Here is a 287,674-nt window from a genome sequence, read left to right as displayed (position 1 = left end):
CAGTACACGAGTCAGTGAGAAACCAGTTTTAATTCTTATTTCCCTTTATTTATCGAAATACACATAAAAATACATCAAAATTGTCCTTTTGGACATGTAAACAGGGTTGCCATGGTACAAAAAAATACACTTTTTTATATTTCCAATGTATTATAATTTTTTTAAATATAGAAAATAAAAGGAACATTTTGAATTCTAAATTGAATAAACAGAAAATCTTTGGTTTTAGTGTGTTGGAGAATAACTGTCCAGAAATTTCAAACGTTTTTTTTTTTTTTTTTTTTTTTTTTTTTTGAGTCAGACAAGCAGCTTTTCCAATTCATTAAACATCTGTATAAAACTAATATCCCACATTCAGTTACTGTAAAATCGGCAGTGTAGTTCCTTCATTCATTGGTCCCAAGTGTTTTTCTATGGATGACAGCCACCATCTGGTTCAAAGATAGTCAAACTCTTCTGTCACTCACACATAATATGCATTTTAGTGCCCTGCTGGATATTCTGAATTTGATTGTGCCTCTGTTCAGTATTCAAGTGTCATAAAGTGCTATTGCTATGAGGACATGAGATTTGTCATAAGACCACAGGCTCATCTCATTGGTATTCCCTTAATTTGGTTCAGAAAAGAGTCTCTGCCTGGTGTGTCACCTGTAAAATAAGCTTTCTCTTCAGGGGAGGATGAGTTGAGCTCACAACTTCTGCAATACATCCCACAATAATGATGTCAAAGGTCAAGGACCTTGAACCCAGGAGACAATGATGACACATAGGCTCAGCAAACCCACAACCAGACCAATCACCATCAGAAACACTGCCTAGAAAGAAAAGAGAATGTTGGAAAAGATGCTTATGGGAAGAAAACTAAAGAAAGCTAAATAGTATCAACAAAATAATCAACATATCAAGTTGACATATAAACATATCAAAAAAAAAAAAAAAAAAAAAAAACCCTTCAAAGAAAAACAAATCAGACATTAAAAATGTCCAAAGATTTGGGGACAGTAATTTTATTTTTTTAACTAATCTCTGTATTCCATAAAAATATATTTAATTGATTATAAATTATAGAAAACACGTATAAAGGTTACAAGATATTTCAAACAAATGCTTTTAATCTTCCTATTCAATTAAAAGTCCTGGAAAAAATTTATTTATTATGGTTTATAACTTTTTTTTAAAACATTGAGGACAATTAGAAATTTTACTTGAGCACCAAATCAGCATATTAGAATGGATCATGTGATACTGAAGACTGGAGTAATGATGCTGAAAATTCAGCTTTGCCATCACAGGAATAATTTACATTTTAAAATAAATATAAATACAAAAAAGTCATTTTAAATTGTAACAATATTTCGCAATATTAATGTTTTACTGTATTTTCTTATACAAATAAATTCAGCCTCGGTGAGACTTCTTTCAAAAACATTAAAAAAAAAGAATCTTACTGACCCCATATTTGAACAGTCGTGTATAAAACAAAATGTAAGAAATCCACTCAAAATCAGCTGTCTTCTGCAAAGGAAGTTTTGTATGTGTTATCGAATGTATGTAAGACTTTAGATACCCCTGCTGAATTGAGAGATCTGATTGGCTCGGAGCTGATTCTCAAAAAAAACATTCCAGGATACACAAACAGCAAACATGTGGAGGTCGTAGAACCTAGAATCACACAAGAAAAGGTATGCAGACACACACATAAACACATTGAACTAAACCGTAAAACACACACTGAGTGTATGGCACACACTCACCCACCACACCAAAGACATTCCTAATGTCAGGGATGAAAATAGCGAGCAGCAGCACAAGAGTGAGGACGAAAAAACAGGAAAGCGAATGAGAGAGCCAGGAGAACTCCCTCTCTCCCCTGCATAACATCAACAGCGATTTACGTGCCTGAGAGAAAAGAAGAGAGGATGTGTTTTCTGAATTTCTTTCTTAAATAGTTCACAGTCTGGCGTTTGACTTACTGGGAAGTGGATGAGCGGCACAGTGAACAGAACGGCCAATAAAATCGCAAGACGCACTACCATCACCACAACATCCCGCGGTAGGTAGGTGTCATATCCTAGCAACAGCTCAGATTCCACATGTGCTGCGAATAAAGAACATTCGATCAGATCAATTCATTTATCTTCCTTGTCATTGATTTTTTTTTTTTTAATCACACAATTTAAATGTTGCTTTGGCAGCTAGCTGAAATAAAATGTGCTTTATTTTATTTCAGCTGATGTTTATTTTAATTTCAAGTAATGAACATTTCCTTCATGTTTTTGGTTTTAGTTTCAGTCTTAGTATTTTGTTTCCAACTCCTTTGCTGGAACAAAAAATGTAAGGTCATGTCAAGTGTTGCATTGTGGGACTGTGTAGCTTGAGCAACGTTCTTACTATAGAAGGTGAGGTATCCAAACAGGGCAGAGATCAGATACACCACAAAACTAAGAAAGATGCTGACATTTGCCACACTCTGCATTCTCTGCTTGGTGGGTCTGAAAAACATACGTAAATGCATATAATAAGGCTATATATGTGGCAGATGCACAGAAGGAACAGTAATGAGTGTACTAACCGGTGTAACTCGCAGTAAATAGGTAAAACTGCCGTATGACACAGGAAGGAGAAAGCCATTGTTGGGACGGCATAAGCACTCTGTAATGAACACACGCACACAGTCATTTCTCACCCTCCTGATGTGTGTGCGGTTATGCTATAATATTACAACTAATATTTGGGTTTCTAATAGTCCTGCAAGGCAGACTTTAAATCATAACACAGCTCTGCTTTCTCAGGAAAAAACACACACTCACCTTACTAGAGATCACAAACATCTGTGGGGTGCATTCAGAGGTATTTAAGCTCTGGGGATAGAAAAAGAAGATTAATGTGAATATGAAGATTAAAAATTAAATCAGGACAGCAACAGAATGAAAAAAAAAATGCTCTCTGGGATCACATTATATGCAGCTGAACATCGGCACACTGTTATAAATAAAGGCTTTGACCACTGGCTCAAGATGTCAAAGACCACTTCCCTTATTTAAAAAAAAATCTACATCCTGTTTCTGACAGACTGGATCCAATCAGACAGCACAAAATATCTCAGAATAATGACTTTGTTTATAACTTAGCACCATGCCAGCTATCACATCTATATTTGTCATAAGAAACAAGTTAACAATAGGAAAAATAACTAACTAAACTATATAGAAACAAATAAAAACAAAAATGTGTTAAAGGATTTTTAAGCCCATCTTTAATTGAAAAAAAAATAATGTTCTCACTTCATTAAAACCATTTCATACAAATTAACTGAAGAGTTACAAAAATAAATAAAACATAAAACCTAATATCTGACACTTGAAAACCAACCCTTTAGCCTTAAGTCAGTTGTGATAAAGACTTTTTTTAAGGAGTTATAAAGTTATGAGGAGGTTCTGTAGCTAAATTTAAAAAAATAAATGCAGCTAAATGTTCAATTGTTCTGGAGCTGCCCGAATTGTTTTGGGTATTACGTGGGGTGTTTGGGCAAGCGGTCTGGCTGTGAGGGTGTGTGTGTGTGGTCTTTACCAGGCTCACAGTAGAGTTAACTGGCAGAGGGCAGGGAATGGACCATTTTTTCACCACCACCTGTGTGAGAGATGAAAACATCAACATGGGAAAGAGATGGAGAGGGAGGGAGAGAAAGAAAGAGAACAAAAACAACTTACCACTACAGTAAAGAACAGCATGAAGATGAATGCGAGACTGCTGGTGTATCCCAGGAACCCTGAAGAGGAGATAGAAAGCAGTGATACACACTCTCTCACACGTACAGAATTACTACAGAAATACAGAAAAAAACTGACATTCAGTCACTCACCAATCTTAGGAAGTAGAGCCAATGGCAACACTACGATTAGAGTCACTAAAATCAATAGTGTAACGCCATCCTCAAACCACTTTCTAAGGACAGAAAACAAATTGCATGAAGAAAATGGCATTTGATCAGAAAGTAAGTACGTTTTTTTTTGATTATTGTTTTGGTCTCTTAAACTCACCGATTCTTTTTTTTTTTATCAGACACATTAAAACAGTACAACTGTGAAATGTTATTATAATTTTAAATAACTTTTTATTTTATTGCTTTTCATGTACAGTATTTATATTTTTAATGTAATTTGTTCCTGTGATGACCCTTCATAAATCTTTCTAATATGCTGATTTGCTGCTTAAGAAATTTTTTTTTACTATCAATGTTGAAAACAGTGTTAAAAAATGTGTTTCTGCCAAAATGATGGTACATTTTTCAGGATTTTTTGATGAATGTAAAGCTCAAAAGAACATCACTAATTTGAAATAGAAATATTTTGTTAAAATGCCTATACTATCTTTTTTGATCAATTAAATCCACTCTTGCTGGATAAAAGTATCAATTTCTACCGACCCCATACTTGAGTGTTTTAAACCCATGGATGTGATATCTATCACAAATCAGTTGTCTGCTTCCCAAATCAACCCTTAAAACATTGCAATTCTGGAAATCCCCACATCTAATGCTAGAAATTCCTCCTCAGAGTCTCTCTCACTGTCCAAGTACTCCTGAATCAGTGCTCATTTTCCTACATTAATAAAACTGAGGAAAAATAAAATAAAATATTTAAAGAGAGAAATGAGACCATTTCAAGTTACAAGTCCATTACAAGTCCATTTCCTTCCACTAACTCAGTGTAGACAAATTTCTTGATGAGTTTCATTTCAGTTGTTTTAATAAGATAAAAAAAGTGCAAATGTAAAGAAAAAAAACATTTAAAATGATAATTATAAATTAAAGTTTGGGAACGGTAAGATATTTGAAAGACATTTATACTTTTATTATATACTTATATTTGCATTGTTACCAAAAAAATAAATAAAATAAAATTCAAGTGAATGCAGTTCTTTGAACTTTCTATTCTTTAAAAAAAAAATCCTGAAAAAAATGTATCATGATCTCCACAAAAGAAATGTGAATGTGTATTTGAACTGGGAGAAGGAATCTTGAACAGGTTGGTGTGTGAGAGAGATCTTGAGCTGATTTCCTGTGGTTCTGTCTTAACAACAGGGTGGTACTAGACAGCCTAACTGATCCACTTGAAGAAATGAAGATAAATTACTCCACTGAAAGAAAAATGTTATTTTACAGTAAATGACTAAAGTTTCAAGCGTTTATACTGTGGCCGCTTTGTGATTTTTGCTCCTCCCAGAGAGATGGAGTAGAGATGTTTGTGTGTGTCTGGGTCTGGTCACAGTAATTGTGCTGGTAAAGGGGATCTTGGGAAGGCACAGCTCACGTTGGGTGGAACATATGTGCGAGATTTACATGAACGGACCTTTAATGCAAACCAGCTGCGTGGGGACGGGGCACAGTTGAACCACGGCTCAGAACAGCGGCTAATAAAATAATGACCGTTACATTCTTTACTCTGGAATATTTGCTCTTTACTCTCTTTCAGAAACTCGCTTAAAGTCAGAGAAGTCAGAGAAAGAGTGTTTTTCTGCCAGTCAGTGAATGACCTGGTGTGAAAGTGCCCTTCTATCTCTCTTCCTGAATCAGGTTTCTAATTTGACTAACAATGAATTCAAGATGTAAAACTTTTCACCTCCGATTTTGTGATATGTAATTAATATTTGTTGTGATAAACCATATGTACTACTACCACCATTCAAATTTTGGGGGCTGTAAGATTTTTAAATGTTTTAAAAGAAGTCTTTTGTGCATTGTTTTATTAAAGATACGGTTCAAAAAACTATTTTAATACATTTTAAACTGTAATTTATTTCTGTGATGCAAAGCTGATTTTTCTTCACATTACTCCAGTCTTCAGTGTCACATGATTCTTCAGAAATCAATCTAATATACTGATTTGCTACTCAAGTATTTATATTTATGATTATAAATGTTGTGCTGCTCAATATGTTAGCATTTATATAAAATATATCTTATATATATAAATTATTATATATATAAATCTTTAGCAACATCCTAATTATTTTTGCTGTCACTTTTAGTCAATTTAATGCACCCTTGCTCAATAAAAGTTTTTAAAAATATCTTACTGACACTAAACTATTAAATAGCATTTTATCTTCCATTTTAGTCAGATTTTTTGTCTCTCAACTGACTGTAAACAAGACATTTTGTTGGTTACTCTGTTTCTGCTCTTTGATCATATAATTTTTTTTTTTTTTTACATTAAATATGTTCTGATTGGCTAATACTGTACAGTGAGTACAGTAAGAACAGAAAAAAATTACTTGATGCTGAAAACTTGCATTGACTGTACATTATCAGAATGAAGTGTGAGGGTGCGGGATATATTTATTTACCCAGAAATCTCTGTGCTCATGAAGCCGGTGATGGCAGCAGGCATTTCAGACTTCAAGATAAACAAGTAGGTGGACATGGCTAGAGAAGGAGAACAAATGCACAAAATTCAAACCATTCCATGGACAGTAACACACGGTCTATTTAAAAACACACAGTAACCTCTGGGGTCAACATAATCTAAACTAACACTAACATGCTAACAGCCACAAGTTCATATCATTTGGTCACATATATACACACATACGCGTATGATTAACAGACAGCTGATGAAAGGATTGGCTTGTATCCAGACTGAAAACCTGACTGCAGCAAAACACTTGCGCTCACACAAACACACAGTTGTTGCCACTCTAAATTCTAGTGTGAAAGTGAGATGGAGTTTATGTCAAGTAGGTTTGGGAGATTAATGATAAACAAAATTCAGTTTTACTGCTACTAAACACCACATAACACACATAATACTCACTACTGTTCACAGTGAATAGGAAGCAGTGTTCAAAGAAAGGCAGACAGAAAGAAAAGACAGATTTTTATTTATATTATTAATCGCTTTTTTTTTTTTTTTTTTAGTATCGCTGTTGTTTGCAGACCAACCTGCTAAGTTAAAAGTAATATATCCACCCAATAAAACATGTTGAAACTGAGAGCATGAAAACAAAATAGAGGGGAGACTCTCTGTGTCAGGGTTTGTAGTAATTCTAATTTCAGAGTCCAAAGGTTAAGAAGTATGACTTTAACCATATAAACAATTAAATACAAATGAAAGTGAAAACCTCACCTCCAATGTTCTGAATGAGAATAGTACAGGCCACGAGAATCTGCTCAAAACAAGTGAAACACACGCTTTATGGGAGTAAACAGGTGCATTTTACTTCTATAGTGTATTCAGTTATGACAAGTACAGATAATGATAATGACCACAGACACAGTTTTTCATATAACAAAATGAAATATTGCAGAGCTTCAATACAGCTTAACTGCAGGGAATCTTCAGACAAACACAAAATCAGATAAATAAAGCATTGTGAGCTGGATATTAGATCCGTGATATTAACCAACCTTGCCAGGTCTGTTGAACGCTCTCTCCCCAAGAGCTTCATAAGAGTTGATGCCTAGCACACAAAAACATATGCAATAAAGAGGCCTGGTTATAATGTATAATCATGAAAGGCCATTTCACAGTGTAACAAATTGCCTAAAACTCCTCTGTCTGTCAGCAGAGATTTCTCAACTGATGTAGAGTTTCTGAGAATAAGTGTTATTTTAGGATTACTGAGATTCTAGTATAATTTTTTCCCCATTATTTTAAATTCGTTTTCATTTTAGTTTCAGTAACTTATTTTTTTCAGTGCGCTTATAGTTAGTTTCAGTTTTGTTTAACTTTTAGTTTAGATTGGAGTCATTTTAGTTAACTATAATAACCCTGGTGAGGGTTTAAATAAACATAGCTGAAAGGTCAACAGGATTATGCAGGGTAATGAAGTCAAAAGTGAGAGTTGATATTACCTGTCTTGTCACAGAGGAGCAGCAGGAGATGGATAGAATAAGCAGCTAAACTGGAGACCACCAGCAACAGAATACTGAGGAAAAAACAAAACAAAAAACAAGCTTAAATTACTGTTCTGTATCAAATACTAGGGAAGCTCTATTGAAAGCGTTTGTGGAATAATGTTTGTGTTGCAATAACAATTTCAGCTTCTCCGAGATTCACTTCTATCATTGTGTAAAAATGCCTGTTGAATGAAACATTTTTGCATGGCTCTGTTTATGTGTAAAGTATGCAAGTACCTTACTGGAACCACAGTTTTGCTTTTAAAAACTGAGGGTTGCATTAAAACAATTTTCTGTTGCAATCAACATTATGCCACAAAAGTTGTCAACACAGTTGAACTTGAATTGAATCAGAAACACCACGTTTGTGTACCTGAATCCAATGATGCCTGTATTGGCCATAGCATAAGAGAGACCCAGGATGCCACTACCCATGATGGCATTCATCAGATTAAAGGCAGAAGACCAGAAAGATGCACCTCTAGCCTGAGCACCCTGTGAGGAAGATAAACAGACCAGGAATTACGCAACAACATGATCCTAGAAGTTATGCAATAGAAAAAGTATCCAAAATGAATTTCATTACTGTGTCATCAAGTTACTGAAAGCACGAAGAGAAGTGAAATCTTTGCAAAGACAAAATGAAACTGCATAAGATCAACATGTGATAAAGTTACAATTATTAGAAAGCATGAGGCAGAAGATGACATAAAACACATACTATTCCATTTCCAATGAAAACATTAGAACACAGCTTTATGGTTTTAGAGGAACGCCAAATATATTTGATTTGTAAATACTAGTACAGCACTGCATGTAGAATTTACACTGGTGTAGACTGGATGTACATTAATTTACTGTGACATGTCTAATATTTATTTTTTTATGCCTCGGTAAAGCACTTTGTAACTATTATGAAACACGCTTCCCATTGCTGTTAGAGAGGCTCAAACAATAGCCAGTTTTAAGAAGCTGTTAAAAACTCATCTTTTTAAAATTGGTTTTATGGACTGTCAGTAATATTTTACTGTGTTGTACTGTAATATTTGTAATATAATGTAATATAATGTAAGTATTTTATGATTTATACTTTTTACTTTGTATTGCATTTATTGTAGTTTTTGAATTATATTTGTTTGTAGCGCTTTGGGTTCTAGAAAAGCGCATTATAAATAAAATGTATTATTATTATTGTTATTTTGTGGATATTTTGTAAATTCTGTGCTATACAAATCAACTTCGTCTAGCTGGGATGTTAATTAATGTTAAGGCTTAGCTTAGCAATATGTTAATTTGATAAAAGGGACAACTTGACAATTGTTGTTGTTGTTCTTCTTCTTCTTCTTAATAATGTAACGTTAATCAGGAAACGACAGGCTGTAATTTACCTGTGCTAAGAGCGGTCTGCTTTCCTCTCCGATGGGCTCATACTCGCTCCCCGTCTGCACGCTACAGTTTGCGTCGTTTTTCCACATGTTCTGCCGTTTAGTTTTCTCTTATGAACAACCACAACCCCTCTGCTCTCTCTTGGACACCAGCGTGGCCGTCAATTCATGTGTCCCGCTCTTATACCACCGGTTCCAAAAGAGACTTTTGTAAACGTAAACATCTACAGTCACGTGATAAAAAACGTCACATGTCTATTTTATCTCACTTCACAGACCAATCACAAGCCGAAGACTCGGTCGCTTAGAAATGACGTACTGTAAAGCGTGTTTCTTATGGCTGCCGGCTGGAGAGGGTGAGCAGTTTAATTTGTTTATATTATATATCTTAAAGTTATGCTTTTAATGTAATGAATTGCACGATTTAAGCTCCGTGGATAAGCAGATAAACTTGTAGTTTATTACCAAGTGTAGCAGTCTGTTGCTAAAATGTGCACTTATTTAAATAGTTTTGTAAGTGAATTAACGAAAAGGTTGCAAATTCTTACTTTTGTCTCATTACAAACACACTTTTTTAATCTCTCTCTCTCTCTCTGACCAACAGATCTGGCAGACTTTTGTTCCTGTTGCAAAAACATCGCAGTTGTGTCTCTCAGTTTCATAAAGTAAACCAATTTGCAAGAATTTCTCTCCAGTTCGCCACTCTAGTCCAGTCTCAGAAAGCCATGACTGACCAATCACAGACTGATCTGGGGCTCTACAAGCCCCCTTCGACAGTCCGGGGCATGACAGACCTGGACCGAGCAGCTTTCAGTCAGACAGTCAGCGTGCCTGCCATACGGATACCAACCAGTGTTCTCAACAAAGTGGTGAAGAGTTTAAAGAAAGTGGCACTACAGAGGCCAGGACTCAAACGGGTTGTTGAGGAACTCTGTGAAGATGGGAATAAAGACAGTAGTGAAGGAGAACATCGGCTGCTGCTATTGGACCCAAACAGCATTACATCTGCAGATTCGTTTGGCAGTGAGGAGGCAGAAGCTCTGAAAGCGTATGGGGTGCCTCAGGAGATCCAGAAGTATGAACTGCAGCTCACTTATGAGAACCTTAAGAGTGAGGAGATACTGCGAGCTGTACTTCCTGAAGGACAGGATGTGACATCAGGATTTAGTAGAGTGGGCCACATCGCTCACATGAACCTGAGAGACCACCAGCTCCCCTACAGAAAACTGATTGGTGAGAAGATAATTGATAAATTAATAAATCAGCTTCTATTATTGTTTACTTGCCTTCATGTCATTTCAAACCTGTATGCATTTTGTTGTTCTGTGAAACACAAAAAGAGATATTTTGAATGATATTTTAAAAATCAGTGGGGTTCAATTTTATTTCCAACATTGAAGTATGAATGTCATGTACAGGTTTGGATCTGTGTTATTTTAGAATTATTTATGATCTATTTGAGTTTAAAAATGCATACTATCTCTTGATGTCTAAATCTTTTTATTTAGACATTTTGTTTTTTTTTCCAGGTCAAGTCATCATAGATAAGAACCCAGGAATTACTTGTGTGGTCAACAAGACCAACACCATTGATTCCACTTATAGAAACTTCCTAATGGAGGTTTTAGCAGGAGAGAGTAACATGGTAGCAAAAGTGAGTTCATATTATATAAAGAGACAGCATATTCAGTTAAGTCAGTTTTCAAAGATACATCTGTCTGTAATCTACATTTATGCCTCTCTCAGGTACGTGAGAATGGTGTGTTTTACGAATTTGATTTCTCTCGTGTGTACTGGAACCCTCGACTGAGCACCGAACATGAGCGCATCGTTTCCCTTCTTCAGCGTGGCGATACTGTAGTGGATGTTTTTGCCGGGGTTGGTCCGTTCGCGATCCCAGCTGCCCGTCGAGGCTGCGAGGTCTTCGCTAACGACTTAAACCCAGAGTCCTTCCGTTGGCTCCAGCACAATGCTAAACTCAACAAGGTTGACCGAAAAATAACATCATTTAACATGGATGGACGGGACTTCATCCGGGGACCTGTACTGGAGCGCCTGCCTGCTCTAATGAAGGGATCACAAAAGATTCATGTGGTGATGAATCTCCCCGCACTGGCTCTCGAGTTCCTCGATGCCTTCAGAGGTCTGCTGGGCCCGGAGCCAGACCAGAGTCTTGACAACCTGCCACAGGTGCATTGCTACGGGTTCTCCAAGGAAGATGATGCTCAGAGGGATGTAGTGGAGCGGGCTGAGGCGAGTTTAAAGACTTCCCTGCAAGGACAATGTTCTGTGCACCTGGTGAGGAATGTGGCACCCAATAAGGAGATGATGTGTGTGAGTTTTACACTGCCGAGAGGGGTCTTATACTCTACACACACTCAAGACAGTGGTAAGAGACTCTCACATTTACTATTGTCATTGTGCAGCAGTATTTAACATGAAATAAAAACATACACAGTGCACAGCTCTGCTAAAATTATTTTCCTCCACAGATGTTTTAGAAGAGCCGAATCCTAAGAAACAGAAGTGTGAGGATCCGACAGACTGAATATATTCCCTGTTAAAATGATTTTAGTTTTTTTGTTCTTTTAATTTTTTTTTTTAAATAAATCATTCCATGAGTGAGAGCTGTTGCATTTCTTTGAGACGACCACACAACCAACACTGACACACAGAAAAAAAAAAGTTTATTTAACTGAAAAAGCATTACAAAAATTATCACAAAAAAAAAAAAATCTGTACACCTATTAAAGCTTATGTCACTCTTCAACATAAACTCCAGGGTATTCTGAGTGGAGTCCTTCACAGGAATCTTTCCTATGCATCCAAACACTCAAAGCCTCTCCCTTTGCTTGTCAATGAGTCTTTAGGAAGACTGATGAACGGATGGAGTGGCAGTGGTTGTAGTTCTATAATATCATGAGGGGAAGAGGCCACTGAAAGCATCTTGGATGGCACGATGGCATGCCAGTCCTGATGAATAACCACCAGCCTGATCCTGCGGAGACGCTGTGCGCACATGATTCAGATACCTGGACATGAGAGAAGATGATTAGGTGTAACAGTGAATTGCTTAACAGTGGTTTGCAAACCCACAATTCTGGTTTTGAGTATAATGGGTTTAATCCTCTAGAGGGAGCAGCTCTGTTGTTTTACATGCATGAGTCCACGGATTTCACAATGACAAGAACAAATTTGTTTAATTTAAAAAAAGAAATAAAATCTATCAAACAAAAATGTGTCAGCTGTTCTTTTACTGTTTCAAAATATAATGTTATATAGCATACAATATTGGGCAAAAGTTTGAAGTCAGTAAGATTTTTTTAAAATGTTTTTGAAAAATGTCTTATGCTCAGCAAGGCAATATTGATCAAAAATATTGTGAAATATAATTTAAAATTACTTTTTGTATTTTGAAATGTTACTTATTTCTATGATGGCTCAATTTTCAGCAGCCATTACTTCAGTCTTCAGTGTCACAAGGTCATTCAGAAATCATTATAATATGCAGATTCTTATTACCAGTACTGAAAATTACAGTACTGCTTAATATTTTTGTGCAAAACAATGATTTTTCATTTGAAACATCTTTTGTAACATTATAAATACTGTAATGTTCAATCATCTAAATACAATGTAATGTAAGATCTCACACTAGCCCAGCACCACAAAACTCTCCAGCAGCTGGAGTCCACAGCGGCCATTCATTATGAGAGAACTGAAAATTACTTGTAATATGATACTACAGAGAGAAGGAGAGAAAATGGAAAGAGAGAGAGGGAAGAGGAGGAGAGTGATAGAGTGGGTCAGGTATCATCAGAAACACTTAAGCTCCTCTCAGCTTCACACACTTTCTAAACAAACAGAGATTACTGAAGCGCTGGACCATGAGCTAATGCACACTGAATGCTGCTTCAGTTCTCCATCATTAATCCACAAACCACACATATCATTCCACTAAGTAAAGCACTGTTAGCACTTTTTAAATCGTTCATATGATGTTATTTACATTTTTCCTTTCTCTTAGGAGTGTTACAAGCTGTTGGTGCAAAATATAAAGAAGAGCTGTATAGTTGCAAAGAATAAAGTCTAAAATTCAGAGAGATATTCTTTATAAAAGTTAAGAGTCAACCACGCTCTCCTAAACAGCTCATTCTAACATGCCCCCACATGTCTACATCACAATGTGGGAAGATTTGCATAAAGCTGCCCAAATGTTCATGCAAAGAGAGGCGGTGTAGCTTTGATTCTCGCGGTTGCCGCTGCCGCCATGTTGTGGAGACGCTGTGTGTTTCATTGTAAAAGTGAAGCTACTTTGTTTGGCCTTCCAAAAGAGGACACAACTAGAAACCAGTGGTTAAGTTGTATTTACAACACTGTTCTGGAACAGTTCAACCCAAATATTCAGATGTGTGTAGCGCATTTTGCGGAGGACAAGGACTGTCTCCTGTTAGAGTAGCCTACAATTCCAGTGTCTGTTTCTATAAAGTGGTGCAATTCCAACTTTGCAAGGACAGTCTCATGTGGTCAAACTAATTGCAAATTATAAATAAATTGTATATTATAAACTGTATATTTTACATATATTGTTTTGGTAAATTATGTTCCATAAATTGCAGGGCTTATAATTTTGGTTGTGGTTGTGTAAAAATGACCCCAATATATTTTTGAAAGAAGTCTCCAAAAATACAGTAAATTTTGTAAAATATTGTAATAATTTTCAATAAATTTTAAAATTACTGTTTCTGTTTTAATATACTTTGAAACTTAATTTATTCATGTGATGGCACAGCTGAATTTTCAGTCTTCAGTGTCAGATGTTCCTTCAATTCAATATTCTAATATGCTGATTTTGTGCTTTCACCAAATAAGACATTTTTTTTTATTATCAACGTTGAAAACAGTTGTGCAACTTAATATCTTTGTTGAAACTATGCTAAATAATGCTACATTTTGTCAGGATTCTGAAAGTGAAAGAATTTATTTTAAGTAAAAATCTTTTGTAATAACAAATGGGACTGTATATTTCTCACAAACTAAATTACATTTTTTGTATAAAAAAATTAGGAAAAAAAAAGTTAAATAAATTACTAATTATACTAGCGATTATTACTAACGATTAATCGTGATTAATCCAAAATTAAAGTGTGGTGATGATGGTGTGTGTATGTGTGTGTTTCTCCGTCAGAGGGATCTGCGTGTCTTGCCAATCTTTAATGCCTAATATAAGTTGAGAAAGACTTTCCTAGCACAGGAATCAGCACAGAAATGTTCCCTTAGAAAAGCAGAGAAAACTCTCTAGCAGCTGCTGGTCAATCTGTCATTTTTACAGGGTCAGTGTCACACACACATTCCTCAAACAGATCTGGTTGCCCACACTGCTATGTCAGTAGCACATATATCAAACTACAACTCATCCATGACACAAATATCCTCATCAGAGTTCAGAGAGCAAACTCATCTACGCAGGAGCCAAGAGACGACCTGGGTCATTAAAACCTACTGGTCCGAAATTATAGCTGTTTACAGAGGCAGCGTGTATCTGTAATGCATGAAGATGTGTAGCATGGTTTATGCTTTAAAGAGATACGCAACAACCGATTCTGAATGAGGTGAACAAAAACACACACCCATATACATCTGGGTGATCATGTGTGAAGATTCCTTGCTCAAAGGAAAAGCCACATCATTGTAAAATGCAAAATTCAATCAAATATGTGGACTGAGAGAGAGAGAGAGAGAGAGCGAAAAGGTGAACAAGTTTAGTTTGTCCATTTTTCCACAATGCACCCTAGGGGTATGTTTTAGAAGTTCAGCCCTCTCTTGCTACCTCTTACACACAGAAACAGGGGCCATTTGCAAGCCAAATTTACTCTTAAAGCCAAGGCTAGAATCTTTGTTTTAGGCCTGTTTGCATATGCAAATATCAAATCTCAAAATGCAGTTTCCAAAAAAAAAAAAAAAGCCATACAGCCAAGAAGAGATGCAGTTTCCAAAAAAAGAAAGCCTTATAGACAAGAAGAGATGGAGGAATGGATGGAAAACGTGTCTGCAGGCATTGACCCTTCTAGACTAGGTCTGGTCCCTAGTGCTGATTGGTAAAAAATTGGTTAAATTCAGCTGTGCTGCAAAACACTAAACATGTGAAACACCTTTTTTAGTTGTTTAAAGCTTACTTAAATAAAGTAAATATGTCAGGAAGAGCTTCTAGAATTATGACACTTGATGAATTACTCTAATAAAATTGTCAAATGAAATTCTGTGTGCTTTATATTTTCATTGTTAAGTAGTAGATGTTAGGTTTTAACTATTTGCCTTGGGCATGGTTATATTCACAATACCTCTTGTTCTTTATTACCTAAATAAACAACAATCAACCAGATTTATGTCGAAAAACATAATAAAGCTACTGACCCTGTTCACACATGTGCCCTCTTCTGACCTGCTGATGGATTACTTCCTGTCTAGCACAAGATGACTTCATGTATGGCGAAGTGTGTTGCTGTAGAAGTAGTAGTAGTCTAAACATTGGCATGGAAATGAATGACAAGTCCTTGGCAATTGCCCCACGTAACCTAAAGAAAATTATACTAAGATATTCAGGAACTTGTGAAAACTTTTCATTTATATTTAAACGAAAATAAATTCTGCATAACATTTTTAAATAATGCAAAATAGAAGCATTTTAACTAGCATGTTTCAGAGAGTTTAGGACACAGGCTGGAGTAATGGCTGCTGACAAAACAGCTTTGCTATCAAAGAAATAGGTGAGATTTTATATATATATTATTATTAAAACGGTTATTTAATTTTTTTCATAATATTAACATTTACTTTTTCATCTAATAAATGCCTTGGTTAGCATTAGAGACTTCTTTTAAAACATTTTACTGAACCCAAACAAACACAGACTTGCATACAAGCTGTGTCCTGTCCAATAACAAATGCCTCTTAAACTAATTACCTTATCCAACTCTCTGCAGACACGTCTCAAAACTCACCAGAGACATCACTCATCACTGACTGAATATGTGTTTGTGTGTCCTGAGATGGTTTGATGGGAAGATTACTGATCCATGAAGGGAGACTTGTAAAGCCAAAACTTGATATATATTTCTATGCAATATTGTAAGAGAACATGAACATATTAAGGCATATAGTTACCCCCCACCCCCAACAACAACAAAAAAGCCTCTATTCAAACAATATGCACACATCACACATATGCAGCTGACCACACTTGAAGACATTTTGTGTGAAAGAAAGAAAACTTCAACCCAATCACCTCTTTTCAAGACGCAATCGCACACAGCTGTCTTTAATAAAATGCCCCACCCAATCTGTATTTATACAGGTACAGAACGGGGGGCACAAAGGACGGGGTTCGCCCCGAGGGTGAGGAGGAAGTGAATACATACATGACCCTCCAAAAACACAAACCAGTCCAACATAAATCTCCACTAACTCACTGTCAAAACACACTAAGACAAATAGCAAAAAACAATCTGTCTCTCTGTCAACCTCACACACACAGACACACACATACACACAAACACTCAGAGACTTGTCTGCTCTCGACTTCAAAAGACTGAATCTAGAAAGAAAAAAAAGAAGATTTCAGAATGTAAGAGAAAAAGAAACAAAGAGAGTGATCCACCCTATCGTCTCTTTTCATAACCCTCGCTCTTTTTCTTCTCCTGTCCTCTGCTTTTCAGCTTAAACCACATCACAAGATCCTCTGCTGAAGATTCCAGTGTGTATCTATCTATGTGGTAGTGGGGGGGGGGGGTCAATACAAGTTAAGCTCTATCAACAGCATCTGTGACCAAAACACACTTACAATGGATGTCACGGTTAACTTAAGCTTAATTTGCATTTAAAGGTGAACAATTATATTTTTCAACATAAAAATTCTTACAGATAGTGCACACATAGATTTACATTCTGTCATCAGTATTTCAATTTTGGGTAAACTATCCCTTTAATACAAAAGTCATCACTAGGCTAATATAAGCTGTGTTTTTTTTATAAAGCAGGTTACCTCATAGGAGCATGTTGAGGTTATTAAGAAATTATTATAGCGGTAGGATATAGTAAATAGCATTTGCAGAATAAAGATCATTGCATTAATGAGATACCCTAATATACACAAATTTAGCTTCAAAGACTGTGTGTTTGAGAAGAGTGTGTCTTACAGACAAAGTTAAACTTAAGTCAAGCGTAAAACTGCAAGCATGACAAAAATGTCAGCAGACTTCGCCTTTACCCTGGGAGCAGTGCACCATGGGAAATGTGGTTTATTTGTTTGAATAAGATGTCATTTATATCTGTCAAACACACACTCTCAACAGAAAGGGAACAATAATAATAAAATGTAGTCTTTTTTAAAGTGATACTCCACCCCAAAATGAAAATTTTTCATTAATCACTTACCCCGTGTCATTCTAAACTCGTAAAAGCTTAGTTCATCTTCTGAAACACAATATAAGATATTCTGGATGAAAACCGGCAGGCTTGTGACTTTCCCATTAACTGCCAAGTAACTTACACTGTCAAGGTCCAGAATGTATGAAAGACATCATCAAAATAGTCCATCTGCCATCATTTAACTGAAATGTTATGAAACAAGGAGAATACTTTCTGTACGCAAAGAAAATAAAAATAACAACTTTATTCAACAATTTGTCTCCTCTGTCTCTCTGCATCACTGTAGTGCCTTTTTTGTAAATATCAGCGGAACGCAAGTAACTTGCGCTCTTCTGTGTCAGCCGTGCTGCACGGGTGCGCTGTTTTCTTTCAAATCAAAGCATAAATACACATACAAAACATATCCTTGTGTCACAGCTGACACAATAGTGTACGCAGTTTTAATCGCTATTTTTATTTTCTTTGTGTACCAAAAGTATTCTCATTGCTTCATAATGTTACGGTTGAACCATTGATGGCAGATGGACTATTTATGACGATGCTCTTCATACTTTTCCTGGACTGTGACAGTGTAACTTACTTGGCAGTCAATGGGACAGTCACAAGCCTGCCGGTTTTCATCCAAAATATCTTAAATTGTGTTCCGAAGATGAACAAAGCTTTGACGGATTTGGAACGACATGGTAAATGAGTAATGACAAAATTTTCTGTTTGGGATGGAGTAACCCTGCCTATTAACTTACTGGCATACTAATGTAATGTAATGTAATGTAATATAATATAATACAAGTAACACTTCACAATAAGGTCTCATTTGTTAACATTAATACATTAGTTAACATGAATCAACAATAACCTATGCATTTTTACAGTATTGTATTAACCTTTGTTAAAATGGATTAATAAATAAAAAAAGGTAACTAGGTGTTGCTAGCATAAATGCTACTGGTTTGTTAGTACTTATAAAGCACATATTAATGACTCATATTGCATGACCATATATTTACTATATGTTTACAGCTATTAAATATCAACAAATTATGAGTTTATTGAGGCCAACATCAAAGCTAAAGTTAGTTTATAGTGAGAATTGGTCCCCAAAATAAAGTGAGACCAAAATAAAATTTTCATTGTTAGTCCATGTTAACTAATGCAGTTTAGTGATGTTAACCAATGAAACCTTTTTGTTAAGTGTTACCATTATAGAATTCGCATTAGCAAAATGCAACAGATTCTTACCCTAATCGGCCCAATTGATCCAGTTCTGGAACGGGCGGCCCATATGTGTCAATGCACAGAGGCTGATAGACGTACAACACCTCCTCTACGCGAGACACGGAAGCAAAAGAAACAGTCTGACCCTGAAGGAAAGAGACAGAGAAAGACACATTTTTGCACTGTTTTGGCAATAAAAATGCAATTTTTTGTCATGGCATGAATAATTAAAAAACAATAACACTACTAAACAAAAAAATTAGACAAGCTTTAGATAGACAGACTGCCCAATTGTTTCAAACCCTGCCCATGAATACAGACAAAGATTGACGGCCAAAAATAATTTATGATTGTTTATGTGTTCTGATTGGCTTAAAAGGCATGGACACATGTTTTACAAAGTATGGCTGTCACAGAAACAAATGTGATTTCTAAGCACAACCATTTATGTACCAAGCAGGTACATATACCTATAAAATATATTACTTTCGTTAGATTTTCATAGATTTTAAAATATTATTTTATTTTACCATATTTTATTTAATACCATTTGATGTGATAGTTAAAACACACACTCATTGAGTTTAAAATTAAACACAATGCAGATGACCTCATTTTAACAACACTAACACACATTCTGTCTGAGAAGAAGTAACACACACACAAATGCATGGATGCCAACAAACACACACATCCCTCTATGGATTCAGATGCAAGCTGGGGATCTTAAGATGTATGACAACATCACTCACTGCCAACATACACACACACACACACACAAAGGCAACACACACAAGGGAGACTGAACTTGCTGGAGACAGAGAGAAACCACAGCATGGAGGGAGTGTAGTGTGTGTGTGTGTGTGTGTGTGTGTGGAGAGGGAATTTCCATGGGAGAGCTTTTCATTATTTAAGTTTGAAAGTACTGCATGCATTTATATGGCAACAAAACAGCAAAGTAAAATTGCCACACAAAACGGGGAGAAAATAACAGTGATACAAGTAACTATAGAGTGAAAAAGTAGGCAACACTAGGCAATGGTGGGTGAATTTGGCAAAAAAATTATTGGGCATAATGTACGTATTATGAATACGTAGTATTTACCCTACCATACATTTTGAGGTCTATCAGGGACAATAGGGAGATCTATCAGGGACAATAAAGGGACAGAAAAGACATTCATAATATTACAAAAACTTTCTATTTTAAATAAATTCTGTTCTTTTTAAATTTTATGCATCAAAGAATCCTGAAGAAAAACACACACAAAATGCATCACAACCATTTCCCACATTTAATAATAATAAGAAACATTTTTGGAGCATCATATCATCATAGGTTTTTAAAACGAATATTGTTGCAGTAGATTTCTTTAATAAAGTTACCTGGCTGATTTGATTTATTCACTAAAAACTATTTTTCCTCACATTGAACCCAGCAAACAATCCACACACACACACACACATTTGCAGGTTCATAAAAAGTGGATGCAGCACTCCAATTGTACAAATTAAACACTTTAACTTTCTACATACAAACCAAATGTTTGTGGTTAATAATGAATTCAAAATAACAAAAATAAATTCACTTGTCCACCCAGCCCGATCATTTCCAAACTCACGTCTCACACATAAACACAATCTGTCTAGAGATTTCCATGTCAACACATATAAACCATCCAATCATAGATTACCCTGTCAACAGCCGAAAACCAGTGGAAAACTCTTCAGAACTCCCAAATGTTTCAAACACACACTCCATGGTAAACCACTACCGCCATCTTTACCAACTCAAAATGAACATCTGCGCTCAGCATTAATTTGTGGTGTTTTATATGTGTGTATAGAGAAATGCTGCTGATTCTGAGTATGCTGAGTGACTATAGATACATATTCACTCCCCTGCACCCTTAAAACAGAGCTGCTGGCTCGATCCATCTTCATTACTGTGCGGGGGTGGAGAGGAAAGGAAATCCCTGAGCTGAAACACCCCTCTGGTTCTCTGTGCATTCAGAGTTTCACTCCAAGCAGTTACACACAGTTGAACAGGGCCTTGTGTTTAAATCAATCATATATCTGCTGCGTTTCGACATTCAGTGCCGTCCAGCGCTTTAACCTCACTCCTGCCTGGGCAGTGAATCAGTACATATGTTTGACATTAACACATAGTAAACATGTTTTTACGAGGTGGACTTGAATTTTACATTTTTAAAACAAACCATCTCCCCAGGTTCTGCATTTTAGACTTCTGTCTTGGGAGGCGAAGAACATTTTGACTGGCACAGGAAAGGCTCTACGATGCAACGGCTCATTTGTTTGTTCATTCTGTGGCTGTGATAATTTTCCTCACCAAACCAGCAAATGCCAGTTATTATTTCTGAGGTGTTTTGGTATTGTTTCTTGCCAGCATTCAGCTACAAGTATCAGCCAGAATGTGGGACAGGATTTGGGAAATTCTGTTGTAAACTATGCCTTCTCAAATTTGGTTTTGGGAAGGAGACCAAAAGGAGGCTGTTTCTCCAAAACAGACAATCAAATCCTAAAGTGAACTGTATAAACGTCTGTAGCATTTTATTCAAACCAAAGTTTCTTGCAACAAAAACAGTCAAAGTTTAGTTTTACTGTCATTAATTTAACTAAATAAAAACAGGCTGTTTTTGCTACTGTACCTTTAAGAGTTTATGTAAATAACTATTATGATTAGTCTCTTTGTACCAGCATAGTCCACACTGTCGGTCACCAAGGCAGACCAAGCTAACCATAGACTATAAAGCTTATTCTGCCAAGAACCACTCATTTACACATTAAAGGAACACTCCAATATTTTTGAAATTAGGCTCATTTTCCAACTCCCCTAGAGTTAAACAGTTGAGTTTTACCGTTTTTGAATCCATTCAGCTGATCTCCATGTCTGGTGGTAGCACTTTTAGCTTAGCTTAGCATAGATCATTGAATCGGATTAGACCATTAGCATCTCGCTCGAAAATGACCAAAGAGTTTCAATATTTTTCCTATTTAAAACTTGACTCTTCTCTCATTGTGTACTAAAACAGACGGAAAATGAAAAGCTGCGATTTGGGACTATAGTTGGGACTATTTTCAGGCACTGCATAATATCACTTTCCCATTGGACTGATAGAAAATTGTGCACCTTGATCCAAAATTGCATAAAGTCAGCCAATCTGTTTCACTTTGGCTTTTAGAATTTGATTTAAAGAGTTATTATAATATTCTCATAATTTATCACAATTCAAGTTTACATTCATGTGTTTGGAAAAAAAAAGAAAGATAATAGCAACAGGGCTGGGAATTGACAGACATCCAGGTTTGTTTTTATTATTATATTTGCTGCTGATTTTCTGTGTATTGCAATTTTATATTTTACGCATTTAACATTTTGACTCTCAATGTCCAATATATAAATGTTTAATTTAATAATCTAAATAAAATTAAATAAATCATCAATAAGGAAGTAATTATAAAAGCTGTGCATAAATTAATTTTCAGAAAGTTATGATTTCAGTTTACATCTTGATTTGATCTATATTTTAGCATTTTTATTTGAGATTAGAGTCAGATTATTTAATATTCGTGAGCCTGTACCACAAGACCCGTTTTAAGTGTGAATTTTTCAATATTGAGATATATTAATCATATGAAAATTTACGGTTGGAAATTTCAAAATATCTTCATGGAACATGATCTTTACTTAATATTAAAATTATTTTTAGCATAAAGAAAAATCTATAATTTTGACCCATACAATTTATTTTTGCCTATTGCTACAATACTCCCCACGCAAGTTAAGACTGTTTTTTTGGTTCAGGGTCACATATTAATATAATTTATTAATTTAAATATTTTAAGTCATCCCAAGACCCCACTGGAAATATTCCAAGGAATTTTCTCTTGTTGAGAATCATTGCTTTAAAGCTAAATTATACTGTTTTGTTTTTGTTTTTTTATAACTACTGTTAAATATCTTCAAAGGAGAATTGTCCGTAAAGGTTTTTATAGAATGACTATTGAGAAATCTTCATTAAACAATGCATGTTCCAAGTAAATGTATTTTTTTGGTCAAAAGGAACGTGAGAGTACAGCAAAAGGTTTCTGTTTCACATGGGATGAGGCAGGGAGAGCGCGTTGGGACTCTGACTATGCAAGTCTTCAGGACGCTCCAAGGTCAACAAATATAAACTGTCTATCAGCACCTCTGCTGACCTTCACACACACAAACACATTCACCTCAGATCAGCACATTTGAAAATGATCACACACTCACACTGCTTTGCATGGGGCAGAAGAGAAAAATGTCACAAAAACACACAGATATTACCGCAAATATAATTTACTCATCAACACATTATCATAAATATCTTGTCCTATTCACAGAAAAATGATCATCAGTCGCTGAATTCACACTGAGAAAGTGTCCTGAATTTACCGTGTAACACTAGTGAACACACATACAGGTTCAGTGGGGATGAAGTGAGCTTTGTGGACCCTCCAGCTGGCATTAACTGAGCTCAAGTAACAAGTGTGAGAGCCAATGCCCTCTCCATGCCCTGTAACACACACTATTTTGATCTCCAAGCCTGTACTGGCTCTGTCCACATGTATGCAGACCGAGAATTATTCTGCCTGCAAAAAGTCAGACGAACACACACACTGCTTAACTTAAACATCTGTGCGTTAAATATAACCATATACGCGTGCTTCCTGCCTAGTAGTCTAAAGCCATCTGACGAGCTGACGAACACTTTTGTTTTTCCCGGTACTATCCTCCATGTGCCAAAATCCATGCCAACATACACACCACTCATCTCTTCATGCCAACCACAAGACACGTTTGTGGAAACTTATGCACTTGGATACACACACACCCAAACAAAGACAATTGTGCACACCGTTTCTGTTTTTATTCTCAAACGGCAGTTTTTGAGATGTATTGCCCTCCCCTCCTCGTTTGCATACACATTCATGACATGTTGGTTCAGGTCTGTGTCCTCTGCAGTGACCGCTGAAAGGATTTCTTTTTTTTAAAGAACAAACCTGTCTTACCTGCTTTACAACACGGACGCACCACAAAATGATATAAACACACACACACTCCCACGTCATACTCAAACATTGGCTAATACAAGCATGCTGGTGTGTACGCAAAAGCTTGTGTATCTGTGTGTACGCAAAAGCTTGTCCACATAGTGTGCTGAATTGAATTACACAGCCAACATGCTCATAAACATGAAAAAACATCTATATCTATATATATATATATATATATATCGTAATTCCTCAAATAAAAACCGGTAGTCAAATAAACAGGCCTCTTATAGTGATCGGGGCCTGGTCAACACGGACAAATAAATACTGGTCTTAGGGGGCAGGGGGAAAATTTGTGCAGCAGAGCCAGATAATGAATGTACACCACCACTGCTGGAGCGTTTTTCGTTCTCGAGTCAAGAACCAGTTGCATCGGTTTTCGGATCACCAGTACACTGAACCGAGAACCGTTTCTGTCGGACGTGTCCGATTCGAGAACCTGCGCATGTGTGATTCAGCATGAACCAGACTGACACAGAGCGCGTCTGAACCGAAATGATTCTTTTGGTGACTGATTCGGAACTGATTCTGTGCTAATATTATGATCTCTGTCCACTGGAATGCTTTGCTTTTAATTTAAAACAGGTTATTTAAAACAATTACTTATCAAACAGATGGAATTAGAAATAAAGGCCTGCCTCTAATAAAAGCCTGTTACCTTCTGCAGTTTAAGTAAATAAAGGCCCCGGCTTTTATTTGAGGAATTACGATATATATATATATATATATATATATATATATATATATATATATATATATATATATAAATGCAAAAAAAAAAAATGAATGAATTTAATTATGACTAATCATTAACACTCATTCTTTACTATTTCTCAGCTAATCCTGAAATTGATTTGATTAATTATAAATTAACATGATTACAAATTTTATTCACTATGACCTTAACAAATTATGTGTGCATGTAAGTTGTTCCCTCACCATCATTATTCCAGTAGAGAAGATGTTTGCTGGCTTGACATTTTGCTTTTGTTTTTCTATCTGTGTCTCCAGTTGAACAGCTCGATCTTTATGTTGGGCCAACAGCACAGCAGCTGGTAACTTGGAAATTTCCTGCAAACACAAACACAACATTGCGGAAATGCTTTTATTTTAAACATTTTTTAACTTTAATTGACAGTGAGGAGAGGACCGTGATGGACAGAAAGGGAAGATCAGGAAATAACACAAGTTGCAATTTTTGTTGAAGCAACACAACTCACTAACTACTAGGCCACAACTCCAACCAGATAATGGTATTGTTTTATATAGTGTGTGTGAAGTAAATGAAATACAGACTATGGACAAAAAAGACAAAGTATAAAGTCAAATACACATGCTAAAGTAGAAAGGCAATCATTCATCAACCCATGGACCAAATCAACACTTAAGTGTACCAGTTCATCCAGCAGGGCCTGTTTGTTTTTCCTCTTGGCCTGTAGTTGTCTCTGTTCCTCCTGAAGGGTCTCCAGTCTCCTTTGCTCAGAAACCTGCTGCTCCTGTAACAACAGCTCCTCCAACTCCTCCTGCTCACGTGTCTAAGAGAGGCAATATTAAATTAGGGATGGAAAGACCAAATGCAAAATAAATAAAAGCTCTACTGTGTCTTGAGCACATGCACAAATTGTAAAAGCTGTGGCTCCAATAAGATGTAATTCTGATCACTGCTACAATCTGTTTCTGTCCCATCAAAACCATACACACATACTCACTAGTTTGGCTTTGTTTTTCTGTATAATGTCTTTGTTATCCCGCTGGTACTGTTCCATAATCTGCTTGGTCCTTTCGACATCTATGTTATTAGTCAGGTTAAACACTGGACAGAGAAAGAGGTAAATACATTTTTTTTCATTTACAGTTTTTCTCAGTCTATTTGACACTTTACTCCAATGCAATGTATATGTTCTCAAAACAATTAGCACAGCCATCCAAACACAAAATTATTTAACCAAACAGTTCAACTTTACTGCAAAATCAAGCACTGCCATTTTTACTAGTAATGCATTTATTCAAAGTAAATATTAACATCAAATCTATCATTGTGCTCTCTATTGATTATATAACACATTCAGCTGCCAAAGAAAATACATGTTTATTGCCATTCTTCAACAGGGAGTTTTGTTTTTCATATATTGTATATATCTAAACAAATACCAACACCTGCTATCAGCCATGAGAGAAAAAAAACTGCCCCTTTAAACTTAAAATGTGTGTGTGTGTGACTTTTATAGCTGGTGAAAATACTAGTGTTCTAATAATTTTGGCCACCACATGTGTGTTTGCTATAAACATTAATTATCCTGAATTATTGAGAAGTTCATTGCATTTTATCTAGACTACATATTTGCTGCACTTGCATCATAGGAGAATATTTTTTTAAGAAAGTTTTAAGAAATCCATGCTTGACAAGCTCCTGTCTCAACATCTCCAAATGCCTCTTCCTTTGTGGCTATTGATGTTGTTCTGGATCACCATGTCAACAATGCTCCTGTTCCATTCAAAATAATCTTGATTTTCCACCTGAATTATCTCAAACTTAAATTTTGAAAAATGCTTGGACATGTACAGTAAGTAACAGAGGATGCCCCAGGAGGACTAAAAATCTGTACTAACAACAATCACAGTCCCCTACAGTATACATAGATCCATATGAATGATGACTAGTGTATGATTAACCCAGTAGTTACAGTATCAGTTTAGGGCCAATCGAAAATATACCATGTTCATTTGATAGAAAGACAAATTACTGAGTTTTGTTTGTTGTGTTTGGACAAATGATACATAAATGTTTGTAATTTGTGTAAAACATTTTTTTTTAGCTATTTTAAAGTATTTGTTGGTTGTATTAACTATTGTAAAAACATAAGAGAGATTTGTGCATATTGTTTTGAGAAAATTATTTGCATGATTTGTAATTTGTATGAAATGAATGAAAACTGTATTCATACCACTGTGTTACCTGTTTTGAGAACAGTGACCTGAGTTTGAAGAAATGTGTCAAATCGCAAAAAAATTCAATGAATAAAATGATATGTATCTCACCAATGTCCTCCACTTGCTCTAGGTAGTCATTATATTCTTTCAGAGAGGAAAAATCAAATTCTCTCTTATTATAGCTGAAAGATGAAAGAAATACATTAAAATACAATAATGAGCCAATAAGACAATTTCGGATGCACATATACAGACTTTTTCTGCCAAATACATACATACATTTTGAGAACTTTCTTGCGGATCTCCACCTCTTTATCGATGGCTGGATCTTCGAAGAGCTGTACGCGGAAATTACTCTTTCTGAGCGGAGTGTTGCACTGCACACAGTTACCTGAGCCACGGACAAACAGCATCTCCACACAGCTCTCACACCTGAAACACACACACATTTTACTCACATTGGCAGAAGGTCTGCTGAATGAGGGTCAAAATAAACAGTAATGAAATGTGAAATCTGCTGGAAAAGCCTTCAGAAGCAATTCCACACAAACACACATTTCAATCATCTCACGGTTTCAGAGGGTAAGATTTGGCCCGCAAAACTTTCCAAACTGAGCCATAACTTAGACTAATGGATAAAACAGAGGCCTGATATGTGTGTGTGTGTGTGTGTGGTGGTCTTACCATCATAATAGAGTGATGACGGGATGCACACATACACATTATGAAATGACAAAGTACAGCGTGTTAAAAACCAATGTTACATCTTGCCCAGCATTTATGCAACTATTAATGCTGAGTTTCAACTAGAGTTTCTTAAAAATACAGTAAACAATCTTTTATTTTCCACTGAGCAGTTCAACTTTCCTTTTCTCTGTCTGTTTTTTTTTCAACCCACTCTTTCTAGAGGTTATTTTGCTCTCTGAAACTATTCAACACGCCAGTTACTGTATATGATACAGTGGACAAACTTTGCTGGTGACAGGAAATTATTGAGGCGTGAAAGAGGGAACATAAAGAGGGTAAAAAAGCTAACAAATCATTTGTTGTAATTTCAAATTGGCTTATGCTCATAAAATACAACTTTCTTATAGATTTTTACATTTTAGTTTTCTTAATAAAAAAACAATTAAACACCACAAAGGGTTAAGTAAGCTTAATTTTGAATGAAACTAATGCTTTAATTTCACAAGATGGTTTAAACTGAAAAAAATCAAAAGTCTTTTACAGATCAGATATTTCAAATGCTGTTCTTTTGAACTTTATATTTATCAAAAAATCCGGAAAAAAAAAAAGATCACACCATCAACAACATATTATCATCAAAGGATCATGTGACACTGAAGACTGGATTATTGTCTTTGCGATCACAGTAATAAACTACATTTGTGAAATATATTAAAATAGAAAACAGTTTTGTTGTTAATGAGTAACAACATTTCACAATATTACTCTTTAAACCATATTTCTGATCAAATAAATGCTGAGTATCAGAGAACTCTTTTAAAAACATTAAAATAAGGTTTTAGTGACCACAAACCTTTGAACACTAGTGGATATTTTTGGTTTGTGGTGGTGGCAGTGCAAAGCTTCAGGAACGTGTGTACTAACCACTGCACCCTGGATCAGCTGATATCTGGCTTGGGTTTTCTCAGAAGCTTCTCAACTGTTCACTTTAGAAGTTTAGAGGACAGACTTTATTTCTGAACATACACAAGGTGAGTGTGCATGTGTGGGAGGGAAAACGGCAGACCTTTAAAAACTCGAGCACAGACTCTCATGTGAATAAATGCTAGACATTCCCTGCACCTTCCTGCACTCCCGATCCGTGTTTGTCAGCATGTTGAGAGGTTACTACACCCCTCTAACTCAGCACAACTGACCCCATCACGCACACACAAAATCTGCAAACTCCTGCATTTCACACACACATAAGCTACCTGTGTCCCTCTCGTCAACTATCTCTCACACACACCTTCTTGTGCCCTTCCCTATTTACTGCTGCAAGTCATCAGGACACACTCAGCATCAGCCTACAGTCACAAGCACAGTGTGTCTTCAACTACAGATTTTACACTACAACATTAACAGGTTTTATGTTTTTCAAATGCCTTTTCTATTCAATTTTATTATTTCACCCTAAAATTTAAAAAATTACTTCTATTATTTCTAGACTATTATAAAAACTATCAATCTAAAAAATAAAAAAAAGAGTGAAAAAAATTTACCTTTTCAATATCTGTAACTTTTTCACAAATTATGACTATCCTTGTTTGTGGTGTTATTTCAAAATTAACTAAAGTTCAGAGATCTGATTTGAATTTCTTATTCATTTAATCATTTTTTTAAATGTCCAAAAGATTAAGAATAACTGTGTACAATCTGCACATGGCTTGCTTATCAAAAATGATGTGCTGATTCTCAGTACTCTTCACAACACATTCTTTCATTGTGTGAGCCATCCCATGCAAAATGATCATTCAGTTACTTGCAGTAAATTTATCAGACATACATGTATATCCCATAAACATTTATGACAGAATTTTTCTGTTTACACATAATACAACAATGTACTAAATAAACATAAATGTACATATTACAATTGACTTTTCCCAGTAAACCACTACCTGCTATTGAAATCGAAGAAGCTCAGTGTGATGCACAATAACATTTATCTGAGTGTCATCTCCGAAGGTTGACTGCCATGATGAAAGACATCTACAGTTTTTAAACAGTACGGATCACATAATGAAATAAAAACTTGAATTTGGTGGCATTGGCCAATTTACTGATACAATAAATGAAGAATTACTGAAATGTTTTAGCGTAGTAACTACATTTTGCATATAAAGTATGAAGTATAAAACAACTGACGGTTTGGAGAATGTTAAGACTGTTTCAAAACTTGAGCGACTGGGAAAAACTGTAAGGTTTTATTTTCACTCCAAAGTCCAAAGGGCCAAAAAAAGCCCATGGCTAAAGAAACACACAAGCAACATTTCCATCTCCACTCCATCATCTGTATTTAATCACAGACTATGGTCATTTATTAGCACTAATGCCTTCGTCCTGATTTTCTGCATACAGATGTAAACTGAACTCTCAAGAAATCACCAGGGGACTGTATGCTGGACTGTCTCCAGCAGTGTGTCATCAGTGTGTAATATATTCATACACTCTGTGAGTCCCAGGTCAGCAGTCCACCATGAGTCCTCATAAGTTCTCTGCAGGTCAAGGGCGTCCTGAACATGAAGAGTCATGTGACTTCAGAGTTCAGACACACTAAAGTCATGGCCAAAAGTTTTGGCAGTGACTTAAATTTTGTGTTTAAGCTGTTGTGGCGTTCATTAACATTGTTTCCAGATTATTGTGCAGCGTGATCAGATGCATTTTAAATAATTGCTTAAAGCTTCATTTGCCAAAAAATCAACTTTTCAAAAAAAAAAAAAAATAATAATAATTTTTTTAATTTATTTATATATATATTATATATACACCGTTTTTGATCCTGACACAAAACGACCAGTTAACATTAATTGACTAATCACATCGGCACCACATGTGAAAGTGTAAATGAGAACTAGTCAGATGAAATCATTATCATACTACATAGACTGTAAGAGCAGACTGATTGCTATAAAAGGAGGGAAGAAGCGCTTCATTGTCTTCTTGTTAGCAATTGTTACAGCCAAAGAAACACATGCAGCCATCATTGCGTTGCATCAAAATGTCCTCACATGCAAGGAAAGTAGGGGTGGGCAATATGGAAAAATATATCATATCACGATTCACGATTTTATCACAATTCTTTGTCATGTTGGTTTTACTATTTTGCAAGTTGTCAGAGCATTACAGCCAAACCTTTTAAGATAACAAAAAAAAAAGAATGGCAGATAATTAGGCCAAAGAGGGTGAAGATAATAAAATCTTTGTTCTTATTTTTTAATAACAAAGATAAAAGAAAGACAAAGATACACATTACAACTACACACGATATACAAATAAAACAAACAGTGCTTTATTTTCAGGTACAATATGTGTATTTAGAAGGAGAATTCAAGGAATTGAATGAACAAATATAAAAATAACTATATGAACTGATTCCTAAAGCACTGTATTAAATTTCTTCAGTCAAGAGCAGTGAGTGATTTTTCTTTGTGTTAAGGGAATAGTTTACCCAAAAATAAAAATTCTGTCAGCTGTCTGTTAATTCTGTCATAGTGTTTTATTTTTATACCACCATTTACTCACTCAAAAGTGGTTTTAAACCTGAATGAGTTTCTTTCTTCTTCTGAACATAAATGCTATTTTGAGGAAACTGTTTGGTTACCCACATTCTTCAAAATATATTCAGCACAAGAAAGAAATTAATAAAGGTTTGGGACAACGTGACATAGTAAATAATGACAGAAATGTAATTTTAGGGTAATCTATCCCTTGAGAGTAATGACAGTTGACTGGATGTTTAAAAGGCATACTTTTCCTTTAAGACCTGCAAGCATCTAATAAACATGCACTTATAACTTTTCTTAACTGTACTATCATTTTAGACATAACCAACTTGAGTCTTCATGTAAACTTTGTGTGTTTTGACAAAGTTAGTGCAAAAGTTCAATAATCAGGCACTGTTTGACAGGCTTTAGCGTTTTGGGTGTCATATCGCACACACCTACTACAAAGAATATTGGACCTGAAAGAACCATGGGCAGCAAAGAAGCCACTTCTCTCCAAGAGAAAAGTCATGGACAGACTGAAATTCTGCAGGAAGTAAAAGGATTGGACAGCAGAGGACTGGTGCAAAGTTATTTTTTCTGATGAAGCTCCCTTCCGACTTTTTGGGACATCTGAAAAAATCGATTGTTCAGAGAAAAGAAGAAAAGGTGAACGCTACTATGTGTGCTGTGTTGTGCCAACAGTGAAGGCATCCTGAAACCATCCATGTGTGGGGTTGCTTTTCAACCGAAGGAGTGGACACTCGTAATTCTGTCCAAAAACACTGCCATGAACAAAGGATGATATTAAAATGTCCTGCAAGAGCGACGACTTCCAAAGATCCATGAGCAATTCGGTGATCCGTGCATTTTCCAGCATGATGGAGCACCATGTCACAAAGCAAAAGTGCTAAAGATGTTACTCGAAGATCATTACATTGAGATTTGGGATCAGTGGCCATGCAATTCCCCGGATCTTAACCTCAAAGATAATTAACCTGAAAGAACCTGTGATATGCTTATCATTGTTTTTTAAGCATACCATAGAAGCATGTGGAAAAATTATCTACAAATACTGAAGAAGCAAACTTTGCAAAACACAAAATTTGTCACTGCCAATACTTTTGGCCATGACTGTAGATTACATACTACACCCTATCTGTGGCTAAATGTCTACTCTCATGCACCAAATGAACAGCTAATTTGAAGACATGTATTCATCCCTAACACATTGATCATTGTAATAGTTTCCACCAAAATACCACTGTTACAAATTTTTGTTATTACTACAATAAGACTACCAAAATAAGGTCAGCACACATGAAAAAGTACTATAGTCATTTATAGTGAATACTACAGTGTTTTGAACCATATTACAATTATAGTAAATTACTTGTAGTTGCTGTGGTAATATAACAACTATAGTATTGAAAAAATTACTTTAACCAATACTGTACTAAGTTTTCTACAACTATATGGTACGTTTTACTACACTACACTACTGAAGTAAAACTAAAGTATACTACAGTATTTATTACAGTTTATCAGTTCACTATAGTTGATACTACAGTTTGCTGTAGCATTTATTAACCAGTGTTGTAAATACTAATATATAGTATAATACACTTTAATATAGTATGGTTCAAAAACACTATAGTATATACTATAAATTACTATAATATTTTTTTTCACGTAGCTGACAGAACTGTCTCTACATCTTAAGCTTATTGGTCATGTATGTATCAAAATATAACTTTGAAGTGTAAATGATTATAAAAGCTCTATAATGTTTGTAAATCACATGCCAATTTATTATGATTTCATAATAATGGCTAAAAGTACTTTTTGTAAGTAGAATTTCAAAACAGAAGTTAGATATCATAAAAATATCAGTTTACTGCACTCACAGGTTGAAACACTCGCCTTATTACAGCAAATATACAATATAATAAAACACACAAAAACTTTTAGTCTCGGTCATCACGAATAAAGCCCCAACTCCGGAGGTTTAGGGTCTGCACAGGTTTGAGTAAGAGCTCTGACAGCAGATACTCACAGCGTGTGTCCGCACACATTCACCATCAGCTTCAGAGATGGATTTCTGTATTTGGTCGTCTTGCACCTCGGGCATCCCTGATCATCCATTATTAGTGTTAATGTCTGTTTTAGTCCGCCTGCAAAAGAATAAACAGCAGTCAACACACCCCAGAGCGCATAGGAGTGTTACATTCAAAACCGCCGGGTGGAAACAAATGTCTATTACAACGGTGCCTGTTCCTATTCAAACACTGCTCGAGTTTGTGAGCTCTGTCCAGCGCTGAGTTTCAGTGATTAGATAGATAGATAGATAGATAGATAGATAGATAGATAGATAGATAGATAGATAGATAGATAGATAGATAGATAGATAGATAGATAGATAGATAGATAGATAGATAGATAGATAGATAGATAGATAGATAGATAGATAGATAGATAGATACTTTACTTTTGCCATTTGTCGGTCATTAATATATACATTGTATATATATATATATATATATATATATATGTGTGTGTGTGTGTGTGTGTGTGTGTGTGTGTGTATGTATTCAGCCAGAATAAAACATATAAATATATATAGACACTCACAAACATACATGTGGTTGTATTATATAGGCTACCCTAACAATATTTTTTTAACTAAGTTTTTATAAAGTTAGACCAAGAACCTTTCAAACCAAGATTAACGAAGAAACGAAGGCTTGTCGTTTTGTAAATGTCCGTGTCGTTTGAAGTGTTTGTTGTATGAACAGTCTGAGTCTGTTAAGCTCAAAGTAAACACAGCAGCACACAAAAGCCTCGAATGAGATCTCGCGCAGGTGAGCTGCTGGAGCGCGTCACAGATGAGTGACAGCTTCATTTCAGTGTGTTCGCCTCGAAGCTGCGTTCGCCCCGCCCCTTTCGAAATTTCGTGTATCCAATCATGCGTGTCCCCCTCAAGCTATCGGGCTGAGAAGTCACGCTGTTGGAGCGAAAGGGGAAAGATATCCACTTACAAAGACACCCGATATCACTCGCATGGCGCACGGGTAACCTGATCGGCTTTGGGCAGAAACGAGGCGGGGTGACGGACTAAAGGAATCTATAGGTGAAGAATAAAAACAATGTCTGTTTCCTCCAGTGAAGTGACAGTGACCGGCGAGATCAAAGAGGAAAATGTGAAGTACACGGAGCCTCTCGAGAGCTCCACAGATAGTCGGGGGCACGTCAAACTCCTGACTCTGGACACTCCGGTGGCCACCGGGATGCTCGTCGGGCAGACCTCTCCACCGGAGCGCAAGATGCCCACTATGGACTCTTTGTCTGCACACACTTCACCCGCGGAAGCTGCGACCTCTTTGGCTTTTTCACCAGAACAGGTTGCGTGTGTTTGCGAGGCTCTTCAGCAGGGGGGCAACGTGGATCGACTCGCCCGGTTTCTGTGGTCTCTACCGCAGAGCGACTTACTGCGCGGTAACGAGAGTATCCTCCGCGCTCAGGCGCTGGTGTCCTTCCATCAGGCGCGCTACCAGGAGCTTTACAGCATCTTGGAGAGCCACAGCTTCAGCCCTTCGTGCCACTCTGCCCTCCAGGACTTATGGTACAAAGCTCGGTACACGGAGGCGGAGAAGGCCCGCGGTAGACCGCTGGGCGCAGTGGATAAATATCGCCTGCGACGGAAGTTTCCCCTGCCCCGGACCATCTGGGATGGAGAGGAGACGGTGTACTGCTTCAAAGAGCGCTCCAGGAATGCTCTAAAGGAACTCTATAAGCAGAACCGGTACCCGTCCCCAGCCGAGAAAAGGAATCTGGCCAGGATCACAGGACTGTCCCTCACACAGGTCAGCAACTGGTTCAAAAACAGAAGGCAGAGAGACAGAAACCCGTCAGAGGCGCAGTCCAAAAGGTGAGCAAAACTAGAACGCCACAAACACAAACTTTTTCCAATGAATGAATGAACTTAAGACCTTTGTCAGGAGATTTAATTTGTTTATTGACAAGACTGAGATACAGTAGTTCAGGAAAAGTTTTCTGAGTGATCTTAGCATTTTATTATTGCTTATAAAAAAAGGTTTCTGCTTGTGGATTGTCACTGCGTGTGAGCTGTTACCATTATTTTTACAATTAGACACATCTTTCCATTATTTTTAGTTATCTTAAATTATAGAAAAAAAACATGCTTTGATCGAAAATTTAAAAGACAGCTTCTAAAGGGCATTCAAACGTGTGCGTAAAATGTATCGCGTGAGTCACCACCTCGTGTATGTGTGTGTTTATTTTTGAGTGAGTATAGCTACTCAGGATCCATTGACGCGTAAGGTTCGCCCCACCACATAAATCACTCCGAACTATTTACTTTTCTTTTTAGCCAGAGGGGATAAGAAAACCTCCTCTTCAGCACTCTATTTAACACACACACACACACACATGCACTGGTAAAACAGGATTCACTTTAATGTTTTTTCTCTTTGTGAACAAAGCTCCAGCGCACCTGGTGGAAGTGACCTTCCTCCAACACATTTTTTTTTCCATTCACAGAAATCTGATGTCGCACGATGCTTGACGTATCTTGATCAGGAATGTCTTTGTCATCCATCAAATATTTTATTACATATTTTATATGTGAATGAGGCAATTTTAAATTTAGGCTACAGCTGTGCCTGCACTCCATAACATTCCCCAAAAAGTTTCAATTCTTATCCTAACAACTAATCTTTGACAATGTGTTTTTGCTAATATTGCTCAGAACATGCATGCATTTGTTTTTATAGAGGACATCATGTGGTTTTCTGTAATGCCAAATGTGGAGGTGTGGCAAATATGATGATATTAATAGGCCATGTCAGGCGTTTTGAACTTTTAGACTCAGGACCCCCATTCAGAGTTTCAGCCAGGAACCCCTCTAACAAAGATTAAATCAGTAGCATTTTATTATTAATATAATTAACATACATTATTACCTTTCATAATGTTCAATAGATTATCACTGTTTAATAAATAAATAAATTACTTTTATTTAAATCACAGAACTATATCATAGTAATAATAATGGGATAATAATTTAACAACACTGAAATGTTTTTAAATTTAAAACAATGTAACAGAACTAAACGCAGTGGCCTCGAGGCGCGTTTAAATAAGCGACCCAACTGCCAAAACTCATGTCGACTACAGACAGACAGTTTAATCTCCCGTAACGTAATGACGTTATCGCAAAAAAAAAAAAAAAAAAAAAAAAAAAAAATGAAATGCCGAAATCTTTTGGCTGGCTGTGGAAACTAACATACGACAGTTGTGGAAGTCCTGTCGGAGACACACAGCTGCTGCAGTCATTCACTAAAAGCGCCCTTCTCTCTCTTCTAAACGAAGTTATGTTTGAACAGCTGAAGGCACTGTGGAATATTGTCAGTGGATGAATCGCGCTGTATTGTACTTTAAAATATCAGCTAAATTTACCCTTTCGTCAATGGCGGCCCGTCCCCGTTTGGCGAGGGGCACTTGTGGAAATAAAGCTGACCATTTTTGAAGTCATGCTGTGTTCGCGGGGTTGTGTCGCAATAGGACTCATTGCGCCAAATGGTGTGCGTGCGTGCGTAAAAAGAGTCTATGCAATATAGACAGGATTACCGCTGACACGTGAAAGCTGTAATCTAGGGGGTCCCGCGGCGTGAAGTGGATACTCACCTCTCCATTTGTCTGTGCGCGCTCCCGTCTACATCTTCCTGCAGCTGCGTCAGTCCGCGCTCATGTACAGTTATGCAGAGGAGTGAAAAGTAATAATTCAATATTCTACCTCTTTCTTCCAGAGTACTTCATTGGCAAGAGTGTTCAGCATATAGTATTCCTAAAACCATCAACATTAGTGTCAAAAAAATACTAATTCCATTATGCAATAAAAATAAAAATAATCTTTTGGCAAGTTATTTTAAAAGACATTTAGACTGTTCTGTTTAAAAGAATGGATAGAAGTGTATATGGACACCTTGATCTTTTTCATACAGTTTAGAAATACTAAATGAATTTGATCAATTGTCCAAGTATCTCTATTTTGTATTTTCATAGTGACCACAGATAAACATATTGCTTTCATTTATATTTTCATTTTCCAGTGGTGCAAATACAGTAGGCCTATGTTTTTTTTTTTTTTTGTTGTTGTTGTTGTTGTTCTTATTGTTGTTTTTTTACTCAGGCATTTATGATTTGGTGTACTCTCTCAGCATGTTTTATTGTTCAATTCACATTTATGCATTTAACAGTTGATTTTCTTCTAAGAGACTTTTATTGCTTTCAAGGTGCACATTCACATTTCTTGCTTTCCCTGAATCGAACCCATGACCTTGCCGTTGTTAGCGCCAATTTAGCATTACCAAAACATTTTCGATTTGTCATATCTTATTATTTCAGTTGTGTCACGTGTATTATGAAATTGTACAATGTAATATTAACAAGTGTTAAAATATAAAATAAAATAGAAATCTAAGATTTTAACAATATTTACTAAATTACTGAAGTAGCTAAGAAGATTAAATAACTATATAGAACATAAAGCTGTTATAATGAGCAAAAATGTATGATGGAGACAAAAAGGAAGACACTCAGTGTTTCTGATCTCTCTTTCACGTTCTCTCAGTGAGTCAGATGGAAATCACAGTACGGAGGATGAGAGCAGTAAAGGTCAGGAGTCTCTGTCCCCGTGTCCGATGTCAACCTGCAGTGATGGGACCATGCGTAATGCAGTTGTGTCTCTCTGCTCTGGAGCTCTGGAGGCCGGGGTCATCGTCCAGCAGGGTGCAGACAGCAGGAACTCTGTCTCGCCAGCATCTGTCATCTTTAACGGAGTCTCAGTCAACACTCCCACCTCTGTTTTCCACAACGGCACCCCTTCATTTCTCTCCACCACAGGACACGTCCTCTTTAGTGGCATGAACTTGGGACTCCAGTCCCTGGCTTGCAGATCAGCAGCAGATCTGGAGATGGATGGTGCAGGAGAGGATAAACCAGTAACGGCAGACCCTGCACTTGCGTACACCTCGTTTCACTGCACTGTGAATGGGACAGACATAGAGGTGAAAGCAGAGAATGTGAGGCAGGATGTGTCAGTCCAGGACCAGACCACATCTATTAGCTCGCCATTCAACGTGACTCCATCTGACGGCTTGCAGCTTGTAGGTTACAACTTGGTTTCTGAAGGCAATGGGACCTCGCTGCTCAGCAACAAGGTGGTACTTCCTTCCTTGCAACTCTCATCATCTTCTTCACCCTCATCAGGTGAGTGAGTCTCATCAAACATCACTCACAAGATTACATCAATCCTTTGAGCAAGATGAGAAAACCACATGTTGTGTTTGTTATGAGTGTCAAAGAAACTATTTATTTTTTATTTTTTTGAAAAAAGTATTTTATGCTTACCAAGGCTGCATTTATTTGATCAAAAATACAGCAAAACTGTAATATTGTGGAATCATATTATAAAATAACTCTTTATATATAAAAAATATTTATAAACATTTGAAAATGTGATTCATTAATGTAATGGCAAAGCTGGATTTTCAGCATCATTACTCGTCTTCAGTGTCACATGATCCTTCAGATATCATTCTAATATGATGATTTGCTGCTCAAGAAACATTTCTTATTATTATCACAGTTGAAATCAGCTGTTCAGGAAATCATTTTTTTAGGATTCTTTGATTAACATAGATGTGTTATTTGAAATATAAATCATTTGTAACATTATAAAAGCCTTTACTGTCACTTTTGATTAATTTAATCCATCCTTGCATCGTCAGTCACAATTTTTTTTAATTCCCCCCTTTTTTTGAAACTCGTAAACCAAATAGTAATTTAATATAAACTGTATATCCTTATAATATCTGTATACCACCAAAAAGTTTGAAAGCTTTGTCCTCTCTCTCATATTCTGTCATTTCTCATTCCTCTTTCTGTCATATGTTAGGCATTGTTGATGGCAGTTCTCCTGCTCCCGCCTCTCTGTGCCACAACCAGGTGGAGGAGCAGGACAGGCTACAGCTGACCTCGCTTGAGCCCAGCACAGCACTCTACAGCCTGGTTTGTGTACACACACAGTCTGCTGTGAAGAAAGAACCTATGGAGAATCATGGTGGATACCTTTACCACCTGGGTTACAGTCCTGACCCCACCCACAGCTCCCCCACCTCACTTAACACAACCATGGCAACCACCCAACAAGACTACACTACTCTCACAGTGAGCGCACCCTTACTCGCCCAAACGGACCTTACCGGTGAGTTCAGAGGTCATGATGCCCAGATGACCTCAAACCTAAATGGAGACTTCCTATGTGCGGTTTCAGAGGGGGCGAAGGGTGAGATGAGAGAAATGGAGGATGAAGGGGAAAAACACCTGACAAAACTAAAAACTGTGCATATAGAAGAGATGACTGACCTTTGAATTTAAGTGGAGAAAGAGGTAAAATACTTCTTACCAAAAATCACAGCATTATTTTGAAATATTGATTGAGGGTTTTTTGTTTTGTTTTCAGCCTTTGAAAGTTTTGATGTTATGTTTTTTTAAGTGTTAAATTATTTTGGTGAATCTGTCACTTGGTTTCACTCCAGTTTGGTTTGGAGAATCTATGCAAAGTCATATTTGGAGGACACAGCTTTTGAAAGTGCCCCCCCCCCACACACACACACCTTCTCTCTATTTCCACACACAGGTTTCTTTTCAACTATACTCCATAAGTACAACAGAGGTTTTCAAACTGGGGTCCAGAGACCTCCCAAAGGTCCACAAGAGAGTGCTAGGAGGTCCATAGACATGACATTATTATTGTTTCATTCTGGCTGAAAAAAGTTTAATTTTATTGTTTTTAATTATTTTAATCTTTGTTTCTCTACATCTAACAAAACTGATATGTAGAAACAGGAAACAGAGTATCATAATAAAATCTTTTTCCAGATAATATTTGAAACACATTTAAATATATTTTTATTTTCCCAGTAGAATGAAGCTGCCTTTATATTTAAGGAATGGTCTCCTTTGCTATGGGAATAATTATTTGGAAGTCAAAAAGTTTGAAAACCCCTGGTATATAAGAAGAATATTTTTTCCATATTTCCTCTAATCCCTTCCATCAATCATTTCATATTTATTTAAGTGTTTACATGCATTTTTGAACTACAAATACCAGACGGCTCTCATTTTCTCTCAGTCGCTCCCTCTATCTCTCTTCCTCTCACAGTGGGAAGTGTGGACATGTGTGTGTTTTATGAGAGTCACCTGCTAGTTTCTGCCAAGAAGAGTTGAGTTTATCAGACAGGTGGACGTCTGGTCATGTGTCATCTGGGTCAGACCTTAAAGGTCACCTCCCCATGGAAACACACATGCACAGACACACTTTATTCACATGCAGATTAAAAATACAAAATCTGTGACAATCTTGGTGGCATTGTCATGGTCATATCATCGCCTTCCAATCGCATTACTAATAGGCAAATAATTAGTATTGTAGACAATTCAAATATAAATACAAATACACAATGTTTGCTTATACAAATTAAGGGATGAGTCAGAATGGTGGATGGTAATCAAATGCTTGTCACAGATGCTGTAACAGATGTTGTATGACTGTTAAAGTTTAGGGTATTATCTGTGCATAAAAATAATGCTAAGAACTACTTGTTTCATTTGACATGCAAACTGTTTTCAGAAGGAAATTAGGGTAACTTAATCCTTCAGATCATTCAAAATAGTGAAAGCAATTGTTTTCCTAAAGGATTTGATTCAGTTTACCATCTGGGTTTTACAATGATCCATCCCTGCAAGCACACAAAGAGAATTTGCTGTCAGAACTAAAATTACCTAAAAAGCAATAACAAGCAATAAGAAAAATAACTTTATATGATTGTGTATGTGAGTGATTTGTATGTGTGTGTATATGGAAGAGTGTGTGTTTTTGGTTCCAGTAGTTTTTGGTTTTGAGTTTGTTTTTTGTGCCTCCTTGCAACGTGCGGTTGTTCTTCAGGTTGCCTGGAATTTCTTTAATGGTGTTTGGTGCTGGTTTGACATCTGCAGTATTTAACTCTATGACAAAAGCTATGCAACCATTCTGGGAATGAGAAATGACTTTTAGAAATGAATGAAAAGTCTCCTACAGGATTATCAGACATTAAAGGGATATAGGTTTGAAATGAGCTAACGTATGGCTATAAATATATGAGCAAAAAGCAAAACAGCCTTGTGAATAATATTTTAGCATGAACAAAAATGTTAAAGTTGTGTATTTTTCTACAAAAAAATAAATAAATAAGAAGCACAAAAAGTGATTCATTAAATATTTATACTGGAAAACCAGCCTCATTCGAGTGATTTCATTCATGACTGAGAGATCTTGTAAACTTTTGACGTAGATTTGTTTGCGTTTTCATGTTATGTCTGCAGTGGATGTTAAATATTCAGACGGACAGGAAACATGCAAATAAAAAGATTTAAGTAGCCAGGGAGGGGAGGGAAGCAGAGACCTGATACAGAAAGGCCAAGCCGGGTGCTGGAAAATCAGCGGTGATCGTTTGCACATGCCTGGTGGTCTGGAGCTTGTTAGCAAGCTGTTCTTGTCTCAGACTCTAAATTCAAATAAACAGGAGGGCGATTTCTGGAGGCCCTGCCGTCTCCTGTTAGGGGGGTCCAGAAGGAGGTAGAGAAACAGACAGAGAAATTCTCTCTGATTTGTAAATGACTGTTACAGATGCCACTGACAGGCATTGTGTGAATCTCAAATGCTACAGGGTTAAAAAAATATATATATGTTTCCTGAAAATGTACTTTTACTTCAGCCCATTCAAAATGTAGACAAGTTTATTTCTTCATCAGAACAGATTTGGAGAAATTTAGCATTACATTAACAATAGATTCTATGGGTGCCACAGAATGCAAGTCCAGAGTGCAAGTTGATAAAAACATCACAATATTCCAGAAATTATACATTAAGCATTTTAACTTTAAATCGTTATGGTGAAAATCCCAGACCATTATCCACAATAACACTTCTTCCAGTTGAAAAACTCAAACTTCTGTTGTCCTCTCACATCAAAATCCACTGACATTTGTTTAGAACTGTTTGCACAGATTTCTCTCCTAATTCAGACAATATGGCTTTTTCTCTATAAATAGAAGATTCGTTTTAGTTGAAAGCAACGGTTTGAAGTAAAAAATGTTTTAATGATGGATTTATTACAAACGAACAACTTTTCATGTCACAGAAGTGAAATAATCGATTACTTGTGGATTATTGTGATGTTTTTATTCACTGTTTGACTCTCATTCTGACGGCACTCATTCACTTCGGAGGATCGATTTGTGAACAAGTGATGAAGTGCTACATTTCTCCAAATCTGTTTTCTGTTCTCATCTTGGATGGCCTGAGGGTGAGTACATTTTCAGCAAATTTTCAATTCTTGGTGAACTATTTCTTAAGACCACAAAAACTCAAGCTAACCAACCAAGCAATTGCAGATCCCAAAGCTTTTCTCTTTAGCTGAGAGAACTAGTTTGGATGCCAAACGAATCTGAATATACCATCATCTCAGCACTATTGCTGGGAGTCTTTCAGCATTGTCGTTCATGACTCCTTTCACCAAATAGAGAAAAACAGGACAGGACAATAGAACAAGAGAGAGAAAAGGAAAGAAGAGCATTGTCACCTTTCCCCCGAACAGCCTAGGTGACCCGGTTGCCAGGTATCAGATAACACCAACTTGAAAAAAGAACGGTTTGAGAGAGAAGAGTGTCGATAAGAATTTATATTATGTGCTGATTTCGATTCCAAGCAATGGCTTTATGTCACATTTTTCATTAACAATGTGCAAATAAAAAATGTGATGGTGATCGAAACCACTTAAACATACCTCACACTGAGCAACAATAAGAAGCTGTAATAAAAATATGAACCTCTCATACGGAGCCTTATTAAAAACTATGACCTCTCACCTTTGGGGGTTTGAAGGAGGGGACTAACCTGAATAGCAAACAGAGCTGAATTTGTAACCTGAACCTTCCCCCACGCCCCCACTAATGAGAGGTCAAAGGGCACACGCTGCTCCTCAGCTGTGTTTCATACCTGCATGTGTGTGTGTGTGTGTGTGTGTGTGTGTGTTTCATTTACTGGTAAGGTCTTGATGATGTATATGAACCAGACCTACTGTGTGAGATTTGTAAGTGGGAATGTCAAATGTAAACGGAGAGTGTCAGAAATACTTGCTGACAAATGTGAATACTTATGTTTATTTAAAGCATTTTTCCTCAGTTTGAAGTCTAAAGTTTGCACTGAACAGATCAGTTCCAGGAGAAAAGCCATTAAACTACATAAGAAGTTGAACTTGAATTCTAACTTACCATAAACATAAATAATAGCAAACATTTCATCAAACTTTCATTCTCTGCCTTCTGGGATATGAAGCTGTCATTCATCTTTACTGACCTTTGACCTCAGCAGTCTTACACAATTTCTTTGGTATGCCTGCTTAGAGAGAGAGAAGGAGAGGTACAGAGGTAATTTCTATCATGCATAAAGCACAGGTTTTGTGCGGTTACAGGCCAGTAGAACTTTTCAGATATTGATAAACACGTGTTTCTGCAAACAGATACAGATTCATTTGGGGAAAATTCAAAAGGATGGAAAGCATTTATTTTAGGGGTAAGGGTAGTCTGGAGTAACTTTTATTTGAATAAAACAGTGAAAGTGTAAAGTATGTTATCAGCTAAATGTGTGTTTGTGTAATTAAATGGCACAGGTTAAAATTAAGAGAATATGCAAGGATTTTAGTGAAACACACACACATACATGGGGTTAATCTATGCCCCCTGGTGAAATTGGACCACAGAGGGAGAGACCCCAACTGGTGTTTTTCTTTTTCTTTTTTCATTATTTCTTACAGGCCACACACTACTTTGTAAGACTGCAGGACAGACACTCTTTAATTAATTTGGTGGCATTTTATCTTCTTGTGCCAGATTCTGAGCTGAAACAACATATGCACTGCATAGAAGAACATAAGAACAAGACAGAATTACGGAACTTTAACCGAACAAAGAGTGTGAAATAGATTACACATATATGTCACTGTCTGACTGGCGCCCTCTTCCTGTAGTACAAAAATATGACACTTTGAGTCTGCAGATTGCCAAACTAACAGGCTTGTTTTTGATTTTTTTTTGCAAGTAATTTATAAGCTAGAGAGAGAGAGAGAGAGAGAGAGAGAGAGAGAAAATTATTGTTATTGTTCCTTTTTAAATAACATGAAAATTTGCTGAATATTAATTATCATTATTATTATTATTATTAATGTTATTGATACTTATGATATAAATATATTAATACTATATTATTAATACGTATAATTATTTTCTTTCTTTTCTAATTATAATCTTACAATAGTAGGATGTGTAAATCGATAATTATAAATATCTCGTATTTAGTTTCAAATATCTCTTATCGATTGTTTTTTTTTTTTTTTTAGAATCCTTTAATGACTCAAGCCTGTTTTAAGACAGAATTATTTTAAGACAACGGAGACTGACTGTGAAATGTTATCATCGCTACAACAACAATTTTGTTTCCATCCTTATTTCTATTACTATACATTCTATTCTCATCGGTAATTAAATTCAAAGTGCAAAAATGTGCACTGAAATTATCATTGCAGGTTGTGACAGATTTTCCTTAAAACTTTAAATCAACAGCTAAATGTAAAGTTTTCCATTTTAGTGTAACAATTCTGTTAGCATAGGCTGTATTGTTATTTTCGTATATTTTGCAAATATACAATCTCATCTCAGTTTATGTGAAATAATAATAAAGAATAAACTACAATCTGTTTTTAACGTTTTGACGTTAATTCAAGGCCTATAGAAAGCATCTAAATACAGGCCTAAAACCAAAACAAATGCAGCCAAATCATGTTTAAAATGCATTTTAAAAAATCCAATGCTAACTGAAAAAATATGTATGTAGCTGAAATGAAAAATTAAATAAAAGCTCCATTATAGTCAATATTATTTTACAACTAAAACTGGAACGCGTAATAGTTTTTGCTCTCTCTCGGCTGCAACAACGTCTAATTAGCAGTGGATTCTCCTCCGCTCAGTCTTTCATTTACACCTCACAGAAAACTCATAAACACACACTCAGTGAAAAGAAAACAGTTTACACCTTCACAGTGGTGGAGCGCGGACTACTAAACATGAAATACGGTGACATTTATGTTGCACTTATTAGGATGTTGTGAGTGTATGTGTGTGAGTGTGTGTGTCCTCACCCTGCATCAACAAAGTAAAGCCCATTGGTAACGTCGAGGCCTTGCTGTGCGTATGAGCGCGCGCGCTTCTGTTGGTCCAGAACATCTTGAAATGATCATGATCTAAGAGCGGGCACGCCGCCGCCGTGCTGGGGGCTGGTACAGGATCTGGTGTGGGATGGAGGGGGTGCATTGTTGCTAAACGTACTACCGTAACATGAGCTGCCATTGGCCCATGATCTGTTCAGGACAGTAGAGATAGTTTTAGGCACAAATTTGTTAAAAATATTAGAATTCATTTGTTCACAACATGACTAGAATTAGCACCAAATACCTAAATGGGTCACAGTTAACATTACACTATGCAATTATAAAAGCAATTAATAGATAAACCTTACATTATTTTGTGATTAATTTAGCTGTTTGTGAAGTGTGACGTTACAAAAATAATACATACTTTTGAGTTTTCATCAGATGATCAGATATATACAGATTATTTACAATTCTGATTCTTGTAGAATATGTAGATTAAGTAGATTATCCTAAAATGCAGTTAACATCTGCTTGCTGAGTAAACCATGTTTGTTCAATGGCATTAATAAACCATTAAGGATAAGGAGGGGGCGCTGACAAACGCCCCCTGACAGATCACGATTGATTGTTTTTACAGGTGTCGAGAGGACAATTAAAGATTACACAGATATTAATTAGCATTAGGGAATATTCAAAGTCCAAAATCCCCACACCGACCTAAAATGTATAGGGAAGAATTAGGGGGAATATTTTTCCAAAAAATAAAATAACCTCAGGCGGGCCAGCTGGATTTCCCGGTGTCATGTTACGGATATCTTCAGAGATAAAGAGCTGTGACCTAGAATAAGAGCTCGTCAAGCTCACAAGTTATTCGCTAATGGATCGGTTTAGTGTTTCAGACCCAGCATACAAAACCACACGGACCAAGTGCTCCAACGGAGGGGCGTTTTCAACTATATAAATTTATTTTAAAGTTAGAACACTGTATACACGGTTAAAATTATGGTTACTCAGTGGATTGTTCAGCAAAAAAATAAACAAGTAATCTTAAGATTGTTTATGGTTCTTTGGAGATTAAATAATAAGGTTCTTACAGGAAATCATTTTACTTTTCTGAGACATTATTAAGAGAGTAGGTCTTGGCTATATAATAGATAGATAAAAAAATATAACTATTAGCTATCTACAGTATGACATCACATAACTGAAATGAAGTCGAATTCATGTCGATATAAGACGGAATCATTTGATCCAGGAAGGTTATTCTCTCTTAAAACCAATGACTTCAGTAAGTTCAACTGACAGAAGAGCATATGTATTTGCACATTTATGAATAATTATAGGTATTGCTGCTTGTGTAATTTTTTAATTAGTAAAACGAAGTCAAAAACAATTTATTAGATAATTTGTTTTTTTTAGATGTGTGACTAAATTACATAATAAATATTCAGTACCGTATGTTTTTCTGCATCTCCCTTTCAGCATATTTGACTCTTAAACCCAGCATCAAACTTTAACACAATTAACAAGCTGTGAAAATGCCACCTAATTAAGAGACACAGGGGTGATTATAAATCAAAGTATATGCTACCTATTAATTTAGAACGCATTTATTTAACTTAAAGCAGTAGTGAAAAATAAATAGCTTATTTGAAGTATCTTAAACTGTCATATTAAGAAAAACGGGAGACGATAGATTCTGCATGCAAGGTTGTGGAGGTGCTTGTGATAATTTAATAATTGATTAGTAGCCTATCAACTGCAGTGTGAGTGAACATGTTGTGTGTGTGTGTGTGTGTGTGTGTGTGTGTGTGTGTGTGTGTTCAAGGTATCCAGTTTCAGGCCTTGACGTCCTCCCTCCGGGGAGGAAACGGAGCGGATCTGTAGATGCAGTTCTGCTCTGCTGGCCGGTTTCAGAACAGACTGGGGCGAGCTAATCACGGAATGACGCTGTGCTGGGTTTCTCTGTCACATATCCATAAGGACACACCGCATCCGAATCTCACGTGTGCAACCCCGGAGGGTGACATCCGGATAAAAGGCGGCTATCAAAATTGGAGCTGCAGCAAGAGATAAACTTGGCAAGGGGATTTTTGTCCGAGGACTCATTTAAGAGGAATACCTACAGAGCTTTGAAATAGGAGGGTATTACGTGGTGGATTGCACCGGGCCGCAATGTCAATCTTGCCCTCTTTCGGCTTTACGCAGGAGCAGGTCGCGTGCGTATGCGAGGTGCTGCAGCAGGGTGGAAACCTGGAGAGGCTCGGACGTTTCATTTGGTCCCTGCCAGCCTGTGATCACCTCCACAAGAACGAATCCGTGCTGAAAGCGAAGGCCGTGGTGGCCTTCCACCGGGGAAACTTCCGTGAGCTCTACAAGATCCTGGAGAGCCACCAGTTCTCCGCGCACAACCACCCAAAGCTGCAGCAGCTGTGGCTGAAGGCGCACTACGTGGAGGCGGAAAAGTTGCGGGGCCGCCCGCTGGGCGCTGTGGGCAAATACCGCGTGCGCAGGAAATTTCCTTTGCCCCGTACGATCTGGGACGGCGAGGAGACCAGTTACTGCTTTAAGGAGAAGTCTCGGGGCGTGCTGCGTGAATGGTACACGCACAATCCCTATCCATCTCCACGGGAGAAGCGGGAGCTGGCGGAGGCAACGGGACTGACCACCACACAGGTCAGCAACTGGTTTAAAAACAGGAGGCAGAGAGACCGGGCAGCTGAGGCAAAAGAGAGGTGAGATATAAATACATATAAAAATTATACAGTAATCACAGGCCTACCGTTTTTGAGAGTGAACTGAGGTAAAAGAAATAAACGTTTAAAAAATAATAATAATAAAATAACGCGAAAATGTAGCGTTGATTATTGCAGTCACTTGTAGAGAGAACAAGAATAGCCTATTTGAGGAATTTATCGTTATATCAGGAATATTATATTATATATATTATATTGACACTCAAATTTAACTGCAAACTCAAATCTAAACCAACATCAAGTTATCCTGTTTAAATGTATAATTTGTTATTTAATACTTTATATATTGCCTAGTTATTTTTATTTTTATAATTCGTTTAGGATTTTAAAAGAAGTCTCTTTTTGTTCTAAAGAACGAAACAAGCAGAATACGAGAAATAATTCTTATTGCAGTGAAAATTTATCTAGGCCTGTATTCATATCACTTAAATAACCTACAGATTTTAAATGTTAGAGTTCATATAAATAGGCCTAATGGTTTACATTGAATCATATTCTCTGAAATCGTCTATCGTAAATCTGTGACGACAGTTATCTTTTCAGTCATGTTGACATAAAGACGAGGTACACTGATGCGTGAAAGTTTGATTTTTTTTTTTTTTCAAAACAAAGCAGACTTCAAGATAAGGTTTTTTCTTTAGCTAATAATTATTTTAGGATTCAACTATTTTGAAACCATAACACGCCTATTAAATACACTTTCCAATAGGCTACTATGTAGCCTAATTCTAGGCCTGTAACATGTCAATTATATTTGATATGTTAATAATGTAATATTCACCCAACAGAGAAAACAGCGAGAACAACGGCGTTGGCTGTAAGCAGAGCCAGCGGTCTCCGCTCGACGGAGTGAAGTCGCTCATGTCCAGCTCGGAGGATGAGTTCTCTCCGCCGCAGAGCCCCGAGCACCACTCCGTGCTTCTACTGCAAGGGAACATGAACAATCCAGGGGCTTCCGCATACCCAATGCCCGGCCTCGGTGCACAGCACTCGGTGCATAGCATGCAAGGACATCCGCATCAGATCCAGAATTCACTGTTAGGATCTCTAACATCCAGCCTTGTGGATTTAGGATCTTAGGACGTCTCGTTCATACTTTAAGCGACAAGACTTAAAACAATAAATAACCAATATTTACAGCGCGCATATTCTCATGATGCACAGGACGTTTGCTGAAGTAAACTATTCTTTTACAAACGATTAGGAAAAAGGGAGAAAATCTAAATAGTTTCTCTGAGTTTTGGGAATTTTGAGTATACTGGAATCTGACCCTTAAGTGCGAAAAAACTTTAAAAGTAGTGAGGCCAATATTTAAGAATATTCACATTATTGCTGGATACATAAACCTTTAATAATTTATGATGTTTTACTCAAAGATTAATTTATAGAAATTGTTCTGTATTGGACGGTACGAATAGCAAGGGTTTTTAATGAGAAACCATTGGCTTCAGACATCTTAAACTAAACTCTATGGATGTGGAAACTTTGTTTCGTTCTTTTTTATGTAGTTTATATATATCACTTAATTTTAATTGTAGGCCTATATTTGAAAACAGAGGCTCTCCAACATTTTTTTTTCATGCATTGTCCACAGTTTAAGTCAAGTCAACGTTTTGAGCATTTGTCTTTGACTTGGAAAAGCCTTTTAATCAAAAATAAAGAAAATCAGGAAACTACAATAAATAAACGCAAAGGCTCAAAATAATAAAATATGTCAATCCACGTGACACGTCCGAGCCGGAAGAGGGCATGAGCGCGTGAAAAATGAGAACGCCTGAAAAGTCAACAAGAAAAATTGGTCCTTTCGCAGAGGGCAGAGAGACGCCAAGAGGCGCCAGACAGCGTGCAGGGCCGAGTCTGACTTTTTGACCGTCATTCAGTAAAACAAAAATTAAAAAAGGTCAAAAACCGGGCACATTGAGTCACTTTAAGCCTTGTAACATTTAGGTTTGATAAACATATATTACTTCATTACGCTGTCGGACTTAACAAAAACGAGAGAGAATGGAGAGAGAGGGGAAGGGGGGAGTATTGCTCGTTTTTTCTGTTTGTTCTGTCAGTTCTGGGCCACTGGAAATTGACACGATTCGCAAGAGCGGCTTTAAAGACCCTCCACCCAAAACGCCGCGTCCACCAAAATGACTACAAAACATTGTCAACCCCATTTGAAACAATTGTGAACTTGTGTTTCTAATTTAGTAAAAACTCCAGACGCTGAGAACAACACAAATTTTAGAGAAATTGGACAAACTAAAGATTAAAAATCTATTTTGTCGCACATTTGTTGAAATTTTTAAGAGAGAAAAATTATATAGACAACACATTTCCAGCTCCGCATATCAAAACCAAAATTTCTGGAACATTCTGCAGTGTGAATTCGCCTCTTTCTGTCTCTTTTATGTCGATAGTCCTGTGTCAGTGTAAATGGTTTTGAACAGAGAGCGCAGAGGGTTTCCGGACCCTAATTAGAACCATTCTCTGGGTTTAGAGGGGCTTGATTGCAGGAATGAGGGGGACACCCAGCCTCAAGACACAGGGTGCGCACAACAGATATTTACCTTCAGGGAAATTTACCTTCAAGTCTGTCTATCTATCTAGATTTGAAAAAGCATATTCAATATGCATTGTCACTTTTAACAATGCAGGCAATGTTTTTCTAAATATCTTTAACATTGGTAATAAATATCATATCGTGCCTGACTGGAAGCCAGAATTCTTCTACCAATAAGGCCATTGCTGGGCATGTGTGTCAGCTGTGGTTTTAATCAACAGTCTAATTATATTTTGCACATATAAACATTCCTTACATCTGCTATCCTCATATTGGTAGTTTATACAAAGAAACTGAGAAATCCAAACAGAAAAAAAGTTCCTTTTGATACTGTTTTCTCAGCCAACTGGTGGACATAGTTTGGTAACAGAGCAGAAGTTTAAAAAAGCTATGAATCAGACTTTCATTTTTCATGATAATCAAACACCAAACAAAGTGTCATTATTAAATGTCTTTTTGTTTATGCTTCCACGCTGAAGTTTCTTTAAGGGAAAACATAAGCTAAAAGCATCCTTACATAATTACACAATAAATCTCCAAAGATTGGTTGACGTCAGTACATTAAATGTTAGAAATTTTAAAAAGTGCAATTTTTTAATTAGAAAAAAAAAGAGTTCTGTTTATTTATGCCATGTACGGTAAAATAAATAAATAAATATGAGACTATATAGAGAGTATTGATTAGATTCTGATGTCAGAAGTGCTGCTTCCATTCTTTGACACGGGCAAAATGCAGTGAAATACTTCTAGTTTGCCACTTGTTCAAAGTGACAGTTAATCTCACACACTATAGAATCTGTTTGTCATATAGCTTCACCTGCACAGGTAGTCACTCATCCAGAACTCTTAAGGAAAGTGACCCTTAAATGTTTTTTTTTTTCCTTTGGGAGGCTTGGGGGGGGGGGGTCTCTGAAGGAGCTTTTAAAGTGAGTCTCAAGAGAGCTAGAAAGAGAGGGATTCAGTTACCAATGATGCATGGACCTAACAACACTTCAAGCAGCCAGACCCCCGACAAAGACTAACATGTGTTTGTGGGAAAGGGATATGAGCGATACATCAGTTTTGAAATCCACTTTTCTGAAGGTCACTGAAACTGAAGCAGCCATTTCTCACTTACAGTACTTTAGTAGGACACACACACACACACACACGTTTGTTTTTGTGAAAAGTGGGGACATCCCATAGGCGAAATGATTTTTATACTGTACAGACTGTATATTCTATCGCCCTTCACCAACCCTACCCCTAAACCGAACCCTCACAGGAAACTTTGTGCATTTTTACTTTCTCAAAAAAACAACAACTCATGATTATACATACACTCATGTGTATGATTTATAAGCGTTTTGAAAAATGGGGGCATGGGTTATGTCCTCATAAGTCACCCTCTCCTTGTACTACCTGTGTCATACCCATGTCATTATACAAAGTTGTGTCCTGATATGTCACAAAAACAAGAGCACACACACACACACACACATACACACACATCTCAGAGATAAGATAATTCTTATACTATATATATATATATATATATATATATATATATATATATATATATATATATATATATATATACTGCGTGTATATATTTATAGCCGTATATTTTGGAAAAAATATTTTGTATTTGTACATTCTATTTTATTATCTATAGCTATTTTATTTTTTGTATGCACTTTAGTTTTGTCAAATAAATAAGTATTAAATATTTTATAACAACAACTATAATGATAATAACACTAAATATATTTCTTTTTTAATTGTAATTAATATCAGTTATTTGAAGCATATTTGCATTAAAAATATGTATTCCTGCCAAAAAAAAATAAACAAACGACAAAAAAAATTGAATTAATTTTGGCAGGTCTTTCAGGCTTGGAAGCATTAAACCAAAGTTTCACTCCCCAGAGAGGGAGAGAGAGAACAGGATAAAACTCTAGATGGCTCCATTAAAGAAAAAAAAATAACTCAGGAAATGAAAACAGAAATATGATAGCTTCCTGTTTTTCATTGGGACTTGGAGCATTCTCTTTTTGGGTTATAATTGCTACAATGAGATCAGTGTGATATAGTCCAAAACCTTAGACACACACCCTCATCTTGAAGTCGAATCCAGGTTTCTCTGGTGTGCTGCTGCTGGCTGACATTCCAGTGGTAATTTTTGTCTCCCTGGATCACAGTGATCTAGATTCACATTGATTATGGAACTCCAGTAAAGTCCAGATATCAGCAGGAGAATTGGACAGACTACACAAAACAGTTTTCCAAACAGGCCATTTTCTCTCTCTTCTCTCATCTTTTTCTTCTCTTTTCATTTTACTCTTTAGCTATGCAAACATTTCAATGATTTTGTAGCTAGTTATCAAACTTAAAGATCCATTGTCTATCAGTGAATTTATTTAAACATCAACATGCTAAATTTCAACGAAGAGACTTCCAGAGAAGACTGATCTATTTTCCTGATACAATAGGAGGGGATTTAAGAGTATCCACAAACAATTTTCTCTTATTTGTCAATCACTCACATGCCTTGTACACTTTGTTTTGCTAACACATTGACTCTGTGGTCTTGACTCGTTATCTCATTAGCAGAAGCTGGAAAGAATCATAATTACTGTGGCTACAGGGTTACTTACCTCATGTCTCTTCTGCCCTCTGGTGGTAATGTTATATAAAACACACTATAAAACACAAGCAAGTGTTTAGAAATGTGTTATTCTATTTCACAGAAAACAACAGATTATAGGTTAAAAATAAAACAAGTTAATATATATCTTTAGAATACTCAAATTAATAAAGACTTTGGGAGAAATAGGGCTATTATTAATGCAAAGAAGATAATTTCATGAGTAGCTTCAATAATAGAAAAACAAGACCCACAAGAGATCGCAAAACAACAAACACACAAACAATTACAGAGAGGTTACACACATTTCTATAAATGCTATTTGTGTATAAGTGTTTAATGGCAACGCATAAAAGTTGTGATATTGGAGAATGAACTGTAGACTGGCTAGATGTGAACTACTATATCAAGAAGAGCGTGTATTTGATATTTGTCTCCCCCTAGTGACTGATACCAGGTATTACATTATAAAAACATTACTTTCATTTGTCAACTCACTCTCATCTACTCATTTCAGTAACGAGGTAATTTGAATGACACTGAAGTGATCTCAATATTTCGACATACTTTACGTTGAATAAAATAGCATTTTCTAGAAGACAAGGAGTCTATGTCTAGAGCCTCACCTTTATTTCCTCATAAATAAAACTTCTCCACTAGCTTGTAAGACACCCATATGTACCAGCTGCGCTAGCCTAGGCCTTTATCTACTAAACCAATTCATTTTTCATCTATTGTAGGCCTAGATTATGCATTTATTTAACACAGACTATCTATGTTTTAAACAAAAATAATACATATTTTGTTATTGTCACATTATACATAGTGTATAAGTTTAGTTGACCCGAAGGATTATGTGAGAACTCATGGATGTACGAAGGTTATCATGTAGCCTAAGTTAAAGTGTTTTTGAGTTGCCAGCATTGTGCCTGTTTCATTGGGTTTGTTCAGATGGATTCTTCCTTCAGTAAAAATGCTGCTAATCGACATGTTAATGGAAGAGAGAAAGAGATGAGATAATCATGTTCGGTTAAAACCAGAACGCTCCTGCCTAAGAAACAATAGTGTATTGAGAAGCTGTCAAGATCCGAGACCAAAGCTTCAGATCGAGCACAATTACTGGCTCACTATCGCTTTTCAATAACGCTCATGCTAGTTTTCTTCTGACCGCTCTTATGAGACATTATTTGTCTGCTACATTTTTTTCTGACGACAACCATCTGTCAAAACATCATGTAAGTATTTGTCTCTAATAAAGGTCTCCATCATTGCACATGGATTTCAATTCGCATTCCTTTTCTTTATGGACGGTTGTTGTTTGTTGTAAGAGGCCGCGGTCGAAATTGAGTCAAACTAAGATAGACGACCTCACACTATGACTGATATGTCTGTAAAGATCAGACCAGAAACAGACAGTTGAACTTACATTGTTTGCCATTACGAACTTCAAATGAGTTGGCCTATATAATTAGGAAATATTCAGGGAACTTTGTGTGAGGTGGAAAAACTTCACAGTGAAAAACTTGTGAAAATCCACTTCGATTATTTGTTCATCTCAAACTGTTTAGTTGTTATTTTATACCCCCCCCCCCCCCATACACACACACAAAAAAATATTATATATTTATATATATGTATGTATATATATATATATGTATATATATTTTTTTCTGTCATTTCTATTTCTATTGTGATTCTTAGATTCAGTAATAAGATTTAAAGTGGCCGAATAATACATACTCAAAATAACTTTACTTTGTATTTCACAGTAAATGTTGATGGAGATTTATTATATAATTAACACTTTTTTAGCCTTTCGTTCTATATTTTAATTTGAACGGCATTTTTATCATTTTAAATCTACTTCATGATCCTAAGCAAAGGTAAAGTCTGTTTTAAATAAAATTCTGACATAATCTACTCAACTTCACGTCATAACAAACATGTGAGACTTTCTATCTTCTTCTACTAAAGGAGATTTTGAGGAATGCTTCAGCTGTTTTTGACCATACGTATAGAAGCCAGCGGGCTCCAAAACAACACTGGACCATTACTGACATTCCTTGTATGTGAAAATCACCGATACATTTTACTAAAAATCCTCTTTTGTGTTCCATAGAAGCAAGTCACGAAAACTGTTTGAGTGAAACTATACTTTATGGCTATTATGGGCGAGAAGTGTGTTCCTGTCGTGTAGCTGTCCACGGTGCTGAATGACGCCTCTTTCAATGAGTGCGATACTGTTAATGACTTAAAAAGATTTTGAAGTCTGTTGACGTCCGTGTAGGTTTAGAACATTATTTTATTTGTCTGTATAGCTACCTCAAATAGCCGAATTATCTCTCAAATATAAATAAGCCAGCATCATTTCTTGGCGCAACTCTTCCGTGCAATAAAGTTACTTACACACTTGCCCATGAATCAGCTTTCTCCGCTCTAGGTCATATTCTCTCATTAGAAATGTGCAAACTTTGTATTGTGGCACTTTACTAATGAACTAGGCTACTTATTTTTCTTCTTCTTCTTCTTCTTCTTCGTATTGTAACATACTTTTGAAGACGCCACGCTAAATAGATAAACACACATTTGTAGTTTATAGCCTACACAATAGGCTTTTCACAGAGCCGAGTTATGATTCTTTATTTGCGGTTTTTGTTTTAATATGATGGAGACATCTGTCCAGGTAAAAAGGCCACAGAACTGAGCGTCATGCCACGCCACATTTGACCACCAGAGGTCGCAGTCAAAAGCCAAAAGAAAAATATCCTGTGTAAATATTGTTTGCATGCTGATTTGAATTTATGGGAATAATAGGTCACTGTGATTTTGCCAGGTAAGACATGTTCCTGGATCAACATTAATGTCCAGAAATATAGACTTAACCCAATCCCTATCCCTAAACCTAACCCTACCCGTAATGTATTCCCAAAATTATGCACCTAACCCTGATACCTTACCCTGATAGTAAGCCTAAAACAGATATTTCCTGAAAAGTTATATCTCTATTCTGATTGGTTGATTGGAATGTTGTTCAAAGATCAACAAGGATGTTGATCCAGGAACATGTTGTACTTGGTGAAATCACAAGTAGAAAATACAAGTAGAAGCGACTGATCCATGTCGTGATTACCATATTAGTGTAAAAGTGTTCAGATCACATTTGCATATAAAAGCAAAAAGGATACTTAGCTAGCTCAAGTTCTCCAGGGAGAAGCTTGTTTCTGGTGTGTAGGTTTTTATTTAATTTTTATTTTTTTGCAACAGATGTTTGCTGTTAGCTTGAAGTACACATGGTGTTAACATGCACTGTCAAATTTGTCTGTATTGTTTTGATTTTTAAAAAGTGCAGTTGCAAATTGTGATGCTTTTTTCACAGCTCTTTACACAAAACAAATGCAAATACTGGAGAAATCGTCTTTAACTGAGAGGAATTTAGAAGCATTTTTTTATAACCATCCCTTCTGCAATAATAGGTATACGAATGTTTGAGTATACACATCCTTTTCAACCCCATACTTAATTTAACCTCGTTTTAAATAGTGTATTTTAAGGCTTATTTGAGCATTTTCTATCAATTTGCAAAATGATAAAGGAATTCAGTTTTTATTTCCCGAGTAACTTAATTCTCACGCATTTTGTCGCATCAAAAGGAATCTATTCGTGATGTAAATCTTAGGCATCTTAACTTTTTATTATTATCTGTTGAACCATATATGTAGACAGCGACCTCCTCAAATAAATGTCCCAGAACGCCACACACTCACTCACACAAATGAAAAAAAGTTTGGATTTCTGTATACCTCTGGCAACCCGGGCAGAGAGTTTTCATGCTGAGGCTTTGGGGAGGGGAAGGCGGGGTGCTTCTTTGTCAGCTCGGCCCTCTCCAACTCGTCATTAGTGCTGATTACCGTTGACCAATTTGACAACCTTATTGACTGCTAAAAAAGACTTTTTCATCGTCCCACCCTGCACTCCCCAGCGCTCAAAAGAAACGGAAATTTTCCACCATTCTCTATCCAGTGTTTAAATAAAGCCGTGCTCCTTTCCCTTCCCTTGCTTTGGCTCCTTTTTTTCTCCTTTTTTTAGGAAGGGACACTTGGTTTGGCCCCGCCGTTGTTCAGACTGAAAGAAGATTGAAAAATACAGCTTGTGCTTTTTATCGGGAGCGTTAATGAATGGCGCGGGTTAAACCCAGGTGCGCGCCGTGAACCCCTCAAGCAGTTGGGAAACAGAGGCGCTGTGTTTCTGCTTCACTCATTTGAGACATAAACACCTTAGAGTTGAGCGTTAAGAATTAGCGTGGTCATTGTTTTTTAATATTATTAAATATTTGCAAACATGTATTATTCTTCCAAATAAAAAGAACAATTTGGAAGGATATAAAAACCTTTTATCGTTCTCTGGCACTTAACAAAGAAGAAAAATCTCGGTGAAAATGACCAATTACAAAAATATAAGCACTAAATTGTGATGATTATAACTAGTCTAACAGCCGATTTATGTAAATCTTAATGCCACAAGGTATTTAACCACTAGATTAGCACGTGTGAATTATACTCATGTTGTGAAATAGCCTATTAAATAAATATAAACAATTGTGAATCGAAAGAAAATTAAAGCAAAATGAAAAACAATAAAAGGTTAAATTTCTTTATCATCCACTTTTGACATATGAATTTTCCGCAGCCTGCTTGGGCCACTAGAAGGTTCTGTTTAAACAGGAGATCACAGCTTGGGTTGTGTTGACATCCGGGAGAGCGTCTCGGCCTTTCGCTGACCCTGTGCTGTCAGAGCGCATTACAACACCACGCGAAGCATTTTAGCCAATTACTGCTCGAGTGTGAGAGAGATTGAGCTCGCAGAGAGGGATTAAAACATGCAACATACTTGATCCCTGTCTGTTCTAAATCTGTTCTTCAGGATATAAAAATATATTTTTCTCTTTCGGGTAGACACATTAAAATAATCATGAAGTGAAACATTGCATTGTTCAATTTTACACCGGAAAAATTGGAATAAATGTCGAAAAGAAAATAATATTGTGCATTTGCGATCGTTACTTAATTCAACAGTGATTTTATTTTTTTTAAATCATGATTATTTTTTCCAGAAATTTCACGACGCGCAGCATTACGCACAACAAACATGATAATAAAAAAGCACACAAATAAAAGGCCTAGGGGCCGATGATATTTTTAAATAAGTAAATAAACATCGTTTATATATTAAAAAGACAAGTGAACAGTAAAACATTATTCAGTCTTTTCATGATAAAGCACGCACACATACAACAATAGGTTCGGCCCTCAGAAGATTTTTTTCAAAAACTCCCACCTATCTTCGTGAGAAGCACTTCGCATTTTGTTGATCACATCAACGAATGGAAAATGATATTTTGACGCTTTATTTCCATACTTCATTTTAGCCTCTGTCTGGGCCGGTTGCAGGCACTAAAGTTTTGTTGTTGTTAGATTGTCTCTTACAGTTCTCCTGTTTGCTCTTTTGAAGCCTGTCACGTTAGATGTCACATTCGCTGTCGCTGGAGGTGATGGAGATGGCGGAGGTGGCGGCCTTGCTCGAGAGACTGACTTCTGGGCTCGAGGCGGGACCCAGGCGGTCCACTGTGGTGTCATCGTCCCCAAGCGATCGGACCGAGCCACCGGACAGAACCTGCTGCTGTAGCCTGCAGGGGTGAAAAGAGACAAAATGTCAATGAGGATACATGGACATTCCTATCTTACAGTGGAGACAGTGGATATAAAGAAATGTCCTAATCTCTCTGGTGTATATAAATTACGGAAATATCTAGTTAAATTAATCAGACTTGGGTTAAGATTGAATTGTCAACCTATATTTGTTAAACACAACATTTGACGATGATATGCTGTTAACGCTGGCAAAAACTTTTCAGGTTGTAAATGCATTTGCATGAGCTAAAATCAAATGGTTACTGTTTAGACTAAAAGTAAACGTTTCTTATAGCATAATATAGCTTCAATATTGTATGTTAATTATAAACAAATATTCTAGGCTATGCAACATATTGTCTAAGGCAGTATAACAAAAATAGTTGATAGAAATATATGTTGCAGCATATAAAACAACTCATGAATTACATAATTTGAAGCATGCTGTCAATGTAACAATCTGTTTAAGCGGGTTTCTTAAGAGAAAAAAAATTCTAGGCTATATTTGTTATGATATCGATTATGTAGTATAGTATAGTATAGTATACACCCCGGCATAAAACCCCATGCATCAACTGAGATATGTAAAAGGAGCTAATGTAAATTACGCAAGAAGCTCCAAAGCTTTTTTCAAGATAATAATACGTAAAGATAATGACATTATAAGTAATAAAGTGAAACATAATTATGCACGTTTAACGTCTTTGTGCAGTTCAGTGGAGATCTCAATACCTGTTCTTGGCCGCTGCCGCTCGGTCTCTCTGCCTCCGGTTTTTAAACCAGTTGCCCACTTGAGTGGGTGTGAGTCCAGTCGCCTGCGCCAGCTCTCTTTTTTTGCTCGGGTTCGGGTAAGGATCCTGCAGGTACCACTCTCTCAAAAGATGTCGCGTCCTCTCCTTGAAGCAGTGCGTTTTCTGTTCGCCGTCCCATATCGTCCGAGGCAGTGGAAACTTCTTCCGGACGCGGTACTTGTCCACGGGTCCTAAGGGACGCCCACGGAGTTTCTCAGCCTCCTGGTAGTGCGCCTCGAGCCAAAGCGCCTGCAGCTTCGCGTGTGAGTCCTTTGTGAATTTGTGGTTCTCTAGTATGTGGTAGAGCTCGCGGAAGTTTCCCGCGTGGAAGGCCACGACCGCCCGCGCGCGCAGGACAGACTCGTTCTTCCCGAGGACTTCGCAGGCGGACGGCGCCACCGGGAGTGACCAGAGGAAGCGACCGAGTCTCTCCACGTCGCCGCTCTCCTCGAGCGTCTCGCAGACCCCCGCGACCTGCTGGGGGCTGAAATTCAAGATGGGCAGCTGGAACATGGAGACTGCAATCTCTCTCTTCTTTTGGTCCTCCTGTCTGGTGTTGCTCCTCGACTGTCTCGCCCGTCTTTTTGTTCAGCGAGTCTGTCAAAAAACGGCAAAAGTTAACAGCCGTGAAAACGAGCTGAGGAGCGATGCCGTGCGGCAGGCTCAAGCAGCTTAAACGGCAAAATATCTTCTTTTATTGAGTGTGAGCATAAAAAACTGGAAGCAAGGATTTTTCCGAGGAGCAAAATAAAAGAACATTTAGCCCCTGCTGCCGATATTCTATCGGACTTGTCAGATTGGCTGCCTGGTTGCCATGGACACACGTCAATCACTGTCAGGTTTGCCAATCACGCGTGAAGCAGATTTCAGCACCACCCAGCGCGCGACAGCGCCTTTCACTGAAAACGTCAAAGCGTCATTTTGACCTTTACGTTTGTGCTCAGAGACGCTGAATGTAATGTTGTCATTTGCTAGAAATCCGGAAGCAACCCCCTCTGAGTCGTCGATAAAACGATAGGAAAGAGTGTCTGTTAAAATACAGAACGCACTGAAAGACTTTCTATGAAAAACATATGAAGTAGCCTATAATTACACATGATTGCCTATTCAAAATCAAACTAAAATAACAATCCAAACTAAAAAAGTAAATAAAATAAAAACATGATTTATGTATCGAAAAAGCGCTTCCAAATGAAGCTATAACACTTCTGTGACGCATGTTCAGAACCTCAGTAACAAAGTGTTAAACGTGATCACTATAGACTTAAAAAAAACTTCAATGAAGAAAATGCTCTAATTTAAAAGTAAAACAAAAATGAATATGCTATGTGACATGCAATACTATTCTACACAAATAAATAAATAAAAACAAAAATGTACCTTCCAGTATAAGCTGTCAAAAATTACAATATGCACATTTCCTCAGAAAAAAAAAAAAATGTAGTCACAAATGTGCTGAAAATGTGGGTAGCACATCTTGTCATACCCATCAAGATGAACTGACACCACGGTTAACACATCTTAACCTGAACCTTACAAATGATGCTAATATAATGATGGTAAGTATAGGTCCAGTTTTCAGTACACCTGTCCTCTGTTTTAAATCACCCAGCAGTTCCTCTTGTGCACGCTTAAATGATAGGTGGTTGGAAGTGTCCGTTTCCATTAAGGCATGTCTCGTTTCAAAGGTAATGTTCAGTCTGACGGAAGTGCCTAAAATTATTTTCACAGTTACAGAAGTTCAACTAAAAGTGCTTTTAGCAAGTTTTGTATGAAGGAGGATCCAGGCAGGTTCAGGAACCTGTTCTTCTTTTGTCTCAGCAATAGGGAGCTGTTATCATGATGCGCTTCGGAATCAGAATGTCCATAGGATTATAATACACCTCATCTATTAATAAAACATATACATGCATGTGTTTAACGTTTAATTAAGTTTAATTTACTTTGTATGACATTGAAACAAATGGCAAGGAACAAAATGTTATTATATAATAACTTTGTCTTCATGCAATAACTTATAATTGTATTTTATTTATTTATTTATATATTCTTTTGGAATGCAAAGCGTTTGAGCAGTCACATTAGAATGACAGACTGTCAAAAATAGACCACACAAAGATATCCAGCCTATTTTAATCCCGGCGGAGGATCTTAGAGTGTTTGGCAACATTGTAAATCAATTATCCATAGGCTCGAGCAGGTTTACGCCATACAGTAATGGCATGACAGTTGGCCATAATGAGAGGTAGACACAGTAAGACGATTAAAGCGACAATTTAATCAATCTCATTACAGTTTTTAACGCCGACCACTAAAATAACTAAAAACAAAAGATTTGCGACCCCATGCATGTGCGCCATGAAGACAGGATTTGGGAAAACCATTGGATGAGAAGCAGTGCTGAAATATTCAGAGTTCTGTGAATATTTCATACACTATGACATACTGTAACCTCAACAAAGGGGAATATTTTTCTACTAAGTCTCCCAGTAAATAATGCATGGCTTTTGATATCATTCCAAGGCTCCTGTTAATAAAAGACTTTAAAAACTTGGACTTTGGAAGGGAGGTTCTGTTGACCAAAAACCCATTACTCTTAAAATAACCGTCATTTCACATTCTCAATTTGTTTTCAAACAACTATTGTCCCTGTTTAAAAACAAAATGAGGCATTTAGGCATGGTAGTTATCGCTCGTTACTCGTTCGTTCCGTTCCTCGCTTTTGCTTGTGCTCCGTAACTTAAGTGGCGAAATGACACTGCGTCCTGGCAAAGCGCGAGCCCGGGATGGAGCATGCACGAGCTGAATAATAAGGATTGCACACATAATGTAATGCCTGACACCGCTATCCCTGAACGACTGAGAGAGAGAGAGAGTAAAAATAAGGAGTGACACTCATACAAAGAGTTCTGTTATCTGTTTGTTCTCTGATAAAACACACAGACATACAAACCAGGCTTGATAACCCTTTAAATTCTTCATTTTAGATTTCATCCCTGTGATTTTTTTCTCTCTTTTTTTAGTACTTGAGGCACTAGTTCTTTATATTGTCATCAGAATCTTCTGGAAAACTTCTAGGTACACTTTACCTAGAACCTAAAAGGTCCCTACAAGAACTAAATACAGTTCCTCCTCTAACCCCTTCCCGAGAGAAGGAAAATATATATGTGACCCTGAACCACAAAACAGGTCAATTTTGATAAACTGCAATATGTATGAATAAATAAAGCTTTCCACTGATGTATGGTTTGTTAGGATAGTATAATATTTAGTTAAGATACAACTATTTGAAAAGCTGGAATCTGATCTTGAAAAAAATGCACATGCATATTACTAATAAAAAAAAATGAGGTCAGTAAGATATTTTTTTAAATAATACACTTATCAGCAAGAATGCATTATGTTGATCTAAAGTGACAGTGAATAAATGTATAATGTTGCAAAATATTTCCATTTTAAATAAATGCTGTTCTTTTGAACTTTCTATTCATCAAAGAATCCTGAAAAAGTAATCATGGTTGCCTGAAAAATATTAAGCAGGACAACCATTTCAATAATGTTTTAAAATAAATTAATACTTTTATTCAGCAAGGTGACAAGAAAGACATTTATATTGTTTAATAAAATCTATTTAGAATAAGTGCTGTTCTTTTTTATTTTCTATTAATCACAGGATCATGAAAAAAGTAAGATCTTCACAAAAATATTAAGCAGCACAACTGTTTTCAACAATGATGATAATTAAAAATGTTTCTTGAGCAGCAAATCAGCATATTAGAATGATTTCTGAAGGACCAGTTGACACTGCAGTAATGGCTGCTGAAAATTCAGCTTTGCATCAGAGGAATAAATAGCATTTTAGTACATGGTACAAATGGTATTGCTGCCACCATTCTGCATACCAGAGGCCTTTTGAAATCATGTTCTCGCTTTCAACCATGGTCTGCTTTAGACAGAAAGCACACACATACAATAGAAAATGCCATCCGCTTTGTTTTTTCCTCTGAGCTGGTTGAGGCCGAACGCTGGATGACTCCTATAAAGCAGGGATTTATGTTCTAATTAAGATATCATGTCTGGCAAAGCTGGAGTGGCTTGCTAATACTCCACTGGCCCAGATAATAGCAAACGAATGAGGGATTGAAGTAAATAAAGTCTTTGCTTGCTGTAGTACATAGACAAACCAGATGAGTTACAGACCTCTGCGAGTGTGTGGGCGTGTCCTCATGACAGATCGGTGTCCAGCCATGGCATTGTCCCGTTTGGATGTAATCTGGGATTTGTGGTAACAGAGAAGACCTCTTATCCTATGACCCTTCTGGCTTATCCTGCTCCCTCTCTCTGTTATCCAGCAGCAGGACAGGGATAACACAACAGGATCCCTCGGACATCATTCAGTTTGTCATTTTTTAACAGTCTTATGCAATAACATATATATTGTGACTACATAATTGCAAAAAAATATAGACATGTAACTACATGTACACATGCCCAAAAGGCAGACACACTGTAAACACCTTAATGTGCGCAAATGTATTCAGTCTGGGTACAAAAATGTGTCACAAACAATGCACAACAGTCAATAATGTTACCAACTAATACTGGAATCGGCCTATTAGCATTTTGATTTGCATTACAGAAATTAAACACAGACAAAACAACAACCCTTGGCTTTTAAACCCTACAATGCAATATCTAGTCCATCACAGACACAAATGAGACAGCCATTTTTGGTCTACATTAACTGTTACCTAGCAACCAGAAACACCAGCACTGGAGAAGCTCCACTTACCCCTGATCTGAAAACCACTGCTCAATCACAACGCTTATGACTTATACTGACGTACGGGGTCTTCATATCTTTGCTTTTGTCTTGAAAAATATAAGGTATTTTTGAATTCTAATGGACTAAAAAGACTGATTTGATGAAATTAAGCTGATAATCTACAAACAGCACAGTTTGATCTAATTATGCACAAATTGTGAAGAAATAGCAAAAAAATCACACTAAAAAAGGGTTGAAAATTCAGAGCAAAACAGCTAAGTGTCTGAGTATCTAAAGAGTCCTACAAAAAGATATCAGTTCCTGTTTTAATGTAATCCTTATAGTCTGCACGTCATACAGTCTGTTTAGTCTGATCTGAAGCTCAGTGATTTATTTCTTTAGTCTCATTCTGACAACTGCCAAATCTAGAAAAAAACATCTAGTCAGGGTACGTTTTTATATGAGACTGGGTTGGCACAAAGGAAAATGACTGCTATACACTTCAATGTGCAGGATGTCCTGCAAAAAGCTTTGAATAGAAATCTGAAAAGAACCACACAGAAGGTCTAAGATGCTTCCTTCTGATTTTTGGTAACTGCAACAGACTCTAATTTATTTGATCTCTTTCACCAACTAATTAATAATAACTTCATAAAAACAACCATCCTTAAGGCAGAAGAGATTAACAGAGAACTTTCTTTAGCAGCATTAAAAGTTCATTTATGCATCTATAAAAATGTTCTCATATGCTTGGACATCTTCTATGGACTGCTGTAACATTATTTGAATATTTTCCCCCATGTCTGTCTATTATTGTAGTTTATTTTTATGCCCATTTCCAGCTTACAAAACGTATGACTTAACTTACAGTATTATATAAAACTGAATTTAAAATATAAAAATCTAATCAAATTTTAAATAAGAAAGTTTAATTTTAGTTTAAATAAAATAAGCCATTGTGAGATATAAAGTTCAATAATATTAATACAAATGAGATATAAAAAGTAATAATAATAATAATAATATGATTATATACTAAAACACTTTTTTATAATTGTTTTATCTAAAAAATTTGAGAAAACTTCCTCTTAAAGGTACATAAAAATAAAATGGCTGAATTAAACATAGTATAATAGTTTAGAACAAATAGGAAACTCCAAGGCACTCTCTTTAAGACAAATTAAAAAGCCTTTATTTTATGGCTTAGTCATCATAAACCTTTAAAAAAAAGGTTTATGTTGACAAAGCCATAAAATAAAGGCTTTTTAATTTTTCTTAAAGAGAGTGCCTTGGGGTTTCCTATTTGTTCTATATTATGATTATCCCATCCAAAGAGCACCTCAAGCTAACATTTTGAGTCCTGGAGGCGCCCCTCTCTAGACATTTGATGAATAGTATAATAGTTTGTTCAAAAACCACCTTGTGACATGAAAAGCATTAATTCATTATAAGAAATTTGAAACTATCCAGAAGTATGTTGATCAGTCATTGCACTGTATGATCTCTGAAATAACGCGTTTGATTAAACAAGGCAACACACTGTAACTGTCAGACATATGGATGTCTGATGCTGCTGCGCTTTACAGAGAAATGAATCATCTCCGCCTCTGCCGCCGTGCATGCTGAATGCCTTCTGATAGTAGATAAACAGACTTTTCTGTTGCTGAATGAGCTCAGCTACACAGCTTATAGACTGTGTGTGTGTGTGTGTGTTGATGACAAGGTCAGCCGTGTGTGTGTCAGGAGGATATTTACGGCTGGGCGTGTGATCTCTGTACTCAGGGCATATGTCAAATGCCAATCTGACACTTTTGATTTTCATGAGAAAGATCTGGGAACTGCATGTGTGTGTGCTGCAGAGTCACACAGACTTGGTTGTCTCAAGGCAGATCATTCACTGGTCATTGGTGACAGGTATGTGTCCAAGTTACTGAGCTAAAGGAGAAGAGACAAAGAAAAACAGGTCATCTCTCTACGAAATTACAACATGTGTGTTTGGCAGTGATGATGCAGTGATTCTGACAACTAGTGACAGCAGAGACTCGTCTCACTTTGACTCCCAGCAGGCACACACACACAGCAGTGAGTAAATGTGGCGTGTGGCTGCACTAGGTCTTCTGATCGTCTGCTCTCTGTCCTCTGAGAGCTGTCAGGGGATAGTGCTGTGCTCTGATACTCTTGCGGTGAGTGACTCATAAATCTGAGATCAAGCCTTAAGCCCTGGAGCAAAAGAACAATGTACTAGATTTAGCTTTTCTCTGTCTCACATGTAGAGAATGTGTACGTAAACAGAGGGTAGGTCTTTAGTTGAGTGAGTTTGTCCAAGACAGTTCATCCTCGTAAAGAAATACAGGTTAATCTTTTTATCCAATCAGCTAAAAAGACAAAGCCATCTGTTATGGGGTTGTTTAAAAGTTCAGCAATCACTTAACACTGCCATTACCCCAGAATACGCATGCTGAGACAATGCTATTTTCTATCTCTTACAGGTGTCTATAATATTATGAATGAATTTTATGAAAAAAAAAAAAGAATTATGTAAAATAAAAAAGAAAATAAAATGATCAATATCTATCCAAATCTATCCAAATGAAAAAAAAATGGCATTATCTACCTTTCCCTCCCTCAGTCCCTATCTCTCTCAGGATTTATAATGCACACAGTATAAAGTTTTGGCTCAATAATATATATACATATTTTTTTTGTTTAAAAAATGTTATACTTGGAAGGTAACAGAAAAACATTTACATTATTTTACAAATAATCAAGTTCGAATAAATTCTATTCCTTTGAACATCTGAACATTTCTGAGGGAGCATGTGGCACTGAAGACTGATAAGTGCTGAAAAGTAAGCTTTTCCACCGAAAGAGTAAATGTTATATAGCATTAAAGTAGAAAATAGTCATTTTTTATTGTAATAATATTTCATAATATTACTGATTTGACTGTTTTGATCAAATAAATGCTGCCTTGGTAAGCATAAAAGACTTAATTCAAAAACATTTAATAAATGAGATCTGTTTAGTGCCACTGTTTAACCATTGTTATTATTAACTACAGTTAACACTAGTGCATGGGGAAAAAAGATGATTATCAAAAAAATATAAACACAAACAAAATTCATAAAGAATCTGGAAATATGAAACTAGCACATCAATAGAGGTAACAGTTAGCCTGGGACAAATGTCAGTTAATGCATTATACACAAATATGTGAACAGAGATCAAGCTTTCATTCAGAATCAAGCATTCAGTAGCGATGACCCTAACATTATTCTGGCTCCGTGTTTTCCTGTGAATCTATTCAGTCAGTAAAACATTTCAGAAAGACAGGTTTTAGCTTTAAAAACCGGGCCCTGACTTGAGCTCTTGTCTGTCAGTCACCTAGCAACAAGTCCTCCCCACAAATGCACCATCCTGCCGTCTCTCTCTCAGCTTCCCGGCCTGCTGAGAAGGGTCTGAGTCTGAGTGTGTGTGTGTGTGTGTGTGTGTGGAGTGTTTTGGGGGCTGTCGAGTTCACCGTACTCTACTCCCTATTGCCCAGGAAGTCCTTTCTCTGAGCAAGGCACAATACCAACAGAGACAAAGCAGCCAGGAAAGAGGACAGTCCCTGAAAAACACTCACACACAGAGTCTCTCACAATCATACGAAGAGGCATATCCCATGAAAACACACGCATACACATGCACAAACACAGCAGACCTCCCCAAAAACACGGGGGCCTCTGCCTTTGTCTGGCAGCCTAATGAAAATGATGTTCTTTTTCTATTTGGAGCTTGTTAAGGCTCACAGACTCTTTCACTTTGCTCCCGCTCTCACTCCACTCCCCCACCTGCCCTCCGTCAACGGAGGTGAAGGCAAAAACCGCGGAACAGATGAGGACGCTTCCTTATGTGTGTGTGTGGGTGATGCTTTTACAGAATAAAGCATTCTGTGACAAAAAGGAAATATATACACACACCTCGAGATCAGATGGTGCGAATCAGCACAACTTAGCTGAGCGCGTTTTACTGTTCTGAAATCTCAACACAATCAGGTGTACATAAACAGACACTTGAAGAATGTCAACGATGTGTGTAGTTTCAGGAGGAACAAATATTTTGAACATGCTAGCTCATATGATTCACATCTATCAATCAAAAATACTCAACCAGTCTCTTGAAGATGCATCCCCTTCCGAGTATAAATAGCGTGGAGAGATCTTACTATTGCTTCCTTTAAACAGGGTTGATGCCTTTGCATAGGAATGTCAGTAGCCTGTAGCAGAACCACGTTTTATTAAAGAGAAAGTCCATCTGGACTCTTAGAAACAAGTAAACCTCTGGAAAATAATGGCAGACATTCTGTTCCTCCTAACCTTTCTGACTTAAGTATTCATGGTCTTCGTTGCGGCTTCTGACCTTGACTGTCCACACCAGAATACGGTTTCATTTTAGATTTGTTGTCATTTTGAGCACTGACCCACGCAGATACATACCAGGGAAGTACATAACAGAGTCGGCATACACGGTGATGAAAGGAATGTTTCTGAGGTGAAGGCCATTCAGTGTAGAAGCAAAGCTATAAATGACAGTATGGTCAGTTATGGGCCTTTAATAAAAGCTGCTGAAGACATTTTAACAGAGCATGGCTGATGGATGTTTTTTATCCATTACATAAAAAAATTCCTTCTGTTTTGGATCCATAACAAATATTTACCACAGTTATTTTTGAGATTTCTGAGGAACCTGTACGCTCACAGTGGAGAAGAAAATATTTATGTTGTGCTCTGCTTTGGTGATAAGATGATTTTAACACATAAAGGGTCTATAATTTGAATACTTTGTCATTGTTGTTATCTGGGGATTCCAAGACAGGTTTAATCCCTAATATTCCCATCATGTTTATGTTGTTTCAGAGTTTTACAACGAAGACGGTGTAATTAACTTGAGAAAGATTAGATCTGAACCTACTTCTTCTTAAACAACAACTCCTGACAGTATGACAACCCTAAACTTCATGGTAAAATTCATCAGGGTAATCTAAACCACAGAGCAAAATATGTCAGAGTAACCTATACATAACCAAAAACTCCCTAAAACTGACAAATTGACTTCTGGGTTCTAAAGGTTAAAGCCTTTTACAGAAAATATTTAGATTTGCATGAGCTGTCTTGAGAATTTAAAGCAATATTGGTAAGAAATGTTATTTACATTTAAAATATAGTTGCTTCAGGAGTTGTAGCTATATAAAATGTACATAATTTGTTCAATTTAGTTTGCCATGAATGTTGAATAAAATGACCATAAAATAGGTTAAATCTGCTTAACCTTCTGAAACAAAATAGTCTCCAAATTTATAAATTATAGCTATTTATTAGGCCACACTATACAAGTAAACTGAAGTATTAAAGAAAAAAAAACATTAACTTAATAAAGTTCATGTTAAAAACATTAACCTTAACAAAGAACAGAAAAAACAACCTCTAATAATAAGTAATGACATTATAATGAGGTTAATAAAAGGAATTTTAATAACCGTCAAAAAGATTTAGTCAAACAGATTGACGTGTATAAGTTTATACAGAGAAGCGGCTACATTGGCCGTGTTTTAGAGATAGATGGCCATCAAAACCATTCATTATCATTTAAAACTCTCTCATATCCGTTTGCCTTTATTAGCACTTATTCTACTGTAAAGCCTGGCCAGGCCTGACAGATCTGCTAAAAACGTTCACCAAAGAAACCTCTTCATAACTAAATTCACAGAGGCATATATTCACAGAGGCAATCATTTGACCGTATTTTATACAGAAAAATGAAATGATTTAATAGACAAATTCAATTATTATGCAACAATGGATATGCAACAAATGTATATATTTAAAACAATATTTCTTACCTTAACAACAAACTGGTCTCCCACTTTTCATGATTTAATACGAAAAGCGCTCTGAATGTGCATGTCTGCTTCACTCAGAATGGTAATTGGAGGCGGTTGAACTCCGAGCCGTAAATCAACAACCTTCAAGTAGAAAAACGTCCTCTTCATAATTGGGCACCACGCTATTGTGAGCCGCGGGGGTCTGTCAGACCACCCAAAGTAGCGCTTCCTCCCTCCGGCTGCCGTGGTACAATAGCGGGCCACTCGAACCGGCCACGCACGGGAACACTAGAATGAGGCCTGACAAGAAACAAGAAACAAGAAGTCTTTGCCATTGAGGCTATTAAAATGTTTCAGTAGGGTCGTGCTGTCCATATAAAACGTGTCTGAGCGGCGAGGATCCCTGTTATTTCCTCCGTTTAAAATGTATAGTGTTAGATTTTATGGTGATTTTAATGACTGCACAGAGTAGAAAATACAAATAAAACAAACATTTTAACACTTCATTTTTTCTAGAATGTCAGTTTTTTTCCCAACTTGCTGTTTTTGGAAAAGTAAGAAAAAGTTTTGAAAAAAAAAAGTATCTAAAAAAGTAATTAAAAAGGTCAGCGTGATTTAAACTAAAGTATTCAACTATTTTTTTTTTTAAACAAACTTTCATTTTTGAATCAGACTTAGGAGCTGCTAAAGGGTTTTTAATTTGAAATAAGTCTTTCTAAAATATTAGTTATTTTACTTAATGAATAATTAATCTGTTTCTCCATGAATATACCAGAAAAATTAAAAACATTCTAAAAGATGAATGTTACGTTTTCTTCCCACCCCGAATAATCCGGCCTCACCAAACATTCCAGAGTGAAAAGCAAAAGCGCTGCTGTGAATTATTTCCAGCAGGTAAATTAAATCACCTTTGACTATGAGAACATATTCTAAAAATTCACATTTAAAGTTGCTGAATTGAAGGTGAAGTTGGGTTCACCTCCTCTTATCTAGCAGTCTCTGCTCTGTCAATCTGGATTCATTAGTCACAACCCGAAATAATTACTGCCCTTTTCTATTGAATTCAAAATTTACAGTATTTGCCTGACGATAAAAACAAAAGTGTTTTGAGAGACAGTTTCACAAGTCATCTCCAGCGCTGAAAAGTATATTTAATTAACAATATAGCTAAATCTATAGGGCCAGGCAAACGCTTCAAGCAGGTGACTTTAATCAATGTGTGTCCTTCACCTGCATGCTCTGGAAACAGAGATGACAAGTAAAAAGAAAGTCGCTGAGCTTTACTGGTTCATTCCTGCCACGTGGTGACCGGTTATGTAAACTTCATATGAACTATATTCATCACGGACTAAAAAATATATTAACCTGAAATAAAACTACTAACATATAGGAGGTAAGCTATAGTCTACTTATAAAAAAAAGTGGTCCAGGAAGTGACACAACTTGCCCCATAAAGCTCACATAAAAAATGACTCGGTGGGGAAAGAAAGCATTATGGCTTCGCAAATATGTAATTTAATAATCCATGGTTATTGTTAAACAACATGATTTTATGACGTTTTAGAGCAATAAAAATTTGCTTTAACAAATTATTTTAGCTGCTATGTAAACTTTGACAATGGAAAAAGTTTCAGAAATTATTACTGATGATAACCCATTTTCTTATGCATCTCTCAGTCACATGAAGTACAGAATGGGTGCTACTTAAATACATTACATTATGCAGTAGATCACAGGACCACAAAACTAACCCATAAGTTCTCCATTTCAGTGATTCAATTTCTGTTTTATAGCAGAAAGTTAGTCAGAAACTTGATTTATATTACAAATTACATCTTGAACTCCAAACATAAGTTTTTAATGTCACTACTATTACGTTTTATGTCAAATTTAGATACTAAGTGCCTTTAGAAAAAACAACAAAAAGACTACTTATTAATCTATTTTTGTTTAAAATAGCCTAAGTATAATACTAATACAAATTATATTTAATTGTGTCTAAATTGGTCATTTTGCCAGTTTACGTTACGAATATTCTATCTGTAATCCATTTTGTTCATACAGTGTCATTCAACTGTAAAGGTTGCCCTCTCTTCTCATTTTTACTTCCTTGCAGTTATTTTCTGAATTACGTCTTTGTGTCTCTGTTGGCTCAAGATTCCTGCCAGGCAGGATGTCTTCGCAGTGAACAATTTACATATTTACCAACAAGGCCTTATGCTCTTGTGTATAATGCCAAAGGGCCATTTGCCAAATAATCTCTACCTCTATTTCTTTCCTTCCCTCTGCCACATCCCTTCTTCCACATGGCAAACGGAAGCAGAAGACATCCCACTGTGCAAATGAAAGACAAACTTAAAGCACCATTGTTGCTGGTCAAAGTGGCACCTGTTCAACAACGGAAAAAAAAAACCTACAGAGAAAGACAGGAGAGAGAGGGGTAGGCCGTCTCTTATAAAATCCAGCAAAATGTATGAATCAAGAGGCATTATGAGTCACTTCAAAATCTATGAAAGTTTATTTAATAACACACATTTTGACAGGAATTGTCTCGCTCATATTCTGTCTTTGCTCTTGTGAGAGACACTTTCCTACAGTCATCAAGCATAAGATGCCACTTTAACCTGCAGCTGAGAGCTGATATATGGTGTCTGTGTGTGTCTGACTTGAAATGCCACGATGAGGGAACTTCACACCTCAGGGTGTCAGTAACACCAAACAGTGACCTTTACTGAGAATCACATTCACCCTGAGAGTGTGTGTGTGTGTGTGTACTGTAAAAAAAACAGAATATGTGCAGTTGTTACCTTAGGGATCTCTTATCTCTGCCCAACGTATATGACTCCAATGACTTTAGTTTGTGTAATTCAATATAGTCAGGAAAAAACAATGAATAATATTGTGACAGGATGCTGTTTTTAAATCTTTATTAAGTTGTTTTAAATATTCAGCACCATACAGAAGGAAGAAAGTTTAGCAGCTCTGACGATGTAAATCGAAGTCATAACTTCACAAATTCTTGAGACATGGGAAAAACAAATAAAACAAAAACATATTTTGAATTAAACATGTTTAGATGTATTTTGTTGCAATGAGTTTTCTCAAAAAGAGTGATTTTTTTTTCACTTCATTCGATATGGATCAAGTATTTTGGAATGAAACAGTCCAAATTAGTCAAATATTATCATAAATCTTGATAAATCTAGCATTAAATTCAATAAATTGAGGCTGACCAGCAGTCAGACAAAAGCACCATATTTTTACACATTTTTCTGGCCATGTTTTGAGGTTCTGTGCTGATCAGCTTGTAAATTACACATTAATAAATGTATTAAAAACAATACATTTTTTAAGGGTTGCAAAATATTAGGACCTCTTAAAATCAAGGAAAAAAAAAAAAAAATTCCAAACAATTATACTTTACAATTTGCAAGATATTTAACAGTTGTGACAGAAAATTAAGTGAAATATGAATGCAATTACTTAAATTGATTTAAATATATATATATATATATATAAGACGTCAAGTTTGTGTGATGTTGAACTACACACCTTTACGGAGGAAAATTTTTATTTGATCCCCTGCTAATTTTTATAAGTTTGCCCACTTAAAAAATGAAGGGTCTGTAATTTTTATGGTAGGTTTACTTTAACATATAGAGACAGAATAAAAACCAAAAAATTATATAAAAGTTAAAAATAGTTTTGCATTTCAGTGAGTGAAATGAGTATTTGTTCCCAAGCAAAACATGACTAAGTACTTGGTGCAGAACCCTTGTTGGCAAGCACAAAGGTAAGACGTTTTTTGTAGTTGGTCACCAGGTTTGCACACATCTCAGGAGGGATTTTGGTCCACTCATCTTTACAGATCCTCTCTAAATCCTTTAGGTTTCTTGGCTGTCATTTGGCAACTACCTTTCAGCTCCCTCCACAGATTTTCACAGGTCTAGGGACTGGCTAGGACACTCCATGACCTTAATGTGCTTCTTCTTGAGACACTCCTTCGTTGACTTGCTGGTATGTTTCGGGTCATTGTCATGCTGTAAGATCCATCCATGATCCATCTTCAGTGTTCTTGCTGAGGGAAGGAGGTTCTTGTCCAAGATTTTACAGTATACATAACCCCGTCCATTTGCCCCTGAATGCGGTGAAGTTGCCCTGTACCCTTAGCAGAAAAAAAGCACCAAAGCACAATGTTTCCACCTCTGTGCTTGACTGTAGCGATGGTGATCTTGGGGTCATAGTCAGCATTTCTCTCCCTCCAAACATGTCAAATCTTTCTCCTAAGCTTTCTCTGAGTCATTTTCGATATTCTTTGGCAAACTTTAAATGGGCCTTCCCTGTACATGTGCCTTCTTGAGCATGGGAACCTTGCGGGTCCTGCAGGATTTCAGTCCATTGCAGCGTAGTGTGTTATCTAGGTTTTGCTTGGTCAAATACTTATTACACTCACCGAAAAGCAAATCAATCTTTAAGCATTATAAAATGTTTTTTTTGGTATTCTGTCTCCATCCAATTTAAAATAAACCTACTGTACTTTTTCTTTATAATCTAATGGCAGGTCAAGTACATTTTGTCCCATGTTTCAAAAATCAATAGCCTTTAAATCAGAATATGACTTGCATGAGAAACCAGAACAGTGTGAGTCTCCACCTGCACTTTTGAGTTTAAAAAGGAACAAAAAAACCTGAATCAACATGAATGCCATCCACTGCTCTAGCTGAGTTATAAAATCACACAGCTGGATCTGTCTGTGGCCAACCTGGTTCATTGTAAAGTAACTGAATCCCCAAAGGTAATCGGTACCATCAGCACCAATGAAAAGCTCTCTGAAGAGTTTTACTGTGGACTGGTTCCTTCAGAAGCCCCACATCTCTTCTCTGATGGTTAGGACCTGTGGTGCCGTGTGCTCTAATTACAACAACACAAAGCAGCATCACAACATCCACCTGTTAGCAAACTCCACAGTACTCTGCCCGTCGACCTTGTTTCATGGTCTATGCATCTTTGCTCCCAGATTTATGGATACATATTGCATTGTAGATGCAATAAGAGGGCTGTTCCACGCTTCATAGAGATGGTAAATCATTATAAAGATGATCTTCTCTTGTTTTCATGGCACACATCATAATATGTTTACCATGAAACAATGCCTTTTATAATATAGAATGCTTTAAGAATTTACTATTCGTTTTACATGAAGACACTACTGTTCAAAAGTTTGGGGTCAGTAAGAATTATTATTATTATTATTATTATTTTTAAGAAATGAATAGTTTTATTTAACAAGGATCCATTATATTCTCAAATATATACTGTTCTTTTGAACTTTCCATTTATCAAAGAATCATGAAAAAAAATTAAACACTGTTTCCACAAAAATAGTAAGCAGGATAATGGTTTTCATCATTAATAATAATACAAAATGTTTCTTGAGCACCAAATAAGGAATAAATTACCCAGAAATTTAATTTAAATTATGCTATAAAATCAAAAAAAATTGTAACACTTCTTAATAGTACTGTCTTTACTGTATTTTTTTATCGAACAAATTCTCATTGATCATTAGAGACTTCTTCCAGAAACATTTAAAAACTTGCTGACCCCAAAATTCTGATACGTAGTACATATATGTATATCTTTCTGAAAGAATATGAGTAAGCTAAATCCTAAAAACAACCATCACAGAGAAGCAAAACTACCTGTGCAAGTGCTAAACAACATAATGCTCATTCTCGAGATCTTCTGAAGTTATCATCCCTAAAAAGCATAAGCCTTAAAAGCATAAACAGACAAAAGGAGAAAAGGAGAAAGAAGAGGAGAGGACTTGTGTTGCATCTAGCTGAAACCTCGGAAGAAAAGGATGTCTGGATCCTGGAGGAAAGAATAGAAAGAATTGACTGCAGAAATGCACATGCCATTCTGAGCACAACAGAGCATGCTAATGGTTAAAATACAAACTCAGCTCCCAGTCAAAGCAAATACATACAAATAAAAAACACTGGCTGGTAGAGAAATGCACATCCCAAAACTCAAATCCTCACAGAGTAAGTTAAAAACATACCCAAGAGCTTTTAATAAGGTTTAAACAGAAAGACCTAATTTCACAACATTTGTTCACAAAGCAGTGCTCTTCAGTTGCTGAGAACGACACACTGTGTACAGCAAAATAGAGTGATAACTGTTGAGAGAATAAGAAAGAAGAGATACAAAAGAGAACAGAAGTGTAATAGCAGAGTCAATATTATCTGTCTGTTATCGGCTGGCTGAGCTGTTTTGTATGACTAGGATGAATCCGTGCAGCTGCAGCAAAGGGATTCAACTCTTCCTTGCAAACATACACATGCACATACAGTATAACAGAAAAAAACAAGGCTTAGGGCCCTATGAAATCCTTTTTTTTTTTCAAATTCAAATATTTCTGTTTACGTTTTTTTGAATTCTGTTTTTTTTAACTCCTTTTTAATAGTTAAATTACATTTTATTAATCAAAAAGGTTGTCTTAATAAAATCATGAAACTTAGATTTCCATATCAATGTATTTAAAGTTTGACAAAAACTACATGTATAGGCCTCTATGAAAAATTTTTTTTCTTACCATATATTTAATTGTTACCATATTCTGTACTTTTAGCATGTCTTATTATAACATAATTTTCTTTTCTTTTTTTAAGTAGCTTTTTATGATTCTTTTTCCCTTCAGAAATTCTGTGACGTGTAATTAATTACTTTTTTCTGGTTATAAAATGAAGTAGTTAAAAAATTAAATTACTTTATCTTATAATTATTGAAAATTATTTTTTTGGTAAACAAAGGAAATGTACTATTAAAATTAAAAGATGGAAGAAATGTTGTGTGATTATTCCTTTAAAAAATAATGTTGGTTTCATTTTAGTAGTGGTAGTAGGCTACATACATTCAACGGAAAAATAGTAGGCACAATGTCTTTAAATCAAACCGGACTGTTATTTTGACAGGTAGCTGTGACGGAGGACAGCAACTTTTATAGTTCTGTGTATATCATGTGAAGCTAGCTTTACTTAAATCAAACAGTCAAATGCTCATGAAGCAACTCTCAGAGCAGTTCTGGAGTTGTTCTACATGTGTTTACATCCTTATTTTAGTAAGAAGACAGATGCTGAAATCACTGGGAGTATCATGTGCTTCAGTATGTGTGCAGTAAATGAAACCGGCTTTTATTTTACGGCTTTTTATTTACAAATACTAGACCATATCATGATTTGATCTAAGTATAATGACCTACTTTTTTATTAGTTCATTCAAAATTTGACAAATTCCATGACATTCAGTGTTAAACTGTGAAAAAAAGTAAATACATAAAAATTACAGAAATTGTTGTGTCAAAGTTACAATGTCAGTATATTAAATATCTTATTATTAAGTGAAGTCATGTTGATGTTAAGAGACTGAGTTTGGGTTTAGGAACTGATGGCCTGCGGGAAGAAGATCCTCCCAAGTTTTTCAGTTTTTGCCATCAGGTTATGGAAGCACTTACCAGATGACAGCAAAATGAAAAGACAGTTACCAGGGTGGTTGGAGTCCTTGATGATTTTAACAGCTCTGCTTTTGCAGCGTTTGAGGTGGATGTCCTGCAGAGAGGGGAGAGCAGACCCTGAGATGTACTCAGTTAAGTGCACAATTCTCTGCAGGGCTTTGCAGTCTTGACTGGAGCTGTTCCCGTACCACACTGAGATACACTGAGTTAATACACTTTCTATGGTCCCTGAATAGAAAGTTTTCAGGATTCCTGGTGAAACCCTGAATTTCCTCAGCTGTCGCAGATGGTACAGTCTTTGCCTGCCTTTATTAACCCTAGTTTGAATGTCTGAAGTCCACGTCAGGTCCTCAGAGATGTTTACACCAAGATACTTGAAGGTGCTCACCCTCTCCACAGGGGTCCCACTGATCATGAGAGGAGTATAGGGCTGGTGCTGTCTCTTCCTGAAGTCCACAATTAGCTCACATTCAGAGAGAGACAATTGTCCTGGCCCCATGATTTCAATTTTCTCTACTTCATCCAAGTATGCAGACACTCTGTTGGAAATGAGGCCCAGAACCACAGTATCATTAGCAAATTTTATAATAGATGTGGGGATGTGGGAAGATGCCATGTGTTGTGTGTAAAGAGAGTAGAGCAGACGACTCAGGGCACAACCATGTGGTGCTTCCTCATTCAGGGTGACGGTGTTGGAGGTGAACTGGCCTTCCATCACCACTTTAGGTCTACCAGTGAGTAAGTCTAAAATCCATTCGCAAAGTGAAGAATTCGGGCCAAGGTCCATGAGTTTAGAAGCCTGATGGGGACTAGGTATTGAAAGCAGAGCTTTCGATGAATAGCAGGCTTACATAGTTCCCATAGTTGCGGTCAATGTGCATGAGTGAAGAGTGCAAGACATGAAAGCTGGCATCAGTAGATCTATTGGGGCAAAGATTAGCATCCAAAGTATCAGGCATGAAGGAGCAAATGTTGTTCTTCACAAGTCTCTCAAAGACCTTCATGACTACTGACGCGAGGGCAACTGGACGATGGTCAATCAGGCAAGAGGGGTTATTGTGCTTAGGCACATGGATGGTTACAGATTTATTTAAGAAGTTGGGAACCACTGAGGTAGCAAGGGACCCATTAAAAATGGATGTAAACAAACCAGCGATCTGACCAGCGCAGGACCTCAGAACACGGCCAGAAATCCCATCAGGTCCAGCTGCTTTCCCGAGGTTCACTCACTTTAGTCACTGTCTATAATTATATTGTGAATAGAAACGCTGTATACATGCATTGAAAACTTCTCTTCTCTGCATAGTACAACACTACATGATACAACATGTACAGATTGTCTGGTTTAAAGACACTAGTTGCCAAACGTCAGAGTCTGTCTGCAAATTTTAGGCAGTCTAAGAGACAGATTTCACAGATAATGGAGTCGTGTGCCTTCTGCGCAATGCTGTATTGTTGCTGTACTTGTTCCAAACCTGTATGAATTTCTTTCTTCTATAGAACATGAAGATATTTTAAATCATTTTGGAAACCAAATACCTTGACAAAAACTTTGAAAAAATGATCAAATCTTCTTTTGCATTTCACAGGGGGAAAAAAAGTTAAAAAGAATGAAAGTAAACTATCTCTTAAATACACTTCTTGTAGATTCTAGGTGAATGTTTGCATGTACTACTCAATATCTACCTTAGCAGCTTTCACTGGTTTGCAAAATGAAATTTTATCAGAGTTAGACTTATGGATACTTTAGATTAGATTTGAGAAGATCAAACATGAATCAATTTCCATTTTGCTGCAGCTATATATATCTTAAGTGTCAATAAAAAAAAAAAAGATTTCTAGATAATCTGAATCTGAATAAATAAGCTTTCCATTGATGTATGGTCTATTAGGATCAGACAATATTTGGCTGAGATACAACTATTTGAACATTAGAATCTGAGGGTGCAAAAAAATCACCTTTGAAGTTGTCCAAATGAATTCTTAGCAATGCATATTACTAATCAGAAATTAAGTTTTGATGTATTAACAGTAGGAAATGTACAATAATCAATAATAATGACACATACAATGTTTTTTGGGCTACTGCAAAGATATACACCAGCGGCTTAATATTCCTTCATATTCTCTTCATTCTAAACTGGTTTTGACAGTGGCCCCACTTCAAGTCACTTCCTTTTTTCCAACTCACACTGCCCCCACCTGGCTGCTTAAAGACAAAATAAAGTAGAACTTCTCAGATCTATAAAATAGATTGGCTGACATCACCCAAATAGAAACATTGAATGTTATATGAGTGACTACAATTAAAAGTTTGCCTGAGAAGCGAAACTCCTTTTTCTTGCTTTTTCTAAAATGCAGAAGTGTCTCTCATATTTAAAAACAAAGCAATCTTTAAGAGCTCCGGCCAATCTTTCCAACACCAAACCTTTTTAATTGACCAATGTAAAGTATAAAAGATTTAGCACAAAAGATGTACGTTTGCTTTCTCATTTTAAGACTGATGTCAAAACGAGGCATCAATACTCATATTACAAATTCATCAACATATGAAAGGCAAATGAAAAATCTGTTAAATAGAGACCAGCCATTCATCTCTAAAATGAAAGTGTTTTAATAACTTCAAGGACACAGTGGACAGGCTATAATAAATCACATAGCTGGTTCCCAAAATATAACGGTGACTGAAATGCTGTGAGCATTATATGACTCATATTTAGGGTATGTTGCTTGAAAATAAACAGTATATTGTAAATAAACCGGAGCACTTTTTTCCTATATCTGAAACTGAATTTCATCTGAAGCCATCTTTCTTGTTTTTTTTACTGGCCCTCCCTTCAGAAACAAGAGGCCAAATCCACCTGAAATCTCAAAACACAAAAAGAAAGTCAAATTACAACTGCTTTTACATTTACTTTAAATTATGGGTCTCAGAAAACCCAAAAGCACAAGACATGGTAACCAAATTAAGTGCAGCGTCTAAGCACAAATTTCGGATCATACTGGTGGTCAGTGTAAAGATTAGCAAAACAAAGCTTTTTTTTTTTAAAGAAGTCCCTAAAGATGCTCTCACCAAGGCTTGCATTTAATCAATATTGCAGCAAAAATACATGTAATTTATTACTGTGAAGGCAAAGCTGTATTTTCAGCAGCCATTTCTCCAGTCTTCAGTGTCACTTGAGACTTCAGAAATTAACATGCTGATTTTGTGCTCAAACATTTCTCGTTATTGCTGAAAACTATTGTCCTGCTTAATATTTTTGAAACCATGCTACATTTCTTTTTTCATTTTTCTTTGATAAATATAAAAAGTTTAAGAACAGAATTTATTTGAAATAGCAATATTTTAAATATCTTTACTGTCACTTTAGATAACTTGCATTGATCATTTTTGATGATGCATTCTTGATGAAACAATTCCTGCATATAATTTCTGAGCACTGCTTTTAAAAAAGGCAAAATAACAAATTTTTATTAGAATTTCTATTTAGCATATTTCATTGTGAGCTGTCATTTCATAATCACCAAAGCAACAAAAAATAACAGCCCTCCTTGTAGAAAAGGCAACATAAAAAACAATTACACTTTTTTTTTTTTCAAATAAAATAGGTTTATTTCCAGTCTGAAAAGATTAAAACAAAAATGGACAGTGGAACAGTTAAGAGGACGACCAGTGGGTCACAGTGGGTTACAGGGAGGAGAGATTATCCTTGATTATTCACTTCATTTTGTGTACATATTTATAAATGAATACAAATATACATATCAATTGTTTAACAAAAATAGCTTAGCTTATGAGGACAGCAGATGACTGACATCAGCAAAAATAATCCTGTTGGGGTAGGAGGTGGGATTTCACCAGAGTAAAATACCATACGTGTGTCTATGAGGCCGAACCACGGAACTAGACACTGCTATAAAATTTAGCTCCCTTTAGCAAAATATTGTGGTGTGTTTGCATACAGAGCTCTGTAATATAGGAGTAAAGCCCAAGGGTTTGGGGGTGGGGTTTTGCAAAAGGCATTAAGGCTGCATTAATCACTTGGTTTATACATTAGAAGGCAGGTCCGGATAATTTAAACTGAAATGAGCTACCAAGCTAATACTACAGAGCAAGAGACCACAGAAACAGGATTTCAGTGCATAAACCTAAAATACATGGCATCAAAGAGTTTGTGACGCATATTTAGCAAAATATCTATGCGCCATTAACAAACGCGATAGTTCATGTGTCATAGAATTCCTTGCAAAATGCCCTTGTCAACTTCAGCGACAAGACTTAGTAAAAACACATTCATAAACAGCTCTATCATTTATAACTGGGTTTTTATGTTTGACTGTAAGCCATAACCTCTCCTCACTAAACAGACCTGTGCTTATGACCATCTTGCAAAAAACAAACTATTTTTGACCCGCCCCATCTAAAAACCATCTGGAAGTCTTACAAAAAAGGAGAATCTGTATAATAGCAGTCCACGAACCTCAAAACTGCATATACAACAAAAGGCTTTTTTTTTTTTTTTTAAACAAGTCACACATCATTTGTTAATTTTCCTACAAGTGATTTTTAAGCCTGTATAGGACCAGACTGAGGGTTAAGCAAGCCAACAGAATCCTATTAAGAGTCTTCGTTCCTCGTGTCTACATTCCTAAAGTGATTCCACATAGCTTTGTGGATCCAAAAAAGCTTAAAGACACATGAACATATCCTGGCCTCTAACACCATCCTAAAACATTGTGTTCATTTTAGATTCATTTCGTGAATCTCCTATTACACAACATTCCAGCTTCCACTGGGAAAACACACAGCTCACCAATCCACACACAAACACAATGATTTTTATGCCCGTGTTATAACACAAGCCGAAAGCATAGAGGATACAGGGAGATTTTTCCATTAACATTAGCCATACACGGTTAGATTGTCATTTTGTTACAATATTAGTTTAATAAATCACCCTGTGAGGTTCATGAAAAGACCCAAAGTAGTGACCTTTTTACCTACCATTTTTTTCAGTATTCAAATACACAGGTTTAGACTAAAAAGCTAACTTAATATTTATTTAAACGCAAGGGAATTCCTGTTCATATAATCTATTCCATAAGTAAAATTTAGTTTGGGAATGTAAGGACAAGGGGGGGGGGTTAAGATTTTACAGGTTCAGACAATCAGGACAAGTGAACAAGTGACAATCTCTCTTAAAAATATACAATTAAATAAATTCAGAACTAGGTTACATACAGCATTGGGGGGGAAAGGTGTGGGATAATATTAACTAAGAGCATTCAAATGAATGAATGACTGATTCAAGCACACTCTTTAGCAGCAAACAGTACTCTGTTGCGCTCCCTATTGGTCAGAGGAACACATGCATGCTCTGGCCAAAACCAGGCCAGCTCACTGCATCACACTGTATTTGTTCTTTAAAAAGAGAAAGCCAGAGAGAGAAAAAGATAGAAATCACCACATCGAGAGAAAAAAAAAGAAACTGATAACATAAATCAACACGAGATGAAGCGAATGGTTTAAATAGAAGAAAAATCTGAGTTGAGTGTTAATCTCAGAAAGCATTCACTAATCACTCTCTCAGCAGTGCAGATGGGTGATCGAGCACTATAGCGAAAGCCTTATACATTTGTGTCAAAAGCCTAAATATTCCCATTAAAACCCACATAATTTGAAGCACAATAATCATGCAATCTCACACATCCATTCAAACCATACTGACAACCAAACACACACCTAAATGCACTTAATAGGGCCTGTCCCAGTTCTTAATTATTTTCCAGCAAGTGCAGGAGATCATTTACAACGTTCCTAGACCAACTTAAACAAATCAAAAATCAAGAAGCTGCAGTAGTGCAGAACACTGTAGAGAAGAGTCCTAGTGTTGATTATAAGAGAGAGGATCAGGGTTAGCGCATCAGGTAACAAAATCACATCATAAAATTTGCACAATGGAAACAGTTTGATGGATCAAACATGCATCCTCTTACCTCTTGCATTTCTCATAAGACTCACTCATTCTCTCACACACACACAACCGCGCACACAATTTCAGCTTAGTTTAAGTTAAAGCGGTTCCCTCAGAGAGAGAGAGAGAAAAAAACAAGGGGCAAAAATAATAGACCCACCCCACCAGAAAAAGAAAAACAGTAGTACTGAGAGAACATAACGATTACGGTCATCTGTGCAGTGAGATTTACAAAAAAGCTTACTGTACTGTGAGCCCATATAATTTACCCGTTTCACTTAAAAAGTAACAATACAAAAAGTTATATTTTGTTAAAAAAAAAGTGAAAGGAAAGCAGATGAGAAGCAGATGAGGAGCAGATGTGTTGGGCTTCAGCGGTTGGAGAGGAAACAAAAGCAGGCAGGGCAATAAAGGTGTGCCTTTTTTTCTATTTTTATAAACTTAAAACTAAAGCTGCATTTGATACAGGCTTTTCTTTGTACAAGACAATTGCACTTCACAAAAAAAAAAAGCTGAAATATACAAACACACAAGGAAATGTGAATGAAATTAATTACACCAAAAAACATATATATAAATGAAAAAAAGTGGGTGAATTTTAAGAGGGTGATGTTAAGGTTAAAAGGATTAGGGAAAAGAGTAAACTGGGTCAGAAGAGTATGCAGAACATATTCAGAAGGTAACATTGCCTAGCACTGAGATGGAACATTATGTGAACAAGGGGAGGGAGCCCTCATTCGCTTCCTCTTCTTCCTCCGAACAGTCCAGAGCAGCTGAGCTGGGCTGTAGTAGGTTCTTGTGAGGGTTCTGTAGTAGTTGAGGGTTCTTGTGCAGGGTTCTGGTGCCGGGTCCTGTAGGAAAGCTTGTTGTGCAGGGTTCTGGAGGGTTGTAAACTCTGTGCAGTGTTTAAAGGGGTGGGGCTACCACATGTCATCTGTGGATGCAGAATCCTTGAATGGAGAGAGGAGGAGAGCAGCTTGTGAGATCCCACCAAGCTCCAACTGCCAACCACTCAGGAAAAAGCATGTTTGTGTGTGAGACAGTATGAAACACAGGTGAAGATAAATCAGGAATGATTCTAGGAAATGTTGACGGAAATGATGGAGAGATCCAAAACTTGGGTTTAAATGGCCAGACTGATATGCTGATTGCAATTGACAGAAAATTACAGCACTTGATGCTGCTTGTGTGCCAACAGGCTATTTGGAGATTTTGTGGTGCATCAATCACTTGGTTAGAGTGGCGAACTCCAGAGACAAAACTTGAACAGACTTGAGACATACGCTACAGATAAACATTTAGACTGCAGGATTAGTTATTTAAAAATGTAATAATTAAGCTAGTATCATTGTGATGCTGAAAGGTAGGCAATTATTACATACATTTAGGGCTATAAATTACATAGTTATGATTTGCAAGGATTGAACTGGTTATATAATCTACCATTCAAAAGTTGAAAAGGTTTTTTAAAGACATTGCTCACCAAAGCTGTATTTAATCATTTATTTGATCAATTGAAAATACAGTAAAACAGTAACATTACCACATATTACCAAAAATTTAAAATAGATATTTTCTATTTTACATTGCATTTCATTCCTGTGATGGTGAAGCTGAATTCTCAGCATCATTACACCAGTCTTGAGTGTCTCATGATCCTTCAGAAATCATTCTAATTTGCTGATTTGATGTTCAAGAAACATTTCTTATTACTATCTGTTGAAAATAGTTGTAATGCTTAACATTTCTGTGGAAACTATACTTTTGTCAGGATTCTTTGACTAACAGAAAGTTCAGAAGAACTGCATTTATTTGTAATGGATTTATTTTGATTTTTTTTAACAATGGGAATATCAGTCTTCATTCATTAATTTTAAATCTAGCTGATTCCAAACTTTTGGATGGTAGTGTTTAGGTATGTAAATGCTGCTGTTTATTACTATCACTGGAGAGGATGCTTCCTTGGGTTGGGGAAAAACCCATACTAAACTGAATACGGGAAAAATAGAATAAAAGCAATTGAGATCTCAGTTTTGGTTATATCACAGTGCCCCATATCAATGATATACATATTTGGGTCCAGTGATCCAAAAGACAGATTTATTGTGGTTCTATTGTAACAGTTTCCTAAATTCAGATTTGCTCAGTTATTGGAATAAAACTGTTGCTAAGACAAATGCAAGTCCTGTATTTGGAATATAAGCATTAAAGTCACAACAGCTTCTCTGGGCCTTTTTACACCAGTTCACAGGGACCCTCATTATTTTGTAGAACTGTAAACTGTATATATATATATATATATATTTATTTTTTTTTAAAGTCTTCCTCAAAAACCTACAGGTTCCTGTAAGGGTGTACCCAACCCCAGCGATCTATGAGACTACACCTAAAAGCAAAGCACCACCCCAAAAGAAAGAAAAATATCACCAATGGATCAAACAGCGTAAGCCCATCAATATGCACACCAACCAATCAGGGTTCACACTTAGCAGGCTGAACTGCCCCTTATAAACATAAATATGACATGAATATGACATGAACAAATTATTAAATAAATATGGAAGAGAGGAAAATGAATGACTGAAAATGAATTGTTCCATTGTTATTTTGGGAAGGCTTGAACCGGTTTGTAAAAATACATGAACTGGAAGAACAGCCTGAGGTGTGGCAGGTCAAGGTTGGTAGTCATGAAAAGCATCAGAATCAAGTGCTGAGTGCTGAAGTAAAGAGCACCCGAGGTGCCTGATTTTCAGTCAAGTCTATATGAAACAAAAACGAATATACACAATCAGTTTGTTGAAAATAAATAAAATCACAAATCACAATGCATTTGCCACTAGGGATGCCAAAAGTATCTTAAGAAAGTCCATATTTGAAAAATAAATAAATAGATAAGAAGAAGAAAAAAATTATACACCAGTCTTTATAAGGCACTGATAAAACCAGGTACCATCTCACTTTTGTAATCGATGCTTTAAAAGTCCACTATCATAAAGAGCAATCACACTTCAGGCTTAAATGCAGCTATGTTTAGAAGCATTCAAAAGCACTTCTTGGTCAAAATTCTTGCCTAGTTTTATTTTTCCTATTGTTGTTCATTTGCTTTGAAGTTATTACTTTAAAAAAATTTAAAAATGAAACTTGATTACGTCACTGTTTTAATTGTAAATGCTAATATTTTATAATGTTTATTCTTTTAAATAAAGTGTGTTAGATAACATTCTTTCTGTTTTGTGGTATTGAAATTGATTCTATTGGAGAATTAGCAGATATCACTGGTATTGACTATTGAAATTTAATACCATGACAACCCTATACAGTAGCATCAGATCTTATGTAATAAAGTTCTTTTCAGATCAAGAACTTTACTGAGCCAAGAAAGCTATAATCGTTCAATCAAGCTAATACAAATTATTTCAATCAACATTTAAGTTTTTATTCTTTTAAATATTAAATTTGAGGGGCTCAACCCTGCACTCAACCAAAACTCTTTCCAAAGCACAGCTCAGCCTATCCAACACTATCAGATGGAGAGGATATTATGGAATAGGATGGAAACATGCACAAATGAGAGAAAAAAAAAAAAGAAACTCTGGAACACTTAAGATGACAAAACAATAAAATCGTGCAATGCAACTTAATTCTAGAACAAAAATAAATCTTGCAAGCAAACATCCCAGCATTTCTGCACACAGTCAGGCTGATGTACTCACTGTATCCTCGTTCCTGTATGGGTTAAGTTTGTTGTATACTGCTTCAATTACACTCCGTCTATGACAAAAACAGAGACCGGTATAATCTTCTGAGTGAAGAAAGAAAGAAAGGGCAAGGAAACATCACCTCTGTAGCAAATCCTACTGAGCGGTCTCATTAAAAGCAAAATGGAACTTCACATGTGATTCTTCAAGTACAGCAACTAAAGAGCTGTTGGTGCAGACCCAAGTCTCTTTCGTGTCTTAGCTAACCCTAACCTTTTGAATGTTACTGTGTTATTGAAAGGTTCTGTGAGAATTACCCACCAATGGTTAACAAAATGTGGGATGGACAGGTCACTAGGATTTGAAACTTGAAGTAAAGAGAAAGCGAGATTGTGTATTACTCACTTGCTGGCCAGTTCTCCTCCAGGTGGTAGGTTGGGGATGCTCTCAGATGCTAACGTGCGCATCACATATACCAGGTCGGGAACACCTTCATCCCCCTGCCTCTTCAGGATCTCTGTTATATCAACAATTCAGAGCAATCAACTTTGGCCCAGCTGAATTACTGATTCCATTTAATAGCATAAGGCCAGTAAAGGTTAGCTCATACCTTCTACTCGGCTCTCTAGGTATTTATCAAGCTCCGCTTCCCTTTTGACAGCTTCAGGGGAAACCTTCGGTGCACTAACAAAACACACCAACACAACACTCATGTTGTCACGACTTCCCTGTCCAAACACAGAAGAAGGGAGAGGTTCATCAAAATTTTATATCAATGAAACACTGTGGAAAAATGTGAGACAAGATTCAGAATTGGAAGAATTGTGTTATGAACCATCTCTCAGTCAGTACAGAAATGAAAAGAAAAAAAAACCCACTTGTGTTCAATACAGCTGGGTTACATATGTTCATTGTATAGTACTGAAGTAGATAAAGCTATTAAAAATGTATATATAATTAGAAACAAGAACATCAAATTTTCCATTACTTGTTACATTTGTTTGCATCACATTAAACTTCCTTAATTTTGCTTATTATAAAAAAAAAAAAAAGTAATACATTTCAGGGGTACAAAAGTTTGAGGTCTTAAGATTTTTTTCTTTTTGAAAGAAGTCTCTTATGCTCACCAAAGCTGCATTTATTTGATCAAAGTTTATTTGATACAGTACAATACAGAGTTTTAAATAACTGTTGTGATGAGTCGGCTGCCTCCCCCTTAATTATCGTCACCCCATCCCTTAATAGCCGCCCTTCACCAGGCTCCCGAGAGGAGTGGGTGTGTGAGGGAGGAAAGGGCACTGGAAGAACCAGGGCTGGTGGCGTGTGATGAGGCACACCTGATCACCTGAGCCTCATCACCCGCAATTACTCCAGTCTTCAGTATCACATGATCGTTCTAATATGCTCATTTGGTGCTCAAGAAACATTTCTAATTTTCATCAATGTTAAAAATATTTAATCGAAACGGAGTTAGGTTTTTTTTCAGGATGCTTTGATAAACAGTAAGTTTGTAAAGACAGCAGTTATTTGAAATGATTTATTGCCTTTCACTGTATTTTTAATAGACAAAAGCATTCATCTGACTGGCTGGTAAAAGTCTGTTTACACTGACCTTATACAAACAGGTATCTACAATTTCATTGCAGACCCTCTCCAGATCGTCAGTCACCTCCAGTCGTGAACGAACAAAATCGCACAGCTCCTCATTGGCCATCACATCCCAAATCCCGTCACAAGCAAGAACAATAAACTCATCCTCCGCCTCGGACCGCTCGATAGCATACACCTCGGGCTCCGGTGACACCAGCTGCTCCGTGGGACCCTTACCATGCACACACTTATAGTCAAAGTCCCCCAGAGCCCTGGACACTGCCAGGGACCCATTGACGCGCTGGATCATCACAGATCCCCCAGCGTTCTGGATCCTCTCCTTCTCCAAGGGGTTGTTGGGTTTGTGATCCTGTGTGAAGAAGTGTACAGCCCCTCCACGGCTCAGCAAACCCCGCGAGTCTCCGCAGTTGATAAAATAGATGTGGCGGGGTGAGATCATCACACCGACAGCCGTCGAGCCACTGCGGTCGGCACCACCGTGCTTCTTCTCTGAGATCTGACGCATGTGATCATCGATCTGCAGGAAACCAGTACGGATTCCAGATTTCACGCTATCCACACTGGGCTCCACTGGTGGACCTCCTCCTCCTTCCTGAAAGTCAGGGTTGCTGGTGATGTGCTCCAGGAGGTGCTCGCAGCAGTAACGTGCCACCTGCGATCCTGCATGCCCATCGTAAACAGCGAAGAATGACCAGGGGTCCAAGCCATTGGGCAGACCAATGACAGCAGTATGCGCATCCTCCATCTCTACACGCCAGCCCTGCATGCTGCTCAGGCCATAGCGCAGGCTGTTGCCTTCACCATGGACATTGTGTTTCTCCATCTTTGGCTTGTCCAGAAATGCACCCATCACTGCTGCTTAGGAATCTAGAAAAGAAAAGTTTGAGAGTGATGAGCAACATAAAAAAAACACTAATTACTAACTATTCACATCCCAAATGGGCCAGATATATGGCCGCACGATTCGCTGAAAATGTAATACTGTATAGTGTAGTTAAAGGTACCGAATTTCATCAGTCAATACAAGAAAATTTCACAATTCTCAAATACCTTTAGTTTCGATTACCTACCACAAACTTCACAAGCACTTCTTTAAATTACCACTACTTCAACTTCTACGAATAAAAATTCACTGTCTTTTTCAGATAACATTAACAATAATATATAAATCACAAAATGTGTGGCCAAACTGTGCATCTCCACAAACAAGCACAGCAAACATTTTAAAATGCAGTTGCTATTTTTATTACAAATTAGATAAGCCATATGCAGTGGTATATGTTTAGGGCAGGATGATATGTCTGTCTCAACAATGAAAGACAATTCTGTACAATACAAGAATGATATAATAGTAACTTTCAAAGTAATCTTATATTCCCACACCGATCATCTGCACAGTTCAATAACCCTGTTCAAATGTTACAACTTTAACCCTTTTGAAATCGAAAAAGTAAATGTTTAACACCGTTTATATCTTTGCAGAGATGAATGATAGGCTTACTCATGTTGACAGTCGAGAAAAAATTTGTTCTGTAGTGTAGTTCTCATATGTGAAAATTAAAGCCAATTTAATGTAGGTTATCGATCTAAAGAACAGGAGAACAGGAAAAATTGACAATGCCTACTGATAACATTGATAACATGAGTTAATGAAATGGGAGTAGCAAAAGATCTTTTCTTTTTAAATTGCAGCACATATGAATGAAATGGATTTGAAAAAAAGTAACAAGCTCTGACTGTAAAGTGCCCCTATTATGCCATTTTTAAGGTTGCTAATATTGTTTTACGAGTCTCCTTAAACAAGTTTACATGCATACAAGGTCAAAAAACATGTTAGTTTCCTCAGAAAATAGATTTAATTTGTCCTCATTTATAAAAAATTCATAAACGTCTTGTGCAAAGCAGTTAAAACAATCAGTTCAAACAACCCCTCCTCGGTGAGCCCTAACTGCTGTGATTGGTCAGATGGCGCAGTCTTTTGTGATTGGTCCAGACTCCGTAGAGAGATCTGGATTGGTCTACCGCGTACAGTGTGTGTCGCAAACGAAACAGTAGTAGCCATGCCAGAATGATAGCCTTGATTCAACAATAATAAAATAGTATATGCACAAAATCGGATTTGGATTGGTCTCGTCTGACTGATACCGATCCTCAAAAAATGTCAGTATTGGAGCCTTTACAGATACAGAGTATCGGATCGAAGTATTCCTAATATACAGTTGTTGTGTCGCATCGCATCCAGTGTAGACAGCATCGCTGAGTATAATACGTTTGGTGTGGTGCACACGTTATTGCCTTCCTCTCTTCTAACCCATAATAGAGCGCAAATCCTGTGGCACCGAAGCATTGTGCATGCCTTAAGATCTCTTGCTCTTTTAGCACTCTGGTTGATGCCTGTGATCCAGGACTCCAGACTTACTCTTCCAGAAATGGCAGCACTTATGACTTGAACAATGCGGTGGTCGTGCCAGTGCAACCGCACACAAAATTAAGTCACAAAGGCAGAAAAAATGGTCGCAGTTTGGAGTCCTGCCGTGACCATACAGAAAACGCTGCTAACTCATCCCTGCCCCAGATGACACTTAACCAGTCCAATCTAGACACAGCTGTCACATAACATGCCACAAATTGACTTATTAAAAATCAATGCCATACCTTGATATAATGATTGAAAGTTTTGGGCACACAGTTTGGGACATGATCGCCTCAGAATGCATTTTCAATTCCACATTGACTAGTCTAAACTGATCGCAGGGTATTTAATGAAAATGCAATTTAAATGTCTTAAGTGTAACTGTCAATGCATTTAAGAAAAAGACATTTAAATCACCATATTTACAAACATTTTGCTGCACCTTGCTGTAAATTATACAATTGAATTTTCATTTTAATTTTGCACTAAATGTTGCACAGATGTATGGGAAAATGTACATGTAAATACAGAATTAAATGGCCATTTTACATAATGCATTGTCATTTTGCATATTACATTTCAAAACAAATTGTTCTACTCATATGTTTTCATAAAGTACAGATACCAATATCTATCACTACTCTAAACAACAAACCAATGCTATGTATAAAACTTCAGCTTTGACCCCTTTATATTTGACAGGTCAACTGCAGATTGTGTTTACTGCTAGAGTACATTCACTCTTTACAGTGAGATATCAGCAATCAATGTTCTTTGCCCTTGTTAGTGCTGAACAGCAGTGAACTGAAAGTCTGCCGCATGTTCACGCGTCTCTATTCCGCATTACGTCATCGTGTCGCGAGCCTGTTACCACGCTAGCTTTATGCTAATACTGACGTTTGGGTCGTTTGACTGAAACATTTATTTTAGACAAAGTAAAAACGGCTAGTAAAGTATTCAGGAAAGAGAATGAACTAAGAGCCTGGCAGATACTCACGGTTATGGTTTGAGGTCAGACAATCTAGCAAGCTAAATGCTAACGAGAGGCCAAATGAAGCCTCTGGCTTCGGTTGTCACACCTGCGGCCCTCAGCGCACCATGCGACGGCAACATGCGACAGGTCAGCCCGCCGAGATCACACAACACCCGCTTACTCCCTTAGCTTACATGCTAACAGGCTAGCTCTGCCATTCACATAGGTAAATAACAAAAGCTCAAAAACTTACCCACTAAAAATAATTCCTGGTCAGTTCTTTTGCGGAGAAGCTAAAAAAAAAAACAGATAAAAGAGAAGGACGAAAAGAAAGAGAGAGATATAAACTGAGCGCGGCGGTGGTGAGAGAGAGACAGGCTGGCGGATTATTTTGCTCTGCATTCAGTCTGTGAAAGAGCGGATCACCCTTATCTGTTTAAACCAGGGATGCATAATTCCCATTTATGCTGCGTCCTGGACGTGTAAATTGTCGGGTTTGACCGCTATTTTGGTCCGCTGCGTTCGGGACCGAATCTCTGCACACCAGCAGCAGCGCAGGACCCGGATGTGGATTCAGCAGGGCTGCGCACTTAAAAGAATGACATCACCATCATCATCATCATCATCATCATCATCTCTCCATCAACATCACCCCTCCATCTGTACATCATTCTGTCATCACCATCGCATCCTTTCCTAGCCATTGTTCATTCATCATCCCTCTGTACTTTTACCAGTAAGCCTCCATCACCACCAGTCTTGCATCCTTCAACTCTCAAGCACTGGACTTTTTTTTTTATCTAACATGACTACAAAAAAGCCCCTTTTATACACACTTAAATGGATTTCAATGTTAGGTGGAAAATATAAATGAGAAAAAAAAAACATGTCAAACTATATAGTTAAAGCTGCCTAATGCAATTATTTATAATACATTTGATTTAACAAATGTCTAAGAGTTCCACGTTTCCATCTATCTATCTTTCTATCTATCTATCTATCTATCTATCTATCTATCTATCTATCTATCTATCTATCTATCTATCTATCTATCTATCTATCTATCTATCTACCTATCTATCTATCTATCTATCTATCTATCTATCTATCTATCTGTCTGTCTATCTGTCTGTCTGTCTGTCTGTCTGTCTGTCTGTCTGTCTGTCTGTCTGTCTGTCTGTCTGTCTGTCTATATATCTATCTGTCTATTTACCTACTGTTTTAGCCTATTCAAATCCATCTGAATACAAAGCCATCGGAATATATGGAATATAAATAATATAGCTTTGTAATCTTCGAGTGGACAAATATTGGCTATAGATAGATAGATAGATATGTTAAAAATAAAGGTGAAGCAGTGTGTACCATTGAAACAGAAGACTAACCCGGAAGGCTTTGACTCGTGCTGTAGGTGCTGTATTTCCGGGTCGTTGGCTTTTCTGAGCACATCAGTGTTGGTGGTTCAGATTCAGAAGCAGCAGTTAGAGCATGTTGTAACACTGACGGATCTGTCAAGCGCTCAGCTTGCGCAAGAGTTACCAGCGCATTCAGCCACCAACTTTACTCTGTAAAATAGCTACTTTTTGCAAAGTTTCTCGGCGTTTATACAAAAATGTTGGATATATGCTGGCTTTGTGTGATTCTCGCTGGAAGCGCAGTTTATTTACTAACGCAGTTTATACGCTTCATCTTCGCAGACGCTGATCTGACTTTACTATGGGCGGCAAGGTTCGGCAGCAGCCCAGGTAATATGGTTCACAATCGCTTATAGACATACATGTATATAAACATGTATACACAGAAATATGTTTGCAATCTAAAATCTGGCTATTTATGCAACAAAGTGTGACATTCCTGCAAGGTTATGGTATTTGCACTCTCGTTAACTACGACTGTTAAGTGCTCTAACAGCCCAGTGTAGTGTAGAGGTCACCATGGCAGTATGCGACAGGAACATTATAGTAAATTATAAAGTCTGCATTAATTTGCATGTTTATATTTAGAGACTATAGAATACCTATTACAGTTGATGCCATTATTTTATTTCAATGTCTTTATATTCTCACAAATGTTGGGTTTTCATGTAGACTTTTCCATAAAGATAATGCAATGTTTGAACTCTATATTCTATCCCAACAAAAAATCTAATAAAAAAAGTGTTTTATAAGCTGTTAAATGTCTTCTGAAAAACACCTTGCACCATAACAAGGACAATGTAGCTGTAGTTGCACACAAGTCAAGTTTTAATATAATATAAACTGTCAGCGCACTCTTACCATTAACCATTTCACAAGGAACAATTATATCCCAGCATGGATTCAAATGTATTAATTTAGCTTGAGATTGCGTAATACAATGTATTAGTTCTTAAACATATTTTTTTATCCGATATAATATTTAAACTCATTGCACTTCGCCATATATATACATATACACACCATATACTATAAAACTTTATTTTTCTTAGACTGACCCATATACTGGAGTTCATACTGCTCTGTTGGCCATTACTTCCATTACTATACCTTTATACACCTTTTTTTGATAATTATCAAATAAATAATATATAGTGTGATGGTGTTGAACTTTATTAATTAATTCATTCATTTTTCTTTTTATAGAGTCAAAGTTGAGAGGCAAAGTTGTGTGGATTACCGGAGCCTCGAGTGGCATAGGGGAGGAGTTGTCCTATCAGCTCGCGGCACTCGGTGCTCGGCTAGTGCTGTCTGCCCGCAGGGGGAATGAGCTGGAGAGGGTAAAGCGCACATGTTTAGGTATGAACAGTCCTGAGAAACATTTGAGACAGGATTAAACATAAAACCCTTCAGGGGTCAATTAAGTAGACTGTAATTCAAGTCTCTTCTCTCAGAGCTGCAGAGTGACCCTGAATGTGTATACTCAAGTATCTTTGCCATCAATACTAGACAGTTATGTACTAAAAGTATCCACACCATGACCTACTGACACAAAATACACTCTTTCTCTCCTTCTGTTAGAGCGCTTCTCTCTAAAAGATGAGGATATTCTAGTCCTTCCACTTGATTTGTTGGACCGTGGATCACATCAAGAAAAAACTGCCGCAGCCCTGAAGCACTTTGGTGATGTAAATGCCATCTGGATTTCGTGTCCAATCTTCAGAGTGTTTCTGTTATTGTTTCTTCTATTTCAGAAACATTGCTAACACCAGAAAGTGTAATTTTCTGAATGCTGATTTTGATTGAATTTCCAAGTATTAACACCAAAGAATGAACGTATGCACTCATGCACTGGTTAAAGGAAAAGTTCACCCAAAAATGAACATTAGCTGAAAATGTACTCACCCTCAGGCCATCCAAGATATAGATGAGTTTCTTCAGATTTGGAGAAATTTAGCATTACATCACTTGCTCACCAATGAATCCTCTGCAGTGAATGCATTCCATCCAAACAGCTGATAAAAACATCACAATAATCCACACAACTCAAGTGTGTCAATTAATGTCTTGTATAGCAAAAAGCTGTATGTTTGTTAGGCTTCCTCATTTTTCATTTTTGGGTGAATTATTCAACATAAAATGCACCAGTAAGCCCAAGATCATACTTCACATGACAATAAAACATGCAAACTTTAAAAATTTGCAGAGACAAGTTTGTAGAAAACACACCTGTGTGTCTGCATTTTCAGATAGATGTGTTGATAAACAACGGAGGCCGGACCCAGCGTTCGCTGTGCACAGAGGCTGATGTGGATGTGTACCAGGCACTTATGGAGCTCAACTACCTTGGCACCGTATCTGTCACTAAGCAGGTGCTGCCCCACATGATCCGCCGTGGTAGTGGTATCATAGCCACCGTCAGCAGCGTCTCAGGCTTTGTAGGGGTGCCCCTGGCAACAGGTTATGCTGCGAGCAAGCATGCGGTGCAGGTGAGAGCAAATTGAGAGAATTCTCTGAGAATCTGCCAACACGTATGCAGCATTGTCTGTTAAAAATAGTCGTAAAAGATAATAATAAAAAGCTACTGGTTTGTTGTGTTTCTCCAGGGTTTCTTTAACTCTCTGAGGACAGAACTCACTGATTATCCGAACATCACCATCAGTACCATTTGTCCCGGACCTGTAATATCAAGCATTGTTCAGAATGCATTCACAGAGGAGCTTGACAAGGTATTTCACCAGTTGTTTTTTTTTATGTTTAAATGTGAAGTTTGCCATTTCTGCACTATTAGTGTCACCTAGCAGAATTACAAAAAAAATCATATTTTCAAATGCAATCCTTTGCAGAACCACCTTAACACAGGTTTAATATTATTTTATCATTATAACAAAACCTTACTATTTTATCTGTGGGTTGACCGTAAAAAGCTAAAACGTGTAGAAAAACTTAACTTTATAACAATTTTGAGAAGGAAAAACGAAAACGTTTGGCGTCTAGATTCAAATCTTACCATTCCATCAAATTCCTCCATTGTGTAAAAGAACCACGTTGTCTGCATACTTTAGCAAGTCTTACACAAATATTGGCTTGCACTTCTGTAACCGAACGTGATTTATTTGCCCATATAACAAGTCAGTTCAACACCCTCTTGATCAGTCTGTCACAGTAGCCACACCCCAAACACTCGCGGTTGTTTGAGCAGGAAAGAGACAGATACACACATGAATGTTATAGTAGTCAAATACCTTTGCATTTGCTTAGCTAAATGTTTTAATTTCTCTTTAGCCTGTGGCCACAGCTGGTGATCAGACACATAAGATGTCCACAGAGCGCTGTGTTCACCTCACTCTGGTAGGTCTGGCCAACCGTGTGAAAGAGATGTGGATCGCCGAGCAGCCCTTTCTACTTTTCTGCTATTTGTGGCAGTACACGCCGACTCTGGCCTGGTACTTGACAAACATTCTGGGTAAAAAACGTGTGCAGAACTTCAAAGCTGGACTGGTGAGTAGTGGGTGTAAACAGATCCCTGAACTGGTTTATTTAAGCTACAATAGCAGTAATATATTTTCTGAATCATCTTCTTTTTTTTTTAGGATGCAGACTCTGCATATTTCAGCAAGCCTAAGGTCAAGACAAATTGAAAATCTAATTTCAGGAAACACTTATTTATGAATTCCTTACCAGAAGGACCAAGGAATGTCACACAGACATTTCACTGTTATTAAATAAATATAAAAACAACTTATATTTTGCTTGCTGTATCAATAGCAAGAAGTCAAATAGTACATTCTTTAAAGAAAAATGCATGGGCAGTTGATTTGTTTTCTTTGTGTGTTTTGTGTTCAAATGTTGTACATCTGTTATAATAAATAGGATTTAATATTCTAACATTTTAAGTTTGTGTGAACAAAAAAGACAGTTAAGTATTTATACAAAACATTTGTATTACTTCTATACATACAATTACACAACGGTATAAAGACTGAGCTCAAATAGGATGAACAAAGGTGCCATAGCCAATTTACCTTCATACTTATAACACCAGGTGGTCACATGAACAAAAAAAAAAAGTTTTATTCATAACCACTGAATAAAGTAACCAAGGCACATACTTGAGATCTGAAAAACAGGTACTTAAAAAAAAAGAACAACGGTTTTCCTGTTTCTCTTTTTTAGGGCTCTTGACGGATGCTTAACAAGAAAGTGGAAAAATACAAAAATATAATAAAATTAAAATGTGAAATGGTAGCAGTGTGAGGTGAGATTCCGTCAAGGACACCCAAGGGTTCATTACTGAGAAAATGGCACACTTTACAGAGAACAAATTTAAACTGGGCTCTGTGTCTCAAAGAGTTTACAGTATTATTGTGTGAAGAGGATTTTAACATTCATAAATTCATGCACTTCTTTCAAATGTCACTAAAACAGTAACGATTTTAAATGATTCACTTTTCACTTTTTATTCACTTTTTATTAAAATAGTTTACCGTACCCTGAATGAAGACGAATTGAAATGCAAAAACTTATGTGAAATTCACGTGCTGGTAGCATCCCTGTGTGTCATGATCTCTGAAGGGGTGTGGGGAAAACACCCATAAACACTTATTATCATAAGCAGCGTAAATGGATGGGTGGGGATGAATAGATGGGGTATCCCAGGGGTGGATCAGCTGCTTGAACAGTTAGGTTCCTCAGCATCACAGGATGTGCCTGAATGCTGTAGCGCTCCTCGTCGTCATTAGTGGCATATAGTAGCTCCCATGACAGGTTGGCCCACTGGCCTCTCACACCCTCCTCATTCAAAGCTCCCACCTGGACTAGATTCTCCTGCAGGGACAACACACGGCTTGTATATGTCCCCTATGAAAAACACAGAAAATATTATGAAACTGTAAGTGATAATTTGGCTCTTTTTTATGTTAAATTACATTTATAAACTCAAAGGAAATAAGAATGCCTGAGTTTAGGGATAGACCTATTTAAATTCCTGACAAGCTTATAGTAATTTTCATGTAACAGACAACATTAAAATTCTATAAATTTTATATGAATAATAAAAAAATATATATACATATATATATATATATATATATATATATATATATATATATATATATATATATATCTCATGCATTTGTGGTTAAGATGCTGAAATTCACATTAAGCATTTGAAAAATTATATATATATATATATATATATATATATATATATATATATATATATATATATATATATATATATATATATAATTTTTCAAATGCTTAATGTGAATACACACATACATATATATATATATATATATACATATAGGTATTCATTTTAAGATTTCCTTAATTTAATTTATAATAGAATTACTCAGAAGAGATGATTTTATTGTTTTACAACTAGATATGAGACAGTGTTCGGTAGCAGTGGTTGGTTACGTTCCAGTAAATGTGATGTTTACCATGGTGAGATCGTGTCCGAGAGAGAACAGGAAGGGCTTCTCTTGTGCAACACTGTCTTGCCAAGTGCGGTCTGTTACCAGACCAATGAACCAATTGTCATGGTAATCCTGCAAAGTTGTGTAGAGCTCATCCAGACTCTCTACTGGTCCAAGAGATGCCTGGTCTACCAAGAGTTTTACACTGTACCTGCACACACAGAATAATACAACACCTGTCACATATTAAATAAACAAGAAAATCCAGGCCATTTTTGAAGGAAAACTTGTGGTGAATCTTGCTTGTCTGTTACCTAAAGGCCCTGAGTGTGAGCTGATGCAGCTCTTTATTGGCTCTGAGCCACTCGAGTCCCTCGGTCCAGGGGCCGTCCCCACAGTACAGCCTGAACAGCAGATTGGGGCTGAACACCTGAGCATCTGCCCCCAGTGCCACACAGCATGACAGCACCACCTGGGTATAAAGCTCCCGCAAGTCACGGTCCTCCTGCAAACCCAATGTCACCTGCTCAATGTCTCCCTCCCCGAAACTTTCCACCACCAGCTGGGACAAACAAAAGCAGAACCAAGCCTCTGGGAAGCAGGGTCGCAGAACCTGGAGTTTGGAGGAAGCCAACTGGGCAGTCTGCCACTCTGCAGGCAGAGAGAAGAGCTCTGAGTGAGGGCTTGTGAAGTGGAGAGGCTGGGGGTTGCTCGGGACAGTAGTCGAAGTAAGGGAAGGGACGTTATCTTTCCCTTTATCTACAATGGGCAGGCCAAGCCCCAAACCCAGACCCAGAGGTCTAAGGGTGGGGAGAGAAGACAGAGCCATGCTCTCGTACAGGCTGTGGATTTCTACAGAACCTGGAAGAGACACTCCCAACCCTAACTCAGTCTGTCCTTCTTCTGTCCGTACCATCATTCTTATTGGCCCCCGTACGGGGACTGGACCAAATAGATCATCCTCGTCAGACCAATCTGCAAAGGATGAGAGGCTGGAGCTGTCTTGCCCCCTCAAGCGAGAGGATGAGGAGGACTCAGGACGAATATGAGAGTCCATGTCAACTTTGACCACAGCCGGACCTGGCTCTGAGGGCACAGCAAGCTGAGAGCTTTGCGACTTGCGTCCAGAGGTCTGTAGTGAATGACCTTTTGTACGCTGAGCACCACGTGTCAATTCCTGTACACAGTGACGCAATAAAATCCAGACAAATGTTTTAAGGAAGTCAGAGTTGAGCTGACGCAGGTGATCAGGGGAGTCAATGATTCCTGTTAGAACGTTCTGGGCGTCAGAGTAAACCCTGACGGGCAACAAAGAACAGGGTGTCAGAACGTTACCCCAGTGAGGGTTCAATAGTCGGAAACACTGGCCAGGCCGTTCTACGTGATCAAATGCTCCTTCAAAAACCTCATCCACACGCCGAGCCTCCACCGTGTGGCATGATGTCTCCTGTAGTTCCAAACCCTGTGGTGAAACATGACAGGTAATGAGAAAATAACACACAAAGAAGAATCATAAAACTGCTGTTCTGTAGACTCAAAAATGCAAAGGCAAGAAAGCAAATATACCTTAATGTTAATAGTGCAATAGCCGTAGCCCCTTTCTAGAACAGAGATCCAAAGAAGACGACCCTGGAAGCGGCCAAGGTAATGAGACCCTGGAGTACAGGGACCTGCAGCCAGGTAAAAAAAAAAAAAAAAGGTTATACAACCTTCAGTTTGAAGTGCCGCGTGGATATTAGATATAATGTAACAAAGTAATTGCAATTTTTTTTTTTTTTTTTTTACAAATTATTATTTATAGTTGCAGTCTGTAACATTTTTTGTGTAAAAATTTTACAAAATTAATATAATAAGCGAGTACATCTTGAACCCATTTTCCAAACTGTGTTTTTGCCTTATCCTGAATCAATACGGTACACCTATAATAAGTTAAAATATAAAATATTTGGACTATTTCAGACTGGTACTTGTGTAACCATTATGGAGTAGCCCAGTACCTGCATAATACGTCATAGACAAAAACATAGAGAACTAGCTCCGGCTACAATGTTCTTCCACAAGATGCACGCAGTTCTGTTGTTTGGCGCTAGAGCGCCAAAAATTATGGATTGCAGCTTTAATAATGTTCTTTAACCTGTACATTACAGCAAAGGCCATTGGCTTCTTAATCCACTTTCTGTAATGTCTATACAATAAATTTTATATAATTTATCTTAGTTTGGCAGCTTGTCTTAGCAAGTATTTATATTTACACTACTGTTTAAGTTTAGGGTTGTTACGTTTTTTTTTGTAAATCTATTTCTAAGAAATCCCCAATTTTCAGTAGTATTGTGAAATTTTGTGACAATTTAAATGGTTCATTTCTGTATTGTAATATACTTTAAAATGCTTTTTTGTCTTGTGATGGCAAAGTTGAATTTTCATCAGTCACTACTCCAGTCTTCAGTGTCACATGATCCTTCAGAAATCATTCTTATATGCTGATTTCGAGCTCAAATAACATAATTTTTTATTAGCAATCTTAAAAACAGTTGTGCTGCTTAATGCTGGGAAGAATAAGAAGAAAAAGTTTTATTTATAGCGCCTTTCCATAGCTCATGGTCACTTGAACAATGCTATATGAGAAATTTATGCACCCACATACACCGTACAGACACATATGGCCACATTATCCAAAATACATATTAAAACGATATGGTTTTAGCTGGAAACCATGATAATTTTTTTAGGATTATTTGATGAATAGAAAAGAACATAATAAAATATTTGGGTGGAAGTAACGTAAACTGTAACTTTGGGCCATTTTAATGCATCTTTTTTTCCAAAGTGACTTAACATACCCATATGCTTTGGCATTGTTAGCGCTATGCTCTACTGTTTGAGCTAGAGGAACATTAAAAATAATTTGATTCTGAGCTGAGACTATGCTATATTGTAAAGATGTTTCTCAGTTGGTCTCACTCACCAAATGCACCATTAGCAAATGCAGGTCTGATAGCAGATGCAAGTCTTTTGCAGAGCTGCTGGTAATATACAGAATCTGGGCAAGGGCAGGCGGTGCCTGGGGTGCCCGGCCACGAGCGCAGCGGCCTGGGGAATCCCACCAGGAACACAGGTAGTGTGAAGAGAGGAAGGAGAGGGGCAGATAGAAGGGCAGAGAGAGCCACAACACCTAGCAAAACTGGGAACAGAGCAGCATTGAGTGCTAGCAGAGTTCCCGCCGACTGACGACGCTGTTTACTCTCTGTCCAGGATGTGATCAACACAGTAAGAGCAAAACTCAGCTTACATACAAACTGAGATACACGATTCACAACCAGAGAGACCTGCCAGAAATGGGGATAGATAAGAAAAGTGTTATTATACAAATATCCCGGCAATTTTATTACAGTAAATGCATAAGTTAGGTTTGGCTCACCAGTATCAGCTGCACTGTAGTGCCCAAGTCATTCCAGTGTGCGACTCTGTGCCCCCCTGCAAGTCTGATGATCACCACCAACACCATCTGCAGCAAAGCAGCCTCAGAGCTCTGCCACACCTGCCGTAAAAAGGCCAAAGAGTCAGCGGCCAAAGATCAAGGTGATATTATGGTGAAAGTGTGCTGTTCATGTCCTCATAATGCTTCAAAAATGTGTAACAATATACTTTCATACCATCCTGAATGCTCGTGTAAAGCCAATGGCGAGAGAGGCCGTGTGCACTTTCTCTAGAGATTCATCCACAGACAAAAATGCAATCATCGCCAACGGACTCACTGTGAAGTCAAATATGAAAATTCACATTAAATGCACACATAACAGAATTATGCATTGGCAGAGATGCATCAATATAAAAGTTCTCATCAGTACTGATAAACTAATGAAATATATATGTATATACACAAAAAAAAATTATATTATGAAAAAGCAATAAAAACTAAAATCCATAATTCAAATTGCTACAAAATTTTACAAAATATTTCAATGTACAGTATGTTATTCCTTTTAAGACTTGCTGAAGAATTGCTAAACAATGGTATTATATTACTGAGTAATATTTTATTTTTAATCATTATGTAACATTTAAGATTCAGTGAATGTTAAATGAAAAAAAAAAGACACTTACATTTTTAGGTGCATAAATATTTATTGTAAAATTCCCAATACTGACAAATAGCGATACATTTAAAAAAACTGATAATAAAACAAATAACCAATGTAGCATTGATATATCATGCATCCATACGTGTTATCCACGCCAAGTCAGCATCTCCCTGTAACAGACTATACAGATAAATAGAAAGACTAAGGATTTTTTTTTTTGAATGGTACAGTGTAAGCATCTCCTCACCGAGGTTCAATAGGATCCTCCGGATGATCCCTGCGACACGCAGACCTCTGGTCTTCTGCCTGAAAGCCTGGGCGGTCATGACCCGTTTGGGGTACAGTGGGTTTACCATGGCACCCCCCAGCACGCATGCCCCCTGAAGCTCTCTCAGCAGACGAGTGAGAAGAAACAGAGCTAGAAGGATCCAGCCGACCACCTCCTGTGGGCTTGGGGGTACAATAGAAGACTCCCAGTGCTCTACAGACGTTAGATTCCCCGAGTTGATGAAGTAAAGCTGATGAAGGAGTCCAGCCTCAGTCAAAGCTCCTATAATGAGCATCAGGGAAAGAGGAAGTCCCCACCAGCCCAGACCTAAGGTCGGAGATGTGCCCTTCACCAGCACCAGCAGTTGGGTCAGGTCCTGGCTGAGGAGATAACCCATTGCAACAGTGAACAGAACCACACCCAATGAGGAGGGAATGAAGAAGGTACAGGTGGCAACACACACAGATGACAGAAACATCACCAAGAGCCTGAAAAAAAGTAAAAGAAAAGCAGAAGTAGTTAACAGTTAAAGGGATCGTACACTTGACTATTACACAATAGAAGTCTGATTAAAGAGTACAAGCCTTCACCATAAAGGATTGCAATGTAGACAAACCTTAATTAGTCTGGTTATACAGTATGACATCAGATGTATTGCTCACCTGATGTTGGTGGACATGGCTGACCCACCCAGGCCATGCACTAAGGTCTGTTCCATGGCCCAGAGCAGAAGAGCATCCAGCGGCGAGAGCATTCCCAGAGCCCAAAGCACCGGCAGAGCCACAAACAATATGTGAAGCACCTGAGCTGCTACTTGCAATTCTACCACACCAGAACCTGAAAACCTGAGAGGAAAGAGAGAGAGACTGAGATCCAGGAGAAGAATATGTCAGGCTCAGCAATGACTCTTGACATTCATACTCATACAATCCTTATAGGTTTAGGTTATATAACAACGGTCTCAAAGAAAACACTCAAATAAATCTCAGCATTTACATTTATTTAGCAGATGCTTTTATCCAAAGCGACTTACTGAGGAACATCACAGGTAATTTCTCTAAGAGCCATTGATATTTGCAATACTCAATGCCAGGTTTCAAGTTAAGGCTCATAACAATCAGCATATGAACCACTGAGATGCTCAACTTTTTGTCTGGAATCTATTAATTTATTTAAAGAAACAATACAAATATAATTCACACATACAATGAATTAAGTACACCTCTTCTATGTCTGAGCATTTTTGAGCATTTTGAATTTCAGAATAAATACTGATCTTAACATTTCCTGAGAGACATAAAGATTGTCATCAAAGGAAAACCTTATGAAAAGAACAAATCTTGAAAATAAGTCTTATGTAGTTTGGGAAATTAGGCTAGATCTCTGGAAAATAAAGGTTTGATATACAATTACAAGCATGAGGTTAGTTAAATTTTCTAAAATACATTTAATATTCAGTATTTAAAATTCATTAAGGAAGCAATAAATTGATTACAAGTAACATTAAAGAAATGTATAATGTTACAAATATATCGAAATGAAATATCTATATTAAATTTTATATATATATATATATATATATATATATATATATATATATATATATATATATATATATATATATTCCAGGAATATATGCTATCACTTTTTACTTTATGTTTACAAGAGCTGCTATTTTTAAATGTTATTTAATGTAACTGTATCTTGAAAATTGTGAACAGACTACCTTCAAAAACATTAAAAAAAAAAAAAAAAAAAACATGAATAACAAAGAATAGATTTCTTAGACTTCAAATAAATTAAAATAGATTTTTTTTCAAATGGTTGTTTCCCTATGTTTATCATGGACAGACTTCTTTGTCATCGACCTATATGCTGTTAGGGAGTAGTGGTGAATTGTGGGATTTGTACCTTAGAGCCAGGTCCACGGTAATGAAGGTGAGTATGTAGAGTGGTCTGGTGAGCGGCGTGATCTCATATGTGTCCTGCGGTTGAAATGTGGCTGTTTCTGTAGCCGTGTTGACGATGAGCGAATACTCCCCAATACAGACAGTCATCCAGCTCAGGGCAAACAAGGGCACGACAGCTCCCAGTCCTGCACCCGTGTGCCCATACAGGCCGCTCAGTCTGTCTGGCAGTAGGTACCATGTGGACAACCCACATAGTGCTCCAGCAAGAAACGTGTGCAAAACTACATTACCCATAAACTTCTTCCCAGGCACCACAAAATGTACCGTCTCAGGAGCCACACAGTGAGTAAACTCCACCTCCTCCTCATCTGCAAGGATGTTATTGGCAGCAGGCAGCCTTTCTACCACTCCGGTCCTGTGTGCCATACACCGTGCCAGTCCCTGGAGGGTGGCACCAACACCCAGCATGAGCACACCGGAAACAACACCTGCAAAGGCTTCATCCAGCACCCTCAGCTGGTACAGGAGGGTCCCGATGCCTCCCAACAGCCATGGTGTCAGAAATAACACCAGCTGATGCACATAGACATACGGCGGGGCACAGTAGCCGAGTTTCAGCCTAGGCCCCCCCAAGAGAGTCTGTGGGAAACGCTTCCAGACAAACTCCTGCTTGTAATCATTGAGCAGGGGCACATCAGGCCCCATGATGATGAATGCAGCACGGAAGGGACAGACTCGGTCATCTCCTCCCAGCTGCTCCGGAACACACACACATGCCCCACTGACACTGATTCACTGGAACACACAAACAATATTACAATTTAGAATATGTATAAATATGTATAAAATAATCTTCATTTGGGATTTTGTTTTATAGCAAATATCCAATATAAAATGCTAACAGAAGTGTATACATACACAATACTAAATATATTTATTTACTATAAATATTTCAGAATTCCTATATCTGTATTCTTAAGTTTCTTACAGAGGTGTTTGCTCATATTACCATTCAACTGTTTCATGTAATACTAAAAGGAAAATCTGGCTGCTGACCATATTTTCTGAGTTATGGAGTGAAAAAAAAAAAAGAGAGAGAGAGAGATATCCAAAATCCCATCTGTAAAACCTTTAGGCTAACTCTAATATGTCCACAACATAAAACAAGAATTTATAAATCTGGGTTCAAGATATCAGATTTGGAAATGTATGAAAGTTTGTATATATTTAATTATAGAATTAATAATTTGCATATATATATATATATATATATATATATATATATATATATATATATATATCTTTTTTTTTTTTTTCGGGCTTAGTCCTCTATACACGATTTCAGTTAAATACAAAAATAATCTTGTAATAAATCAACTGGGGAAGTACCCTGACAGATATCAGATTAAAAGTTTAAATTGTTTAATTTAATTATTTTTAACCATATTCACGTGGTAAAATAATAATAATAATAACCACAGAATATAACCTAAGAGCATCTGTGTATTTTTACATCTGATTCCCAGTTTACCTGTTTGTTGATGTTACCCGAACAAAATAAGCAGATGATTATAGCCAAAATAAACACAGCATAATAAACACAGGCTGATTGTTGCGGAGTCAATCAGCATCAAACCAGTGACTTCACGGGGTTATCCTGTGAATTACGTGCTCTCATCCTTTGATTTATGCCTATAATCCTCAGGTTTACTTTTTAATGCAGTCTTGTTTATGTGTATCCTGTGATCTGTTCACATGCTAACATTGCAGCTATGACAACAAGAGACAAACATTAACGTGACAACCAGTGTACAGACCATTACAATAACCAAACACACAGCTCTTACATCTTATGACATTATAACATCGTCTTGGTTTCTTCCAAACACAGCAGACAAAGGACAGACGCGTGAAAGTGGCTATAAACTGGTTAGCGCGGCTAGCGTTAGCTGCTCCTGTTCGGGTGTGAAGTCATTTTTTTAATATGGCAAGAAAATAAATAGAAACAGACTTTTCTGATTTTAACAACACATACCTTTAAACGAGAAAGGCTGGAGAGGTGTTAGAAGGGTGAGTATAAGGTTTGTGTGGGGATAAAACGAACCCGCCATCCATCATCGCTTCTGCTGATACTGCAGTTGGGCAAAACGGCCTGAAGGGCGGCGCTACACGACACACACGGTTATGTGTTTACGTACAGACATTTATTTTTCCTCACACGGAATTAGACATAAAAATATAAAATGTCAAAACTGCAAATGGTTTGCTGGCAAAACTATTAACAAGGTCATTCTTCTTATGCAAGAGCCTTTTGAAAAAATAATATGCCCGTGTTGTAATTTAAAGAGGTATTGCTATTGCAAATGTTCAAGCTCTGGCATTTATATTGGACTGTTTGCAATGTGAAGAATATTAACTTTAATTATCAATTTAATTAAACATTTAATATAAAAATGAAACATTTAATAAGACTTATTTTAGCAAAAATAACATTTGTTTAAATCAAAGAAGTGAAAGTAATTAAATGAACCCTATTCTTATTTAAATGTGAAGATTATGATAAAAGAAAGGTAACTAATGTGATTTTCAGCTTTTATCTGTTGATTATTTTATCTACTATAGGCTAATTAGACATAGGGAAATGTCAACAAGTATAAACCAAATCAAAAAGAATTTATGCATTTATGCATGTTTTTTTAAGTGAGCTAAAATTAATGTAATTATAATGAACTATTTTCAAGTCTGACAGTAAAAGACACATCAACAGATTTAAAAAAAAGTAACATTCCTGCTGCAAGATCGTTCATACGTATTTCTGTATTTCTTTGAACACTGCTTGGACAACACACTCGCTGTGCTCTGTGTTATTTCCACAGCAGGTCCACCATTAAATTCAACAGCATTCACTCTGGCTTTCCTTTCTCATTTTCTCCACATTTTAATATATCTTCTTTTATTCTGTTAGATTTGGTTCTCTCTCTCTCTCTGTCTTTCTCCTTTTGCAGCCCCCCACCATTATACTCCACAGGAAAACAGGAAGAGAATTACCTTGAGCTGTGATAACAGGTTTTTACTGAACACATTATGTGTGTGATTGCCTTTGAATTTCTCCAGACATTGGATTTTCAGCTGTGCTGCTAAACTGCCCTCATAATACAGCCCGCTGAAAATAAACACATCAGATTAAAACCTCTGCTCTCTTTTCAGTGTCACAGTCTGACACAAATCACTGTTTGCCATAGCTGTAACGAGAACTATTCCACCCCAGAGTGGGCTTTTATTTCTTAGAGAAAAGATGATGGCAAAACTCTGAACCGCGTGAGATGTGTTTGCCATAAAGAAATAAACAAAAATAAAACAGTCACAGAGGTGTAAAGCTGGCAATAGTTGATAGTGTATATGTGTGAGTATTATAAATTAGCAGGAAATGGTTTTCCTTAAGAATCAAGTTGAATGTAGACATTTCATTATTAAAAAAATATATATATATTATTATGCTTGTGTACAATTAGGTATTATACTAACAACAACAATAGAATACATTAAAACGTTAATATTAATTATTATTATAAAAGGTACATTAAGAACAAATATCATAATAAAATATTTTAAGTACTGTTAAATTTTAATATTTATATGTTCCAACCAGTTCCACTGAGGCTAAGAACAATAAAAAAAAAAACTAGCCCTCTGGGACCCCTCAATAGACAGGTTTTGCAACTACAGGCAAAAACATTTGCGTTTCCAAGAAAGATTATTATTTATTTATTTATTTTTCATAACTATCATATATGTATAAAAAAAGCAAAATAGTGAGAATGTTTCAAGGACAAAGACTTAAAATAAAGGACACCACTCAAAGTCTTGAATAGAAAATATACATTTAATGTCTTTTTATATTGACACAATTCCAGATAAATAAATTGTCAGTTTAAGTTCGATCTAAGCTCCAAAGATGAACAACAACACACAAGGCCAAAGCTGAAATTCATGACACACATAGTGCGTCTATGACTTTTTGTTACAGAGGAGGAGGAGGAGGAGGAGGTCTGGGTACACTGTGACACTTGTACCTGTGGAGAATATCAAGATTACCCCTTGTGCTGGGCTGAAAATCCTATACCTAATCTGGTGTTCACAGTCAAAAATGACCAACCATTTAAAAATGGCTTGTAAATCATAAAATTGTAAATTATCCTTGGATTCAATCTTGTTGTAAACTTGCTTTTTGTCAATTAGCACAGGTTTTGTGTAAAAAAAAAAACTTATGCATTTGAGTGAAAAAGCATTATTTGTGGATAATTTCAGCAATATTCACTTATTAACGGAGGTGCATAATATCAGATAAATGAGGAGGACCAGGACCAATCAGTTCCAAAATTATTTAAAAAAACATATTTAGCAAAAAAAGGAAAAGTTCGGGAAGTTGTTATACTCTGTGTGAGTGAAGTCAGTAAGTTTTAGTCCAATGCGACAACATTAACTAGCTTTCTTAGGAAAAGAAAATCCTCTCCATGTAAAATGACAAGAACACGAAATGAGTGTTAATATACTTATTATCCTTCAACATCACATAAAGACCTATACTGTTTATGCGTGTGTGTATGTACAGACCTGGTGTCAGGATCAGTGTTAGGGAAAGTGGAGAGAACTCTGTATCCGGTCTGCTGTAGCGCTGTCATGTAGTGGCTGGAAGATCCTCTGATCTGCCTGAAGTTGAAGTCACTCTGAACTCCACGCAAGAGAGAGACAACCGCTTTCTGCTTCCTATCTAAAAAAAAACACCGAAACATGTATTCATGGTGTGCATTTGTGTTTAACACACATCTGGTGTGTGTCTGTACTGAATGCTTACGTACATCTGCTGGTATCATGTGTGTCGTCTTGCTGATCAGGTACGAGTGAATGCATTCCTGCACCTCTTAAAGGAGCCGGTCGCGTCACCAAGGGTACCAAACCGGGTAAAGTAACTTCACCACCTGAACTAGAACCCTACACACATGCACAAGGTAACTGTCTCTGGAGTATAAATTGTATCTGATCCATTCATTTAATCTGGATAGTAATTGTGAGCTACCTGTGCTTCATTATTTAAAAGCTCTGCTCTGGTTCTTTCTTCCAGGGTGACTGTCATGCCATCCAGAACCTGCAGTGTAGACAGATGCAGTACAGCTGCTGGCCTGTGCAGTGACCGCCGAGCCACCTGCAACACACACACACACTTGGTATGTCATAGGCCAGAATATAATGTCTAATTAAAGGGATATCCGGCCAAGTAACGAGAACAAACCATACTGTATTAATTCAAAACCAGAGAGTGAGTGTGTGTGTGTGTGTGTGTGTGTGTATAAGGATTTATCTGTAATCATGGTTAGTTTGCAGTTGAGCCAAGGTCTCAGTTTGAAATCTCTCCATCTAGAGCATTGTTTTCTGTGTGTGTGTGTGTTTGTGTGTGTGTGTGTGTGTGAGACTCACTGGATTGCCCACTACAGACAGTTCCATGAGGGAAGGAAGCACCTCCAGTTTCTCCAGCTCTAAAATGTCCTGAAACACAAACAAAAGACATATTAGGTTATAAATACTCTTTGATATCCATCCTGCATTTAGACATTTATAAAAAAGAAACACATTGACTATTGGATGCTTTATACACGCATATAATTTTTATATACACAAAAGTTTGGGTAGTAAGAATTTTTGTTGTTTTTGAATCTAGTCTCTCATGCTCACCAAGCCTGCATTTGTTTGAACAAAAATACTGTAAAAACATGAATATTCTGAAATATTATAACAATTTAATCATTATTTCCTATTTAAATTTACAGAATTATGTAATTTATTCCTGTGATGGCAAAGCTAATTTTTATAAGTAGCTAATACTCCAATCTTTGGTGAAGAAATATTTCTTAAATATTATCAGTTTTGAAATATGTGGATTATTAATATCTTTTATCACTTTTAGCTTGACAGTTGTTTTTGTCATGTTTACTCCTATGTTTACTGTACTAAAATGTCTCAAATAAACAGGCATATGAAGAGGGGAATAAACAATGGAAAGGACACAAGGAACATCAAATTAAAGGTTTTTGTTAACATGTCATGATTTCCACAATGATAAAGGAATGAGGAGGTGAATCAAAATGATCAGTGAGTCTCAAGAACGCACACACACACACACAAACATTCACACACACCTCTGACCTTCAATCAATGTAAATACTGCTTAATTGTCCCCTTGGGCTGCTGTGCTGGTGCAGTAATGGCTGTCTGTAATTACTCTATATTCAGGGGCAGGCAAAAGGCAGAGCTCTCACAAGGCCTAACAACACTAATACAAACACACTAAGTGACTGAATTACTGTAATTTAGTAATTACAGTAAAACTGCAGCTACACACATACAGATAGATGAGAATGGAGAAGTGAATAATAAAAGCGAGCTTCAAGTACTCAAACTTACACTCTCAGGGGGGTTGAGAGTAACTGTGTTCCTCTTGGTAGATTCTATATTATATATATATATATATATATATATATATATATATATATATATATATATATATATATATATATATATATATATATATATATATAATAATAATATATTCTGACCTACAACACTTAAATATATCCTGTTAATATGGTCGATTATATCTATCATAAGATGTTGTTAAGATAATGTTTTCATTATTAGTGAGGTGATTTACAATAGTTTATATGATAAATTAAAGAGATAGTTTCCAGCATATAACCAATTATAGTGTGCTTCCTACCAGAAGTTTGGAAAAGTCACAGTTTTTTGTCCTTTGTGGCACTTTACAGTGAAGAATATAACACATATTTAATGTGTACCAGTATTTTAAAACAGATTTTAGTGTATTTTGTGTTGGTGTTATTGTGTACCAGTATCTTGTTCATGTCTAAGAACAGTCTCCGGAGCTCACTGAGAGGCTGAAGGTGGTTCAGTTCACGGATTCGATTCTCTGCCAAGTGCAAATCCAGCAGGACTCCCTGTCCACAGAATGAGTTCTCACTCAAAGATTTAATTCGATTTCGATCCAGAACCAATTCACGTAGTTTCTGCAAACCATCCAATCCATCTACCTGACTGATATCATTCCCTTAGAGAAAAAGAGAAGACATTTGGAGAAGATCATATTAAAGAATATATGTATTGTTGTTTAAATGTTGAATGTTTTTTTAAAAAAAAAAAGTCTCTTATTCTCACCCAGGCTGCATTTATTTGATCAAAAATAGTAATATTGAAAAATATTATTACAATTATTTTTTAAAAAATATATTTTAAAGGGTTATTCCACCCCAAAGTGTCATTAATTACTCACCCTCTGTCTTATGGGTTTGGAACGACATGATGGTGAGTAACTCCTTTAGGGCTGGAGTAACTCTTTAAAATGTAATTTATTCCTTTGGTGGCAAAGCTTATATTTCAGCTTCAGTGTTACATGATATTTAAAAAAATCATTATAATATGTTGATTTGGTGCTCAAGAAAGATTTCTTATTATTATCAATGTTGAAAAGAGTTGTTCTGCTTAATATTTTTGTGAAAACTATTAATATTATTTTTTTTTAGGAGTTTACTGTGGGGTAATTGAGAATGAATGGGGGAAAATCACGTGAGAGGAGGCAATAACTCCATCGCAATATGATTGGGCATGACTGGTTATGTTTTGCTGTGACTGGTCCATGCAATAAATCCCGCCACTTTTGCTTTCATGTGCATTCTTCGTTGTGAACCAGTTTAAATGAACACCATAATGGCATTAATGGGAACTTGCTATAGAAAGAGTAAGCATTCTGAGACGTGACTACACTTGCATACTGACTGGTCTAGCCTGAAAAATAACACTATTTGAGCAAAATTGACAACATTTATGATACAGTTGTTGCCAGATTTCATTTGTGATTTCAAATATGAAATGTAATCATAACCTTGGAAAACAGTTTTGGAGAAATTTATGATTCCCCATTCAAAGAGATAGGAGCTGCACTGGCATGCCAAGAGGCATTTCAAAGATGACCGCTGAGTAACATGACTTGCCTTAAAGAGAATTTGGTTTTACATACCTTGTAGGAACAGTGCTCTGAGGTTAGTGAGTCGGCTGATTTGTAGATTGATCAAATTGGATATACCATTATAACCTAAATGCAAAACCTCTAAACTGGACATCAGAGGCTCCAGATTATCAATTAATCCCTCCCTACAAACAAAGAGAAGGAACATTTTAAAGGAAAGTAAGAAAAAATGAATGAGAGGCAAATGTAGAGGTATATGACAACTAGAAGAGTACAATTTATGGCCAAAACATTGGTCAAATATCAAAGCTAGAGCCTTTGAACTTTCAATTGATGCACAGTTTGTCCAGATCAAGTAAGAGAGTGATGTTTTAGGTGCTGTGAAAATGAAACAATAATAATCTGGGGCTGTCGGCGATGCTTGCAAGCAAAGGGGTTAATACTGTATGCAGTACATACAATTTGTTAATAAATGTGTCTTTTACTGCCAAAACCTTGCAGCCTATGAAGCTGTGAGTTTTCTCTGGTTAAAAACACACACAATGTCAGAGAATCTCTTATTGTATGTAATTGTGATGCTCCCTAGTGGTTAGACAAGAAACTGCAGTAGATCACCACAATAGATTATGACAGAGTAATGTTGAGCGCGCACGTGTGTGTGTGTGTGTGTGAGAGTGTGTGCACCTGCTGGGCCTGTTGTTCTGCTGCCCATATCCACTGGAACTGACTTTATGATGGAGAATCTGCTTGTTGCTCATGTGACTCTGAACTTTTTGACGTGGTAGAACTGACTCAATGTGATTATAGTTCAGAGACAACACCTGTAAGACCACATGCACAAACAAAAACATATATATATATATATATATATGTACATAGACACATAGTGGACATTAGTATATAACGTTAGTATACATAACCAGTAACATAGACAAAGAAAGACATAAGTTGTTGTATTTATGTTCTATCCTAAACTCATATGTACCTTAATGTTGGGCAGGAAGATGAGACCACTGAATGAGGTGAGGTTATTGTGATCTAGATTAATACTGCATAAATTACTGAACAAATCAGCAGGAGCAAGATCCACCATTCTAAAACACACAGTAAAACAGAAATCATAAAGCATGAAGCAACATATCCCGTTCTGCTGAACTGGTTTAATTCTGACTGCAGGATTGTAGTGAAAGTTAATCTGTACCTGACTGAGCTAGACTGCAGGTTGAGTTCTGACAGGTCTCTGTAGTTGGCATGGCCCAGCTTCTCAGCCACCATATCTGCATTGAGCCGCCCTTCAAACACGTCCTTAGCAGTTTCTGATTCACATGTTTCCTACACAGCACAAACACGTTTGTATTTTTTTACAACTTAAATACCCGAACGGTTCACCCATAAATTTAAATTTTGGCAATAGTCAGCCTCCAGTCCATTTCACTTTCATTGCATGGAAAAGTGCAGCTGAATAAATGTACTAATGTACGCTGATATAGAACTTTTCAACAGTATCATACACATGAAAACAAACACTACACATATTAAGCATCAGTTATATTTACCACAGCTACTCCATCCAGTGCTTTGAGTGAAGGAAGATGGAAAACCATGTAGATCCTGTAGTTCTCCAGTTTGTTTACAAGGGGATTCCCATACAGATCCAGAATAATTAAACTAGACAGTGCCTAAGAGAAAAAGACACTACATCACCACCACCATCATACTTTATTCACTTTAAGATTAACCTACAGCACTTTACATGCAGTTCTCATCAACAGGTCCTTTGAATGATGGCTTAAAAAATCATTAACTGCACAAAATGATATTCAGATCTATAAAATCTCCTTACCTTTAAGTGGTATATGTCTCGGGTGGTGCTGATGTCATTATTGCCGACATACAGCTCGAATAAGGACCGTGATCTTTGTAGCCCATGCAGAGATGAGATGATGTTGTTCTCTACAGACAAGAAGTGAAGGTTGGGTAACTGGTCCAAAACATCCCCGTCTAAACACTGTAAGTGGTTGCTGTTAATGCTCAGACGAGTCAGACGATGCATCGCACACAAACCTGCCAAACACCAAACAAACAATGAACATGACACAGCTTTGTCCCTGGTTTTATATTAAACTGATAGAGTGAAAAAAAAAGAGTGAGAAAGGGAAACAAGGAGCACTACCTTCCAGTCTGCTAATACTGTTGTTATTAAGGGAAAGTTCCTCCAGTAGGGTACAGTGTTCTAGACCCTCAATTCGAGTTAATTCATTATTGTCAAATGAAGCCCAGCAAAGATTCACCAGTCGTTCAAGATTACTGAGTCGGGTTAACCGCAGACCATCAAGATTCAGTGCTGTGATCTGACCAGGCAAGTCAAAGGGCAAAGTATATCAGTTAAGGATATGGCTCTACCAGGAAATTATGTCATCATTAGCTATGTTTCCATACATCTATTTTTAATGCAAATCTTGGGATATATCACATCAAAACCGCTGGTTGGAAATGCCAAAATGTGCAACATTCTACAATACATCTTCTTGTGTTTCACAGAACAAACACAGAAATGACAAGGGTGAGTGAGTTTACCCTTTCAGATGTTGTTTGTGTGAGAGAATGGGATTTTATATGTCATACTTTGGTGGTCCAGCCTGACTCAAGCTCTTGCGAGTGTTTCCAGGGAGACGGGCTGATCTGTGTGAGCAGGTGAGCAGAAGAGAGCAAACTCAGACTGCGGGGACGTTCACTGTCAGTCCGAGAGTGGGTCATCAGAGATGCCTGCAAACACACACGTGTTCCAGGTCAAACATGGACACAAACATTGAGTATAACATTCCGATTATTCATACCTGGTTGATTCTAGATCGGGCAGCCACTTGAACAGCAGCAGCCGCTTCCTCCTCCATCACGAAAACATCATCCAAATAAGTTAGAGACTTCAGCCGACCAAGAACCACCATACGCACACATTCGTTCTGCAAAACACACAAGTGAAATGCAATTTTATTCACATTAAAAGTAAACATAAAATGTAGTTATTTAAATGTCAGGAGGGTCAACTTGGCTTAGGGATTACAATGGTGAATCGTGTGTATGTATACACTACCATTAAAAAAAAAGTATGGTTTTGAAAAGAAGCCTCTTATGTTAACCAAAGCTGCATTTATTTGTTAAAAATATGTAAAAACAGTTATATTGTAAAATATTCTATTTTAATTTTTATTTTATTTTATATATTTTAAAATGAAATGTATTAATGTAATGTACTGTCACATCCTTTATTTTCAATCTTTACTTAACATTTTTTGAACAGAAATGTATATATGGCCTTGCTCAATTTTTATTTGTCATGATGCATTACATTTTTTACAGTGTAATATGAAATTTAATCATGTAAAGTAACTTTTACCCTGTGACAAGGATTGTGCCGTGTGTCCAGACGGAGCAGGGCAGGGGTGTGTTTACGCAAAACATTCATGTCATCCCTGATTCGAGTCAATTGATTCCAGCGAAGATCCAGTTCTATGAGTTGACTAAGTCCACGCAAACCCCCCAGAGAGGAAATATGGTTAAAACTAACATCCAGGTATTCCAAGTTTGGCTAAAGGATTGAAAGACAGAGAGACAATGAGAAACAAAGATAGTCACGATTCATAAATTCATATTCAGTGACAGGACTTCATTTAATTTGTAACATCATTAAAAGTGTTTTTTATTTTTAAGTGGTTAAAAATAAAGGTAATTCGTAACAAAAATACTGTACCTTTCAGAGGATGAAGACCAATAATTAGTACTAAAGGGATCAGTTTTGAGTTTCGACAATTTTGGCATGCTGCCTTTAAATGTTTGTGATACTGTCATGTTTAGAAGATGATGAATGAATAGAATGTGAAACATCACCATATGTGAAATATCGTCCAGATGAGTTAGCTCATTGAAGCTGAGGGTCAGTTGCTTTAGAGCTGTGAGTCGAGAAATCTCAGGAAGTTTATTCAGACTGTTGCCATGTAGATTCAGCACCTGTATGACAGGAAATAAGTCAATAAAATGATCACAGAGATACAGGTTTGTGTATGTTAAGATTTGCAGGTCTCACTGTGATCTGACTGAGGACGTTTGCTCTGGCCACTGTCAGTGTGGATTTCTCATCTAGACTGAGCAGCCTGGGGTGAGGCTTCAGGATGGGTTCCATATTTAATGCCTCCTCGTCCAGGTCCAGCTCAGCTCGGGACACAGATGGGGCATCAGCCGGGGATGCATGAGAACTAGACGGGGAGTCTGGAGAGTGCTGAAATGTGTCCTAGAGGAAGATTTCATAAGATGAAGATGACTTGATTACTCATTACTATTTTCTGGTATGAGATTAAGAGAACAGTGTAAATGTGTGAGGGTATATACTGTTAAACACACATACCTGTGTTATATATTCAAAGTCTACAAGGTACTCTGGGAGCACCATTTCATTGTCAAACATGTACCACAGTTTCTGCTGCTGTTTACAGTCACAGCTGTCCGGCAGGCTGGATGGACACAGCATGTCTGATCAACAAAAACACACACACCTTACTGCTTTGATCACCAGTGCCCTGAAGACATTGTTCTCTGATGGGTTCACAAACTCACCAGGGGCTTTTTGTGCTGTGTGCTTTTGCTCTTTAGAGCAGGTACTGATGTAAACAGAATTTGCTTTAGGATAATGATCACAATCTATTGGGAGACCCTCCTTCACTGCAGCACTGCGGCCCAGGAACACTTTAGAAATGATCAAGTGACCTACAAACATACAAAATTGCACAAAAGCAAACACTTTTTTTGAGAGAAATTAAAATAAAAAATGCTGTTATTTTGTGCTTCCTATTCATATAGAATCCTAATAAATGTATCATGGTTTCCATGAAAATATTTAGCAGCACAAACGTTTCTTAAACATCAAATCAGCATATTAAGAGGATCATGTGATACTGAATGCTGGAGTAATGGCTGCTGAAATTTCAGCTTTGCCAACACAGGAATAGAAAGCAGCTATTTTGAACTGTAATAATATTTTACAACATAAATTCTTTACTGTATTTCTGATCAGTGCATTTTGAGACGTGTTTTAAAAAAAAAAAAAAAAAAAACTGACCCCAAACTTTTATTTTTGTATTAATGTTTGGAGCCAGTAGTAGTGTAGAAATGACTGACAGTACATTCAAATGAATTTAAATTAAAGGCTCTAAGTGAATACAGACCATGTCTGAAGGGAAGAATATCTACAGGGCTACTTCCTGATGTGGAGCAACTCTTCTTCTGCATAAATGTCATACGCAGTTTATCGGACAAACTCACACTGTTAGAGAGGGGGATGGCTCTCTCTCTGCCTAATGCCTGAAGGCAAGAAACACACATCCATGTACAAGATGGTTGGTCCATTAAAAAGTAAAGAAATTCATAACCAGTCCACACCAGGCTTTGATGGGTTTTGTACCTTATATGCATCAGCAGTTTTAAAACCATTTTCTAGGATTGGAAGTATCTCATCACTTTCACAGGAATGTTCTGGATCGGGCACGTAGAACAGATACTCCATGCAGCGTTTATAGTTCCTGTCAAACACACACACAATAGTAAAACTGCATATACAGACTCTCTACCACAGACACTGTGCTGTCAGAATCAAATCTCATGATCTTAAAAATGTATATGAACTGTATTATTGATACATGAATATAAATGAAAGACTATCAAACGGTCTCTATTTTTTGAATCAGTCAGATTCTCTCGAGTCATAAATGGCATGTAATGAACGTGATACTGATACCCGATGCATGGGATAAAAATCTATACAATAATTTGTATTTATATATAATAATATGTATTTATAATCTGTGTGGTCTATTTTCCTGGTATTAATACCAGATTTATCTGTCTATAAACAATGAGTAAAAGAAAAAAGAAGCTGACCATATGTTTTGCATGTAAGTCAGACTGCTTCTTCTTCTCTAAGTGCATTTCTCTGGCCAAATTTAAGATGCAAAGTAGACTATATATAAAAACGTCTGGTTCTGTGACACACAACAAGTGTGTGACTGACTCACTGTGAGAAGGGTGAAGGTTCCTGTCTGCAGAGCAGAGAGTGTACTTTGTCCTGGAAGCGTTGCCGCTGAGCTCGGTTATGGATACGAATGATTCGATTGATCTTAATGCCAGAGATGTTGTGAGGTTTATAATCCCATGCACAGAAACGGGACAGCAAGAGATCATAACATGATGTGAACCTGAGAGAGGAAGAAGAAAAAAGTATAGATCAGAAATTCTGCATAATGTGTATCTGTACGAAAAATCTCGCATGCATACATGTGGTACCAAGGTTCGCCGGTGTTTCCCTCCTCAAAGCGAATGTTCCCCACGGTTTCCAGCTCCAAAAGCAGGAAGTGCACCATCATATCCCTTCTATCTGAGGCCAAAGACACATTTAGCTGGTGACATGCTTCTACCCTGAGACAAAACAAAACAAAAAACAGATATGCAAGACCAGACAATAATCATGTACATAGGTTTAGTATATAAAAATGCACACTCACTCCTCCAGGTGCCGCTCCCAGAATCTCAGTCGGTCTTTAAGAGCATCCAGTTTTGTGCTGCAGTCTCTGCTCATGGCTGGGGTTATTACCAAAGTCAGAGGTCAAGTCTTCATGTTCTCCTGTCTTCTTACCAACAGACTGCACATGGGACAGCTCACACTCCATCTGCTCACAAAGGGTGAACATGTTTGTTACATAAATGTGTTACAAAATAATTTGCCAAATTTGTCCCCAGAAGTTGAATATGGAATAATCTGATAGAAATTGGAGGATGACTTAATTTAATAATATGTTTTGGAAATCTTAATTAAATATGAATATATGAATTATTATAATAATAAAAAAATTGCACAAACTGCACATACTCACATTTCTGAGCATGTGTGTTAGCACACGTATTCTCTCCTCTGGTAGCTGTATCTGGTCTTTCCTCTGCTTTCTGAGCTTGGCTTTGAGTTCATCAAACTGTCTTTGTGCACAACGTACCCGCATTGTGTAATACATCATTTTCTTCAGCACTGTGGACTGATGCACAACCACACATTCTCATCAGTCTCAAACACAAAAGATACACTCTCAGATTAATGAAATAGAGATTCTCTCACCTCTGCAGTGTCTTTGAGATGCTTGCTGGATATGTCATATGTGTCCAAGCGCTGCAGGTGTGGCATGTGATATAGGACGTGTATGTAGTAATTATAGAGCAGACACAGCGGGTTTGGAATGGATTGAGGGTCCTTCAGACTAAGGTGCCGTAGACGGGGCAGTCGAGCGAGATGGGTCAATTCCTATATGGAAAACAAGGGTTGTATAGATTTTACATACATTATTTTTTTCTTTCAGAGATCAGGACTATTCATGAACATGAAATCATTTTGTGCAAAAAAAAACCTGACATTCTGCAATGATTTGTATATTGACGTTTCATGGTCAAGCATCACTATTACTATTCCCCATATTTATGGTTTATTCGTTTACACTATATATGCTGCTTGTTATTGATATTTTGATTTTAATATTTTGTTATTTTTGCAACATCAGGAAATAGGAGATGCATCAGAGAGCAGAGATGCCACATTATGATAATGATAACAGCTGAAAAGCAAAGACTTGAATCGTGCAATTCCTGAAATGATCAAGTCTCTGTTGGGAAAGTACAGAGCATGCACAGAAATAACAGTAATCAGATCTATAGTGAGCAGGAGGGAAAGGACGCGATAATGGCGTGTAGATACAGGCCTGCAGTAATAATGGTGTGAAGGCCAGAAGGAAATTATTACCTGGTAATCTTGGACACAATCAAACAAACAAAATGGGCTCTACACAAAGGGCAATCAACAATCTAATAAGAGAAAAAATGAATTTCGGCATCATCCATGTGCGGCGCAGCAAAAACGTAGCTATGCTTCAAAGTTTAACACTTAAGTTGCGGCCACATTACCTAAATTTTGCAGGCGAAAAATGTCCATTATCTAAAGAGTACTGCAGCCATGACATCAAAACCAGGAAGACTAATTTTGTTTCCCCTTCACTATGGGTTTTATTTACGAGGATTTTCAATTTGTAAGTAAAACAATGTCGTGAGTAAATATAAATCAACAACAGTAGAAGATTTTACTCTAAAATGTAAATTTCACACACTCATAATAAAAACATGAATTATTATTTAAAAAAATTTTTTAAATGTATTTTTGTATTTGGTAACTATATAAATCTGGAGTGTGTGCATTCCCGTTTGTCCAGAAATTTCGCTTAACAACAGTAAATATGTCTGTACTTTTAAAGTAAGGTATTAAAAACTGAATTAAGAATGAGCAATAATAGTAGGGCTGCGTGCCTTAGAATACTGTTAAATTAATTTCAATACGAATGATGCCTTATTCTTGAAAATAATTGCTCTGCTATGATAAGCTTTTAAAATAGCAGGTCAAATAATGCTATATTTCTCATACCTTGAAGGAACTGATTTTGTTCCCTGAGAGGTTTAGATCGTGGAGACTGATGTTGGAATCCAGACAATGACCTTAGAAATAAACATGTTAAATATTAGTGTATCCTCTAACATATTTTAAATGCAATTGCAAAATTTGGTGTTTTACAGTAGACCTACCAAGAGTCACAACAGCATTATCAGCAAGATTCAACTCTTTAAGGTTTACAAGTGAATTCAATCCCTGTAAAAAAATGTGTAAAACATAGGTATAGACACAAATATAATATACTTTGAAATTTAATTTACGGTATCTCAGAAACAACGGCAACCTGTATGTCAGAGATCTCGTTCTTATTAAGCCATAGGACGTGAAGGTTAACCAGCATCTCTAGATTTGTAATCTGCTGGATGTTGTTGTCGTACAGAAATAATTTCTGCAAATGCACACAGTTATCTAAGCCAGAGATTTCCTATAAAACACAAACAATGCCAGACAGATCCAAATCAACCATATTGTAATCACACTGAAATCCAATCCATTAAACATGTTCAGAAAAATAAACTAGAAACATTCCAAATGTTTTCCGTAACTTACATTCAATTTGCACTCCACTACCCATAATTCTTTGAGGAGTGGGCAGTACTCCAGACCCTGGATTGAGCTGATGCTCTGGCCAACAATAGTGAGACTGGACAATCTAGGGAAAAGAGAGAGACCCACCATGCGCGGGAACCCAGAGAAAAACATCTCCAGAACCATTTCAGCACTCCCCTCCTGACATACTTTCTCATAGCAGAGTCCGTTAGACACACACTGAGGACATACAAACCAAAGATACTTCAGCACACACCAGCACATGTGGCTTAGATTAGAAAACCACACCACAAGAGCAAATTGCACATTAAGTTCATTTAGTTGAGGAACAATAAAGGAAACTCACCAGTTCTTTCATAATTTCTTCGTCTCGGGTTAGTTTCTGCTTCTCGTTCTCTGTCATGATCCCTTTAAAAACAGTATTTTTCAAAGGTGTTATGGACATTCAACAAATGTAAAGAACTGAAAACGTAGATGTAGTAACTGTAGTTACTAAACATTACAATAAAATGTTACTAAATCTCTATCTTAGTTAATACTCAACAACAATGATAAAACATTCAAACTGCTGCAATGCTGCAAATACATTTTACATATACTTGGAAAATTTTAATAAAAAAAATTTGACAATCCCTAATTTGTACTAATGTGTATATGCACTAGAAATTCTTCACCTGTTTGTGTGTGTCCAGCTGTTTAGTCAGAGATATTCAGAGCCCAGCAGGTGAGGAGACCAAGTCGAATTCCTTCATATTTCATGATTTAGCACTAAAAGCACAAAAACTCGTTTACCTTCTCTCCACCATAAAGTTCAACAGCTACATGATGCCTGTTAAGTATCTTTCAACAGTGAAAACATGTCAACCCTCCATTATCGAGCCGCACTTGTAGTGATATTCCTTTTTATTTTGCTTACTGCAATGTTTACATCAGGCCGTTGCTAAGGAAGCGTGGCTCGCTGGTGCTAATGAAGCCCTGTTGGAATGTGTTGCTGTGCGCCAGCAGATGGCGCGAAAACACCGGGTCATCCACCCGAACACAAATTTGACAAATACTAATTTACATCAAATGTGAACAAAGTGTTTCCAGGGTAATGGCCACTTTTGGAATTGTGCTTCTCGTAATATGGCGACTTTAAAATTACTCCTTGTTTAAATATTTTATTTGAAAAAAAAAAATCCTTATTTCACAAAATGAAATTATTTCAAATTACACATTATCAATATAATTAAAAAAGGAAACCAAATAGCAGCCTAACGATACCCCACCGAGATTAAATTGGATATTAAAACATAAAAACCCTCAGAACACAACACAACACAACATCAGCCAATGGTAAGGGTGGGGCATTTAGAAGTAAAAGAAACTAATTATTCTGAAGAAATAAAAAAAATCTAAATGTAACCAATTTTATCCCATTTAAGTAAAAAATAAACTGGGTATTAATAATTAAAAAAAATAAAATAAATAAAAACTGGATAGAGGATAAATATTGACAAACAAATATAAAATAATACAAAATCTAAATAATCAGGAACATTATTTTTGGAAACAACTCCTGCGAATTCAGTCATTTCTGTCCACAATTTAAAAAAAAAAAGTCAGATTCGGACGGTTTCATTATCGCTGAAGGTGTTTTTACGCTGAAGTGTTTATATAAAGCTTAAATGTAGCGTGCGTATTATGTGTACTGTTAGGTAGATAGAACCACGCCCGTGGCACACGGACCGTCCTCTAACCGGAATGTCTCTCTCCGTCCTCAATCCGTGTCAACCGCGAGCCGCACAGATACAGTGACGTCAGCTCCGAGACTCTGAACCGAGCACATCAAGCCCACTGGCTCCGCTGCTGCGAGACGGGAAGCATCGGTCAGGATCGGCCATATTAAGCGTCACATCTTAGAATTTCTTACTGCGATCTCACACAATCGTTCTCGCTTCTGAACAAACTCTCTGCGTGCGATTACTGCAAGCATGTCCGCCAATTCGAGCGAGGGGCCGGGTTTGGATGGAAAATGGTTCGAGGAGGAGGAGGAGAAGAACGGGATGTTTGGGAGCGCAGGGCCCCGTTTCGACGAGATGCGGGACGATCCGCACGCGCCCAAGCAACAATTCCATCCCTTTGAAGCTAGCGGCGTTCCCATGGAAACTACATCGACAGGTAAATGTATGCTTTTTATAATTACGCATTGTGTTTTAGCGGCAACGCACGTGCCGGCGATTAAAGAAAAGAAGAAGCAAAAGCTGCTGTTGCTGATGAATGAAGAGAGCCAGAGCAGGCCATGGGTGTGACAGCGCCTGGATGTGTCTGCATACACAGACTCATGCTGCGCTCCAGGCAACTGGGGTAGTTTAAATAACACGACCAAACAAACGACACACACAGTAAAACAAACAAAACATTCTTATGTTGCTCTCTGATGCGTTTAGAATGAAGCAATCAAGAACTCTTAGGATCATGATGTGTGTTCAATGATCATAATTTCTTTGTCTTTGTGCTCACTGTCTGTCTCTCTGCCCTCTTTTCTCCTCAGTCTGTCTCACTTTTCTAAATCACAGGGTATGGCTCAATAATTGGGCATTGTCCACCCTTATAATAAACCTTTTCATGCAGGACATAGCCAGACTATATTAAAACTTCTCAATATGACAGTTCATACAGTAGTGACAACAGCAGTACAGCCTTCAAACTCTCAGCCGAACACAACCCAGTCTAATAAGAAAATGTCAACTTTTTTACATGGTGGCAGTTTTGTAATGAACTCTTACATTGTGTTTTGTAAGGAAAAGGTCCACCCCAAATCTAGCCTGTCTGTGGGGTGTAAGCAAATTGTATGAAGACATATTACTGAAATCATAAGAAATCATGAAACCATAAAACTATTTAAAAACATTAAATGAGAGTTTCAACCTCCTGTAGTACAATAAACAAACAAAAAAAAAAAATAGAAAAGACATTCACATTCAATTGAATGTATTTCAATATAAACTGTAATGTTGTCATTTGTATCTGATTTGTTGACTCTGACCTTAAAAGTGCACAAAGGAATAAGTTCTACAAAGAAATAAATGAGTAGTACTTGAAAATGATATCCTCTTAAATGACGTCTCCTGTAACATCAGTAGCCTAATCTATTTTACATGGAGCAGCACCGTCTCAGGGGCCACCATGTTAAGATCACATGACCAGCCAAATAGTGCTTATTTTGTCTGGGTAACTCCTGTTATTGTAGACATTTGCATACTGAATAAAATAGTTGTGGCTGACTGTGAACTTCGCATTTCTTCACAGTCAACAGAAACAAAAGCTTACATTTCAAACATGATCACAATATTGGCTGATCCTAAAACATTAACAAAAATAACTGATTGCACCACTATTTTAGGGCATATTATATATACTAGAAAGTGTATTAAAGCTTTCTTGAGTATGTCGTGGTTAACAAAACAAAGAGGAGTGGAAGAAAGGTTCCTCATTAGTTTAGGATGTCAACATTTATGGAAGCATGTTGGGTAAAGTTTGTGTTAATGCCATAAATAATGTTGCTTCAACCTTATTTTGATGCTATCAACACCATCTCATCAAGAAATTATTATCCAATATCCTGCATTGTAAATCTTTTTTTTTTCAGGGAACTTTTTCTTTCTGAGTATTTCTAAGCTGCTGCTAAGCTAAATCTAAATTACCGTAACAAAACAATAACACTGAGTTTATTAGATGAAATGTTCTGGTGTCTTACAGTGTGATTCCTAAACCTCAGACAATAATGTGGATTTAATACAGGACAATAATAAAACATAGAACCTTTTCGTAAAGGAAGTGTACATGATCGGAGGTTCAGGGACAGACATCCAAGCACTCAGTCGTACTTTAATTGTACCACATGCTGCATCGTTTAATGTGCTTTTAGTGTTTCTGTGGATCAATGTGACAGATAAAGTAGCGATGTATCTATAGAAACCCTTTCAGAGTGGAGACATGTGACTAGAGCCTATCACACATAGCATGTAAAATACATAAGGTGAAATCCACTCGCATGCTTTCAAACTTTCATACAGTAGTCCATCGCAGCCCACTTCCATGGCTTTTTTCTGTTGCTAATTGTCAGTTTCTGCTTCTGCAGGTGCTCTTTGGTCCATTAAGAGTCTGATTGATCAGCCGTTATGGCTCAGAGTGCTATTATTAGCTATGGGGAAACTGCATGCACACATACGCCCATGCACATGCTCAAATATTCATGAGGCAGGGCCTGAAATCCCTCAGCTCCCCCATGCGCTGGTTAGCTTTAACACACACTCTTGCACATACACCAAAACACACACAAAGTCTTTCCTCGTCTCATGGACACAAGCCCAAATACACGTTTTCTGAAACACATTTAAAAGCCCTCGCACAAAGATTCTTTTTCTCTTTCACACTCTAGCTATGTTAAGGTTCCTGTTTCTTCCCTTCCTCTCCCTCCCTCTCTCCCTCCCTCTCTCCCCCCCCTCCTCTCTCTCCCTCGCTCTCTTCCTGTCTTTCATACAATGTCGGTTTGGGCTGTAGTTGGCTCTGTCTTTAGCATTCTCCCTTTTTAAATAAACAGAGGGAGGTCTATTTATAGGCTGAGTGAGAGTGAGACATCCCACAGTCTTTTTTACAGTTGCCAAGCCTGTGAGCTCACAGATCTATAAAGACGGGCTGAAAAAAGATCTGTCCACGTGGTGAGCGGCTCAACACAACAGAAATCCCGTAACTCTGATTGTACCACCAGTAACATCACTCACACATGTCAATATGTCCACCACAATCCACTTCTGACTGTCTGTCTCTCTCTCTCTCTGTCTGCCTGTCTAATGCGCTGAGGGGAAAGGCCTAGACGAGGAGGAATGCTGGTGTGTACTGTCTGTCTGCATTCACAGAGTCACTCGGGCATGAGAGAGAGGCCGAGCGAGATCAACAAACAGTTCAGGGTGAATGTGGAAAGACCATTCCTTCTGTCACTTTCAGCCAAAGGCAGGCAGCGTACAAGGACAACTTGAATAGAGCGCGACACTGTAGAGAAATTAATTGTAAAAACCTTTCAAGACAAACCTACTTAGAATTTTGAGGCTGTAAAATTGTCAGTGTGATTTCAGCTTCATTGTAAAATAACGTTTTTTATCAAATACTCAACTTCATGTCATTCTAAACCTGTATGACTCTATTTATTCTACAGAACACAAAAGAAGTCCAAATAACATTGGAAACCAATTACCTTCATTGTATATACCACAAAACAGTACTTTGTTTATTTAATGTCTGCTATTCCACAGAAGAAAGGAAGTTTTGGATGGTATGAGAGTCATGAACATTTTTGAGCCTGCTGTGAGTGCTGTCACTTTAATTTCTGGTAGAGAACTACACTACCCATAAACCTCCAACAATCAGAAAAGTCACTGTTACCATGGAAATGTGAGTCTTGCCAAAAGAGCTCAGCAGTGTCCGCCTACTCCAAGCAAGCATTGCAAATTAGGTGATCGAGTCACTGGCTGAATTCAGAATAGCATACTACTCTAACTATATAAAGATATAGCTTAAATGATACAGTAAGGATGTTATATCGAATGCAGCCACACCCATATAACAAATGTTGTCTTTGTCAAAGAACATTTTGGTCTGTAGCCTAGAATTCTGTATTGAAGAATTTTTTTTAAATGTCTGGTTGAAATGAATGTGAAAAATACCAGAACCAAGGTTGCTGAAAAAAACAGGCTGTCACTGAATACAGATAAACACACATTTGTCTGATATTGCCACATTTAGTACATTCCATAATGCACTTTTCAGTTCAGATCAGTTCAGTTCAGATCTATCAAAGTTGGTGGAGGAAGAGAGAGATATGTTGATAATAAATGTAATCATGCTTAATTCGGTACTGAAAAGGATTTATGAAAACAGTTTTGTCTGATTAAAAAGATATTTTCCCAATATTAGTATGTGAGATATATTTTTATATTTTAGTATTGGGTTGTTGAGTTGAGTCTCCTGCCACATAAAAGTTGCTACTTGCTTGGCTCCATTTCATGCTGCAATATTATATATTATATGTTTTATACAGTTCTATTTACAATTTTGAATTAGTTTCCTTTTTTTAAATGTATGTGTATCTTTCTTAAATATTTTTTCGTTTTAATTTATTTTTAATTCAAATTTATTTTTTGTAAATAATTATTAGTTGCCAAAGCAGCATTATTTTTCATTTAAGTTTTTTTTTTTATCTAACATTTATATTTGATCTCAGCTTTATTTCAATTGCTGAAGATGACTTGTAATATTTCAGTTTTATTTTAGTCAACAATAACAACACTGCTATGCTGTCTTAGTAGACAGCTGTCTGTAAGCTGCAGACAGCAAGATGGCATGATAGATCTTTGAATCATATCATTCCTTTCCCCAATCTGCAGTCAGTCATTGGTCCATTATGATGTTATTTCCTTCTGTAATTTTAGCACAGGCTGATGTTCATGTGTTATCGAAGATGTAACAGTCACAGGGTTTGTTGTCCAGCTTTCATTAATCCTCTTAAGACTCTAATTTCAAAGAGACAGAGCAGATGTTGCCAGCTGTGTATGTTCACAGTATCCAACCAATCTGAATATCACTACATGTTGAAACTTACTATCTGCTTTTCGACTTAGTCCACTGGGAATCAGATTTACATCACTTCTGAAAAAATATGCTTTAAATCTACTCTAAAAGTCCATGAGCATCTACATATATAAATAAATCGGACTTCTGGTTCCTGCAGAGGGCTCAGCAGGGAGTCAACATCTATGTGCTTTAAAGTGTTCTATAAATAGTTCTTTCAACATATATATTTATGTAATTTTATGTTTGATTGCCTTTAGTGAATTCTATGCAAATAAATTTTTATCTAAACAAATATATTAAATTACAAATATATTAAATTACAGTTAATCCATTCAGGCTCAGACCCTACATTCATGCCCCAACCCCCACCCAAAAATCACAAGGGATTACTAGAATCCATGAATACCATATCTTGCATTTTTGCTTTTTGAAAAAAGAATTGTATCTTTGAATATATATAATCATATGAATAAACATTATTCTTTTATTGTTGTTTTAGGTGCATCAGCACAAATGGACACATTCAAGAGCCAATAATGAAAACAAATCTCATTAAAAATATTTTACATCCAATCTTTTTTTTCTTTTTTTTTACCACAAACATAAATAAATAATTCAATAAAAAATAAAAAACTGTTTTCCATTTCCATTTTTTCCCATCCATTAATTACTAATTAATTTTTTATGTTCTTTCTCTCTCTCTCTCTATCTAGGTGACTCTCTGTCTGACATGTTTATGAAGTCGTCATCATCAGGGGAGGGTGATCTGTACACCTCTCTCCTTTCCTCCAAGTCCTCCTCTAATCCTTTTAATGATGGTGCCTCTATCTTCTCCACTGAGGGCAACCGTTCCCCACCTGCTCCTACCGGGACTGACTCCGGTATCGGCATGACCCCAGGTGACCCCTCAGACCATCATACGACCCTGCAGGGCTCACACAAGACAGACCATTACAGCTACATGGATATGGGGGATGACCTCTGTGATTTTGGTAGTGTGGGCAATGCCAAGAACAAGCAGCAGCCTCTCATGTCTGGCTATGGAGATGAAGAAGAAGATGAGGAAGAAGATGAAGATGACATTCAGGATTTCAAGCCTAAGATTCATGAAAAGGAAAATAAAGAATCCAGCCATGACCCCTTCGATATGGGTCGCTATTTGGAGAAGAGCCCCCTTGGATCTGAAGATACAGAGGTGAAGAGTCAGGGTTCGGCCGGTGGGCAGCACACATTCCCGTACGTGGAGGATCCTTCAGATGAAGAGATGGCAGATTTCCGATCTTACCATAGGATGGAAACGCCACAGAGTGCCAGTCCTGTAAAGATCACCGTTACGACAGAGTCCCAGCCGGTGAGAGTGTCTCCACAAGGGGGCATGTTCGAGAGAGAGAGCGTGCTTAGTTTTGGTCAGCAGGGTCTTCCCACTGTAACACTGTCAGAACCAGAGGATGACAGCGCAGCCTCCTCAGCTAACCACTCCCCTAACCACTCCCCTACAGGTAGATCCCTTCCCCTTGTGATGCACTTGCTGCACCATTCAATACTGAATTGAGAAAGCCTTTTATTTTCCAAATCCATTCCTGTATTTTAATTTTATTTAAATTAAAGTAGCAAGAAGACTGCAATTTGTATTTTTTTTTTAATTAGAAAAGCAAAGTTGTCACGCCTAGTTTGAAAGTTAAAAAAAGCTTAAAAAGTGAAAAGTTAAAGATAGATGGATGAATAGATGTCTTGCCTCTAATAACATCTAACTGACAGACAGACAGACAGAAGTTGAGCCACCTTTATTTATATAGTGCTTTATATATAATACGATAAGAGCTTGCTCAAGTACTGAGATGCTAAACCATTCAGGGCTTTATAAGTAATTAGCAAGATTTTAAAATCTATAAAATGTTTAATAGGGAGCCAGTGCAGTGTTGACAGAACCAGGCTAATATGATCAAACCTTCTGGTTCTAGTAAGAACACTAGCTGCAGCATTTTGGAGTTTGTTTATTAAGCGTGCAGAAAAACATCCAATAAAGCATTACAATAATCTAACCTTGAAGTCATGAACACATGAGTTAACATTTCTGCATTTGACATTGAGAGGTCACAATTTATTACACAATTATATGTAAAAATGCAGTTTTACAAATGCTAGAAACATGGCTTTCGAAGGAAATATTGCTATCAAATAGCACATCTAAGTTTCTAACTGATGATGAAGAATTGACAGAGCAGCCATCAAGTGTTAGACCGTGTTCTAGGTTATTACATGCAGAGGTTTTTGGTCCAATTTAACACCTCTGTTTTTTTTTCAGAATTTAGCAGTGAGAAATTACTTGTCATCCAGTTTTTATATCAACTATGCATTCCATTAGTTTTTCAAATTGGTATGTTTTGCCAGGCCACAAAGAAATATAAAGCTGAGTGTCATCAGCATAACAGTGAAATCTAACTCCGTGTTTTTTCTGGTGATGTCTCCCAAGGGCAACATGTAAAATGTGAAAAGTAATGGCCCTAGTACTGAGCGTTGAGTTACTCCATACTGCACTTGTGATCATTATGATACCTCTTCATTGTAGTTTGAACTATGCTAATGCACTTCCACTAATGCCAACAAAATTTTCTTGTCTAGTCAAAAGAATGTTGTTGTCGATAGTGTCGAACGCAACACTAAGATCCAGTAGCCCTAATAGAGAGATGCAACCATGATCAGATGATAAGAGCAGGTCGTATGTAGTGAGAGGAGTCTCAGTAATATGATATGGTCTAAATCCTAACTGGATATCCTCAAAGATACCATTTTTCTCTAAGAAGAAATATAATTGTGAGGATACGACCATTTCTAGTATATTTTACAGAAAAGGGAAATTTGAGATCGGTCTGTAATTAACTAGATCCTTGGGGTCAAGTTGTGGTTTTTTAATAAGAGGCTTAATAACAGCCAGTTTGAAGGTTTTGGGGATATATCCTAATGACAATGGCAAATTAATATCAGTCAGAAGATGATCTATGACTCCTGGAAGCACCTCTTTTAGGAGCTTAGATGGCATACGGTCTAGCATACACATTGTTGGTTTTGATGATTTAACAAGTTTATAAAGTTCTTCCTCTCTCCTATAGTAGAGAATAAATGGAATTGTTCCTCAGGGGATCTATAGCGCAGTGATGTGGTACTCTAGCCAACGGCTGGTTGGTTAAAATTTTATCTCTATTAGTATCGATCTTGAAACTAAAGTAGTTCATAAAGTCATCACTGCTGTGCTGTTGGGAAATGTCAGTGCCTGTTGGTGCTTTATTTTTTGTTAATTTAGCCATTGTATTGAATAAATACCTGGAGTTATGTTTGTTTTCTTCTAAAAGACAATGCTTTTTTTGGTAGGATAGGGTACTTTCCTGCCATGCAACATGAAATACATCTAGTTTTGTTTTCCTCCAGCTGCGCTCCATTTTCTGGGCTCCTCTCTTTAGTGTGCACATTATACCACAGTGTCAAACTGTTTTCCTTAATCTTTCTTAAGTGTAAAGTAGCAATCATATCAAAAATGCTAGAAAAGAGAGTCCATAGTTTCTGTTACATCATCAAGTTTTTTTGAGCTATCGATATGCTGAGGAATTGAGATAAATCAGGAAGATTACTTACAAAGCAGTCTTTTGTGGTATAAGTGATGGTTCTAACATACTTGTAACAAGGAGTAAAATGAACCATTTTAGCTATATGGAGTTTACACAAGGCTAGATAATGATCTGAGATATCATCGCTCAGCTGCAGAATTTCAACACCGTCTACATCAATTCCAGTTCACAGTATCAAATCTAAAGTATGATTTTGACAATGAGTAGGACCTGACACATGTTGTCTTAACCCCAATAGAGCTCAGAATGTCTAGAAATGCTTTTTCATTTATCAACATGGATATTAAAATCACCAACAATTAAAACTTTATCTGCAGCCAGCACTAACTCTGATAGAAAATCAGCAAATTCTTTAATAAAGTCTCTATGGTGCCTAGACAGACAGAAAGACATATTTTTATTTGATTTATTTAGTTAAGTAAATTGATTATTGCAGGCAGAAAAATACTGATATATAGGCGTGATATTATCTTGCCTCTAATACCACCCAATCATTAAAAATGTTGCCAATTATTTCAGTATATAATTAATACTTATAGATTATAATCTTTCTCTCATATTTTAATTGTTCTTGCATTTTTACATTTCTGTTACTTTTCTCTTTTCCAGGTCGAGAGTCTCCGTCTGATGTGCTGTTCCAGCCTGCAGGAATTAAATCTGTGAGCTCCACCCAAGATTCCAGCAGCATCAGCTCTTATCCCAATCTTCCTGAAACCAAGGACATCAAGAGCTCAGCGAAACCCTCGTCCCCATGGGCTCAAGACCTTCAAGGCAGTGATGAGTCTGGAGATTCAGAAATTGAGCAAGTGGCTGAAGAACCTGATTCGCCAATACTTGATCTGACATCTAAGACCCCTCCCACAAAAGGCGGATTCAGTCAAGCAAGCAACCCATTTGAGCAGGCCAGCAACACATCTGCCATTGATAAAGCTAGTAACCCATTTGACAAGCCACAAACCAACAAGGTCAGTGCTGGTAACCCATTTGACCTCTCTGGGGGTTCCAAAGGGGGGCTTTGGTCAATCCAGCAACCCACCACTCTACAGTCTGTTAAGAGAGGAAAGGGAGGCAGAGCTCGACACCGACCTGCTAATCGAATCAGCTTCTGAGGAAAGTCCCAAGAGGGAGCAAGAATATTCTGCCCCAAAACCTCCAGAAATATCTTCTCCCCTGACCACAGATGTCACGTCTTCTAAGCCCATTACGACACCCTGCGCTACGGCCTCTCTGTTCACCGATCCCCCAGCTAGCACCTTGAGAGAAACAGAAAAAGAAAAAGAGAAAGTCGTACCTGTTGAGAAGCCCAAGCCGCAACCAGAGGACAGCTGGTCCACCAAACCCAGGCCCGCAGTAATGGGAACATCTACAGTGACTCCAGAACAGCATTCCAGTCAGGAGAAGGAGAATAAAAGCAAAAGCAGTATCGTGAGTTCCACAACAGAGAAAGAGGCTGATCTGTTCCTCCAAAGCATCAACAGACAGAAAGGTAAGGAGCATTGCATTATTCTTCCTACAAGCAGCACTGCTATCAATAACTATAACTAATTAAAAAACATGTCAATTGAAATAAAGCTGAAATAACAGAAAGAAAATATAAAATATTAGATGAAAAAAAATAACTTCATCTGATTAGAACAAACACAAATAAATGAAACTTAATATGAAAAGTGAAAATATAAAAAATAAAAGCTAATTAAAAAATAATATAATTGTAAATACTACTACAATGCACTGATTATTGTGGTGTTATGTTCGTTTATGGTTTAGATTTTTTTTTTTTATTATCTTGGATGCCCAAGGTTTTTTTTTTTTTTGGCATCATTTATTAGAGTTTTTTCATAAGCCACCAAAAAGAAAATTAAAGTAATAACTCACTGTGGATATACTTTACAACTTTAGTGATTAGCTAAATTTTCTATCATATAATTTTTTTTAAAAAGACATTTTAAAATGAAAATAATGCATAATAAAGTTTTAAGAAATGTTTATGGACAGTAACTTTTTTCAATTAGTCAGTAAACTATTTTTTTTAGATCCTAAGGCTGCTTTTAGAGTACATCAGCCAGAGAGTTAAGGACAGTTGTTCTCAACCAAGGCTCAGCAAACTTCTAATTAAGCTCAATGAATATGCTGAAAACTCAAAAAAATCCAGATGCAAACTGACATTATATTTCTTTTCCCCCTCAGTAACTATTATTTTTTATTGAAAACAAATAATGTTTAATTACCTTACTATGTTTACATTCCCAGTGGCAACAAGCAAAATGCCAGAGAAAATATCTCTGATTTGTGATAATGTGGGGGACATTCAAATATTTTGTTGGACATAGTGGGGGTCAAAAATTTTGAGAACCACTGTTCTAGATGATTGCAGGTTTGGAACCAAGCTAACATTAGCACTGTGACTCAGAGAACATCCACTGCCTGACAGCTGTGATGAGAGGTGGTGAGTGTCATGAAGTGATGATGTGGGAGTACCAGCTCATCTCCTGTTTATCACCAAATGGCGCCTCAAAACACATTCAAACAAAAACCATTTTAAATAGATGTTATGATCATAGCAGCTTAAAAGCAACTCAAGTTAACTTAATCAGTAGTTTACTTATGTAGATCATTCAGAATTTATGTAATAGTAGTATTATCTAATTAGCATAATCATTTTCCTTTTGCAAAAGTATCATGCCAAACAAAAGTCAAAAGGAAAAAGTTATATTTTACTTGAGTGTTGAATGCGAGTTCACAGTCGGTTTTCAGTGTGATGCAATAAAAACATGAACCACAAAATAATGGAAATAAATTTATTTCTAATGGGTTGTGTACTAGTTCAGATTCACAAAGGACTCTTAGAGTCATCTCTTATAGTGAATTAAACACATACAGTAAGGCACAGATGATAACATATTTCAAAACATTGAATTACAGTCTGAATCAATCAGAAACACAGTATGATTTACAAGAGACCATCTCTGTTATGTCAACAAAACAAACCTTAATTTTTATTGTATTGAATCCAAAATATTCATTTAAATCACAAGTCTCCTGGATTCACTTTGTAACTCAGCTCACTGTTCTCATTCTTTTTCATCTGTTCTTTGAATGCGTACTAGTCATGCCAATTCATAATTCTACAATGCTCAGAGGAAGCAGTGCTGAGCAGATTATTGTCACAGCTGGTGTTTTCCATAAAAGTTTAATTAGAAAAGCCTGCTTATGTTGCAAGGACTAATTAGATTCGATGGTGGAAAGCCTGAGAGACAATGACTTTGTCCAAAAGCTCAATCGACAGCCTTTACGTAAGGCATTAAAGAACATCCAGTATTTGTGTAACATCCTGTCTAAGATGCCTTCATCTTTTATTATTTTGAAAGCAGCATAGGTTTAAGATGGATTTTCTGGCAATACATTTTCCATTTAGTCATTAAATGCTTTTATTTTATATATATATATATATATATATATATATATATATATATATATATATATATATATAAAACAAAAGCTCACAAGAATTTATTTTTGAACATTAAACATCATTACACACTCTCAGAAAGAAAGGTAAAAAGCCATCACTTGGAATGGTACCCTATCAAAACTTACACCTTTGTAACTTATTTACCAACTTATTTGCATTTTAGACCCTTAAAGGTACATATTTGTTCCTAAAGTGTACATATTAGTATCTAAATTTTGCATTTTTGTACCTTTTGATAGGATACCGTCCCAGTGACAGCTTTTGTACCTTTTTTTCTCTGAGAGTGCAGCATGGTCCCTTGAAAGCTGGTATGAAATCAATTTCATTGAGAAGTTCCTTCGTACAAACACGCTGCTTGTGTAAGTCATTGATATTGCCAGGCACACAGATCCACTTTTCTGGGGTCGACTGAGGCTGAGTTAAGGGGATAATCTCCCTCTAGTGGTGGGTTTAAAAAACTGACCCTGTGGTTTATTTACATGACTTCAAAATAACAAGGAAAAAGCTCAAGCAATTGTGTATGCTGACCGAAAAGATATTGCAGATCTGATGTAATTATTATTTTTTAATCCTTTTAGGCTGCACATTTAAACAACATTAAGTTGAAAAGCACTGCTGTTACTCGTAATAAATCTTCTATAGGTCCATTAATAAAACTGGAGTTCTTTATTTGTACATTCATAGCAGGAGTGTGTGTTGTTTATGAAACTGTTGACTGCAGAACCAGAACACAGCTCTTAACATGCTCATTTCAGGAGTAAGCCTGTCTCTCAGTGTTTATGTGAACCTGAGTGACATGAATTTGTGACAGCAGTGGGAGGAATGAACATTAAAACATATGAACTGTTTTGTATCAAGTGGTTCTTTCTAGAGAAACAGACTCTCTTGTTGTAAACAGTTTTTATATAATACTCTTGTAAAATGGGGACAGTGCATGTATGATGATTCAAGCATTATGAAGTGTTTTTTTCACTTTGAATGAAGGAACAGCAGTTGATTAAAAATTAATTTGCTATATTTCTTCCTTAATTAATTTATTATATTACAAGATTACAGGGAGCTACATATAAACTGACGAAGATATTTTATGATAGGCAATATATAAGTCTTATGTTGTGAACGACATTTTAACCCATATTCCAGTCATTGTATGGTGACTGAAACTGAAGGTTCTGGAATGTTAGAAAAAGAGGTCAACGCCTTTACGGCAGCGCTGCCGTAAATCACCTGCAGAGGGCGAGAGAGACCGCCGGTTCATGTAACACAGCTTTAGGTTTTTATACAGTCTATGGGTTTTTATCATTGAAAAACTTCATAAGAACATTACCAACCGATCACAGTAATGCTGGAGTGTGTCTTCTAGTGAACAGATGTGGTTAATGTGGTGATATTACAACATCAAAACAACAACGTTCTACATTGCATTCCAATTCTGAGACAACCTGGATCAGCACAGACCAGCCTGTTGCCATGGTAACACTGGAGAGAGGAAGCATAAGCTGTTATCGTGGTGAGCCCTTAGAGAGAAGAAAAGATGCTTAGGGAAACAGAAGAAGATGATGAAAATGAATAAGCCAAGACCACTGATCTATATATAATGAGTATTGATTTTCTCTATTTTTCTCTATTATAGATCAGTGGCCAAGACTGAAAGCATCGAATAGCAGACCTACTCACACGTACCGACGCATGCACGCATGCACAAGTATCCATTTCCTGCGTCGACTCTTGTTGAAATACTTGAAAACAGCTGCGTCTCATTTAGAAGGCTGTGCCCTCCGGAGGTCGCATCCTCTGTAGGAAGTATCACAGTGCTATGCCGATACATTTAGAGCATCGTTGCATTCTCAATACAATGAAATGTTAGATAAAAATGACTTTAAGGAAAATTATTTCTAAATTTGAAAAGCAATTAGATTTGTTTTACTTGTTTTATTTTGCTCAATGTTTGAGTACTACAACAATCTTATTGAGAGGAAAAAATAGGAGGATATTACAAAGTTTATCCGTTTTTACCGGAGGCGATTTAAGATTGGTTGTAAACACCACATGTTTGTACCATACATCAGCAGGCACTGTTCAAATTAACGACGATTGTTTACGGCGATGCAAAGAACTGTGGGTTGGTTATCAGCAGCGAAGGACACATCTCATGCATCCTCAATTCCTGTGAAAGAAAGTCGCATTCTGAGTGTCATAATGCTTTTCTGAAATGAGACAGCCTCGATGACGGATGCAGCTTTCGAATGCGACCTCCGGAGAGGCCAGCATAATTTTTTGATTTCTGTTTCTCTGTTTCTCTTTTGTTTAGTCTTTGTTTCTATGCAATTAGAATATTAATAATATGTTACTATAATTTCCACTATAATCTCGAATTACTATTTATTCATCGTTAACCATGATAAGGATAATATAAGGGTATTTATTTCCCCATATGTTAGCCTGCTATTCTTTTAAAGTCTGAATGCAAATAAAATAAAAAAGCAAGATAAAAACCCAGCAGACTCCGCCCATTTTGAACCGACAACAATGCCAACGTGGTCACGTGACCTCGCCAGTGTTCAAGCTTTAGGGTGGGGCCTCTTTGATCTGACTCCCCCATCACGCCCCGGGCGTTGCATATGGTACGCTCCGCTCTCTGCGGTGCAGGCTGCAGTGTTTACGGTTTCATCCAACAGAGCTGCTCCTCTCTCGCTCTCTTTCTGTCCGTTTCCTCACTGAGCAGCAGTAGCTTGTCTCTCCTCTGCTCTCTCCTCTCCTTGCTGGCCATTCATGCCGTTTGGACGCTTAAGATAGTGGGTCACGGGAAGATATAAGATCTGCGAAGGGAAAAGAGAAAGACGACATCAGCGAGAGAAACGACAGACATGGATAAAGGGAAGAAAGAGTGCACCTGGAGCAGCTGGAGAGGGCAGGGTACAGATTTCGTGTTTGTATTAAGCCGTGTTTTATGGTACTTATTTACAACGCTTTGTGTGTTTCATGCTGTATATTTGAGCGTGTATTAGGTTTTGGTTTCACATGAAGCCTCTGTCTCTGCGCCGGTGGGACAAAGAGAAGAGGGGAGAGGCATTTGTTTTGGGATGAGGGACGGCAGGTGGTCTGTCCGCTTCACAGTAACGCTGATATCGTAACCCTGCTGTGTCGTTAGATTAGGCTTCGTTTGCTACAGAGTTGAGGTTTTTATCTTCATTCGCGGTTACAGCAGCGCTGGATGAGGCTGTCGCCATAGCAACCAGGTCACACCCATCCTGATTACATCATTCCCTTCAACAGGCATCCATGATACCTGGAGAACGAAAGAGCAAGGCCATGCGAGACTCAGAAATTGTGAGCTAGGATATTTTTAAAAGAAAAACAAACAGGATTCTCTAGGCTGTTCTAGGAATCTGGCAGGCACAATTTAAATGTCCACCTTGATAAATGGTTTTGGGAGGGAGTGCAGGCCCTCTATTTATAGGGACTGCATTGTGTGAGTGTTGGCAGTCTGTGTTTGTAAAGCTACAGTATTTGTGTATGGTTGTGTTTGCTGAAACTACTGTCTGTAACTAAATGCTAATTTCACAACATTATAATTGGCCTTACAGTATTCTCAGTATAAGCTGTTCTTAGTGGTTTCTTGGACGTTGAAAGAGCATTCTGGGTGGTTGTTTTGGTATGGGCCAAGTAAAAAAGAAGTCCACATGTGGGTTTTTATTATATTCTTCTTACATATGTTTAGGACCTTTTAAACTAATTCATAGAAGACATGTCTTAAATTTATTCCTAGCATGATCATTTAACAGCACAAATACATTTTTACTCCGCTCAGTTTGTCTCTATGTTTATGTTATTATATATGTGATATGTGTATGACATCACATTTTCTCTGCATGATTGTATGACATCACTATGCAATCATTTCTTGTTTTTTGATGATTCTTGACAAACTCTCTGGAGTCTAGACCCATCTTACCGTATTCTCTTCCACCCAGAGACATGCATAAAGCAACACATAAATATATAAAACATTCAGTGCTGTATTTTTAAACCACTCACAGGTCTGAAGAAAGTGTTTTATTTGAACTCATCCATATACATTGTCTGTAAGAAGTAACAGAAGCAAGTAAATAAAATAATTAGCTAAATAATGGATAAAACAACAGGGTTTCTAAAGCCAGGACAGAATATTGTTCCTGGTGACATTTTACAAAAGCAAGCAGAGTATATGTAAAATATGAAGTGGTAGATGTATCTGAAAAATACATGATTTGGGATATTGAATATTAAAAACAGAGATACCTCGAGATTATATATATATATATATCTCGAGGTATCTCTGTTTTTCTGCCTCATATCAGCTTGACACAACCCTTCCCTGTGTAACCTTATCAGTGAAATATTAGGCACATACATTCCCTTCAGATTTCAGTTATATTTGTATCGTTTGGTGGGGCTGGATTCTATTTCCTGTTTAACTCTGGAATTTCCAGGCTTGTGTGTGTGTTGTATGGGGTCTTCATTAGGAGCAGAATGTACATGTACCAGGATTGTGATTGCAGTAACTCTGGTGCCTGGGTCACCTATTTTTGAGATTTTTGTGTCATCAGCCCAGATCCTTAACCAGTAAGATCCTACCAACCCTAATTAAAACTTAAACTGGCACAAAATGTGACAAAAAGTGTTCATGTTTATTAGGGAAGACTAAGGCACTGTTAAGTTGTTTTAAAGAAATGTAAAAACAGAAAACTGTGTAATTATTATAAAAAAGTATTATGATAAAAAAAAAAATTGTAAATGCTGTGGAAGTCAGGGGTAACCAAAATGTTGGTTTCCAGCATTCTTCAAAACCTTATTTTGTGTTCTGCAGAATAGTCATAAAATTACACTTCATTTTAATTTTTAATTGAGATAAACAAAGACAGACTGGGAGTGAAAATTAAACTGTACATTAAAAATAAAGTGTCCAATGGGAATATAGTGCAGTAATTCCTCAATGCTTGAGCATTATGAAGGTCAGAAGTGCAGACAAGGTTTTAAGGCAGTCACACATGCTCCCTTTCTGGTCCAGGATGCATTTCATAGTTTTGTGTACTTGCTTAGCATTTTGCTAGCTGATTAAGACAATCTTTTTATGATACGCAACAATAGTACATTAAGTTATTCAACCTTCCCTTTTGAACACTCAGCTGTCTTGGTTCCTATTTATTTTTCCCTTAGGCAATTTTAAAAAGTCTTTAATTAAAAGTTAGAAGCCATGAATCAAGCCAAACAGCTTCAGGTGAATCACAATATAATGAATTTGATTTGAAAGAAAAATATTATTTTAACATAAAAAGACAGGTACAAGACTGTGCTTAACAACTTTAATGAGAAAATGAACTAGAATCCCATGGAGCATTGGAAATATGATTAAAATAAATACAAACTGGGAATGTAGTTAATATAAACACAAAATATGGACAAATATTGATTTAAAGATGTTGGTTGTGTATATAGAAACAACATACTGTTGCATACGTATACGAACATTTAAGTAGTTTGAGAGCGTAGTGAGTTTAGCTAGATAATTTTGCTTTAAGTTTTGCAGCTTGTTTTGATTTGTTGCCATTTTTTTGCAGAACCATGGGTAATGTTTTTCCCCAGGATTTGTGCTGCTGAACACAATTATTTAAAAACAAAAAAAGTTACATGCCATTGATTAACAACCTTATAGCTCACAGTAAGTCTGTTTTTGTTAAGTCTGTTAATCTAAGTTAAAAAAGAAAGAATCTGATTTTTACTTCCAGAATTTAACTGCCATATTCCATATAGGCCCTTGGCCGTGGCAATGACCTGTCAGTCAGGAAGTGAATGGCTGGATATAATGTTTGCCTGGTTGTCAAGCTGGATGTGCATCTTCTGATGTTATAAATACACTCCGACATTTAAGCGGCAGCACACATGCACACAATTACCCCCCCCCCCCCTTCTTATTTTAAGCTGGCCCCCTAAGCAGTGTGTGTAAAGGAAACTGGAACACTGTATCTATAGCAACCACTGCTGCCCCCCTTTTTTCTTCTCACACACACTAGCAACATACAGTAGGACGTTTGAAACAAGGTGGGTTAATTAGGTTCTGCGAAAGGGTCCCACATAATTGTGATTTTTGACTGTGTTTGTGTTTCGGTCTGGGCTGTTTGTCACCCTGTGTACTGTTTGAATGTGTGTGTGGTGTGTGTGTGTCCATTATTAGCCAATGGTAGTATGTGCCGGTCCCCCTCCCTCTCATTCTGTCTTTCTCTCTCTCTGCTTTTGTGTGCGTTCCCACTCACTGTCTCTCTCTTTTTCTTGCTGTTTGCAGTCATGGGTGGTTCAGGTCAGTAGCTCTCTCTGTCTTCTGCTAGCTTTGGTGTTTTAGAATAAAAATGTCAGAGACTTGTTTATAGTGATGGAATTAACTACAGATGTCACTGGTTTTAATGGATGCAAGTAAATTTAGTGATGCTTTAATGTCCATATGTCCTGTGTTAAGTCACCTAACTACTGGATATCCTTAAACAATAGTCTTAAATCAGTCTGCTTTAGTTAAGTAAATACTTAAAGGTGTGTGTTAGGAAAAAGAGTATGAACGTTGCTATTTTTAGTCTTGTTCTATTTAAAGAGTCAGTTAACTGAAGGATTTGTCAGAGCAGGCAAGTATCACCATCAAAGGTTATAGTTTTAATAGTGTTGGAAGTTTTTTTTTTGTATTTTTTGTTTTCCATTATTATTGATTAGAGACCATAAGAATAATTGACAGTGTGTTCAACGATCAGTCAAATATATAGACTGCCTTTCATCTAGATAAAAATGGCCGATATTTCTGCCCTCCTCTAAGCTCTGCCAGGCTAAATTTAGCCCAGCGGGACTGATGGGAGAATCACACAGGGGACTGCAGAGTGTGACAGACCAGCTTCCGTGAGTGTGTAACGGTATCTTCTGAAGCAGCAGCAGAATGTGTAAAAATACAGGTGTTTAAAAAGAAACTATACAGAAGTTACAGGGAGCTCTCGCTTGCCGTAGAGACTGAAGAGATGATTCCGAGATCTCAGTCTGCTGGTTCTCATGGCAACAAGTTCTATTTGTGTTGTCTTTATGATATTTTACTGGAGAGGTGATGGAAAGGTGGAATGTGTTTTCTTCCAGCAGTTAGAGTAAAAAGACCTAGGCTAGTTTACAGTGCTTGAAACCTGTCCACTGTCTTACACACTTGATTGGTTGTGAAGTATCATAATAATTAGAAAGAACTTGCATACAAGAATTCAAAGAAATTCTCTTTGGGTGACCAAATGGATGGCTCAAAATGAATGGATCATTGTTTTGCTATATGCACTACCGTTCAAAAGTTTGGGATCAGTACGATTTAAGAAATTGGTCATTTAATAGCAATGAAGCCGCATTTTATAGAATGATTTCTGAAGGATCATGTAACACTGAATATTGGCAACTGAAAATTCAGCTTTGCCATCTCAGTAATAAGTTATGTTTTGAAAATCCATTCAAATAAAATAAAAAATAAAAAACTGGTATTTTAAATTGTAATATTGCATAATATTACAGTTTTTACTTTGTTTTGATGAGTATAAGAGGCTTTTATAAGAGACTCTATATTGATCAATCAGCATCCTGTACTGTAATGATTACCACAATGATATTTGCCTGCTAAATATTATACAGAAAGCTTATATGTTATTTCTTCATCATCAGTCAGATTCATACCAATAGTAAACTTACCAATAGCAAATGCAAGTTCCAGAATGTTTAAAGAAAGGATTGACTCTTAGAGCAGGATAGAGCATTGTGTTTTGTAAGTTAAATTTGTTTATTGGGTGTGCTTGGTTTTAATCTGTTTAATGCACATGCTCCTAAATGACTTGCTCCTGGAGAACAGTAGGACTACTTTGTAGGTTTAAATGATAGTTGTACAATTTTTTTATCTAAATGATTGTGAGATGCATTTTGGGGCCAGTAACTAAAAGATCTGAACTGCAAAGGGTGATCCTTTAGCAAGACACTTAAGATTAGGTTTTGCCAAAGGGGATTACCACTGTTACTTAAGATGGTACACGTCTATACATGTGACACTGTAGAAATAATTTGAAGGTTGAGTGATGATAATTTCACCATAGACTAAGTTCTTGTTAGGTACATGTCATCAGAGAACCGGGGTTACGGTAGTAACCTTAAGTTTTGCCTTTTACCCATTCCATTCTATGTATTGATTACTTGCCTAAACCAAACCTGCAATAAAAAAGTTGTACCCTTCTTGCACCTTTCTATTCCACTGCTATATTTCTAAAAGTTTATGAAAGTATGGTGAAGGCTCATAGCTCACGTTGTGTGTGGTCATTATATTACAGCACTTCTGATAACATAACTATTTGAACTGTCTTACCCAATAGCAATAATTAACCCAGTACAGTGTGTGTGCACACAGATGGTTAGGGTTAGATAAGTTGACAACAGGTGCAGTGGGAGGTAGACAGGTGTGAACCGATAGCCTCAAGGTTACACATTTCTCTTCATGGAAAAGACACGATGTACACAGTCAAGAAAGCACTTCAGAAGAGAATTTTTAAATTGATTTCCAGACCTGTAAAAGTCACAATTATTGAAATGAATAAAACAAATTGAAATTTCTGACAGGATTGCACTGTCACCTTCTGGCTTGCTTAGTTAGGTCCTGAATGACACAATCATCTTTGAGAGCTGCTTTACAGCGGAATCTAGATCTCCTTAGCAGAGTTTTCATAGTTGTTTCTGTTATTTTCTGTTTATCTCTGTGAAGCCACAATCTATATTGTATAAAGTGCTATAGAAATAAAGGTTGATTCTTCAGGAATGTCATATTTCATGTACACATATAGTGAATGAGACCTTCTTTTAGCAGTGATGAGTAAATGGCCAATGCTGACTATTACATAAGTGTAACAAATACTAAACAGCTGCTAATTTGTGATGGCTACGTAAATAATGTTTTCCAGAGAAGAATTACAATAGAACAAGTGTAGAGAGACTTGCAACCTGTGATTGATGCTGACCAATCAGGTTCATGCTGTAATTTCTCTCTGTAAAATTTGTGCACAAATGTACATACTGTAAGAACTGAAATGTTTCTTGTTCTAATTACACCTCTACTTGTTTTTCTCCCCGTCTTCAGTGGTAGATCTGTTACATTGGCGGGATGTGAAGCAGTCCGGGCTGGTGTTCGGCAGTGTGTTGCTGCTGCTGTTCTCTTTAACCCAGTTTAGCGTGGTGAGTGTCATAGCGTATCTCGCTCTGGCTGTCCTCTCCGCCACCATCAGTTTCCGAGTCTACAAATCAGTCCTGCAGGCCGTGCAAAAAACCGACGAGGGCCACCCCTTCAAGTTAGTCCAAGACTCAGTTTGTGTCTTTCGCCTCTGTACATATTGAGCAATGAATCGGTTCATTCACTCTCATGCCTTCTCTCTCATCAGGGCCTATCTGGAGGTAGAGATCGCCCTCTCTGGAGATCAGATCAGTAAGTATGTGGAGAAGACTCAGCTGTACATCAACTCGACCACGAAGGAGCTTCGCAGGCTGTTCCTGGTTCAGGATCTGGTCGATTCCATAAAGGTGAAAACATGCTAGCTGATAAACATTCCATTCCTGAATATTTCTTTCCCTAATTTTCTGTGATACTATTGCAATTTCAATGTGAAACTCGTGATAACCTTTAGTATTAAAGGTGCACTCTATAATTTTGTTTCATTGGATGAGCAGAGGTCTTGAAAAACATTGGCATGGAGTGTTCCACAAAAGATTTCAGTTACAGGAAATAACTATTTGCAGGCAAATTTTGGAACCAAAAGTGGCCAATAATTTTTGAGGATGCATTCAGCTCATGTGATTTTAAACCAGGCGTGGCGCTCACCCAATGTAGAATAAATCAGCAGTTTTAGGCCTGTAATGTAGGTTTACATCATTTTAAAGATATGTAAGTGCTGTTAATTTTGTTAGAAAGTGGGAAAAGTTACTGAGTGCTCTTTAAAGATTTAAAAGCTATGAAGATGATTTAACTTTACATTTGTGTGTGTGTGTGTGTTTAGTTTGCAGTGTTGATGTGGTTGTTGACCTATGTTGGAGCTCTGTTTAATGGCCTGACCCTGTTGATTCTGGGTAAGAAAACAGCCAAACACACTACCATTCAAAAGTTTAGGTTTGGTAAGATTTTTTAATGTTTTGTAAATGAGTCACTTAGGTTTGATTTATTTGATCAAATATACAGAAAAAAGCAGTAATAACTGAAAACATTACTATTATACACAGTACACATTTTTCCTCCAGTGGGTGGAGTCAGCTAGTTGGAATTTTAAATGAAAAGTTGCTAACCTTTCCCCTATATCAGTGCTGATTCTTAATGAAGAAATGATTTTCTAAGAAATGTTCATCAGTTCTATTGTGCTGTGTGTTTGCACCCAATAAATTCCATGTCACACACAGACACACTGCTGTAGGTTAAGTTGTTATAACCTCAAACAACTCTAATCAAGTGACATCACACAGCATTATGGGAGCGTAGCTCAGGTGTCCTGACTCTATCTCTCCTTGGTCTTTCTCTCTTTAGCGGTGGTTTCCATGTTTACCGTGCCACTGGTTTACGAGAAGTACCAGGTAATGTTTTCCCAATCCCCACAACCATCTTTTTTAGGGTCTATGTTTTGCCACAAAATCAGAACTTAGGATACTGATTCCTACAACAGTGAAATATCATGATATTCAGTAAATTTTGAGTGATAATATGCTATAAAACATTCAACTAAAAAAAAAAAGCTACAATAAATTAATACTTTCATTTTGAAGTTAGTCCTATAATTCAGAATTAAGAAAGAAATCCAATATATTATTAAAGTAAATAGAAAACGATTCAACCTGGCGCTTCTTAACGTTTACCTTCTCCACCTGAATTCTTTTTGAGTGCCTGGGACCTGTGTTTTTTCTTTATATTATGAAAGTAGTTAGTAAAAATTGATTATGGATTGATTCTTTCGACATCCATATTGTGTATGGGGAATCCTCACACTCTTTTTTTCTCCCTTTCAGACACAGATTGATCAGTACTTAGGACTGGTGCGCACCCAGGTTAACTCGATAATGGGAAAGTGAGTTCTGTATAAATATTATTTATTTATTTTTACATTATATGAACCTGCCTAATTTTCTGTTTGCTTTTCAGGATTAGAGAGAAGGTTCCTGGGGCCAAAAAAAAGGAATAAACTCTTCGCTTCTGTACAAGTAAACACTATAGCCAGTAAAATCTACAACTTTGCCAGCACTGAAGGACCCCAACTACACAGGAGGCCAATGTCACCTCAAAAAAAAAAAAAAAAAGAAGAAAAAAAAAAAAAAAAAGGCATCAACAACAAAAGATCATCATGTTAGTTAACTGCACCAATAACACCCCGCCCCTCCCTCCCACTTTTGCCAGTCACAGGTGAAGCCCTGCATAAGTAACTAACACCGATTCACATAAATGACACCTTGTGGGCGATTGTAGAGCTTTAGATATACCAGAGGGACACACACAGTGCTTCTCGCTTCCATTGCTTCTGATTTAAGTGCATGAAGTCTAGTCTTGAGTAAATTTTTGCTATCTCTGCAGTGCTCTTCCTCTTTGCTTTATTTTGCAGTGCATATTTCCTGCTGTAAAATGTGACACGAAAATGAAAATCATGCCTGTCATATAATCTCCTGCTGCCATGTCAATTAATTGCTTCAATTCACCATCACTGGTTGAGTGGCTCTGTGTACAGACATACTTAATATCGAATTGAATTGTGGATTTTTTCTTTCTTTTCTGTGTATTCGAGCACAATGATAATTTGAAGGTGTTATTACTAAATGTGTAACTGTAATTTTTGCAGAACTGTAGGGATACGTGTAGGTGTTTAAAGACGAGCTTTGTTGTCCTCTCTAGGGCACCCGATTGTCAGACTGCAGAGCTTCAGCTGTACTAAACTGTCCAACTTTGTACGATGTTCAGTGTTCAGTTATTTTAAAGTCTTTAATTATTTGCACTCTGTATTTAATTAACGAATGGGAAAAATAAATGTTCCTTAATGTAGGAGGGTTTGCGTTTTGTCATGCATAGCAAAGAGAACTAAGAAGGTTGTTATGGGACAAAGTGAGATTTGGTTCAATTTATTGGTTAACTGAAAGAAGGCAGATTTAAATGTGAGCTCACAGACAGTTGTAACAAAGGAGTGAGTTTAAGCAGACTAAATGACTGAAGATGAGAGGAGTCTGTCATTTCAATTAAAGTTTCTGGTATTTTGATTAAAAGTTTAAGTCTAAATGTTTTGGAAAAATTCCATGTATGCATCATTTAGGTCAATAAAAATAAGAATGATTATGATACTTTAAATAGTAAGATTAAAGAACTAAAAGTGAAGGGGAATATTATCAGCATATAACTTCTATAAATCACACACACACCACAGTTTTTTTGCTGTTCCTTACATAAAGCTATCATACAGCTTCAGACGGTTTGGAATATAGTGCACAAAAATGCTATAGAATACTAATTGGTGAACTACTTATTTGAGCTTTCAACCTGGGTAGAGAAGGAAAAAAAAAAAAGTCCAGGAATTTGAACAAATTATTTACTGTACACATTCAACTACAGCAACAACAGTCAACTCAGCTTACAGCTAAATTAAAACAGACACTGTTTTAAAACATCAAAATTAGACATTTCTCAAGAACCAAAAAAGTGCAGTCAAATAATATTTTTTCCCACACAGATTGCTGAACCCTGCATCGTGCAAATACAATTTTCTTAAATAACAAAAATGCTTAGCAAAACTAAAATACTGCACATTTAATAGAAGTAACATTCAAGCTTTTCCATCATCATCTAGATTGACGTGTATGATGATGCTCACATGTTCAGTAAGGTGATTGGGTGCAGCTGAAATAGCACACCTTTGGATTTCCCATCATCCTTCTCCTGTAGCTCCATCTGCTGGGAGCGATCCACCTGGTGACAGACATGGTGAAGAACCCAATTAACTCATTCTAATAAGAGCTTTAGGAAATAAAGACTTTAAGAGTGGATGATTTATACCTGGTTCCATTTCTTGAATTTCTCATAGTACACAGGAGTACACTCTGGTCTGGGAGGGTTTTTAATGAACAGTCTAAAGGGAAAGAATCACAGATGTTTCTATGTTAATATTCTCATGTCATGGAGACTCTCAAAGGTCTCAAAAGGAGGGTGGAGGGTGATTGAGTACCCAACAAGTCGTTCCCGGGCCTCCTCCTGAAGGCTGCTTATCTTGTCAGGACTCAGGTTTGTCAGGCCATTTGGTCCATCACACACCAGCTTATTCACTGTGCCTCTCAAAGCATTTATCTACACATACACACCATGTGTTAAAAATGCATAATCTGGACATTTTAGGATGCAACCTACCGTACTTTAGCTAAGAGACTGCTTAACTGTACAGGTAAAGCCTGACATTCAAAACTGACTTCTGAATGGATATCACCACACATACACATCAAAACATACCTCTGTGATGTCCTCAATTTCAAACTTGACATCAAAGGCAAGCTCAATGTCATGTTCAGGCAGCATTGCATTTTGGGAAACGGAGTTCCAGCCCAGCCCACACAGAGCACCAGTAAAACAGGTCCTGTCCTCATTAGTACTGCAGAGTACATCTCTGTGTAATTAAACTCAGCAGAAACATTCAAATGTTCATATTATACAATAAAAGATAGTTATGATAAACAATTGTGGGTTGCAATTTGTATCTGTAGTAGCGCTGGGACAACGCGTCAAGGTCATCGATGACGTCGACGCAAAATATGCGCATCGATTCGTCGACCTGTTTTTATTTATGTGCGCTGAATATACGTGATGGCCGGATCAACATTCTGTCCAACGTTATATAACCAATCCAGGGGTTTTTCTGCATTGATCTTTTTTTTGGGCGGCTGTAAAATCCTTATTTGATCGGTGAGTGATGCAGAATAGAATGACTCCTGCGCCTGACGGCGCGTACGAGAGAGAGCCCCGGTTGTACACGCACACTCACAGTCTTCAAACAACACGAGCGCTTCTTGTTCTCTCTCTCCCTTGTGCATATTAATCAAAATCATTAAACACGATAGAAAAAGGGCGAAACACCAAAGTTTAACGCGCGCTCGCGCACTCACAGTCTTCAAACTAACGTTACATGAGCGCTGTCTTGCTCTCTCTCTCTCGTGCATATTAACCAAAATCATTAGACACGATAGAAAAAGGGCGGAACGCCAAAGTCTCACATGCAGCATTCGGAGATTTTTTTTTCTCCATGACAGGCTGCTGGCTCCCACTGTAATTTTTTTTTTTTTTTTGGAAAAGCACTCTCTGTATTAGCTTAAAGCCCTCAAGTTTACATTGGTTACTGTATTCTTTCAATTGCTCTAAACAAGTATTTTGGGTGACCTTTTTTATTGAATGCTAGACTCAGAAGTTGTTATGCTAGAAGTTGTTGTTATTTTCATCTGAAAGAATAACTTTTTTCAGTAAGCTAGGCCCTATGTGTTCAGTAAGCTTGTGTTTTCAAGGCTTCAAGGTTTTATTGAATGCTATCTCTATACAAGTGCAAAGTAATGCATTCTTAGTCAGTCTTTTATTTTGTAATTTTAAGAGCAATAAACATATATTGCAATGTTAAGGAATTCATGTTTTTTTTCATTCAGATATGTAAATCAACATGTATAAATTGTTAGTAGTCAATTAATGGGGAGATAATCGAAATGGAATCGGTCTGAAAAAAGTAATCTTTAGATTAATTGATGCATCGAAAAAATAAATCGCTAGATTAATCGTTTAAAAAAATTATTGTTTATCCCAGCCCTAATCTGTAGTTTTGACGAAATCTGGTGAAAATCTGCACATGGTAAGTTTGAATGAACATCATCCCCTCAAACACAAATAGATTGTTTTTCTTTAAAGAATGAGTGTTTTTATGGTGACTTTTACCGCAGTTCCATGACAGGGGTGAAGAGCATAGTAATAATGGATGGAAGGCCGTGGATATGAGGCATCAGAGATGTTTCCTTCAGCAAGATACGAGAACCTGTATCATGAATTAAATTAGATTAAAAAAAAGAAAATGAAAAAGAAAATGAAATTTACTGCAGCTACCATATTACCACTAACCTCACCAGCTGTGGTAACTTAAAATTAACAAATGATATAAAAATAAATGAATACAATTAAAGTATTTTTGTGATGGCAAAGCTGAATTTTCTTCAGCCGTTACTCCAGTCTTCAGTGTCACTTTCAGAAACCATTCTTATACTGTCTCATACTGGTTCAGGAAACTTTTCCTATCACCATATTTCCTGAATTGAATACATCCACGCTGAATAAAAGTTAATTTTCAAAAACAAAAATCTTACTAACCCCAATCTTTTGATTGGTAGTGTACATTACGATTATTATGACAAACCCAACCAAGTGTTATCATGTGATTGTGTGCACACCTGATGCACTGAGAGACACAGTAGCAGCCACCAACATCCTCTCATGCCAGTTCTGTGGACTCTCATTCACCATTACAGAGTTAATACCGTCCCTCTCAATGACAACAGCCCTGCAAACAAAACCAAACCCACAACACTTACCACCATCCTTTCCTAGGATGCAACTTGTGTGATAATTTCTGTGAAATGGACAGGCAGGTCTCACCTGAAGTTGCTGATCCTGCTCATGCTGTGAAAGCTGACCTTATGTGGGCTGCTGGGACCGTAAACTAAAGCCTGCAGAGTGGCAGAACAGAAACTTTAGCCTAAGACCCATAGAAAATACACACCACAGTTTGAATGTAGACTATTACAGGGCTGCTATGCCAGCACCTTGCACTTGGGGACACTGCTGTTAGAGGCACAAAAGTGCTGAAGGAGCTCGTTGATGAGCAGCTTGTCTTCCTCCATCCTGCTGTTAAAGGAACCACTAGTAGAACTTGGGGTGAATCTACCACTGGCCATGTCCTCATACAGAGATATCAGAACCTCATGGGACTGCTAAAAACACACAAAAAAGTGAAGGAGTTATTCATTGATGCCAGGCAAAAGAGTACTACAAAAATGTGAAAAACTGAATTCAAATTAATTCAAGAAAACTTGTCAGGTGGACATTACTGTGGTGGAGGCATGGTTACCTGACTCTCAAAGCTTTCAGGCATGTGACAGGCATGTCCCTCCTGCACCAGAAGGTCTGCCACACTGATATCGCCAGCCTCCATAGAGATGTGTAAGTCGACACGCATGACGCCGTGCAGAATGGAGTAAAGGGAAACAATGGCAGAGCGGCCGCTTGTGAGCGTCTTAAAACGGTTACGTGCCCGGCTACTCCAACGACCGCCCAGAATCAGTGAATGCGCAGACGGTCCCATGCATGCGATGCAAAACTCCTGTGCCTGCGATGAAACATGCATGTACAGCTTATGGCTCATTGAAATCCCTAGAAAATCCAGCTATAGTAGACAGCTGAGAAATATACCATACATTCACAATGACTGTTGGTGACAAATGTAAGCAGCTTCACGGTTACTGGAATAATTTTAATGAACGTTTTATTTGGACAGTAATTTGCCAAAATGTGTCTGCCAAGAGATTCTTTTTTGAATATTTGAGTGTTAAGACTACAGGCCCAGTCACAATTAAATTTTTTTTTTTAATTCTACACCACAGTTATTATATATATATATATATATATATATAGTGTCAGATAATATAACTTACAGCAAACATTATTATTAAAATATTTTGTTTAAAATGTATTCAATGTTTAAATTATTAAAAATATTTCCTACTGGGGAAAATCAATATAAAACATAGCCTTTATTTCATTGACATCAATCCATCTACATACCATTTTTTTTAAAAAAAAATAGTTTTTAATGTTTTACATTAACCACACTGAATCTATTTGACTACAACAGGGCTCTAGACTCATTCTTCCCACCGGTCGCTCTATTGCGACAAACTCAGTTCATGATCTTATTTGACTAGGGTTGGGTATCGATTGAGTTTTTTGATACTGGTGCCATATTGATACTTTTAAAACTGTACCGGTGCCTAAACCGAAAATCAAAAATGGGTTTTACGCCAGTAATTTATATCTTTTGCTGTAGTGTGTCAGTAGGAAATATCAATTTACATTTCCTAACATTAATTTTGCCATTCATTTTAATAATAATCTAGTGAGATTCACAAGCAACCTGACAACAGCCGGTGCTCCACATTAGGGCTGTCAAAATGGCTGAAAAACCAAATTCGAATTTGCAATTAAATATCAAAATTCGAATTCCTTTCAAATTTAAAATGCATAATTTCAGTTAGGGTGAAGAAAAGCTTTTGGCTTCTCTTCTGAGGCCACAAGAGAGCACATTGGGCGAAATATTACTAATGCCATTTATTCAAAGCATAAGAAAATATGACTGAAAAAGTGCTTAATATTTAAAATAATGTTAATAAACCAATTATAATTAAGTAGCTTAAAGAACTATATTCTATATTAAGTGGATTATATTATATAACTATATTAAGAACTATATATTCAGTGTGAATGGCTTGGTTTCAGTTTTTACGTAAATAAGATCTTCTCCACATTGTTCTCTTTTTCTCTAATATTTTGATTGAACATCAAATGAGCTCCGTCTGTGTGAAAGACGGAATAAAACGCGGAATGAAGTATACCTTGGGCGGGCCTTAAAGCAGCCTCCTTAACGGACACCTAAAATTCAAATGCAAAAATTTTGCATTTGAATGTGGATTTTTTTATTTTAAATTTGACGAATATTCGAAATTAAAAAAAAAAATTGACACCCCTACTCCACATTGAGATCTGATCTCACAATTATCTGTGATTACATGAAGAAACAGATTAAACAGACAAAAATGCGTTCATGTGCATTAAGGGCTAGATTTTCACTGGAGGAAACAGCTGTGGTGTGATGAGCAATAAAATGAAATTTAAGGGGACTGACTCTAAGGCGATTGTAAATTTGTGTACAGTATATGGAGCTAAATGCTATATCCCTGCTAAAAAAGACCAGTGACGCCCATGCTTCTTGCGCACATTTCAGAGAACCAGGACAAATATTTAAATCGATCGCTCAGACATTTAGAGGCACCGAAATCTGCATTCCGATTCGGTTCAGTTCATACTGGTTACATAGGTACTGGTACAATATTGGTACTGGGTTTCGATACCCAACCCTAATTGCAGCTTCCTCAATTCGTGATCTTGGGGTCACATCTTACAAGTAAAAATAATTTTTGTTTACATTTGTTTAAAAAAAGTTTTGCTTACATTTATGCACATTTCACTTTTTAAGACTAAAACAAATGACAGATTCTTGGTTAAGGGGGGGGGGGGGGGGGTGGTTCTCGTTTTCACTCAATATCCTGTTCATCTTGAGTACCTAAACCAAAAAGTCTTTAGTTTTGTTATATTTATAAGAAAAAGATAGTCTGTACCGATTTTTCCCGGAAAAACACGAGCGCCTGGAGAAGTGATGTGTGGGCGGAGCTAAAGAATCACGAGCGCGGGTAAGCTTTTGCGTTGAGAGCGTTTGGAAGTGGTGACATTACCGTGAGGAAAAAAAACATCATCCAAAACAAACCATGGCTAACAGTCAGATTCAGCCGTATATTTATGATCCAGAATCAGATCCAGAGGCTGAAATTTAACAAGTGTAACGGAGGCCAGTGAGTAGTGCTGTCCGCCTCCCATGCCGGAGACTCGGGTTCGAGCCCCGCTCGGAGCGAGTGCGAGGAGCGTCAGAGAGGACCCGGGAGAGAGGGGTTACACAAGAGCAGCATCAGCAACGACATCTCTATTTGGTATGTATTTAAACTGTATATATTTGCTTAGCGGTTTTGGAAAATGACTAAGTTCCACTTTATGTCGTCTTTTTTTTTTTTTTTAAGCTGTACATGTGGAAAGTGCAGTTTGATGACAAAATCGCATGTTGTTTACTTGATGTGCTTATGCGCCGATAGCTAAGTTAACAACGCAGTTTTACTCACCGCCTGCGGTTCCAACACACTATCGTGACCCTTTTTCGTTGGGACTGCATTATCCTTAAGAAATAAACGATGTGCAAATCCGACGTCAAACTGGGCCTTGTTTGTAAAACAAGCATCTTCGAAATGCAGGGAACAAAAAAAAAAAAACACTTGATGCTCTGTAAAAATAAACTCCATCCACTGGTCCCTTAATGCTGTTTTTTTTTTTTTGGTAATCTGTGCAGGGTTTTCTTGCCCTGGCAACCAAAAACACACTTCTTTTGTGACAATTCGGTCTCTCGCTCTGATCACTGAATGCCTCTGCTCTCAGTGCTCTGCTATTCGGGAGCGCGTGCTCTTCCGGCAGAAGTGCCCTTAGGACCCATATGAGGAAATTCCGCTCCCTCTAACGTCACACAGAGCCATACTCGAAAAAAACTTTCCGAAACTTGTGACAAACCGGAAGAGGTATTTTTGGAACAGAAATACTCCTTCAAACGTACAACTTAATTTTTGAAACTTTGTCCATGTTTAGCATGGGAATCCAACTCTTTAACAGTGTAAAAAACTCAGTATGCATGAAATAACATTTCACCCCCCCTTTAAACAGCACAACAAAAATAAACCAGAAGGCTAGTATGACAAACTAGCTTGCCTAACGTATATGCATGGCATACACTACATGCTGTATTATAAACAGACTAATAAATTACAAAATATTTAGCAAACACTGAGGAATCTAAATAAATATATAAAAGCCTCCAGAACCCTGTACAATGGCTGTTTGAGTAAAATTCTACAAATTTAAAGATGTTATTTTTTCACTATTTTTCTCAGCCTTAATAAAGAAAACTTTCCTTTTTAAAATGTAAAAGTCTGGTGGAAAATACATACTTGAAAGGGAGGAGTCATGAGGTCAGATGGGAGCTCTCTCAGGCTGCTGCATGGGACCACAGAGGTGTTACCAAAATCCACAAAAAACACCTGCACAGATATATAAAGATGTATATAAACAGAGCAATAGTTATAGATATGATTGTATTTTGTTCTGCATTGGAACATTTTGAGTGTGCATACGTGTGTATGGCATGTACCTCTACGTTGCTGCCAAGGATGTGCAGTACTTTGGCTCTATAGTATTTTGCCATTTGCTGTCCATCTTTGAAGGGGGCCACACACAGCAGGTTTGGATAGAGAGAGACAGATACAGGTCTCAGATCTCTTATGTTCAAGGCTGCTGTTAACTGACACTGTTTCTCAACACTGATCTCATCTGTCCGAAAGCCCCAAAAATGGCCTACATCGATCACCTACAAACAATTATACTCATTAATGACCTGTGCACTCAAAGCTTTTACAAACAAAATTAAGTTAGTCTTCACCTCTGTGATGTTAATGATAAAATCCCTGCTGGATGGAAGTTTCTCTGGATTTAGAGTGCTGCTCAGAACTCCAACAGGAGACACAGCATGGCTCTGAACATCCACATTAACCCTGAAAGAGAGGTTTTTGTTTGAAAACTTCATGTGTCTTTGATAAGGTCTGTGTGTATTGTGGACTTGCGGCTACCTTGTGTAACGTAGGTGTGTGATGGGCTTTCCTTTAGCGTGGGCCTCCACCTCGTCTGCGTGGTGCACCTGCAGCTGGAGGGCTGGAGTTTGCCGTGCTCGCAGCAGTGCCAACAAGACCTCAGGTAACACACCGGTCTCCCTCACACAAGAGCGATAAAACTCCACATACGCTCTGCAAATAATAAAGTTTTTTGCAATGTTGTGTTTCATAATCCGGAGTTCTCTCCTCACAATTCTAACTATTAACTAAGTTAATATCTGTTAATTCCGTTTATTACACAAATCTGACTTTATTGGTCACAATACTGTATATCTTACAACTCGTAGTTAACATTCTGCAACTTTTTTTTTTTCTAAGAAATCTTTATTTTGATAAAAAGTATATACAGCATCTCTTTTAAGAAGCACTTAATTTTGTTGATGAAAGGACTTGTTTGTATTACAAAATGCACATTTAGTTCAAGAAATGTTATGGAACATTCCATTTCACATTCCTATTAAGGCATGATATCACATTTTACAATATTGCACGCCCAGTTCACCCAAGTGATTTCTATGGCAAACAATATTAGTGTAGTGTAGTTTTAGTGTAGTACTTGAAAGAATCGTTAATTTTGAACGAATCTTTAATATGACTCAGGAAGACCAAGTCATGTCGGGGGGTGATTCGTTCAGTCGTGCATGCACAATATTTTATAGGTTCTGTTCTGCTAGTAGTTGTTCACCTGTGTTAATGCAGTCTTGAGCCAGAAAGATAATTAATTAGTTCATCTTTCGGGTCGAGCTTGACTCGTTCCTTAATCACGTGACCGACCCATACGCTATTTCAGACATTTCTGTCACTGTGTTTTTTTTTACTGTTTCTTGAGGATCTGTGGTGTGTTATTATTTTATAAATAAAACCCTGTTATAATTAAAATATTAATTAATTTGACCTTTTTTGACTGTCTATCATTAAATAAACACTAGGCTATATAATAATCCAAGCCAATAAAATACAAAATATTTATAGCCTAGTTTTTTTCATTTTTACTCCAATTTTGAGTTTGCTGGTATAATAATTAAGTCTGCTTTTCCTAGGCAGACTTGGCATATTGGTATAATATATGTATAAGATGATTGCTCAGAAAGGACATAACAAATTAAAAGCAAATAACATTTGAAATCCTAGACAAGTAAAACTACAGTTCTATAGTCTAATCTGAGGGGTGAACTCAAAAGACAAATCATACAACAAGGTCATTTTTGAAGATTAGAATCCACTGTAAAAAAAACAAACAAAAAAAGTGATTTCGCCATCATATGGACAAAATTTAAAGCATAACCAACTTAATTACCACATTCTTTGTTATGGAAAAGTACCATAATGACAGGAATTAAAAGCAACAATTTGAAACCAGAAATGCATCACCTAACTGTAAGAGTAAATAATAATTATAATAAAAAAAACTGACTTAAGTACATCCATTTGTAAGGAAGGTTGTAAATTAATTAATTACTCTAGCCAATGTTGTGACGTCACAGGACAAAAGAACAAACAACCCGAAGACACGAAAGATGAACTAATCAATTCTCTTCCCAGCTCAGACTGCATTGGTTTAGCGTATGGGGCTGTCACATGATTAAGGAATGACTTAAACCCAAAGACTTGTCAGACAAGAGGTGAGGTGAGCTAATCACAGAATGAAGGCCCATAAACAATGAATTAATCTTTTCTGTATCTTATAGCATCTTATTTTTGTATTGTTTGTAGTGAAATCAACGTTTGCGTAAGTAGTTGATGTGTTGGGGAAGTAACACGTAATATTTTAATTACATTTTGCTAAAATGAACGAAATGACTCGAAAAAAGATCCGTTCATTTTGCTGAACAAGACTAAAATGTCTGAGTTGGTAAAATGATCCTAACTTCCCATCACTAATAGACCTTATGTTCCAGGAAAGAAAATCAGCATTTTGAAATGTTATGTCAAAATTGAATTTATTTTAAGATATAAATTCCGAATTTTTTTATCCAAAAATAATTTTAAAGATAAAAAGTTTTTTTATTATTATTTTATGGCGAAAACAGACTTTCATACAAAACATACTGTGTTTATGCAAGTTACCTGGATCCATCGAAACTGATCGATTTGACCTGTCCACATTGACGGAACAGTGACTGCAGCTGCTTATAGCACAGGAATGCAAATGGAGGCAAATTCCTAATCTGAGAGAGAAAAGGCATTAGGCCAGAAATAATTGGTCAAGTCTAAGGTACCAGATCTAGTTCTAAAGGGGGCACCTTAAAAAGTTACTACCTAAAAGTTATGTCATGTTATTCATCTAGCTAGCTAGAAACCTTTATTTTTATATATATATATATATATATATGGATCTCCATCCAAATCGCTCAGCAAAATTCATTTGAAACTATTGCTCCACAATGACAGTGGTTTTCTGACAGACTTTTGTAACTGGAGACACTAGTACCATAATGGTGGTCTTTGGATCATTTCCAGAAAGTTCCTTAGATGCCAGCTGCTCATCAATCTCTCCCTGAGAGAAATAGTTTGGGAAGAATGCACCCGCAATGGTCATCTAATCCAGAAAGACAAAGAAAGTATAAACAGATCACATTCTGTGCTGTATTTCTCACACACACACACACCACCACCCAGTACCATTTCGGGTCAGTAAGATTGTTTTGATGTTTTTGTACCAAACAAGGCTATATTTATTTGATCAAAAGAACAGTAAGAATGGTTACATTGTGAATTATATCTGCAATTTACAATTATGGTTTTCTATTTTAATCTGTAGTTTATTCCAGTGATCACAAAATTGCATTTTCAGCAGCTGATACACCAGTCTTCACATGATCCTTGAAATCATTCTAAAGGGGGTCGCACACCGGACGAGAAGCGCAGCGCCGCGTCGCGTCGCGCCACGTCTTTAAATTTCGAACACATTATTCTCTATGTGAGTACACACACCGGCGGCGCCATTCGGCGTCTGTCCGCGGCGCCCAGCTACGACTCAGAACGCTGTTCAAATTTCTGCCGCGCCACAGAGCGCCATCCGCATAGTTTTATATTAAAAAACCCAGATGTTATAAACTGAAACTGAAATTAAAGTACAGCACACTTGTTTCATTCAAATAAAACATTACAAAGTGTTTGGTTACGTTTTCAGCAGCACAGTTGCCTAGACAACAGATACAACAAAACAATAACAGACTTATTATAATAACACAGATTCTTTTCATTAATTAACGTTAAAAACTCAGCTTTTATCAATTAAAATCATATATTTAAAATTAAAATAATAGATGAAGTTAAAACTCTCCCATCTTGCTGCGAAATTGAGCTCACGGATATAGAATGTGCGCGTCCAGTGTGCGATACCTCGAGTTGTCCTACATGTGGCGCGACGCGACGCGGCGCGTCTCGTCCGGTGTGCGACCGCCTTAACATGCTGATTTGGTGCTCATGAAACATTTATTATTATTATTAGAAATATTTAAACAATTTCTACAATATTTTTGTGGAAACTATTAAACCATTTTTTCAGGATTAGTTGATTAATATAAACTTAAAAACAACATTTATTTGAAATAGATTTCTTGTAACAGAGCAAAAAAGCTTTACTGTCACCTTTGTTCAATTTAAAGAATTCTTGTGTATTAAAGGTACTACATTCTTAAAAACCAGTAATTTAGTGAAGTGTTTTATTGTGCATGTGTGTACCTGCAGGATGAATCTTTGTTTGTGCAGGCTGGTGTAGTCTGTGGGGTTTGAGGAGCTGCTGATGTGCATGTTAAATTTGGACACTCTCTTCTTCAGATCCTCAAAGAGTTCTGCCACCTGTAACACATTCAATGGGTATAAAATGCTAATTTTGTATAAAATAACCATATTTTGTATGTGTGCACACTGTATTTACCTCTCTGATTCGTTTGATCTGAATGCAGTTCTCTTTGCCCCATTCCAGTTCATCCTGATATTTGGATAAAATAAAGGTGTTAGTAGGGCTGGGACAATATATAAAAAAAAAATGATATCTCGATATTGTCAAAATTTTACGATATTCGATATATATCTCGATATGTTTGCATTTAAATAATAAAAAAACATGATTTTCTTTGGCCCATAAAAAACACACACACACACACACAATTTAGACTAAACAGCTTATTTAAGCAGTTAAAAAAAATCTAGACCAAGAGATCACTTACTGCTTTTTATTAAATGAATACATGTAGGCCTATACTGTATGTAACTGAAGCAGTGCAAATTAAGTACAGAAAGTGCATTCTGTCAACTTTTTAGTGGATGCAATTCACAATTTATACTATGCAACTGGGATAAGTATTTTAAGTTTTAAGTCTGTCAACAAACTATGTTCCTACTGACATTAAAAAACCCGCTTAGATGGGGAGCTAGTTGCTGAAGCACATAGCTATTTCTTATATATAAATATATATAAATGTGGTAAACATATCAGTGAAATTCCCCAATAGTAATTCCAATTGGCCATAGCCTATGTTTCTCTATTCAAACATCAGCGGTCGAGTAAGTGCATTTATTTTGCGATCACAAATGCAAACAATACAGTTGAGATCTCACGACAGAGCACAGACCGGCTGAACGACGCTTTCATTAGATCGCTCAATTCCAGCTTGTTAGTGTTTTCAGATTATCGGCGGCGGCTCTTCCACAATGGGGAGTGAGCATGTGTACATGGTTGCCAGATTGCTTAAAATAAGCAAACACCGGGCAGAAAATTTATCCTTGTAACAGTGGAGCTCTGATTCGGAGATTTAAACTCTTGTTATCTGGCAACCGCTATCATTAAGCTCTCGTAGTAGCAGGGCGTAGAGCAGTTACAGGTTCCTTTTTTGGACATTCGGCGCGTTCTTTTGGGAAAGAATGCTTGAATTTGAAATATTCGATATTCCCGATATATTCAAATTTTACATCGTCGTCAAAATTATTCCGATACTATCGCTAATATTCGATATGTCGCCCAGCTCTAGGTGTTAGAGTGTGCACAGAGGACACATTCTTGTCTCATATTTTAACTGTTGATATATATAAACAAACTGCATTGTTTTTAAGTATATTGCAGCCTGAGTGTAGGTGTGTGCCAGATCATACCGTCCATGATAATGCAAATATACATTTGACATAAAAAATAAAAAAAGTGTCATATCACGATATCAATGATATAGTGATGCAATGCTTTGCATGCTTATCAATTGCACGTGGTTTAAGCCTTGCCAATTTAAACATTCGAAACCGTTGAAAGCATTAAAACAGAAGACGCAGAAAAACTCAGTTTGCACAGCTGCCACCCTATGACAATAGATTTACACTTCAAATTAGGTAGTGTCTGTCATTGATGACAGTAGCTCATTGCAAAAAGATAAAAAATGCCCTTCATTTTGTTTGCACTAATAAATACTGCTGCCTGACAGCTGCATTCACCAATAAAATGTTGTTCCATGTTTTTTTTTTAATATCATAAAATATTTTTATCGCAAATATTCTTGAAATATTGTGATATGTTTTTGAGACTATATTGCCCACCCCTACCTGAGTGCCTTAAAGACAGCTGTCAAGGTAAATATTGAAAAATATCTTGAGTAGGGCTCCATCTAGCGTTTTTTGAGGGCAATAACCTTGTATCATTTGTATTTAATGGGGAGTAAACTCCAAAAGTGGGAAGAACCTCCAAAACGGTGGGGGGGGGGGGGTCTCCTGTCGCAAAGACTTTCACCATTGGCTGTGACTTCAGCCAAATGTTACTGACTTACATTTCAAAATAAAACTTGATAAATTAAACATCAAAAATAAAACATGTTATATAAATAAATGTTCTCCATCAGAGCAGGGCCCAAGGCTCGTGTCCAGTGGTGTTTGGACCCAAGTTTGAACCTTCATGATGTAAACAGGAATCACTCAGGCCGTCTCAGCGGAGGGGAAATATTTCACTCTATCATTTTATTCCAAGCAACGGGGCTGTCCCGGGGCACGACATTCGCATGCCAGGAAGGGGTAGCGATGCTGGGTGTAACTAAAAAGGTGCCATTGTCCGGTGAGCCATAATCTCATTAACTGTTTGTTTCCTGAACTGAAACTTTCTTTGCCACACTATTCAGCGCCAGTCACGCCATTCAGTCAGGTAGGTTTAGTGGTTAGCATTTTTTGTTGCATAGTGTAGGAAACACTTTAAATGACCGAACCAATAAAAACTTAAGAATCAGCTGTGGGTCAGAGTTTGCACTGAAGTTGATTGGGGGAAATTTTTTTGCATGCGTGTCATGCGCCTCTCTCCCAATGGGTAAAGCCCCACCCTATTTTGGAGCTCCCACCCTGTTTTGGAGTTCCCGCCCCTATTTGGAGATCTCCAGGCTGCAGTTATACCCTTCTTCTAAATGTGTCCTTTCCAATCTTCATATATATGATCAATAAATATGTTTTACCTTTGGGTGTCTGAGCTCTCCTTTAGCTCTAGACGTGTACCAGGCCTGAACAACAACAACAACAAAGAACAAAAACAGACCAATTAATAAAAATAAAATAAAAAAGGTTGATATTAACAACAACAATAGTGTTACCAAACTACTGGGTAGTAACTAATATTTACCATTACACATAAACTGTTATTTTACACTCATAAACTGTACATTATGAGAAGTCTAGCTAGCATCCTCAGTTTTTACCTTGAAGGCATTGACGAAAGCAATGAAGTCACTTGGAACATTTTGTGCAAAGCTCAGCTTGCTCCTGTAAGATCAAACAGAGACGTACAGATAAGGATCTAGTGTAAAACTAATTCAGATAACCAATGAAGTGTATGCGAGATAAAAGGTAAACCTACCTGTACCCAGCCAACTGCTGCAGTGAGGGCATGGCAAAGAAACTCTTCAGAGAGAGAGATGCAGCTAAAAGACAGTTCATATGTTTTTAGAAGGGCTGGGAAGCTATTTAAAAATTTTATCTAATCAATTACATGATGTGGTGATGAATTAATCACAAATAACACATCAAATCTGGCTGAGAAATGACTCCTAAAAGATCATTTAAAGTCATTGTTTTGTAAAGCATCAGACATTACAAAAAGTAGTTTCAGCAAGAAATCTTTGGTTTGGTAAAATGTATTGCATACACTCTTTTGGACCATGACGATGAGTAAATGATGACATAATTGCCATTTTTGGGTGGATGAACTATTTACTAATAAACCTTTACTAATACATTTTATTATCATTACTATGGAAATATTAATTTATCTAGTCATGTATTCATTTGATTTGTTTAAATAGCTGATTGATTCAGGAGTTAAGTAAATGGTTCTTTATGAATGGTTCATTGAATCATTAGGCTTGTTTAACATGAAGTGGATCATCACCATCAGAATGATCAGTTTGTGACATCAAAGTACTGCAAAAGCTATAGAAAACAGTCGGCTCCTTATGCTTTTGAAATTGCTCTCATGGCCCTTTGGTGTCATACACCGATCGGTCTTTGTAGCGCCACTTCAAATCCTGTGCGCACACTTAAAACGTGTCTCTCCTCTCACTCAAACGGTGCCCTGTGCACTCAATCTCTATGCTCATGCGCTAGATATGAATTCTTTTCGCACCTTTCTAAACAGGGAAAGTGCTTTAATAATTTTAATGCATTAATTTTTACCGTAAATAATCTAATTAACGCGCTAAATTACCAGCACTAATTTATAGAATTTCTTAAAATTTCATGGCAACTTGGTACAACATACACAGATATTTTTACACACACTATACACAAAATGTTATACCAATGATAAGACACTCCTCCAGACAGCCAAACACATGTCCAAGAACAATCAGCTTGCCTAGCTGCAGATCCACAGGCAGGTGCGCCAACACACGACCCAGAAATGTCAACTCGCCATCAAATTGCCTCTGACTGTTGCTCTGCACAGAAAGAGCTCCAATCTACACACACACACACAGGTCAGGGTTATTAATTATAATTAACTAAAATTTAAATGACTAAGAACAAATTATTAATTCAAATAAAGCTGAAATAGAATACAATATAAATATTAGATGAAAATTATAAATGAAATCTAAAATGAAAGCATAGAACATAAAATAATGGCTAATTATTTATGCACATTTAAAACTTATACAAAAATGTTGTGTGATTGCCATTATACATCATGTAATTTTATTGTCAGGTTGGAAGTTCAACCAACTACCAAGCAGTAACCAATAACCACAAAGCTTCATTGACCTGTTTGAGCTGCAGGACAGTTCTTTCGATGTCATTTAGGTTGGGTGGTGTGAGGGCTGTGGAGAGAACTGAGCGGGGATCACCCATATCCAACAACTTCACCTTCAACAAGGTACTGGCCAATGGTGATCGCTGCAAATCAATACACACACTGCCATAACCAACTTAGAAAGACTTTATAACTCAAATTATTATTTATGAATATCTTCCAAGTCTTGCTGCCACTGATTGATGCAATTGCTCCCCTACCAGCATCTCTGGGATCGTGAAATCCGGAAGCTCATGCTCCCAGAAATGTCTGCTCACCAATCTGTAACAGAAGCCTTTAGACACCCGTCCAGCACGACCTGAGAAAATGCACAGGAAGAGATGCAAATAGTATAGTATATAGACAGCATTTCAGAAAACTCAAGAACAAAGTAAATCTGTGCTGTTGAACACCAGCCCACATATGCAGCACCTCGACGCTGGTTGCAACTGGTCTTGGATGCCCAGGTGATTCGGAGACATCTGTAATTTGTTTCCTTATCGCAAACCAACTGACGCACAAGGCAGAAGTCAATCACTGCATAACACACACAAAATAATGCATAAGTTATTACTGTGAGATGACCTCAAGAACACACACAAGGTGTAAAAATAAAACACCCACCATATTTAACGTCAGGCACAGTGACAGAACTCTCAGCGATGTTTGTGGAGAGAATAATCTGTTAATATAAAGAGCAGCAGTTTATACCAATACATTATTCAAACACTCTAACCATAGGCCTACAAGTAAGAGACTTTGGCTGCACTTTAAATTTTACCTTTCGGTATCCAGGTACAGGAACCAGGAACACTCCATTTTGCTCCTCTAAAGTAACAGTTGAGTGAAGAGGATATACCTGCAACCTGTGAGCAAATAAAACACACATTGACACATTCATACACAAGCTCACTTGTTTAAAACACACTTCACACAGACGTACCTCTTGCGCACAAGTTTTGCGAGGGCCTCCTTCATATACTGTATTTCAGCAAGCCCAGGCAGAAAGACAAGCACACTACCTCTCTCTGGATGAGTAGCACTTCCAGTTTGCTCAGAGCACCTGCGTCACACCAATACACACTTCATTAAGTTTTAATTACATAAAAGAAATTAATACTTTTTAATATTAAGCGAGACAGCATTAAATTAGTCAGAAGTGACAGCTTACAATGTAACAAAAATGAGTCAAAATAAATGTTCATAACGATACATCAAAGAATCCTGAAAAACTGTATCATGTAACAATGTAAGATCATGTAACAATAAAGACTTGGGTAATGACTTCTGAAAATTAAACTTTGCCATCACAGGAATAACTTACCCATTTTAAAATATATTAAAATAGAAAAGTTATTTTAATAGTAATATTATTACCGTTTACCTGTATTTTGATCAAATACATGCAGCCTTAATAATGCTTCTTTGAAGAAGAAAAAAATAAATAAAAAAATGCAAAATCTTTTGAACGAGTGTATGAGTGTCTCGTGACCCGACCTTTGATCTTTAGCTTCCATCTCATCAAAGCTCTGGATGAGAGAGACGGCAACATTATACATCTCCTCTGTGATACAAGGGTCTATTGGGAAGGTTAGATCCACCTGACACATACAAACACTTATATAAGGAATAAAAAAAAAAAAATCCAAAATATAGCTTATTTTATGCTTCCCATACATTGACTCCAAGTGGTAGGACGGTTTTGAGCTCATCCAGGTAGAACTCTTCAATGGCATACGGGGCTCCTTCCACCTCAAACACATATGCTGGATTCATCTGATTGCGGATCGGAGTACCAAAATACTCTGCAAACTCTGCACAGTTTATGGTGGCTGACATCAGAATGACCTACAGAATGACAGGTGGGATAAATGGAGAATAGGTAAAAAATTAAACTACAGGGGTAAAATATGATTGTGTGAATTAAAGTAGGTGAGCTTGAACAAACCTTGACATATCTGGAATTGGTCCGCAACAGTTTTCTGACAACCAGCAACAGGAAGTCAAGTTCTTCTGTTCTCTCATGGACCTGAACCAGGTTAAAAATAAAAGCAATTAAGTCTACATACCATTGTTTTCTTTAAAATTGATATTTTAAACTTCTATAGTGGCGTATTTGTCTTACTGTAAGATTCACATTGGTAGCATTAAATTTTACCAGTATGACATAATTTCGAGTACTGAACTTTTGGAACTGTGAATATCACTAGTCTGGTAAGTATACATAAGGTTTCGATAAATGTAAACTATTGCTCAAATTTTTAGGATCCGTGAGATTTTCTTCTTTTTTCTGTAAAGAAAATTTATTATTCCGCAATAATACTTTAAACTGTTCTTAAAGTCTTCTACATTGTTACCAAACATCTATTTCAAATAAACGCTGTGAACTTTGAACTTTCGATTCAACAAAAAACCTGAAAAATGTATCACAGTTTCCACAAAAAAGTTCAACAGAGCACAATTGTTTTCAACATAAGTAGTGACAAGAAATGTTTCTTGAGCAGCATATTTTGTTATATTTATGGGCTTTTTGTGCCTTTTATTTTTAAGAGGACAGTGGAGAGATGACAAGAAAGTATTGGGTGAAGAGAGGGGAACAGCATCAGCAAAGGACCTCGAGGCAGGATGCGGATTTGGGTCGCTATGAGTGCAGTTACGCTATATGTCAACACTGTGACCATCTGGGCAGACCAAAACCAGCAGATTTGTATAATTTCTGAAGGTTTAACCGAACAAGACCAGAGTTATTGCTGCTGAAAATCCAGCTTTGACATCACAGCAATAAATAACATTCGAAAGTGTTTAAAAATAGAAACATTTTTTTATTTTAGAGATTATAATATTTCACAATATTACTGTTTTACTGTATATTCGATCAAATAAATGTGGCAGTAGTCTATGTCTATAAATTGCAGATTGTGTATCTACCTCATCTATGAAGATGTGAGAGTACTCTGTGAGTGTTTTGGCTGACACTAATTTCTGCAGTAAGACTCCTGTGGTCACATAAATCAGCTTGGTGTGCTCTGTGGCCATCTTCTCTAAACCCACCTAGAGACAGAGAAAAAGACATTCAATAAATGTATATAGTATTAAGTGGGTCTTGTAGCTTTTGCTTATAATAAAAAAAAAAATTTCATTATTTTATAGGTTTGGTTTTGTGGGAAGGGAATCATGAAGGATTTATTTTAGTTCTAATGCTCACGACCAATGCATAGCCCCACCATACATTTTTTTGATAATCCACACTTGGGATGTACGTCACAATATGGGAAAAAAATAACTGTTACCATTTCAGTTTTATCATGACTATTCCCATTCAATATATTATTTCTATTCACTTTTTTTTAGATAAACAGTTTCTACTCCATGCATCTCACACCTGATACCCCACCAAGCTGCCCAGGGTGCACTTGCGTTCACGTGCCACCCAGCGGGCAATGCTGGTGGCACCAATTTTACGTGGCTGAGTGACAACCAGGTTACAGGGCGTCTCTTTTTCAGCATAGTGATCCAAAATGAACTGTGGCAGCTGGGTGGTTTTCCCACTGCCTGTCGCTCCACGAATGATGATCACGGAGTTATTCTCAATCAGAGAGACCAACTACACACACAAACACAAAAAGATTGATATGCACATAAGAAAATACACATCATAACCAAACATGAAAAAGTCCATAAATCTTTTACTGAATTATGTATAAATGTGTCTGTATGTGCCTCGTATCTGTATGTGTGTACCTCTTGTCTGTTCTTAGTAATAGGGAGAATTGGATACTCATAACTTCCGAGCGAAGGCGGGGTGGTTCCTGGGCCTATAGTTCAAAGGTCACGTGTGAAAACAGTTTGAATTGTGAATGTGAGTTAGGCGTTCCATCCTAATTGGTAATACAGAAGCCAAACATGGTGGTAGGACAGATATCATGTTAATAGCACAGTACAATACTGATTCTAATTAATCACATCAGTCAAATCAAATAATAAAGACAGTCTTTAGTTGGTATGTGGGTGATTACTGGTTGATAGTTCTGGCCTCCTGCTCTTCTGGTTTCCTCCATCTGATCCTGCCTTCTCTGGAGAAGCCTGTTCAGACAACTGCTCCACAGAGCTGCAGCAAATGCACACACAAATAAAAAAAATGTGTATCCTTGGGTCTTCTCCCAGTCTACTATCCAGTTAACCACCAGCTGTCAATTATATTCGTTCACCTGCACACATTTAAGTTATACTTCTCTACACAACACAAAACCCTGGTTCAAAAAGATTTAGGACACTTTTAATGGTCTTTTTAAGCAAACCTTGTATATAATGTCAAAAATGATAAATGTTGTTTATTACTGGTAGTCGTTTTAAAACCAAACTTGGACAAATGGTCATGCATTGATATTTATTTTATGAAAATGCATACTTAAAGACTTAGCCTAAAAGCACGTGTCATCGTGTTTTTATTCTAATTAGCGATAACTTAGTAACACATCTCATCAATATTTATTGTTCAAATTTCTGAATCCTCATAAGGTAATCCAGTATAATAAAATGAACAGTTTTAATGAGAAAAAAATTATACTTATGACTTATAAGTTAACGTTACCTGTCTGCAGTAGCAGGAGATTCGGCCTGCTTTTTCACTTCATCGGTGATTGTGATGTTTGCAAACTGTACCCCGACAGTGAACCAGTGGGCTATCTGAGCTGATGTGATGGCCTGATGCATCCTGCACAAACCATACATAAACCATGCAAAAACGACAGATAATCAAACGCCGAGAAGAGCTCACATGCGTCCACTCGCGCGCTCTAGCATGTCTTTCCGCGCCGCGGCCGCCCTGCCTGCAGGTGGGGCGGAGACCAGGTTAACGGTCACTTTTTAATTTCTAAAAAATAACAAAACTTTTTTTGTTGTTGTTGTAGTAGTATATGATTCGCTGATAGACCAAAGTAAGTTGGTAAAATAATAACGTCAATCTAAATTTAATATCATTAATTTAGGGACCTGAAACTGTTGATTTGAACGTTCAGAATCTTGAAGTATCAGTCGGTGACGATTTTTCCCGCCAAATCTTTCACAGCACGGCCTGCCAGAAATGTTCAAAATAAATTTAGTACATAAATTAAGCAAATATATGGTTGTACAGCCTCTATAAAATTAAAGCTTAATTAAAATGCACTTTTGTATAAAGCTGATATAGATGCAGATGAAACAGGAATAAAGAAAAAAACTTTAAACGTTACAATTAAAATATATATTTTTAAATATACTGTAATTTATGTCACTTTGTTTCCATCCGAACATTGACTGATTCTAAGTGTAATTTGCAACAAAAATCTTAAGTATACAGACTTGCCACTCTTTAATTTAATGGAAGGCTCCACTGTGACAAGATTGTTTTTATTCCTGGGTAATAAAAAACTGTGGACATGTTCAATAGCTTTTTTGTAGGCTGAGTTTCAAAAAGAGCCAACCCTGAGAAATACCCACTGGAATAATGCAGTAATGCAAAATGCAGTTTCCATCTACTCATAATGAGTGATCATGAGTAATCATGGTCTGCAGTTGTGTACATACATTTCGTAAAAAAAATATATTTATAGTTAAAGATTATTAGATACTATCAAGATCCTCAAGATTAATAGTTACTATGTTTCATGCATATAATAACAGCAGCATTCACTTGAACATGCTCAGTTCATGGTTCAGACAAGGTCCCTCACTAACCTCCGCCCACACCTAAAATAATAGCTTTTGATTGGCTTTCCAGAACCTCATCTTTAAAATGCACCCAATGAACTCTTAACAGGAAGTTAGTTTAATGATTTATATTACTGCTTTTCTCTGTTATGAACGGTGAAATATATTATACTCCTGTTTATTCTTGATAAAACAGTTTAAATCGGGGGTTTACTAGAGGAGGTTTACGCTTTACTGTAAAATATTCACTGGCTATACAGGAAGGTCAGGGTTTTTTCCATGTCGTGTTTGCAGTTTCACATGGTTGCGCATCGCTCCGAGGCTTTGATTGGTTGAGCGCTGAGATGAGGAGGTTGGAACATCATTCATTAGGGACTGAGATGAGAGAGGAGGGTCTTTTTGACAGTACTCTTTACAGAGCTTAACAACCTGTTCGATCAGAGCTCACGGTGCTGTCTTTAGCTGCTACCTTTATCATTTGTCTCAAATGGCTGCATACAAGCTGGTTCTCATTCGCCATGGCGAGAGCTGCTGGAATCAGGAGAATCGCTTCTGTGGTTGGTTCGACGCGGACCTCAGCGAGACAGGGGCCCAGGAGGCAAAGAAAGGCGGTCAAGCTTTAAAAGGTTTGTATAGTCTTATATTTCCCAGCATTATGGTTTGTGAATGAGCGTTGTAAACCTGCTGTCCTTCATCGGCAGATTAGCTCTAGTTTAGTTTTTGAAAACACATGTGCGTTATTTCTTAACTGAGTGCCACTTTGCCCGCGTTGTTTTATTAATGTTTATTTTGACATGTTTGCGTTTTAAATATTGAAATAAAAACCCGGAAAATTCCAATGACTTTCAGAAGACATGACAACACAGCCACGCCTTCGACATGACGCGTGTACGCTCTGAACCAATAAACTCGAGGTTTGCCGTTTACTGACGGGTAGAGGGCGGGGCCTACCTCATGCGAACGTGCAACACGGGACGTGATTTTGTTCACGCGCTGAATTTCCCAATCAGGGATGCATAAAATGACTTTTTAACACGTTTACCGTTATGCATTTTCTATGAGTGTGTATGTGTGTGTGTGTTTCATAACTATAACAAAAATATAATTTACATTTACATTTAGCAGAAGCTTTTATACACAGCGACTTACAAATAAGGATATTTTATAAATAATATTTATTTATTATTCATTTAATATTCAATTTCTTTATATAAGTTATTGTAATATTAATTTGTGTCTCTTAAATTCCATATTAGGGCTTTGCTGTATTAAATGTGCATTACATAACATTTTAATAATAAGTCAAATAAATGACCGTCACAACATATTAAGTTGTATTATGTTGAATTCTGTGTTCCATTTTAAGCCTATACGGTGTCTTTGCAGATGCAGGGTTTGAGTTTGACATTTGTTATACCTCGGTGCTGAAGAGGGCCATCCGGACATTATGGATTGTTTTGGACAGCATTGATCAGATGTGGCTGCCTGTGCACAGGACCTGGCGCCTGAATGAACGCCATTATGGTGGTCTCACTGGGTTAAACAAGGCTGAGACTGCAGCCAAGCATGGTGAAGCCCAGGTTAAGATTTGGAGGCGCTCCTATGACATCCCTCCACCAAGTATGGATGCAGATCATGACTTTTACAGCATCATCAGCAAGGTAGGGTCTTCAACATCTTTTATTCATTATGGTAATTTAGATCCTTAATTTGTTGTATTCAAATGCATATTTTGGATGTATTGTCTACAAAATTTGTCACCCCCCCACACTTCTCAGATTCTAGATACTCAAAATATATAAGAAATTACTCATAAGTGTATAAATGCACATGGTGAGGATGTACTTAGTTTTTAGCTTTCTGAATGGATGATGTTGCGTAATGACAGCATGCCTATCAACTTTATCTCCTTTCTTGCATCCTGTACAATGAAAATTATACAGTTCATACACCATTTTAACATGCATTATACAGTCATACCAAATTTGTTGCAGCATGTTGATGTTACACATTGAAATTGACGTCCTAGTAGTTAATCAGTGCAAAGACTCAGAAAACAAAGTTCAAACCTTATTTGTATAGGAAACCGCTTACAAATGTTGATAACATTCAAGCACTCTGGTGTTCCTTTGACCTAGAACAAACTAAAAAGTCAAGAATTTCTATTAGATTAAAAGAGCAGAACTATTACATGATGATGATATGTTTATAGAACATTTGAGTAATGCACCAATTTTGTCTTGTGGGATGTCTTGTCTTTCTATAGGACAGACGTTATGCTGATTTGACCGAGGACCAGCTGCCTTCTTGTGAGAGTCTGAAGGACACTATTGCACGGGCGCTACCCTTCTGGAATGAGGAGATTGTGCCTCAAATCAAGGAGGGAAAGAGAGTGTTGATTGCTGCTCATGGAAACAGTTTGAGAGGCATCGTGAAGCACTTAGAAGGTAATTATCCCACAGTATCATTTCAATCCCTTGTTCAAGGTTCCCAGCATCATTGAAATCCTTTAAATATGAGTTCCATATCTGGAAAAGTAATGGAAATGAATAGAATCTTTAATAAAGATACGTTACCTGAAATAAAATAAAGATATAAAAACTATTTTTTTAAGCTAGTTACCAAGGCATTTCTAATTTTCATTTAATTAAACATGATGTACTAAAGTAAATACAAATAAAACTGAATAAATAAAAAACTAATAAAAATGCCAAAGACAAAAAATGAGTCAAACTTTAAAATTAAACTGTATAATACATATCAATATGACTTGTGGGGTCACTACAGATTCAATACAGACTATGAATTTCTTCCATAGTCTCAGTTTGTTTCTTCACACTTACAGGTATGTCTGAGGAGGCCATTATGGAGCTGAATCTGCCCACAGGCATCCCTATTCTTTATGAGCTGGACAAGAACCTGAAGCCCATTAAGCCCATGCAGTTCCTCGGAGATGAGGAAACTGTTCGCAAAGCCATGGAGGCTGTGGCAGCACAGGGCAAAGCCAAGAAATAGAATGTATACTCTATAATTATACATCAGCACTGATCTATTTTAAACAAGACTCTCATATTTAACATCAATGAGACAGAGCTCTATAGAAAAAGTACATACAAGTTAAAAAGTATAGGACCTATATGTAACCAGTTTGAAATGTTAGAATTTTGAAGTGGTTGTAAGTATTTATTACTTAAACCGTTTACAAGGACCACACATTTTTGTTTGGATTCATCTTTATGTAATCATTCCATAGTTTACTTTGTATCCACTTTATATTTGGTCAAGTGTTGTCAATGTGGCATCTCCAAGTACATTTCTTTTCACATTAAACCAGTGTTGAGACTGTTGGCCTGTGTGATTCTGCTTCATAAATTCTAGAGATGTATGCTGGTAAACTTGTGTCAGTTCTTGTTTATTTGATGATGGTTTTGCAGTGCTTTATTGCAGTTTGAACACAGACTTCAACAAATCTTCAGATTGTTTCACCAAACTCCAGTTTCTGTGATGGTGGTCTTGCTGTTTTAACATTAGTTATTTACACCAAGCACAATTTAGGATTTCATAACCATCCATTTTTCTTAAAAGAATATGCATGTTAACTTGCACCCTAGTTCCATATGCACATTACTCAATAGCATACATCAAAACAATTTGAATGTCACTTTTTGAATGTCAATGATACAACATGTCTCTTAAGACCTTGTTCAACATCCTTCAAATATCTGATCTGAAAGACATTATTCTGCTCCACAAACTTCTCAAACAGATGAAGGCCTCCTCCTACTCCAAAATAGTGAGATTTGGTTGCCAAATAAACCATACCATTTTCATCAAGCAGGTCACAAAACACATTATGAAGTGAAGAATAGTAGTCGGTGTTATATATGGTTTCTGATGTGAAGATAATGTCAAATTTCGGTGATGGGGTTTTATTGTGCATAAGTGTGAGAAAAGAGTTCCAGTCGCCTGAGAAGAAACCACAACGATCTAGTAATTTCTCTGTTGCATTCAGGGCTTTTCGCTTACACGGTGGGCTGCTATTTTTCTCTTTATTTTCATCATCATCTTCACAATTGAGAAAAACATTTGGTACTGTTAACTGCTCTATCACAGTGCTGTTATAATCCTGGAAATCAACTTTGCTGGCTCCTTTCTTCAATGCAAGTATGCCAAGTAGACCAGCTCCACAGCCTAAGTCTAACACTCTTTTCCCAGCGAAGGTTTCTCCTTCTTTATCAATGTACTCAAGTAGATCGTAAGTACATTCCCAAATCTTAAACCCACCCTCATAGATTCCAGAGATGAGGTCTGAGTTTTGAGTCAGTGTTTTGGCCAGTATCTCCTCACTGTCCTCTCGCTCAGGAGCAGTCTTCTCAAACACTGATTCATTGAGACAGAGCAGGGGAGGCAGGGCACCTATGGTGATGGTTTCAGGCACCCAGTTCTCAATTTGGGACAGAGGATCCAACAAAGGTAGGTGCTCCACAGCATCCTTTATCTTATTTGAAACGACTGCATTGACTTCCTATGGAAACAAAATATGTGCAATTGTGCATTATGATCTCTAAAGATCAATTCACAACATGGAAAGAAGCCCTACATATTGATGATTTAAGCTTTCACTTTAACTGTTGAAATGGAATATCGTCTAGTCCTAGAATTTAAAGTGTGCTGTACACTTAAAGCATAATTTTATATTTTACAGTTAGCTGTCTTGCAGCACTTGCCAAGATATAGCCGGTTTTAACAAGCTAATAATAAATTCCCTTACCGAGCAATTAAGATTCACTTCTTTTGCTTTGTCTTCTTTGTTTTCTTTATCGTTTGTTTCGTCTGTCTGTAAAGGAATATCGAAGTTGAAACTGAATGCCATCTCTTATACTATTTCGGCCATAACACGTGTGAACATCTGCTATCGTTATCCGAGTCTTTAACGAATTGTTCTTTTGAGTCGAATCTTTTCAATGCATTGGTTGAACAGAACAGGTTCAGAAATAGGTCCGACAGCATTTTCAGCCAGGAGGTGTGAATTAGCAATGTAAATAAGCTAATGCTTAAATAAGTTCATGGTTATTGTGACTTAGATTTTATGGACTGGTTATTCATGACAGAAAACTGGGAAATAGTACAACGTTATAAAAAAAGGGGCCGGGGGAGAAAAAAGAATACGTAAACAATCTCTGTTTTTAGAGCCCACGCATGCGAACTTTCGTTCGGACTTAAAAGAATCACTGAATTTTTTTTGAGCCGTTCCTTTGAAAGGAAGTGTTCGAATGAACCGATTCGAGGAAATGACTTGGACATGAACCAAACTGCAATTCCCACAATTCCCTTATGCAATTTGTCTTAAATGCTATAAAAATCGAACCGAAATGCGATTAATTCATTAAAGACCACACAATATAACGCAATTTTGATTATTAATAATATAAAAATATACATATAAAAATATTCCCGGATAATATTTTCGCTTTCCACGCCTTAAACTACAATTCCCAAAATTCCCAGCGTGACAGCTGAGCTCACATCCCTGAGCGTCAGGCAGACAGACAACAGATGGAAATATTTTTTTCTCCGTCTGTCTCGAAATATATATAAAAACATCCAACGGTATCATGAGTTGATTTTATCGCAGTTTTAGGAGGAGATCTTGGGCAGGTAAGACAACCGATTGTACAAATTTCTGCCATGCTGTGATCTTTAATGTTTAGCTCTTGCTGTTTGATTGAGATACTTGCTGTTTGATTGAGATACTCAACATCACTGTTATGCCTTGTTTCATCACTGATCCGCGGTATACAGAGAAATATACGTATATTTTCTATCTATATACGAGTGTGCATTGGACAGATGATAGATAAATGAAATACAGACAGACAGACAGATAGATAGATAATACATTTACATATGTAACTATATATTGTAGATATTTCATTTTGACACTGTGATGTACTAACTTAACAATATCTATGAGTGTATTTCTCTCAATGATAATTTTAGAGGCACAGACTCTGTTCCTTGAGATTATAGTCTGTTTATGATTTGGGGGGGTTGGGGGCCGGGGGGGGGGGGGGGATATGATGTTGACCATTTTTACACAAATCTTACAGTATCTACTGTCCAATATAACTCTTTCTGCTTATGTCTGTCACAATTACAATGTTATATCATACGGGTGGTGATGTTCCCTCCACATTCACTGGTGTGACCGGAATGTAGACTGTCCAGATCTGTCGCTCACATGTCTTAATATTACAACGTCTGGGCATGTGGTGCTAACATTAACATTTTTTAAATTCTTACCGGAAGACACACCTATATGATTAATAAATGTATTATCTTGAAACTGGCTTGCCACTGATTTAGTGTTTTGCTTTACGTTTTTAAATAAATAACAAAGTTTCTCTTCATCATCCCAGATCTTTTTGATCTTTATCGAAATTCACATCCAGTGCCTCTTTTAGGGATGGCTTGAAACACTTCTACTAAGATTAATGGTTTAATTGCAACTACAAATCCACGGAAAGACGCATTAGTCACCATCCCTGAGTTTTATTTCTAAACCTAAGTAAACTTAAAAGGGCGGGGTGTTGTAGGTGCATTGTTATCAGGGCAATCATGTGAAGTATGCTGCTTTCTAAAGACTGAACAAAAGAGGTCATCAACCTATTGTATATTTGTATTATGTTGGATAATTCGGGGGTATCAGAAAACTAAACTATGCTTGCATTATTGGTTTCTATCCATCCACACCATCTGCTTAGAAGGATACTTGGTTACTCTAATTGTCTTACAGGTTCAGCTCGAGGGCAACTGTCAGTGAGCAAATTGCAGGCCGTATGCAGAGGAACTTGCTTGTGCCGATATTCAGGATGTTCAAACAGATTATTAAAAGATAAGTTTCTGTCTTTACAGGTGCTGAACATGCGTCCCTGCACTACTGTCATGCACCTGCTGCTGCGATGCATGCGCGGATGTGCAAGACACAGTCGCAATCGCATGCCCAGGATACTGAGGCAGCTTGTGAGCTACATCAAACTGATCTTCAAATCCCTTTATTTTAACTCGCTCACTAACTCTGAAGTGGTACTGGACTGCATCCTTGAACCAGTGTTTTGGACAGTGGAGGTCGTAACACGATGGTTTGGAATGGTAAATCTCATAATTACCGTCATGTTGTTTTTTTGGAATGACTGTTTGTTTCTCTTACACCCTGCGCTTTTTCTCTTCTCTTAAGGTGTTTGTGTTTTTGGTAGTAGCTCTTACCAGTTCTGTGGTTTTCATCGCATATGTCTGCCTTCTACCGTTGGTCCTCCAAACGTACTCTACTGGCTGGATGATGTGGCACATTTGTTATGGGAATTGGATCTTGGTCATGATAGTCTTCCATTACTACAAAGCCACGAACACTCCTCCTGGATACCCTCCAAAGGTTTGCCTCCCTTAGACATGCCACCATCCAGTAGCTGAACTGAAGTGTGTTTTTAATGTCATTCATAACATGTCAGTTCCTCTTTCTTTCTTCACATTGGGTTTCAGATGAAAAACGAGGTCCCGTTTGTGTCGTTCTGTAAAAAGTGCGTCATTCCTAAACCAGCACGAAGTCATCACTGTGGCATCTGTAAAACGTAAGAGAGACATATCAAATCTGACTGGTGACTCCGTGTCAGCTGCACTGAATTATATTACTGTAAGAAACTTACATGAATCAACATCCCTGTGTTTTTCTCTACAGATGTATTCTAAAAATGGATCATCATTGCCGTATCCTTTTTAAATCACCTTTCTATTTGTAAAAAGTGAACCCATTTGATCTTATTTTACTCTAAAATTCTTATATACTGGCTGTTTTTTATCAAACATTCAGTTTAAAGGAACAGTTCATCCAAAAATTACAATTCTGTCATCAATTATTCAGATTCATGTTATTGCAAACTATTCACAAGTTGTATTGCATTCAGTAATTATAATAGCTTGGAAAAGACTGACGAGAACAGTTTTCAGAATAGAATTCAACAGTTTATCTTTATGATCATTTATAAAGCTTTAAAGACAACCTACTTTGAGCTACAAGGCCGTTTACTTTTGTTGAATCCATCAGCTCAGATTATTTGAACATGTATATTTTTAAATAATCATGTTTACTAACATTATCCACTGCTTTGTGTTATGATTGTCATTTTGAATTCTTCATGATATTGTAGATATTTCCCTTATTAAAACTGTTGAAAGTATAGTTTACCCCAAAATTTTCTCTCTTCTGTTGAACATAAAAAATAATGGGGAAAAACTACTATGGAGGTCAATGAGGATAAAATAATAATAATAATTTTTAATTATGTATAACAGAATTATTTCCTTAAGCACCATTGTATTTCTTTCCAATTTTCAAATACTCTTTTGCTACAAATCTAAATGTGTAATATTATAAATCGCCTTATAGCTAGTTTGATTTGTTAATGGCGTAACAAAAACTTTATAAAAAACTCTTTGTTGGAAAAATACTGAAAAGGCAGCTGAGTGTGACAGGCAGTGTTGCTTTGAGTTTCCCTTTTGCGTTCCCCCAGGGAACAAAAGGAGTAAAGGTTTAGAATGACTCAAATGTGAGTAAGTAACAGTCAGATTGAATTTAGATGGAATTGAAATTAAATTTGGTGAATTATTCCTTTAACAGCCCAGATGTATTTAATATTTTTCCACTTCTGTGTAGTTAAGTCCTTAATTATTTATATTCAGCTTGGCTTAACAACTGTGTTGGCCATTACAATCATCGTTACTTCTTCTCCTTTTGTCTCTTTTTGACTCTGGGCTGCATGTATTGCAGCATCAGCGGTCGGAATCTGTTTATCGATGCATACAATTCCATAGATGTAAGGCTTTGTTTTTTTTAATATATATTTGTTGTTTTGTCTTTGCTCTTTTCCATTTAGCATAAATCTGTCTTTGTGTCATAACATTTTAAAGCTTGAAAAACACCTCAGTGGGCATTGTTTTTTCCCTTTTTTTTATTCTAATGAATAAGGTAGATAGCGTTTAACTCCTCTCTTTCTGAATGGTTGTGTCTCTCCTTTTCTTTATCTGTTCTCAAAGTCTGGTGTAGCGGGCATGTCTTAATTACCAGCTGTCTCTCTGCCATTCCATAGCAATTCAGACACTTGGATGTGGAGAAACAGGGTGTCCCGGTGACAGGGATTGGGTTGCTCATCGGCATTGTCCCGTCAGAAGGCGTGGCTGGGAAGGGAGTACAGGTGGCTCAAGTCGTTTTTCCTGTTGTTGATTTGGTTTTAGATCTGTCATTTTTGTTTTCTGTATCACGGTTCATTATTTAACACTCTTAAACAAACAGCATGCTATGAAATCCAACAAATGTTTTCTGACCTTCCCTATCTCAATGCTAACAGTGCATATTTAAATGAGTATTACTTACTGACTCTGCTTTTGTCACAATTGGATGAGGGGGATTTACTGGTGAACTTTAGACTTTTTAAGCTCTGCTTGGTACGATCGGGTGCGTTAAAATTTCCATTTGGAGCAATGAATCTCTCTCCACCCTCAATACCATGACTGAGGTGCCCTTGAGCAAGGCACTGAACCCCCAAATGCTCCCTGGGTGCCGCAGCATAAATGGCTGCCCAATGCTCCTGGTGTGTGTGTGTTCACTGCTGTGTATGTGTACTTTGGATGGGTTAAATGCAGAGCATGAATTACAAGTGTGGGTCACCATATTTGGCTGTATATCATGTCACTTTCACTCTCACTTTCACTGAATAATATCCAATATCCTTTGCTTTTCTGATGCTTCAATGGACAAAGGAAATTTCGCAACCTCCATACACCTACAAAGATAGGATGTTTCACAAGAGTGTTATCTACATGTGGGTCCTTACAAGGTAGTCTATTCTTTCACTGAGGCCCCAATACTGGTTTTACTATTTGCATAGACTCACATCTTTTGTTATGCTTGCTGTTTTTTTCCATCAGCACGGTGTCAGTCGCTCTAGGATCTCTCACACTGTGGCATGCTTTACTTATCACCCGTGGAGAAACCAGCATTGAACGCCATATTAACAGCAAAGAGGCCAAACGTTTGGCAAAACGTGGAAGGGTAAGTTGTTGGTAACTTTTATAACTGATTGGAATTTATTTTCTTCCTATTGTTTGATCTCTTGTAACCATTTAAAAACTTTTATAATAATTTTTTTTATCTTTGATTTAACCTTTTCTCTCTTTTTAAAGGTCTATCGTAATCCTTTTAGTTATGGCAAACTAAACAACTGGAAGGTGTTCTTTGGTGTAGAAAAGAGAAGGTAAAATTACACATTTTACATGCTCTGAGTCAAATTCTGCAGTCTGTAAGTTGTGACTTTAATGTTAATTATTATAATCATCTTCACAGTCATTGGCTGACTCGTGTTCTCCTGCCCTCTGGACACACCCCTTATGGTGACGGACTGACATGGGACATTTACCCTCTTAAAAAAGACATGATGCCAGTTTGAGACATTAAAGACTTGACTGTTTTAGTTGGCGGTGGCCAACACGCTCCTCAGGGTGAGCCTCATGCGCCTTTGAGCCTGAGCCAAGGCTGAATGCTGGACCAGAGCCCTGGGAACACAGGAGACTGCAGAGCCCAGATTTAGACGGTGATCTCACTGGATGACCTTTGCTCTTTCTGGCCAAACGAAAGGGCTGCCCTCCAGAAATACCATGAATATTTTGGATGTTTTTATCAATGTTTTATAATGAAATCATGACAGTTGTCTGTGCGATCTCTGGAAGATACTGTGTTTATAGGGATAGTTCACCTGAAAACAAAAAAAACAGTCACCATTTACTCACCCTCCAGCCATGTGGGGCTTAATGTTTGATTATGTAAATATGATTTTAACTTATTATTTATATCACTTACAGTATCATTTAAATGCACTGAAATCCAATACTTCATTTCCATAGTCAACCACATCTGAAGAAACTTGATTAGAATTTTATTATATGCTAAATAAACAGCATTTCTTGTTTCATCATTTTACTGTTTGGATGTTTGTAATAGGTGCTGTAGGGAACTTTTGTAAAAAAAATTTTTTTTACATATTTATTAAACCTGTCATTATGTCCTGACAGTAGAATATGAGACAGATAATCTGAGGAAAAAATCAAGCTCCTCTGGCTCCTCCCAGTGATCCTATTGCCATTTGCAGAAAGTCATGCGCTCCAGGTAAAAAACAACCAATCAGAGCTGCGGTCCGTAACTTTGTTTGTGTTCAAAATGTAGAAAAATGAACATAATAAGCGAGTACACCATGAATCCATTTCCCAAACCGTGTTTTTAGCTTGTCCTGAATCACTAGGGTACACCTATAATAAGTGTTTATATTCGGACTATTTTAGATTGCTTCGGGGGTACCGCGGCGGAGTAACCCAGTACCTTTGTGATTCTTCATAGACCTAAACAGAGAGAAGTAGCAACGGCTACAATGTTCTTCCGCAAGACGCAAGCAGTTCTGTTTATTAACCGCTAGAGCGTCAAAAGTTCCCTACTGCAGCTTTAACATCTATAAATGCATTGCTGTGCATTAAATATATTGCTGCCTTTAGATGGCAGTGTACCATCCTTTCACCATTTCATTTCATTTATTTTTTTCTTTCTTCCTCCGGTCAGTGGTGATTAATAGCAAATAACTACAGTTTTCTTGTATCAGTAACTGGAGTAACGTTTGGGAAAATATACATGAATATGCCATATCCCCTGCTGTATTTCTGCTGTTTCTCCATGCAGCGCTTGTTCAGGATAATGTGCAAGAGCGCCCTCTAGTCGCAGATTTCACCACTTCACCGGTTTCATTGTTTAGGGCTCAACACTGATTAATTCTTCTTTAGGGGTTTGAGTGTGGACAACATACGGAATTATGTGTGTGTTAAACTCCGAGGATAATTTAATATCAAGTTTATATTTGTACTACCTGTCTATTGACTGCATTCGTGTGATGACTTTGTCTTCCTGGAAGGTTACTGATCAGCTTAAGTCTTAGACGAATGTCGACTCAGCGGAATAGAACGGGCATGTGTCTGCGCTCGGACAGCAAAATATCTGATTACCTAAAATAATATTCAACTAGACAAAATCTTTCTTATGCAAAAACTAAATATAATTTATTAACGTCATTGACTAGGACTTCTTGCATTTTGGATCCTGTAGAAATGCATTTACTCGGGCATCCAGGCGTCTGAAGCTTGGTCCTGATGTGAGTTTGAGTGATGGGAAGTTGTTTTGGAGTGATACGTCAAAGGTCTCACCTGTCCTCCAGGAATGCATCCAGATACAGCACCAAAGGAGGAGGTAAGGCTTCATCTGTGAGGAATCCTGTTTGGAAATAGTGTGAATGCGTTTACTGTGGTGTTCCTGGAACGAGGAAACTTATTTGTCCTACTCTGTGAAATTATTATAATTTAAATTTTTTATATTTCTGATATTTTTTCAGAATGTATCACTGTAAATTGCCAAGATCTGAGCAACTTTTCTATTATAATAGTTTTATTTAAATGCCATGAACTCCTAACCTTGTGCATGAGACCCCCACATTTTTTTAAAGAAATCCATAGAATTTTCTTTATTATAAAATAATATTAATGTGTCTTAATTATTATTTGAAAAATATTTATATTTAATATTTTTTTAGCACTGTACTGTTAGATATTTATTTACTAATTTATTTAATTTAAAGTTACCGTATAATTATTTGTTTTAATATTATTTTAATTGATTTATCTAAACTTTTCTATGCACCCCCTTGGGGGTCCCTGGACCACATTTTGAAAACCTATGCCTTAGATCACCAAAATCATCTTAAGTACCTCTAGGCACCATTTCAAACTGGGCATTAAGGGTCAGTGTTCTTTTTTGTACAAGGGCAGATCTTACACTTTAGATCCCAAAAGTCCCTGCAGTAACTCTAAAGAATGTTATTGATTTCTAAAGCAAACCAACATAAAGAGAGTCTCCTTGAATTTTCCTTGAATGACTTAATTTTGATGGCACAACACAAAAAGATTAACCTATTGGATATTATATAAACTTCTTGTCTGCTTAAATGCTAACATGTTCTTTCTTTACCTAGAAATCCATTAAGATTGGGACATTTTAGATTAGAAGTATTTGTGGAATTGCTTGGATGCACCTGCTCTAGACAATCCTGGGATTTACAGTTTATTTTTGACTATCCGTCCCAGTCTAAAATAGAGTTGACTTGATTAGGTTTGTTGTAACTCATACATCTAAACCCAAGCCAAGGATTGTAAAAGCAAGGTCTGTTTCATGCTGCTAGAAGATATCTTGGTGATCTTCTTAGATTTGTATTTGTTCAGTTGTTATTTTTAGATTCAGAAAACTGGTGATGGGCGTGCACATTTAGCAAGAAACTGGTTTAAGATACTAGTGGAGTGTCATGAGTTTTGTTATGACAGGACAACTTGTAGCACTGCGCAGCTGGAGTTGATTGTCTCTCAAAGCCCTGCATGAAGTCATAGGAGCGACTGTCCAGTAACTTTTCACTGCTTAGAGGAATAACTGACAGCTCAGACCATGGGAGTTGCAAACTCAAGAGACTATCGACCAACAATAACTGTTGTGCTGAAAAGTAAGTATTGTACAGTTTAGAGTTAGATACTACAACTGCTGAGGTTGTTGTCTGTAGCCTACTTATTTGTTAGTATAAGATCCTAAATCTAAAGAAAGGTTTAGCAGGTTTTTGGTAATGCTAGCAGATACAGATTTGTTCATACCTGTTCTGTCATACCAAAGTTTCCTGCCTTTGGAAGCCAAATTAAATTAGCATTTTAATCTCCTGTATTTAGAAATGAAAAAGGAAGTCCGCAAGATGTTAGTTTCAGTTTGATCTGTGTGTTCGTGAAATTCCAGTGTTAGGCTACTTTGAATGTGTGTTAAATATGCTGGTTTATCACAGTGCATCATGGACTTTATAAGTCTTTGTTTATCAGAAAAATGCATAATAACAAGGAACAATTTAGCTAAATGGTTTGATACTAGTTAATTTTTTCAAATTTTAATTGAAAATGCTGAATTGTGGAGTGTGTTTGTTTCGTGGCGTTCTACTCTAATCTTGAGTGATGCATGATGGGAAAGAGGCCACTAAATCCTGTTTTGCATCACCCGATTAAGTCTTTAATCTCAGACACTATAAATAATTTGTTTTGCTTTTTCCAGTGCGTCGCAGTGACTGCTGCTTTGACTCGAAAGCAGGTTTATTACAATAGTGATGAAAATTCTCAAGATCGCTAACAATGTTTCTTTTGAAATCTGTGCGGTGCATCTGTCACATTTTGTTTGTATACAAAAGATTTGGCCACTTATGGACTGAGGCCAATAGCCTTCAAATGGATTTCCCTTTGGCCTACTGTACTTGAGCTCTTCGTCTTTAGTTGAGATTCAGCTGGGCTGGCTTGACTGTTGGGATTTATGGTTGTGGATTAGATGCAGATTTTTACCTTAGATCCATATAGCTTAATTTGTTTAAAGGAAAGGTAGTTTTAAACCACCATTTATGTGCTTGGAAACATTTGCTACATGTCTTAAGAGAAGCTTCTAGTGTGGAAAATCAGATTCTTGGAAAGGTCCAATGAATCTCATTTGGGCAAAAGCTGTGATGTCACATGCACTTTGTGAGATGTATTTGCTGTCCTTGTCCTTTAATAAGAAATCAGAACCATTTTATATATTGCAATGCATATCTAAATAATCAGAAGATTGTTCAGGTGACATTTCTACATTTATGTCTTTTTCTCTTGAAAGGACGCAATGAGCCCCTGAAGAAAGATAAGCCCAAGTGGAAGAGTGAATATCCTATGACAGAGGGCCAGCTGCGCAGTAAAAGAGATGAATTCTGGGACACGGCCCCAGCATTTGATGGCCGTAAAGAGATCTGGGATGCACTGAAAGCTGCAGCTGTCGCGATTGACTGTAATGACCATGAACTGGCGCAGGCTATTGTAGATGGAGCCAGCATCACACTGCCTCATGGTAAAGATTTAAACAGCATTTCAATATACTTATAATATAAATATAATATTTACAATATTACTGTTATGACATTTTTTATAATAAAAAAAAAACAGCCTCGCTAACCCCAAACTTTTAGACAGTAGTTTGCATATAAATATACATATGTACATACTAAATATACACATTTGGTTTATGACAACAGCATTTGAGCTGAACTGGAGTTTTTGATTTGCTTTTTCAGGGTCTCTTATGGAGTGCTATGATGAACTGGGGAATCGCTATCAGCTCCCTGCATACTGCTTGGCTCCTCCAGTCAACCTGCTGTCTGAGTGCAACGATCATAATGTGTCTGAAAACTCTGAGCTACAGGAGAAGGAGGAGAAGGAGTTCCAGCTGAAGGTGCGTCTCTCCACCGGAAAAGACCTTCGCCTCAGCGCCACGATGGCCGATTCCATCCGTCAGCTGAAAAAACAGCTTCAAATTCAGGAAGACATTGATACCGCACACCAGCGCTGGTTTTTCTCTGGAAAGCTACTCACGGATAAAACACGTTTACAAGACACCAAAATCCAGAAGGACTTTATAATACAGGTCAATGTTAGTCAGCCCATTGTTCCCAACTAAACACACAAATCTTTGAACTGGGACTCAATGAACTCAAACCTATGTTTCTATTATATCATCTCACTGATCCGGTGTGAGTTTCAACACTTGTGCTTTTCTAAATATTAAACACAAACATTTTCTTCCAGAAAGGTATATTTTCTTGAACCTATGAGGAGCTGAAAAGGTCATATATACATGCATGTGTAAAATATTAATATAGTTACACAGCAATTGGAGAGTATATTCACAAGATTTTGCAAAATAAGTTTCCGTTTACTGTATGCTTAACAATCAATAATTGTAGCATACTAATTGTATAATATTTAATTAGATACCTTGCCTTGGTTTTAATATCCCTACATATGTTGTGTGGATATTCATTTCCATATTCCATGCGGTATCATTTGCCTTGACCCTTGATTCAGTGTCCATTACTGAGCAGAACTTTTTTCAATTTACAGAGCGTATGGATTTTTAAATCTTATAGGGGACTAATCATAGACTGGAGACTTTTACGTATCTGTGTTATCTGTAAAACAACAACATAAACAAAACAACCTGTGTTCATGTGCTTAAGTTGTTTGTATACATTTGTTTGTTGACATGCTTTTATAATGTATTGCAGGACAGACAGGTTAATAATAAAAAATAAATAATAATAATAATTTTAAAAAAAATCATAAATTGTTAACAACATTTGCGGCATAATCCAATCACCACAAGAGAGGATTTATTTACGGATTTTTTTTTTCTTTTTTAATATTATGTGATTAAATGAAATAGCAACTGTAAAACATGTCAAAATGTGTGTCAGTGTAAATACCAGAGAATGGTTTATTTTTAACACCATGTTTTAATAAACAACGTACAAAGATATATGTCTGACTGACAAACTCTCAGCTTACCACATGTCCTGTCATGTGAGTGGAAACCTTTTAGTTATTCTTTGCTCTTTTGATATTAATAATATACAATATGAAGCAAATTGACTAGAATAGTATATTTTATATGAGTGCCAGCTCATGTTGGAATTAAGGGAAATTAAAAAGTAGACAAAATGGTATTTAATTGTGTGTGGTGAATTTTTGGAAGTTGAGACAGTAGAACATGTTTAAATGCTATCTAAAGAATTAGACATGTCATTGTTCATCTCTTACATAGTGCTCGAGGAGAAAGAGCAATAATTAAAACTGTTCAAAATTCATTGACGGACATAAAATCAACTTAAGTTTATTTATTTTTAATACTCAGTAGATGGCGGTATGAGACCCCCTCCAAAGAAGACGCGCGCTGATGACGCAAGTCTAAGCGCGACACGCGGCGTCAGACTGAGAGACAAACGTGCTTGCAGTACTGTAAGGAATTTCACCTGTTAAAATGGTGAAGTCCGGAAAACTTCGATCCGGAACAGCACAGAAAATCAGGCGATGGAAGAAAGGTCACAGTAGTGACTCCAATCCGGAGACAAGTCGCCATCGAAAAGCCGCGAGAGGCCGATATTTCAGCCGTCCCTCTGGTAAGACTTTGGCCTGTCTGACAACACGTGGGTAACGTTAGCTGGTCGAACTTCGTGAACAAGCTAAAAAAAGCATGATGCTTGGTTTATTTGGAGGGCGACGACTAATTTAATATCGGGGTTATTGAAAATTTCTGACAGTCAGTTTGACTGCCGATGTTTTGACTGTATTCGTGACTAGTATGTCGTAACATTGTGTTGAGATGGTCTGTTTGATGTGAACGTGAGTTTTAACAGATCTTTGTCAATGTTTAAACAGAAAAAAGTGATCTGACAGTAGATTCCTTGAAACTCCACAATGAGCTTCAGGCAGGATGTCTGCAGAGAAGCAGTGATGCCATGGAAGCAGGAGATGCCATGGAGGATCAAGCCCTGACAGAGAAAACCTCTGGGACTTTTCTTAGTGGACTGTCGGACTGCTCCAACCTCACTTTTAGAAAAGTACAGCGCTACTGGGAGTCAAACTCTGCAGCACATAAAGAGGTTTGTATTCAGTTTGATGGCCAGAGAACTGCACCTTAAGCTATTATTACAAGAATATTTTAAAGGAAAAGTTCGGCCAAAATTGAAATGCTGAATGTGTATAATAAATGTCTTCATTTTCTACAGATCTGTGCTGTATTGGCTGCTGTAACTGAAGTGATTCGCTCTCAGGGAGGAAAGGAGACGGAGACGGAGTACTTTGGAGCTTTGGTAAGTTGAAGTCACGAATGGAATCAGTTTGTTTCATACCAACTTGGCTGTGTTGAAATACTTGAGTGCACTTTCTGTGGATCAGTCTTTGAATTAGGGCTCGACAATAATTCAATATCAATATGTATCGTGATATAATTTTTTTCAATAACACTGCTATGGTTTTTAAACACATTTCCGATATTTCGATACATTACCAGTGTTTCCTATACATTGATTCATTGTGGCGTTTGACAATCAGTTTGCATTTACAAAGCTGTTTCCAGCAAGGCTTTTTTTTTTCTTTTCCTGCTGCACTTTTCATACTCTTTAAACCGGCTAAATAATTTTTTTTTCAATCTATAAGATTTATCAACTTACACTACAAGTCAAAAGTTTTTGAACAGGAAGATTTTTGAAGAATTTTTTATAATGTTTTTCTTTTAAAGAATTCTTCTGCTCACCAGGCCTGCATTTATTTGATCGAAAGTACTGCAGAAACAGTTCAATTGAAATATTTTTTTACTATTTTTAATAACCGTTTTATTTTAAAATGTAGTTATCCCTGTGATCAAAGCTAAATTTTTAGCATCATTACTCCAGTCTTCACTGTCACGTGATCCAGAAATCATTCTAAGATTCTGATATGCTGATTATCAATATTTAAGAGAGGAATATCAATATTTTTTTTCAGGATTCTTTGATGAATAGAAAGATCCAAAGATCAGCATTTATCTGAAACACAAAGCTTTGTTACATTGTACACTATTCCGTAAATACACTATTATTTTTGTAAAGAAATTATATAAATTTTTAGAGAATATTATATGGTTTTAAATGAGATGTCATAGACTTTTTCTTAAGTTTGTATACACAGACATCTGTTGTGGGCGTTCTTGGCAGTTTTTAAGAGGTGTTTTTGATAGTGTTAATATCGATATCAGAATTATATTGTATTGACCGAAATTAAGAAATATATTGTGATATACAAGTTTTGACCATATTGTCCAGCCCTACTTTGATGTCTTTTAATTTAGCATTTTTTGCTAATGACAATTGCAGATGACAACACTCGAAGCTGTAGATAGCAGTGAATCTCTGGCAGCTGTTGCCTATCTCTTAAACCTGGTCATGAAAAGGTGAGTGGTGCGTCATGAGTCAAATAAAACCGCATAGGAAGGAATTTTTGATTGGCCTTAGCTGTTGATCTAAATAAGTACATGTACTGCTCATCTTTTCAAGGATGCCTGTGGCAGTGCTTAAGAAGAAGTTCTCAGACACAGCAAAGGTTTTACTAGATATCATGTCAAACCAAGCCAGTTCTGACTCTGTGTCCTGTCTGCGATGGGTTTGTACACTCTTCTCATAAATCTAACATTTTGATTTTATAAAGATGCCCCTGATTGATTTAGTTCGTACAGCAAGTGGTTTGGTATTTTTTTTTTTTTTTTATCTAAAATGACTGAAGACCACCAGAGGGGAAATGTATGTGATGAGGTTGTGATGCAAGGAGGAAGTGCGCTTTGTGTCTCCTCTTATTATTTTGAACTTTCATGTTCTAATCGCTGCTATACTAATCTCTGCCATATTCATTTGTAGATCATATCCTGTCTTGCGACTTTGCTGCGTAAACAGGATCTGTCAGTCTGGAGTTACGCTTCAACTTTACAGATGTACCAGGGGCTTTTGGTCTTCACGGTGCACTCTAAGCCAAAGGTCTGTCTGTTTGACTCCCATTCGCTCAGAGTTGGAATGTTACCGCTGATATTCCTTTTGTACAATTTTAATAATTCTATCCTCCACTAGATGTTATGGTAATACACAATGGAAACACTATTTTTGTACTCGCTTTGCAGAGCAAATGACTAATTATTTGACATTTCTGAATAGGGCTGTGCAATTAATTGCATGTGATTGTCATGCGCATCTCGTCATTTAAAGCCCGTCCCATAATTAGTAGTAAATCTCCATCACCTTCCTTCAGGTTGAGCAGCTTTCACTGCACAGAGCTGTATGTTCATTGACAAGCTAGGTGATATTGCATTTGGAATTGTTTGAAATTAATTGCACAGCCATATTTCTGAATAATGTGTTGCAGGTGCGTAAAGCAGCACAGCTGGGTGTTTGCGCAGTCCTTCAGTACAGCGACTTCATGTTCTCTGATAATGCCCCGGTCCATCACCCAGCAGCAGCCGCCACAGCCAAATTCTGCTGCAAAGAATTGGAGCAGTCAGGAGGTTAGTAAACTCATGTACTTACTGTCAGAACGCTTAAAACAACCAATGAGACCTGCTTTTGATAACAGGTGAAATTATCCAGCATCTCAGGCTACCACTAAATCATTTAAAAAGAATAAAGGAAAAACAAGAGAGCAAACTCAGCAACAGTGCATTTCTGTGTAGAATGCAAGTAAAGGACAGATGAGTGGTTCCTTGATCTTTTCACACAGCCATTCTACTCTCATACCTCACTGCTTGGTCATTTTTGGTGGAACTAATCCTGTGAGTGTGTAAATGAATAATTGTATTTTTCAAAAGCATTTTAGTTTTAGATAAAACATACATATTAATGTTGAAAATCAAACTGCATTAGTTTGCAGAGGCAGTCATTGCAGAGGCACTTGTGCAGCACAATTTGTCCTATAACGCCACCTACGGTACAATACACTTAGTGGATTCAATTGTTGTTGTTTTTTTCTGATTTTAAAGAATTAAATAGTTTTCTGCTTACTGATTGAGTGATAATCTTTGTTTTCGTCTCAAGGCAGCAAAGAAGACACTACCACTCTGCATGTGCTGGGTCTTCTGAAAGACCTGCTGTCTGCTCTTCCCCTGAGCTCTGTCAAATCTTGCTGTGAGACCCTTCTCCGTTTGATGACCCTGAGCCATGTGGTAATAGAGCAGTTTAAGGGATACATTCTAGTTTTCATTTTAAATGAATCAATCAGTTCTCATTGACTTGTCAATTCTTAACACTCACGTCTGTTTCTCTGAAGCTGGTAACAGCAAATGCAATGCAGGCTTTCCACAAGCTCTTCAGCAGCAAGCCTTGTCCTGCCAGCATGTCTGCAGAACTGAACGCACAGATCATCACGGTGAGTATGATAATCGCTTAACACATGCACATGGTCTCAGAAGGATTTGATTCTGCTTTTTAATTGACCACTTTGTAGATTGACACATCTTCCAACACCTTTCTTCTAGGCTCTATATGACTTTGTTCCAAGTGAGAATGATCTGCAGCCTTTACTAGCATGGCTTGCTGTAATGGAAAAAGCCCATGCTCATCTTGCCAGGTAGGCCCTTTTCAGCACTGAGTCTTTTGTTTGCTGCCTTTGTGAGGAATCTTGGTCATTACATAATTGTTGGCCTCTAGTTTACAGAGCTCTCTGAGCATCAGTCATCTTCCTCGCCTCTTCTCTGTCACCATGGCGTGTCTTCTGTCTCCACACACACAAGTTGTCTCTGCTGCGACTCAGACTCTGAAGGTTTGTCATGACATGTGAATCAGCAGCGTATTGTGTTTCTTTTTGTTCTTGTATGTTTAAAAGTGTTACTTTCCCCTTCTGTGTCCAGACTCTGTTAAATCAGTGTGTGGCTCCGCATATGGCTGAAATCGGATCCGTTTTACCAAACACATCAGCTGGAAATGGGGCTTGCATCTTAAAGATGTTTCGGTGAGCTACCTGAGACTTTTATTTTTCATAATGCTATGTTTTCTAGAGCATGGTCTTGCTAAAGTCTAGTTTCTGTCTCTTTCAGTATCGTGGAGGAAGGATTGTCCTATCGTTTTCATGCCTCTTGGCCGTTTGTGCTGCAGACCTTGGGCTGCTTTCTACCGAGCTGCAGGAAAACAGGCTCATCCTATTATGATAAAGGTTGACTGAAATACAGTATATTCTGTAGTTTGTGCGTTTCTATGTAATTGATAGTTTACTCACAGACGTGTTTGTGATCCTCAGAGTCTGCAGTCTCTCGGTGACCTTCGGGCCACCCCTCAGTTCCCCTTCTCTGGAGAGCTGGATCTGGCTGTGGGCAGTGCGGTGGAGAGCATGGGCCCAGAGGTGGTCCTGAAAGCTGTGCCCCTCCTCATCACTGGAACAGAGTGAGTTACTTTGCTGGTGCATCTCAGTCTTTTGAATTAAATAGTAGTTTATTAATGCTGTGAAATGTTCGTTTTTTTTTTTTTGCAGTGATGACCTGGAGTTCCCGCGGAGCTGGCTGATCCCAGTCATAAGAGATCATGTGAAAAACACTCAGATGGCTTACTTCATCTCATACTTTTTCCCTCTGGCAAACAAACTTAAACAGACAGGTATGTATTGGTCACACTCGCATTGGTTTACACGTTGAAATGTAATTTTGTGTCTGTAGTACCCTATTAAATCACATGTTGAGATATGCTTATGCAAATATTGATCTCTGATATTTCAGCTGATGAACTGGAGCAGTCAGGACAGAAATTGATTGCTAAAGTGTATCAGACTCTACAGATGCAGGTACGCTAATTTAGTTTTTTTGTGGAATGGATCATCTATTTGAATTGATTCCCTGTTGTTTTAAAGGAGTAATTTGTATTTTCCAGATTTGGACCATGTTACCTGGGTTCTGCACTAAACCCACCGATCTGTTGACATCGTTTAAGGGCTTTGCTCGGTCTCTGGGTATGACCCTAAATGATCGCCCTGACCTCCGCCTGTGCATCTGCCAGGCCTTGCGGACTCTCATCAACAAGAGCTGTGAAACAGGTCAGCTGGGCTGTTAAAACCAAACCAACTCAAAATCTGAATGGCTTTTTTTTTTTTTTCTATTGCTGTGGCTATATTTTCTCTGACGACTGCTCTTTGAGATTTATGATTGTATACTGAATGCATTTTTTTTTCTTATTCTGTGTCATCCGCAGAGGAGGAAAAGGCAGAATTGCAACGATTTTCCAAGAACTTCCTTCCCATCCTATTTAACGTCTACAGTCAGCCGCCGATACCTGGAGAGACGGCGTCTGCTAGGATGGCTGTCCTGGACACAATCCGAGTCTACCTGAGCATTACAGAACAGGCGGTAATTAATTTATAAAAATTATGTCATAGCAAGAATAACTTTATTGCAGTCTCTCCTGCTGCGAATATCTTGCAGTCTGCATATATTTATTGTGCCATTGCCCTTGTTGCCGGTTCTAAACATTTGTTCCATTGTTGCAGATGGTGTGCACATTTCTGCAGAAAGCATCAGAGAGACTCAACAGTGCAGACAACTCTAAATTCACACGGTAAAACAGCGCCCTACCTTTATTATCTTTATTTACAAGGCTCTAGATATGAAAAGTGCTTTGTTTCAGTGGAATGGCACCTTCACTTACATCATGCTTTGGAAAATAAGTGTCTCTTATTTTGTAGGCTTTCAGTTATCGACTTGATTGTGGCAATGGCTCCGTGTGTAGATGAAGCATCCATGACCCAGACATTCAGTTTGATTAAACCCTTTGTGGAGGTAAGAATCTTCCTGTTACTATTTTAAAACATATTTTCACTCTTGTGATATGAGTGTACTTCATGTAATACTTGTCTGTGTATATAGAGCAAGGATTCTAGGATCCAGAAGAAAGCCTACCGTGTGCTGGAGGAAATTTGTGGAGGAGAGAGTGCGTCTTGTAAGGCTTTTGTTCTGCAGAATCTCGAGCAGCTGAAAACGATGCTGATGGACAGCCTGACGACAGCGGCATCATCTTCCAAACGGGTGAGAGCTGTGAAAAGCACAATCATATTTCCACACAGAATGTGTAATGGATTAATATGTGGTGCTTTTTTGACACTTTTCAGCCGAGACTCAAGTGTCTGATTCACATAGTGAAGCAGCTGAATGAAGAACACCGTGATTTCATTACAGCTCTGCTTCCTGAGGTATGTCTTGTATAGAGCACAATCTTAAATTAGAGCGTTATTCTTTATAAGACGTTATAATATTTGGGCTTTTCGTGTGTTTAGGTCATTCTTTGCACTAAGGAAATGTCTATTGGTGCCCGCAAAAATGCCTACTCTCTCCTAGTTGAGATTGGAAATGCATTTGTAAGGTTTTGTGGGAACACAAAAGGTGAGAATAAAACCTTTTAATTTGGTTGTATTATGATGTGTCAATGAGCTGAAATCATTTTTTTTAATGTTTTTTTTCAGATGCCATAAATGAGTATTTAGGTCATGTGTTTATTGGACTAACTGGCTCTGTAACGATGATCACCTGTACAGTTCTGGCTTTAACAAGACTAGTGTTCCACTATAAAGGTAGGAGGGACTTCTGCGGTCCACCTTAATGTGCAAAACAGAAGTAAGCTATTTTCTTTGTGCAATACTTCCAGTTCATTTGCTGCTGTAGATGAATAACTAGAAGAATTACTATTTGCACTACAAACCAGAGTGTTTGATTTATGAATTAAAATATGATGACGTTGTCAGTTTATAATACAAAGAAACGTAATGGGCATGTGACCGGAAGCATTGCACGTTAAAGATAAAAAATATCTGGAGGAATGTCCATTCTTTAAAAATAAGGTGGAAACAATCAAACAACTAGCCTGTTTTTAATTTAATGGGGAAGCACAACTCCTTTTCTTCAGAAAACGTAGTGATACATGGATTGTAAAGAATCAGTAAATGTTTATAATCTTTGACCGTAAAGCAAAAATGTTGTTTGGTCTGGTCTTTATGTGCAGATTCCATCGATGTGTCCTCACTTGAGGCTCTGCTGCAAAATGTGTGTCTGCTGCTTTCGAGCAGGACGCGGGATGTCGTCAAAGCCTCTCTGGGTTTCCTAAAAGTCTTGCTCTTTTCTATGGATGTCAAGGTTTTAGCCAGCCATATTGCTCTTATTGTAAGTGAAGAAGAGAGAGGGAGTGTTTTCAAGTTCATATTTTCAACATTTGAAAAGTGTCGGAGAGGTGTCTGTTATTAAAGTGACTGTGTTACAATTCTTTTCCCCCCCTATCATCTTGCAGATGGAAGGCATCAGCAATATGAATGACATGCGAAGACATTTTAGGGTGAAACTTAAGAACATTTACACCAAGTTGTTTAGGAAATTTGGGTAAGTTTAGCAGCTGATCAAATCTGACTACTTGGTCCTTGATTTCTTAATGCGTTTTTTGTGTCTTTGTATAAATTGTAATGTAAAACGTTTTCAGATTTGAGCTGGTCAAAAGCATGTTGCCGGCTGATCAACAGAAGATTCTAGTGAACATCCGTAAAACAGAGGCCAGGAATAAGAGACGCAAACTCGTGATCAAGACAGAAGAGGACGGATCAGACACTGAGGATGAGAAGCCTAAAGTGAAAGCAGAGAGGTACAATTTTTCCATAATAAGTTTTATTGTTATTTTAAAGCTTAGTTTACAGTGCTGAGCAAGATGTACTTCATTTATTTGTCTCTCTGCAGTATTGAGGACATTCTGGCCGAGACAGACTCTGATTCAGATGAGGATGAGAAGCCTAAAAAGGGTCAGAAGAAGCCAATGAAAAAGGGCCAGGCCTGGCTAAAGGAAGGCGTATCTGATGAACCACTCAACTTCCTCGATCCAAAAGCAGCGCAGAGAGTTTTGGGTAAAGGCTCTTTAGATTTGTCAAGTTTGATTCGGTCATCTCAAATTGAAGTACATTCATATATCTGTGTGTGTATTGCTCATTTTTATTCCACAATATATCTAGCCACCAACCCAAATCTAAAAAAGGCCATCAAAACGGAGCATGGGTTCAAGATGACATCCGATGGAAGGCTGATCATCAAAGAGGAGGTTGAAGACGATGATTCTAAAACTAAAGGTGGGATATAAACATCTGTGTTAAACAAATTGCTCACATTTTGTAATCATAATAAAAACAGTGCAGTCATATCCATATCTTTCTTCAGATGCTGAAATGGATGATGTACTTGAAGAGGCTGGAGTCAAAACTGTAAGTGTTTATGTATTTCACTTGCTTTGACAGAACTGGGAAGCATACAGAAAGGTTTTGTGATGTTAGTTTCTCTCTGTCCCTGTTGAACAGAAGAAGAATCCTAAGAGGAAAATGCATGATGATCTAGACGATGATGATATGGATGTCAAACCTGCAATGGAATACAAAGGTAGGACAACAACATTTTTGAAGTTCAATTCTATCTTGTAGATTTTTACTTTCCTTTGGAAATAATATACAGTATATAGTGTACAGATGTGCAAAATTACACGGACAGACTTCCAGATTCACTGAATCCCTAATTGGACAGTTTCTTAGACTTGACTGTATCACACTCAACTTGCTGTCAACTATATTAATACCATTGCATTCTAAGATACTTCAAAGAATATAGTGGATTTACTATGGTACTTTAATTAAAATAAAGCTATTACTGTGCCGAAGAAATGATTGTAATATCATGATATATTGTGGTTCTTTGAACTCCTCAGCTGGTGGCATTGGAATCCACAGACCTCTGGATAGAAGACCAGAGTTTGGGAAGGAGTACAAATCTAAGGTTAGAAGTGAAGAGCCATTTTCATCAGAACATGTTTAGTAAATAACAAAATGAATAGCTTCTAAACATCTGTTTTTTGCAGAAGGGAAAAGGTGATGTTAAGAAGGCTGGCAAGTGTGACCCATATGCCTATGTACCATTGAAGAAAGACCAGCTTAACCGCAGGTAAGGATCAAAGCCTGTATTTACATGTGTCCTCTAATGAGGGATGCAGCTGATCAAACATTACTTGTACCTTTAACAGGAAAAAGGCCAAACTTCAAGGCCAGTTCAAAGGCATGGTCAGAGGGGCCAAAAAAGGAGCAAGCTCTGGATCGAGGATACTGAAGAAGAGGAAAGCATAAAGTGTGTTGTTGTTAGTGGTCTTCCTATATCTGCCCCCATTTTTCATTGTATGATAAGATTAAAGTTAGAGAGGACAGGAGCAAGTTCCTGTTCTCATGCTTTGAGAACCTCTTGTGAAAGCATCTCTTCAAAAGATGATTTCAAGAGGTCCTATTTGATGTGTGCTGTGGTTGGATTTAAGAACATAGCAGTATGACAATAGCTTTGTGCCAAATGTATTTATGGACTTCCTATGTTGGACGGAAAATAAACTCTTCAGAAAACCCCCATTAAAAACTACAATTCCCATATTGCTGTTCACTGTCCTTCCAGTTTTTGTATTGAAACATTAAGGCTAATGCCATTTTTTTTCTTGAAGCTTTAATAGAATGATTTCTAAATTTATTGAAGTTACAAAAACCTATTTCCCATATGCCCATCAAAAAGTAATTTAAATCTCATGAGTGGTACGGAGTGATGGATATTGTGTGCTACAGTTTTTCAGCAGAGGATATTGGTGGAGTTAATGTAGATCCCAGCTGTGTGTGTGTGAGAGAGAGAGTGAACGAGGTCCGCTGGAGGTCAGACGTGTCCTCTTACTCAATAAGCTTGAATGGATTTACCCTGATGGGCCCTGTGAGAATCGAGTGATACAGACTCAGTTTATGGTGGTGTCTGCTGGCTCTAGCTGATTTTGAGAGCTATCTCTCACTAACAATACATGACACAGGCCTATTATAAAAGGGGTATGAGTTTCTTTGTTCTGTTTTAATTTTGAAGGGCTTTTACAAAAAGAAAATTCTTTACTGAAAAAAAAGGAAATTCTCACAGGACAACGTTTTAACCTCTTAATAACTTCATTAAGTTACATCCGCCTGCGGTTTATATAGAATATTTGAATTAAACTGTTTAGTGAGTTGCTGAATGTTCGGCCAAATATAGTTTCTACAAAGAAAGTGATTTCTCTGAAGGCAAGTATGGATGGTCGTATTTTCATCACAACAGACAAACACCGTTTGGAATGTCAATTAAAATGTCAGAACCTTTAATTAAATCGAACTCTGAATACTGTCTGATGTACTGCAGTCATTTTGGCCAATAGAGGGCAATGTTTCACTTCACAACAGACGACGATGTAGGCGCGTTAACGAGTACTTATTGCAACAGCATTCAGATACATACTGAAATAATTTCTGTTCTAATTTTGAGTCTGATATTGGAAATATAGACTGTATTACAGATACACTAACTGAATGATTCTCCTTTGGTACAAGAACAATCAAGCTGTCGCTGCACAGCAGGCAGAGGAATAATGTGTGGCTGTCAGAGCCTGTAATGGGAACATCTCCAGTGCTGCCACAGGGCTCCAGGTTTTCTAGCCAGTAAACACACACCGATGTTTCTCATGAGTGATCGGTGGACCCAGCCAAAGGAGCTGCAGTCATCAGACCATACCCAGACAGCAATATTGTGTTGGCCAAGATCTGGCCAACATCTGGCCCGTGTGAAATCCTTGTGGGTCAGATCTGGGCCAGCACTGGTTGCTGTTACATGATGTGAATCAAGCTCCTACTGAGTATTAAATCATTACAGAGAGGAATGAGTGGAGATAAAGTTAAAACATACAGCTCTTAGATTAGTTATTATTTTCTATGGAATTTGTCTAAGCTTCAGGGATATTATTTGTCATGTGGATTCATATCATATTCATTCATATCAAGCGTTTTGTTACTTTACACTAAGGCAGTAAAATGTTTCTGATAGAAAAAATGAACTATTATTAAAAACAAAGACAGTCAGCAATCACGCAGAAGGTTTAGAAAAAAATTATGCAATCTTTAGAAATTTGACCAATTCTTGGAGAATGACTTCATCAAAGAAAAATATTCTTTCTGTATTAATGCATGAGCATCCATTTTGCCTTAGATTTGCAAAAGTTGACATACATGCACACACACTACCAGTCAAAAGTTTGGGATCAGAATAATATTTAAAAAAAAAAATTTTATACAGGAGTTTCGTATACTCATCAAGGCTGTATTTATTTGATAAACAATACAGGGGAAAACAAATTTATGTTGTGGAAATTATTATGATGTAAAATAACGTTTTTCTGTTTTAATATAGATTAAAATTTAATTTACTAATGTGATCAAAGCTGAATTTTCTGCATCATTACTCCAGTCTTCAGTGTCACAAGAAATCATAATATGCAGATCTATTATCAGTGCAGGAAGTTGTGCTGCTTTATATATATATATATATTTTTTTACATTATATTTACATTTATTCATTTAGCAGATATATATAATATATAATTTATTTTTTTCTTCCACTGAAGATAAAAAGAAGACCATTTATTTAAAATAGAAATCTTTTCTAACAATACACACTACAGTTCAAAAGTTTGGGGAAAGTACATTTTTTTCTTTCTTTTTTTATGAAAGAAAGAAATTAGAACTTTTATTCAGCAAGGATGTGTTAAATTGCAACATGTATATTGTTAGAAAAGATTAACATTTTTAATAAATGCTGTTCTTTTTATTGATTTTATTGAATTACATTTTTATTGATTAAATAATCCTGAAAAAAGTATTTTATGGAAAAATAAATGCTAAAAAATATTTGCCTGCACAACTGTTTGGAACATTGATAATTCTAATAATAAATCAGCATATTAGAATGATTTCTTAAGGATCATGTAACACTTTACACTGGAGTAATGTCTGATGGAAATTCAGCCTTGCATAAGAGAAATAAATTATATTTTAAAGGACATTAAAATAGACCATACATATTTTATTGTAGTAACATTTTACAAGATTACTGTTTTTTGTTCTTTATTTTTGATCAAATAAATGCAGCCTTGATGAGCAGAAGCGAATTCTTTAAAAAAAAATACATTACAAGTCTTATTGATCCCAAATTTTTGACCGGAAGTGTGTATGTGTATGTCTATATATATATAAGGAACTGGTTGAAATGTAAATTAAAGCAGAGCAAATAGGCTTGAATGAAGATGAAACCCAAAGCTTGTGCACATTTCACTGTCTGTCAGTGGCTGACATGGTTATAAAGCTTGTTCAACTCAAGTTCAAACTGAATACTTTATTATTAATCCTTGCTTTTATACATATACATAGAATGGGGATAATGTTGTTATCATTCTCATATTAATAAAGAGAGAAAAAATATTATATAAAACAAAAATAAGACAATGGGATTTTTGTCAATTTAAAAGAACACATAGAGTCCAACCCATTAACATATTATAACATGAATATTAACCTGCTGTATAGGACTACTATTAACCATGATCCATAAAGCAAAACACAAAATATATTACATAAAATATCATGCTGAGTGTCCTGTACCAGTTGTCATTTTATATTCAAGTGCCTACCAGGAACCCAAGGCTTAATAAATTATTGGTTTGTACTGCTCTGCAGTCACAACACATCTGATTTCCTTTTTTTTTTTTTTTTAGATGTGACCTATTAAAATTATGATACAAATTAAAACAGGGCATAATGTATACCATATTTCAGCTCTAACCTACCTACAAATTAACATCATGCAAAATGTGATATACAAATACCAAAAGTCAACATTCAAAGTGCCTTAAAAACCATTCATTTGCATGTGTAATAATTTCATACATCACTGCAGACCCTCTTTCAGTGCCTGTGTTTATAATAAGAACAAATCACATTTCATTCACTCCAAATAAGCAAGCTCATCAATCTGAAACTGTGGGAAACCAGTGGCTTTGGCAAATATCACGAATCTGAAGGCAGAGATTTTAGGGTAGCTGTGAAGGCTCTCCATTGTTCTCAATGCCTGTTCCTAGGGCAGGGCGGGGGTCTTGAAGGAGGGGGTCCGCGGGGGCCTAGGGGTGCCCGGGCTGGTGGAGGTCCTGGGGGTGAGCGGTTGATGGAGGGTCCTCGGGATGGTGGTCTTTTGGGAGGAGGTCGCATGAGTGGCTGATGGTCTGGAGGGGGCGGTGGAGGTGGAGGTGGAGGTGGACAGTTGCTGCGTGGCGGTGACCTTGGCTCCTCTGCTTTCACCCGAGTAAAGTTGATGCATCGCCCCTGTGGAAACAGGACAGATGGCGGGATCACTGTCAGTTCAAAGCTGAAACTACATTGCTATCAGTAGCTATAACTTCTGGGGATAAAACATAACCCATGCTCTTTATATATTTTGTATGGACAAGTTGTATTTTTAACCCCAGAGGTGACAAGTTCACTGCGAAATGCGTGGTATTCAAAAACAAAAGCTCAGTACAGCTGATCCTAGGCTGCGTTCTCTTGCTAGCTTTCACTCGAAATGCCCAGGAGATGAACCCACAGCACTTGAGACATCCAGAAACTCAGCTGTCAACTGCAATTCTGTCCCTAAAATCATGGGGGTGGGGTTGAAGAGTTGCAGCACTGCGCTTAAGGAAGAATAGCTATTTGTGAAAACGGTGTTGGAACAAGGGGCTGGTCTCTGAGAAAGAACGTACATTCTTCAAGATGAAGTGTTTCATTGTTGTCAGCCAGGCCGATCGTTCAGGAGGAATCGTCAGAGAGGGTTCGGACTGACCAAAGCCATTCAAAACTCACTTTACGCTTCATTAGGTGCAAAAAATGAAAACTGTGGATGACTCGGGATCCACTACAACACCCACTTTTGACAGGGCTTAATAAAAGTAATGTATTCATATGCAAGTGCTTGAATGAAGGGAGAGCTCTCAATCTTTTTCTGTCAAACAGTATACTTGGCTACAAAAAATAAAACATTTAGAAATTGAAGTGATAAACAAACTGCTTGAACTTTTAAACAGCATTTCATTGCATAATTTCATAAAGCAAAGGTTCAAGTTCAAAAGAAGTCTAGTTCTTATATTCTAATATAGCTCTTGGTTATTTTCTATTAATGTAAGTAAATCAAGGGTTTGGTGTCGTAAGATAATTTTTTTTTTTAAGAATTATTCTGCTCACCAAGTCTGCATTTATTTGATCAAAACTACAATTGAAATGTAAAATAAAAATTATATTTTATTATGTTTTCAAATGTATTTTATTCCTTTGATGGCAAGGCTGAATTTTCAGCAGCCATTACTTCAGTGTCACATGATCCTTTGGAAAAGTTTTTAATATGATGATTTTGTGCTATTTGTGATATTATTATCAATGCTGAAAATTGTTGTGATGCTTAAAAGTTTCTGGAAACCATGATACATTCTTTTCAGGTTTCTTCAATGAATGGGAAGCTCAATAGAACAGCATTTATTTTGAATAAAAATCTTTTGTAATATTTTAAAAGTACTGTCACTTTTGATTAATTTAACCTGTTCTTGCTGAATTAGAATATTAATTTATTTAAAATAAAATAAAGTAAAGTAAAATACCGCCCCTTAAATTTTGTAATTTTAATACAGAGCATGATACTAATATATTTAACAAAATAGATAACAAATAAATAACTGATGAACAATCAAATATAAGCTTAACATGGCAGCCATGGCTAATTAGGCTCTAGAACCACCACAGCAATTGTTACTATCACCTTCAACAAAAAAGCACAGCGTGAACTAATATGTGTCCCACTCTGATCTAGCTGAACTCCATTTAGATTACTTTCACTCGAGTGGAAAGGAGAGCGTTTAAGGGGGGAGTCAGTCTCTGTCATGCTGTTTGAGCGCTTGTCAGACAAACAGATGGACGGTGTAAAGGCCACTAGCGAAACTGTCACAGGAGAGATTCCCTCCTTTTTGTTCGACGGTCTGAAGGTCCGAGAGGATATTACTTTTTATTATGTAGTGATTAAGGGTGGAGTCAATTCACTGAGTTTGCAGGAGTGATTTGCATAAATATGAAACAGATGTAAAGAAGGTCTACATGTAATGTGTCCGTTTTCTAATATCGTTGTCTTATTGTTATATCTAATATTGTTGTATTTGTTGCAGCTGTTCAGTAGATCCTTATACAAACACAACCTTGCTAGTGGCCCCAAGGTAATTTGAGTTCGAGATCCCTGATGTAAAGCCTGTTGAATCTTGTAGCCTGCTGGGGGCCATCCACAGTAGTTAAAACACCATATGGACAGATTTCTCTTCCCCACTCCATCCACACACATCTGCACAGTATTCATGAGTCTCTTTTCTCATTCAGCCCATATGCTCACCCTTGTGCAGGCCTGTTGCTGTACTGCTCTCCAAATTGTCCTTTTCGCCGCACATGACTAGCAAAATGATGACTTTGCCCCACAGCCAGACAGACATGAATCAATCACCACCACCCCCCACCAACCTGACAATAGCCCACCCCAATAAAACTCAGCCCCCCTTTAGCCCAATGGGCCCCATGTCATATTATGGGGCTCTCTGTTTAATAAGCTGTTAAATCAGACCACCAAGCATTGGTTACGTGAGGGTTAGACACAAGCGCAGAGAGGGAAATCCCTGAGAACAATCAGAGGAGCATGTCATTCACTTTGATTCATAAATTATGTTAAAAAGCCACTTCCTTCTGTTGACCAGAGTCAGAACTTTTACATCTCTGTCGGTCATTAGGAAAAACAAAAACAGTCTCTATTCCACAGAGTTTCTTTGTGTGAAATGAAGGTGGCACTCAGACATGAGGGGGAAGATACTAAGCATTGGAGGTGAAGCTTGTAAACTGGCCAGACAAAGACTTTCAACAACAAGAGCTTCTTTCTTTACATATCACTTATAAGTCAGCAATAAAGCAAGGCTGTCACCTCTGCATCACAATGTGTGCACTGAGGGCTATGGGTAAAGGGTTTGACCCAGGACTCATCCACATTAACTCATTAGCACAGGTCATACATGTTAATGTTTAACATTCATTCAAAATATAAGATGCCAATGCGACACTGTTCAGTTTACTTGAATTTATAATATAACAACACTAATATTTCTTAACTAATAAAATGTCTGGAGAGACAGAAGCTGATGAAAACAATAGGAAAAAAGTCAGAAATAATAACCAGATTTGCACTTCCTGGAGAAAAACAGTGTTTAGTAGATGACAAAAGACTGCTGTTGATGTTTTATGTAAATCTAGGTTTCAGGGATTGGTTACAAAGAAGTTACCCCACAGGAAAGAAAAATCGAAAGTGAGCTCTCTTTAACATCTTGAATATTTCTCATAGACAGAAATAAGGTGACTTTAAGATAGAATGGAGATTTTTGCTTGAGTCTACTGCTTGTCAAACGTGTCTCCCGAGACAAAAACTCAACTCAAACACTTTTACAGTGGTCTCCTTTAACTTTAAAAGAGATCTCAACAGCATGTGCTCAGATGTTTCCTCAAGTCTAAAGACTGGTGGTCTCAAATTTGTCTCCTTTAAAGTTTTAGAAGAGATCTCAAGAAAATCACACATTGTGCTCAGATTTTTTCCTTAGCTAAAGACACCGGATCTCTTGTATTTAAAACCTTGGGGTTTAGAACATATTAAATAATGAAATATGCATTATAAAGGGAGAAGGATGGGAACAGAACAACCCTTTACCAATGTGTTTGAAGAATATCAGTACATTGCTGCTTGGCAAGCAATATAATGCTGTTTGTTTAGTCTGTTTAGTTGCAAGACCAGAACTATATACTTAAGAGGCCCTATGGTAGGAATAGATACAGAGAAAAAGACAAAGAGGATACAGAGATGGAGGAGACCGTGAATCAGTCAGAGCTAGGAAATGCAAAGAAAGATGAGTTATAAAGAGAAAAATGTGGACTGATATTGAAATGAAGCTGTCTATAGCTGAGCAGAGGACTTGTTTGGGAACAGCAAGTTGTTTGTGTCTGCTGTCTAGGCATTGTGCTGCAGGTGGGCATGAAACACACAACTACACCCCAAATCTCCCTGAATAGCACAGCTGTTTCCACCCAAGCCCTTGCCTTACCAGCACCTTCTAAAGCTCGTGCAAAGTACACTGAGCAGCTGGACACTGGCAGTGCCTTAGACAAGCGCCCCATTATGGAGAATGAAGAATAAAACCAAAGTAAATCAGATTGGTCCATCTACAGTGTATAGGGAGCTATAGCCTGCCCATGTCAATGGGATCATACTGTACACTCTGTGACACTGCGGCCCACATGAAAGATGCCTTTCATAGACACACAGATGTGTTGCCATGACACAGCTTGTGTGGATGGAATAATGCAGGGTGCAGAGAGCAGGGCTCAGACACTGAGGGACGTCTCTTACAAAAGGCACAAGAGAATGAGAGACTGTGCTCAGCCACACTACTGCTCCATGAGAGGAGGAATTAAAGGCAGCATAATTAGACTGCTATTTCCTGTCCCGGCTACTGAGCATGCTTAGAAAGGGTGGGAATATCACAACAGCTGTGTTCCAAAAACGAGTGAGCGGCCTTGCTTCCTTCTATGGGAGCACCCAATAAGCGCAAATTTATACAGAACCCACACATTTTGGATTAAATATTCAAATGTAACTACAATTTAACGATATTTAATCATATTTTTGAATGAAGTCTCTTATGCTTACCATTGTTGAATTTTATCACAGTAAAAACAATTTTAAAATACACAATGTGATGATTGTGCACAAGAAATATTTCTTATTATTTCTTATTATTCAAATTTATTACTGAAAACAGTGCTGCTAAAAATATTTACTCAATCTTTTAGGATTATTTAATGGATAGAAAGTAGGCATTCTTTGGAACACTGTAAATAACTTTACAGCTACTTTTTTTAATGCATCCTTAATTAATACATTTATTATTAATAATAATAAAAAAAAACTCTGATACAACAATATATTAAGGTAATTTCTATTACACATAAAGACTTTTCCTATCACAGAACAACACAATTTGGAGCTGGATTCAGTCTTAGAAAAATTCAATTTTTCAAAAAATAAATAAGGTAAACAAAGGAACTATGAAAACAGAATTGCTATAATATTCAAGCACAAATATGCATCAGGTCTCTATTATGAGGAGGAATATTAATCTGTATTGGAATATCTGTTGCTTTAATGTGCTCATGGTTGTACCTGATCTCCGGGCTGAGGTCTCATGAGTGACACTTGGTTGTATCCTCGGCGGAAAAGGGCCCACAAAGCATCCAGTTTCCCCTAAGACACATAGAACTACTTTTTGAATACTTTTTGACTTCAAAATCTCAACTTTTGTACTTTTTACAGTGCCTCTTTCTACATCTAACTGATACTTCAAAGCTAATCTAGGGAATACAGATTATTTCATATACAAAAAAAGTCATATACCTGAATAGGACTGTACCACTTTCTGTGATGGGCAGATCTGCGTCCATAAGGATTTCTGAGTTTGGGTTCATAAGGCTCATATTCGTCTTCAGGCATTTTCACTACAGCATTCTTTGGCTTCTCCAGTTTAGCTCCTTCCTCCGTGGAGCCCTTGTTCCCCCAATGCACCTAAAGACCACAGAAACACAGTCCAGTTATAACCCACACAGTCTATAGAAAAATGATCGTTTTCACATGTAAACAATATAGTGCTTGCATGTCTCGACGATCCTGGGAAATGGCGTCTGGACGCTTAATGCAAGCTTGTGTTAACACTACTATTTTTACATAGTGCACTTAACAAGTAATAGGCACTGTAATTGTGAAAAAGGTGTGTATTTTTGCAAAGTACAACAATGTACATGTCCAATATTGCTACCTTTGCAAATAACAGGAGTAAATCTACAGGCGTCAGCATGTCTGATGATGTCACATGATCTGGTTTTGGCACCAGGCAGACAGGGAGCATTTAAGGTCAAAGTGATGTGTTCTAGTGCCTTGAGGGTTCATAACATCATTCGTCATGTGTGGCCTTCATCCCCCTGTAGCTTGTGTTAACCTATGATCAACACACCCTATATAAAGCTGAAACACACACTTGTGTACAAGCATACATGCATCACCTCCATTCTTTTGATTCCACCGACTCCTCTTCCTCCATAGTAGGATGCATCTACTGTAGGCCATTTCTTTTTGGGCATGCCATCTTCATCATCGGACTCCTGTTGAGCACGCAAAACTTACATATACTGTATCACAGTTCTAATAATTAGCATAAAAGGACTATGCTTAAACATTATGTTGAAAACAACACTTTATTTTGTTTAAATTTTCTACAGCATACTCAACTAATTAGTTTACACAGATAGAATAAACACAAAGACATGGTCAAATAATGTTAGCTGCAAAAGTAGCGACCGCATTGTGTCTCCAAATCAAAGGGAAGCGTTAGAGACAGAGTGCCTTGTTTGCGTTCACAGTGTTAAGAAGCACAGATGCACACTCTAAAGCCATTTCCACAAAGCTCTTTTATTTCCCATCAGCCTCAGTGACTGCTTGCCTTTGACCTCTGGGAACAAAGCAAACACAAGAGGATCATTATGAGCCCTTTTGCTTGAATTTTGCTATTCAGTCATCCTATGGTTGAGGCTGTGGTCCCCGCTGTGTGGACTTTTACTGCTCACTTGTCTTTATTTAAATGACTGTGGCGTAGAAAATGTCCTTAAATGGTGACGGACAGTTTTGCAAAGTTTTGCAAAGCAGTTGCACTCATAGCTAGAGGCTGATATTGGCAGCATTGGGGAATGCAGTTTACAAGGAATGATGCCATTTCTTGGCGATGCTGGGTTCAGCTTCTGAAAGTTATGCATTTTATCGTGTGTAATCTGTTTTCTTTGTGCCCCGATTCATATCTTAATGTCCATGGTTCGTTTGGGTGCATGGTTGTGCCTAAATCCACACACACACACACATACACAAACATAGGCACAAAATGAGGTTAGAGGAGGTTTGACTCACAGGCTCTGGAGGAGGGGGTGGAGGCACCTCCTTGATGACCTGAAAGAAAAATAATTCCCAGTGAAAGAATGTAATCTAAGGTAAGAGCAATACAGTATAAATATTTCTACTATAAATAGTACAGTATAAAGTATTAAAGCATAAAAGCAATATATTGCATATAGCACTGGGAAAAGGTACAAAAATCATTGTTTGAGTGTGTGAATAACACAAATAAGTACATGTTTTATTTAAAAAATATATTATTATTATACAGACATTTTTAAATCATTGTGTGAATTTCACAAATAAAGATTTATAATAAATACAAAAACAACAGTAATATTATTATTATTATACAGAAATTGCTCAATGATTTCTTGCACAAATAAATGCATGATTTATAGATAATAATAATAATAATAATAATAATAATAATGTACTGACATTGTTTAATCCTTGTTTATTTGTGTATGGTGATGATATTATTATTATTATTATACTAACATTGTTAAATCAGTGAGTGAGCGAATGACAAATAAACATAATTTATAACAACTACAAAAATAACATGATTATTATTATGATAGTGTTAAATTATTGTTTGAATTAATATAATATAATATAATATAATATAATATAATATAATATAATATAATATAATATAATATAATATAATATAATATAATATAATATAATAGTAACATTTTTAAATCATTGTGTGTGAATGACACAAATTAAAATGATTTGTAACAACAACAACAATAATAATTCATTATTATTATTACACGTTTCAAAGCTTTGGTTAAATAATGTGATGTTTAATTGAAATAATTAACTCAATTAAAGTTAAATGCCTTAAATATATTCTGAGGTCACTGTAATTGTTAATTGTGTATAGCTTCAGCCTTTAGGACGTACCACTGTACAGCACAGAGGCCAGAACCACCACATCAGCAGCAGTCCCAGCAACAGGAAAACAGCCAGTAAAGAGATGAGCAGGATGGTCCCATCATACTGCACTCAGAGACACGCACAAATAAATCTTCATGAGTATTTGCTGGTATAACACAAATCAACATGCAGGTAAGGAGATTGAAGAAGAGAGCAACTGGCTACTCCAAGCAATGGAACTAATCTTCTCACTGCTAATTTGAACTTACGTGACAAAAGCAGACTCCTCTGATGAAAGAAAGCAGAGGAGACCTCAGAAGAGAAAAGAAAGAGTAAGAGAAAAGAGGGGAAAAACTAAATAGTAGAAGACAGCTAACAACAATGTCGAACAGACATTCAGAGAGGCTGAATCACTGTCATAGCCCAATCCACCATTCATGTTTTTACATGCAGAAAGGAACAAAGATGTACTTACACATTCAGTAGTGGTGATGTGCACTGAGCTTGTGATGTAGGACAAACCCTCATTCATGCTAACCTGCAGATATATCACCCTGTAACACACACACACACACAAAACACTTCAATAACACCTGCTGAAAAGGAATATTCATTGCATTCCTCAGATGGACATGTGCGAGCTTGTAATGTGGCTATTATTAAAGCCATTAAGATCAGCATTTTCTTGTTACAATTTGTGATCTGGAGCCTGAATGACTTCTATTGCATTCCTCTTTGATGGATAACAACACCAACCCTCAAAGACCAGCATGTAGGCACAGGAACTTGACCGATAAGTCTTATCTAAGGTAGAACTATGCATACTATACATTTTTAACATTTGGTTTTATATGCAGCCTTTCAAACAATGATTTCTGTTTAGGCTTCAACTGAGATCTGTTAAACATTTCAAATGCTTCTCAAAGTCCCAATGAGACTCAAGATGGGAATCAAATGAAGACTTTTGCTTAATTCCATTGCTTTTTGGGTTTTTCATCCAATAAAAGGCCTTTATTTGTTGGATCTTGAGCGTGTCCTTGATGACCTGAAAAAGTGTTAGAATAGATCTAAGCATCTCTTCTAAATGATCTAAATGTTTCATACTGGAATCAAATTTGCTTGGATATCACATTCTGCATTCATTCTTCATGCTCACCAAAGATGCATTTCGCCATTTCTACATCTTCTATTTTAATAAATAGTAAATTAGTCATGTGATGGCAAAGCTGAATATTTAGTAGCCATTGCTCCAGCCTTCCAGTGTTCTGCATAAATTATGCTAATATGCTGATCTGGTGTTTAAAAAAACTTTAATATTCTATCAATGTTGGATGTGATTGGACAGTGGATTCTGATGAACCGAATTTTCTGAAAGAACAGCATATATTTGAAATATTATTCATTTGTAATGTTATAAATGTATTTACTGTCACTTTAGATCAATTTAACGCATCCTTGGAGAGTAAAAGTATTATCTATTTAAAAAAAAAATCTTACTGACCTCAAACTTTTGAATGATAATGTAAATATGTATAAAAAGATGGATAAGATCTTGAGACGAGAAAGACATGAAAAAGCAGGCTTTGTCATGTGACTGATAACATTCTGTGAAGACATGCTTATGGACATCAAAACTGACAATGTGTCCATTTTCCCCGACAACTTTCTCAAAATTTTCTTTGAACATCAGGGATCTACAATGTTGACTGGCTCTACCATGGGCATTCAGAGTGCTTGTATGTTGGAAAATTTCCCAGCTTTCTTGATTTAATCGACCACTCTTCTTCTGCTTTGTTGGGAGAGAAGACTGAGCTGAAAATAAGTTACTGAAGGGGTATTGCCCCATCTCCTCTCTGTCGGTCCTACACACCCCTTCCAGTGCCATTCTATTGGCAGGATGGGGGATGGGCTGAAAGAGGGCACAACAGGATAACAGGGGGTTGAGTGGAGGGGGGTCCAGTGACAGATCCATCTCATTTTCCATCAATCAGGAAGCGGCTGGCTCTTTTTGAGCACATCTTCAGGAGGCCACTCAGTCACCACGCGTTTAGATGACAGCACTGACAGCTTCGTCTCACAAGATGTGGATACAGAGGAGGAAGAGGGCAGACTTTGCCCCAAAATCGCCTTTTCTCACCCCGCAAAAATGTATGAACATAACTCACATGGTCTTTTACAATCGGGTCGTACAGACATCACTTGACTTAATGGTTGGTCTTATTAAACCACAACATCAAAGTTTGCCTAACAGGATGGCATTTTTAATTTTAAATAACTCTCCATTGACTAATTAGCCAGAATAATTCCACCCCTCTCGTATCTGGATTATGATGGAATGTTTCATCTCCGTTTTTCCCTTATATGAATGCTTACCATTCTGGCTGACTTTTGAGAGACCTAGACACTAATCTCTTTCAATAATCACTAAATCCATATCCAGACATGGCACTGCTGTTATAATGAAATATTTTCATTCCTATCTTAAAACTAAAATTATTAAAAAAAATTGTATTTGAAATAATTTACATATTATATGTAAAAACCTAAATTTATTTTAGAAATATTGCTTTGGCAAATAACTGAGATTAAATGAGATGAAATTAGTTGAATTTGTAATGAAATTTACTAACAAATATATATAAAATAAATAGAAATATAAAAAAATGACAAAGCAGATAATTACTAAAAAAAAATGAAAAAAAAACCCCCACCTATAATAGTTTATAAATAATACTAAAATAACACTAGTTCTATTAGGGGTCGCCAGCCACAGTGGATAATCCAAATATTTACATTGCATAATCCACATATTTCACATGTTTACATGTATGGCATATTTCACTCCAGATTATTGCACAAGTTCACTAAATAAATGAATAAATATATGAGCTAGAAATATTGATTTTATATCTAAAAAATGTAATGCCTGAATATTATCATAACACTGTCACTAATAAAAGGAAGAGTTCATTATATTCAGTAATAAAAATACTTAAGTGTTTAATCAATAAATCAGAGTGAAATGAAAATAGTGCTGGTTTCAGTTACCGGATGAGCTGATTAATAAAAAGTATTATATTATTAAGAAATCTTACTAAGAATATTAAGAAACATCTGATTGCTGGATGGCACAGTTGACCAGTCAGAGAGATTTGATTAATAAAAATACTATGTATTCTACATTCTTGGACAGCATTATTATTAATCCACAACTGGGGATTTTGATTATATCCAATAACAAATAATGCTAAGAACACATGACTCAATCCAAAGGTTCGAAATGAATGGAAAGTGCTGAATATTGATATATTAACACCAGCTGTTTTTGTGTCACATTGGCAAATGCAACGCAGTACAGTGCACAGTGATGTAGGCTGATCCAGAGTTGAAAAACAGCCCTCTTTTGCTTAAGGTGTCATGAGAGGCTCCTTCATTGGCATCTCAAAGAATCTTCCTGACAAGAACAAGACAGATGAAATCCTCAAGGTGTCTACAGCCGGCGGAACACATAATTATTCAGAGGGCTTGCAGAGAAATGATCTGCCAGCAGCAGCTCATTTGTTGTAGAAGGCCTGGCAAGTAACCTGTAGTGAGTCTCCGGGGCTCTGCTCTGGCTGATGTGGATACGAGCGGCTCTGTATTTCACTGTCTGTTCTTTTCTCTCTCAACTCAGAAAACCACCAGAGCCCTGGGCTAACATGCACACTCACTGGGAACTTTTCACACAGGTCAAGCCCATGGTGACTAATCTCTCAGAGAGGCTAATTATACGCTCTTCTTGGGCTTTTTACACCACATGCCTGTTGTCTCGACGTGTTAGGGTGCGTGAAGATTGACTGATAAGAATAATTCCAAATGACATTGACCCTAATTTTTCAAGGGTACCAATGCATTAAGCTATAAAGTGGCAGGATGAAGTGCACCTACTTTCCAGCCTCATTTATGATTGGCGCAGGGCAAAGAAGGAGCGTATCTTCAACACTGACAGGTCTTTCATCTAAAAAATGAATTGTGTGAAAAAAAAATAAGATACATTTTCCCCAATAATTATAATTTAAATCTACTCTCAGGTTAAATACTTCATTATTACTATAGCAGAAATGGTCATTTACATAATAAAAGAATGTTGCATACATTATTTAGAAGAATGCAATATTAAAAGTACTGTTTATAAAATAATGTTACTTACTGACTGTAGCTGTATCATTCACTTTGAAGCTGCACAGAACCTGACTGATGTTTCTGGCATGCAAAAATCCATTTCCCCTCACAACCACTTGGAAAGAATCTTAAAGAAACACAAACCAGAAGTATAATAACAAACATTTAGCAAGTCCTTTTACTGCATAGTGAAAAGCATGTTTTTTTTCTTCCGGAAAAAAAAATGTAACCAAAAATTTCATAAATAAATATTGTTTTCATGTACTATTTATACAGATTTTTTGTTTTTTTTAAATAAGAAAAAAATGCCTCCATAGGCAAACCCGTTATTTAAGATCTTTGTCTCATGTAGACTTCTTCCAAAAAAAAGGCATACTCTGAAATTATAAAGTGTGCTGAGCCAGAGGGCATGTTTTCTTCTTTTTTTTCCACCCTTAACCTTTCAGGAACGCTCAGCTCAACTGGGCAAATGCATATGCTCCAGTGGTGCTAATAATAAAAGCGAAGAGGTTCGCAAATCTCTTGCTGGAGGTGCTGCGTTGGTGGCCGACAACGCTGTCTGCCTGACCTTTGAGACCCCCCGGGCGATGCCGTAGACCCTATGACGGCTGCTAAGCAGCATATGTTAGAGAGAAAAACATGCTCACTTAGAAGCTGTCTCAGCGGGCGTCAAAGGATGCAGAATGGATGTGACCTTACTCATGGCACTGCGCAGACCAGTGTGCATTTGAGGGAGATATGAGTGGATTTGTACTGAGCCTGCCGTTCATCTCTGAATAATGCTACACCTTCAGAATATGCTTTGGTTGTAAACCTTTAACATTTAAGTGTGTAAAGTTCACAAGATGAAAAACATTCTGTGTAGTGTGCTATCAGGGCGAGACAGTTGTATGGAAAGGTCAGGAGAATATCACTGCTCTGAGAAATAACACTATACTGTAAGTCTCGGTTCTCTTCTTCAGTATCACACCAGCATTTGAAGCTTCAAATCCTGAATATAGAAGATTTCCTCTTTTAGCTTTAATAAGTAAACACCTATAAAAGCCAATGTAATTTGCCATTCAAAGCTAATTGTAAAATTTTTTAAAAGAGGAATATTTATTACATTATAACTATAGTTGCAATGTAATAGAAATACCAAGAGCTGTATCCCATATTTTGTCATATGCGAGAAATGTTGACTCGGTTCAGTTCATTAGTTGTCGCCTGGATGAAAGCAGATCTAAATGCAAGCAAGAGGTTAACTGTAAAAATGAAAAGACTTTAAGCAGACTAAATGACTTGCGTAGCCCAGCAAACAACACCAGAGAGAAGTCTGTTGTTTCAATGTAATATTGAGTTATTCTCAGTTAAAAAAATATGCGGTTTAAAAAAAGCAATGTATGCATGGATGAATTGCATACATAAGATAAGATCAATAACAGGCATTTATAAAATGTGAGTTTTAAAGATTTTCATTTTCATTTGATTCAAACTTGTAAACTCACATTTTATAAATGCCTGTTATTGATCTTATCTTATGTATGCAACATAAGATAAGTAAACTCACATTTTATAAATGCCTGTTATTGATCTTATCTTATGTATGCAACATAAGATAAGATCAATAACAGGCATTTATAAAATGTGAGTTTTAAAGATTTTCATTTTCATTTGATTCAAACTTGTAGGAATCAAAGACAAATGTATTCTTTGGAGTAACATGAAATGATGATTCAATCACAATAAGACCAGAAGTGCGCATTTACAATTTAAACTGTATCAATGTTGATGTTTTCCTTTAATTAATATACGTTTGCAAGACCTGGCGAATAATGAAAAGGCTGATCATGGGAACTTTTGAGCCAAAACAAATTCTCTGCATGTCTCTTGTCTCATCATGGATCTACCAAAACAAATTCCACTCCCATCCGAACCAATTAACCTGTCATTTCCTCTCTAATTATACTAATCCCGTCTGCCATGCAGAAGCCCCTCTGCACCCCACCCCTGCATCTAAATTTGCCCAGCTCTCTTGCTCATGCCTGCTTAATGTGACGTCCATACAGCTGAAATGGCTAATTCCATTTAATTTTGGAGGCCGGGCATCAACATCCATGTCCTTTTCTTCCCTCGTTACTGTCAGACATGGTGTGTCGGGTTCTGACAGGACAGTGCAAGGGTAAAAAGGTCAACACTGGCTTGGCAGCGGGCACCGCTGGCAGCGAGATGGTGGGCAGGGGCTGGTACGCTGTCGGCTCGCACCCGTTGTGCTGCACGGGAGAGCTGACGCTTCCCATCCACACCTGAGAGCTTGATGGTTGGGCTGTTTAGAGCAGAGGTGCCACGTCCGAACATGGACACTTCAATCACAGCCAAAAGTGGGGGATGGGGTGCAGAGGAACCACAAGGGTTAATCAAAGCAACAACTGCTGTCATGTTTGATGGCTGGGCCTCTTCTCAGAACGGAGAGTGATGGCCTGTTTGCAGGCTGCATGGGCTGGTCACTTCTCATCAGTTTGATCGCTGAGACTGTCAGGCACTGACATTGATTTCATTGTATGGACAAATAAAGATGAAACATTTTCAAAATATCATCTTCTTTGTTCCCAAGAAAAAGCGACCCAACATGGGAATTTACACTTCTAGGTGAACTATCATTTTAAATCTAATTTAATGCAAAATAATGATAATGATATGAATTATTTCTATTTAAATAAGTTCTTAAAATAATATATCTTAGTGCCAAACTGCAGGAGTATTGTTATTTTAACCACCATAGTTTGGCAGTGGTCACTGCATGCCCCCTCTCTCTCTCCCTCTGTGTGCTTCAGGGTTTGATGTCCCATTACTTGACAGAGAACTTATTGTTGGGAATGCTCAAGTGAAATTAGAGAGCTGTTTTTTGCCTGGCTGGTTCTTCCTGGCCTAGTTTGCCACATCGGATCTGTTGTCTAGCTGAGGTGCTGCAGAATAACTGCACTGCATTTCTGCTCCGCCTTTACCAGCGAAATGCCCATTTGTTTAATTGGCTGCTGCTCAGCAGACAGGCCTGCCACATTGAGCACTGGTGTGTAGACCAGAGAGGATGGATGTGGCTTGACATGACCTTATTAGCTTGCACTTACTGCGCGAGAGTGCACTTACAGCGCCGTCTCCTTGGTGATGCAAAAAGGCGGATTAGCTCTGCCCAGACATGATCAATTTGAATTTTCTGGTGAGTGCAAGAGAGCACAACTCACAAGCGTCCATTAAACCGCCCAGGGCTTTCACACAATTAGCATAGCTTTTTGTTTACTATGGTGTGCACATTGACTTTTCATATTCTTTTAAAAGCAGACAGATTTAGCGTAAAAATCATGGTGTTATTTACATTTATTTTCAAATTATTACAAAAACATTAACATGGCGAGAGTTGAGATGACTCTTACCACCAGCACAAACATTGGATGGCTCAGCTGCTAAAATCTCAATGCAGGATTTCTTGATGATCTGCAAAGAAAAAATTTATGTCAGAGTGCTTTGTACTCAGTATACAGAGACTTTTTACAGGAGCAATTGCATTATGCAACCAAGTTCACTTAGACTGAACTATTCACTTGTAATGCAGTAATGCACTCTCTTTTGGATGCTGCAACTCATCTAAATTGTTATGCTTTTAAATCTCTTCTTAAAAGCGGCACAATCTCCTATATCTCCCAATTGCAACATCTTGCAATGTGACTTTAAGTCTCACAATGTGACTTTAAGTCTCACAATGTGACAATGTGATCACATACGACATTTTTATCCCATAGTGAAACTTTATTTCTCACAATCTGACTTTTTATCTTACAATGTGTGTTTACATATAACAAAGTGACATATCTCACAATAAGACTTTTTTTTATCTTGCAATATCAATTTATATCTCACAATGTGTCTTTATATCTCAAATGTGACTATATCTTGCAATGTAAATTCATATCTCAGTTATGACTTTATATCCCACAATGTTAATTTAGATTTTCCAATGTGACTTTATATCCTGCAATGTGCCTATATCTTGAATGTAACTTTTTGCAATGGGACTCTATATCTCAGAACATGACTGTATATCTTACAGTGTGATTTTAAACTGAGAAATACAACTTTATTTCTCATTTTAAACTTTCACAATTTATTATTTTTACTTTCTATTCTTTTATTCCATCCCAGTAAATATCAGACTCCAAATGGGTTAAAAGATGGCATCCATGTTTGTCGTTTTACAGATGCAAGATGCCAACAATCACAATTTTTAGAGTGACTCCTGTCTTTTGTGCACACGGAGATATAATTAAGGCGATTCAGCCCCTCGTTTAAATCCAGCTGTTGCTTCCAAAACTTTAACTTTATACGTAACCAAGGACAGAGAGATAAACAGAAAAACTTACGGAGTCTATCATTCCTTCAAGGGCCTGGAATCCGCCAGTTACAGGGAAAACATGCTCTATGGTGTCTGCAATTGTGGCCAGCTAAACAAGTAATACAATACAGGTTTACAGAGACATCTCCAGTACAGAAATCATGGATAAATCTGAGATGGTACTAAATCAATTAATTGTGCAGTGGTACTGTGTTACCTGTGTCTGATCGAAGTCTTTTACACCCACACAGTATACAATGGCTCCCAAAGACCGAGCTCTCTGCGCCTGTTCATAGACAGGCAACAAACAGTCAGTCCTATCACAGATTAAATGCCACTGTCAATTACACATCTGCCAGAGAACATGCCACATCCATTGCGACATCACTGGCTTGTGTACTTGCCTCTTGTTGTGCCGAGACAAACTGAGAGTCATTTAGCTCCCCATCAGTCAATGCTATGATCACACTGGCTGTCCCTGTGAAATAAACAACATAAACATCTCATTGAGCCTTGATTTTCTCAGAACAAAAGCAGAAGTGTGAATGAATCGCATGGTTATTCAGGGTGACAGTTACCATAATTTTCTTGATATATCTGCTCATTTGCCTGCAGTTTAAAAGCAGATGTTTACAGCATTAATGCAGGAATTTTAACCATAGTATAATTAAAAGACTACAGTGATCAGTAAGGTGTGTTACGGGAGTAAGTAAGGTGATTCAATGATTGATTTAAATTGGCTCATTTGATTCATTAAGAATTAAAAGTTACCTCTTTCAGTCCAAAATTCATAAATGTATCACCTCCGGGGATCTCTCTCTTCAAAATATTTAAGCCTCTGGTAATTTCATTTCTGAAATACAGATGATGGAGGAAAGGCATTACAATGGAGAAAAACAATATGTGTATTTCTGTGCAACATTAATATTGTTTTGGATGCTGATGTGTGTGATACCGGTTCTCCGTGAGTTTCATAAGCGTTTTTCCATGAGTTGAGAAGACAATGAAGGACATCCGTAACATTGGGCTGTAAAAAAAAAAAAAAAAACACAATTCAAATATTACTTCTGAAAGGTATAACAGTATGTATGTACAGTAGTAGAGCAAAACTAAAGCAACTTTACCTTATAAATTTCTCTGCAAGATGCTCCACAAAGGAGTAGATTTCAATCCAGTGGTTTTTGATGCTTCCTGATCTATAACAAAATCAAACATACTGAAAAACTGCATGCTTCAAAGAGTCAAAGGATACTGTATCTTCTGTGCATTATAATGGCTGCCTTAAACACAATTACACAACAATTACCATCTCTTCATACACTATCTGAGAGTAGCAGGTCCTTGAGTACTCTATAAAATGCGCACATGGCAATTAATTACAGGCCCCAAAGCATTCCCAACAAGGCCTAATTGCCTTTGTGCCAGATGAATCTGCCTCCTAGCAGAGAGCAACACCTCTTCCTCCTGGAGCCAGTCATTTGAATGGGAACAGATGGCAATGGGTTAGTGTAACAGGTTGGGATCCAAAATAGAATTGGCATCTACATCAGCATCAAAAAAGGCTCACAGCACCATCTCTGACAGGGGGTCAGGAAACATAAAACTGGACGTGTGGATCTAGCAGTAACATCAGCAATCAATGCTATATGTTAATGCTAATGCTAATGTTATTAGTATTGATATACAGTATTATCAATACACAGTATTGATATACTGTGGTTCCAAAATTTACATTAGGGCCACACTTGTAAAAATAAATACATAAATAATACCTCAAATTGGTGTATGCAGCTGCATTAGATTATAGAATATGAAACCAATTGCACAAGAAAGTTTCAGCAACAGTAGTCAGCTTAAAAAAATACATATAGGCTACTGTTCAAAATGAAGAAGAAGAAAAAAATGGAACCTTTCTGGCTTTCAAATGTTTGTGAAACATATCCATACTTAATCAGATGAACTAGAGTTGCTTATTACTCTGCACCTGTTTGTACAAAAGGGGATTTGGTTTCATATCCTAATGCATCCAAATAACCTTAAGACCAACTGCTTTAAAAAGTAAAATGGAAACAAAAGGTAGTTCATTCAAGGGCTAGCATAATGTGTTTGCAGATGACATACATTTGATATTTTGTTATACAATGAAATGACATTCAGACATTTTAAGTGTGGTTTAGTGTCTAAATACTTTTTAGGGCCACTGAAATAAGTCATTAACTTTCAGTACACTGTTCTGGTATGCAGCAGTCTAGAATAACAAGACTGTTATGGTTTCCTTTGATGCAGCTTGATCCTGGCTTTATCTCTTCCTTCGAACTAAAATCAATCTTCAGCAAACCACTGACTCAGAATATTGTTATATTAAGAAACATTCTAAAAGAAGCTGTAAATTAAAAGGGGTCACATAAAGTGGCATAAAACTAGTTCTCGTTCCACTGATAATCAAAGGTATTTTCTCTCTGAAAAGCAATGGAGCGGCTTTTCTTTTCAAAACTCTCTGAACCGATGGCCTGATATTTACAATTAGTGTAGGGTCACTGAGTGGCATTTAAGGCCTCGAAAATTCAGCCAGAACCATTCAGCTGATTAAAAGTGTGGAAGTGTGGCAAAAGCCTGATGATGCATGCAATCCCTTAGGTCTCTAAAGGCATTCAGAAAACTTTCAAACAGAAGAGCGAACTGTGAAGTGTAACTAATATGCATTCGCACTCCAAAAGGGTTATGGCTAAACCCCAAATGTTGTACTGTAATAGATCTTTAACTGGATTCCCTCAGATTTAATATAGATTTAAATGAGCAAAATGATTATCTAAACTGTACAGGCATTGCTACTGTATGTTGCTCTTGAGCTTTACTTTATATTTGACTAAAATCTGATGACCTCAAAAACTCTTAACTTATAATGATCTCTAGCATGCTCCAGCATGTTTAAGCTTGTTTGGGTATTCACAACTCCAAGGTGCTGCAGAATTCTGAGTACTAGGATGCCACTTATGCTCACTGAGAGCTCATTACACACTTAAATATAAATAACTATTTGCAAACATTACATGTTCCACATAACTGCAGGCAGTTGTTTACAGTTGCAAGAAAAAAAATACAGTATATGTATTTTTATTTATCTTGACACACCCTATTTTTTACTTAATTTTTTATAAATTGATATTTGTATATCTAATAGTGCATGCATGCTCTTGTAATGTGCTCTTGTCTCTATTTGCCTTTTATGACTGAGACGCCCCTGAGATAATGATGGACAAATGTGCATGAGAACTGCACCAGGTGAGAGAAGATCATGCTTGTTAAAGCATCGCCTGAGGCAAAGAGTCCTGTCCTCCTATCTACCGCGTCTAAAGCCATTTAACACCAGACAACAACTTCAGGAATCCACCATCTATAACTATAAGCAGTATTGTGTGTTAATTCTGTAGAGATAGTCAATGGTTCTTTGTTTAAATGGTTAGGAATTTTTCTCGAATTTCATGTCAGTGCATCCAGCCATATGCACCCTTGTCTGCTCTCCTTTGGGAATAGCTCTTTTCCCACAATATTTCGCCGGACGTTTTCTGATAGAATATGCCAAGAAATGACAATAAATTTCAAAATATTAATTCATTGTTTCATGTTAAAGCATTTGAACCAATGGTATTCTGTTATTCTGCTGTCTAAGCGAATGACTGTTGTTATAATAGAAGTGCACGCGCGTCTGAGGGCGTCAGAGTCGTCTGAGAGGAGAACAAGATGCCATAAATATGAAGGCCACTTACTTGTCGAGGACAAAATACAAATCGAAAGCACCTTGACAAGACCTCTTCTCGTCCTCAAAATTAGGCTCAGCTTCTCCAGTATGAAGACTGGGCATCAAAATCACTAAAATACCCACAACAAGACTCATGTGAATCAGTGAACGTGCCATTTCATATTCTCTCCAAAAGCACTGGGATAAAATTGCATTTCATATTACTCCTGCAGAAAAGGTGAGCAACTGTTTTCCATGAAATTTATTCCTCAAAAAAGATATTGAATGCCTTGTCACAGTGTTATATCCCGCTGTCATCGGAGTCTGCTTCCAAAACACTAAGCTCCTCCTCAAGGAGAAGTGTTTGGAGGGGCGACCACAGACCGGACGGCGAGCAGGCAGCCAACAGCTACTGAAACTGAACTCTTTCCGGCAGAGAGAGAATTTTGGCTTCAACCAAATTCCTTAAATTATATTTGATATCATGTTAATAAAATTCTAAGCATTATAAATAACGGGTAAAGTGAAACATTTTTGAAGATATATATTTTTTCAGAAATAAAGTATCCTAATCAAATAATCACTAAAAACACTTTAACCGGTTGAACAGACATACCAAACAAATATACATTTTATAAATTAAATATTTTCTCTTTAAAAGTCAACCCAAGTTAGACTACATAAACGTTTAAATATTTGGAGAATCGTCACAAAATCTAAAGGTTAAATTTTGATTTGCTTGTTAAGTCTCTGGGTTTAGGATTCGTTTTAAATTTGCATTCAGTCTTTTGTGCTACTCATCACAATCTAACGGTCTCTGACTTCTGTCATTGATTACCCTCGCTTATAATTAACACGCCTGCAAAGCTGGTGAAGCACCAATCAAATTGCCACCTGGGGGGTGGGTTGGGGAGAAATGAGGCGCATCAGCTCCGCGTCCTCGGCGTGGATAAGTGCGTGACTGCGCAGCGCGAGAGACAGTCAAGAGACTGTCAGGATCAGGAGACGGTCGTGATCGCGCTCTCTGTGGATAATTGAAATCACGTCTCCTTGGACTGTGCACCTGCTACGGAACATCCTCAACCCAAACCTGCTACGTGAGTAACAATTTTAATGCATATAGGCAAATTTTGTGAAATAGTACATTTTATACAAAATGTCTGCTGACTATACGGATTTAAACGCTATTTACAGTCTTAAAAACATCAAACTAAGCGTAAAAGAAAATGAAAAACTGAACAGTTCTGATTTAGCAATCGATTTCACATAGACCGATTTATTTTTATAATGAACTAATTGCATGCATGGCTATATATTTCCTATGTCCCTGTGTTTTAGAAAAACACTGATAAAAAGCATTAGGCTAGGTGATTAAAAATTCAGATTGCTCCATTAATCCAAATTAAGCACGGAAACATACTTGCCTTCTTTTAACTTTTAATTATTTAAATTTATATTTCCAGAAATAAAGCATGGAGCAAAGCATTATTCCTCGCTCCTTGTGGACTAATGACAGCAAATTTCTCCACCATCATGTCACGGACTTCTTCACCAGTGTGCAAGTTACACAGGATATACCAGCTGGAACATCATTTGGACCTTGTGTTCTTCATTATACCTTTTATGACACTATAGCCTTCATTGCATTGAAGTCTTTTGACAAATGGAATAAATCCTATGTGTTTCGGGTGAGTAACATGTTAGATTTAGACTGCATTTTTATTTTAGACTGCAGGATTTGACTAGATTTACAGAAATTGTCTTGTGATGTAAATGAAACATGTAATCCAGAAATATCATTTGTAATAAACTATACACTGCAAAAGATCAATTGTTAACTATTTTACTGTAAAAAATTAATTTCCTAATGTCAGATATGTCCCATTATCAACAGGTAGATCCTGAGGCGATGAAAGGTTCTCCAGTAGTGCCATGGCTACGGTTAGTACAGGCTGCAATGAGCGCAGATGACCAGAATACTGAGGCCTACTTGAAAGGAGGACAGCTGCACTTTCGGACTATTCGAGATGTGAAACAAGGGGAAGAACTGCTTGTTTGGTATGACAAGGAGTTGTCACATCTTTTGGGGTTCGAAGACATAAAATCAAAAGCCCTAACAGATGGTGAGTATGGGCTGCTTTCAATGATTTTTTTAATGGAATAAAATCATTATTTTATGCTTAAGTAATATGTTAATTAAATAATTTTAATTTAATGTACATTCAAATTGGTTAGCAATGTCATGGAAGGTGTATATATATTATATATATATATATATATATATATATATATACACACACACACACACACACACACACACAGACACATATATATGCAGAGAGCCAATTTGTTGTCATGTGAAAAGAAAACCACTGAACACGGAAGATCCCTTTAGACCCTGAATATTTGGCAAAAAAAAAAAAAAAAAAAAAACTCCATAAGATGCATAAAAAGCTACTTATTCATTATTCAAAAATTTACTCAATTTGTATTTAATATGCAAATGTAATGGATAAATGAATTGTTTGTAACTTAATTGTTGCTTAAATGTTAAGTGTCCTGATATTGTTACTATCATCTTGGTCTGAAAGCGTTTGTATCTTTGTATGCAGGCTACACATGTACGAGATGCGGCCAGGCCTTCAAGAACGAAAATCCTTTCCTTGCCCACTGCCGTTTTTTATGTGCGCAGGAAAAAGTAGATATTATCCGACCAACCAACGAACAGAAACTAGAAGTCAAGCGACAACGCAAAATCATAGATTTTCACAACATTGCAAGAGATCTGGAGCACAAAATAAACAGTTCTCCTGAAGACTCTGGCATACCTAGAAAAAGAAAACAAGAGGTTTCCCCAAGTCCCCGGAGCAACAAAACTGTTTTATTAGAGAAAACCAACATCACTAATCACAGCAAAACCGCCAACGTCAACAAAGACTGTCCACCTTTCGAGGATCTGTCAGGATCAGACAAATTGTCAACAAATGAGTCAAAGATAAGGAAAAGCAGCGCATTTACCGAGGTTCAAAAACCACCAGAGCAGTCATCACGGGATGTAATGGTGTCTGAAGTAGGCCTGCAATCCGACTGCAGCGCCTTCTCGTTCGTTGTACCCAAGAGCGCGCACTCGGAACAGAAGAGCGCGTTTTGTGAACCCAACAAACGCACCATCACCGAAGTTCGGAATTCTTCACCACCAGATTCGGATAATATCTCATTCTCTTTCAAATCAAAACCTTCACTAGGATACAGAAATGTATTGGCTTCGCACCTGTTTCACGCTGACTTGCCAAGCGCTCATGCAGGTGGAGTGATGTCCGCTCCTCTGGCTGCAGGAGGATCCTTTTATTACGCGCCCGAGCATTGGACCAGATCTATAGGTGGACAGCTGCAATCCACATCTTCTTTAACACTTCTACCCCCTACTATCACACAATTGGGCGTTTCAGTGCAGAACTGGTGCGCCAAATGCAACCTCTCATTCCGAATGACCTCCGATTTGGTGTTTCACATGCGCTCCCATCATAAGAAAGAGTTCGCCGCAGAGGCTCAGGTGAGGAGGAGAAGAGAGGAGAAACTCACCTGTCCCATCTGTCACGAGTACTTTCGAGAGCGTCACCACCTCTCACGTCACATGACATCACATAATTAAGAAGTAAACGCCATTGCACTTTTAACAAGGTAGCCTATAAAAAAGTAATTAACATGCAAAGACCATTATACATTTATACTGCAATGGTCAGCCAGCTGACAAAATACGCTATAAGACCGTTTTGCTAACGTTCCCTTTGAGTAATGAAAACGTTATTTCTTAGTGTTCTCTAAATATTCGAAATGTTCAATTTTTTAAATGTTTGAAAAATGTTAATTATACGAACCTTAAGGGAACGTTCCATTAGATCATACAGCAAACATTGTGAGATTGTTACTTTTGATTGTTCTTTGAACATTTTAAAACAAGTAGTTAGACGAACGTCCAGCTAGAACAGTTTTGAGAACATTAAAGACCAGATAACTTTGTAAACTTTCTATTATTGTTACTGGAAATGTGGAAGAACGTTGAAAATTTGTTTTGAAAACGTCCACTGTTAGCCCGGTGGCTAATGGGCTATAACAAACATTGAGAGAAAGTTGTCGGAATGTTTCGACTACATTTCCTGTTAACTGGGTAGGTTGCTATTAGACAGGGGAAGTATTTTTCTGTAGCAATACATTACAGAATGATTAAAAACACGAACCTTTCAAACATTTACCTTTGGTAAAGTTTCATTGTCTTTCTCCAAAGGTCATAGTCATTTTGGCAATGCAGTCTTTTAAATGGTGGGCTTTGGTAGTGTAATTCAGGATAGGCCTGCATCGCCACTAGGTGGCTATAGACATGAATAACTCTATTTAGAGGTAGCGATACTTTATACATTTTAATTGTGACTAATACTGTTGGATTTCCTGGTCATTTTCAATTTGACAGTGCCTTACAAATGTCAGGATGAGTAGGCCTACATGTAAATGCTATTGAAAAACGGTAGAATAAAATATTCAGCATTTTTAGGTTTGCTAACAGCTGAATAAAACTAATAGCATTGCTTTGTAAAGAAATGTTATATTTGAAATGTCAATGATCTCTTCAGAATGCCAAATCTTTGTTACCATGTTCTTTTCAGATTACCTTTTTTTCTTTTCTTTTTATCAGCACAACGACAAGGAGGATGTATTTATTTAAATATTTTCTTGTTCTGTTCTTTTTGAGAAGTCATTTTATTTCATTAAAGATTTTGAGCATATTCCCCAGGTGTCTGCCTCTGCTTTGAGCCATAAAGAAGTATGAAACATTTCAAATACTATACTTTGTTTTAGAGAGCAGTGACACTAATCTAATTCAATGTAGTTTTGTCTAGTAAAATTAGTTTTAAATTGATTTTAAGAAGTATTTTTTTTAGAAGATAAAGTGTCAGTTTGTATTTAAAAATACTGCCTTTAAGAAATAATGAGGATGACCATTTTTGCATTTTAATCTTATTTAAATAATTTTGAAACAGTGACGTGCATAGACTCACATACACTAACACTGCGCGACCGGTAGAGCGCACTCTTTAATAACTAATAAATCTAACAAAGTCCCAGAAGCCTCATGACTTTACTAAAGCTGTAATGTGAGAATGGAGTTGTGTTCACATGATTTCATTTTATTTTTTATCAAATCCCCATGCAAGTCTCCGTTTAATTATAAGCATAAAATCATAGGTAAACTAAACACTGAAAAAGTTCACCAGACGCCAAAGTGCCTTACTGCGAAGTTCAAAAGGACGCCCATCTGTATTTAGCGATAAACATTCTGCTCATTTAAGAAAGTAAATACTGAACTTCTGAAGACATTAGATTGAATGAAAAGATGTGTATACACTGGCCTAATATTGCTGCAATTAGAAGCCCAGCGGTCTGTTCGTGACGGTAATCACTTGAAGAGAGAGTCATTTCATACACACAGAAAATCCTCTGTTCGCTCTAAAGAGCATCTTTCATCGCTGCCATTAATTGATCAGGCCTCATTTGGAAAACTAAATATTGACTTTGGTTTTCAGTAACTGTTGAGTATTTACATTTTGACGAAGCCTCTGGTGTCCTATACAACTGATTTAAATATTAAAGTGCACCCCAGGAAACTAAACATTGCCTAAAGGGGATTCACCTGAGAGTTTCCCTCAGTGTTTCTGGGCAGCTTTTTAGTGGATGTTGGAGTTACATTCTAACATTCTTCTGTTATTTTATGGTCTCTCTGGGAAACCAAGTGATCTACAGTTTAACAAACCTCATTCATGCCGACAGTGTCAAAACAAGCCAGAGAGAGGAAAACAGCTTTTGATAGTGGAGACCACTGATCACCTCATCAGTTTGGTGCCACCAAATTTCTATGCTAATAAATTAGTCAGTTGATGATAACTCTACTAAAAAACGGTTTTACCTATTCAAGGTTTGCTGGTCAGGTGGCGTTTGTGGACGATCAGTTAAAACCAACAAATAGGCTGGTTTAATCTAAAATAAGTTTTTGCGTTCACATTTGTAGTTATAAATAGTAAAAGCAGCAGACACCCTCACAACTCTTCAGTCTACATAACTAAACATGTTGACATTTTCAAGTGTCCCTTTTTACACACTGCACAGAGAAGCTATTCAACACTCAAACTCGCACAAAGGAAAGACACAGCAGACAGTAATTGGGTTCTGTTCTGTGAAAACACGCTTCTCTCATTTTCATTCACGGGCTAGTGGGATTAAAAGGGTTTACGTCAAATTAGTCTGAGCTGGGTGACATCATCTGTTGAAGTAAGAGTTGGAACTTCCTGCACTTTGAGACCTGATGCTCTTGAAGTGCACTGAATGTGGGAATTAAGGGTTAGAGATGTCTTTGATGTCTAGTTAAAGAAGTAATGTACCAGGCTGGTTTCTGATGTCAATGCTAGTTGTCCAGACATTCTTATTCCTTTATTCGATCTCTTCGTTAAGTGAAGAATATGAACAGATACAATGCAGAATATGCAGCAGAAAATACAAGCTGGTGGTTTAATATTTATTTTATTCTACTTATTATAAGGCTAGTTTTCATAATTTAAAACACGCATTTACAAAAATACATTCTCTAAAATATAATATACTGATTCCAAATGAACAATTGTTACATATACACACAGACACATTTGGCCCAAATACTCCTTGCTTACGGCACCAAATTGAGATCATCAAATGAGTCTGAATACAAAAAAGAACCTTGTGTAACATCTCTTAAAATCAAACAAATGCACAGGAAAAACGAGTCAGCACTAGCCATCAGGGACTGCAGCGATTAGCAACACTCAACCTTTTAAGTTCTGTTTCAAAACTAAGTTCAGATTAGTTACTACAAGACTGCTTTCCAGTCACACTAATAGTTTAATGTTGATTAAAGGGTTCACACTTTTCACATGTACTTCATCATTAATACTTTGAAATGACCCAAATATCAAGTTACACTTCGATTTATAGTGAACACCAAGACATTATCTTAACCTCTAAACTAAAACATTCATCTGAATAATAAAATAATTCTTTATTCTGATTCGCTTTCCAATGTAATCCAACAGATCTGGCAAAAAAGGTTTGTTATATTCAATATGCTATAAAACCCCTCAATGTACATCCAGTAATCTACAAACATGAGTCCAACAACCATTTATGTCACAGCGATGACAGCGAAGCCGGCAATTTATTTTTAAGAGTAAGTGCTTATGTTACTCAACTAGTACAATGCAAAATGTTTCCTTTGTGTATAAAAAGAGGAAATTAAAATATCACTTGTAAGCATTTATAAAAATGAAATGCAGTCCTTAAAAATGTGTGCACTTTCTAACAAGTGCAAACTAAAGACAATATGCCTCTTCAAAGTTAACCACAACAATGCCCATTTATCTTTCTTTCCTGTGACCAGCGACTCTATCTGCAAGCGCACGTCTCCACAGACATGTTGGGGTAGATCTTCAACACAATGTTTTTGCTCTCATCCAGAAATAGAACACTGAGGGGTTTCATCTTCTCTGGGACACAGCAGGGCTCTGGGATACCTGGAATTATCCCAACAGCCTTGACTATGCTCTGGATGGTTGCATGGTTGGAGGGGCGGACCACCTGAAAAGGGCAGAAAAGAGAGGATAATGATGTATGGTAGTGGTTAGATATGCAACTGTTTTGCATTCTTCAATGAAGCAGAGGAAATTATGTCTTTCAATACACTTCTATTATTCAGAACAGAGGAACTGTATAACTGGCTAATTTCAAAAGAAAATGTGTCCAAAATGTGCTTAAAACCCCTATTAAGCATACAATTATTTGACTGTAATTGCACATAAAGTCCGTGTGCTTCAGTTGTACTGGAACCGAAACATTTTCTAAAGGGATTCTTTGTTTAAAACCTCTGGCTAGAAAAGCTGTATTAACCATAGTCATTTTTAAATATTTCAACATGTCTAAACGATTCACATTCGCATACGCTGATCCTCGCCATGAGGTTCCTGACCTTTGGAATGGGGAATTCACACGTTCCTGCACAGTAGAAGGCATCGAAAGACTTGGGAGACAAGATCCATTCGTTCCACCCGATATCTGCAAAGTCCACCTTCAGGTACCTCCTGGAACAGCTGCGAGGTTCTTTCCACTGTCTCCTCCGAGCCTTCTTCATGGTTTTCTCATCAAACTGGAGAACCTGAGACTTGCCGAATCCATCAGCACGCTCCTGGCCTTTCCTCCGACGTTCTTTTTTAAAGGGCTTTGGCTTGAGCGCAAAGTAAGCACTTTCCCACATATCGTGCTGTTTGAAGCTGTTGTACTCCACCTCCGGGAGCTCGTTGTTCTCAATGGGATCAGAAAAGTCCAAGTCCAGTTCCCGCTTCACACGTATGTCAGGTGAGGAGACTGGAGACAGAGTTGGCTGCTGGTCTGCAATGAAAGGGTCATATCTCTGTAGGCTCACAGCCACGCTGTTGGGCTCTGAAATGGCCAGGTCATTAGCGTACACCAGCAAGTATGGAAGGCTGGAGGATGGGAGCTGGTCCTGATACCTTTGATACTGCTCTCCATAGTCAAACTCCACGGTGATCAAAAGGTGATTCTTATCTTGGGCCTCCTTTATAATGAAAGACACATCCTTGCTCTGCCAGGTCCCACGTCTGTGAGGAACTATGGTGATGTTTCTGAGTAGAGATCCTGCGGCAGAGCTGAAGGAGGGAGACCGGAAAAGAAGACGAACAGAGGGTAGCAGATGTGGATTTGGGATGCGACAAGATGGGTTCTTGAAGCGCTTGCAGAACCAAGACCTCTGGCGTGGCCGTTTGTCAAAAAAGAAGTGAAACGTAGATGTGAGAATCACCTCAGACCCCTGAAGAGAAGTAAGATTCAACCAGTACGAGACCCTCTCCTCCACATTCTCTGCAAAGATACGAGAGGAACTGCTGAGTTACATATTAATTATGAAAATGGTCTCAAACAACAGGCTTTTTGTTCAGTTTATGGGGTTGGAGAAAGCACAAGGAAGTGAAGAGACATGTTACTCCTAGAGCAGACATATGGAAATGTTTATTTAGGTTCCCTTAAGAGTTAGAACCTGCAACAATGTTTTAATCGGCACTGATTAAATGCTTTAGCAGACTGCAGAAAAAAAAGACTGCTTTGTTTCATGAGAGTGTAACAAATTGTATTTTTTTAATGTTCTGGTTTAAACTGCTCTGATAATATTAATGTGAAATAACTACGAGAGACACAACAATTATAAGCCTGCTTTTGACAATGCGCAATTATCATGCATGCACAGTTATGTCTGTATAGATTAATTCTAGCTAATATATACTTAACTGTTTTCAAACGATTCATTAACAAATGTTCACAAATTGCCTGCGGTGGTAACCATAGCAACAGTGCAAAACACAGCATAGTAATGACATTATTTAGCATATTATATATTTACACAGTACAGACTCATACCATGAAAACCTAGGAGTAACACATTTGCGTTGCACAAGACAAACTTCAACAGAGCTGAAAATGACTGACAGAAATTAGTCTAAAACCCAAAATAATTACATTTCCTGCTTCTAACAAAATCTTTTAAAAAAGACTTGCCATTTTCAGGTAAACCAAAACCAAGTCAATCAAAAGACAGAATTAAGCTAAAATAAATAGCATACCAACTATTGTGATCATTGTAGAATTTCATCAAGCATTTAAAACTTAAAATGAATGCAATATGTATTTGTACATTGTTATGCATCATGTATTTTTGTTTGTTTGTTACTTACCTGGTTTTGCTTTAAAACTCCTTACGGTATTTCCCTCCTTGAGTCGGTTAGGTTCAATGTTGTACTTCTCATACAGTTTAAACATATGTTGCGAGAGCGCATCTGTGCTCACCAGCGCGTCTGTCGTGCGGTCGCGCGCACTTCTCCAAACTTCAGACGCCTCAGTATCGGAACCGACCCAAAGCAGTAACAGGTGCGTCAAAAATACGTATTTAACCGTCATGTTGCAAAGAAAGAAAAGCTTCCAAACGATTGAATGCCGTCTAGCTCAAAAGAAAAGAAGAAAAAAAACGCGTTAGCACATCGCCTACTAAAACAAGGTTTCCAGTAGCCTATGATAACTTCGGAGTGACGTTTTCCAGTGATGCGGTGATTCCCGCCTTTTAACACAGTGAAGAGAGAAAGTTGTTACAGTGTTTCAAAAGTTCTGTCGGTCTCGTGCTTAACCTGTGATACATCACTTATTTCTTCTGACCGCCACTATCCACGGGAGCAGGCATAAGCGGAGTGAGGTGCTGACGTATCCGCCCATCAGCCAACGGGAGCAGCTGCTACATTACACCCGATCCAGCAGGAGGCCAACAAGAGGACAAATCCAGCAAACATGCACTTTCACAGTTTTAAGGTGCTTGGTTATTGTACTGTTTTCTCCCCTTTTCCCAACCTAAACCGCCGCTCTCATGTTAATAGCTTTTACAAAAATTTGATGAAATATTTTTTTTGCTTTGAATAATCACATTTTTAAGTTACACTTTGATTTTACACATCAAGAAGTGTCATTAGCTACTCCGAACATTCATCATAATACTAAAACACCTTCGTTCTAGTTTACTTTTTAAAGTTCTTCAATATTTCTTCAAATATTAAAGGTTTACATTATATTCAGCGTGCCATAAAACCTTTTTGTATGCAACCGACACTTATGCCATGGCGATGACAGCAAAGCTGACCTGTTTTAAGAAAGCAAGCATAGGAGCTCGTTACTCATCTAGAACAATAAAAAAAATATTCCTCGTTGAAATTAAGGAAATGAAAATATAACAGAAAATGGAATAAATAAGATAAGAGGCCAATTTGTGCATTTTCCCTTCTTTATCAGTAAACCTCTGCTTTTTTGTGTGGAGTGTCTGCAGCTCTGTGTCAACAATGCTGGTTCTGTGAAAGCCCGCAGCTCCAGTGGAGAGACCATAACAAGCCCGGCCGTTTGGTTCATTGCGTGCCATTAAACACCTCCTGTGGCCCCTGGGGACCCCACTGGAGACCCCCTTTTTTCTTCACACTTGAATGTGTCTTAAATCTGCATTAAAAATCTGACGTGCCTGCCCACTAGGACACTGTTACTGAGTGAATCAAGGGATAAATCGAGTAGGAGGGGAGATACCTCTGCTCTGCTTTGTTTCCACCCCTCTTTTTATTGTCCAACTGTGGGAAGGTGAAGCCATTAAGCTTCAGAACCATACACCGCTTTTAAAAATGAATAAACAACAGAACAAGGGTGAAAGAATTCAAATTAACTCTGGTTCACAGAGACCTTTGAATCTTCAATACGAATGCATCACTTGCTCTCTATGGCACCTCCGAGAGACCAGTTCTTTCTCAGATCCTGCTGGGTCTGGGTACTCTTTAATTAACAAGCTAACTACGGAATGATGCTAATAAGCATAAGGACTTCTTTAAGGCTTGTCTCTCCAGGACAAATTCCCTTAAGGTGTTTGTCGTTTATTTTGAAACAGCTAGTCCTGGTCTCATAAAACACACTAATATTTTTTTGTCTTCTTCTTCACCTCCCATTTATGAGCTTTATATGGGGCTTGTTGCAACATCTTTCATTGGTTGGAAGTTTTTTTTTTTTTTTTTTTAAAGTAGAAGAATTCCGTGAATGAAAGATTTTAAACTTTGATGTATAAGGTTATACTGCAAAATCTCTCTTTTTTTTATTTTTATTAAAACTTAGTTAGATTTTTACATTTCTTCCAACCTGACACATAATTGCTTCACTCTTTGTGTGAAAAGGACCATTTGTCTGGGCCTAGCCTGCCCACTGAAAAATATTTAATCACAATGTTCTGTGATTCATATAAAATTAGCTAAATTCTTTCATGCCTTTTAGCTGGCATTTGTTTGCTTGACCTCATTTGATTTTTTATTTTTTTTTATCTCATACCACAGATATCCATGATATATAAAATTTTTAATTACTTTTCATAAAAACTGACTGTGGCGAACCACTCATAACTCATTGGGTTTGTTATTTGATATGGCTAGCAAGAACAAATAATGTTGCCTAACTCAATTGCCTGTAGTTAAGCAGTTTATGTGGTATGCTTTATAAAAGGCAGATGGGTCTTTGATTTCCTGAGGCTATTTTTTTTTTGCAGATAAAATAAGGGAAGAATAAACTGTCATTTGTGGTCAAATGAAACAAAATAACATTCATTTTATTCTAGTAACAAATGCTAGATCATCATGAAATTAGCATTTGTAATAGCATGGAAATTTCTTTAAGTAAATAATTAGTTTCATGTAGCTGAATCCTTCACTTCCCTAGGGGATTCAGTACTGTTTATCTGATTCTAGTATTATAAATGTGTTATAAAAAAAGAAACAACTGCACTGTAAAATTAAAGTATAAAACAGAGAGAAAAATCTTAACATTAATTATTATTATTTGACATAAAAGCTCTTCACATTGCCACTTAGAAAGAAATGGCTCCCTCCCTTGATTTTATGTATATTTGTAGAACTTCAGTAAAAAGGAAGTGGCTGCTGATATTAGAAGGTAGAGGGTCAGGTCCTTTGGCACCAGGACAAATACACTTTAAGCATCCATCTGTCAGCATCAAGATTTCTGAAAGGCAGAATGCAAGTAGGTGCCTGCTCTCTGTGTTTTTTCTTTCGCGTTTGTATTGGCTGTGTGTCTCATAGCTCAAGTGAAATACAATTATCCCTGCAGTGCCTTGAGTGATCAATCACGTCTCAAAATTCCGGTCCTCTTGGACCTGCACAATATCAACGCGCCAGTCTTCCCAAATGGACCTTAATGGCAAAGAGCATTCTCTTCTGGCTTTAGTTACCTCCAGTACAAATGTTTTAAAACTGCTGTTAATTAGAGTCAGTTGCAGTATTGAAAGGTAAAGCTTTGGATTTATTTCAAAATACTCTAAAACAAGTAAATCTAAAGGAATGTAAAGGATTACTAGAAAATATATATATTTTTTGGTTAATTTTCTGGATTTATAAGAATGATAAAATCATAATAGTAGTGCTATTCTTGCATGAACATTCAGATAGATAGATGGATAGATGGATGCTCTACTGCCATTTCATATTCAAATTCTCTTGTTCTCTCGATTTTGCAGCTAAAAATAGTATAAAATGTAATTTCAGGCCAACCAAATCATTTTACTTGGCTATGAAAATCACTGCTCCTGGTGAGATGTTATGAGTAGGTTTCTGTATATTTAAGGCTTAATAATATGTAACAACAACATAAAACATTACCCATTCCCCAATCTATCTATTTTTCTCACTCTCTGTTAAACCATATACAAAGTATCTTTGTAAAGCACAGGAGGTATTATACAAACTGGTTCCAAAAATGGAATATAATGAATAGAATGAATAGAACAGAACAAACTGATTTGAATCTGTCCATGGTCCTGGTACACATCCCGTACACATGGCAGATTCCCTCCTGTCTGTCCAGTTCTGGATGGTTGCCCTGAACTAAGCCATGAGCTCACTTGGCTTTGGGAAGAGATGCAGTGCTTCCATTGTTCTGGTCCAGAAGCAATAAAACTCCCTCATGCTGTCCCGTTTGCAAAAGCCCACTGCTGTTGCTTTACGGCTAACATGATTTCACTCAGTAGGTCTTCTGGACCCGTCTGGCTTTGATCTTTAACTCTCTGTCAGTCAAAATTAGTTATCCTTCAATACTGACTCCTCCTCTCTCAATGCACAGTTCTGTCTAAGAACAAGCATGGCTTTGTCTATGCTCTATGTCTTTATGAAAACAGCCACATGCTGAGTTTGAGTTGCTTCACACGAGTGCCACATGTCACCTTTGAGCCCACTGTCCCTTCGCTACTTTGACGAGCTGTATTTCTATCATATAATTAAGTGGTGATCTGAAGACAAGCAGTTATCTAGCCTGTTTATGGGGTGTAAAATGGATTTTGGAGACATGAAAATAAAGCCTACTTACATATTGTTTTTCAAGACCTCCATTACAGAACAAGACAAGTCAGGTCACTCAAAAACCAGATTCCCTGTCAGATATTCCTGGCAATGTAAGTGCATCTATGGATGCAAAATCTGACAACAATGGTAAAATGAAGTCTCCTTTGACTCAAATCAACCACAAAATTTTTTTTAAGGCTCTTTTAACTTCACATAGATGCTATATTTAGTATTGTGACACATATATAAGGCAATTGGATCTTATAACTTAAAGCAAGACTACAGTCACCATGCATATTCAGTCTTAGGGTTTATCCCATTTATGTAAGAGCGGCTTGTCTCTGCCTTCTGCAGGCTCTTTACAACTACCATGCTGAAGCATATTAAAGGGTTCTTCTTTAGTCATTCTTACATGCACACCTTTGAAAAACATTAGGTTCTGAAGTTAAACATTCAGTGAAATGTATGTTCTTTCAGAGTATAAAAGTGTTTGAAAGAAACATATCGCAGACATTTATCTTCAGATCATTGCACTAAAGATATAACTTAAATTGTTTCCTGCTTACCTTAATCTGAATCCAAACAAAACATTGAATTGGAAGTTTTAGAATGACTTGATTATTTCTTGGAGTAACTGTGTCCAAAACTGCTTTGCAAACTGCCAAACATATGTCATCACTCTACTGGTTTTACTCTCCTATTTATCTTTGTCCACCATATATTTCTCTTTGTCCACATCAATTTTTTGTTCCTTTTATCATCTTTTCTTAACGGAGAGTGTATGAAGTCTGAGTAAGACAGAAGACAGTGAGTTACAAACAGATCGCTTAAATATTTCAGTCTTAATGACATTTGATATAGCCTTTTAAGAGAAAACTCATCCATTGTGTTTTTTGAGATGAGTACTGAGAAAGCTAAGAGCAACTAGAGGTTTATTTTACTAGCCATTTAGAGCATGAAAAGTATGCCATAAATCATAGTTGACATATACATGTTTTAAAAGCTCCAAGGAAAAAATGCTTTAATACAAAAAAAAAAAAAAATAGTCTTAAAAATTATTACACTGCATTTTATATTAGTGTTGGGTAGGGGATATCTTAACTGTGTTTGTTAAAAGAAATATATATAAAAAAATAGGTCAAAATGATGTATTGGATGCTATGAAGCCATTATTTATACTTAATGCCTTCTCTATGCATTTATTTTGTTTGTCTAGAAGAATTCAATATAAAATAATGAACAAAGTTTCACGTGGCATCATTCAGTAATGTTCAAACAAAATAATCATTTTCAAAAGTACCACAGAATGCCATTTTCTACCTCACTGCTAAGTATTGCATATGCCAACAAACCAATCCCAAATCCGGCCTTTGCAATGCTCAATTTCGAAACAATCTCAAACATTCAGACACAATATGCCACAACAGACATCTGCTTGTCCTCGTCGCACGGAGAATCCAAACCTACTAAGAAGCCTGACCTCAAGTGTCTAGACACATTCAGCACGTTTCTTTACCTGTACTCATTTCTGTGAGGCCTTTTGAAACACTTGCCAATAAAAATATGTAGACTAGCAGGGTTACCAAGCCAGGGGAGAGAGGGTAATGCTACCTTGGGGTATTCAGATTCATTGAGTTTGTAAAATATAGTCTGGAGCAGGAAGAGTTAGCCAGAGTAGCAGATAAATCTAATTAATACTTTCTTGAGAATAAATGCAAGACTCTGGATCATTTTACCAGCCCTGCTGTTTATTATTTATGTCTGCATAAAAACCAATGCCGGTTCATTTTATTTGTATTGTATATATGATTCTGAGACCCAGGATCAGTAAAACCACATTTTTAATGGTTTAAACACTATGCAGTTGATGGCTCTAACAGAGAGAGAGAACATGATGTGGCCATTTAAAGGCTCCTTGAATGTAGGGGTCTTAATGTTACATAAATGATATCACTCAGATCCTTTAATGTTCTGGTGGCCTCAGCACAGAGACAATAATAGGGAAAATGCAGTTTGTTTGCAATAAGAAAGTAAACGAAGGCTCTTGGAATAGGATGCTGGCAGCCATTATTCTGAGGAACTGAAGGTAGAGGTGAGCCAGAGGCCACAGTTCACTCGTACAGTTGCACACTGATCAAACACTCAATGGTAATCCCAGCAATTTCTACAGATGAAATATGGGGTTATTTGGTTAAATTGCAAAATGTAGTGAAAATTGGATGTAAATTACACAGGATATTCCTATATGGGAAGGAAATTTAGTGGATAATTTTGGGAACAAATAAAATAATAAAATAGTAGTCCAATTTGATAACTTTTTATAATGATTATTAGTTTTGTTTACAGATCAATCAGAAAATAACAATGCAACTGTTTGGAGTATGAAAGGAGTTTAAAGTTTGGATGAAAACTTCCATTAACATTTTGCTTGGAACTAATGCCACAGTTTTCCGCTTGAACGCTGACAAAAGAGTCAAATATTATTCCAAAATATTCTATTATTGAAAAAATACTCATCAGCAATTCCCGGCATTAAGGATTTTCCTTGTCAGTGCAAGTTACAAAAATAAAAAATGAAGGTTCATGTGAACGGAAATTACAAACTTATTTGTCTTTGAAAGAATCTTGAGGAATCTGTGAAACCAAATAATATTGTTGGTGGTGAAAATATTATTCCATGAAAACCATCCATGAAAGACAGCGTGAAGCCAAAGAACTGTATTTACAAACCATTAAAGTTGGGTTACAAATACAAAAGGTTTATTCCCCTCATTATTTTCTATATATTTTATAATCCTTGTCAAGCCATTGTTAAATCACAAGAGTTAAGGATTTCTTTTGATTGTAATTTCTCCCTGGCAGCCACCCACGGGGTTTAAGACTTTGCCGTGAAGGTGAAGGTCACGGGCCTCTGGGATTTGTTCAGGAAATGACAGCACACCGTTTAGACTTTAATGAATATAACTCTGTCTTTGTAAATCCAACGCCAAGTCTGTAGGTTTAGAAGGTTTTCCTTCCTGGAAACCAATTTTAGAGTGGAAGTTGAGGGAAACTGGCAGAAAGTGGCTCATGAAATGATGAGGTTCCCTTCGAAATATGAAGAGAATTTGATGAGAAGTTCTTTCCGTTCTCATTGTTGGGTAATGTAAGCCTCACAGACACTGAGAGATGACTTAAATGCTATCGTGAAAAAAAAAAAAAACTAGCCATCATAATGATTCATTGCAAACATCGACAGCTACATAAAGTGTCTATTGTGAGATGAAAAGGGAATGCAAGTGCCTGTGGCTCAGGAAAATGAATAGACATAAATTCTGCAAGAATACTCCATCATTTGTTTTGTTGAACAGCCTCTTGTGCCAAGTGGATTACTTTAACACACTCCAGAATGATTCTTTCATTAAGAAATGATTGTGTGAACCATCTCAAAGTGGTCTCGAAGGAATAATGCACAGACAGACCATTTCATATTTCATAGGCCGCTTTGGACTTTTTTTTTCATAGTCGGCTTACTGACAGAGGTGAAGCATAATTAAAGTGAAGCATTGCAGTGACGTAACCCAATTAAAAACCAAATTACAACAAAGAGACCTGCGGAATATTTTTCCAACACACAAGCCAGGCAATTTGGGCAAATCAGGTCGTTTTGAGAGCAATTGAACTTAATATTCGCTCAGTCTTTCCCAGTTCTTTAACACAAGAGAACACTTTTCTCCACACGCAAAAAAGAAAAAATCCCATGACCACCTGCATGAACTATAGCACCGTTGCTGTACAAGATGAATTTGTAGAGGAAAAAGAGTGAAAAATCATGCAAAAAAAGTATTTATTGAGACTAATTCTGTGGTGGAAGAAAAATATTTGATTAGCTTTGCAGCAAGAAGTCAGTAGTGTTGGTCTAGTCCACGATGATACTGAGAGAAACAGCAGGCCTTTGTCTGCAGACAGAATGGCGCTCTCTATGGGGTCACTGCAGGATTCCAAACATCACAGACGGGGCAAAACTATACACTGGAATTCCTCTCCCTCTATGAATGTTTTATTAGCCATGTGAACAGGTCAGAAAGTCACCCCCCGCCATACAATCATCAGCCGTGGCGCAGGGGCACGTCCGATCCCAGCTTACTGGCTGCTGCCTGGATCAACTCGAATGCGGTTTGCATGATCAAGACAGTATCAGCTTTACAGCTAAAACAACACCACACTGGAGTTCTGGAAGAAATAATGGAACGCACATGTTAGTTAGAGCAAAAATATCCTAGCAGTAAGGTAATGTCGCAAACTGTAAATTGGAAGAGATTTTTTTTTGTTTGGACTGCGGCTGTTTGAAGAGGTCTACTGAATCTTTAGCCTATGAGCAGAAGCCATTTTAGTACTAGCAGCTAATGAAAAACTTAATGTTGGAAGCCTTAGATGAAGAATATGCAGCATTTCATTATTTGAGATTTCAGCCTACTACTTTCTTATTCAAAAGGTCTTACCATGGACCACCATGCAAGACATCCCAGGCCCAGAATAAATGTTGGCTGGATGCTTTATTGAGGTGTTACATTGGGAGCCCTTCCAGAATAAATCTTCAACACCTCCCTCAGTAAACACATACACATGCATGCACTGTATTCTAATACCACACCACCCATTCAAAAACTGCCCACAACAGCAGACTGCACAGAGCTTTCCATGAATGGATCTGAGAATGTTACATGTGCACTTTAACATACCGAAAAATTAATTACTAGAGATTAGTTATGATAGAGGAAACAAGTTTAATCAAGCCTTTGAATCAGTTGCTTTAGAGAATCTTCAAAAACTCTAATTCATTAATTAACGAAACTGCTGTCTTTATTGAATCTTTTACTGAACTGATTAACAAAAAAAAAAAAAAAAAACGGATACATTAAGGAAAAGAAACAGGAGCTGCAACCAAGAGGAATATTTTAAATATTAAGAATTACTTTGGGAGGGCAAAAGAATATCTGCAAAATAGTATGAATGTTTGTATGAGCGTAATCTGGATGTTCATAAATCCACTCCCGTGGCCTCACGGCATAGTAAAATGTCCATTGTATACACTTTAGAATCAAGCATGAAGTAGTAAGCTATCTGGGTACTTGTTATAAATATTCATAACGGAAACACTCGTGCAGACAAGACAAGACAAGACATACAACATACCCGTAAATACATGCTTGCAGTCCTGTGGGCTTTAGCTGTCAGGGTAACACAGATTAAATAAATAGTCAGAGACAGCTACACTAGTCCTCCCTCCCTCCCAGGTGACCCAGGAGTGAATATTATGATTGATAATGTCTTACATAATCTAAAGCTAACTAGGTGAAAGGCCAATGTAATTTAGTACTGACACTTAAAGGCAAATGAGGCCGCAGTGCTCCATGTACACATTTACTTTGACCCGGAAAGCCCTTTCTCCTAAAATCTGTCTGCACTTACAGCATTACTGATGGTCTAAACAATCTCTGACATTTCTTAAATCAAATGGAATATGAGCAGTGGGACCACAGAGTGGAATGCAACATTTTCAGTTTTGTCATAATTTCAAGGGTCAAGAATGTAAACATAGTGTGATTATGTGCTGGTATGACAAATAGTTTTGTTTCCTTTTTTTGAGAATCGTCAAGTAAACAAATCATTCTCTTCCCTTGCATTCACAAACAAATATTTTTTCCTGAAGAGCTATGTTTAAAAACTGATGACCTTACATAATTCAAATGGAATAAGAATAAAACAACCTTTCATAAATGAAAGTGGCATTAGTCACCCTGTTTGTCATTGATTCATTAATAATAAACACACAAAACGTTGATGGATGTTTCTGTGAATAGATTCAACAGAGCTGACTCCTTGAGATGAATCAGAATCTTAGAAGAGCCATGTTATTTATACATATTAAAAACTAACATTAAATCTATTATAATATTTAAATAGCAGGCAATATCAAATACATAATATTTTTTTACACAGACATCATTAAACATACATTTGTTTATTTTAATTTTGCATGGGTCTGAAATATAACATTGCAAAGACTTGCCATGTTCTGCTTGGTACCAAGATGTTTTTCATCTTAACTTAATTTAGAATGACTCCGGCACAAAAGTTTACTGGAAACCAGTTTTACCCTGAGCTGAGTTGGCTTTTTGTTCTTGTGGATGTGTACAGTTGATTAACTTCATTATTATACTTCCAGCTCTTCTTAGCTATAATACCTTTTTAGTTCTCCTCATGATCCAGGGTTTTTTCCCACAAAACATCGCTCCGGGTCCACGGGGTGTCGTGTGTGTTGTTGCTGCAGGTCAGTAGGCTGGAGCAGATAGAGTCATTATTTGGTTAGTGCTCACACCAGCTGGCATTCTCCGCTTGTGAATGAAGAGGCCTTTGTGGACAGTCAAGAACCCGCTGGGCATGCTGAAAACACATCCATGACATGAGGAGCCGAGAGAGGGAAGGCCTCTGCGAAAACAGAGACGACCAAGGCCTCTGCCAGTACAATCATGGCAGAGTCTTACCCGAGAGACGGCCCTCGGGACACCGTGAGCGCTGGTGAACTCATGCAGGATACCTTCACACTCATTGTGGGCTCCTTCACTTGAGAAGGAGAGCCAAACGTCTGAAAGGTATCCTTGCTGCAGGTTTTGAAAGAATGGTGTAAGAAAGGGCTCCTCATGTCCAAGCAAAGCAAATGGATGAAGTGAGAGTGTAAATGTAGAACTAAAAAGGGTTTCATATATTATTAAAAGATAAAAGCTGGCTTGTCATGGTAGCCTGTGAATCAGAGGCTTGTCTGTCAGCAATGAGCTTCTTGGGATGTAAGAGCAACACTTAACAGCGCAGCAGTGTCTCTGAGACAAGTGACAGCACAAGATTGATGAGTTTTGTCATCCTTGGTGGGATTGGTGTGTCAAGTTAATAGCGTGGTGCCGTTAACTGAGGAATAATTGCTTTCAGATGTGGAAATGACAGCAGCGTCTGTGGCAGGTGTGATGTTGCCTGCAGGTCTCATGCTCTTTACCTGATCAAAGCTGGTTGATCGCTTACCTCACAAGCAAAGTCTCCTGTAACTCATGACCTCATCCTGCTCTGTCCAGTGATATATTAAGCATCATTGAGGGTGTCATGGCGTGTCATATTGTCTTTGTGATGCTTTACTGACAATTGGCAGAGATGATTTAAATGTTTGGCGGATATTAAATTTTTAAATACTAATTCTTGAAGAGAAAAATGCCAAAATGTAGAATAATGTACAATATTGCTGTGAATGCAGTCATGGTGAGCACAGAAAAACTTTTGTTTTTAAAAACATAAAAAAAAAATAAAAAATAACAGTAGTGTGCTCAGTTTTACACAATTGTGATATTAACACATTTTCTGAACTTTGAATCTTGCTGTTCACTCATACATAAGACAAACTGAAGATCTCATGTATTCGCAGTTTAAATCAAGTTTGTTACTGTTTAATTTCCCTTGAGGTGCTCTTTGTTAGTCTTATACCTGATAAAAAACATGTTAAGGTATTTTTTAAATTACTGGAAAAACGATTTAACGCCACGGGGAGTCTGGTACTGTAAAGACATTAAAATAAATACATAAACCTGATATTGGAGATAAAATCATCAACACAGCAAAAAGGTGCCAAAGAAATCCACAAGCGGGATTTAAGGTTTATTCAGTCGCTGCTCTGCTCTTCTGGTGCTGTATTTTAACCACTAAAAGCACAGCTCCTAAAAAAACAGGACTTACATGTAAATCCTGAACTGTGTGCTTTCTATTCACTGCAGCAACACTCTGACACAATGGGTGAGGTAACACATGCTGAGAGGGCCAAAAAGCAAAGAAATAGAACGAAAGTTGTTCCTGCATTGCAGCCATTTCATTGTGATCATACACATTTAGTGTTCTAGATTTTCATTGCTTTCAAGGTGTTTTTTGTGTATGTGTGTGTGTGTGTGTGTGTGTACTGTTTAAACCACAATATTTATCAAACAAATCCTACATACATTTTACCCACAGCTAGTACTGGGGTTCTTTAAAAGGTTCCGAAATGTGCATCTAAAAGGCTTTTTATGAAAACAGATTTCCCAAATTCCTAATTGAGCATAAGTAATTTACTACATGCACTTAAAAGTTGTCACCCATACCTGTACAAACAGGGGTAGCCCATGACACACTTTCTGCAAGTGAGGCGTATGGAAAAACCCAGTATTTCCCAGAGGCTACAGTGTGCCCAGTACACTTCAAACAGGGCCAGAAGGTTTCCACCATCAATGGGGCTTTTCTCCAGGTAAGTGCAAGCCCTCTGGCTTTGGCCAGGGTAAATGTCCGGCCTCGGGAGAGCGAGTTTATCTTGGACCAGGCTGGTTTTTTAACACCTTTCATAAAAGCTCATGTCTGACCACTCTGCTAGCAGGCTTCCCTTATTGGACAAGGCGGTGGTCAGTCTTTTGTTTGATACATAAAAATCCCTTATTACACTTGAAATCATTATGAGAACTTATTAGGAATTTAACAATATAGGTTGCTTAATGGTTTCGTATTATTTAGAGGAAGATAGGAAAAATATTAAAATATATATATTTAGAAGCAATGACATAAAGTAAAACAATTATTGCAAATGTTGTTTACACAGACCTTTTAACCCTTTATTATTATAAAATGCTGCTCACAAAATGTGTGCATTGTTATTAACACATTTGTGAAAAAAAACAGAAACTCACTAGCTACTGATTTTTCATGTTTCTGATTCAGAATAAAGAACTTGTACATTAGTCTGAGAATCAGGCAAAATTGGTCACACTGTATGGTTTTGATTCAGTACAAATAATAAACTTTTAACGAGTCAGTTCTCAGACTACACTGATTGTGCTGTTGAGTTTTATTCATTAAAAAAACAGACTCATAAGATTTATTCAAAAATATGACTAGATTGATCGTGCTTTGTGGTTTTAATTCACTAGAGAAAAGACTCATAAGAAGCATTTTTCAAAAACTGGACTAAAAAGTCTTGTATTGTTTTTGATTCACTAAAAAAACTACTCTAAAAAACCCACAAGATTTAATCTACATGTTTTTAAAGATGTATCCCATTCTCCTTTTCATGTTTTGCATAAGAATAGCATATCAAACGAGCTGTTTATGTGCTATTTTTGCAGATAAGTCTTGCCTCCCCTAGCGATGTCGTTTTTGAAAACTAAGCAGAACAAGAGCAGCTTTGCACAATGGCAGTTGTTGTTTGTTTTGCTAACCCACTAAGATGGTTAAGGTCTCTGAAATGGCAGACTCTGCTTTAGGGCTGAATAAGACATAGCAAGGCTGATGTGGTCGGTTACAATGCCTGTCGTTTCTCCCCGCTGTGCCACCCATGAGCTTAAATTGCTAATGGCCCTGCCATGTATAAATACTATTCTCTAGCTAATTAGTCACACTCACCCGCTGAGGGCTGCGGTTGCAGCTCACACTGTAGGTGAGGCCAAAGGCCCACGTTTTAAATTCTCTCCTGCAAACAATACATGTCAGAAAGCTTTATCATGATCATTCTTCTACGACATAGGGCAGTTGGCTGGAGCTTAAAATGGGACAGCAAAATGCCAGTGAATTCATAAAATAGGAAACTCAAGCTATTAGAAGGTGAGAAAGTAGGCCTCATTTGAAGAATAAATACAGAGGAAGGAAATGTAGGTCTTTGAAAAGTTTGAAGCATAAGTAAACAAAGTGCATTATTTATATCAGTTTTCATGCTTTTGTTTGTGGGTCAGTTCAATTAAGAGTTCTGAAGTTTACTGCAATATCATGTAAAATAAAATTTTCATATTGAGGATTTTAGTGACCTTGATGCATAACAGTACCAGTAAGACATTCTCATGAGAAGCAAATTCATAATTTTTAATTCTTCCTAAGACCTAAGAATATCTTAATTTACCGAATGAACTTGACATCCTCAAGTGTGAGTTGCTTTCTGGAACAAGATGGATGGAGAGTAGCTCGTTGCATCTGTAACAGTTGCAGCAAATGCAAGTGCATTAGTCTTTGGCACAGTGTACAAAATATAGCAAGGCGTATGGAAAGTGAGAAGATTGTCAGTGTTTTACAAAGAAAATAGCAGATGGCCTGGATCTTGCCTCTGGCATTTGTGCCCTCTCCTGCTTCTACTATTAAAACATGATGGGTGGAGGAGGGAAACTTAATATTTCAACTCTGGGTAACAATTTGTGAGCTTCACACTTCACAACAAAGGCGACTGAAAGTTCTTTGTTGGATGGCATTAATCATGGCATTGAACCTCAGTGATACCAGCAGTAAAAGGCAGCCATAAAAAACAGGGTGCTTTCATTTACTGTTTCTTTAAGATCTGTGGTCTCAGGGATACTAGATATTTTCTTTCTGTGATATCTCATGTCATCGCTGTTGTTTTCAGTAGCTTGGTTTTCATCTGTAATTGTGATGGACTTTGTGACACAATTACTCATTTTTTATTAGTCTTGATACCTTCATACCGTATTAATAAAAACTTTTTTTAACTTACATATATAAAATATAGAAATCTTTGTTCACTTTTAAATATAAAAATGTTAAAAATTCAATTTAATCAGTTACAGTAATAAACTTTATATTTGGTGGAAAATTTGTATTACATATTTAATATATATTTTTGCATCCACATTTTGAATTTCAAGGCATTTTTTGCCATTTTCTGTCACATTTTTGCCCTGGCAACTTTTCATTCCTGCCCCTTGTCCCTAATAATTCATTTAATCTATTATTATTGTTTTTTTTTTTTTGCATATAGGGCATACATATGTTATGACAGTCCAGCTGATTTGAGTGAAAAAAGAGCTGAGCTTTGAATGTTGTCCTCTCATGAAACGCCTGTTATTTTTAGACGTTTGGAAAAGGTAACAGACTGGCCTCAGATGCAGGGGGATTCCATATGTGAAAACATGTCACCTGGGCTTCCCTCATCATCTTTTTCCTCTATTTTGCTTAATTCTCTAATTTGTGCTGTTTTTGGACAAAGAAAAGGCAGTAGATTTAACCAGGTTGAATCGATTAAGTTGTAACTGAGGTAAATTGCTGTCAAAATAAACAAACATACAACATACTAACCAATTTGAAGTGGTTTTTCTTAGCTCTCCTTCCAAGTTGAGTTCGCTCAGATCAAAGAGGCTGATATGCCTGATTATTGACCAATATTTGGATGGAACCCGAGCCGTGGACTGGAGGCGACAGCTCTTCCTTTTGATTGGGTGAGTGATGAATTACAAGGAAGTGCAGTAACTGGAGCTGAATCTACCACACCATGAGAGGCGGCTGGAGTGTGTTTTATGTAGAGACAGACAAGCTCCCGTTTCCCATTGTCTCTGTCTGAGACTTCCATCAAACAGAGGGTTAATGTTACAAAAGTCTGAAACACTTGAGCAGTGTGTGTGTCTGCTAGTGACTGTCATTTATTATTAATGAAGTGGCAACAGTGAAAGATGTGTGAGAAACCTGCACCGTACCACATCCGTCATAGTCCATATATAAATAAACTCCAGACACCTTGTGCACTTCCTCTTCCTTCACATAATGCACACTTATGGGTCCTTTTTCTAATAGTTTATTTATATGTTGCTTAAGGTGTAAACAATAAAAATAAAGTAGTTTTAATATGAGAAAATCATCAATCAATTTGAGTTTCCAAAAGCAAAGACCATGCAGCTTTCTGATTTAAGTAGATATTTTATGGAAAATGGTTTTAAGTCATTTCCTTTCCACACTTCATTATAAATCTTAGAAACACTCAAGAGTTGTCCACGGAAAACAGCACTGCAGGATTTTAAAGATGTTATTTCTTCAAGCTCCTGAGAGAAAATTTCTAGGTCATGCTAATATACGTATGAAACTACAAATCTGCTTTCTGAACACACAGAAGAGAGGAAATTTTCCTGCTCAGGAAAAGCAGATCTTATCAGACTCACACTGTTGCCCCAGAAATATCTGCCACTGAGTCCTCTTGCGTCACATGGGTGCACTTTGGTTTACCTCCATTTATCTACCTTTGTTTGTTTGTTGTAGTTGTTTTGTTTTTGCTAAATGCTCATATTTGCATTCTTTTTCATTTATTTTTTTTGTCTTTAATACTTAATAAAGCATCAATAAAAGTGTAAAATTAGTCCATACCTCTACATCTTGAGTCTTTTGAACTCAAACGATAGCTTCATGAATTGCGATATTCATACATCTTCATCACCGGTAAAGGCTAACTTTATTAGCAAAGCCACATTATCAGCATGTTGATCAAATGACCATGGCAGATCACATCTGATAAAGTTACTCACTTTCCATTGTGCCAGAATGAGTCAGTGTTCATTCACAGCTATCAAAGCCACATGTTCGTCACCATTTCTGACAGACAGTCAGGGGAAGAAGTGACTGCTTAGCATCATTTGACATTATCTTTATGACTCTATGTCACTGTGATTTAAAAATCGCAGAGTCTTTCTGACCACTTCTAATACTATAAGGGAGATTTCCGCCTTTGTCTTCACGAATACAATTAGCTGAAACAGTCTCTTTAATAATCAGGGAGATCCATCGCACACTTTGTGGCCATCACTTTTAATGTCTCAAATCAAATCAAATGGCAAATGAAGGCAGCAAGGAAAAGCAGTGCTCTCCTGTACTTCGGGTGGAAACAAACGACCCGAATTAGAGGTCTCATCAGTTCTGTCTCCCGGATCAGAGCTCCTCTGCCCGTCAAAGTCACGTTTTAATCGCCAAGGTAATTTGAATTCACATTAATGAAAACAAATGGCTCCCTGAGCTCCTGGCGCTCAGTGTAATAAATTATTATTGCTCCCAACAATCACATCTCCCTGCATTTTTCAATTACACACCCCCTGTTGAGTTGCTCAAGGATAGCCCACTTTGATGAAGATAAATGATCTTCCTGGGACATCGGAGTGTCTGTTACCTCATTGTAATAGTTCTCTAATTTAGGCACATCTTGCATGATGTGAGACATGATTTATCCGTCTATATCTCTGGCTTGACATCGCAGTAATATAATTGAAAGCAGGTGCTAATTACACTTTTGATTGGGCAGGAACATTAACAAACAGGACGGCATGTTGATCAGAAAAGCTATTTTCCACACTGCGATTTAACAGTAATTAACATCATGTCAGCAAGTTTTCTTTATAAAAGTCAAAGTCTGGGTTTTACTTTTTCTGGACAGAGTGGACTTTGGATTAATCAAGCCACTGCTGTTTCAAAGTGTCGTTGGTACCCTCTCCATCTGGCATTGTGGTTAATTGGCATCCCAGATTGCCCTACAAGCCAAGTAATCTGTTGTCCAATGTCACCATCCCCCTGTCTGTCACCACGAGTGGCTCAGGTTTCCCGATCCAAGCTGCTCTCTGCCACTGACGCAAACCGGATCCCTGGTTGTATGGTGCACTGTAAAACAACTTTCAGATTTATCACCTTTGAAATAATATTTCTCATTCTTTATCCACAATAAAAATGATCGACTGGGCCAATGTAAACAATAGCAATAGGAAAAAACACACAGAGTCCTGTGAATTATTTAAACACGCCTACATCACACACTCGGGTCGGTGATTTATAATCCGAATACACGCAACTTAGTGTACCTCTCAGGATCTCTGGAGAGCCGTATTAGTCCTGTCATCTCTTCAACAAAGAACGTGAAGTTCTGCAGGCTCGGATTACAAGGGAACATCAAGATGTAATTGCTGAATGGTTAACATAGCGGGGCACTGGATTTAACTGCACTTTGAATAAAGGTGTTCATTCTAACAGAGCAGCCTTTGGGAGCATGTTGCCAACCCACAGTGGTGTTAATGACAGGCACTCATTCAATGTCTTCACTCCCTGGAAGAACTTACGATAATTGTTCTGGTGGCGTGGAAAAGCGAGTTTTTGAAGATGGGCCGAGACAGAGGCCAGCCAGTGGGTCTAAAAACAGATGGGCTCTTCTACTCACAAGTAGTTTTTGTCCCCACAAAAATATCTTTATATATCATTATTTTATATATCTCAAATTAAATAACAAATATATGCTAACTTTTTAGAATAATTAACTAAGACTTACAGTAATTTTGATTTAATTATATTAATAATAATAATAATAATAATAATAATAATATATTCTAAACAAATATTAATTTATATATAACTCTAATCATAAACAATAATTATGAAAATTTTACAATGCAAGATTATTTAAATATAACAAAGTTACTACTTTTATAATAAATTATAATATAATTACATTATTATTATTATTATTATTATTATAATTAACTTTAATTTAATTTATTAGTATAACATACACAGATAAAAAATATAATAATATCTGCCAAAAAACTAATATAATGCTAAATAATACATTAAGAAAAAAAATATGTTTTAGCAATATTTGTAGAAGACTGGATGGCATAAGTGACAAATATACTTTATATGCGTTTCAACTGAGGACAGTTGGGCTGTGCACTGAAGAAATATTCATACCAAAAAGACACTTCATTTCGATGTCAATTCTCAGTGTCAGTCACTGAACAGACATGTCATGGTTAACAGGGAGTCAAGCTTCTCTACGTCCCGCTTACTCAGAATGAAACACCATAACCACAGCTGCAACAGCATTCACTTTTCACAAGCTTGGCCTCTTGTCTGTTGGCAAGCTTAATTCTGAAAAATAACACCAAATGCTCTTCCATTCAACATACAGACAGACGCTTATGTCTTCAGAGCATTCTCACTGAGTGACATGAAAAGGTCTAATCACCAGAGAGGTCCTCCAGTGAGCACTTTTCAGAAATATTTTTGGTTATTCCATTGACTTTACATGTCCTTGGAGAACCACTGAACCCTTTAATATGATGTAGATAAGCGTTGGCTTGCAGATGTACAATTCGTTCTGCCTCCCAAGTTATCACGCTGGTAATGACTGTTCTTCCATATTAGACTCTTGGCACAGCGCGATATAAAGGGATTGATTTACCCATCTGAGCTCTAAAAAGTCTTTATAAGGTTAAATCTGGATACATAGGAGTAGAACTTTTGTTGGAACCATTTTTGAAGGCCTGGAGCAACAAAACAGTGTTGATGCAAAGCGCGATGAAAAATGAGTGTCTGTTAGCCTACACCAAGTATAACATTTGCAATCTGCCCTTTATTTTAAGTACAAAGGTTTACAAACCAACAACAAACTGAAGGCCCTATCTTGCGGCAATTTCACAATAATGTGGTGGATAATTCTGTATCAAGACAACAGCATTACTCTACACTACTCCCAACCACTACAATATGGAAATAATAAATCACACTGTAAGAAAGTTATGGTCTTCCTCAGTATTTTGTTTTGTTTTCCAGTGCAAAGTGCCCTTTGTGTGTGAGACTTATTTTAAAGTCCACCAGTGAAAGTATTTTTTTAAGCCTGTAATGAATGGTTGGTCTGTCTGTGTCACTACACAGTCATAGAAAAGACGCCAGGAAGTGTATACAGGACAATGTAAGAAACAAACAGATGAGCACCAGCTGCACTGCATCGGCCCAGATGGGCAGATCTTCAGACTACTCTTATTTAGCAACCTTTCATTCTTTTTACTGCAAACTGAATCCACAGACCTTTAGATTCCCTCACAGTTCACTTCACTTTCCACGGAACAGGAGCTGAATTGTCGGCGCACCTAAAGTTCAATCAGATTCACTTTCTATACATAACTCATAGGCCTTTTTTGCACTTAAATACTTTTAAATGTGCTGCATGCAATTCCCTTGCTTTTCATTGTAATAAACTATTTTTAAGATAAAATGTATTTACTTCATCTTGTAGCACTCAAGAAACCTGGTCGTATTTTACAGCTCACATTGGAAGAGAGCCCTTCCTGCTGTTAATCAGATACATGGCTACATGGGGGATACAGCACAGGTGGAACACTATTACTTACAGTACCTCCTAGTCAACACCTGCCCTGTTCTTCTCACCACCTATACTCTTCTGCTTTTCCCATCATTTCCTCTCGTCCTCTTTTTCTGAATAAGAGGTTCATAAGTGAAGCTCCAGCTGTATGTATACAAGAAGACCTCTGTCTGCATATATAAGTCTCTGGTTGCTCTCAAAGATCCATTGGCTTCCCTTTATGAACTGATCCTTTGCTCTCTATAATTCACTGCAGATTCCCAATATTCACTCATGGGTTTTGTAAATGAGGCTTCTGATTGCAAACAGCACTGACCATATTTGCAAACATGCTCAAATGACTTGGATGAATTTACACTTACTCATAGAAAACAGCTGCAGATACATAAGATACATAAGTCACAATATTACTATATTCATCATTAAGTATGCACTAAAATGTATTAAAATTTTATGTACAATTGGAACCAATACAAATGCAAAGATTATGTAGGCTTAGTCAGAAGAAGTAGGATAAGAATAAAGTGCAATATTAAGAAGAAAAAAGCTGTTTTGGACAGCTCTTTGGCATGGAAGTCTCGAACATCACAAATTATTGCACCAACCCTCAAATAAAAAATGTGGATTACATGGCCAATGAAAAGACTGAAAAACAAATGTGTGATTGAAGATCTTACCGCGCATGCTCTCAGGAAAATGTGCACACCAGCGTGCTTTATGCAGATTTGTAGTTTGTATCGACACTAAACGAGGGTTCGTATGTACATGTCTGTGAAACCTTCTGCACTCATGAGAAATAGGCATGCTGTATGAAATCATTACGATGTCATGATTCTGCCCTCGTGTCCTTGATTTTTCCTAGTCTTGAGGCAGGATCATGACAGACCCATGTTTTGTGTACAAGCGCATGGCCTTGTCTTTGGGCCATGTGCTTGTGTTGTCTCGTTCCCTTGCCCCGCCCCCCTTGTTAACCTAGTCGTGTCTTGATTGTCCCATCTGTGCCACCTGTCGTGTCTTGATTGTTCCCCCTATTTAGATCTCCTAGTGTGCTCTGTCTTGCGTCGGTTCATTATGATTTCTGTACCTGTGATTGTGCCACTCTGTGATTGTTCCTTAAGAAGTGTTTGTATTACCGTATTGTTTGTATTACTGTTTGTTTATAGTTAGTATTTAGAGTCCTTGTTTATCTTGTCAGTCCAGTCCTGTTTTAGTTATTTAGTCTTTACCTTGCTCCGTGTTTTCCCCCTCGTGGGTTTTTGTTTTCCCCTTTTTGTAATAAACCCTTTGTTTGAGAATCCCTGTCTGCACCTGAGTTCCTCCCTTACCAGTACCTGACAGAATGAACCGACCCCAAAGGAACTCAGCAGACAGGAGGCAATGCTGGATGGCATCAGCCAGCCAGCGAGATTGTTTTGAGGGCTCTCGCCTTGTGGTGTTCCGGGGGACCAGGGGAGGTCGTTCCGGAGTGAGCGGGCGAGAGGAGGAGCCCCAGAGGTCTCCACCTACCCAGCTGCCGGCGATCCCGGAGGGTCGTGTCCTGGCCGTGGCAACCCTGGGGGGTCAGGCAAGCCCCTCCCAGAGTCCTGAGGTGCCCTCCTCAGCCAGCAGTCTCCCCATTAAACGAGGGAGACGGTTTTCGTGGGAGTCGGCTTCAGAGTCTTCGGCGTCCGAGTCTGCCCTGTCCGAGACCAAACTCCCCCAACCCGCCTCTGACCCAGCTGTAGCCTCTGCACCGCGCCCGAGGAGGAAGAGGAAGAAGGGGCCTGCCGGTCCTGTGACCCTGTCTCCTCCCGAGTCAGCAGCGGTGAGCGTGCCCGTGCCAGCAGCGGTGAGCGCTGGCGTGCCCGTGCCAGCAGCGGTGAGCGCTGGCGTGCCCGTGCCAGCAGCGGTGAGCGCTGGCGTGCCCGTGCCAGCAGCGGAGAGAGCTGGCGTGCCCATGCCAGCAGCGGTGAGCGCTGGCGTGCCCGTGCCAGCAGCGGAGAGAGCTGGCGTGCCCGAGCCAGCAGCGGTGAGCGCTGGCGTGCCCGTGCCAGCAGCGGAGAGAGCTGGCGTGCCCGAGCCAGCAGCGGTGAGCGTGCCCGAGCCAGCAGCGGTGAGCGTGCCCGAGCCAGCAGCGGTGGGCGTGCCCGAGCCAGCAGCGGTGAGCGTGCCCGAGCCAGCAACAGTGAGCGTGCCCGAGCCGGCAAAGAAGAGAGCTGCAGTCGTGAGAGCGGAGGAGAGAGCCGCGGCCGACTCTGCAGCAAAGACTCTTGTACAGTCGGTCTCATCCCATAAGGAGCTGCCTATTATCCTAGCTGCTAAAGCTTTTTCTGACTATTTGTCCCGTCTTGTCCAAATTTTAGAAGTCCCCGTCAGTCCTGTTTTGTCCCCTTACCCTGTCCCCAGAAGTCCTAAGTGTCCAGTCGTTGTCTCCCCGTGTCCTGTTGATGTGGCCCCGTGTCCTGTTGATGTGGCCCCGTGTCCTGTTGATGTGGCCCCGTGTCCTGTTGATGTGGCCCCGTGTCCTGTTGATGTGGCCCGGTGTCCCGTTGATGTGCCCCCGTGTCCAGTAGATGTTGTATCCCCGTGTCCTGTCGTCTCCCCGTGCCCAGTAGATGTTGTCTCCCCGTGCCCTGTAGATGTTGCCTCCCCGTGCCCTGTAGATGTAGTCGCCCCTCGTCCTGTAGATGTAGTCGCCCCTCGTCCTGTAGATGTAGTCGCCCCTCGTCCTGTAGATGTAGTCGCCCCTCGTCCTGTAGATGTAGTCGCCCCTCGTCCTGTAGATGTAGTCGCCCCTCGTCCTGTAGATGTAGTCGCCCCTCGTCCTGTTGATGTTGCCCCGCGTCCCGTAAGTGTTGCCCCGCGTCCTGTGTCTGCTCCTGTCATGTCCCCTGTCAGTTGTCCCGAGACCCCTCCCCACCCCTCACCACCCAGACCTGCCCGTACCCCCCGTCGTCAGCCTTCGTCCTGTCCTCCAAAGATCCCTACCCCTCCCACCCACCCTAGGCTGTCCCCATGAACTTTGTGCTCCCGCCCCCTCCCCTTCCCTGTTTGTTTTTTTGATTTGTCACCCCAACCCTGCCGTCGTGTATTCATGTCTGCCTTTGTTATTATTTGTCATGTCTTGTTGGTTTGTGTCGGTGTCCCAGTCCGTCATGTCAGTCATGTCTCGTGTTTGATGTTCCCTTGAGGAGCGTCTGGAAGCCGCTCCTTAAGGGAGGGGTTCTGTCATGATTCTGCCCTCGTGTCCTTGATTTTTCCTAGTCTTGAGGCAGGATCATGACAGACCCATGTTTTGTGTACAAGCGCATGGCCTTGTCTTTGGGCCATGTGCTTGTGTTGTCTCGTTCCCTTGCCCCGCCCCCCTTGTTAACCTAGTCGTGTCTTGATTGTCCCATCTGTGCCACCTGTCGTGTCTTGGTTGTTCCCCCTATTTAGATCTCCTAGTGTGCTCTGTCTTGCGTCGGTTCATTGTGATTTCTGTACCTGTGATTGCTCCACTCTGTGATTGTTCCTTAAGAAGTGTTTGTATTACCGTGAGTGTTTGTTTATAGTTAGTATTTAGAGTCCTTGTTTATCTTGTCAGTCCAGTCCTGTTTTAGTTATTTAGTCTTTACCTTGCTCCGTGTTTTCCCCCTCGTGGGTTTTTGTTTTCCCCTTTTTGTAATAAACCCTTTGTTTGAGAATCCCTGTCTGCACCTGAGTTCCTCCCTTACCAGTACCTGACATACGAGAGTTTCTCAAGCCTGAAGTACTTTGGATTCTGAATTCTACAAAACAAACTCTTTCTCAGAACTGGTTTGGTGCCTCTATTTGTAATTTCTATTTGCATTATCAACATTTTCAATGTAATTCTGTGGAACCGCTTTAGGAGAACGTTGACAAGTTAGTGCTGTATAACATTGTGTGCTATTTTTACATTTGTTACAAAAAAGTTATGTCTGCACTGTACTGTGAACCCAAGAGTTGGTGGATTTACAAGGTAACTGTGAGATCATTTCCACACTCTTATAAATCACTGGCTCTCTCCGAATACACAGTTCCAAATGACTTTACCACGACAATACACCCACTCTAGAGCTATACGCAGAAAATAAAGTCACTGTCTTCTTGATCTCTCCAGCTCAGTGACAATAGCAGCGGCTCGGGAAGTGTTATAAAACTGAAAGAAGAGCTCGGTTAGGGTTTATATTAATTCTTAAAGTATGTTCAAATTTCCGCACATGTGGTTTCAGTTGCATGATCAATGACTGGAGTATGTCAGATACCAACCACATCCTTCACCAGTTTCCTTCTGCAAGTACAGTAAATCAGACCTCGCTAAAGGAATTGCTTTATGTCAGCGGGCTGCTATTGTCAATAAGTGGAGTTTCATTTTATAGTCACACTTTAGATGAAAAAATGCTGCATTATTTGCACAAACCACAACAATAATTAAATAAAGATGATATAGGATTGCCAACAACTACAAAATAATACAATGAATGTCAATGATTTCATTCCACCAACACATTATGTTTACTATGAGGCAACAGTGGCATTATTGGTCTTCACTAATTGGAAACATTTGGAGAACATGAAGAAAACAGAAGCAATAATGAAATCCAGATGGGTCCTTATTATTGCAAGACATGCCTAAAATCACATCAGCTATGGGAAGAGTGTTTCATTTCCAACACATAAAGGTAGCTTCTCAGCAAAGAGTGATTGTTCAATTAATAATAATAGGGAACATCCCTCCTGATGTGAAATTACCACTCATTTGTGGTTTAGCACTTTACAAAAAGTTGAAGACAGCTCAAGCGGTGGTTGCTATAGTTCAGAAAACCAACAAGGCCTGGAAACTTGCTAATCGTGTTTTTGCACAAATGTTTGGATTTGAAGGCTTTCCTCCTCTTTTGCAAGGTCAAAAGGCTTTCCATGCTGTCACAGGAGCCCACGTGAGAGGCGGTATTTACTCTGCAGTAAAAGCAGAGTGGGAACACTCTGCCCCATGTGCCATGGCTTTGGCTGTAAAGTCTCTGTTTTTGTTTCTCCTACTGAAATTTATCATCCACAGCGTGGCCGCAATGACATTTGGAAACCTCGGGATGTGTACAGATCAAGTGCAGGATGAAAAGCTGAGATGTGCTGACATACTAAATAGGATTCGATATGCTAAAGTTCTTTTGCTATAAAATTGGCTACAGCTGTGAATAAAAAAGGTGTAGGAATTTAACATTTTCTGTTCCTGATTCTGGCGCATAAGAGTAATTAGTTTTGTAATCAGACTTAGGCTAACTTGCCAACACACTGATAGAGCAATTTGAAACTAGATTAAAAAAAAGTTAGTCTAGACAAACTTTAAGTTGGCTTTAGAAAGCCAGACCAGGAAGTTAGAAAAAGTTCTAAAAGCTTAAAAAGTGTAAAGTTTTAAAAGCTTTTTTTTTTTTTGAATGTTTTGAAGGTAATATGGTCTGTCAGACATAGATAGATAGATAGATAGATAGATTGGGGGTTGCTGTGCAGTTGCTAGGGTACCCAGAGCAGTTGCAATGGTGTTACTAGCATGTTATTAACATGATTAGTATGTTCCTAACATCTTTCTAGCATGATTAGCAAGTTACTAGCAGGGCTAACAAGTTACTAGCATGTTTCTAGCATGAATAGCAAGTTACTAGCATGATCAGCATGTTGTTAGCATGACTAGCAAGTTGCTAGCATGGTTCTAGCATGCCTAGCATGATTAGCAAGTTAATAGCATGTTGGTAGCATCTTTCTAGCATGATTAACATGCTGTTAGGAGGACTAGCAAGTTACTAGCATGATCATTGAAACATCTCATTTGTACATTTTTGTACTATCTGCTTGTGCCCCATTGATCTCTGGTTCATCTGCAGATTTAATGGCAATCTTGCAGTGCCACTGAAATTAGTGCGTGGTCCACTGCAGTGCAGGTTTATTTTAGCATGGTATTTTGTCTGCGAAAAACATAAACAAAAAAACATTACATGAATAAAATGCTTTGAATATGACAAATGATATTTGGATGAAATACAATTATATAGTGTTTTTATTTGTAAAAACAGGTATAGGAAGAGTAATACATTTCTGATATATCTCATAACTAGAGTTTATAATTGAGCTTTCCATCGAAGTACAAGGTTAATCATTTAGAACGTAATACAGCAATATAGTAGTTCGATAACCTTTTCACACAGCCAGTGGAAAATTAATGCAAATAAATACATGACTGTAGACCAAATGGGACGATTTACGCAATTTAAAAGCTCATACGTGCTCTGATAGTCTATAATAAACATAACTTTTAAGACATTAGTGTGCTGAAAATTATTGTGCTGTTGCTTTGCATCAAGCTAAACAGTGAGAAGTCCTGCAGTATCACAGAATATTGGTCCATTAGCATTTCCAACCCAGTCACACATCTGTTGCTTAATATTGTGAGAGCGATGTCTTCAAATGGTTTACTGCAAGCGTTCCTTCTCCATTACATGTGTAAGCAGATACGTGCTCTGCTGTCCAAAGTCAAATCCTGGTTTCCAAGCGATTACGCCTGCTGGCAGACACTCATAGGCTATACATACAGATAAGAAGGCTGTGGTTTGTAATCTCATTGCATCAATCCTATTTCTTTGGGTTAATTCCTCCTGCTCTGACCTAATGTCAACTAAGAGGTAAAACAGCTTGTTATAATCAAGAAGAGTGCAGATAAAGAAAGATGAGCGGCAAGCTGCCCACATAGAGAAATTAAAAGGCACTTTGCTAAAAGTATCTGTCTAGCAGCTGGTTCTTCTGAGAGTGTAAAAAGCATTTTAAATGAAGAAAATCACATAACTGGACACACTTCTGTTCAAAATGTGAAAAATGTTAAATTAATTCTAAATAATAATTAATCCGCATAACTTTTGTCTTAAAAAAAAACGAAAAAAAAAAAAAAAACATTCAAGGCAAAATGACAAAGAGTCCAGAAAGGCTATGAAATCATCGTTTTTAAGCCAAAATGGTACAAAAATAGATATCATATCACACAAGGACATTGCACAGTTAATGAAAATATCTACCATATTTCCAATGATATATTCAATATTTGAGTAATAGAAGTGGTCATACTATATCAGATACACAATTAACACATCCCCATGTCTGCAACTCAAAAACACATATATTTTTGCCTTTCTGAGGAAATGTAAGGACTGTAAGGATTTGTTCATGAAGAGGTTTCAGTTTGTCAGTGGTGATCAAGTAGTGAGATGCTTTGTAACACTTCCAGCCAGACTTTGTAACAAAAGAGGTATTGTTCCTGAAATCAGAGAGAAGAAACCTGTCCAGAGGATTTATATGACTATATTGTATATTGAGAAGAAGGATAATGCAAAAATAATGAATAAACAAACCTACACAGTGACTGAGAAATAATGTGCACTAGTCAATTTCCCATCATTGATTTATATATTCACCTGAAGGAAGCACTCTTACTCAATGTCCTGACATACTCACCTTGGTTTGAATCATGCCGTGCCGCTGGAGTCTCATCTCCTTTACAATGCCACTCACGTTAATCTATGGCAGCAAACAGAAGAACAAACAGTACATTCAGCTCCTCATAATGTTACACTGTGTATTTAAATGAGAATTCTTTCATTACTTATCAACACAAATTTTCACTTTTGGATGACCTATTGCTTTAAGTTTGGTGCTAATGCTATGCTTGTTTAAAATACTCACACTTAGGTCTTTCTCAATTAGACTGAGGATGACGTCAGTGCAGATGAGGACTCCAGATCGGCCAATGCCTGCACTGCAGTGGACTATGATCGGCCCTTTAGTGTGAACAGCCCTCATGTAGCGCATGAAGCACACCAGCTGCTCGGAGGAGTGTGGCGTGCCATGGTCAGGCCATGTGGTGAACTTTAGATGCTTTACAAAGTGAATGTCTCCACTCTGGAAATGTACACAATTTAATGGGTTTTGAATACATAGGGCCCTATCTTGCACCCAGCGCAATTGACTTTGTACACCGACGCATGTGTCATTCCTATTTTGCACCCGCGCAAAGCGCGCTTTTCCCTCCACAGAAGCACGTCGCTAAACTAGTGAATGAACTTGCGCTCCCTGGGCGGTTCAGCGCAAAAAAGGAGGCGTGTTCCGGCGCAAACAATCCCTGGTGCTATTTTGCTGTTTCATTAAACAATTGCGCCACTGACCAGAAAAAACCTAGTCTAAAGTCAGTGGCGCGTTGCGCGTTGTTCATTATGCTATTTTAAGGGCGCATGCTTGACCATAATGTATAGCGTGCACAACGCGCATACACTTTGCTCATGTAATCTACACAGATGCAACAGTTATTTTTGCATATCATAAATTGTTACACTAAAAAAAATATTAACACATGAGATGACGGAAATCATTGTGGTGTATTTTGGGTGGGTTTCTCCCATCCCCATACAACACAACTTCTCTGTCTTTCACTGCTCTTACAAGAACACCAGTCTCCACGGCTGTGAACCGCTCCTGGCGTGCGCCTGGTAAATACGCCATAATAATAGCAATCCATAATGGAACTTGCGCACCTGCTTTTAAAGGGAATGTTGGATGACGCTCTGATTGGTTTATTTCACGTTACGCCCAAACCACACCTATGAATAATGAAGCTACTTCAGACCAACCCATTTTAGATTTGCGCCGGGCGCAAGAGCCATTTATCCCGCCGGGAAAATAGCAACAGCGCCGAGACCCGCCCACAAACTTACTTGCGTTTCGCGCTTTGACACTTGCGTTTCAGATCGTTAAAATAGGGCCCAAAGTTGCATAACAAATCAATAATTGAGATTTTGGGAGATTCGAAATTTAGAAGATAAACAGTTTTGTCTTATTTCCAATAGAAATATCGAAACGTTATTAAAACATGTACTATTAATGGTGGATGAACTTTTAATGATGGATTTGTTTCTTACTGTACAAACACACAGCTTTTTGCCTCACAAGAAATGAACTATCTAACACACATACTTAGTATACACTTAAATTTTGCACACAATATATATGTACATACATAACTTCACTTTGTAATATACCTGCCTACAATTGTCATTTGTATATTGTCATTCACTGTCTACATATTTGTATTTTTTATTCTTTTATTATGTGTTTTATGTTCTGTCGCTGTCATTCTGTTGTACTGCGGAGCTTCTGTCACGAAAACAAATTCCTCGTATGTGTAAACATACCTGGCAATAAAGCTCATTCTGATTCTGATTCTGATTCTGAAAACAATTATAAATAAAAAAGCATTTAAAATACATTTAAATAAAAGATTAATCCTGCATTAGAGTTCAAATAGCTGACAGAAACAAAATCCACAAGTAATCCACACAACACCAGTCCATCAGTTCATTTCTTGTGAGGCAAAAAGCTGGTTGTTTGTACAGTAAGAAACAAATCCATCATTAAAAGTTCATCCACCATTAAATGTATTACTTAAATTGTCACTTCTGGCCAAACTGGCAGATAACACTTAATAACACTTCCCCAAATGAAAAGTCCTTCCCCTGTTGTCAAAAAAACACAAAAAAGCTATATTTTGGACAAAAGAAACTGTCTTAAGCACCATTTTTAAACTAATAACGTCATAATGAAGAATTTGTTACAAACACACAGCTTTTCACTTCACAAGACGTTAACTGATGGACTGGAATTAAATACTTGTGGATTATTGTGATGTTTTTATCAGCTGTTTGAACTATCTTTCTGACGGCACCCATTCACTGGTGAGAAAGTGATGTCATGCTACATTTCTCCAAATCTATTAGAATGAAGAAACCCATCTATATCTTGGATAGCCTGAGGGTGAGTAAATTCCCTGAAAAAAATGTTTCTGGGTGAACTATTCCTTAAGGGATGTTGAAATCATAGCGTGACTGTGATGCTTAAAAAGTGGCTTTTACAGTGAAATGGTTACAGTAAGAAAATTTCCATCAGGTACATGCTCCTAACCTCTTTTTCCACCATCTTGATGACCTTAATGTGGAAATAGTCAAGCATCTGGTAGTTATCCAGGTGGAGCTGGTAACAGCTGGTTTCTTTGGGAATGTCGAGCTTCTCGGGCCAGTACTTGTGGCATTTTACCCGGCCATGTTCTACTTCCCGAGTCATCATGGCGATAACATCAGACTTGTTCTCCCACACCATCTGCCAGAAGTTATCCTGGGTGCCAGGCAAAGGGCCCTGAGCAGAGATGTAGAAGAGCTTCTCTGTGCCCACCTTCATACGAATGTAGCTGGCATTGATGTAGCCCTCATTCCCTCCGACAGGAACACGCGTTTTATCATCTGATTGTTCAAACATTTGAGATAAACAGGGATTGTGAATTGTGATCAATTCATCTTCATACACAGTTTGAAAAACTAAGCAATTACTTCTGCTGTAATGATAAATGTATGTTCCTCAGCCAAGAGTTTAGTACAATTGAGCTTAAACAAGCATGCATGTTATGTGGCCATAATATAAGATAAGAAAACAACAGTTAAACTCTCTATGATGGCTCAATTCCTATGGGGAAACTAAAGCACAGTGCTCATATGAAAACCAGCTGGTATAAAGGTATAAAGTTTTTCTCTTTTCAGATTCATTTAAAATCCATGCATAAGCAAACTGCTTTACTATCAAATGTATGCTTCCCAAACCACAAACAATTTTTTATTTGAAACATAGGTAGGAGGTTTATACGAGGCCTCAGCATTCCTGTAATGAGGTGATTGCTGTTGTTGGCTTCGGTAGCCAACAGTGTTATTAATCTGCAAACCAAGAATGCAATGTTTTTGGTTTCCCCATAGAGGAGGAACAAATTGTACCGAGGTACAACAAATAGCTCCAAATAAATGAAATAAGCTCTCAAGGTCATGCTGGCTGGAAAGTCTGAAGGAGTGAACACAGGGAGCACGGTGAGAAGAATATTTTAGAGTATTCTCATGGTGATGTGTTGGCTCTTGTAGCCCATTTAGACTTGAGACTTTAACTTGCCATTTTTTTTAAATTATTTAAAATTTAATTTAAATCCTGAAAGTAAATAAACGCAATGATCCCTTTTTATTTATTTACATTTTTTTGTAACTAGAATTACAAAAAAACTACATCGCCTGTTTTTTTTTCGGTTTATTTCAGTTAAAACCATAACATTACATTATTACTTATTAAGGTTGGGTCCTTCAAACTTACTGTTTCAATTTTTGGGGTCAGATTTAAAATATTATTAAAATAATATTTTTTTTAAATAATAAAAAAACAATATATAATTTTAAGAATGAATAAAACACTTGTATTAAGAAAAGATGACTTAAACTAATCAAAATTGACAGTAAACACTTTTATATCATTACAAAAAGATTATAATAATATGAATGCTATTATTTTTATAACTTACTATTCATCAAAAAATATTAAGCAAAATCAATTATTTTAAATTGTAATAATGACCCCTAAACTTCTGTAAACATATACAAATACAACAATATAATAAAAATATAATATTTTAATCTCAAACATCCTCTTTCCATATTTGACCTACATATACTACGAGTTCATCAGTCAGGCTCTGGTTTTAAATATTTAAATATTTAATTAACTATGCTAAGATTTTGTGATTTTTCACTCATTTTAGGTAGGTCCTATTTGTTAATAGCTTGTTTTGTCCTGTTAATCCAGAATCACTAAGTGATATATATATATATATATATATATATATATATATATATATATATATATATATATATATATATAGTGAGAGTGCTGAAGGGATTGCTGTTGTAACACTTTAAAGGGGTCTGCTTGCGAAAACATGTTCAACACCTCAGAAGAGGAAAAGGGGCGAAAAACGAAACTGAGAGGAAAGGAGATAATCCAGGGGGGCATATGTGAGAGGAAGCGTATGTCACTGGGACTAGGTAAATTCGTGCGGAGCGGCCTCCACAATGGGTGGCATCATGCTTCCTGGAGAAGGTTGCAGCCCTTGAACTGCCTCCAGCAATAACAGTGGTTAAATCCCAGGGGCCTCACACTTTTCAATCCCGGGCGCTTTATTTGGGGAACAGAAGCCCAGTGAGTTGCCGTGATAATAAACAAACACTCCGGGCCAGGCTAGGGCCAGTCTGCCTCCCGCCAGCACATAAGCGCCGTATTGTGCCTATTCTGTACAGAGACCCCCTCTCTTCAATACAACTACAGCCCACTCTCTGCATACTTGTTCTGACCCTGCACATGAATGGATGTTTCCCATTAACAGTGAAAGCAGATCTATAAGTCACACATCTCCTGTTTGACTTTACGTTTGCAGCGTTCTGTGTTTTGTTTTAAACTGAGGGCAAACAACGCCTCAAGTAGCCTCTGACCTGATTACACTTCACACCAGCAAAAACTGAAACAGTACTAAGAGGATAACCATGGCTGCAGTGTGAAAATGGCACCACATGGGTGAGGAGGTCCGGAAAGCCGCAAAGAGGTGGCTGATAGAGTGTGAAATACAGAGTCAAAGAGATGTCTACACTGGCACTGTAATCTAATATCCAGCACTGGTAGGAGACCTGGGAGTTAATAACCAGGGATTGTAACCGTGTAATGTGTTCCATTGTTTACAGGTAAATGTATACAGGATTCAGTCCTCTGCTCACATTCGCTGTTATCTTAAACTGAACAAATGTTCTTTGCTCTGGAGTATTACTGTGAATTCACAGTAAATTTTGTTTGAGCAGTATAGCCAAACAAATCATTTAAATGTAATTAATAGTAATATATTAAAATTGTGTAATAATTAATAAATAAATAAATAAAGTTAAACAGGAGACTCATAGATTAATTTAAATCTTCACAATGAACAATGTGGGACAATATGGATGTTTTTTTATTTACAGTGATTCTTAACATTTTACTGTAAAAATCTGCATTTTTTTTTATTCTAAGAAATTAGAGTTTCCTGGCAGTGTACAGTGTGTGGTCCATGTGGTTGCAAAATGGTGTGAAAATGTACACCCAAAAATCTGTTTTATGAGAACTGAGGCTTGCAAACTGTAAAACGGCAATAAAAATTCTAACTGGGTTTGTGGTGGATTATGGGAGAAACAGAGGAACTCACAGGGCAGGATATCTCTGTATCTGTTCTTCTCCCGGTTTTCGTGTGCTTTTCCAACCAGGCAGTTGTCTGAGGGTTTCAAATGCTCTAAAGCCTATTAAAAAAAAGAGTCACACATGTTCACACTTAAATTACCATTCTTCAAATACTTTGATGTGTATTGTAGACACTATATTAGAGAGATAAACTACAGATTTATATGAAAAATATTAAAACATTAAAAAAAGATGTAGTTGTATTAATAAGCAATAAAATATAGTTGTTTGTATTGATGTCAACAGTAAGAACCCACCATAAACTCTTTGATCAGATCTTGCTTTTCTAACTGTTCAAGGGCCTGTATGAGGGCTTTGACCCTGGAGCCAGAGTACTGCCCATTCTTAGATGGAGATATCACTGCAAGCCTAGCAAGCTCCTCTTCTGACACAATAGGTCGACCTTAATGTAATAAAGCCTTTTCAGGTGATTTAAGGATCTACACAAGCCACAAATCTCTACAATACATTATTTTAGAATCACACAGATGGTGAAAAATATGAGCTATGAATATAATGTCCAGTACATTCATTTACCTGTATTAGGAACGGTCTCGGGAAGCAGTGACTGAGAAGCATGGTTTTCACCATCACCATCCTCTTCTTCATCACTGCTCCAGCCGTCTGACTGGCTGCGCTCTGTTTTCATGGCAGATTTTTCTAGATGCTGCTTCTGGGGGTCGGTCCTGAAGGGGGTACGGGGCAGGAATGAGCAGAGACCTTGACCACATTGCTATGTTCCGGGGCCTGTTATCATGCAAGGCTGAATTTCCTGCGATTTTTCCACCTAAAATGTAAAAAAGCTGCTAATTGCAAGTGCTACGTACTATAACAAGAGTGGCTTGTAGGCCAGCCTAACTAGAAGCCAAAGCTGTGATTATTGAGCCTGTATTTCATTAATGACTCTTTAGTGCCTCCCTGTGGCGGTTCCGTTTGAGAGCTATGTTAAAACAAACAAACAGAAACAAAACAAAAACTGCAATGAAATTCAGTCCTTATGACCTGGTTTATGAGCAGTCATGACACATTGCAGACTTATTAATAAACTGACCCTTTTCTGAGGTTTTAGTTCATTCAGAACAAACTTTGAGGTCTCATACTGTCCAATACACTTGCAGCACTCTTTATACCAAATATGGAAATTCAGTGACACTCACCTTTCCTGAAGCATGTCTGTGACTCCCAGAGATGGACAACACCTCTGACAGGTAGGTGTACAGTTTTGACTTTCCTACAGGCAAGAGATAGACAGAAAAAGGATAAAGAGAAAGAAGAGGAGACAGGTGATGAGTTAACTCTGTTCAGGACATCCTTACTGTCATCTGTGTTTCAGTGGTTTCCTTTTTGTCTACTAATCTGTTGTGGGAAGGGCTTTCAATTCACTGGAGAAAGTCGTCAGTATTTTAATTAACAAGTTCAATCTAAAGGGGTAGGGAGGGATTATACCTGCTCACATTTCCCTCCAAGACCAGGACATTCTGAGGTCTGGAAAGACACAGGATCTGCCTGTGTTTCTGTTCGTGCTGTAATATCTGCAAATGAAGTGTTAAAGCAGGAGAAGACAGTTAAATCAATGAAACCAATATCTCAGTTTCTAACAAGTGTCAGTATTAGTGTTTGAACAATATAGCTTTTTAAGGTTGGGTTGATGTAGATGTCTAGAAAGCTAAAAAGAACAGCATTTATTTGAAATAGCAATCTTAGAAATTAACTTATGAATGGTAGTGTATTTTACATAATTTACTCAATATTTAGTTACTATTATGAAAAAAGGAACTGATAAAAAAAGGATAAAAACAAAAAACTTCATTATCCATTGAGAATGCTATTGGTATTAACTTGCATTTATACTGGTAAAAAAAGAAATGTATAGCCTGAATGTACTGTAAGTCGCTTTGGATAAAAGCATCTGCTAAATGCATAAGTATAGGTGTAAGTGTAAATTTATATTTATCCATCAGTCAATACATTAGTTATAAGTTAAATTTTTTTGTTTTTGTTGAATGATATATGTTGAGTGATGATGATGCTGCCACTCTAACATAACAGATGAGTTATAATGCAGAGGGAGCCACAGAGCGGGACGTACGTGTATGAGGGTTGCTGACCTGCAGAATTTGATGTGTTGAATTCCTGAGAGGCCTCAGCAGGGGAGCTGGAACCAGAGCAGGTTGTCATTGGCAGGATGTCCCTACATACCGTCAGCTGAACCGTGCCCTCTGCCTTCCGCAAAATATCCACAACTTTACAGTGGCTCAGTCCGGATACAATTATGCCATTCACCTGCAAACATACACAGATTTGGTACACATATGGTTTATCAATGAAAAATCACTGAGTGAATGGTTTGCACTTACCTCCAAAAGAATGTCACCCACTCGAAGACGACCATCCTGCTCGGCCACACCCCCACAACAAATATCCTTCACTCTAAGTGTGCTCCCATTGGCCCCTCCCACCAGAGCAAAGCCCAGCTCCCCTTTCTCAGGCTTGGTGAACTCTACCTGGAGGATACAGCTCTGCAGAACACAGAGGAACGGGAACATTTAGTCAGTCTAAACACTAATGCATCATTAACACTGAGTGCATACAAATAAAATTGGTCTTTTAAATCCAATCATTAGGACTGACATTTCACACTGTCATTTTTCAAGTGATGAAATCAGATCCATTTGCTCAGCTTAGATGGGTCAATATTCGGGAGAACTACACCAGTGTTTTAAAGTTTTTTTTGAACAATGTTCTTAGCCATCAGGGCAAAGTAAAGGGCTGTGTGGCAGTCACATCAATTTTCTTGTTTGACCTTCAGGATAATCTCAGGAGTGGAATGTCAACCTTGACAACCTCTATTTCAATTAGGCTTTTTGTCAGTCATATTTTAGCTGTTAGTTTCACATTTCTTGTGGAATATACCAAATTCCCATTTCCAAACCGAACTTATCTGCAGCTGGGATTTTCTGTTTGCATCAACTGGCTTACATGATTTTGAGTTAGATCATCGATGTAGTCTTCCAGCCATTTCTCCCCACACACAGTATGGGTAAATGCAGCTTAACCATCAGTGTTGCCATACCATTATCACTGTCTAAATGCTCCGCAGGTATTTCCATCACCATTTCACAAGCTGTCCCCTCAAGCCCAAAGGCAACATTGAAGGCTTGTTTCTTTTTGTCGAGTTCGATAACCCATATCCACATTGGTTTCATCAAACTTTGGCGTAACTTTATAACAGCATCAGCCTAAAACAAGGCCGAGGGACAATTACCTCCTGCTCTGATGTGACAGACAGCCTTTTCCTGGATTGTATGGCACTGTCAGCAACAGGTTTAACTGTAACAGAAAAGAGAGAAAGATTTTGTGTCAACAACAAAGAATTCTAAAACCAAAACTAAAGAATTTTTAAATGCAGTTCTGTAACTAAGCAGGACCATTTACTCTGAATGGTTCATCAAACTTATTCAAACAATGTCAAAGTTACACAAAAATGAAGACAAAAACAATCCAAGCACATCATCACATCCTATTCTTCATGATAAATAAGAAACCAAGATCACAACAATTTAAAACAATTCCCGAACTCACGAATGTCTCCCTCCTCTGCTGCCATTTTGGGGGAGATGTGTTGATGACCTGCTCCGTGCTACTGTAGGTAAACTATGCTCACCTTTTCAAGCTCTTTCGGACCTCCTGGCTAGCGATCTCCTAGCAACCCGGATGCCCACTAGATCAGCTGGCCTTTATTCATCAGACACAACGAAAGCGCACTTTGATCGGCCAGAGGAGGCCATGTCCCTTGCTAATAATTAATTCCGCACCTGCTGCCCTCTGAGCAGGACATGCCATGTCTGTCAGCACAGATCTAATGCCACAATTCCCAGACAACTGAGACACAGGAAACCAAAGGCTTTACCATCGGCAGGAGCCACCTCCATGTCAGGGGACACAGGCTCTTCCAGGCGGGGGAAGACTTTTTTCTCCTTCCATTCAAACAAACCTAAAGAGGAAAAATAGTAAAGGACAAAAAGAAGATGTTTGTGGTTTGAGATGTTACTCCAGAAATCTACATTTGTATTAAAAACATCTATATAAACTTTATAGACCAACATAGGATTTTTCTTTTAAATAAACTAATAAATTATTATTAATGATTATTATTTTTAAATATGGTACTCCATAAATCACAATTTCCTTCATTTTATGTTTTTAAGAAAATATTACACAATTTTTAAACCCTATCTATATGTTATTTTTTATGCCCATTTAATAATTTAATTTAATTTAAGACTCATTAAATGACATAAATAGTTCGCCACACCACCATCAGCAACCTAGAATCAAGGCAAGTTTATGGCAAAAACCATAAATCTTTTTTGAGAAAACAACACACCTTTTAATGCTTTTTTGTATAAAAATTAGTGATTGAAACCAAAATAATGAAATATTATTCAGGACTGACACAGTGGGTAATGCTGACTAATAAGAGCTGACACTCCACTTAAAATGACGCAATGGCAAGTGAAGCGTGCTATGAAAGCCTAGGCTGCTCTGGAAAACCACTGGAGATGCTCTCTGCCTCATTTCTGTCACTTCAGACTAGACTGAAACGTGTCGATCACGAGCGCCATCTCAGAGCAAGCAAAAACCCTTCCCACTGACAGCCAGAGCAGTTACCTGGCCCAAGGGAAGGTTAAAGTCTACATGTAACCCCATATAATCAAAAGAATCAATAATATCAGCAAACACACAATCTTATTACAGTAAACATCAACCTTTATATTTTGTATAAATTATGAATAAACCAATTATTGCTGTAATTCAAGTAGACTCGGCTCAAACGTACCATTCCATTTATCTACTGGTATCACTGGTTGGTCATCTCTGAAACAAAGCAAACATTAAATAAAAACTTATTAAGGCAAAAACTGATACTAATTCATGTTTAAACATAATTATTCTCCATTCAAACCTCATGGCTTTTAATCGGACTTTGCGTGGGGCACTCTCACACACTTTCACAGCATCCTCCAGCATCATTCCCAGGGTGCACTTCCCACATATATAAACAATCTTGTCATTGGGCTGGATGCTGCCCTCTTCACTAGCAGGGGAGCTTGGCACCACCTCCTGGACATAAATTCCCTGCCACTTGCTGCCAATACCCCCTGTTAGCTTGATACCTGCATAAACAGATGCAAAAGGATCATCATTTTGAATTGAATGTGAAATCTTTTTGTTATATATCTATATATATGCTATAAAGCATCTCCTCACCCAGTTGTCCGGATGGAGTCTTGGGGATGACAATGTCCTGGAGTCTGTCGGGAGGCGGCGGAGGGAGTAGATTTTGCACAGCTCTGCCCAGCACCATGTGCAGTCTTTTAGAGGAAGACCTGAGGATGCTAATAACCACATCATCTGTCACGCTGGTCACATTGTGACCGTTTACCTAAAAGGAGATAATGCCAATTCAAATCACTGACAACACAATCTTATGAAATCTTCAGAAAGGGATGGTCATAAAAGCATAACTGTGATTGTGTTTCTAATGGTGGGAAAAGTGGTACCATGACAAGCCTGTCTCCAGCCCTAAGTCTGCCATCTGCTTTGGCTGGATTATCCAGGATCTCCTGGACATAAAAGCAGTTGTCCAGTTTACTCCTGGTTATTGTAAAACCAAAACTGCCACACCATGATTTGGTCAGTGAGACATTCAGTTCAAACTCCTTCAACATGTCCTAAAGGAAGAAGAAAAGAGATGCTGAACAACTAGGCTATGCTAACAATAATTATAATTTAATAAACTTTATTTGATAAAGCAAGCTTCTCAATGGCACTTACACAGAAAAAAGAAAACATAAATAGCAAAAATAAATAAAACAATAAATAAAGCAGGCAGTGAATTCCAAAGTTTTGAAGCTTAAACCAGCTCTGAAACGTATGCTAATCTAATGGCTTGTACATCTGTAGGCAAATGCAATCAGACTTTACCCTTTGGGGATCTTCGTCATCCTCCTCTTCATCATCATCATCCCAGCCGTTGTTGTTTCTGGCTGAGGGGAGGGTAAACTGGTCAGGAGGTTTCACTGGTGATGACGCTTGAGTTGCTTGCTGGTAGGATGGAGGTGTGCTTAACAGTGATGGGGAAAGGGCCGGTGGTGGTGGTGGAGGTTCATTGGAGACAGCATTGCTGCAGCTTGGAGGCGAGGGTGCTGTGGTGGTGATGGTCAAGTATTCCTCATCAGCTATGATGGTCAGTCCATTAGCTGTGAAACTTATCATGCTCTCTTCCACACCTTCAGTTGTGTGACTGTGATAAGAAATGTATATTTGTAACACATTTTCGTTTTTCAAGACCATTTTCTTGTATTAAGCAGTGAAGAAAGATCATAAGTTTGATTAAATATAAGGCAGCGCAACTGATTATTACAAGAACTATTTCTTGAGTATCAAATTAGTATATTATAATGATTTCTAAAGGATTGATTCACACTGATGACTGGAGTAATGGCTGCTGAAAATTCAGATTTGCCATGAAAGGAATAAACTACATTTTAACACATTAAAATATAAAGAAGTTCATTTAAATTTTAACGATGTTTTGAGATATGATATTTTTGATCAAAAATATGCAGCCTCTGTGAGCAAAAGAGAAAAATATTAAAACATCTTTCAAACTCCAATCTTTTGAAAGGTATTGTATCTCAAGCACTTTATTCTCAAAACCAAAAATAAAATTTGATCGCATTTAGACAAAATGTTAGGAACTTATTGATCATTTAATAGGTGATATCACATAGAAATAAACAAGCCTTTACCTGGTACAGGCTGAAACATGGTTAGTTGAGATGGTATCATTTTTTAACTCTTGCTGATGGGTTGCAATTGCTGTTTCAGGGGCGGCTGGAGTTGGTGCAAGGTTGGCTGTTGTCACTTTAACAGTGCTTGGTGTTGGGGGTGGGGCTTTGCTCTCAAGCCCCTCCCCCATTCTGGCATGAGGTTTAGGTTCTCCAGCTTCAGCTGAGGATGGATGTGGAGGTAGGGGTGGAGGAGCTGATATATTCGTATCCAGCAGCTCAGTATCTGGTTTCTGTTGGGCCAGTGGAATCTCCTGGGTTTTCTCTGGGGAAATTTCTTTCTTTAGACCCACCTCTATCACCCGCTTCTTGAGGAGTTCACTAAAATCTGGGGCAACAGACCTTATCTGCAGGTCTAGAGACCTAGATCTCAGTGCACGGGTTTGAAGTGTGTCATGACCCTGTCAAAAAAGGATGTGAGTTTGAAAAATAACTTGTAAATTTTAGAGTTGTTTGCAACTATGTAGAAAAAGGATGTTACCAGAGAGGTCTCAGTATCTGTATGTTTATCCTGTGAAGTTCTGCAGATTGATAGCCTGATCTCAGACGGAGATTTTTGGAGGAGATGCAGAACTTCCTGTGGTAATACAAAGACATACATTACTATTAAAAAGTCAACATTTTCAATGATTTTGATTTGATTTATTTGACCAAAAATGAAGTAAAAACAGTAATTTGTAAATTTTGACTTTTAAAAATATACAAAATACCAATATATTAACAAGTCTGTAATTATATTATATTACAGTTTTTCTCAGTCGCTTTGGTACATTTCTCTAATCATTCTTGAGATTTGCAAAACAGTAAGTGCATTTCTCAAAACAACTCGTACAAATATCAAAACACAATGGATGACCTGCAAAAGCCAGTCTCTTGCTCAAAATCCTTAGTTCATCTCTCAAAAATAAATATCTGTGTCAATGAACATGTCAGTGCCATCAGAATGACAAGTCCTTGTGTCATAGTTTACGGATAAGACAGTCAAATTGCTTAGTCATGTTGTCAACATAACTGATGTATGTTCTGATGTAAACTACTGTATTGAACAGTATGCCATATGCTTATGTATGCCATATATCCATTTCAAAACTACACATTTACACATTACTGTTTGTGGGATGTTGATTGAAAGAGACTGGATAGAATTCCCAGTTACACTTTTACTAGTGGTCTGACCAAAAAAATAAAAAAATAAAAAATACTTTTACAATGCCATTGTGATATAGAAAAGGAAATATGGGAACAAAGATGAAAATAATTCCATTTTCAGAATTTGTAACTCTTGTGTTGTCCTTTGTCTATACAGTATAAGCTTTCCTACTGAAGATTCATGAGATGAACCTTTGAGCTATTTCAGAGAAATGGTTTATCATTGGTTTATCATCTACATTCTCTTCATTAGTAAAGATTCACTTGCACAATTCATGCCAAATTGACAAAACATCTAATACAGTTTTTCTCAGTCACTTTGGTGCATTTTTCAAAACAGAAATGAAATTTTCAAAACTACTTGTACAACCTCCACATCATCTAGTCATTAATACACATCATAAAACCAGTTTCTCATTCTTTTGAACAAGTTGCGATTGCTATTGTACATTCATGCAATTGATTACGCACATTTATCTGCGGTTTCCTACATTATCAGTTGCTAATGTCATGTTGCTCAAAATGTATTATACAGTTTTCTGTGCAATAGTCTTACCCCCCAAAACATCTAGTCTTTAGTTCATCGTATAAGTCATTAAATGCAAAATGGTTAATCTAGTTGTCACAAACTGCCAAGCACACTTTTTATTTGTATTTTTACACACTATTATTAGATGTTTTGTCAATTTGGCATGAATTGTGCAAGTGAATCTTTACTAATGAAGAGAATGTAGATGATAAACCAATGATAAACCATTTCTCTGAAATAGCTCAAAGGTTCATCTCATGAATCTTCAGTAGGAAAGCTTATACTGTATAGACAAAGGACAACACAAGAGTTACAAATTCTGAAAATGGAATTATTTTCATCTTTGTTCCCATATTTCCTTTTCTATATCACAATGGCATTGTAAAAGTATTTTTTATTTTTTTATTTTTTTGGTCAGACCACTAGTAAAAGTGTAACTGGGAATTCTATCCAGTCTCTTTCAATCAACATCCCACAAACAGTAATGTGTAAATGTGTAGTTTTGAAATGGATATATGGCATACATAAGCATATGGCATACTGTTCAATACAGTAGTTTACATCAGAACATACATCAGTTATGTTGACAACATGACTAAGCAATTTGACTGTCTTATCCGTAAACTATGACACAAGGACTTGTCATTCTGATGGCACTGACATGTTCATTGACACAGATATTTATTTTTGAGAGATGAACTAAGGATTTTGAGCAAGAGACTGGCTTTTGCAGGTCATCCATTGTGTTTTGATATTTGTACGAGTTGTTTTGAGAAATGCACTTACTGTTTTGCAAATCTCAAGAATGATTAGAGAAATGTACCAAAGCGACTGAGAAAAACTGTAATAGTGTGTAAAAATACAAATAAAAAGTGTGCTTGGCAGTTTATGACAACTAGATTAACCATTTTGCATTTAATGACTTATACGATGAACTAAAGACTAGATGTTTTGGGGGGTAAGACTATTGCACAGAAAACTGTATAATACATTTTGAGCAACATGACATTAGCAACTGATAATGTAGGAAACCGCAGATAAATGTGCGTAATCAATTGCATGAATGTACAATAGCAATCGCAACTTGTTCAAAAGAATGAGAAACTGGTTTTATGATGTGTATTAATGACTAGATGATGTGGAGGTTGTACAAGTAGTTTTGAAAATTTCATTTCTGTTTTGAAAAATGCACCAAAGTGACTGAGAAAAACTGTAACAGAATTGTTAATGTACAAATAAATATATGTATACAAATATACAAATACTGAATCTAGTTATTTTTCTCTCACTCTGCTTTGATGCATCAGATCTTGAAATGCTAAATATAAACAATATATCCTTTACCTCATAGGAAAGGCCTCTGACAGATTCTCCATTGACAGCCAGGATTATGTCTCCAACCTTCAGAAGCCCACAATCCCCTGCAGGCTGACCAGAAGAAAGGCTCTTAATATGCACCATGCTGCCCTCATGTGGACCCAGCTCAGATATGATGAAACTGAACCCCAGACTACTGAGACTCGTCTGTAGCGTCACCTCCAGGATGTTATCTGCCACAAAGAAAGAGCAGAACTCTCCCAATTTATAGTTTATAATCAGACTCACACACATTACAATCAGTTATATTTAACAGTTAAAGGATAGTTCATCCAAAATTGCAAAATAAATAAATAAATAAAATACTTCTGTGGTAATTACAGTATACCCTGGTCAGTCTTTAATATAATAAAAGTACTCCAAGATTCTGAAATTAATATTTTTAATAAATCAGTCCATTCAGTTCACAAGGCCAGTCTGAAAGATTTTTTTTTACAGAATGAACTGATCCGGTTAACATATTTTTTGTATTTCCGGTTTTCTTTTTAATTTTAGTTGAGGTTTTAGCAATTTTGTTGTGTGCTTTTATAAGTTTTAGATTTTTTTTTATAATTCTATTTAGCTTTATTTTTATTTTAGTTTCAGTATTAGCATTCATAATACTTTCAACTTTTATTCAATTATTTATTTCACTTACTTACCAAAATTAATCTAATTTCATGACATTTTAAGTATATCTTATATATTTTTTGTAATTTATTTCCATGATCAAAAAATATTTTTATTAGTTTTATTTGATCATAAGACATCGGAATATTTGTAATATAGTCAAACGGACTGCTTTTATGGTGATTTTGCAAATTTTTTTAAAACCTTGAAATTCCTGGACCTTATTATCTTTCATTATATTCATTATAAATTGTATCCAGGATATTTCAAAAAATTTAAATTTTCTGTGTACTGTGATGACAGAATTTTCATTTTTGGATGTGCTATGGATAGACTCTTTTGATGCAAAACGTATGCCAGTGCAAACATTTAAATTATGATGTAATATGTACATAAAAACAATGTTCCTCCGGACAAACTGTAAATTTGGCTGTATCTTTGAGATACATGGGTCCTGGCAGCTAGCACAGTGTAGCTGTCAGATTCAGTTGAAATGTTTTACATTGTTTTCTCCCCCTCTCTGATCCCCGTCTCACCATCTGACACAAAGCTGAAGTCTTTGGCCCTGACAGACAAGGCCGTTTCCATGGTCACATCTCTCCTCAGGGGGGTGGGCGTGCTTTGCACACTGAGTGGTGAAGGAGATCTCTGTCTCTCCATCGTGGATGAGACACTGTCCAGCACCACTGGAGGCTCTCGTTCCAGAACCAGGCTCACCACCTGATAATAACACCGTCATTAAAGCAACATGTTTTCTTAATTTATCATACTGGCTGCTGCACACAGCTATAGTGAACATACTCACGTCATCAGTCTTCTTAACACAAGGCCTGTTACCTAACCAGTGCGTGTGGCTGAAGATTGTGTGGCTGGTCAGCTTAAGTGTAATAGTGTGTCAGTATAACGACGCAGGCCTCAGCGTCATACCCCAGAAAATCTTATTAGCCCAGACAAAAATAACGGCCAACACGAATGCTTTCATTTCAGATCTTTCTTTTGTGCTGTCTGAAAACCCGGAAGACACAAGGGTTGATGATGTTGTTGTCCTAAAGCAACTGACATGCTGAAGAGAGGAGCACAGGCCCTTCAGACATAATGTGACCTTCAGCTCGCCCTTGTTCTAGAGTTCACATCTTACAGCAGCTACTTCTCAAAATGTCAGCTAAGTTTAAATGAAAACAACTGCTCTTTTAACTGTTCGCAAAAACAAACTTAATGTAAGTGCTGTGTTACTCAAGACACATGTCAACATATAGTAGTATAAAAAGTACATAAGTAGTTTAAAAGCATCTCTGAAAAAAGATAGCACTTTATATACAGTATGAAAAAAAGGTAACTGTCTTACATAATATCCGAAACATGGGTGTTAGTGTTCTACTGTGGGCTCAATCATATCCAGTTACATAAACGGTTGTGATTGTACCACTCAGAAGTAATGCAAACACATGTCATTACCTCCCCCGTCCTCTTCAGGCACTCTACCGCCTGCCTGTGTGTGACGGCACGCAGGTTACAGCCATCCACCTCCAGCAGCCTGTCACCTGCCACACATACAAGACGTCATTGAGCTGGCAACACCAATCATGCGTCATCATAACCAGTCAGGGTGTTGCATATTCATGCTCATTAGCATGTTAGAGACACATCTGAGTCATGTTTGTAAAGCGTCAAGGAGATAATATGCATAAAATAAATATGCATAGAACACACTAAAAACCGGAACCACTACCGTTTGAAAGTTTAGTGTCTGGACAGTTCTTTGTTTTTTAAAATGAATTAATATTTCATTCAGCAAGATGCATTAAATTGATCAAAAGTGACAATAAATTATTTCAAATTTGGATTTATAAAGTAGTACTGTACGTAATGTTACAAATTAAAATTAAATGCCATTCTTGAACACTTGATTGAAAACAGTTTTCACAAAACAATTTAGCAGTACAATGTTTTCAGCATTGATAACAATAATAAAAACTATTCTTGAGCACCAAATTAAAATGTTAGAATGATTTCTGAAATATCATGTGACATTGAAGACTGGAGTAATCACTGCTTAAAAATCAGCTTTAGCATCACAGGAATAATTACATTTTAATTTACATTTCTATATTCAAATGTTTAAAAAATCCATTTAAATTGAAATTATATTTTACAATTTGTAGTGTTTTTACTGTATTTTTTATCAAATGAATGTAGTCCTGGTGAGCATAAGAAATGTATTTCATCTTATCAATCATCATCTTGTCAAACATCGTCTTTAAAACATTATTCTAAGAAACATCTGTCTAAAAGATATTTTTATCTGAATATCAGGTTTTATAATTGGTAATGATGGATCTTTACCTATCTGTATTCTTCCATCTTGATTTGCCGCTCCTCCTGGGATCACGCTTGTGATGTAGATTCCACCATGATGTACATTAGTGTTGATTCCCCCCTACAAATCATTAAAATAGTAACATACTCCATGTTTTATGATTTTGAGAAATGACATGAACTCCACACAGAGTAAAAACTCACAGCAACACTTATTCCCAAGCTGCTGTTGATCTTTCTGAGCTCCATGTAGATTACTTCACCTGGCTTTGAACTGAAGCTGGAAGAATTATTAGACATTCTTTCCTGCAAAGGATGAACAATAAAAACATATTTTGGTTAATTTTTGTTCATGTCAGATGTTTTTTTAATAAACTGGACAAACTGCCTCACAATGACAATCACAACCACACCTGAAAATCCAGAATCCGCACCACAGGTATGTGCAGCCTTTTGCCCATTTTGGGAGCCATGATGTTGGAGAGGGTCTCCTCCAACTCCTCCATCACAGGCCTGTACTCTGCACTCAGGGTGCTTTGAGAGCCAAATCCTCTTTCCAGCATCATCCCTAAATTACTTGTAGCCAGTGATGTCTTACTGTCCCGGAGATCCTCTACTCAGGAACAAAACATGAAAACATTTTAAATGTGTAATTCCTACCACCAAATGTACCATAATTGCAAAAATAATGCCTTACTGCCAGGATAGGATAATGTGTTTTAATATGCAACACATTTAATGCGTAAATATTATTGTGTGTCTGTATGTGGAGTGAAACTCTGGAACAAACTGGACTTGCAACAAAAGCAATGCCGAACTATTTATCAATTTAAACTGTTACATAAACATTGGGTCTGGTTAAAATACAGAGATGAAGGTCTTTAATTTAAAGTGCTGTGGAATTCTGTCTCATAGTGTGAACATCTGCTCAGTGTTTACTTACCATGGTTGGTATATTGTCCATTACAATTGTTGCCATTGTTTATTTATTTTATATTGTAGTTAAATTTATGTTGTACTCTGTCTCATAGCGTTAACATGTGCTCAGTGTTTTGGTATATTGTCCATTACCATCATTGGTATATTGTCCATTACCATCGTTGGTATATTGTCCATTACCATTGTTGGCATTGCTTATTCCTATTACATTGTTGGTATAAACTGTTATTATAATAATTACTTGTTACTTGTGGTAACGCCACCATGATATACTTGTAAATAATCTATGAGCAAAATAATAATGAAGCTCAATTATTAATCACTAAATGTGGAACTGGGGTGGGATTAAATAAGTTGTCTTCTTCCCACTCCCTTTCAGGCAGAATTCGATCGTCATATTTGAATACTGTATATTTTGTTTTTTGTTTTGTTTTTTGTTTTCCTTGCACTATATGATTTAACTATATTTGTCTACCTTGTACTTTTTGTGCCATTGCCTGGAATAAATGAATAAAAAAAATAAATAAAAAAAATATAAAGTGCACAGTTCATTTTTAAAAGTGAAAATATAAAGACAGATCATATGTAAATAATTGGTACAATATGAAGACATACGTTTGGGTTGGGACACTATGAGCTCCACTTCATCTGGGCTGCTCTGCAGTATGGCAGCAGCTATATTAAACGTCACCCCCTCTAGACTGATCTTATTCAGAGAGATCAGCCGACCACCTAAACACAAACAAAAGAAAATAAGTCTTTTCCTTTTTCTTTTCTTTTTGGCATAAAAGAGGGAAAATGTTCCGGATTTTACCGGGTCTGATTCTGCCGTCCCTGTCAGCTGGCCCGTCGGGAACGATGGATGCTATGAAAATTCCCAGATCTAACTTCCCAGTGTTATCCTCGGCGACTATTACAAAACCTTTTCATCAAAAGTGATACATCAGTATTCAAAAGCTCAACATTATACAAAAGATGCATGTTCATTTTCACTCACCGAAACCAAGTTTTGGATCCTTCTTTAAAGTAACACAGATGATTTCTCTCTCTGGGGTTGTTCTTGTGGGTGTGTCCACTAAAACAAATAAAACCAGATTTAAAATAGATATAATATAATAAACACATCCACTTTCTCATGTAATATTGAAAATAACTTTTATGTTTTATGTTGCATGTTATTAAGTTGAAATGTTGTTTATAATCAGCTCCCATGAGGTCACAGATCTTATATAAGCTAATCATTAAAAGTCAATGTCAAACTTTGTCATTAAAACCAGAGAAAGCGTCACTGTTTACCTCTTATAGACGAGATGGTGGAATGAACCTCTGAGTCCTGCTTTTGCAAAGAGACATTGGACATGATGCGATAGACTGGAGGACTGAAATTTTCTGGAGGGCTGCAGGCAATAATGATGAACACGATATGAGAGATATTTCGTTTTGTATTGTGATTTCAATGCTGGTCAGAGCAGATCCATCAACACACCTATTGCTTGGGCTCTGGTCTTTCAGTTCACTTGAGGTTCTTGGTCCAGGAATGTAATTTACTTCATTCTGTTGCTGAATCCGAACTCCAATCTTTGCTGGCAGGTCGTTGCAAGACTTGCTTATGGAGTCATTCGGTAATCCATTCAAACCAATATTGTTGAGCACAATCTCCGAGCAAGACAGCCTCTTTATTTGATTGTGTCGAGCGCGGCATATTGATGTATATTTTGCCACGTTATCGTCTAGGTTGAAATATGACAGAAATAACTAACTACAAGTTGGCAAACAAACAAATCTTTGTATCTTTGTAAAATGATAAAATAATAGAAATAATGTAACTATTGAAAATGTTAATCGAGTCCACTCAAGCATCTTAATTGTTTTTTATTAAAAAGCAATCAACTTCAAATGCCTCTGTATATATAAATAATTGTTCACACCTGAGGCTAAACAGTAAGTCAGCTGCCGAGAGGTCATCTCACTGTGAAACTTGTGCTGGGCTGAGCAGAGGTTCAGGAGGTACTGTGCGATCTTTGAGCTCTCTGTCACAAATGAGTGCTTCTTCCCACTCGGGCTGCACTCGATGGTAAATTTTCGTCTCTATGACAGGATTAATGGAGAATATTAAAACCTTAAACCAAAACATCATGAACTTCAAACAACATGTTACTGGATTTCACAGAGTATCAAAAAAGACCTAAATAAACCAATAAACCACACAAATAATAACTCACACTTGTTGAGAGACTGTCTGTCTCTGTCCAGTGAAATTTGCGGCTTAACACACGAGAATGGTTCTTGACTTCATAAACCATTATTCCTTTGGCACAAATTCCCAAAACCAGCTCTCCAATGATAGGTTTCCTTTCACGGGCAACTCTGTGGAACAGCACTCCATACTCTGGCAGCTGCTGTGCAAACTATAAAGGCAAGAAAGACACAGGAGGTACTGATAAACTAGCCATTTATAAGCATTACAAGAGTATTTTTAGCATGAGTGACTCTAACTGAAGACCAAAAGAAAGAACCTTTAAGAACTCCATCTCAGCAGCCTCTGGAAGCATGTGAGCATTATTGGCATGCAACCTTGGCATCTCCTCTCTTAAACGAGGCAAGGCCACTTTCTCTATGACTCTCTTAGAGATGTACTGCTCCATTTGGAAATAGTTCTTCCCATAAACCTGAAAAAGTTAGTGTGATATATCTTAACATACAGTCTAGTTGGATTGGTTGAAAGTTCAAATGTTCATTAATATCTCACTCACTTCAGGCAAATAATCTCCAAACTCAGCCTGCAGTGCTAACGCAGCAAGAAACAATGCGGTCTCTTCATTACAGTACACTCTGTCCTCCAGAACGTCCCTCCTCAGCTGGAGATAATATTGGTGTCGTGTAAGTCTATGCCTTTTAAAATAATTCAACAAAAACAAACAGTGAGCATTATTAGCACTGCAAACAATTAGATATAATGCATTAAAGACCACATTAAATCATTTGACAAGTTTTTTTGGTTAATTTTCCAATCAACACAAAATTAGCACACCTGAAAAACAAAAGATGCGTAGGAAAAATAGTTCACTGTTGAATCAAAAATATAAAAAGATGCAGTCTGCCTGATGAAGATCAGTGGACTGAAACGCTGCTTCTGTTTGTGACATTAAACTTCAGTATTTTACTTTTCATAATATGGTTAATTTTCCAGGAAGATAAAGACTTCTTTAATGTGTTAAAAGTATGGGTTCAGTAAGTTTTAAAAGAAATGTTATGTTTTTGAAATCTCTTGTGTCTCGTATTTTCACCAAGGATGGATTTAATTTTAAATAACTTTTCTATTTTAATTTATTTTATAATGTATGGTTTGGTGCTTAAGAAACATTTCTTATTTTTATAAATGTTGAAAATGGTTGTGTGGCCTACTTCTGTTGTGGACACCGTGACACATTTTTTTCAGGATTCTGAAACTTTCAATAGAAAGTTTAAAACTACAGTATTTATTAATATATATATCAAAATCAAAATCATAGCAAGAACAATGGCCCGTCAATTGCATGAAAACAATGGTAAAAAGTGGAATGTTTTTGCAGGGGTATGTAAAAACATGTTCTGTGTGAACGGCCCCAAAGAGAGTAGAAAAACACGTACAATATATAGGAGATGTCATCAGGGAAAAATTTGACACGGAGAAAAAGCGTAAATGGCGCAGAAGCCACTTTCTTCCAGTAATCTGGGGCAACCTTTGAGATTTTTGTCTCAGGGTCCAAAAAGAAAAATTCACCATCTAAATGAGAGAAAAATGTAATTAATTCTCAATGACTTATGTAAGGCAGTTCAAAGTATACATTACAAACACTCATTCATTTTACAGTCATTAAAACCACACAAGAGAGCACACAAAGATATATATAAAGACTGAATTACCATCAGTGAAAGCAAGGCCAAAGTAAAAGTGCTCCACAAGGTTAGCGTGTGCCACAACCATGTCGAAGACATCTCTCCCGCGGGACTTGATGTCACATTTCACTGCCACACATTGTTCATTTGGCATTATCACATTAACCTCCCTTTGAGACAAGCCTGACTTGCCTTTCTTTGACTGCATTGATCAAGAAAGAAAAAGAGAAGAAGCTAAACATACAGAGACAACCTGCAATAAAGCTGCACAGAAGTCCTAAACACTTAAAAATTAAATTAATTATATACAGTATGCAACCAAAAACACTAAAACATAGTTTACCACTATAGATCCCGGCAGCTCTAAAACTATTTGAGGTTCATCGATCATCCTGGTAAATTCAGGTCCCAGACTCTAAAACATAGAAACACGCAATTAACCACATAGGATGCAGCATACATATCATTGTCCAGCACAGATGCTAAGCACATTACCTTAGCTTTCCTTTGGGAGAGACTGATTGCAGACTCAGTAATAGTGATACAGGGACTGGAAGGCCGGGCTTCACGTTTGGGAACGTTGAGGCATGTACTTTGTGACAGGCAACAACTTGTGCTTTGTCTGTGGTGAAGCCCCAGTGGAATTCCGGGATAATATTAGAGATTGACACTATAGCTCAATACACAAACAAACACAGCACTAATAGCTAATAGCCTGATCATATATTTAGAAGTGCAAAACAATACTACTAACCTGGATGAGCTCTGATAGGATGTAGTCTGACTAGGTCTACTTCTGAGAGACCAGGTTTTCTGTTGTAGGGAAATTCCTGAGGAAAAAAACAGCTAGACTGAATATTGAAATATTGCTGTAGGACCTATTTCTAAATGCTCTGCTGTAAAGAGAGTGCAAAAAATATTTTGAAAATTGAACATGCATTTTTATACATTATACATTAGATTTTATGCATTAAAATGTTCTATTTATTTATTTTGCATACAGCAACAATGGATTCACTAAACATCTAAACATGTGATATTAGCTACTGTTTAAAAAATCTACAAAATGTATATTTTTATTCAGCAAGGATGCATTAAACTGATCAAGGGGCAGTAAAGACATTTCTAATATTACAAAAGATTTCTTTTTGAAATAAATGTTGTTCTGTTTATTCTAACTTTACCATTCATCAAATACTTTTTTTTTCTTGAGCACCAAATCAGCATTAGAATGACATCTGAAAGATAATGTGACACTAAAGACTGAAGTAAAGACTCAGATTTGCCATCACATATATTAAAATAGAAAACAGCTTTTTTTTTAAATAATATTTCACTGTTTTACTGTATTTTTGATTAAATTAACTCTTTGTGAGCATAAGAGACTTTCTTTAAGAAACATAAAAAAGCTAACAGCCCCCAAACTTTTAGATGCTACTGTATGAGCTTACCTTGCTTTGGCTCGGAGTCAAGAGACAATTTGCGTGTCTCTCCTGAAGCTCCGTTCCCCTCTGTATAACCAGGATATGGTCCACGCTTACCTGTTCAACAGAGACCTGATAAGTGACCACATGCAATGTATACTGTACATCCACTGTATACACAGCAGTTTATAATGCACATGGTTGCACAAGGAACCTCTGGAAAACAGCCAAACATGAGATCACTACGCTTTACATTACAGTTTGTGTTTAAGCATCAGCGCTTTGAGCCTGATTACAACCTTTTGTAATCCCATGTTCGGTTTAAGTTAAACCGTTAATCCTATTCTGGACAATATTTTATTGGTGCAGTGGAGCGGTCTTACGCACATGTTAGTCAAACCTGCAGGGTTTTAACTAATTAAATTTTTAGGATAAACATTATAATCCAAGGAATATGTCGGGATTACCACTGAAACGGTTAGTTGAGGACAGCGTTGAAGACAAATATCTGGCATCAACACCCACTTAGACTAGTTATACAAAGGATCTGACGTGCACAGACTGTAACATGACAGGCTAAAACTCTTCTATAAATACACACTACAACAACTAATTTGCAGACTTATCAAACATCAAGTCACATGCAGTATATAAACATTTTTAAACATTCAATTAATTCAAATATAAAAATAACAATTTAAAATATTAAAAAGAACAATATTCAGCCTATGTTCAGCTTTTCATACTTGAACGTATTTGACAACACTGCTTTACAATTTCACAACTATAAGAACATAAAAGGATGAAATTCTGTGATTGAAAGGAATTCCTACCATGTAGTCTTTCTCTGATCATTTGACTTCTCCCACTCAACTGTGTAACATTTTCAGTTAAAGCAGCCCGATCCACCTGGAAATGAACTCATGAATCTCATAAACTTCTTGGCTATTTTTTTTCTAAATTGAGAAATTGAGAAGTGTTTGATGTATAAATGATATGCTTTTTAACTCACAGAGTCTTGGAAGACATCCTCTACCAGCTGTTTGATGACTTTGTTGGGAGGAGGCAGGAGAGATTCTTTGTGGTGTGATTCACACACCTCCAAGATGCAGTTCAGGTTGGCTCGTCGATGGGCCGTGTCCTCACACATGCTCAGGATAAGGCAGTTCAGAGAGTCACTCAGCTGAATGGGCTAACCGAGCAGAAAACACATTTATTTTAACATTTACGTATATGTAGCTGCCTTATTCTTCACTGGCATGACATGTTCATCTTTTACTTGATTAAATTTTTTTTTACTCAAATTTCTGAGAGACTGACCTGATTTTGAGGGAGATGATAATCAACTGACCAATACAGAGTCATCCCAAGAGAATACACGATTATCTGGAAGAAATGACAAATATATTATATTTCCGTGAGCATTCAACTGAAGCACATTCATTTTCTATAATAAATCAAACCTTCTTTGCGACTAAGTTTGCACTACGTGACAAAAAAAGTCTATAAAATTTTGGTGTTAATTGTTAAATAAATTGAAAATAATGAGAATAAGTGAGAATAAGTTTATTTTCAGTGCGTGTCATATGACTGCTTCAGGGCGCCACTAGAATACAGAGTGTTTGACAGGTCATTATTCCTCAGTTCATTTATGAAGGTGTGAAAATTAATAAATAAAGCAGGAATACAGCTAACAGGACCACAGACGGTTTAGAATGTCCTCTCTGTCTCTATAGTGCACTATTCCTAGTGCTATGACTATATTTGCAAACTGTAAAAAAAAGCTGTGATGTTTATGGTAAAATACTGGCAGCTGTGGTTGCCAGAACTTCACTTTTAAAAAAATATGGTAGCAACATTTTAGAATTTACAGACTTAACTTAAATTTACAATAAAATTCTGTATTTCATTAACTGTATTTAATGACTCCCAAAACTGGTGGTGATGAGAAAGTCACATGATGAGCCAAAACTCATCACAAACAGCTTTTATACGAGCTGAGGAGGGCAATACTTATATATAGAAGGTGCACAAAGTGACATTCACACAAACACTAAACCCCATCATGGTGACACACATAATACTGAAATAATGCAATAAACATTAATTTAACAACATTAGATGAATAAATGAGTAAAAATGTAATCCTAATGTACACAACTCATAACAAAAAAAAACTAAGAAGAAACAAGTTATTTCAACAACAACAACAACAATAAAAAAACATAAAATATGAAGTGTCAGGCAGGGAATTCTGGGAGTGTCAATTTATAGTTTTTCACTGTAAATTGTACAATGACCTTTTCTTTTTTAACTTCCAAAAACAGTATTTTACTGTAAAATTAACATTAAATGTAATTACATTCACCATATATAGTATGGAAACTTACTGTTAACCAGTTAACAAGTTTTTACTGTAGCATTTTTACAGTTTTACGTGAACTCTGGTGTGTTCTAGCTGTTCCAGCCGTCGCTGTTTGTTTCTTTGGTAAGCAACATGACAAAGAGTCTTGGTACATTTACTTTATATTCTTTATTGCTTTTTTTTCTGCCAAAATGACTGAGTTTGGAAGTATTATTTCAGAATTTAAGAACAATTACTGAACAACAATGTCAGGCTTTGATCTAGCTAACGCAAGCAACATAATTAAATATTCATCATGAGCCTGTCAGACCTTAGCTCATTTTATTTTAGGCTATTAGTAATATTGGGTTTGTTTGTATCTTTATATATTATTATTAGTATTATTGTTATTTAAAGAAACACTGAATTGCATCTCAAGCATCACCATGTATCTTCCTAAAAAACTGTCATTTTGATAAGAGTGCTACATACATAAGTGTTGGCATGCATCGCTGAATGAAACTGACCTTCTCCATGGCTAGCTTGGTGGAGACACCACGGCCTTGCAGCATCTCTGGGGCTGTGAAGGCACACACCTCATCTGTCACAGCACAATTCTTGAACGCCAGCACCCCAGTCTTGGATAAGAGCAGTGATGCAGGGGTTATAATGTTGCAGGTATTGTGACCTAGAAAAACAGGCCCACATTCATTATATTTTTCATGGAGTGCAATCTTCACCATCAGGAAAAATCAACTAATATCAAGATCAACATTTTACCTTTGTCTGAAAGCTCTAAGAGGGATTCGGCTGAGCCCAGCAGGAGTGACCACACCTCGTCCTCTTCCAGCGGTCCTCCTCTGGCTTCCAGCACCTCGGCGAGGGTCACAAATGTGCTGCTCATCCTGCGGAATCGTGAGACAGATACCTGAGAAGGAGAGACACAAGCTAACTGGCTTTTGGAGGTGGAGAGAAATCAGCTGAAAGAGGAGGATGGAGCCTAAACAAAGCGAGCAGCGGGGACTCTGAGCTCATCACCAATGTTTCATAACAATATTATGTAATGTACATTATTTATATTGTGTGATGTGTAACTCTGAATATGTCTACAATTATCTATTTTTGTCTTGGGCTGACTTCATTTCCAACTATCAAAGGTATAAACAGGCCAGAATGTGCCAATATTTTTGCATAATCACTGGTGATTGGATTGTACTTCAGAGGACACAGCAAACTGATTTTAATTTTCTACATTTGTGTTTTATTACACTGCTGTTCTCACTGCTATGTGCTTGCACTTGGATGGGTTAAATGCAGAGCACCAATTCATGGGTTTTGGCATACTTGGCAAATGTCATGACTT

General features: G+C 37.2%; 20 protein-coding genes and 1 pseudogene across 34 annotated transcripts; 10 read left to right on the top strand and 11 right to left on the bottom strand.

Annotated features, from left to right (window-relative positions):
• Positions 1-233: 233 nt before the first annotated feature.
• On the bottom strand, positions 234-9,513 carry slc38a6 (solute carrier family 38 member 6). Its single transcript, XM_026223805.1, has 16 exons — positions 9,289-9,513; positions 8,274-8,395; positions 7,856-7,929; positions 7,409-7,461; positions 7,128-7,167; positions 6,349-6,427; positions 3,863-3,945; positions 3,711-3,769; positions 3,571-3,630; positions 2,811-2,861; positions 2,573-2,652; positions 2,392-2,492; positions 1,974-2,098; positions 1,755-1,899; positions 1,568-1,662; positions 234-815 (listed from the first exon to the last, which is right to left on the bottom strand). Exons 1-16 carry the CDS (start codon positions 9,373-9,375, stop codon positions 732-734), a joined length of 1,338 nt encoding a protein of 445 aa, XP_026079590.1. The 5' UTR covers positions 9,376-9,513; the 3' UTR covers positions 234-731.
• Positions 9,514-9,584: 71 nt separating this feature from the next.
• Positions 9,585-11,912, top strand: trmt5 (tRNA methyltransferase 5). Of its 2 annotated transcripts, none has more exons than XM_026223803.1 (5): positions 9,585-9,641; positions 9,890-10,518; positions 10,815-10,939; positions 11,032-11,674; positions 11,778-11,912. In XM_026223803.1, exons 1-5 carry the CDS (start codon positions 9,622-9,624, stop codon positions 11,831-11,833), a joined length of 1,473 nt encoding a protein of 490 aa, XP_026079588.1. In that variant the 5' UTR covers positions 9,585-9,621; the 3' UTR covers positions 11,834-11,912. The 2 variants fall into 2 exon arrangements, with proteins under 2 accessions (XP_026079588.1, XP_026079589.1); XM_026223804.1 differs by lacking the exon at positions 9,585-9,641 and adding an exon at positions 9,708-9,798.
• On the bottom strand, positions 11,890-34,681 carry mnat1 (MNAT1 component of CDK activating kinase). Of its 2 annotated transcripts, XM_026223806.1 has the most exons (9): positions 34,662-34,681; positions 33,229-33,346; positions 27,241-27,393; positions 27,070-27,143; positions 25,740-25,843; positions 25,425-25,565; positions 24,970-25,101; positions 18,952-19,073; positions 14,128-16,879 (listed from the first exon to the last, which is right to left on the bottom strand). In XM_026223806.1, exons 2-9 carry the CDS (start codon positions 33,315-33,317, stop codon positions 16,567-16,569), a joined length of 1,128 nt encoding a protein of 375 aa, XP_026079591.1. In that variant the 5' UTR covers positions 33,318-33,346; positions 34,662-34,681; the 3' UTR covers positions 14,128-16,566. The 2 variants fall into 2 exon arrangements, with proteins under 2 accessions (XP_026079592.1, XP_026079591.1); XM_026223807.1 differs by lacking the exons at positions 14,128-16,879; positions 34,662-34,681 and adding an exon at positions 11,890-12,317 and having other exon boundaries at positions 33,229-33,480.
• Positions 34,173-41,531, top strand: six4a (SIX homeobox 4a). Its single transcript, XM_026223802.1, has 3 exons — positions 34,173-35,100; positions 37,825-38,462; positions 39,151-41,531. The coding sequence occupies exons 1-3, from the start codon at positions 34,319-34,321 to the stop codon at positions 39,624-39,626; spliced, it is 1,896 nt and encodes a 631-aa protein (XP_026079587.1). The 5' UTR covers positions 34,173-34,318; the 3' UTR covers positions 39,627-41,531.
• Positions 41,532-47,323: 5,792 nt separating this feature from the next.
• six1a (SIX homeobox 1a) lies at positions 47,324-49,690 on the top strand. Its single transcript, XM_026223801.1, has 2 exons — positions 47,324-48,237; positions 49,047-49,690. Exons 1-2 carry the CDS (start codon positions 47,678-47,680, stop codon positions 49,336-49,338), a joined length of 852 nt encoding a protein of 283 aa, XP_026079586.1. The 5' UTR covers positions 47,324-47,677; the 3' UTR covers positions 49,339-49,690.
• An 8,450-nt stretch (positions 49,691-58,140) lies between these two features.
• On the bottom strand, positions 58,141-71,022 carry six6a (SIX homeobox 6a). Its single transcript, XM_026223800.1, has 3 exons — positions 70,560-71,022; positions 59,855-60,510; positions 58,141-59,118 (listed from the first exon to the last, which is right to left on the bottom strand). Exons 2-3 carry the CDS (start codon positions 60,424-60,426, stop codon positions 58,953-58,955), a joined length of 738 nt encoding a protein of 245 aa, XP_026079585.1. The 5' UTR covers positions 60,427-60,510; positions 70,560-71,022; the 3' UTR covers positions 58,141-58,952.
• Positions 71,023-76,045: 5,023 nt separating this feature from the next.
• ppm1aa (protein phosphatase, Mg2+/Mn2+ dependent, 1Aa) lies at positions 76,046-93,316 on the bottom strand. Of its 3 annotated transcripts, none has more exons than XM_026223795.1 (6): positions 92,981-93,316; positions 89,343-90,208; positions 88,341-88,458; positions 88,136-88,247; positions 87,746-87,803; positions 76,046-76,415 (listed from the first exon to the last, which is right to left on the bottom strand). In XM_026223795.1, the coding sequence occupies exons 2-6, from the start codon at positions 90,189-90,191 to the stop codon at positions 76,380-76,382; spliced, it is 1,173 nt and encodes a 390-aa protein (XP_026079580.1). In that variant the 5' UTR covers positions 90,192-90,208; positions 92,981-93,316; the 3' UTR covers positions 76,046-76,379. The 3 variants fall into 3 exon arrangements, with proteins under 3 accessions (XP_026079580.1, XP_026079581.1, XP_026079582.1); XM_026223796.1 differs by lacking the exon at positions 76,046-76,415 and adding an exon at positions 81,643-84,982; XM_026223797.1 differs by lacking the exon at positions 76,046-76,415 and adding an exon at positions 86,115-86,791.
• On the top strand, positions 92,580-98,027 carry dhrs7 (dehydrogenase/reductase (SDR family) member 7). 2 transcript variants are annotated; one of them, XM_026223799.1, is made up of 8 exons: positions 92,580-92,874; positions 94,425-94,472; positions 95,349-95,501; positions 95,724-95,830; positions 96,392-96,631; positions 96,749-96,871; positions 97,428-97,643; positions 97,736-98,027. In XM_026223799.1, exons 1-8 carry the CDS (start codon positions 92,853-92,855, stop codon positions 97,781-97,783), a joined length of 957 nt encoding a protein of 318 aa, XP_026079584.1. In that variant the 5' UTR covers positions 92,580-92,852; the 3' UTR covers positions 97,784-98,027. The 2 variants fall into 2 exon arrangements, with proteins under 2 accessions (XP_026079584.1, XP_026079583.1); XM_026223798.1 differs by lacking the exon at positions 92,580-92,874 and having other exon boundaries at positions 94,154-94,472.
• Positions 98,006-107,991, bottom strand: pcnx4 (pecanex 4). 4 transcript variants are annotated; one of them, XM_026223791.1, is made up of 11 exons: positions 107,861-107,991; positions 105,827-106,620; positions 104,578-104,760; positions 103,895-104,403; positions 103,219-103,319; positions 102,984-103,103; positions 102,531-102,891; positions 101,132-101,235; positions 99,880-101,027; positions 99,590-99,776; positions 98,006-99,002 (listed from the first exon to the last, which is right to left on the bottom strand). In XM_026223791.1, exons 2-11 carry the CDS (start codon positions 106,528-106,530, stop codon positions 98,751-98,753), a joined length of 3,669 nt encoding a protein of 1,222 aa, XP_026079576.1. In that variant the 5' UTR covers positions 106,531-106,620; positions 107,861-107,991; the 3' UTR covers positions 98,006-98,750. The 4 variants fall into 4 exon arrangements, with proteins under 4 accessions (XP_026079576.1, XP_026079579.1, XP_026079577.1 ...); XM_026223794.1 differs by having other exon boundaries at positions 98,006-98,969; XM_026223792.1 differs by lacking the exon at positions 107,861-107,991 and adding an exon at positions 107,673-107,793 and having other exon boundaries at positions 98,751-99,002.
• Positions 107,992-109,724: 1,733 nt separating this feature from the next.
• On the bottom strand, positions 109,725-124,505 carry lrrc9 (leucine rich repeat containing 9). Its single transcript, XM_026223789.1, is given in 34 exon segments — positions 109,725-109,898; positions 110,440-110,596; positions 110,685-110,817; positions 110,903-111,028; positions 111,301-111,369; positions 112,728-112,945; positions 113,912-114,045; positions 114,545-114,681; positions 114,846-114,954; positions 115,062-115,192; positions 115,417-115,539; positions 115,704-115,924; positions 116,034-116,211; positions 116,486-116,626; positions 116,698-116,823; positions 117,258-117,449; positions 117,749-117,868; positions 117,945-118,148; positions 118,263-118,387; positions 118,472-118,621; positions 119,080-119,215; positions 119,316-119,433; positions 119,926-120,105; positions 120,194-120,325; positions 120,412-120,464; positions 120,466-120,576; positions 120,781-120,936; positions 121,017-121,199; positions 122,364-122,434; positions 122,522-122,585; positions 122,674-122,814; positions 122,940-123,158; positions 123,286-123,347; positions 123,614-124,505. Coding segments are annotated over 33 exon segments (4,467 nt in total). The 5' UTR covers positions 123,343-123,347; positions 123,614-124,505; the 3' UTR covers positions 109,725-109,846.
• A 214-nt stretch (positions 124,506-124,719) lies between these two features.
• On the top strand, positions 124,720-148,732 carry LOC113056881 (reticulon-1-like; annotated as a pseudogene). The gene is made up of 9 exons (XR_003277762.1): positions 124,720-125,099; positions 130,265-131,050; positions 133,784-134,660; positions 145,807-146,014; positions 146,105-146,243; positions 146,717-146,786; positions 147,235-147,281; positions 147,711-147,769; positions 147,844-148,732. The product of XR_003277762.1 is annotated as a reticulon-1-like (transcript).
• Positions 148,733-149,255: 523 nt separating this feature from the next.
• tdrd9 (tudor domain containing 9) lies at positions 149,256-170,380 on the bottom strand. Its single transcript, XM_026223790.1, has 35 exons — positions 170,132-170,380; positions 169,557-169,648; positions 169,282-169,355; positions 168,923-169,144; positions 168,469-168,591; positions 167,489-167,569; positions 167,218-167,388; positions 167,038-167,141; positions 166,484-166,603; positions 166,322-166,406; positions 166,165-166,222; positions 165,973-166,077; positions 165,762-165,859; positions 165,513-165,644; positions 165,052-165,211; positions 164,113-164,176; positions 163,955-164,018; positions 163,715-163,759; positions 161,173-161,226; positions 160,977-161,093; positions 159,721-159,828; positions 159,357-159,457; positions 157,248-157,421; positions 157,061-157,172; positions 156,773-156,988; positions 156,573-156,662; positions 152,825-153,082; positions 152,520-152,687; positions 152,353-152,423; positions 152,148-152,257; positions 151,642-151,738; positions 150,181-150,319; positions 149,903-150,021; positions 149,734-149,806; positions 149,256-149,646 (listed from the first exon to the last, which is right to left on the bottom strand). Exons 1-35 carry the CDS (start codon positions 170,269-170,271, stop codon positions 149,548-149,550), a joined length of 4,044 nt encoding a protein of 1,347 aa, XP_026079575.1. The 5' UTR covers positions 170,272-170,380; the 3' UTR covers positions 149,256-149,547.
• A 1,206-nt stretch (positions 170,381-171,586) lies between these two features.
• On the top strand, positions 171,587-174,575 carry pgam1a (phosphoglycerate mutase 1a). The gene is made up of 4 exons (XM_026223788.1): positions 171,587-171,854; positions 172,615-172,889; positions 173,495-173,675; positions 174,074-174,575. The coding sequence occupies exons 1-4, from the start codon at positions 171,716-171,718 to the stop codon at positions 174,241-174,243; spliced, it is 765 nt and encodes a 254-aa protein (XP_026079573.1). The 5' UTR covers positions 171,587-171,715; the 3' UTR covers positions 174,244-174,575.
• A 76-nt stretch (positions 174,576-174,651) lies between these two features.
• On the bottom strand, positions 174,652-176,149 carry mettl18 (methyltransferase 18, RPL3 N3-histidine). Its single transcript, XM_026223787.1, has 2 exons — positions 176,000-176,149; positions 174,652-175,753 (listed from the first exon to the last, which is right to left on the bottom strand). The coding sequence occupies exons 1-2, from the start codon at positions 176,099-176,101 to the stop codon at positions 174,887-174,889; spliced, it is 969 nt and encodes a 322-aa protein (XP_026079572.1). The 5' UTR covers positions 176,102-176,149; the 3' UTR covers positions 174,652-174,886.
• Positions 175,570-182,249, top strand: zdhhc16a (zDHHC palmitoyltransferase 16a). 3 transcript variants are annotated; one of them, XM_026223784.1, is made up of 11 exons: positions 175,570-175,701; positions 178,144-178,380; positions 178,466-178,660; positions 178,768-178,856; positions 178,964-178,992; positions 179,965-180,098; positions 180,372-180,476; positions 181,042-181,118; positions 181,210-181,333; positions 181,465-181,535; positions 181,625-182,249. In XM_026223784.1, the coding sequence occupies exons 2-11, from the start codon at positions 178,153-178,155 to the stop codon at positions 181,725-181,727; spliced, it is 1,155 nt and encodes a 384-aa protein (XP_026079569.1). In that variant the 5' UTR covers positions 175,570-175,701; positions 178,144-178,152; the 3' UTR covers positions 181,728-182,249. The 3 variants fall into 3 exon arrangements, with proteins under 3 accessions (XP_026079569.1, XP_026079568.1, XP_026079570.1); XM_026223783.1 differs by lacking the exon at positions 175,570-175,701 and adding an exon at positions 176,748-176,886; XM_026223785.1 differs by lacking the exons at positions 175,570-175,701; positions 180,372-180,476 and adding an exon at positions 176,748-176,886.
• Positions 182,250-182,912: 663 nt separating this feature from the next.
• ubtd1a (ubiquitin domain containing 1a) lies at positions 182,913-187,830 on the top strand. 2 transcript variants are annotated; one of them, XM_026224943.1, is made up of 3 exons: positions 182,913-183,565; positions 186,035-186,262; positions 186,486-187,830. In XM_026224943.1, the coding sequence occupies exons 1-3, from the start codon at positions 183,484-183,486 to the stop codon at positions 186,866-186,868; spliced, it is 693 nt and encodes a 230-aa protein (XP_026080728.1). In that variant the 5' UTR covers positions 182,913-183,483; the 3' UTR covers positions 186,869-187,830. The 2 variants fall into 2 exon arrangements, with proteins under 2 accessions (XP_026080728.1, XP_026080729.1); XM_026224944.1 differs by lacking the exon at positions 182,913-183,565 and adding an exon at positions 184,501-184,862.
• Positions 187,831-188,134: 304 nt separating this feature from the next.
• rrp12 (ribosomal RNA processing 12 homolog) lies at positions 188,135-198,171 on the top strand. The gene is given in 35 exon segments (XM_026223782.1): positions 188,135-188,366; positions 188,626-188,849; positions 188,976-189,059; positions 190,101-190,177; positions 190,281-190,386; positions 190,638-190,754; positions 191,137-191,275; positions 191,802-191,929; positions 192,034-192,132; positions 192,242-192,333; positions 192,414-192,525; positions 192,614-192,714; positions 192,800-192,863; positions 192,865-192,915; positions 193,000-193,142; positions 193,231-193,352; positions 193,472-193,536; positions 193,623-193,785; positions 193,941-194,095; positions 194,236-194,303; positions 194,431-194,524; positions 194,612-194,770; positions 194,854-194,934; positions 195,019-195,124; positions 195,205-195,312; positions 195,741-195,898; positions 196,023-196,111; positions 196,209-196,367; positions 196,460-196,623; positions 196,729-196,842; positions 196,931-196,974; positions 197,068-197,146; positions 197,469-197,536; positions 197,619-197,701; positions 197,781-198,171. Coding segments are annotated over 35 exon segments (3,855 nt in total). The 5' UTR covers positions 188,135-188,227; the 3' UTR covers positions 197,881-198,171.
• A 2,777-nt stretch (positions 198,172-200,948) lies between these two features.
• On the bottom strand, positions 200,949-222,170 carry antxr1d (ANTXR cell adhesion molecule 1d). Of its 3 annotated transcripts, XM_026223781.1 has the most exons (18): positions 221,846-222,168; positions 219,203-219,274; positions 219,034-219,105; positions 218,850-218,931; positions 218,657-218,687; positions 218,483-218,556; positions 218,296-218,364; positions 218,107-218,187; positions 217,123-217,183; positions 213,741-213,839; positions 213,479-213,548; positions 210,027-210,105; positions 209,579-209,674; positions 208,679-208,717; positions 207,784-207,882; positions 207,122-207,289; positions 206,891-206,971; positions 200,949-201,951 (listed from the first exon to the last, which is right to left on the bottom strand). In XM_026223781.1, the coding sequence occupies exons 1-18, from the start codon at positions 221,992-221,994 to the stop codon at positions 201,694-201,696; spliced, it is 1,680 nt and encodes a 559-aa protein (XP_026079566.1). In that variant the 5' UTR covers positions 221,995-222,168; the 3' UTR covers positions 200,949-201,693. The 3 variants fall into 3 exon arrangements, 1 of the variants encoding a protein (XP_026079566.1); XR_003277760.1 differs by lacking the exons at positions 200,949-201,951; positions 206,891-206,971; positions 207,122-207,289; positions 207,784-207,882 and adding an exon at positions 209,821-209,863 and having other exon boundaries at positions 208,678-208,717; positions 221,846-222,170; XR_003277761.1 differs by lacking the exons at positions 200,949-201,951; positions 206,891-206,971; positions 207,122-207,289; positions 207,784-207,882 and adding an exon at positions 209,821-209,839 and having other exon boundaries at positions 208,678-208,717; positions 221,846-222,170.
• A 576-nt stretch (positions 222,171-222,746) lies between these two features.
• znf488 (zinc finger protein 488) lies at positions 222,747-226,590 on the top strand. Its single transcript, XM_026223780.1, has 4 exons — positions 222,747-222,914; positions 223,281-223,505; positions 223,712-223,940; positions 224,430-226,590. The coding sequence occupies exons 2-4, from the start codon at positions 223,290-223,292 to the stop codon at positions 225,467-225,469; spliced, it is 1,485 nt and encodes a 494-aa protein (XP_026079565.1). The 5' UTR covers positions 222,747-222,914; positions 223,281-223,289; the 3' UTR covers positions 225,470-226,590.
• A 1,781-nt stretch (positions 226,591-228,371) lies between these two features.
• Positions 228,372-232,174, bottom strand: gdf10a (growth differentiation factor 10a). Its single transcript, XM_026223779.1, has 3 exons — positions 231,636-232,174; positions 229,862-230,769; positions 228,372-229,473 (listed from the first exon to the last, which is right to left on the bottom strand). The coding sequence occupies exons 1-3, from the start codon at positions 231,856-231,858 to the stop codon at positions 229,282-229,284; spliced, it is 1,323 nt and encodes a 440-aa protein (XP_026079564.1). The 5' UTR covers positions 231,859-232,174; the 3' UTR covers positions 228,372-229,281.
• Positions 232,175-258,943: 26,769 nt separating this feature from the next.
• Positions 258,944-287,413, bottom strand: LOC113057478 (tyrosine-protein phosphatase non-receptor type 13-like). Its single transcript, XM_026224906.1, is given in 46 exon segments — positions 258,944-259,036; positions 259,234-259,296; positions 259,462-259,677; positions 261,730-262,064; positions 264,860-264,950; positions 265,149-265,294; positions 265,429-265,577; positions 266,049-266,122; positions 266,338-266,414; positions 267,000-267,174; positions 267,249-267,410; positions 268,157-268,221; positions 268,802-268,885; positions 269,732-269,769; positions 269,858-270,068; positions 270,163-270,337; positions 270,456-270,626; positions 270,880-271,198; positions 271,707-272,146; positions 272,227-272,322; positions 274,768-274,973; positions 275,946-276,129; positions 276,865-276,950; positions 277,753-277,846; positions 277,930-278,031; positions 278,139-278,338; positions 279,280-279,396; positions 279,479-279,586; positions 279,662-279,739; positions 279,961-280,061; positions 280,151-280,394; positions 280,593-280,752; positions 280,887-281,072; positions 281,181-281,333; positions 281,418-281,556; positions 282,295-282,430; positions 282,571-282,745; positions 282,887-282,958; positions 283,039-283,165; positions 283,298-283,373; positions 283,995-284,084; positions 284,801-284,876; positions 284,980-285,159; positions 285,288-285,353; positions 286,839-286,999; positions 287,092-287,413. Coding segments are annotated over 46 exon segments (6,621 nt in total). The 5' UTR covers positions 287,216-287,413.
• Between the last annotated feature and the right edge of the window lie 261 nt (positions 287,414-287,674).

Source organism: Carassius auratus, chromosome 38, assembly GCF_003368295.1.
Source record: "Carassius auratus strain Wakin chromosome 38, ASM336829v1, whole genome shotgun sequence".
NCBI lineage: Eukaryota > Metazoa > Chordata > Actinopteri > Cypriniformes > Cyprinidae > Carassius > Carassius auratus.
The sequence above is the reverse complement of the archived record's forward strand: the minus strand, read 5'-3'. Positions and strand labels throughout refer to the sequence as shown.

Coding starts and splice junctions, on each gene's coding strand:
- gdf10a (XM_026223779.1), bottom strand. CDS start 231,858: ATGACGGTTAAATACGTATTTTTGACGCACCTGTTACTGCTTTGGGTC. Junction 230,770..231,635: donor GAGTTTTAAAGCAAAACCAG/GTAAGTAACAAA, acceptor GTATCTTTGCAG/AGAATGTGGAGGAGAGGGTC. Junction 229,474..229,861: donor GTGAATTCCCCATTCCAAAG/GTCAGGAACCTC, acceptor TGCCCTTTTCAG/GTGGTCCGCCCCTCCAACCA.
- mnat1 (XM_026223806.1), bottom strand. CDS start 33,317: ATGGATGATCAGGGATGCCCGAGGTGCAAGACGACCAAATACAGAAAT. Junction 25,566..25,739: donor AGAAAAACAAAGCCAAACTA/GTGAGTATGTGT, acceptor TGCCTCTCTTAG/ACACGTGAGCAGGAGGAGTT. Junction 16,880..18,951: donor GATCAATTGGGCCGATTAGG/GTAAGAATCTGT, acceptor TTTTCTTTCTAG/ATTCAGTCTTTTGAAGTCGA.
- zdhhc16a (XM_026223784.1), top strand. CDS start 178,153: ATGCGTCCCTGCACTACTGTCATGCACCTGCTGCTGCGATGCATGCGC. Junction 178,381..178,465: donor TAACACGATGGTTTGGAATG/GTAAATCTCATA, acceptor TCTTCTCTTAAG/GTGTTTGTGTTTTTGGTAGT. Junction 181,536..181,624: donor TTTGGTGTAGAAAAGAGAAG/GTAAAATTACAC, acceptor TCATCTTCACAG/TCATTGGCTGACTCGTGTTC.
- six1a (XM_026223801.1), top strand. CDS start 47,678: ATGTCAATCTTGCCCTCTTTCGGCTTTACGCAGGAGCAGGTCGCGTGC. Junction 48,238..49,046: donor GCAGCTGAGGCAAAAGAGAG/GTGAGATATAAA, acceptor TTCACCCAACAG/AGAAAACAGCGAGAACAACG.
- pgam1a (XM_026223788.1), top strand. CDS start 171,716: ATGGCTGCATACAAGCTGGTTCTCATTCGCCATGGCGAGAGCTGCTGG. Junction 171,855..172,614: donor AGGCGGTCAAGCTTTAAAAG/GTTTGTATAGTC, acceptor GTGTCTTTGCAG/ATGCAGGGTTTGAGTTTGAC. Junction 172,890..173,494: donor TTTACAGCATCATCAGCAAG/GTAGGGTCTTCA, acceptor GTCTTTCTATAG/GACAGACGTTATGCTGATTT.
- slc38a6 (XM_026223805.1), bottom strand. CDS start 9,375: ATGTGGAAAAACGACGCAAACTGTAGCGTGCAGACGGGGAGCGAGTAT. Junction 3,946..6,348: donor ATGAGCACAGAGATTTCTGG/GTAAATAAATAT, acceptor TTCTGTCCTTAG/AAAGTGGTTTGAGGATGGCG. Junction 816..1,567: donor GATCTCTCAATTCAGCAGGG/GTATCTAAAGTC, acceptor TTTTCTTTCTAG/GCAGTGTTTCTGATGGTGAT.
- tdrd9 (XM_026223790.1), bottom strand. CDS start 170,271: ATGTATGGTTTGTGCAGGATGCATCAGGCCATCACATCAGCTCAGATA. Junction 167,570..168,468: donor CTCACATCTTCATAGATGAG/GTAGATACACAA, acceptor AACCTGGTTCAG/GTCCATGAGAGAACAGAAGA. Junction 167,389..167,488: donor CCAATTCCAGATATGTCAAG/GTTTGTTCAAGC, acceptor GTCATTCTGTAG/GTCATTCTGATGTCAGCCAC.
- trmt5 (XM_026223803.1), top strand. CDS start 9,622: ATGGCTGCCGGCTGGAGAGG. Junction 9,642..9,889: donor ATGGCTGCCGGCTGGAGAGG/GTGAGCAGTTTA, acceptor TCTGACCAACAG/ATCTGGCAGACTTTTGTTCC. Junction 11,675..11,777: donor TACACACACTCAAGACAGTG/GTAAGAGACTCT, acceptor TTTCCTCCACAG/ATGTTTTAGAAGAGCCGAAT.
- mettl18 (XM_026223787.1), bottom strand. CDS start 176,101: ATGGCATTCAGTTTCAACTTCGATATTCCTTTACAGACAGACGAAACA. Junction 175,754..175,999: donor AAGTGAATCTTAATTGCTCG/GTAAGGGAATTT, acceptor TTGTTTCCATAG/GAAGTCAATGCAGTCGTTTC.
- pcnx4 (XM_026223791.1), bottom strand. CDS start 106,530: ATGGGGCCTGATGTGCCCCTGCTCAATGATTACAAGCAGGAGTTTGTC. Junction 104,404..104,577: donor GCCATGTCCACCAACATCAG/GTGAGCAATACA, acceptor ACTTTTTTTCAG/GCTCTTGGTGATGTTTCTGT. Junction 101,028..101,131: donor ATTGCACTATTAACATTAAG/GTATATTTGCTT, acceptor GTTTCACCACAG/GGTTTGGAACTACAGGAGAC.
- ppm1aa (XM_026223795.1), bottom strand. CDS start 90,191: ATGGGTGCATTTCTGGACAAGCCAAAGATGGAGAAACACAATGTCCAT. Junction 88,459..89,342: donor TAGATACCTGTTTGTATAAG/GTCAGTGTAAAC, acceptor GTGTTTGGACAG/GGAAGTCGTGACAACATGAG. Junction 87,804..88,135: donor GGAGGAGAACTGGCCAGCAA/GTGAGTAATACA, acceptor TTTTTGTCATAG/ACGGAGTGTAATTGAAGCAG.
- six4a (XM_026223802.1), top strand. CDS start 34,319: ATGTCTGTTTCCTCCAGTGAAGTGACAGTGACCGGCGAGATCAAAGAG. Junction 35,101..37,824: donor TCAGAGGCGCAGTCCAAAAG/GTGAGCAAAACT, acceptor ACGTTCTCTCAG/TGAGTCAGATGGAAATCACA. Junction 38,463..39,150: donor ATCTTCTTCACCCTCATCAG/GTGAGTGAGTCT, acceptor GTCATATGTTAG/GCATTGTTGATGGCAGTTCT.
- ubtd1a (XM_026224943.1), top strand. CDS start 183,484: ATGGGAAGTTGTTTTGGAGTGATACGTCAAAGGTCTCACCTGTCCTCC. Junction 183,566..186,034: donor ATACAGCACCAAAGGAGGAG/GTAAGGCTTCAT, acceptor TTCTCTTGAAAG/GACGCAATGAGCCCCTGAAG. Junction 186,263..186,485: donor CAGCATCACACTGCCTCATG/GTAAAGATTTAA, acceptor TTGCTTTTTCAG/GGTCTCTTATGGAGTGCTAT.
- six6a (XM_026223800.1), bottom strand. CDS start 60,426: ATGTTCCAGCTGCCCATCTTGAATTTCAGCCCCCAGCAGGTCGCGGGG. Junction 59,119..59,854: donor GCGGCAGCGGCCAAGAACAG/GTATTGAGATCT, acceptor TCACCCCTGCAG/GCTACAGCAGCAGGTTCTGT.
- antxr1d (XM_026223781.1), bottom strand. CDS start 221,994: ATGGCACGTTCACTGATTCACATGAGTCTTGTTGTGGGTATTTTAGTG. Junction 213,840..217,122: donor ATCCAATGTTTGTGCTGGTG/GTAAGAGTCATC, acceptor TGTTTCTTTAAG/ATTCTTTCCAAGTGGTTGTG. Junction 206,972..207,121: donor AGTGGTACAGTCCTATTCAG/GTATATGACTTT, acceptor TATGTGTCTTAG/GGGAAACTGGATGCTTTGTG.
- dhrs7 (XM_026223798.1), top strand. CDS start 94,340: ATGTTGGATATATGCTGGCTTTGTGTGATTCTCGCTGGAAGCGCAGTT. Junction 95,502..95,723: donor GGTAAAGCGCACATGTTTAG/GTATGAACAGTC, acceptor TCCTTCTGTTAG/AGCGCTTCTCTCTAAAAGAT. Junction 97,644..97,735: donor AGAACTTCAAAGCTGGACTG/GTGAGTAGTGGG, acceptor TTTTTTTTTTAG/GATGCAGACTCTGCATATTT.
- znf488 (XM_026223780.1), top strand. CDS start 223,290: ATGGAGCAAAGCATTATTCCTCGCTCCTTGTGGACTAATGACAGCAAA. Junction 223,506..223,711: donor ATAAATCCTATGTGTTTCGG/GTGAGTAACATG, acceptor CATTATCAACAG/GTAGATCCTGAGGCGATGAA. Junction 223,941..224,429: donor ATCAAAAGCCCTAACAGATG/GTGAGTATGGGC, acceptor CTTTGTATGCAG/GCTACACATGTACGAGATGC.